Genomic DNA, 273,732 nt, shown 5'->3' with positions numbered 1-273,732 from the left:
TCCATCCAGTGAAAGCTGGTTAAAATGAAAATCAAGGGAGAAATATAAAACCCATCACATTCAAGTCCCAAACTAACCTTCTCAACTGTTCTCACACTACTCCCCCTCACACACTCGACATTTCAGCCAAATTGACGTGCTCCATTACATTTTCTGTGTCCCCATTCTTGAAGAGCCTGGAACACTCTCACCTCCAGCTCTTGGAACCCTTGTTTTCTTTTTTTCATCTTCTCATGTGATACCTTTCCTACTTCCTCCAATTGTTAACAATCCCCCTGAAAAATTACTTTTACATTTATGTCATCTACATTTTGTATATACTTACCAAGGTGAATTTTGCTACCCCATTTTCCCATCCCCAAACCCCTTAGAATGGATATTCTTTGAGGGCTGGGTCTATTTTATATTTCTTCCCCAATTTCTTAAACAAATGCTTGTTGAACTGAATTAAATTGAATTTCTATAAAAGAGTAGCCTGAGGAGACGGAGAGTGAGGAGGGTTGGCAGAAAGAGTTGACTTATGCTTCAAAAGGCATCCTGGGTCTCTAAGCACCAGCTGCCTAGTGCAAACATCTCCATTCCATTACACTCCATTCTCCATCAAGGATCATACATTGCTCAGGAGAGTCTTTTCTGATCCACTGTTCTTTCAAAAGATTTTACATAGCATAGACTGACTTGATTCAGAGAACCACTCAGGCTTCACTTTCCTCATCTTTAAAAATGATTGTATTAGATAAAAACTGCTGGGAAAATTGGAAGACAGTATGAGAGAGATTAGGTTGGATCAACATCTCATACCCTACACCAAGATAAACTCAGAATGGGTGAATGACTTGAATATAAAGAAGGAAACTAAGCAAATAAGGTGAACACAGAATAGTATACTGTCAGATCTTTAAGAAAGGAAAGATTTTAAAACCAAGCAAGAGCTAGAAAAAAATCACAAAATGTAAATTCAATAATTTTGATTACATAAAATTAAAAAGGTTTTGTACAAATAAAACCAATGTAACCAAAATTAGAAGGGAAGCAACAAATTGGGAAACAATCTTCATAACAAAAACCTCTGACAAAGGCCTAATTACTCAAATTTATAAAGAGTTAAACCAGTTGTACAAAAAAATCAAGCCATTCTCCAATTGATAAATGGGCAAGGGACATGAATAGGCAATTTTCAGTTAAAGAAATCAAAACTATTAATAAGCACATGAAAAAGTGTTCTAAATATCTTATAATCAGAGAAATGCAAATCAAAACAACTCTGAGGTATCACCTCACACCTAGCAGATTGGCTAACATGACAGCAAAGGAAAGTAATGAATGCTGGAGGGGTTGTGGCAAAGTCAGGACATTAATTCATTGCTGGTGGAGTTGTGGATTGATCCAACCATTCTGGAGGGCAATTTGGAACTATGCCCAAAGGGCGCTAAAAGACTGCCTGCCCTTTGATCCAGCCATTTCACTGCTGGGTTTGTACCCCAAAGAGATAATAAGGAAAAAGACATGTACAAAAATATTCATAGCTGCACTCTTTGTGGTGGCAAAAAATGGGAAAATGAGGGGATGCCCTTCAATTGGGGAATGACTGAACAAATTGTGGTATATGTTGGTGATGGAATACTATTGTGCTCAAAGGAATAATAAAGTGGAGGAATTCCATAGGAACTGGAACAAGCTCCAGGAACTGATGCAGAGTGAAAGGAGCAGAACCAGGAGAACATTGTACACAGAGACTAATACACTGTGGTACAATCAAACGTAATGGACTTCTCCATTAGTGTCAATGCAATGACCCTGAACAACTTGGAGGGATGTATGAGAAAGAACACTATCCACATTCAGAGGAAAAACTGTGGGAGTAAAAACACCAAAGAAAAACAACTGCTTGAATACATGGGCCGAGGGGATGTGAGTGGGGATGTAAACTCTAAATGAACATCCTAGTGCAAACATCAACAACATGGAAATACTTTCTGATCAAGGACACAAGTAATACCCAATGAAATGGCATGTAGGCTACAACAAGGGAGGGGGGAGGGGAGGGAGGAAAATAATGTGATTCTTGTAACCAAGAAATAATGTTCTAAATTGTCTAAATAAATTAATTCAAAAAAATAAAAATGACTGTATTAGACTAGATCTTTAAGATCTTTTCTCTAAGTCCTATGGTCTGGAGCACCCATCTGATACTAATCAATGTGATTATAATCATGCGATATCAATCAAACCCCAGATGTGCAGAGGTCTTCCCTGTTTCTTTAGGGATTAAAGATGCATAGTTTCATAGCATCATTCAAAGCCATCCTTTGCTCTCTGCTCACACATAGTGCTACCACTCTCGTTTTCCCCCTTTAGATTGCTAGCTCCTTGAGGAAAGGGATTATCTTTTGCCTCCTTCTCCCCAGTGCTTGTGCTTAGTACAGTGCCTGGAATATCATAGGTATTTAATAAATGTTTACTAAGTGATGGAGTTCAGGCCATGGTCACCTTTTTCTAGCCTTCTAATTGGTTTTGTTACTTCCATCTCCAATCACAAAATTCTCTTTCTAAAGTATAGTTCTGATGATACCTTTTTTTTTCACTCAAAAACCATCAGTGGCTCTTTATTATCTCCAAGATAAAATACAGATTCCTCAGCTGAGCACTTAAGAGCCTATTGTTTGGTTCCAATCTGCTTTTCCAACATTATTTTACTTTTTTATTTTCTTTACCCATTCTATGTCCCAATCAAACTAGATGGGTTCCCTAAACTTGACTTCCCATTTCTCACTTCTGGGTGTTCAGACCTGATATTAACAATCTGTTCTAAACACATTTCCTCCTCAGCCTCACCTCTGGGAATCATTAGCTTCCTTCCTTCCCTCCTAGCTAAACTGGGGTACCAGCTTCCCTGTGAAACCTGTACTGATTCACTCCCTGTCAAGATTGGGGTGATTTTATTTTTCTGAATGTGATTTGACTTTCCAAAGGAGAAATAAAACTTTTGTTTTTCATTCTTTATACCTCCCTGCTGGACTGAGATACCTTCCCTCAAGTCAGACACACAGTTCAGCTCTTTGGTTAGGGATGCTTATGCTTTACAGGGAGGACACAGAAATTCCAGCCTGGTCTCTAGTGACTGGAGGCTATCCTGCAAGTAATGGAAAACTGAAGTTCAGGGTGGAACATGCTTTTTGAAGAAACTTCTCTTCTGTAGTCTATAAGAGTCAAGAAAGGGATCTGCCCTCTCCCATCTGTGCAGGGCTTCTCTCCCTTGGACTTTTAGCATGCACTGTCAGCTGGTAGGAGTAGAAACGCATGCCACAGGGAACAAATGCCTGCCTAACTGAGCCCAAGACTGATCCTTGTATGCTTGGCCACCTTCTTGGGGTACTCTGTTTCCTTGGGCACAAATCAACAACTAACAATCCCCCACAATGAGCATTTCCAAGTGTGATGGTAATATTGTCTTTTGAGAGTTCCTGAGTTCTGGATATGAGCATCAGTAGACCAAAATGAGGAGGATTTTACTAACAGCACATTTGGGGGGGGGGGGAGGATGACTACCACGTTGGGATTATCCTATAGAAGATGGACTAAAGCAAGCCACACCCTGGATGACCAAGAGATCTAGATCTTGAAATTTTTCTCAGAGTGCAGATTCAAGGTAATAGGATATAAAATGCAAAATATCTGCCCAAGAGTCCCTCAAAAATTGTCTTGATCAGTTTCTAGGAAAACTATAATGCAACATTTGAAATGATTATATTTTATAGTTTTATTTCTTGCACTGAGTTCTTTGTGCTTTATTCATTTTCTGTGGTGGAGGAAATAAACCTTGGTCCTATATCTGATTCCCATTTTGAACAATGAGTACCTTTCCTAGAAGGAATCTTGTTATGATTTGGGCCATGAGCCATACCTAAGCTTTCTTTTAGAGTTTTCCCTGGAGCCACCCCCAAGGTACAGGGCAGAGGCAGAGAGAGAGAAAGCCCAATCCCTCTCTAGGGAGTCAGGCTCTCAACCCTTAGGATTTAACCTGGCTGTATTTGAACCCAGAGTACATTGTCAGGCTGTTGGGCCATGTGGGTACCCAGATATAGTAAGCATAAAGCAGTTTCAGGAGAACACCAGCAATGAATGGGGATAGGGAATCAGACACATTGCTTTGTTTACAAGATTAAAAAGGAAAGTTTTAAGTGAAAAGTGAAGGAGAACAAAAGAAAACTGGAAACTGTAAAAGTTTGCTCTTATAAACTAGCAGATACTCTCTACTGAACAGCCCTTCTCAAGATCTATATAATTTAAATCATTTCTAGTAAAAAATAAGCAATTTTCATCCCCACTGTTCCCAACTAGTGCTGCCAATCAAGGGTACTCCCTGCAGTCCTTAGGACAATCCCAGCAGGCAGCCTTGGACATTACTTTACACATGGATTCTGGGATATTTCTGCATATCTCCCCATGGGTTGAATGAGGCATGACTCTTTGTGAGAGGTTCTATTGATATTCCTCCTGGTTTCTACACACAAATCTATAGTACTCCCAGAAGACAGAACCAGATGGTGTCCTTTGACAAAGAAAATCCTTCTTTCCCAGGGACATCATCCTTGAAGTAAAGTGCAATGGAAAGGATGTTGGGTTTAGAGTAACAGAAATCGGGTTCAAATCCTAGCTCTGTCACTTTCTGAGTCTTTTGAGCAAATTACTCCTCTGACACCACTTTAGGAGTAGGGAAAGTTTGTAAGTCCACAACCCGACCCCAAGATCCTAATAATAACTGACTACTCAATATCTCAAGAATGCAGCCACAGAACCAGCCCAGACCTTTTCTCCAGAATTGTGGAAAATCCCAGGACTATCAAGTCTGGTCAGGAAATAGGCTGGAAAAATGTGCAAACAAGCAAACAAAAAAGAATCTCATAATGAACTATTAGGATGGCAGGAATACTAAAAACACAAACACAGAAAAGAATAATTCCCAAACGGCTATAAGCAGTACCTAAGAGAAAACAGAAAACAGCTTGCGCACAAACTTTACTAGAATTCCTAGAAGAAATGAAGAAAGATTTTTTTAGGTTAAAAAATGTTTTTATAATATGACAAGAATACCTGAAGGAAATTTTTGGGGAAAAAATGAGAGCTACAGGAGAAAGAATTTGAAAAAAATTAATGATTGGCACAAAAGATACAAAACCTTGCCCAAGCAACAAATTCCCAGAAAATTGGAATTGACCAAATAGAAGCTAATGACTCCATGATGAAACAAAAAATATTAAAACAAAGTCAGAAGGCTAAAAAGAGAAGAAAAATATAACATATTTCATAGAAAAAACCAACTAACCTTGAAAAAAGATAGAGAAAAAATTCAGAATCATTGAGCTATGTGAACACCATGACCAAAAAATACCCAAACCTAGACATCACATTTCAAGAAATCTTAAAAGAACATCACCCAGATCTCTTAGAACTCCAGGGCAAAGTAATTCCTGAAAGAAAGTTCAAAATGAAAACTCATAGAATCTCATAGCCAAAATCCAGACCATCCAAGTTGAAAAAATACTATACTGCAAACAACCAGAAAGAATTTGAGTCCCAAAGAGTCATAGTCAGAATCACACATTACTTAACTGCCACAACAATAAAGAAGAGAACTTGGAATATGCTATTCTACAACGGAAAGGATATGGAATTATAGCCAAGAATAATTACCCAGGAAAATCCAGTAGAATACTCTCGGGGAAAATAGACTTTTAAAGAAATAGAGGACTTCTATGCATTCCTGATAAAAAAAGACCAGTGCTAGAGAAACTTTAAAACTCAATCAAGAGTGTGAAGAGAAACATAAAAAGGTCAAGATGAATGAACATGATAAAAGATTAAACAAATATAAACTACTTAATTCAAAAATGGGGAGATGATAAATACATTCCCTCTGATCCCTCTCATCATCAGTATTCATAGAGTGAGTCCAATTAGAGAAGGCTTGGCAGTGGTTCTGTTATGTTTTGATGATATTAAGAAAAAATGGAGAAGAGAAAAGGAACACATGGTGCAGCAGTGAAGGAGCAGAGTAAAGGAAAGTTGGGAAAATGTATCTCGGTCAGGATACATGAGTATATGTGCCTAAAAATAAGGAGAAAACAGTGGGAGGAGTGACACTTTAACCTCATGCTCATCTGAACTGTTCAAAAGAACAAAGAATACAAACATGTCCACACAGACACAGAGCTGAGTGCAGAAAAATATATTTACCTCAATACAGAAATAAGAATGGAAAGGGGAGAAGCAGTAGGATGAATTAGAAAGAGATATTAGCCTTAAAAAATTCTAAAGATGTATGAAAATACCTGTAAGGTGCCAAAAATTGGGGAATGAATGAACATAACCAATGTAGAAAATTTGCTTTGACTAAACTTCATAATGGGCTTTGTTTTTCTTGTGTTCTCAATGAGGGGCAGAGAAGCTTTGCAGTGGGAGTGTGAGAAGATAGATCTTGGCTAATTAAAACAAAAATTTTTTATGAAAAGAAAAGAAAATTGGGGACTCTGATCAATACTGTGACTAACCATACTTCTTGGGGCTTGTAATGAAACATCCTGCCCTTATACTGAAAGAGATGTAGATAGACTGAGTTTAAATTGAAACATATTTTTAGAAATGGCCAATGAGAAATTTTGATTTGTTTGACTACACGCTTGTAACAGAGGTTTTGTTTTCCTTGGTTTCTCAAGTGGGGGAGGGAGGAGGCAGGGAAGGAAATGGGAGAGAGAGAAGGTTGTTTGTTTGAAAATAAAATTTAATTTAAAAAACTACACTAGGAGAGTATGCCATAAATATAAACTTTCCCTTTCGATATTCATACTGTACTTTATATCCATTTATATAACCTGCATTGATTTTGTAGAAATGAAATAAAATTATGATTCCTAAGGGAGGAAAATTATCTTATTCTCACAGCTCTATAAGATAGGTGCTCTTATTATTCCCATTTTACAGACAAGGAAACTGAGGCAAACATTATTTTTCATGATTCTTGCCAAAACCATTGCCTCATAGGATAGGACTATAACCATTCTCCATCTTTAATAGCATCCTAGTCATCAATTCCAGGTTAATTTAGAGACTACAAATAAAGAGACAACATGGTATAGTGCGATGAATTTAGGACTTATCAAGAAAGACTTAAGTTCAAATCTTACCTCTGTCACAAGTTGCTCACTGTTGACTACAATCAAATCATTTTACTTCAGAGTCACAGGTTTCTTACCTATAAAATGGCGATGACAATACCTACTTCATGAGCATGTTAAGAAAGTAAAAAAAAATGCAATAAAGCACTTCATAAGCCTTTAAAGTACTAAATAAATGTCAACTAATGTTACATATTTTGATTATCTTTTCCCCTGGGATTCCTGGTGGGGCTGATGAGCATTGTCTATTTTTGATCCAGAACTGATAAATCAAGCAAGACATTTCCTTAATTATTTCTTGAGCACCCCCTTCCTAAATCATTCTCAGTGAACTGGACTGGATTTAAGTCATCCCAGGTGCTACTAGTTCCACCTAAAGTAGAGGAGGTAAAGAGAAGTTGTGTGGCCTCTTACTTCTCTATAGCACGCTATCTCTCAAGCGAGACCTGTAGCAGTGGTGATGGAAGTAGTGAGCCAGAAGAGGTTTAAAGCAACACTTCAAACCATATAGCAAGATAAATTCCAATCCAACTAGATCCATGACCTAGATATAAAGGCTCAAAGCAAAAACAAATAGAGGACGTGGAAAAGTTACCACATGCATTTGTGAATAAAGGAAAAGTTCTTGACTAAGCAGATAAAAGAGAGGTTCACATAAGATCAAAATGGACAATTTTGGTCATATAAAGATAAGAAGGTTTTGTGCAAACATATCTAATGTAAAGTTTAGAAGGGAACTGACTACCTGAGGGGAAAAAAATCTTTGCAGCAAATTTCTCTGTTTAAGTTCTCAAATATAAGCTATATAAGGAACTGATTCAAATTTCTAAAACTAAGAGTAATTCCATAATAAATAAATGGTCAAAGGAGTAAAATAAATATTTTTAGAGGTAACTGGAAAAATCTTTATCTCCTTATACACTGTGAAGAGAGCAGAACTAGAAGATTTTATATAACAACATTATAAGAGAAAACATCTTGGGAAAACAAAAACACCTTGAAAGACTTTAAAACTCTGATCAATGCAATTATAAACCACTGATCCAAAAGAATGAGGGTGAAGCACATCATTCACCTCCTGACCAAGATGAACTTAAAATTTAAATGCTGAAGGAAATATGCATTTAAGTACACAGCCAATGTGGGTATCTACTTTGCCAGACTATGAAACTATGTGTTAAAGGTTTTATTTTTGATGGAGTTTTAATTTGTTCAATGGAGGTGGGGGTAGGAATGGGGAATAGTAGTGGGAGGGACAGAATTGAAAAAATGTTTAAGAAAAGAAAAGAAAAATGGTTTCCATGCCAACCTCATGAACTATTGCATAAAAAGTACATTAGAGAGTTATAAGACAAAACACTATATGAATTTAAAAGAAAAGTTTGCCAGAGACAGATGAGGTAATGGAAGGCTTCCTGAAGAAAATGTCATTTAAGTTGGCCTTTAAAGAAAGATGAAGATCCTCAGATTTATGGAGTACAGAAACATGTGTGAACAAATAAGGAATAGGGAGTATCACAGAAGACAAAATGAACAATATTTATTACAAAGGATTAAAAGATTTTTCTGCACAAACAAAATAAATGAAGTTAAAATGAGAAGGGAAACAGTTAACTGAGAAAAAACTTGAATTTTTTTATAAAAGTCTCATATCTAAGATATAAAGAGAATTAATTCAAATTCTTAAGAACAAGAGCTGTTCCCCAATTGAGAAAGGGTCAAAAGATCTGAACAGGCAGTTTTCAAAGGAAGAAAGGTAAACTATTAACAAGTAAGAAAAAATTGCTCCAAATAATTCAATAAATAAAAATTAGAAGAATTCTGATTGTCAAAAATTACTTAAAAAAAAGGAAAATGACAAATGTTGGATGGGCTATAGTGAGATAAGTACATTTGTGTACAGTTTTTAGAATTAAGAATTGGCCCAGCCATTCTGGAAAGTAACTTGGAATTGTTATCTCCAAAGTTATTAAACTGTTCTTACCCTTAGACATAGTGATGCCACTAAGCCTATTTGCTAAAGAGACCACAGAAAGAAAAAAAGGAACCAGATGCACACAGATATTTAGAGTAGTTCTTTTTGTAGTGGCAAAGAACTAGAAACTGAACAGATTCCTTTCAGTTGGGAAATGGCTAAGCAAATTATGGCATATGAATATATAGAACACTATTGTATTGTAAGTAGTCAAAAGAGAAAAATAGAGATACCTGGGAAAACTATATGAACCGATGCAGAATGAAGTTAGCAGAACTAGGCGAAAAATTTCAATAACAGCATTTGTAAATAAAAACTTCTGAACAGCAATATGGAATTAAACTCAAAGGATCACAAAATTATGTACACCCTTTGACCTACAGTACCACTACTGGGTTTTTGTGGAGTCAGAAAAAAAATGACAAATTTCATAATCAATCCTCTAGATTCATGGTTGGTCATTGTATTTTCATACTATTGTTATAGTATAAATCAGTTATTAATGCAATTATTATGTATAATATTATGTAGGACATACATGATATTATAGTATTGTGGAGAAACAAAAGATCAAGAATCTCAAGGGAAATAATGAAAAAATTTAAAAAGTGAACTTAATAGTACTAGATTACAGACTATACTACAAAGCAAGATTCATCAAAATAATTTGGTATTCATTTGAAAATAGAGAGGTCTATCAGTGGGTCAAATTATGGGCACCATATACCAAAGCAAATGAACCTAGTAACCTAAAGATAAATAAAACAAGACCCAAGTTACTGGAGTAAAAACTCCCTATTTGACAAAAATACCTCTAAGAAATCTGAATACCGTTCTGTACGAAATTATGTTACCTCACATCATATTCCAAGATAAGCTCTAGATGCACAACCTAAATATAAATGGTCACATCATAAACAAATTAGAAGAGCAAAAAAGAAGTTATTCGTTGGATCTATGGATAGGGAGAAAGTTCATAACAAAAAAAAGAGATAGAAAAGAGCATGAAAGGTAAAAATGGACAATTTTGATAGTATTTTTTTTTAAATCTGCACAGATAAATCCAGTGTGGCTAAAATTAGCAGGGAAAACAGTCAATTGGGGGAAAAAATTATTGTAGCAAGCTTCTCTGACAGGAGTTTCATTTTAAAGATAACAAAGAATGGATTCAAATCAGTAAGAATAAGCCTTCCCCCCCCAATGTATATGAATGGATGCTTCTTTTTTTAATTTAATTTATTTCAGTTACATATAGAAATATTTTTGACAATTTTTTTACATTAGAAATTCAGATTTTCTCTTTCCCTACCCTTCCCCATTCCCTGAGGCAGTCTTATATCCATTGTTCATGTAATATATATTCCCAAATTATACGTTATGATAGAAAACACATCACACACTCTAGAAATTTCATGAAAGATATATAGTGGAAGATGACATGCTTTAACTTGTACTCAGATTCCAACAGTTCCTTATTCAACTGTAGATAGCATTTTAATCATGGGTTCTTTTTGGTTATCTTGGATATTTGTTTTGCTGATAATGGTTTAGTACTTCACAGTTGATCATATGATATTTCTGTTACTGTATATATTGTTCTCCTGGTTCTGCTCACTTCACTTTGCAACAGTTCATATAAGCCTTTCTAAGCTTTCTGAATGCATCCTTTGAATTGTTCCCTATTTCACAGTAGTATTTCATTACAACCATATACCACAACTTGTTCATCCATTCCCCAAGTGATAAATAACCCCTCAGTTTCCAATTTTTTACCACTAAAAAAGAGCTGCTAAAAATATTTTGGTACAGGTATTTTCCCATATCTCTGATTTCTGTGAGATGCAGACCCAGTAGTGGTATTGCTAGGTCAAAGGGTGTACATAGTTTTGTGGTCCTTTGAACTTAATTCCATATTGCTCTCCAGAATGGTTATACAGCTCACATTTCCACCAACAGTGTATCGGTGACCCAATTTTCCCACATGCCCTCCAACATTTATCATTTTCCTTTTTGGTCATATCAGCCAATCTGATGGCATAAGGTGAGATTGCAGAGTTGTTTTAACTGGCATTTCTCTAAGCCATAGTGATTTGGAGCATTTTTTCATAAGGATATGTATAGTTCTAATTTCTTCTTCTGAGAACTGCCTCAAACAGTTCTTAAATGAGCAAATCCAAACTATCTATAGCTATATATATATAAAAAAAACTACATATCTCTGTCATTTCTCCTTTTTTTTCAGAGAGAACCATTGACATGGGGTGATGTCTTATGAGTGAATTGGATTTAGGTGAGGCAGATTGCGCAAAGTTGTCAGCCTCGCTCTCTTTCAGAGACATTGAAATCCAGTGGCAAAATAAAAATCAGGATGACTGATGATGGCTCAGAATGCAGTAGATGGCAAGTCCCAAGCACTCCACAGAACCTGCTTCAACTGCCTTCATGGCCATTGAAACAAATTGTTCTCATCTGCCCATCCTGCTGGGGAAGTCTTCACATACTTAGGATAAATATTCCCTAACTCAGCAATAGATTTGAGGTCTGTCAAGTTACCCTGGTTTAGAGAAAGGCACATTAAAGGAACTCTGAAGTTTCAATTTATACTGATCATCTTAGAAAAGTTTACAAAAAAAGGAAAATAGCAGATATTGGAGGAACTTCAGGAAAACAGACAAATTGATATATCATTGGCAGAGCTTTTTGGTACAATCATTCTGGAAATTAATTTGGATCTGTACCACAAAAGTTACTAAACTTGGCATACCCTTTGACCCAATGATACCACTATCACTATCCTCCAAAGAGATCAAAGAAAAAGAGAAAGGTATTGGATGTTCAGAAGTATTTATACTCTTTTTAGAATATCAAAGAACTGGAAACCAAAGGGTTCCTTCCAATGAGGAACCAGTTCAATCAATTATGATATATGAATGTAATGGAATACTACTGTGTGAGGTGAGAAATGAAGAAAAGAATTGTTTCAGAGAAACCTGGGAAGACTTGTATGAAGTGATGCAAAGTGAGGTGAGAGAAACCAAGAGAATAATTTATACTGTAACAATACTATAAAACCACAACAATGGATCATGATTCTAGAAGACTGGTTACAAAAAATGATACTTAACCTAGTCGTGGAGAATTGATGGATTAATTATACAAAATGAAACACATTTTTGAGCATGATCAATATGGAAGTTTGCTTTACTTGTCTATGTATATTTGTTTTAAAAGAGTTTTGTTTTACTTTTTCAGTGGAGGAGGAAGCTGAAAGAAAAAATTATGTTTGATGACTGAAAAAAGTAATTTAAAAAACTTGCTATTGGACAAAATCACTTGCAAAATTGGAGAACAGTCTGAAAGAAATGAAATGTTGTCCAACAATTCATTCTGTTTACCAGGATAAGCTGTAGCTGAATATATGAAGGGTTACATTATCAACAAATTAGAATAGCAAAGAAGAAATTAACTTTCTGATCTAGAGATAAAAGAACATTTTGGGACCAAGTAAAGAATTATGAGGATCCAAGAAGATAAAATGGATTAAATTACATAAAATCTAAACACTTGCACAAGCAAAACCAATGCAGCTCAAAATTATAAGGAAAGCTGGTAACAATCTTTGCAGCACGTTTATCAGAGAAGGTCCTCATTTCTAAGATATATGAGGAATTGATTCAAATTTAAAGTAAGAAGAACCATTCCCTGAAGAAAGAACTCCAAGCTGTCACTACCTACAGACAAGTTCCAATCACTAGTTAGAAAAATGCAAATTAAAATGACTATAGTTCTATCTCATACCCATCAGATTAGCAAAGATGACAAAAAGGGAAAATGTCAAATGTTGGAGAAGCTCCAGGAAAACACATAAATTGGTGGAGTCATTGTGAATTAGTGCAGTCATTCTGAAAAGTCATTCGAGCCTATGCCCCAAACTCTCCTAAACTGTACACCCTTTAACCCAGCAATAACATTATTAGAACTACACTCCAAAGAGATCAAAGGAATCAAAAGGGCCACATATACACAAATATGTATAAGCAACTGTTTTATTAGGGGCAAAGAACTGGATACTAGGATACAATTGGGGGTGGCTGAACAAATTATGATAGATAAATGCAATGGAATACTATATTAATATAAGAAATGATAAAAAAGGATGGTTTCAGAGAAAACTGGAAAGACTTGTAGGAAATGAAGCAGACTAAAAGGAAAAGAACCAGAACAATTTATATGATGAAAAAAAAAACATTGTAAAGACATTTAAATGGGAAAGGGAAAAGGAATAATCATTTATATAACACCTATTATGCATCAGTCACTATGTTAAACATTTTTACAAATATATTTCATTTAATTTAAATTATTTTTAAAGATAAGAACTCTAGACAATGTAATGACTAATTATGATTCCAGAAGTACAGCTTTATGGCAGAGAGGTGTCATGGGTGACTTAGGGTACAAAATGAGGTTTTTGGTTTTTTGATATGGACAATGCAGGATTTTATTATTGATTATGCTTATTTGTGGAGTTTGGGGTATTTTCCCCCATCAAGGTAGAGGTAAGAAGGAGAGAAAACAGATTTTTGTTCATTGAAAAAAACACTTTAAATTTGGAGAAGAAAAAAAGAGAGAAACATAGGGGGAATAAAGGACGCAGTAATTTTCCAAGTCTATGCTTGTTTGTTTTTTCTCCCCATGAGTTAATCATTGTATCACATAAGACATTTCGTAGAAATCTCGGCTCACCAGTTGGTTAACATTCAAGAAAAGTAATAGCTACATTTTTCAATAGACAATAAGAAAGAAAAACTAGATTAAAAGACAAGTCTCCTGATCATTGCAATATCCAACCATAGTTCCAAAAACCAATAATGAAGCATATGCCATCCACTTTCTGATGAAGGACTTAATGTAAAGAAAAAAATGTAAGACACATTTTTGTCCTGGCCCTTATAGGAATTTGTTTTGCTGGTGTTTTTTTCCTTCCACAAGAAGGAGGTAAGAGGAAATAAGGATAGAAGACGTTCCCAGCCCCCTCCTCAAAAAAATAATGGAAGAACAGAAGGAAAACCAAGAGACATTGATAAGAAAGACAGTTTTGAAACATATATCAAATTTACTAAATAATTGGACAAAAGGAAGTTCTGCATAATAGAGATTAGCAGTTTTATATTTCCTCTTCTGCTCAACAGTGTTTGTGAAAATACTCATTTATTTGGTATTTGTATAGTGTAGATTTTTAAAAAAAATAAAGAATGGTGAAAAAGAAATAGCAGACCATTCCACTCTACTGCAAATAGTAAGCATAAAATAAATATTTGTGGCATTAAATTGAATTCTAGATACAAGAAACAGATAGACAAAGACACAAAGGGAGGAAAGAAAATGATATATTAAGAGATCAGCGAGAGTGGTCCAGTTTTTCTAAAATAGAGAATGCATAGAGGGGAGCACCATAAGGAGAGGATGAAAACAGGGCAATGCCAGATTGTGCCTTGAATGCCAAGCAGAGGAGTTTGAACTTTATTTGGGAAACAGTAGTGAGTCACTGAAGATTTTTGAGACAGAGTGGCATAATCAAATCTATGCTTTCTTTTTTTGATGCCTAAAAATTATTCTCACTGTAGCATCAAGGATAGACTGTAAGAATGCCAGTGGAGTGAGTTTTTAGAAGGCTATTACAATAGACTAGGCAGAGGATAACAAAGGCTCATGCTAGAGGCAAGCAGACAGAATCCAGAGATAATACAAAGTCAGAACCAACACGATCTGATACCTGATTTTACAAGAGAGGGAAGAGAAGAGCCTAAGAAAATCTTGAGGGTTTTGAACATGGGTGCACCAGAGAAGAAGTAGTGGAAGGATGAAGGAACAAGTTTTGGGGAAAGACAGAATACTAACATATTCAAATAGATCTGTGATCTCAGTGATGCAGATGTTCTTTCCAATGATTTGAAGCATAAAATGAGGGAACACTGGACAAAGGAAGGGGTGAGCTAGTGCCAGCTCAAACACACTCATAAGAAAGTTAAGTTTTCAGTGTGACCGTTTAGACCTTGGACATGGGCAACAGCTCCCAATAGAGGCTTTATTTATTTTTATTATCTAGACTTAAGATAGTGATGGACAAGGGGTTCATAAGGCAGATTAAACTTAAAAGTGTATGATGAGGTCAGCTAGGTAGCATATTGACTAGAGAACCAGGCCTGGAGTTGAGCAGACTTGGGTTCAAATGTGACTTCAGATACTTCCTACCTGTGTGACCCTGGGCAAGTCACTTAACCTCCATTGCCTGGTCCTTATTACTCTTTTGGTTTAGAACCAATACACAATATTGATTCTAAGACAGAAGGTAAGGAATTTTAAAACTGTATTGTGCATATTTTTTCCCTAGAAAACCAGTCTTTAAATATTAATATACTCCTTGACAAAGGTAGAGGAGAGCCAGTGAAGGCTCCAAATTGAAAAAATATTCCATAAATTCTGAGGTTCTCCAGATATTTTTATTTATGGATGACATTGTACTGGTTGTATGAAAACCTGGGAAACTGTAGAGCCTCTTGATTGAGTTCTATAAGCACTCAAGAATCTAGCCTAATCCTTACCCCTCTTCTGCCTTAGAACCTAGTATTGATTCTAAGATGGAAGGTAAGGGTTTAAAGAAATTTAAAAAGGAAATAATAATAATCAAAAAAGAGTCTAGCTTAATAATCTGAGCAGGAAATCCAAGTGGATGGTGACTAGAGACTATTTGTCCAGACTATGTCCTGAAATTAGAGGAAAGAACTATACTCACCACTTCACTGCATACATTATTTCCACTTATCTATCTGTATATTTATCTTGGCCAAACATCTTATATGGACAGTGATTGGGGGGAAATATTATAAAACCATCTTGGGAGCAGGAGTAAAAATGGCAGAGGTTACCTGGAGAGAAGTTTTAAATGCCAGAGAATGGCAGAAGGTTGGAGCCAGGATCATAGACAGAGCAGAAAGGTATCTTTAGGTCATCTAGTCCTTCCCTCTCATTCTACAGAGAAGCAACTCACATCCAAAGAGGTTGTGACTTGCCACACATTACACAGGTATTAAAGGGCAGGGTTCAAATTTAAACCCAAATCTTCCCGTTCCACATTCCTCACTCTTTCCATTATAGGGCACTGCCTCGATTGGTAGGGTTGTAGCAAAGGAATATTCAAGTGGTAGACCATAGAGTAAAACCTAGTTATGGTGGCAAAACAGTAACTTCTGTATTCATTCAGAAAAAATGCAAACATATTATTAAAAGGATTACTACCCCAAACTGCTAATAACCCATCACTACCTTAGTGCAGTTTTTCTCATTAGCAAGCCAAGTTACCTAACCAGATAGAGAGGGAGGCTTTCAGCAAGTATGTCTGAAAGGGAGAAGAGACCAAAGGAGGAACGGGACAGAGCACACCCAGAAAGTAAAAGCTAGGGGTGGTCGGCCAGCATCGGGCCACCTGTGGTTACTGGGCATCTGGAGAAAATCTATTCAGAGGGAATGATGGGCCTAAAAGGAAGAAGAATTGGCAATCTTGGTCTGATGAACAATTTTATCAAGGGCTAGTCCAGCTTTCTATATGAGTCTTTTTTGAGACTTGATTATCTAAATTGTGCTATTGCAGCCTGAAATCTCTTTGTGATTCTAAGAGGGTGGGGTTGATGCTCAGTAAGTAGAATCATCGGATTTTTAAAGCCTGAGAGATCATCTATTCTTGTTCAGAAGCATCTTTTTTATTTTATCTCTTGAAAATGGTCAATGATTTTCCAGTCATTTTTAGGATCCAAAAAGGCTTCCCATCACACTGGCTGGCAAGCAGCCAGGAAATTCTAGCTTTGTCTGTGAGACCCTAGGCAAGTCATTTAACCTCTAAAATAGGTTACATTTCATAAAGTCTGTGGATTTGGGTGATAGAAACTTTGTTTTTTATTTATCTTTATTTCTGCTAACCTCTAACTGAAATTTAGCATCCCTATCAATTTTGATGGTGGACTACAAAAACTGTAAACGTGGTAGAACCCCTGCTCTCAGACTAATAGCGGCGGAGTGGTTGCTGACTTAAATTGTTAGAGAGAATTATTTTCCCTTTGGAAGTTTTCTGGGCTAATAGAATCACAGATCCCAAGCTCTTTTTATATCAATAACTTCAGAATCTATTTACTATGGTTACTCTCCATTTTCTATGGCAACAGGTGTCAGAGAAAACAAACACCACGAGTTCACCTAAAATATTAAAATGGGTCACCTCTGTGAGAAAAGCAATTCTGCCCATAGGACTGAGGCAGAGCTGGTTCCTAACTGCCCTATTGGGGTGAATTTTTTACTGATAGGAGCAGCGGTCTGTTTTTCCTGACAGACCATTAAGATGTGCCCAGGTCCTCCATAGCTTTCTATGCTACAGAACTAACATTGACTCCAGACCTTCAAGAATTTAACACTCATGTAGAACATATTTCAAATGCCAAGAAAAAGTCCCAATGCCCTGTCCCACAGTTTACAAAATCTGATTCTTTTAGACTAATTGAAAAGTAGAAAGAAAAGACAGTATAGTGTAGTGGGTAGAGAGTTTGGACATTCTTGGTTCAAATCCTGCCCCTGATACTTAGTAGCTTTGTGAGACTAGGAAAATCACTTGGACTAACTCAGACTTGTGCTAAGAATTTATTTATTAAGTCCCAGATAAGTTGCTGATCTGCCTTAGTGTGGGGACTCTCCACATTGAATTCTGCTCTCCAGTTTAGTAAAGTGGTAAAAAAACAGGGATCCATGGTAGGGAAAACGCTTCTCATGACTAAGGGATAAGAGTATAATTGAGACAATGGTGGGTTTCCTCATTGATTGGTATTTGTTTTCTTCTTCAATAGACTAAGGAGACTAGAAAAATGAGAGGGTCTTCCATAGCAATGCAGTCAAGTGATAATTGATTCATACACCCCCATAACTCAACCATGCATCTTGAACAGAACTGAATGTTTCCTAATACCCTCTTCAGGGGGAATTGTATTTTCATAAAAATCCAAGATTTAAAATTTTTGTTTGAAAAAGATATTCAAGGAAAGAAGCTTGCTAATTCCTAAAATCCAAAGAATGAACTGTTTTCAGAAAGATGCCTGAAAAGCCTATACTACATCAAGAAGATCCAGAATGAACTTTGTGTGTGATTGTTTGAACTGAAGGTTGATTGAACATTTATTTTGAATGTATACCCTTATGCCAAAAGGGGACTGCCCCCTAATTGGTTTTTGTCAACGCCCCCAGCAAAACATTGGTTTTGCTTTCTCTCTCTTCTATTCCCCTCTTATCTTTAACTATTGTGAAATTTTTTATGCACTTATAGTTAGAAGATTTAGAGGTACAAGATGATTATGTTAAGTGAGCAGTTGGGGAGACTAGTCTCCCAATCATCATCAGGGGAGATGGTGAATTTTTAGATTTACTTCACCTTGCTTAGTCTTTAGAATTTTAGTAACCAGGAATGTATACACCCCCACTTAAGGATTAAGTGTGGGGGAGGAAGATCTATGACCCACGTGTACTAGCAATTGATAAATCAGAAACAACTGACTGACCCCCTGGGCTGTCCAAAAGCCAAGTTTAAACCACCATTGGTACATGTGAGACACAGGAAGTGACATAAAGAACTGCCTTTATATTTTGCATCACTTCCTGAGAGAGGGTCTTCCCGGTGGAACTTAACTGTGGAACTTAACTATGGAGGAACTCCAGTGTGAGACCACAGACTGCTTCCTTTAGACTCTCATGTGATGAGTGCAAGGCTTACTTCTCTTTCCTTGTAGGTTTTTTCTGGAGGCAACAGCCTCTGGAAAGTTCCCTTGGCTGAGGCCTCTGAACTCCTGCCGGATTCAGAACAGGCCGGGGCAACTTCCCTTTTTCCTCTCTCTCATTCTTAATTTCTTCCTTCTGTTGTAAATAAACCACCATAAAATTCCATTCTGACTTGAGTATTTCATTGGGATTTAGACTTTAAATCCCTGGCAACCATCTAAAAATATATATTCAGTCCAACCATAAATTTACCCCTAACAGATTGGTAGCAGTCTAGGCTAACAACCCCTTTGAGTAACCAGACAAAATGAAGTTTCTACCCAAAGGAAGAACTGAGAGGGAAAACAACACCCAAAGTAGAAAAGAATACAAGGATATGGACCAAATTAGGTTAGAATGTAGAGCAGTAGAATGGGTAAAACCCCACTGGGGCTATAATAGAAACAGTATCACACACACACACACACACACACACACACACACACACACACACACACACACCATAAATTAAGAAAAGGCAACAAAGCCAGGGCTTGGACTTGTTTGGCTGGGGTGGGCAGGCTCAAGCTTTACCTCCCTTAATTAAGCTTTCTAGTGGTACCAAGTTATTAATAGACATCAAAGTGGTTGCTTTTGAGCATTAGAAGTCCTGTCCACATAGAGGGGGAAGAGATCTGGAGCCACCATATCCTGATTTACTGAGTGGGGCAGGATTAAGAATCTAGTCAGTGGAGGGAAACTAGGTAGTTTAGGAGATTGGGAGTCAAGCCTAGAGACAGAAGATTCTGAGTCCAAATATAGTTACATGACCCTGGGCAAGTCGTTTAACCCCAATTGCCTAACCCTTCCCACTTTTCTGCCTTGGAACCAATACCCAATATGGCTTCTAAAATGGAAGGTAAGGAAGGAGGAATCTAGTGGGTAAGGCTGATTCCTTGCTGCATAGTTGAGGCAGAATTCTTTGCAATCCCTAAATCTCATTTGAGCTTGTTTGTACCTCATTTTCAAAATCTCTTATCAGAGGTGCTAATAAAAATGTAACATTTTCCACTTTACACGGGTTAAAATTGACCCCTAAGCCTCAGATCAAGCTGCTAATGTGAAACATAATGATAAAAATGTAGTGTGCAAAACAGGGAAGAGGCAAGAGGTGGGAGGTGGGAGGTGGGAGGTTGGGCTGACTCATCTGGCACAGTCCTATTGTAACTGTATTCAAAGACAGCTCAATCAAGCTCTTCCAGCCCCTCCAGTAACCTTAATAGGAAACACAAATGAGAACCTAGGGCAACAGCTATAGGGTGCAGCATTACTAAGCAACACTCTTTAACAGGTGTCCCAGTCAAGAGATTTAAGAACTCTCCTCTGTTCAAGAACACATAGTAATTCTGTTATATAGTAGTATACACTAATAAATGGTTGTTGATTCATTGGTAAGAGAAGTGCATGGAAATGTGACAGTATCTAGGGAGGACATAATAATAATAATTGGCATGTTATATACACACATCTACCTCATGACTACTGATAATGGAATTCTTATCCTCTCCATTTATAGATAAGAAAACAAATATGTGGAAAAGTTCAATAAATTTCCCGGCTGTAAGAGTCAGAGTCAAAATCTGAAGCAATCTAAATCAATCATATTTCTGGTCTTCAGGTCCATTCTTTTTGAGCCATTGCCATCATGATTCTCATCGAATACCAATCTCCTGACCTTAACAAAAGGGAATAAAATTCCATTCCATCTCTCTGGGTCTTCTGTGTTGCTCTCTAGGCTTCCTGAGAAGAAAAGACAAGGCATTTGAACAAGCATTAAACTTCCCTTCTAGATAGAAAGAAGACCATTATAGCAAATCTTCACTATGGTCTCCTCCCTATGGGAAAGGGAAGAGTAACATCATTCCTTCATTTCCTGGCACTTATCTCCATACCTGCACTGCCCAAAGCCCTGAGAGAACTTAAACCTGAAAACAAACCCCTATGATCAATGAAAGCCTACATGAACTCATTCTTCAATGATTAACACATTTCCCCCTGGTAGAAATTTCTTTATCATACAGTGATTCTGAAATCCCTGTGGTCATTATTCAAATCTCATTTACTGTCCCCCCTCTACCTGATACTCGTGCAAACATGCTAAGTTCAAAGTTCCTCAATTTACTCATTTTAAATGATCTACTTGAAATAATCCAATTGATTCTGTATTTTTCCATGAATCTTATTTATAGGCGATTGATTTTTTCCTGTCATTTCCTAAGTCGTGACTTTTTGTCTCTGACCTTAATTCAGAAATTTAGCTGGGCTGTAATCAGTTAAGTTCAGAAATTCAGTTCTCCTATGCCCAAAGGGATACAAAACTGTGCATGCCCTTTGATCCAGTAAAATCACGACTGGGTCTATATCCCAAAGATATAATAGAAAGGGGGAAAAGTCCTATTTGCACAAAACTATTTATTGCAGCTCATTTTGTAGTGGCAAAGAATTGGAAATTGAAGGGATGTCCATCCATTAGAGAATGACTGAACAAATTGTGATGCGTGTTGATGATGAAATACTGTTTTGATATAAGAAATGATAAGCAATATGATTTCAGAAAAAGCTAGAAAAATCTGCAGGAACTGAAGCAGAGTGAAATAAGCATAAGGGAGAGGAAAGCATATCCAATGACAGCAATATTGTACCATGATTATCTGTGAAAACTTGGCTACTCTCAGCAAAGCAATGTTCTAGGACAATCCTGAAATACTTGTCACAGAGAATGTTATCCACCTCCAGAGAAAGAACATTTGGAGTTGTCTTTCACATCAGTGTATTTATGATTTTTATTTGGGCGTTCTGTTTATGCATGAGTTTACTCTTACAACAATGACCAATGTAGAAGTGTTTTGCATGGCAATCAAAATAAATTTTAAAAAAGAAATTCAGCTCTATTAATCACTGTTTTACATTAAGGAAATCTGTTGCCTCTGAATGTATACAGGTATACATCAGAGTATCTGATCTAGTTTCTTTACACACCAAGCTATCTTTTAAGGATGGTTTGCTCTCTCTGTCCTTATAGCTGATTTCAAATAATTAAAGAAGGGAAGAGGTGATTGTGGTTAGCCCTCATTTCCAATTTTCATCCAATCATATTCTATCGATGATGCTAGCCTTCCTATTTTCTGTTCTTCCCAGAAGTATAAAAGACAGCTTCAGGATGCTAGTTTTGCTAGAGAAGCTGAGATCCTGTTTATTGGTAAATTTCCATATTACTAATAAACTGATCATTCTGGGGACTTTCTGCCTCAGTCTACCTTAATTTTCACTGTTATATACTCCACCTTACCTCAACCACACACAAAAAATTATCATCCTCTTAATCCTATTATTACCTGAAAAATACATTATTCTCTCTAGATTATCCTGATGTTCTCTCCTGGTTCTCCTCTCTCAATCCTTTTGCTGTATCTTCTCTCAAATCTTTCCTCCTATAGGAGGAGTGTCCCATAAGGCTCTGTTCTGAGCCCTCTTCTCTTCTTTCTACACTATTCTACTTTGTGATCTCACTAACTTTCATGGATTCAATTTTCATCCTGAGTTGATGATTCTCTATGTATCTAACTCTAAAGTCTCTGCTGTTCTCCAATTTCACATCCCTAACTGCTCCTTAGACATCTAGGAGTGGGTATCTCATGGACTTCTTAAAATCATCATGTCTAAAACTGAATTCATTATTTTCACACCCAACCTCTCTCCTCCCTCCTAACTCTCTATTATTATTGAGGTTACCACCAATCTCCCACTCACCCAGGCTCACAACACAGGTGCCATTCTCATCTCCTCATTACCTTTCATGCCCACCTCCATATCCAATCTTTTGCCAAGGCCTGTCAATTTTGCTTTCCTAACAACTCTTGAAGATTTTTCTCTTCTGAACTGCCACTACCCTAGTAGAGGCCAACATTATCTCATGCCTTGACTGTTGTAATAGCCTGCTGGTTGTTCTCCCTAACACAAATCTCTCCCCACTCTAGTCTATCTATCTTCCTATCTAGTCTATCTATCTAGTCTATCTCTTCCACATAGCTTAGTCAAAGGGATTGTCCTAAGGTTAAGGTATGACCATGTTACTCCTCCACTTGATAAACTCCAGAGACTCTTTATCAATTCTAGGATCAAATATAAAATCATCTGGCATTCAAAATCTCTCATAACCTCCTCTAATCTTTTCCGTTTCCTTACACCTTACTTCTCTCCCATATAATTTTTGATCCAAAGCCATTAGCATCCTTTCTGTTCCTTGAAGAAGACATTCCATATCTCCTAACTCCAGGTATTTTCAGGCTGAGCTCCATGCCTAGAATGTTTTTCTTCCTCATCTCTGCCTCCTGGTTTCCCTGGCTTCCCTCAAATCTCAGCTAAAATACCATCTTTCACCATCCTTTTAATGCTAATGTCTTTCCACTGTTGGCTATCTCTAATTTATATATGGATGTAACTTATTTGTACATAGCTATTTGTATGCTGTCTCCCCCATTTGACCATGAATGCCTCTAGGATGGGGACTTTTTACCTTTCTTTGTATTCTCAGTTCTTAAAAGTCCTTGGTGCATAGTTGGCATTTAATAAATGCTTGCTGATTGACTGATACAATTGGCCCCAAGGAAAAAAATTGTATTAGTACTAGACAGATAAATTAGTCTATTTAATCTTATTTTGAAAGTCTGCCTATGATCAGAGTCTCAGAATCTTTTTTAATTGTTAGAATCTTTTGTTTTTGCATTATCTTAATTTCAGAATATATTCTTCTTCCTCCCCCACCAGTGAGCCATCCTTTATAACAAAAAATACAATCAAAGAAAAACAATTCAGCAAAACTAATTATCATATCAACTAAATAATGAAATCTGAGGTCCCCCCTGATGAAATTTCTACAAGTAAGAGTTATTTCTTTGAAACTGTGTCATAGAATGAAGAAAGATCATCCAACCTAATCCCCTTATTTTACAAATAAGAATTCTGAAGTCTAGAAAGATGAAGGTACTTGCCTACATCTTTGAGCAGCAGGCATTGAAAGCTGTTGTTGGACTCTTACACTTGGAGACTTCTAGTAGAGCATAAACTCCTTGAAGGCAAGAATGGATTATTATATATTCTATATTGAATATTATATAATCATATTAACAATTCTATAGTTATGAATGAATCAAAATACATTTATAAGACTGTGTTAAGTTTTAAGTATAAAAATACAAGAAGCCACTAATCGGTTATTGAACATGCATTCATAAAGTACTTACTATGTGCCAAACATCGTGCAAAGAACTGAGGATTCAAAGACAAAAATGAAAGAGAATATACCCTCTAGCAGCTTATCTAAAGGAAGAAACTGTATGTAAATATCATATAGAGCCAGACAAGACCTCCATTCAAATCCTGTTTCTGAGACACATGATCTTTGACAAATCACTTAACCTTTTAGTGCTCTAGGAAGCTCTCTAAGATCATATGTTGCAGAAAAGATGCCAACCTGAATTGATGGAGAGAGTATTGCCGCTCAAGAGTTCCCTATACTAACCAAATCACAGATAGAGTCCCTATCCTTTCTTCTCCCTCCTTCCTTCCTTCCTTCCTTCCTTCCTTCCTTCCTTCCTTCCTTCCTTCTTTCCTTCCTTCCTTCCTTCCTTCCTTCCTTCCTTCCTTCTTTCCTTCCTTCCTTCCTTCCTTCCTTCCTTCCTTCCTTCCTTCCTTCCTTCCTTCCTTCCTTCCTTCCTTCCTTCCTTCCTTCCTTCTTTCCTTCCCCTCCTCCAAAGCTGTATATTTGACACCTAAGTCTTAAGACACTGTAATATTCCACTAGTTCAAATGGCCTGCAAAAATCCCTAGTGTGGCGGTCTGGACAAGATTAAAATGAATTTGGGAAATGTTTAGCAAAATAAACTTGTTCAGCCTTTTTTTCAGTTGTGTCTGATTCCTCCTGACCCCATTTAGGGTTTTCTTGGCAAAGATCTTAGAGTGGTTTGCCATTTCCATCCCCAGCTCATTTGACTGATGAGGCAACTGAGGCAAACAGGGTTAAGTGACTTGCCCAGGGTCACACAGCTAGTTGGTTATAGACTAAGGCTAGAATTGAACATGGGAAGATGAGTCTTCCTGACTCCAAGTTTAGTACTCTATTCACTGCCCCCATCTAACTAATGTTGACAGTCTAATCCTCTGCTGAATGAGCTATCCAGGCTCTTAGAGAGCATATGGAACTTACCTCAGTGCAAATCCCATTTATTGGTCCTTTTTCTGCCCTCTGAGGCCAAAAAGAGCAAAGTTAATTTCTCCTTCCCAGGAAGGTTTATCCAAATCTCCAATTATATTACGTGATCCTTTTGCCTTTGCACAAACTTGTTTTCTTGCTGCTTCTCACATATGGAATTCCATATTCATACCTTTGCACAAATTATCCCGCATTCCTGGAATGTACCACCTCGAAATTTCTTCCCTCTGAGCATCAATCTGTATTACTCTGTCTTGTACAGAAAAGTTAAATGGTTTGGCAGTTGACTCTTTACTTGCTATTAAGGGAAAAACAGAGCCTGTTGCCTATTCAGATTTGATTGATTTACCATTCAATAACCTGCATCCTAATGGAAGATTGCTAATGCCCAAGACAGGTTTGAATGAGGTCAGAATCTCCAGGCCCTTAGTAATATTGGTCAGCATCCAGTTCTTTTCCTATTTGCTTCCTCTGAAAATGGAACAAACCTTCATGTGATGAAGCAAAGCCCCATTAGCTGCTACTAAAGTTAATGCCACATCCAAATTAAATGTCTGGGACACAACTAATTATAATTACATCTTAATATACCATCTTGTGTACAGTTTTAACACAGCAACAGTTTGCAAGCCAGACTGGCATCATGGGAGAAAAACTGGGCAACTTTGCCAAGATCTCACATAGAGAAACTACTCATTGGCTCTGGGCCAGACAGGATGTATTATCTTCAGATTTGTTTTCCTCATTTGTTCTCCTTTTCCTGTTCGAATGATGAAAAGCAGAGTCTTGAATATTCAGTGCAATTATAGCTTTTAGCTTTCTATAATTTGGATTCTCTCCAAACTGGGAGTCCCCAACTAAGTACAAGGTGCCCCAGGAGAAGGATCTTCTGACTCCTTTTATTGGCAGCTCATAATTACTTCTGTGACCCTGGGCAAGTTACTTAATGCCTCTTGGCCTCAGTTGCCTCATTTCTAAATTCAATTCTGTTCATATTTTCCATTTCTTTCACTTCTTTTTATTTATCTCTCCATGTTCCTTCTCTCTGCTCTGGATAGCCTCACCTAGATAGTTTCACCAACTCCAGAAACCTGAGAGAATCCCCATTTTCTTAGTGAAGTGAGATGACCTTTCTCAATAAAGAAATATAAAGAATATAAAGAGCAGTGATGGTGAACCTTTTAGAGATGGAGTTCCAGGCCCCATCCCCACCCCACCCCAGACTGAATCCTGGGGGTGCTCTGTCACCCCCACCTTTCCCCACACAGGAGAGGGAAAAAGTGCTCCCATTGGGCTGCTGGGAGGAGGGACGGGTGAAGTGAGGAATGTCCTCAGTGAGTGTAGAGAGGGGGAGGGGATGGCCTGAGCCATTACCCACTGTGTACTCCCATTGGGCTGCTGGGCAGATGGGCAGGAAATGGGGAAAAAAATGTCATCAGACATGATGGAGAGGGGGAGGGGAGAAACTCCACTCTAGTCCTGCCTTTCTAGTAATGAGCTTGGGAGGGGGACAGACATGTGCCCACAGAGAGTGGTCTGTGTGCCATAGGTTTGCCATCACTGATACAAAGTATATTGGAAAAATGCATTCTCCCCAAATGTATATATTATCCAGCTAAGTGAGAATGAATACTGCTTCTTTTTATGGTAGGTCAGTGCTCAGCTAGTGAATGTTTTCAGGTTTTTAATTCACTTTACCTTTAATTTTAAAATCTCATAGGTGCTACTTTTAAATATGTGAGTTTTTTTTCTCTAAGGGCACATTTAAGCACCCCAGATTAATCTTAATTTTGAAATATCTACAGATACATTTACATTCAAGAAGATGCCCTCCCCTGATCCCACACCATCCCACCCCTACTCATGCTCATTTTTAGGAGGGAAGGAGAAAGAAAATACCTTCAGAGCTCAGGGAAGGGTTGGAATATTCCCTCTCTTTATTATCTCCCATTTATCTTGTACATATTTTGTTTCTACACAATTTTTGCATATTTTCTCATTAGACTATGAACAAGAGACTGCCTCTGTATCCCCAGTCCTTAACACAGAGCCTGGCACATTTATTTTTCAGTCTTTTCAGACTCTTTGTGACCCCTTTGGGGGTTTTCTTGGCAAAGAAACTGAAGTTGTTTACCAATAATTCTCTAGTTCATTTTACAAATGAGGAATCTGAGGTATATAGAGACTAAGAGACTTGCCCAAAGTCATATAGTTGGTAATTGTGTGAGAATGTATTTGAACTTAGATCTTCCTGACCCTTGGCCTGGCACTCTACTGTACTACCTAGCTGCCTGGCACATAATAGACACCATGAAAGTTTATTGACTGGCCAATGGTTGTTGGGCACATACCCTCCTCCTGCCCCTTTCAATAGCATCCATATCTAAGTTAATCTAGAGCCTTTAGATAAGAAGTAAACCTTAGGGTGCTATAGAAATGGTTGCTTAATTAGAACAATACTCATCTCATTCTCTGAAGACAAACAATATTCCAAACATCCAAAAATTGCTGATGGGGATATTCTCTCTAACAGTTCTCTCTGTGACTGCCATTTGAGGCATTATTATGCCCCAAAACTTCATCAACCTAAGCCCAATCTGGTGATATGTTACTCCCAATTTAGCTCTATAATTTTGGTCCTCAGTCAACAGATAAATATCCTTTACCAGGCTGAGTTCAAATCCAGTCTCAGATACTTACTAGTTGTGTGACCCTAGGTAAGTCCCTTAATCTCTATCTGCCTCATTTTCCATGACCATAAGATGGAGATAACATCACTTACCTCACAGGGTTGTTGGGAGGATCCAATGAAATAATATTTGTAATACACTTAACAAGGTGCCTGACACATAGTAGCTGCTAGAGAAATGCAGATAATCTTCTCCTTTCCTTTGTTCTTGACATGTCATCAAAAGAATGTCTTTTTCTGGATCTTAGAAAAAAGAAACTATAGCTGTGTGATCCTGGTCAAGTCACTTGACCCCCATTGCCTAGCCCTTACCACTCTTCTGCCTTGGAACCAATACCCAATATTGATTCTAAGATAGAAGATAATGGTTTTTTTTTTAAATAAAAGAAGGAAGAAGAAACTATGCCCAGAGAATCCCTAGTCCAGAAAAACATATCTATCATCGATCCCATTTTCACTGCCCCATCAGCCAGCTTTTCACATTTATTCAATTGAATCCAACAAACCTTTATTAGATATTTCCCATGGCAAGGGTAGGCTTGCTTGAAAATGTTTCTTACCAGAGTTCCAACTATAAATTGACTAACAAAACTTTTGGGACCTGGACAAACTTTTTGTCTTGAATCTGAAATATACAGCTTTCTAAAAGTTTCTTGGTGTGGTCAAAGGGAGCTCCCTTGATTGACATGACTAGAACTTTTGAGAATATCTTTATTGCTTCTTGCTGAAGCTTCAGCTAATTTCTTTTCATTCAGCCCTCTTAGAAAATGCTAAGAATAAAATATAATTAAAGTGAGATTTTGAAATATTCAGTTTGAGCTTCCTACATCAAAAATTATTCCTTTTCTTTCAAGATACACTCTATTTGTCACTAATTTGATAATTCCAAGGTCATGCCCCAACTAATAAATAGAAAATGTTTTTCTTAAAAATCTTTCTAGCTTTCTTCTTTGAAAAAATTGAAATTGCATATTCCTTATGGAGATGAAATGTAATTTTGGGAAAGCATCATTCTCTAAACAAAACCATCAGAAAAAAAAGTTTCTGGCTTCCTTTGCCTACTACTACTCAATTTTCCTTTGCAACATTCTTTTCTCCCCCTGTTGTCATCTGATTTTCACAGAGCTCAAGCCTCAAGGCCCTCTTACATCCCCATGAACTATGGACCATGTCTGTTACTAGCACAGATGGACTCCAATGATGGATGCTGATCATTCATTCTGTTCTTTGAAAAATATATTATTTTTACATCATTGTCAAAATAGAAACACATGGGAGTTAATAATCTGTTTTATCCTAGAGCCATGTAGCTCTCAGCAACTGGTCTAATCTAGTACCTGACTATAGCTGAAGACATCTAAACTGGGGCCCCAATATCCTGGACTCCAATAGATGAACATTTGTCTTAATTTACTTATAATCAAGCCTCCAAATCATGCCACAAAGGGATAAACCCACCCACTCCTTTTGTGTGTTGCCTTTCTCCTTAAAGATAGAGATCGGCTTACTCATTTTTTTTTGTAGTTCTCAAGATTAATAGAGAAAGGGAGTAAGCAATTATATAGTGCCTACTGTATGCCAGGCACTGCTCAGCACTTTACAAATATTATCTCACTTGATTCTCACATCAACCCTGTGAAGTAGGTACTATTAGTATTTTCCCCATTTTACAATTGAGGAAACTGAGATTAAGACTAAGGTCATATTTCATAGGATATGATGTTGGTTTTGAACAAGAGACTTCCTGATTCTAGGCTCAGTGCCACCTAGTTACCTGCTTGATTAGTACAATTCCTGGCCCACAATGAGTGCTTGATAAAATGATTTTCATTTATTCATTTTTGTCAGCAATGCTTACAACCTTCTGCACCCTTATATTTGAATTAATCCAAGTTAGCTTAATGAGTTAAAGTCTGGTATTAAGAAAAATCATCACGCTTTATGGGAGATGTGAGAATAAAAATTAATATATAATAACTAAGTATTATATTTTAAGTTTATTAATAATAACTAAAGTTAAAAAGCTAACTAACCCAGGTAAGGGTAATTTTAGGGTTTTGACTTAATCTAAATTAATTTGGTCTCCAGAGAATATCCCAAATAAAATACCCAAATCAGTTTGGAAATTTTATGGTGGTTTAATTAATATAGGGGGAAGGAATTAATTAAGGATTAATTAATTCACACCCAGCCCCAGTTGGGAGAGAAGAGAGTGAGAGGGAGGAGCTACAGAACTTATAAACAATTACATGAAGACACAAACATTCACAAAAGGAAAGGCATTCTGGGTAATGTAGTTTTAGGGGTTCAAGATTTTCTAACTATACAGAGACCTGGTTAAGCTTCAGCCTTTACATGACCCCATGATCTCTTCAGTGCTGTAGCACTCTCATCCACATTTTCTTATCCAATGGGATTCTTGGTCATTGTTGTTCAACCATTTGGTCATTTCTAACTCTCCATGAACCCATGGACCATAGCATACTGGGCCCATCTGTCTTCTACTATCTCCCAAAGTCTATCCAAGCTCATGCTCATTGCTTTCATTACACTATGAAATCTCTGCTAACCTATTATTTTGCCTTAAATTTTTCCCAGCATCAAAGCCTTTTCCAATGAATCTTGTCTTCTCAGTTTGTGTCCAAAGTATTTTAACTTCCTCTTTGGTATGTATCCTACCAATGAATAATCAATTTCCTTAAGACTTGATTGATTTTATCTTCTTCCTGACCAAGAGACTCTCAGAATTCTTCTCTGGCACCTCAAATCAAAAGCATTGGTTCTATGTCGCTCAGCTTTCCTTGTATTCCAACTCTCAAAGCTATATGTTGCTACTGGGAAAACTGTAGCTTTGACTAAAAGAACCTTTGTTGACAAGGTGATGTCTCTGCTGTTTAGTATGCAGCCAGATTTACCATAGCTTTATTTCTAAGGAGCAACCATCTCTCAAAATCATGGCTGTAGTCAATATCTGCAGTCATCTTTGGGTCATCTTTTGAATATAAAATCTGACACGTTTCCATTTCTTCTCTCTCTAGTTGCCAATTCTTGTCCATGTTCCGTAAATCCTACATCAGGAGACACACAGTGAACTAGAGGCCTTCTTCTGTTTCTTTTAGCATTTTATAAGTTGAGTAAAGCAAAAAGCAGAAAATAATGATGATGGCAACGTTGATAATAGCCAATATTTATCAAGCATTATATGCCAGGCACTGTACTAAGCATTTTGTAATTGTTATCTCATATGATCCTCAGAACAATTCTAGGAGGTAGATGCCATTATTATCCCTATTTTACAAATAAGGAAACTGAGGCAGTCAGAAGTTAGGTTTCTTGCCTCTGGGTCACACAGTAAGTGTCTGAGGCTGGATTGGAAGTCAGATCTTCTTGACTCCAGTCTTAGAAATCTATGCTCTATGTTGCCTAGCTGCCACAATCTGTACCCTATAATGGAAGGTGGTTTGGGGATGGGATTAGATGGTTCAGATAGGGCCAGTATCAGAAGATTTAACTGATTTGGGAAGGTCAAGACCAGTGTCAGTAGGTCGACTGTGGGCTAACAGGCTACAGACCCAGTCCAGACAGAACCTGTCCTGAGGTAACAAACACAGACCACTGTATAACAGGGATGGATGTTGGATTTATTATGACAAGGAACGGTGGAAAGGGGATTTGGATAATCCTAAATTATTAACAACTATGTAAACTTCCCCCACATCTATATGTCTGTCTCATCACTGAGAGGCTTCGCAGATTTGAGCTAACCTAATCCTTACCTATCTGTCTAAAGACCTCAGTCCCTAATATAGACAAACCTACACTAACCCAAACCTCCCCCCTTTTGATGGTATTAGAGGAAATGAGTTTTGGCAGCCTGTCAGGACAGGGTCCATGGAAAGGTCCTGGATCCTGAAGGACCCCAGACCTAAAATAACAGACAGATGTTCCAGATGGTTCAGGATCACACCAGGAAGCTCAGTAGATGACAACAAACCAGCAGGTAAGCAGGTAGGATGGGAAAGACAAGGTAGAAACAGTCACTAATGGAAAGCAGCCAGTCCCTCTAGGTCAAACCAGAGAAAACCCCCAGCTCCAACCTCAGTTAACTGTCTCACACTTTCCCCCCACATTCTGGAATCTTTTCTCTGCATCTGCATCTCCCTGCAGACCCTCCTCATCTGCAATCTTACTTCTAACAACCCTCACTTTCCTTGTAGACAGCTATCTTGGGCACTCGTACCAACTCCACCACCTAGGAGGGCATAAAGATTTAGCCAGGGAAATCTAACTGCACATCAATACAAAGAACTCAGAAAACCTAGATCTATGGGTGGGAAGGGACCCCAGAGACCAACCAGTCTTGCCTGCCCTTAACCAAGAATCTCTCTTCTTTATTCCCAATAAATTGCTATTAAGCCTGTACTTAAAACCTCTATTGGAATAGAAACAAAGGCAATGTCTTGCACTTTTGAGGGTAATTTTTTCATCCTCTTTATGAACACCCCATTGTTCCTAGCTTGACCCTCTGGAGGCCTCTGATGTTCTGAAATAAACAAGGTATTCCCAAAGATCAAGTGTAAACTCTCCCCAAACTTGTCATTTCAGACATACTATGCTTCATTTCCACTTGAGCAGCATGGAGCAGGGGGAAGAGGGTTAGACATGGAATTTGAAAAACCAAAGTTTAAATCCCACCTCAGATGATTGCAAGCTGTGCAACTGGGTAAGTCACTTCATCTCTGTGCTCCTTATTATTCTTTCCTATAAAATGAGGGACTAGCCTCAATGGCTACAAATATCCCTTCCAGCTCTAAATCTATGAACGTTTCAGTCCTGATCTTTCCCCAAAGACCCCAAGTACCCTTGTTAATGAGCTGTCAGTGGGAGTGAATATCTAAAGGAACCCTGATGGGAAACCTTATATACAGTGAACTCTTAACTGATCTCTTCTAAAAATTCAAAAGTTCACATGACAGATCTTTCTACAAAAAGGAAATCTTAGATAAAGTGAATTCTTAAATCTTAATTGATCTCTTTTAAAAATTCAAAAGTTCAAATAGCAGACTTTATGTGAAGTAATTCTTAATCTCTTCTAAGAATTCTAAAGTTCAAATAACAGACTTTCTAACAAAAGTCTATATTTCCATTTGAGGGAAATGGAAATATTCTATGTAATTATGCTCTTTAACATCAATCAGGTAAATATTCTATATAATTATGCCCTTTAACATCAATCAGGTATTTGGTGACAGATTTCTACTAGATTTACTATTTTGTGCAGACACGAGGGTCAGAACATGAAGCAAAGACACTTGTGACTCACATGGGGGACTTGGTGAGAACATGAGGGTCTTTTTGCCATTCCATTATTGGGGAAGTGGCTAAAAGCATGTGACCTGCCAATAGTGGGCTTATGGCATCACTATTACTTATGGAGGCCAGTAAAGTTTCCTTAGATTTGAATCAGTTTTAAGGAAATTCAGAGTATTTAAAGCCTCATTAGTCACAGTTACCAAATTATCATGTGAAGTTTTAAATGATAGCTGGCCATATCTCAGGGATGTGGGAGTGAAATAGCTCCACAAAGTAGAGGTGCATTAACTACAGGGGTGGTTGTTGAAAAGGGGGGGGGGGACTAACAAAAATTAACTCCCTTGCCTTATTTCCATTACCCAGAATACAACCTATCAGTCAGCATCTTTCACCAAAAGTCTGCAGCGTACAGAGCACTCTACTAAGATTTATGGGGAAATATGGAATAAACAGTTCCCCAGGAGCTTGTTATAGGACATCAGGGCTGGAAGGGGTCTCAGTAGTCCTCAAGCCCAAACATGAAGGGCTTCCCTTGGGGTAACAGTCTCCCTTTGGACAGTTCTGATTACAAGATCAGTTTCCTTAGCTCAAGCTGAAATCTGTCTTTGCCATTCCCATCCTTTGCTCCCAGATCTGCCATCTGGGACCAAAGCCTGACAGCATTACACAAAGGAAAAGAGACAGGGCTTGGGATCCAACTGTCTTCAAGTATTTGAAGGGCTATTATAATAAAGAGAAAATATTCTTGGGCTGTTGGTCCCTAGAGAGAAGTAGGAAGAAAGAGTACAAATTGACAAAAGGAAGGTTTATACTTGATGTGAAGAAAGGCTTGAAGTAGGAGGTAAGGAAATCACCTAATAATTAGAACTGTCCAGTAGCAGTAGAAATAGATTTTTCCCTTTCAGTAGAGTTTCAAATCAAGGTGGAACCCTTAATAAAAGTACGGCTAGCCTACTCCCAATCAGCCAGAGCATAAGAAAGTACTTGAGTGCTGTAGCACTCAAGATAAGTTTGGCAACTCTTACAAGTGTTTGAAGGCAAGGAATGGGTCATTTCTTGGTATCCCCCATAGTGCCAAGAGCAGGGTCTTACACAGATTAGAGCCCAAAGAATTAAAGCTGAAAGGGACCTTTGTTGTTGTTCAGTTGTTTCAGTCATATCCAACTCTTTGAAATACAATAGATAAAGGAAAACTTGAAACTGAGAAGCTCCTGCACAGATAACATTAATATATCTAATAAGAGAAGGGAAATGATCAAATGGGAATAAAACTTTATATCAAATTTCAGTGTCCAAGATATATTAAATAATTATATACACGTGTGTGTATCACTACAATCCATTCCCCAATAGATAAATGATTAAAGGATTTAAACAAATAGTTTTTTTTAAGTACAAAACATTCACAACTATACTACACAAAAAAAATGTTCTCAATAATAAGAGAAATGTTCATCAAAACCATTCTGAGATTTCACTTCACATCCTAAAAACTGGTCAAAATGACCCAAAAAAAGGCCCCACAAGTCAAAGCTGGAGAGGCTAAAAGGAAGTCAGGCTCACTAATGCATTATTGGTGGAGCTATGACCTGACCCAACCATTTTAGAAAGCATTTGGAATTATGTAAATAAAATTACTAAAATAGCCTTTCAACCACAGGCTCCATTACTGAGATTATTCCAAGGAAGCTATCAATAAGAAATGTCTCCATATACCCCAAAATACTTTTAGCAGTACTTTTTGTGATAGCTAAGTATTGGAAGCAAAATAGATGCCCATCAGTTGGGGAATGACTAAACAAGTTGTGTTATATGAATGTAATAGAATACTACTATAGTGTAAGATTATGTATATAATGAATTCAGAAAAACATGGAAAGATCTCTATGAATAAATGTAGAGTGCAGTAAGCAGAGACAAGAAAATGCTATAGACCATAACCACAACAATGTAAATGGAAAGAAAAACACACTAAAAAATTAAAAGTATGCTAAAGATTAAGTAGGACTCTAATGAATAGATATGAGGAGACATCCCTGCCCTGCCACTTTATGAAGGTCACATGTTCACAAGTGTTGCACATTTCATGTTTTCACATTTTTTTTCAATATATCTATCAGCTGTGCTGACTTTTTTCTTTTTAAATGCCATTAGTCATATGGGAAGGGAGAGGAATACTATGGTGACATAAGAAACAGAAAACATCAATAAAATTTTTTTTAATACTGAGGTCAGGAAGAAGCGCTAGATATAGGAACAATTCTAATTTCATACCTGTTGGGTATGAAGTGTGATATGAAGTCTGTTTGCACATGAATTCATATGCAAAATGCATATGAATTTTTAATGGAATGATAAGTAGAGTACCTGGCCCTGGCAAGAGGCAGAAGCACATGGGTTGTGATAGAAACTCTTTCTTCAATAACAAATTGAAACTTATAAAGCACATACACTATTAGGGAAAATTCCTAGATTAATATAAACACATCTAGATTTAAAATGACTATCGAAAAGAGACTTCTTAAGAATAATCTTTTTAAAGCTTTTAAAATTATATTTTTTAAATTATTTTAACTTTTTTTTTCATTTTTAGTTCCAAGTTCTCTCCCTCTTTCCATATCCTTCCCCTCCCTACAGAGAAGTCAAGCAACATAATATCAATTATACATTTGAAGTCATACAAAACATATTTCCATGTTAGCCATGCTGCAAAAAATTTAAGAAAAAAAAGTAGAAAACATTTTTCAATCTGTAATCAATTCTCTGGAGGTCAAGAGTTTTTTCATCATGAGTCCTTAGGAACCATCTTGGATCACTGTACTGACTGAAGTGGCTAAATCTTTCACCATGGGTCATCAAACAATATTCTTGTATTCAATGTGTTATCACAATATTCTCCTGGTTCTACTCATTTCCCTTAGCATCAGCTCATAGAAGTTTTCCCGGGTTTTCTGAAACCACCCTGCTCATCATTTCTTACAGTACAATAACATTCCACCACAATGATATGCTACAATGTTTGGCCATTCCCCAGTTGATAGGTATCACTTCAATTTCCAATTTTTGTCACCAAAAAAACTGCTATAAATATTTCTGTGCATATAGATTCTTTTCCTTTCTCTTTGGGCACAGAGTACTCACAGGCCAAAGGGTATTAACAGTTTTATAGTTTTTTGGACATAGTTTAAATTGTTCTTCAGAATAGTTAGACAAGTTTACATCTTCACCAACATTTGAGTACCTACTTTCTCACATTCTCTCTAGGATTTGTGTGAGGAACGTGGGGAAAAGAGAACTGAGAAATGAAAATAAAACAAAACTGAATTTTTTCAAAAATACTGAATATTATGAAGTCAGAGAAACAAGGAAGAATTGTAGGAATGGATGGAGAGCAATGTAAGCAGAACCTGGAGGGTGGTTCACACAATGATGTAAGAAAGCAGCTTTCAAAGCTATCAAGATTCTAATCAACATCATAAATAATTTTGACTCTAGAGGACTGATGGTTAAAAATGCTTGTGCCTTCTCATTAGAGAGATGGGATTCAAACAACAAAAAGTTCACATTGTCACACATACTAATATTCTACTTTCTTTTGCTTTGCTGTAGAGTTTTAATGAAAGGGAAAAGAAGAGAATTGGAACATGACAATAATGATATGAGAAAGAATAAAACATCAATACAATAGTTGTTAAGAGAGAAGATAAACAACAATAGCTGATAGTTGTCCTAAGTTAGTGGGACCTACTTTGATTTTGGTAAATTGATTTCCCATCTTCTAGCAGAGAAAGAGGAAGAGAGAAAAAGAAAAGGAAAGAATTTTGAATATGCTACCTATTACTCCATCTTCCATAAACCAAAAAAATAGAATCAGAGAGAAAGGAAGAAAGACAGAGAACACTCATTTCTTTTCCAGAGACCAAAAAGCTATTTAGTCCTTCTGTTTAATCAGAATAGAAGAATTGAAGTCAGGAAAAAGATTTCAGAAATGCTGTGTCTTAAAGCCCTACATATGGCAATTGGTCAACTTGGGTGATATGCTAATGGTGCCATGTTCCTTCTTACTAGAATCTATGCCTTCTCAGCATCTCTTTCAAAGTTGAGACAACATCTCTTGCCTCCAACATTAACAGTTCTGCTACAGATTTTGAATTGAAAGGGTCCTGCCTCATTTATAAGCATTAAGTTAATCCCTCAACCTATAACCTATTAAAGATCATTTCTGTCCAATTAAGGACATATGAGCAAAAGGAAACATTCTACATGGTCCTCTTTCATTTAAATAGCAAAAATCTACCAGCCATAAGGGCAGTAAGATGGCACAGTGAATAGAGGATTAGACCTGTAGTCAGGAAGACTTGAGTTCAAATCTGGTCTCAGATACTTACTGGCTATGTGACCCTAAGCAAGTCATTTAACCCTGTTTGCCTCAGTTTCCTCATCTGTAAAAATGAGACAGAGAAGGAAATGGCAAGCTACTCCAGTATCTTTGCCAAGAAAACCCCAAATGGGATCACAGAATCAGACATAATTTAAAAATTACTGAACGACAACATTTAGCTTACTCTTGATGAATAATTCATATTTCCAAGTCTAGCCTTGATGATGGTCTACAGATTTTCAGTGGAATTTAAATCAATTGAGTTCTCTGGCTATTAAAGCACATTTTTATCTCAATCCCTTGGATAGACATTTTTAATATTTGTTAGCATGTGTCATTATACAAGGCCACACCATAGTATTTCTTCTCCATTTGGGAATGTCTATAATGAAGCAATAAATCTACTTTCTCAGTATGGCAAAATATTTATCAGAAACCATTTCCCCAACAGGGACAAGACTTCTATTAAAACAATCCCCAAAATATCTTTTGGAAGAGGATTTTTTTCAGCCTGCTGAAGTTGCCCAGGTCCTACAGGCTTCCTTGAACTACTTTTGATAATAGCTTTGATAAAGCTTTGAATGAAAAAGTGAATTTCATCTTTTCCCAATCTTTAGTATTCCACTATATATATATATTGCTTTTTTCCATGATAAACATTTTATCTTTCTAGTGATAATTAAAAGCTGTTGGAGGGGTTTTTTGTTTGTTTCTTTGTTTGGTTTGGGTTTTTTGGTCTTTTAACTATTCTTCTAACTTCAAGAAGCCTATGCCATATTGTAGAGCTATCAAGAACAATCTTTCCTTGAGGGAAGTTAAGTGGCTCAGTGGATTGAAAGCCATGCTCAGAGATGAGAGGTCCTGTATTAAAATCTGACCTCAGACACTTCCTAGCTGTGTGACTCTGGGCAAGCCACTTAACCCCATTGCCTAGCCCTTACCATTCTTCTTCCTTGGAACCAATAACAGTATTGATTCTAAGATGGAAGGTAAGGGTTTAAAAAAAAAAAAGAACAACCTTTCCAGCTACTGAGTCCCTCTGAAGATCTTTGTTTATTTTCTAAAGATTAATGAGGCTGGTTTATAGCACTAACTTGTCAATTCTTAATGTTTGTTTGTAGTTTTGTTTTGTTTTGTTTTCATTTTCAACCCTACTTTCTTTTGCTTTCTATGTAATTGATCCTATTTTATTGCCCATTAGAATGACACTTGAAATGGTATTGTTGAGAAAAAACAGTAACAAAGTTTATTTGGAAGAACAAAAGATCAAGAATATCAAGGGAAATAATAAAAAAAAGTGAAGGAAGGCAGCCTAGCAGTACCAAATCTTAAACTGTACTATAAAGCAGTGGTCATCAAAACAATATGGTTTTGGCTAAGAGAAAGAAAGGAGGATCAGTGGAATAGACTTGGGGTAAGTGACCTCAGCAAGACAGTCTATAATAAACCTAAAGATCCCAGCTTCTGGGACAAAAATCCACTATTTGACAAAAACTGCTGGGAAAATTGGAAAACAGTATGGGAGAAATTAGGTTTAGATCAACATCTCACACTCTACAGCAAGATAAACTCAGAATGGGTGAATGGACTTGAATATAAAGAAGGAAACTATAAGTAAATAAGGTGAACACAGAATAGTATACCTCTCAGATCTTTAAGAAAGGAAAGATTTTAAGACCAAGCAAGAATTAGAAAAAATTACAAAATGCAAAATAAGTAATTTTGGTTACATTAAATTAAAAAGGTTTTGTACAAACAAAACCAATGTAACCAAAATTAGAAGGAAAGCAACAAATTAGGGAAAAAATCTTTATAACAAAAAACTCTGTCAAAGGTCTACTAACTCAAATTTATAAGGAGCTAAATCAATTGTACAAAAAAATCAAGCCATCCTCCAATTAATAAATGGGCAAGAGACAAGAATAGGCAATTGTCAGATAAAGAAATCAAAACTATTAATAAGCACATGAAAAAGTGTTCTAAATCTCATAATCAGAGAAATGAAAATCAAAACAACCCTGAGGTATCACCTCACACCTAGCAGATTGGCTAACAAGACAGCAAAGGAAAGTAATGAATGTTGGAGGGGATGTGGCAAAATTGGGACATTGATACATTGCTGGTGGAATTGTGAATTGATCCAACCATTCTGGAGGGCAATTTGGAACTATGCCCAAAGGGCACTAAAATACTGTCTACCCTTTGATCTAGCCACACCACTGCTGGGTTTGTACTCCAAATAATAAGGAAAAAGACTTGTACAAGAATATTCATAACCACGCTCTTTTTGGTGGCAAAAAAAAATTGGAAAATGAGGGGATGCCCTCCAATTGGAGAATGGGTGAACAAATTGTGGTATTTGTTGGTGATGGAATACTATTGCGCTCAAAGGAACAATGAACCTGAGAAATTCCATGTGTAGTAGATGATATTTGAACTGGAATGACCTCCAAGAATTGATGCAGAGTGAAAGGAGCCAAACCAGGAGAACATTGTACACAGAGATTGATACATTGTGGTACAATTGAATATAATGGACTTCTCTACTATGCAATGCAATGATTCAGAACAATTCGGAGGGATTTGTGAGAAAGAACACTATCCACATTCACAGGAAGAACTGTGGGAGTAGAAACACAGAAGAAAAACAGCTGCTTGATGACATGGTTCAATGGGGATATGACTGGGAATGTAGACTCTAAATGATCACCCCAGTGCAAATATTAATAATATGGAAATAGATCTTGATCAATGACACATGTAAAACTCAGTGGAATTGTGTGTCACCTATGGGAAGAAGTTTGGGGGGGGGAAAGAATATGAATCTTATAACCATAAGAAAATATTCTAAATTAACTAATTAAATAAAATTTTCCAAAAAAAAAAGAAAGAGAGAAATGGTATTGTTGACCATGTGGACTAGGCTAAGAAAGATTGTAGTGAATGGAATTTATAGTAAGTTGAAACTGCCCCTAGTGAGCAAGGACTAAAGCTGCACAAGTTGGATGGTGCTACCTAAAGACCTGCCATATTGGAAGGAGATGATGGCGGGGGGGGGGGGCTGAGGGGGGGAGGGAGGGGGCATTCTGGCACAAGCCTTGGGGGAAAAGTGATGCCAGAATTATGATGGAAATAATCAGAAGTTGATAGTTAGAAATATGGATCTTGTGCCTGACAAAGGCAGGCAGTAATCATGTATGAAGTGGAAATCAAGATCAATAGCTAGGTTTGTCAGATCAGTTAAATAGAGGTGATCACAAGGTTCAAAGAATAACCCAGATTAAAACCAGGAGAAAGGTATAATCACAACCACAGGGACAAATACGAAGCACAGCCCCAAATTTAGTAATGAAGAGCTTGGCATTAAACAATGTTGGGAAAATTGGATAGTGATTTGGTTAAGAAATAGAATTAGAGCTGCATTTCACACTTCACATAATAATAAATACCAAATTGATCAGTAATCTTAAGATTTCTAAGCAAAAAACATTTCAAGCCTTAGAATATCAAGGTAGATTTAAGATTCCAATTTGTTGTCACTGAAATTCAATGAATGCATCCAAAGCCCCCCTACATACACATGGCTTCTCTCTGCCCTCTGGTTTCCCTGGAATCTCCTTCAGCTGGTGATCTCCAGCCATCATTGCAGACCCTTGTTATCTTCTATAGCAACCAGACTGGACCATGACAGACAGAAATCAAGATGGAGAATTTAGGAGAAAAGCTGGGCATAGACCAATTGGTTTCTGCATTTAGGAAACTGACAAATCAAATGAAATAAGAAGGGTCATGCATAAGAAAGAAACTAATGGATAAAATAGCAAGAGGAATTATGAAAAAAGGAGGAAGGAGAACTTGCAGTGTCTCCAGGTCTCGATACTATATAGTTAGAATGTTATAGTACAAGATTTTTTAAAAAGAAAGATCAGCAGAACAGAATTTAATATCCTGCATTAGAGGCAAAGGTATGCAATAGAATAGGGTTTCCTTTGATGACGGTTGCCTCACATAGTGCCTGGAACATAATAGTAGGAGTGTTGTAAAGCTCAAAGGAAACAATGGATGTAAATCATATTGCAAACCATAAAGCAGTATATAAATGTCACTTATTATTTTTATGATTATTAGCCTGCAGTCATCAGACCTCCAGGCTGGTGATGGCTTCATTCCCTGGCTCTTTACTGCCCTTTTGTTGAGGTCAAGCAGTGTTTAGAGTGAAATACAAAGGTGTGCTGGGCAGTGAGGTGGTGCAGGGGATAGAGCACCCAGCTAGGAGTCAGGAAGACTTCCTGAGTTCACATCTGGCCTCAGGCACTTACTTTCTATGTGACCCTGGGCAAGTCACTTCACTCTGTTTTCCTCCATCTGTAAAATCATCTGTAAATAAGTTGGAGAAGGAAATGCAAAACACTCCAATATCTCTGTCAAGAAAACCCCAACTAGGGTTACAAAGAGTCTGGCACAACTGAACAACAAAAGGTGCTAGTAAATGTTTAACAATCTGGCTGAAGTGGGGTGGAAGGAGGGAAATGTATACCTACACACTTTAAATTTAATCTGCATTATTAACACTTTCCTCATTTTCTTAAATCTACAAAAACAAAACAATGAATCAAGATCTATTTCTTAGGTATAAATGCTCACACTGAAAATTTAACAATTAGCTTCCCAAGCTAATTAGAGCTGTTGTCTTGAATAATGGATTCTTGATTGACTTTACTGTTGGGAACATTAGATAGCAATTTGGCTTAAAAAATAGAATGAGAGGGGTCAGCTAGGTGACTCAATGAATTGAGAACCAGGTGTAGAGACAGGAGATCCTGGATTCAAATCTGACCTCAGACATTGACTAACTATGTGATCCTGGGCAAGTCACTTAACCCCAGCTGCCTAACCCTTACTGCTCTTCTACCTTGGAACCAATACTTAGTACTGATTGTAAAACAGAAGGTAAGGGTTGTTTTTTTTAAATAGAATTAGACTTCATTTCACCCCTCATATCATAATAAATTCCAAATTGATCAATAATCTAAATATTTTTAACAAAAACATAATAAGGAAAAGAAAATTATAGAGAGAAGGAAGCTTCTAATCAACAAACAGAACAAATTTTAAGGACAAAAGAGATAAATGGAATTATATAAAAATAAAGTTTTTACACAAACAGAAATCCATCCATTATCAAAAGGGAGGTGTGTTGGGGTGTTTGTGTGGAAATATGATTATAAAAGCTGAATTTGTTTTAAGTGGGTGGCATGTAGTTTATGAGCCACTACTGCTGTATGGTATACATATCTTGCTTATCGTATATATTTTTCTCATTCTTCTTATCCTAGCTTGACAAAGAGATGAACTAATATAAATTTCTTGCAATGCTATGACTCTGACATTCTTGAAGAATTTTCATTGTTTAAACTTCACTGCAGTCAAGATTATCTAACATTCCGAGAGTATTAAAATCAATCAAGCGCACCATAAGAGCTTTGGAAATTTTTAAGTTTATTACTGAAAAGCATGAATCTCAAGTTGAAGATTTGATTGTCAGATAAACTTAAAAACATTCCATTTACTAAAAAATAATAACTTTAATGCTCTTTACAATAACTTGTATCATTTAGGTGATGTTTTAAAATATGAAATTGATTTGAAGGATTTTATAGATAATAATAGAGGATCAATATTTATATTTTTATCATATGGATATTATTGGTGAGGAAAGGAAAGAAAGAACATATTTACAAAATTACTCATATTGGTGAATTCTCCAGGGCTCCATTTCTCACAGTGCTTGAGGCCAAGAGAACATGGGCTTGTTGGAAGAGATTTTCTGGAATTATAGAGGTTGTGCATTAGCCTATTATATGATACTATCATCTAAGCTAGGACTCTCATTGGCAGAGAGTGTGCTACAAAATTTTTTAAAATTTCTGAGAATACTAGGAATAAATTAAAACAAGTGTGAAGGAAGGAGCCAGGGAAACAAGTTCTGGACATGTGAGCAGTTCAGAGAGACCACATGGAGAAGTATGACCGTGGCATCCCTGGACACAATTAACTATGAAACTCCAAGACAATAAGAGAGATTTTAGACCTTCTTCTCTTCTGTGAGAGACTTCCAGGTAAGAAACTCCAAGAAGTAGAGAATGGCATCACTTTCTAAATATTTAACAGTAGGTATGTGATTTATGAAGTCAATCAATCAACAAACACGGATTAAATGTTTACTATGTACCAGGTACTGTGTTAAACTCTTTATATATGAAAAATAAATATAAAAAAATCCTTGACCTCAAGGACCTTACATTCAAACAAGGGAAACAGCATTTACAAAGACAGGCAAATATAAAACATATACAGATTAGACATGAGGTCATCTTAGAATGGAAGGCACCTTCAGTTGAGAGGACAAGGACAAAAACAAAACAAAACAAAAACCTTCTTCAGAAGGTGGTGTATGAGGCGAGGCAGAGCATTTCAGACATGGGAGACAGACAAAAGCATAGAAACAAGATAGAGTATTAAATGTGAAAAAGACCAAATAAACGGGTATGGCTGAACCATAAAGTGAAGAGAATGGAGTAAGGTTTAAAAAGACTAGAAAGGTAGAAAGGGTTCAGGTTGTAAAAAGCATTCAATGACAGACAAAGATCTTTATTTTAATCCTGAAATAATAGCAAACCACTAGAGTTTATTGAGCTACAGTATATAAAGTGAACATAAAGTAGAATCATATAGAAATTGACATAATTATGAAGACACTGAAGGATCTCTTCATGAGACATCTGGAGGAGGGAGTGGTAAAGAAGACATAAAAAAATCTTTGAAATTACTACTTCTGCTGCTGCTGCTATTACTACTACTATTGCTGCTGCTGGGCAAATGGAAGTTATGACTCCATTAGACAAAAGGGAACAATAAAACAAATTCAAAAGAATGAAAATATAGAAGAGAATCTGAAATATCTCACTGTAAAAAAAATGACCTGGAAAATAGATCCAAGAGAGCTCATCTAACAATCACTGGAATACCAGAAAAATTTAAAACTCTTTTAATGATCCCAAGCTTCTTGGAAAAACAGAACTCTCTCTTTTTCCAATATTCAACTGGTATTGTTATATAACTGTTTGCCTTAGAATATAACAATCTCTGAAGAACTGAAAATTAATTTCACCCTTAATGAAGATGGAGAGGTGCATAGTAGATATAAATGAATATATATAGAGAGAGAGAGGGAGAAAGAGAGAGAGAGAGAGAGACAGAGAGAGACAGAGACAGAGACAGAGACAGAGACAGAGACAGAGACAGAGACAGAGACAGAGACAGAGAGAGAAACTTTGAAGAACAGGAGTAAAAGATAACATCATGTTTGAAAAATAAGATTGATTGGTCATTCGGTAAAGGCAAGTGGTAACAGATGAAGGATGGCTTAAATGCCCTTTGGTATTTTGGTTTCCAGAACATTAGGCAGATATAGCAAATATATAGCAAACTTTTGGAAGAACATGGACTAGAGGGGGCAGCTGGGTAGCTCAGTGGATTGAGGGCCAGACCTAGAGACAGGAGGTCCTAGGTTCAAATTTGGTCTCAGACACTTCCCAGCTGTGTGACCCTGGGCAAGTCACTTGACCCCCATTGCCTAGCCCTTACCACTCTTCTGCCTTGGAGCCAATACACAGTATTGCCTCCAAGACAGAAGGTAAGGATTATTTAAAAAAAAAAGAAAGAAAGAAAAAGAACATGGACTAGATTGACAAAGGATGGACAAGAGGCACAGATAGGTTGCTATCCATGTAATCAGAAGGTATGTCTACCATAGCTAGTATAGAAATGTGTTTTAATTGTCTATCCATGTCTGTAATGGTTTTGTTTTTCTTGTGTTGTCAGTGAGTGGGAGGTTACAGGGCAGATAAAAAGGCAGATCTTGGTTGATTTAAACTTGAGAACTCTGACCAACCCAATGGTCAATCATAATTATTGAGAACTCATGACAAAATATACTACTTGAGAGGTTATGTCTCAGAATGAAAATTGAGACATTTTTATTTTTTACCCTTGGCCAATGAGAAATTCTGCTTTGCTTGAATGCATGTGTCTGTAACAGGGATTTTGTTTTTCTTATTTTCTCCTTTGGGGAGTGGGGGTAGGGGAGTTAAAGTTGATCTTTATTTGAAAATAAAATAAAATTTAATTAAAAAAAAAGAAAAGAATGTCCACATGAATGAGTCCAAAGATCCACTTAAAACTGAGTATGAGAAAATGGACAGGTGGTGAAGAAATGGAAGCAAGATGAGTGATAACCAATGTTTTGGGGGGACCATGGTCCAGGCTCTGTCCTTGCACTCCCATTTGTTAATTAGACCTAATAGAAAGCTCCTCATGGGAAACTACATTTAGAAGAGGGAAACAAAACTACCCAGCAATTGGCTGGTTGAGCCCAACAAGAAACATTGAAAAAACCTCTTGCCCTCATTTCCACGTATATGTTTCTCAAGGAATCTGACTTAACTTGGGTTTCCAGGAAGTCTCAGACATTTAGCAAGAGTTATTTTGGTGAATTTACCTGCTCTGATCTAGGGTTTCCTATTTTGTTAATGGGAAGGAAAAGCTTGTAGTGGATTCTGGATTAGCTGTATTCTCAATTAGAGGGAAGTAGAAAGATGAGGGAGCAATTTTAGTTAATTCATGCTCAAAACATGCTTTTTAACTGAAATTTCCAGATAATTGAAGCAAATAGAGGTAATAATGTCTTAACCATTTTCTCAGTCACTCAGGCTGAAAAAAAAATTTGTTTTTGCTTTTGGCTTTCCTTCTCTCTTATCCTTTTCATCTGATTACAGCATCCCCTATCACCACCTTAAACAAACAGTTTCTTAGCTATAAGTCTGTAATCATCTCTGTGACATCCCCTAATACCTGAGCTGCTGTTTCTCCATAGACTCACCAGGGGTATCATTAAGACACAATATTCAAGCTGGGCCCACATATGGGGAAATATACATGGTACTTATCTAACTAACTTGATCAAGGAAGGTGGATAAAGCTGCTACTTTGGTGGGAGAGGGGAATCAAAATTTTCCCTCTGAAGCCTGGCTTTCTCCTTCAGTTGAGTTAGCCACATTAAAATTATTCGACATCTATTGACATCATTCATAAAAATAAGCAGATGTCTTCCACAAAACAACCTTCCAGAGGGTCAAGGAACTGGGTTCTATGGAGAAAAATCATTCATAAGGCCCTGAAACTGAACCAGCCAAATACATAAACACTTCAGGTCTTTTCTTAGATGCACTCCATATTAAAATGTCAAACTGAAGGATTTTTTCATTGCATTATTCTGCCTCTCTTTTGTCCTGACCCAGAGCCACACAATTCCCAACCACAGACCATATAAAAATGCCCAGGGGAACATAAACATACCACATGAGCTTGTTAACTGCCATACCCAGAGATATCACAGCAACTAGAGAGACCTCCAATAAAACACATGCCCTTTAAAGTCATCCATAGTTATTTCCCACTTCTTCTCTGCCCCACACCTTAAAAATTCCCATATATTTTCACTGACCCAATCTCTAAGAAATAGGTGATCTTCTCCTTACCAAAACCAACCTTTCTTGCTAGTGCCCACAATCATTTATTTCTTTTTCTGTCTTCTCTGGGAAGTTGCTCCATCATTCATTCCTCCTCTATTTCTCCTCTTCAATCTCTATTCACTCTTTCTCTTTATTCACTCTTTATAAATAATAGAGATCTCCAATCTCTTTACTCACTCTTTCCTTGTTTCCTACTAGTATGTTTTCCTGTTCTTAAAAAAACCTTCCCTTGACTCTACTATCCCATTAAACTATGGTCCTATATCTCTCCTCTTTCACAGATAAATTCCTATAAAAAGCTGTCTCCACAGATTGCCTCCCCTATCTTCCACTCACTTCTCCATTCCTTGTGATCTATCTTTCCCTTCACCGAAATTACTCTCTCCGAGGTTATTGATGATCTTGTATCTGCTAGATCCAAAGACCTTTTATTTCTTCTCTCAGTCCTTACTCCTTGGTCCACTATATCTAACTGGCCCCAGACATGCTCATCTAAGCCAGTCATCTTAATATCTCTACTGGCATTGCCCTATATAGACCTGGCACCTTTACTGCTCATGTCCTAAGGACCTTCATCTGCTCAGCTTTGAACTCTCATCTGATGCCTGCAGAGTGCTTATGAGTAAGTACTTGAACACAAACTTCTCCCTTTTCTATATCTAGTCAGCCCCATCATGCCTTTTCTGTCAGCCACCTTCTTGACATCCACCCAGCCACTTTGCCAGTTCTGCCCCACTTTCCTCCCACCTCTTCATCTGAGAACTACAATAAAATCAAGACTGTCATTGCTATAGAAAGAGTATGCCAATTACTTCCTCCACTTCTTCATTCACTCTCTATGCCTTTTAGTTCAAAATTCCCATCAGATTCTTCTGATGGATGCATTGAAGTGGAATTCCAATTGACAATAAAGTTTTGCTATTTTATTCTTTGACACACTGTTGCAACAAATTCAATTTTTCTTGGGATGCATATTATTGGGGAGTGATATTAAGCAATGCAATGTATTTTCATTTGTGGATATCATTAGTTAAATGGCATTGAAAACACTTTCTAAAAACATAGCTGTGGATCTTTGAGGCATGCTTCAGTTTCTGGGTAATGTAGGAATGAGGTGAACCCTCTTGATGGAAACTGTTTTCCTAGAATATTAAAAAAATAGTGTTGCAAATAGCCTAGAGGAAGGGAGCAAGGATTCACTCTTTTAACTTTCATAATACCACATTGCACAGAATTATAATGCAAGTAATCAGGTATACTATAATAATAACCAAAACTCATAGTCATTTTAGCTCTATACATTAAATTTCAATATTTGAGAAAAGAGAATGTTGTGAGCTAATTATTTGAAATCTTCATCAATAAATCAACATCCCTCACTTGGGCCCTTGAGTTTCACAATGGTTATTAATCAAATTCTTTATATAGACAGGGCCCCACAAAACTACATACCCTAAGAGCATCCTTGCATCTTCGATTCCCTAAGTGTGGATGTCTGCAAGGACCGCTTACTTGTATCCACTTCTCTTCTTTCTCTATGTTGTTTTGGTGATCTAATTATCAGTCATAACCAGTAATTTTTGCACCAGGGCAAATACCATAAACTACACTTGGCTGGGAAGCTAGGTAACACAGTGGATAGAGCATCAGGCCTGGAGTCAAGAAGGAACTGGGTTCAAATCTGGCCTCAGATGCTTCAAAGTTATATGACTGAGCAAGTCACTTAAGTCCAATCGCGTAGCCCTTGCCACTCTTCTGCCTCAGAACTGGCATTAAGACAGAAGGTAAAAGCTTGAAAAGAAAAACTTTGCTTTGGGCAGGATTGAACAGAGCCTATGTTGGGGCAGAGAGAATTGGAAACATGATGAAGAGTGTGAAGCAGGGCAGGTTGTAGAAGGAGAGGAAATCATTCATCTGACATCTTTTGATTCAATTTAGTAAACATTCACTAAGCAACAATTATGTGCCTGGCACTGTGGTAAATGCCTGGGATAAAAAAGAGTCAAAAGACAGTTCCTAATCATGTAATCATAGAAAATTTGTCTTAATTAATCAATAAAAGTAAATTTTTTTAAAAGAGTGATTTAGAACATTTTTTCATGTGATTGTCAGTGCTTTTGATTTCTTCAACTGAGAGGTGATGGTTCATGTCCTTTGACCATTTGTCTATTGGGGAATGGCTTGTATTCTTAAAAATTTAACTTGGTTCACTATAAATCAGAGAAATTGGACCTTTATCTGAGAAATTTGTTGTGAAGATTTTTCCCCCAGTTTGTTGTTTTTCCCTTCTGGTTTTGGTTGCCTTGGTTTTATTTGTACAGGAGCCTTTTGGTTTAATATGATGAAAATGATTCATTTCATATCTTTAAAAAAAGATAGTTCCTACTCTCAAGGAATTTGTAATTTAATGATTGTAATAATTAATAGTGTTCTGTTTTAAGTGATTATCCTCTCCAAGTAGATGCAACACTCTGCTGTTTCTCCCCTGCAAAAAGACAGAAATGCTGACAGCCACCTTCAAGTTCCATATTCTCTAATGCAGCACTCTAGGACTAACCTCAGATTTCCCTACCCTAGTAGCAGCTGTGCTAATCAACTTCAATGAGTGTAATTATAGACTCTGCAAAGACGTCTATACATCTAGCCCTCATTGCTCACATACATTCCAATCCCACATTACTGGGACTGCTCAGAATGGTTTCTCTTCCTCTACTCTTTCAGCACTTGGTAAGTCTGACGTTTTTTATCTTCACCACTCTACCCGAAGATCATTATGGTGCAAGGGAACTATCTCAGGACTTGGGGTCAGAAGTCCTGGGTTCAACTCCTGACTTTGCTCCTGTGACTTTGGGCAAATTACCCTTCACCGTACTGGGCCTCAATTATTCCATCTGTAAAGTGAGAAGATTGACCTTGATAACATCTAAGGCCCCTTCCAACTCTCTGTCTATAAGCCTACAACCCCATCAAGAGATGGGAGGAAATGGTGTTGGAGGGTTTCAATAAACACATTCAATACAATCCCAATGGATTCTGGATGGAGGCAAACTAGTATAGTGAAGAAAGGGCTGAGCTGGCAGTTTGGAAATCCTGAGTATGTGTCTCAAATTGATATTTATTAGGTATGTGACCTTGAGGAGGGGACTTAAGCCCTTTTTCCTCAGTTTCCCCACTTGTGAAATTAGAAAGTTGGACTTGATGACATCCAAGGTTCATTCCAGGTCTCACTCAATCTGTGATTCCATGCTCCTAGGTATCTCAGTGGTTAGGCTACTGAACCTGGAGACAAGAAGACCTGAATTCAAATCAGAACTTAATCAGTTACTAGCTGTGAACCTGAGTAAGTCACTTAACTACTGTCTTCTGCCTCAGTTTCCTTAACTATAAAATGAGGATTATTATAAGCAAATAATTGAGCCAAAAGGCTCAAATGAGGCAATATGATTTTCAGGGCTCACAATAGATAATTTGGGGTGAAATTAGGCTATTTTAACTGTGACAAGTGCCAAAGTAGAGCCTTGGAAATTAAGGAGCCCTGATCTAGCCTGACATTTGAGTTATAATGCCACAATGACAGGTGAATTCTGAAACTCCTCTGGTGAACTGGGACCTGATAGAAAGGATTTTTCTCTGGAAAGAGATGGAATAATCAGGTTGATTCTGTGCCTTTTTATTGATCCTATTCACAGTTAATTCATCTTGTCCTATAACAGCAGAAGTCATGATTCTTTGGCCTGGAATAAGTTATGTTTAGAAATCTAGTTTTTCTGCTAATCACTGTTCTATTCTTTTGTTAAGGAAATCTACTACTCTTGAAGGATGAAGGTAGACGACAGGGAGCCTAGTCTAGTGTCTATAAACCAACAAACTATCCTTCCAAGATATCTGGTTTGCTATCCAAAGAAGTCCAGCTTACTATCTTTGCCCTTACAGATACAGTTGGACTCAAACAATAAACATTTCATCGTCAAAGGAGAGAAAGGAGTTATTGCTAGCCCTCATTTCCAATTCCACTTAATCATATTTTCTTTAATCTATGATGCTAGTCTTTCCATTTTCTGTCTTCATCAAAACTCAAAACAAACAAACAAAAAAACCTTCCAAGGCAGAAGAGCAGTAAGGGCTAGACAACTGGGGTAAAGTAGCTTGCCTAGGGTCATACATCTGGGAAGTGTCTGGGCTCACATTTGAACCCAGGACCTCCAGACCCATTATTATTGAGGTCATCATCATCTTCTTAGTCAACAAAGGCTACAACCTCAGTGGCATCCTCCACTCCTTATTCTCACTCACCCCACAGCCACTGCCAAATCCCGTCACTTTGACCTTCACAGCTTCTTTCTTATGTGTCCTTTCTGTCCACTCATATAGCACAGTTCCACACCTCATCACCTTTAATCTGGATTACTGCAATTACCTGCTAACTGTTCTTCTTACCTGAAGTGTCTCCATATTCCAAATCATTCTCTATTCAACTGGGTCAAACTGATTTTTTTCTAAAGAAGAGTTCTGATCATGTCACCCTCTTCCCTGCTTCATGAACTTCAAGAAATCCTTATTTCGTCCAAAATCAAATAAAAATTCCTGTTTAGCATTTAAAGTCCTTCCTAACCTGGACTATTCCTGCCTTTCCGTTCTTGCACTTTACACTCTTCCACAAACTGCAATCCAGCTATATTGGTTTATTTCCAGTTCCTCAAGCACCATCTCTCACCTCCATGACTTTGAGCTAGCTGCCACCCATGCCTAGAAAACACTGCCTCCACCTTTACCTCCACCTCTTGGCTTCCTTCAAAATTCAGCTTATAGCCCATCTTCTTTCTTGGTATCCCTAATTTCAAATGCCTTCTCCTTCTGGTTACCTTTAATCTACTCTGAATGTATCTTGAATGTATCTAGTTATCTAGATATTGTCTCCTCCCATTAAATTATGATCTTCTTGAGGGCAAGAGCTGTTTTTTGTTTCATTTAGTGTGATTTTGGACTTTCTTTGTATCCTCTGTCATTTGCACAGTACCTGGCACACAGTAAGCACTTCATAAATGCTTGCTAACTGACGGATTAAAGGAAGTACAAATGTCCATACTGGAAAAGAGAAAATATGATGGATTTCACTAGAGGTATCTACACTGTATTTGAAGGGCCACATATTTCAAGGGTTAACACATGGGAAAAGATTAAATTTATTCTATTTAAACACAAAACCACAAGTAATGACTAAAAGTTGAAAAGAGGCAAATTTAGATTCAATGCAAAGAAAAGCTTTCTAATAATTAGTGTTCTGTCACAGATTACCTTTCTTTGGAGGTCTTTGAGTGAAGCCTGGATGACCAACCTTCACTGTGTTGCAGAGGGGATCATTTGTCAAAAATGGATTGAACTGGATGACCTCTGAAGCCACTCACTTCCAGGGAATGATTCTGAAAATGTGAAAAATCTTAAAGACAGTTTCTCAAACGAGAATTTTTTGTCCAGGCAGTAGAAAAAGTTGTCTTCAGCATCCTCCTACTTCCTTTTTCAATGCTTCTCCTTGCTTGATTTGCCTGAGCACTTAAGTAATGAAGTGGCAGCTTAAATTCACAACGGTGTCCAGTACCTAGTATCAACACTCCATCCCCCCAGTTCTGTTCTCCTAGGGAAATGCCCCACTCTCTAGAATAATCCCTTACTCCTTCCATAACCCTATGCAAAATTTACCTCTCCAAAGTCCCATTCTTAATGGCCATGGTCTTATCTGGTGATACCTGTTGATAAACAGTTCCCAAAAGCTCAATAAAACTAAGGTGACAATGATAATGTCTTACTTTGCTACTCCTCTAGAATAACATTTCCATTTCTTAGGGAGCTCCTAGAAACCTAACACCTTAACCACTCCCCCCCAAATAGATCTCTAGTAGTAGATTTTCATGTACTTATGGAAGGACCATTGTAGGATAAATGTAAACACAGCAGGGGTTAAGAGGTAAGAGTAAGGGAATGGAGGGAAGTAGGGCAGAAAAGTCTACTCAGGACCCTTCAGATTGTACCACAGAACTAGCAGTCATCTTCTTTGCCTGGGGTAAAGCCAGTCATGCTGCAAAGAGATGAGAAAAATTAATAAATGAAATGGCCAATGATTGCATTTTTCATGTTTCTTTCCATATTTCATTTCAAATCTCCCTGTAGGCTGGACTTTGGCCAATCATGTCCATCAAACCTTCTGTGAAATTACTCAGAGCCAAGTTCCTGAACTTTAAATGGTTCATATTAATTAAGTCTTCAGCGGAAGTTAAGAAATTTGAGGACCAACTGGGGCAGAAACAAAAGGAAAATAGAATAATATCTAGATATCCACAGTGCATTGTTGATTACACAAGACACCAATTATTACTTCTTAAACCTGAGTAACAGGGAGTTTCATATTGGAAATCCAAAGTACATACTTTAGATTCAGAAGTCTAAAGAGGAAGAAAAACACATGATCATAGGATCTTCAATTTAAAGTTGGAAAGGATTTCAAGAGCTACTCTAATCTAACCTCTTCTGTTTTTTACAGAAAAGGAAACTGAGTCCCAGAGAATTGCCCAAGATCATATAGGTAGTAAGTAGCAAAGCTAGGATGTGATGAGCCCAAGTCCTCTGACTCCAAAGAGTTCTAGCTCCTTGCTGGGTCTCGGAGTTTTTGCTTTTGTTTTAGAATCAGAATAACAGAATTAGGGGGCAGCTGGGTGGTTCAGCAGATTGAGAGTCAGGCTCAGAAATGGGAGGTCCTGGATTCAAATCTGGTCTCAGACACTTCCTAGCTGTGTGACCTTGGGCAAGTCACTTAACCCCCATTGCCCAGCCTTTACTGCTCTTTTGCCTTGGAACCAATACAAATTTTTAATTCCAAGATGGAAGGTAAGGGTAAAAAAAAAGAATTAAAGAATTAAATAAAGTGAGAGAAGTTGCCTCAGCACTCATTTAATCTAATCTGCAAGTACAAGGAATTCCTACTATAATATTTTCAACATGTGGTGGTCCAGCCTCTGCTTAAAGATTTCTAGAGAAGGAGATTCCATCCCACTTCAAAGCATCCCAATCCATTTTGGGAAGCTTCAATTGTTAGACATATTTTTTCCTTAGACCAGATCTAAATCTGCCTCTCTGTAATATTTACCTTTTTTCTCCAGGTTCTGTCCTTTGGAGACAAACAGAATTACCCTTTAAATATTTGAAGACAGTGATCATTCCATCCTACCACCACACACACACACACACACACACTTAAGCCTTCTCTTTCCAGGCTAACATCACTAGTTCCTTTAACTAATCCTCATAATAATTGGATTCAAGATTCTTCTTTCATTATCCTGGTTGACCTCTGCCAAACAACCTCCAGTTCATCACATCTTAAAACACAGTGCCCTGAACTAAAAACAATACTCTATATACACTCTAAGGAGTGCAGAGTATAGAAAGTCTATCATATTCTTATTCCTGGAACCTCTCCTTGCCTCCCAATGGCAGCCTGAGATTGCTCTAGTTTTTTTGACTGTCACATCTCACCACTATCTTCCTTTGAATTTTCAGTCCCATAAAATCCCCAGATGTTTTCCAGACAAACCATTACCAATTCATGCCCTCCCCATCCTACATTTATAATCTAATTTCTTTTTGTTTTTCTTTATAAAATTCAAGGCCAGACAAGATGGTTCCAAATATTCTCTCTGAGGATTATCTGTCAATATCAAATCATTGAACACACAATGACACCACCATGTCCAGTACATCTCAAATAAATTTTATTGTGATTTGAGTGGCTGAGTTTAAATTACATTTTACAATAGCAATGTAGCACTTCTGTGGGAAACTTCAAGTTATGCCAAGATCACATTCACAGGCATTAAATGGACAGCATTTTCTTGTCCTAAATGTAGGCACAGAGAGAATTCAGGCTCCTTCTCCAACAGCCAGCTCTCCTTATGAAGGGTTATCTACATATGTGCTATTATGAGCTTCACTAATATGGAGAAATCCTTTTTTTTCTCTTCATGTTGTTACTACAGCACCAACAGTAGACTTTACCTTCCCACTTAAAAGAAAAGGAGAAAGTAGGACTCAGTATTGACAATAGGACAAAGTCAATCCAATGGAACAAGTATTTATTATGTGCCTTTTTGTCCCAGGCACTGTACAAGGTGCTAAGCATACAATGACAAAAATGAAACAGTACCTGCCCGCTTAAGTTTTCTTGGATTAGAGGAGTAACATCAATCAATCTATAAACATTTATTTAGTTCCTACCATTTGTCAAGCACTGTCCGAGGTACTAAAGATACAAAGACAAAATGAAACAATCCTTGCCTTCCATTTTATCCGAGGAGACAATATGTTCACAGATAAATATATGCAAAATATTCACAAAATAAGTACAAGGTAATTTCAGGAGAGACACACCAGCAGCAGAGGGTAGGGGATCAGTAAAGGGCTAAGAGGAAAGCAAGAAGTATAGCAACTTCCCCTTGAGGACCAGGGAGCTTAGGAGGGCAAGAGAAATCATTAGTACTGGAAAAGTTGACCAGGGAAACCAAGTTTCTGTGAGTGCCAGGGTTTGGAGGGATCACTAGAGGAAGAGGTGGAATATGTAGAGAAGTTTGTTAATGCTAGAATTTGAAGCCCAAAGGGCAAAATGGAAGGGAAAACTAGAACTGGGTTGGCAGAAATGGATGGCAATAAGTGAATAAAAAGTAGTGGCAGCAGAGGGGTGGTTTTTAGTTAGGCAGTTGGGGATTCTGTATCAATGGAATTTCAAGAGTGAAATTTCACCAGCCATAAGGAATATAGTACTATTTAACTGGGGCTATTACCCTCAGGAATCCAATGAATAGCAGAGACCTGCCATATACAGAGATAAGTAAACACAAAGAATATACAAAGTAAATTGTAAGGAAGGACAGAGAGGTAAAAATTGGAGAGTTCAGGAAATACCTCCTATAGAAGAATGAGTCACCCTGAGCAGCTAGATTTTCGGTCTCTGCTCATTGGGACCCTCATTTTGGAAAACTCCCCATTGCAGCATAAAGAAAATTGATACATCAAGCAACAAATGTAGTGACCCAACCAATGCCAGTCTTAAGGCTGTAAAAACATTTGGTCTCTTAGGCTTAGAAGGGTCTGTCTTCAGTCAAGTGTTCTAGAAGTCATTTCTTCTGCCTGTTCTTTGGAAGTCTATCCTTTGAGCTGGTTCAGTTTTCATCAATAACAATGAGGTTCACTCAATCAGGGATGACTTTTCCTGCCCCATCCATACTGGGCTTTAAAACTAGGCAAGGAAATCAATCTAACAGTAGCCACAGTTTATGTGTATTAAATCCTCCACAACAAATTGGTTGAATACAGAATAATTCCAATCAACACTTTACTATTTTGGATGACACTGGGAGCCACTCAGCTAAATGGTGTGCCCTGAGCACGCAAGTTAAACCAAGATCCTCCTTAAAATTGAACCCTTGAGGAGGCTGATGAGAATATGCATATTTTAAGTGGCATATGAGAACTTTCATCTTTTATTAACACGAACCATGTGAGCTGATTTAGAAATCCACTGGAAGTAACAATTTTACCCTAGCACTGTATAAAAATACTAGATAAAAGCCAATAAGCAATAAACTCGCTAGAGATAACTAGGGGGATAATGGAACTTTTTCTCTCTGCAGTTCCTCAAAAACTGTATTTCCCTTCCTCCTTTGAAAGTAGAGCATTTCTTAAACACTTTTCATTTCTATGTGACTGCTAGAGAGGAGATATTTTTCCTTCCATTTGAATCTCATCACTCACATTCATTCCTCTTTTCTACAGACTGAAGAGAAAGACGCTTGAGTTAGCTAGACTTCTCTATCTCAGTTGCTATGAGATAATCCTGGTAAATACCACACAGTGTGATGATCTCTTTGCCTGGGTCCCTTCTCTTCCTCTTTTCATTTGTACTGATAGAAAAAGGTTCCTGGGAGAAGGGACCAGAGCAGTCACTTGTTATTTTGTTCTCCCTTAGCTTCCACTACAATTTAGGTAAGAATTAAGTAAGGAAACCTGTGCCTTCCTTCCCCTCCCTACCCTTGCATCAACTCAGCTGGGCACCACTTACTCCACCAAAGCTGCTAAGGATAAATAAAAGCCCTTAACAGCGTTGCCCACTTGGATTTACTGACATGGCTACATGCAGATCTCTGTCCTCTCAGTCAACCCAGGAGTCTCTCCAAGGCTACAAGGAGTCAGGCTGCCATCTCATAGATGCGGTTCCTGAAATGTCGAACACCCAGTCTGATTTGGTTAGAGTCACTGGAAATTGGTTCAGGAGAGAGTCCGTAAAAACAATTATTTACACGAGCTGGGGCTTCATACTTAGATAACACTCTCCAGGAAGTGCCTGCTTAAACCAGCCCCCTGAGGCAAAGGGGCATCATAGCTTTCCGGATCTCTTCTCGGGCTTCTCCTGGTTGCGCTTTCTATTTCATCACTGACTTGGCCTCCTTTAACTCACCGCCACAATAGGCTCTACGGAGGAAATATCTGTCTTAGCCGAATGAACATGGGAGGCAGTTGGGATGTTGTGGGAGCCCTGTATCCTCTTGCAGTTACCACTTTCTGGCCAAGCCACCCGGTAAGAGGGAACAGTGGAAGGAAGGATATGTTCTCGAGGCTGGGGTGACTTTTTGCATATGCTCAGTAGAGCCTTTAACTCAGACCTGAAATTCTCATTAAGCCAGCAGTAGATGAAGGGGTTGTAGCAGGTGCTGCTCATGGCGAACCAATGGAAAGCAAAGTAAAGGGCATTATTGCTCCGGATAGTCTTGCTGGAGAGGAGGAGCACATAGCAGTTCAAGGGGAACCAGCAGACTGCAAAGAGCACCACAACCAGCATCAGCATCTTGATGGTCTTCTTCTTTTTGCGCCGAAGGGCATAGTACTGCTCTGTGGTTACGTCGCCAATGGCATTGCGCAGCCACAGCTTCTTGGCCACACGGGTATAAGCCACAGAGATGATGAGAAGGGGGGAGATGTAAAGCAAAACGAAGGTTGCCAGGTCCAGGTACTTCCAAAAGAGGTCAGCTGGGTCTGGGAAGTCCGGGAGACACAGGCTTCGGACTACATCTTCGCTGCAGGGGGGTAGGGGATGAGGAAAAAAGATCATCCAGAGAGAACAGGAAAAGTCTCAGCCTGACAAGCATCAACTAACTGAAGCCTAAGGAATCATCCACCCTGTTGTATTCTACTCTTCCACAAGGAAAAAGAAGCAAAGGGAAAAGAAATAATGGCCCCCTGAGCGAATGGCAAAGTTGGGACTGGACCCAGCAGCTTTCTTGCTAGTATCAGTAACCTCCTCTTTCACTGGGGTCTTGAAGGATTTAGATCTCGAATGAAATTTAGAGATAACCTATTCCTAGTTCAGTCTACTCGTTTGACAGATGAGAAAAGTGAGACTCAAGGAGAAGTAGCTTGAAATCACACAAAGGAAGCAAAGCTGGGATTTAAACACTCTCCCTCAGAGACCAAATCTGTTCCTCTTTGCAGAACATTCTTCTATTGTCTTTTCCACTCTAACAACACATTTCTCCTGATGCCTTGATACCCTTAGCAAATATCCTAGTCTCCCTTCTTTGGTGTAAACCTAAGAAAAGGTCTCTTTTTCCCACTGTGAATTATATTTAAAATAACTCTGCGTTTATCTTTGTATAATACTTTCAATGAATTCTGTTCTTTTTGTGGAAATGATTACATTTTATAATTAATTTAAATCTGGGTCTCCTCATCTATCAAATGAAAGGGTTGAAGCTAAAAAAAAAATCTCTAAGGTCATTTTCAGTTTGATTTCTATGATTCCACAAATCTAAGTTTGCTCTTTCTTATATGCTTTCTGGTATTATTGGTTTACCCCTGCAAATGAACTTGGGTCAGGATGGAGAGGACGGAATATAAGGAGATGTGAGTGTCTATGAGCAATTTTAAGACCTGCCTTCCCAAACCAGGCTGGTTATTATGGTTCTAATTCTCCAGGATACGTGATCATGTGCCCCCTAGTGACACAAGCCCATGATTACAACCTCACCTTCCAGGGGCTAAATGAAAACTGATAAACCATTGGTGGAAAACTGAGCAGGAGGGAGGAGAAAGGAGATGGAGAAGGGAAAACTGGACCACTTGCTAAGGCTATCCTAGAGGAGGGGAAAAAATTAATGTAAGGGAATCTAGGGCTTTAAGGGTGACAAAGTGCTTTACTTAAGTTACCCTATTGGATCCTTAAACATAGAATTATAGATTTAGGGCTAAAGGAGCCCTTGTTGTTCAAATTTACAAATGAGGAAAATGAGGCATAAATAAATTAAATGCCTTGTCCAAGAAGATGTAGGTAGAAGTAGCAGAACTTGGATTTGAATGCAGGTCCTCTGGCTCCAGGTAAATCACTCTTTCCTCTGCACTGCAAGGTATCAGTTAGACTAGATCTGAGGTCTCTTCAAACTTTGAGTTTATGTGATTCTGATTTTTATCTAACATACATACACACAGATATAAACATATATGTGTGTATATGTGCAAATGTGTATATATTGGAGAGAAGAGCTTAGGAGAGAGAGGGGGAGAGGAAGAGGAGGAGAGAGATAGAGAGGTGGGGAGAGTTAGAGAGAGAGGGAGGGAAGGAGGAACAGAGGGAGGGAGAGAGATGGAGGAGGGAGGGAGGGAAGAAGAAGGGGAGAGGGAGAGAGAGAAAGAGGAAGGGAAGGAGAGAAGAAGAGGGGGAGAGGGAGAGAGGGAAGGAGGGAGGGAGAGAGAGAGAGAGAGAGAGAGAGAGAGAGAGAGAGAGAGAGAGAGAGAGAGAGAGAGAGAGAGAGAAATGGGTGCCAGAGTGGGTAGAGTCCCAGACCTGGAGACAGTAAGACTCATCTCCCTCAATCTGAATCCAGCCTAAGTCATTTACTAGCTGTGTGGCTTTGGGGAGGTCACTTAACCCTATTTGCTTCAGTTATCTCATCAGTAAAATGACCTGAAGAAAGAAATAGCCAATTGCTCTAGTATCTCTGCCAAGAAAACCCCAAATGGAGTCATGAAGAGTCAGATACAACTGAAAAGGATTGAATATCTATATGTGTGTGTGTATATGTAAAAGGTATGATAAATAAAAACATATACACATATGGAGAAAAGGCATATTTCTATATCAGAAAGGCATTGCATATATATGTAGGAAACTGTTAGTATGTCAAAGATATATATCCTATATGTATATATATGTGTGTGGATGTGGGTTTAGAAGGGCATGATGTGATAGATTCTAAATCTGTATTATGCCTTTCCAATATCTATATCATGCTTTTCCAATTAAAATGTACATTCCTTCATTCTGAGGAACTTATGGGAAAGAATGCTATCTACCTCCAGAGAAAGAAATGAAGGAGTAGACATGCAGATGAAAACATACAATCTATCACTTTTTATTTGGGTATGTTTTGGGGGTTTGGTTTTATAAGATTATTCACTTACAAAAATGAATAATATGGAAATATGTTTTGCATGATAATACATGTATATCCCAGATTGAATTGCTTGCCAGCTCCAGGGGTGAGGAAGAAGGGAGGGAGACAATATGGATCACATAACTTTGGAAAACTTATGTGGAAATTTGTTGTTAAAATAAAAAATCCAAGTGGAAAAAAATGAATATAAGTTCCTCGAAGACAGAGACCATTACATTTTTGTCTTCATATCCCCAGCACTCAGCATAGTCCTTAGCACATGGTAGGTAATTAATAAATAAATGCTTGTAGGAAATAAGTTTCAAACAATGATACATGTAAAACATGATGGAATTGTGCATGGACTATGGGAGGGGGAGGAAAGAGGGGAGGGAAAGAACATGAATCATGTAACCACGGGAAAATATTCTAAGTTAATTAATTAAATAAATAATTGAAAAATAATAAATGCCTATAGATTAGGCAGTTAATTGTCCTGGGGTATAGTAAAAAGAATACCAAACTGAGAGCTAATGATCTTGGGTTGCAATCCCAGATATACCATTAGATTCCCTCATGATCCTGAACAAGTTCCTTCCTTTCTCTAGGCTTCAGTTTTCCAATGGAGAGGTTTTGTCTATAGGAGATTTCCAAGGTCCTTTCCACCTTTTGCTTCCTATGCACTGCTATATTTCCATAACCCCAGTATTTCACAGCCTTGGCCAGGAAGCAAGTTTTTTTGTAGCCAAGTTACTAAAGTGGGACTGTATGCTTAATGGATACCATATATTTTGTGTCTCTTCATGCTCAATCAGGATTCTCCCCAGTTGATTTTAGGATCTTACCTGTATTTGAAGGTAAATAGCTTTTGGTAGATAGCATGAGGGAGAGAAAAGCAGGTGGCCATGATCCAGATGATTACAATAGAGATGAGCCCTTTTGTAGGGGAAATTCGAGGTTTCAAAGGATGCATGATGACCTACAAAGAAGCAATTCAGAATCACAAGTTCACAGAATAACAGGAACAGAGTCTCAGAATGGAGGATCCTCAATGGACCAAGTCCAACCCTTCCCTAAAAATGAATCTCCTTCATGAAATTCCCAATAAGTGACCATCCATCCTTCCTTGAAAGCCTTCAGTGAGGGGGAGCCCATTCCACCTTGGTATAGTTCTAGCTACTAAGTCTTTCTTTACATGGAAACTAAATCTGTCTCTCTGCTTCTTCTACCCATGACTCTTAGTTCTGCCCTCTGAAGTCATAAAAAACAAATAATATTTCATTCATTCAGAGAGTCTTTCCTTCAAAGACTTGCAGCCTAACATCCATTTCCCCCTAAACTGTTTTCTCTTCTCCAGGATAAACATCCATGGCTCCTTCAACCAATCTTCATACATGGCAGTCGTCAAGTCTTAAGGGGTTCCTCACTGAAGAATTAGAGAGAAGGAGGTATCCAGGCTAAGCACATCCTCTTATCCTCTCTCTGTAGGTATTACATAGTTCATTCAAAATGCATCCTTTCTTTCCTCTGGATACAGCAGTTCCTTTTGGGACTCTCAGCAATGTATTCTGTGACAGGTTCAAATGTCTTCTTCCTACCATACTCAGGAATGATTATAGGGTTGGGGATCCTCAAGAAAGGTATGTGATACTGTCTAATAATTGCAGGAAAATGTCAAGGAAAATAGAATTTTTCTCTTCCTTTCTAGTTGAATCTCAGCTTTGTAGATTGAAGTGAGGAACCAAATTGATGGTCTTTGGTCCAGAAGCTCATTTTCAAGTTTTTTGAGGGGTAAAGGAACAGCAATGTCTGAGAGAGGTCAGACTTCATTCTCTCCCTCAGAAAGCCAAGTCAATTCTACCTTTGACCCACAAGTTTGCTTGCTCTTCTGTACACCCTGCCTGAAAACAGAATGATAGTTATATCTGTGGACATGAGAACATGCCAGAAAAAAATACCACTGAGTGCTCATCCTGCCTGTCTGCCCCATTCAGAGGACAGAGATCATTGAGTGGATGAAGCAGACCATGCCTAATTCAAAGGTCCCCAAGAAGTCTCTTTTTTTTTGGAAATTGCTGTCCTTTAAATTGTACTAGAATGTGCTCCCCTCTCCCCTATCCCTCACAGACTCCCTCTTTTCCTTCAAAATGTAGTTCAGGCATCATCTTCTGTCTCAAGTCTTTCCTGACTCCCCACCTCCAGCCTAAACTACCTTACATTTAACTACTTTGCATTCTCTTTAAATTTATTCTGTATCTCCTTAAATATGGATTTCTCATTTCCCTTTCTTAAGAGTAAGGACAATTTTATCCTTTGCCTTTCCATCCCTAGCACCTAGCACATGGCCTGGTATATGTTATATGACTTATCAATGCTCATTTGTTGGTTGGAATTTCTCAAGGAAGTTCCTTTCACAAATCGTAGGAACCCAGGATTTAAAGCTGGAAAGGATCTTAGAGATAATCTAGCTAAACTCCCTCATTTTACAGATAAGGAAATAAAGGTCTGTAGAAGTTAAGTCATTTAGCCGCTATGACCCGAGTAATAAGTGGCCAGAGTAGAATTCAAATTCAGTCAATTGGCATCAAGTCCAGGGCTCTTTCTACTGCTGCTCTACAGATCCCATTTATCTTCAGAAAGAGTTTCTTTGCATACCAGTCTGGAAGAGGAAGACAATAAGAGTGCAAAGACTGCAGATGCTATTAATAGGGTTGAAGAGAGCAAAAACCCAGATGATAGCTAAGCCCTAAATACTAGTGAGATCCTCAGAAGCACTAGAAATTTGAGCATCCAAAAAAGCAAAAAATATTTCCATTGAAAAGAATTTCGCTGTTCCTAGGTATTCCTTCAAAAAGCAGAAATGAGTGGGGGGAGACAACAAAAAATACCAAAAACAACCCTGAAAGAGCCTTGATTTTCATGGAATAATCTCAAATCACAATCAGAAGGCCACTCAAGTATTATCTTGCATATGAAGCCTTTCCTGGTCACCTCAGCAGCCAGTATGTCCTTAGGCTACACTTCAAGAAAAAGAATTATCTTTCATTTCTCTTGTACTTATACCTCTCCTGCAATGGGAGGAAAGCTTTTTGATCTTTTTATTTGTACCTCCGTGGTATAGCACAGTGGGTGCTATATAGTAGGCACTTAATAAATGCTTATTGATTGACTCATAGTCCAGCAGAGCTGTTGGTTGGTTGTTTTTCATTTTAAAACTTCTAGTTACAATTTTGATTTCACAGATAAGGACTCTGAGGCAAAACTAAGTTAAATTATTTGTTTTAAATAACTCAACTAATAAGTAGAAGAACTGGAATTCAAACTCAGACCTTCTATCTGAAATAGATCAAAGATCCTCTCCCCCAAATAGGAATGGCTCCAAAATGGAAAACTTTCGTGGTCCAGAAACAGATAGCACTTTTATGGAGAAAGGAAATTTATAGCCAATCTGGTACCTAGCCAAGATAAGGACTTACTTTAATTAATAACTTCACCTCAATCTAGAATTATTCACTTATACAAACTTTGCATACTCTCATATATTTCCTGACCTAGAACCCTAGTTCAACCTGAACTTTATCATTAATCTAGCTGGCACAAAAATACTCCTTGCTCCAACCTAAAATAGGTTTCTCCCACATCTCCTGCCTTTGAACCAATCTAGAAATCCACTACAATGTATACTTTTATACTAATCTAGTTCTTAAGAAAAGTATAGTAAAGTTAATACAGGTCTGACGTTGGAGCCAAAAACAGATTTAAATTCAAATTTTCCATCTAATACATACTAGTTATATGGCCATGGGCAAGTCAATGAACCTCTCAGGGTCTAAGTAACACTCAAAGGTGCCAGTTAAGAAAGTGGACAGAAATTCTTCCCAGGAGTTTCTGAAACCAATGAAATCATAACTCCAAGAGGAAAAATTTTAACTCACATAATCTCATCCTAGCTCCAATCTAAACCTATATATGATCTAAAACCTCACATAGCTTATCTGCACTTCAGTTTAGCATCCTACTAATTTCTAGCCCCTTACACTACTCTAGAACTTCACAGCAATCCAAAACCTGCTCTAAATCTCTTCTCTGGTTAGAAGGACAAGGATATTGTAGGCATCTCTTTCATCTCCTCCAACCCTGTCTCACCTTCCTTCTGATGACAGATAAAATGACCCAGAATAAACAAGACCCCTAGACCTTATGCCTTTTGTCAATAAATCTTCTCTGACTCAGCCAAGGTGAATGACCTGGACTGTAAGGTTCTGAATATCAAGCAATAGTTCTGATTTGGCAGGGGAACTACTTAAGGGCAGCTATCATTCTTCCCTCCCTTCTGAGGTCTTTTTTGGCATCAACCTTCCCAGCAACACAATAATTTTATATTAATTCTTCATTACACACATACCAACAGCATGTGTGTCTTTGAAAGCCTCCTCTCAGATCTCTCAAAGCCCTTTTGTAGCAGAGGTGGGAGCAAAAATTACTTTCCATGTAAGTGGATCCTTACCTGGTGTCTGTCCACAGCAATTGCTGTCAGAGTCAGAGCTGAGACATGGAGGGAACAATACTGTGCAAATCGACTAATGTGGCACATGCCCTTCCCAAATATCCATGTACTGTTCACAAAGCGAACCTAGAAAGAAACAAAGACAGAAAGCATAATGAAAAGATTGTTAAATATGAAGTCGGAGGAACTGACTTTATTATCTAGCTCTATCTCTTATCTGTGTGACTTTGGGCAACTAAATCTCTCCAAGTCTTTGTTTCCTCAATTTCATAAATAAATGAAACAATAAAGGAATGAATGTATTGGTAAATAAATAAATGAGTTTGTACTATATGACCACCAAAGACTCTCCCATTTCTAAATTCTATGAGCTCATGAACCCAACTACAAGTTTCATCTCTTAGGAGTTCTCTTGCATAGCTAGTTTCTTTTCTTTTCCTTTTCAAATTAACAAGCATTTTTTTCTCCTTCCCAGTTCCTTACCTTAATTGAAAAGCAGGAGATTTGAAACCCTTGTAACAAATATGCATAGTCAAGAAAAACAAATCAAGTGCATTGTCCATTTGCAAAAATGTATATCTTGTTCTCTTTCTTGAGCCCATCACCTCAGTCAGGAAGTGGACATTATGCCTCATCACTGGTCCTCTGAAACCAAGGTTGGTCATGTCACACTGCATCAGTTCACAGTTTTTTCAGGATCCCCTAAAATCCTCCCTTCCTTTATTTATTATAGTAAAATATTATTCCATTATATTTGTATACCATAATCTAGTAAACCATTCTCTAAATAATAGGCTCCACTCTCATGTTCAGTTCTTCACTACAAAAAAGAACTGCCATAAATATCTGTGTATATATAGATCCTTTTCCTCTTTCTTTGATCTCTTTGGCCAAGTAGTGGTATTTCTGGGTCAGAAGATAAGCACAATTTAATGATTTTTGAGGCACAGTTCCAAATTGTTTTCCAGAAGGCTGGGCCACTTCACAGCTTCACCAATAGTTCATTAAAGTTCCAATTTTCCTGGAGTCCCTCCAACATTTATCATTTCCCTTTTGTGTTGTCTTTGCCAATATAATCAGTTTAAGATAAAACTTGAGAGTTGCTCTAATTTGCAGTTCTCATAGTATTAGTGACTTGGAAGAGTTTTATATGGCTATTGATAGCTTTGATTTCTGTCTTTTAAACTGCCTGTTCAGTATGGGAGTAGACATGCAAAAGAAAAACTTATGATTTATCACTTATCACTTTTTCTATGGATATATGATTTGGGTTTAATGAATAACATGGAAATAGGTAGCAAGTGATAACATTTGTGCAACCCAGGGGAATTGCTTGTCAGCTCTGGGAGGGGGGAGAGAAGAAGAGAAGGAAAGAAAATGAATCATGTAAACATGGAAAAATATTTTACAAAATAAAATTTAAATTTAAAAAATAAAAATAAACTGCCTATTCACATCCTTCAATTATCTAGCATTGAAGAGTGGCTCATTTTTATGAATGTGAATTAATTCCCTATCTTCTTAGACATAAAGCCTTTATCACAGAAATCTACTGCAAAGATTTTCCCAGCAAATCATTTCCCTTCTAATTTTAGCATTGGCTGTGTTTGTGCAAAACCTCTTTAATTTTATGTCATTTAAATTGCTTATTTTGTCTTTGGTAACCCTCTCTATCCCTTGTTTGGTCATGAACTCTTTTCCTCTCCATATATCTGAAAGGTAATTTCTTCTTTGTCCTTTTAATTTACTTATTATGTGACATTTTACATCTAAATCATGAACCCATTTTAAGCTTTCTTAATGTATGATATGAGAGCATGGTCTATATCTAGTTTCTATAAGACTGCTTTCCAGTTTTCCCAGTCACTCATCAAATAGTGAATCTTTACCCAAGTAAGTAGAACAATAGCCTACTAGAATTTTTGTGTAACTACACTGTTGTTGATCAACCACTCTGCTATTTAACTAATACCAAATCATTTTTGATGCCTACTGCTTTGTATAATAGTTTTTAAGCTGGTAATGGCTAGCACCCTTTCCTTCTCACTAACCTTTTGGTTAACCAGATGAATCATTATTATTTTTTCTAGTACCATAAAGTAATCCTTTGGTAGCTTGGTCAGTGTGGCACAAATAAATAAATTAACTTAAAACATTGTTATTTTACTATATTGGTTTAGCCAATTCATGAGTAATTAATATTATTTTAATTATTTGGTGTGTGTTAATTTCCATAAAAAATGTTTTATAGTTTTGTTTATATTGTTCCTGTATTCTTTTTTACTGAATTCTTCTTTGGTATAAAGGTGGAAAAAACACACTTGTTTTTCTTAATATCTATAGTTTTTATAAAATCTATATCTTAGCACTTTTACTTAATAACTTTGTGACTTTGAAAAAGTCATTTAGTTTCTTTAGCCTCAATTTCCTTATCAGAAATAGAGGGATACAATGAAATTGTGCATCAACTGTGGGAAGGATGGGTGGAAGGGAGGGAGGTAAATAATGTGATTATTGTAAACAAAGAATAATGTTCTAAATTGACTGAATAAATTAATTCAAATTTAAAAATATATATAAAAGAAATAGAGGGATAATCATTCAGGTGAGGATTGAATGAGATAATTTGGCTATTTTTTTAAGAACTAACCCCAAATATTATACTTAGTTGACAGTCATCATGTTTGTTAAATGAATAACTTTCCTGTGGTCTAATCACATTCTTTTATGATTTCATCATTCCTCCTTTATGAAAAACAGGATATACCTTCTTAAAAAGTGTTGCTTTGAATATTCAGAGACCCTGAAAAACTTGCCTTAAGTAGCATAGCAGATCTGAGCTAGAGCTGAGAGCAAACTTATCAGTCTCCTTAGTCTGATTCCTTGTTGATCATCATTTCCCAAAGTATAAAATGGGGATTTTCAGGAGATTTTTACAACTTCTAGAAAGGTCTCAAGATTTAGAGAAGAGATATCACAGAGTAGGATGGGGTACTATGAAACATGTGAGTAACATGGAAAATAGCCAACAATGAAGTAAAGACTCTAGTTAAGAAGTAGATAAAAGAGCTCCAGGGTCTTGGAGATAATTGGAAGGCAAAAGGAATCTCTGGCAAAAGGGCATAAGTACAGGGGAAATTTCCTTTACAGATTAAAAAAATGCACAGCTAGTCAACAATCAGAGACCCTCTGGGGAATCCTGGGACTTAATGATAATATAGTTGAGGAGTTCAATAAAATTTAATTCATCTAACATTCATTAAATGTCTACCATGTGTCTTGTTAAGTGCTGTATGCATAAATCATGGTGGGGAGGAGAATAGAAAAGTATACTAGTAACTGCGATTTAAGGGAGCCAGAGATACAGGCAAAGGAGAGGTCCAAGGGAATTCCTATGAGAAATCTGAGAGGGGAGATGGGGAATTTGGTGAAGTATTCACAGAGGAGGCAACACCTTAATTGTCCTTGAACAAAGTGAAGGACATCAGCAAATGGAGAAGGGAGTGGAGGAAGCCCATTCCTGCCATAGAGGAGAGTGTTATAAAGATAAAGAGAGAGGAATAAACAAGATGAGAACAGGGATGGGCAGCCATCCAGTTTGGCTGGAACAGAAAATACATGAAGGAGAATGGTATGACATAAGGACAAATAGGGATGTTGGTGCCAAATTTTTAAGAATTTAAATACCAGGATCAAGAGTTTACAAAAAAAAAAAAAGCCAAGGGTAGAAGAGTTTCACTGCATCATAGTGATTATGCCAACTTCTGCTAGGCAGACACAAAAGGGGTGCTGATGAGTCATGCTAATAATAATAATAGCTAACATTTATCCAGTGCTTCCTATGTGCCAGGCACCATGCAAAGCACTTTCCAATTATTGACTCATTTGGTTCTCACAATAGCCCTGTGAACCAGGTGCTATTGGGTTATCCCCATTTTACAGATGAGGAAACAAAGGTAAATTGAGCTTAAGTGACTTACCCAGGGTCACACAACTAGTATCAGAGACCAAATTTGAATTCAGAGCTTACTGACTCCAGACCCAGTGCTCTATCCACTGAACCACCTAAGTGCCTCATGTTCTCAAGTCCTAGGCAATAGCAAAGTCCTGGAGATAATTGCATTAATAAAAATTGGGGGGGGGATTCCAAATTCCCAAAAGATTCTGAGACTAACCCACCCACCAAAGATGCTCCGGGTTGGGGATCAATCTAAGCCCAATGCATATTCTTTGAGTCAATCTAGCATCTCAACCCAAAATGACAAAAGGAATAAAGCTTCAGGGGTTCAAGGAGCAAATTGAGGATGGGGAACTTCATACCTTTAACAATAGATCCCCTAGCATTTGTGCTGGGCTGCAAGGGGTGGAAGGGGGAAAAAAGTACTGCTTGGATAGGACATTGTTTGTGCTGTCTCCAGATGCTAAGGAGGTTCATTGGTAGGAAAAAAATCTGAGGAATTGCTCAACTCTCCTTGGTCACTAGACTTACATGTTCTCCTCCTCAAGGGCTCTGCTAAGACACCAGTGCCTCCTTTGTCCTTCTAAGCCTTTTATTGTTTCCCAAAGAGAAGTCTGGACAACTGTAAATGGTATTCCATCTCTTACTGCAGCTAGAAAATTAGGAGGGTTTGCAGTAGCCAGAAGCAAAATAGTGGCTCAATTCTAACAGTGTCAGCAGAGATCAAAGCTCTGCTTGCTGGGAGCCAGGGTACTCAACTTCTGGTTAAGGGTCTTCCATTCACATAGAGGAATGATCTTAAGCAAGCCCCTTCAGTTCCCTGAGACTTAGTTTTCTTTATACTCTTTGTACAATCTCTGTCACAGGAACATTGCCAACATCAAATGAAAAAACATGAGATAACACTTTAAATGAGTGGATTTTTCAAGCAAGGACTGTGTAGCCTGGTAGATGGAGTATTTATTATTAGGCTTAGAGTTAGGAAGCCTGGTTTTGAATTTCCACTTTGATGCTTACTCGCTGTTTGACAATAGACAAGTCCTTTAATCTCTCTAAGTTTCAGTTTTCCCATCTGCAAGATGGGAATAATTATAGCAGTAGTACCCGTCTCCTTAGGCTGTCATGAGGAATATACTTGGTAAACTATAAATCACAATGGAATTATAATTATGTTATATATAATTTATATACATATAATTATATTATTATAACATTATTGGCAAAAGGGTAGGGACCAGACCCATGATTTCATTTGCATCAGGTTACTCCTTGGTGAGGTAACTCCTTCTGCCAGTACAGTTTGGCACCTCCTCTGCAACTCAGAGCTACATAAAGAGTTGCCTGAGGCACTGAAAGATTGGGACTTGCTCAGTGTCCCTCAACCAGTATCTGTCAGAGAAAGAACTTGAACCCAGGTCTTCTTAGCTTTAAGACTGCATCTATTTCACAATGGTAATATGTGTAAAGCACTTTGCAAATCTATATGATTGTTAGCTATTAGTAAAGAACTATACAAATGTTAATTGTTAATATTCATTAAGGATTTGTATGATATTCAGGTGGGCGTAAATCCTACTCCTAATAGATTTGAACCACTCTGCTTGTGAGTCATAATTAGATCAGAAATGAAATGGAATGGCAAAGAACCCCCTATCACACCCTCAATGATAGTTCCTAAGCAGCTGGTCCTAGGGCCCATCCTGGGCATCCATTCAGAGTACTCAGGATAAGGATCACATCAGTCTTTTCAATTATTTCCACCTTTCACCACCAAACACAATCACTATCCTGAAACCTATGGGCAAGCCAGAGTGGGTGAATGAGAGGCACTAGATGGTTTAGAAAATAAATATAACTTTTCATTAATCTTTTCCATGACCAGACATCACCAGCTGTTTCTGATTTCCAATTTCTTTTAAAGCCAAAGCACCCACAGACTCAACGAGAAGCTTTCAAATGCCTTTACATTAGATATAATAGTTCACACTGTATCCTTTTTGGTCAGCTTCATCACCTGTCATTTCAAAGACTTCAAATTATTGCTCAGTTTTCCAAGTTCAGTCCCTAACAAGATTAGATAAGAAAGCAAATCCTTTGCCCACATCTGTCTTCAGATGTTCAGATCCCCTGACACAGAAGCTTTAACTGAAAAGGGGATAGAATAAAGGAGGAGAGGAAAAGATAGAGAGGAGATAGAGAGAAAAGGAAGTAGAGAGAAAATAGAGGAAAGAGAGTAAAAAGAAAGTGAAAGGGAGAAGAAAGGAAAAAGAGAAAAGTGAAGCGATGAAGGAAAATAGAAGAAAGGAGGAAGAAAGGGGGAAATGGAAAGAGAAGGGGGAAAGAGGAAGAGAAGGAAAAGGTACAGAGAGAAGGGGAAAAGAGGAAGGGAAAGAAAGAGATGAGATAGAGAGGGAGAAGGAGAGAGAGAAAGACAGAGAGGGAGAGAGACAGACAGAAAAACAGAGGGAGAAACATATGGAGAGGGAGGAGAGAGGTAGAGAGACAGGAGAGAGACAAAGAGGGAGAGAGAGACAGGCAGAAAGACAGAGAGGGAGAGAGATCAGAGACACAGAGAGAGGAAGAGAAACAGAGGCAGAGAGGAAGAAGGACAGAGACAGATAGAATACTTCAGTTTCCATGATCTTACCAATGTGAAAGGAGTATTAAGCAAGGTTATCATTATGTCAGCTACTGCTAGGTTGACAATGAACAAGCTGGTGGCTGATTGCATTCTCTGGTTCTTGGTGACCACATGACAGACCAGGACATTTCCAAAGAGAGAGAAGACAATGATGAAGGAGTACGCCACGATGAGCAGAGCCTTCACCATAGGCTTCTGAGATTCTGCCCCATATCTCTTTCTGCCCACGAAGTTCTGCCAGTCTGAAAATGAGTAGTTGCCCCAGGGGAAAAAACTGGATACATTGGGAATCCCAAAGTCTCCGTCCAAACTTCCGTTGTTGCTCCATCTCTCAGGCCTCTCAAAGGCTCCCACCAGGCACGGAAGGGAGAACCACAGCAAGGAAGTTATCATTTCTGGCTGAGCTGTGCCCCACTTTGGACTCCAGAATTCCTTCTCTCTCTAACAGGAGAGTGGTGAGCTGCCAGTCCTGGGCAGTTCGGGGGAGTAAGTGATTTGGCTTGTCCCAAAAGCAGAAATCTTCCTGACAAACAGAAAAGCAAGACGCCTGCCTTCTCAGAGCTACCCAGCCTCGTTGTTCGCTGTTCAATCAGCACTCGCTGATTTTGTTTCAGCACTTTTATATCTGCTCCCACACAGGCTGTTAAGGAGGGCCTCTGCCTATTGGACTGGAGAACAGCTCCCTTTGTGACGCGCTCCCTCACGTTGTCAAAGATTACTCCCACCAGGTTTGGATTTCTTCCTTTCTCCACTTTCCCCCACGCCCTCCACCTCTTCTCCCACCCCAACAAAATCAGGGCTCTATCCTACAAGGCGATTGTGTAACACACACAGGCACACACACACACCCAAGTTCATTGTGCTATTACAAAGTAGGTGGGCAGGTGGGCAAGAGAGGCAGCTGCTCCTTGGGTTTAATCCATACAGCAGAGATCTGTCTTTAAGGAAGACCGTGTCTGCTAGCTCAGCTATAGTCAAGATTCCAAATCAGGAACTTCATTTATAAGAAATGAGCTTCCTTTTCAGTCTTATCCCAGAGCCAACTGTAATATCCAGGGTCTTGAGGGTGTTTTTCCACAAACAAGACCAGTAAATAGGGACTTTGTAGGTTAACCCAACTTTTATGTTGCCAAGTAGAAGCTTTTTTGTATTTCCCAGGGGGTAGAATATGCCTGCCGTTGAAGCTCATAGGATTCAGAATGAGAAAGGACCTTAGAAACCAGCCAGTCTTCCTCAATTTAATTTTTCAGTTAAGGAAACTGAAGTCCAGGGAGTTTAAAGGATTTGTCCAAGTTATAGAACTGTTAGCAATCTGGCTGGAACTAGAAATCAGTTCTCTTCCCAATCCAAGGATCTTTTCACTGCAATGCATGGGTTGTTAATGGACCATTCACCAAGGCTTGACTGTCTTCAGGACCAAAAAAAAAAAAAAAAAAAAAAAAAAAGAAAGAAAGAAAGAAAGAAAGAAAAAAGAAAGAAAGAAAGAAAGAAAGAAAAAAAAGAAAAGAAAAGAAGGTTTGTCTGAGTGCTGAACTAATCTTGGCTACATCTTTCAGTTTATATTATCATCATCCCTCTTTTCTCTTACAAGCAGCAGAAGCTGGATGAGAAAGTCTTTGAAACCACACCAATTACCTCTTCTTCATTCAGTTCCACTAAAAGAAAGTACAAACTAGAAAGATAGCAGATGGAAAAGGGGACAGTTGGGAGGTGACTGTTTTGCATCACTTGGTAAATGCTGAAGGTGCATACACAGATTTTACAGATGAAAACACCTAATGCCCAGGAAGGTGCAGTGACTTGCCTCTGGTCATACGATTACTGTCAGAGGTGTGATTCAAATCCAAACAATATCCAGCACTCTCCACTACACAATGTTGCTGTTCCATTAAGGAAAAATGCTTTAATTCTATTTTGTTACTACTAAGTGGATATGGAAAATGTGTCCAGAAAAAAAACATAATGCTTGTTTCCTAGGACAGTTCACAGAGTAGTATTAGAACACACTCAAATGTTTACTGGTCCTGGAATTGGATTTCCTAGGTTCAAATTCTGCTTATTCTGACATTCATTATGTGACACTAAGCAGGCTTCATCCTCTATAAAATAAGGGAGCTGAAGGAAGTCTCGGTACTACAGTTCTATGGGGTTTCCCAAGTCTGCTGCAATTAAAGATCCTTTATTATAACTAAAAAAATTAAATAAGGGGGCTGGACTCAACCAGTGCTTAGTATATATCAGACACCTACTTAATTCTCATTGATTTGACATGAGTTGGAAGAGATAGGTTCTCTTTCCAGTTCTGGATTTGGTTCCCAGTAAAGCCTGTGCTAGATCCAGGTACTCAACTCAAGGAATTGATTGTGCAGTTGCATAGTCTAATAGTCTGATTAAGAGGAATTTGTCCTTCATTTAGCTTTTCCTATGTGGATTATTATGTCAAGCTCTTGTGAGTAATTGTGCATTTCTTTGAGGATGCCTTGTGAGGCTTAATGAAATCAACCCAATGTCATTTGCAAACTTATCCCCTATGAGGAATCCCTCTTCCATTTGGACCCTGCATAATTTGCCCTCCAAAATAATGGCAAATATCTTTACCAAGCACACATCTCTCCATTTTTTACCTTGCTTAACAATAATCAGGGGGTCTCTGAACCAAATTATCTCTGTGGTCTCCTTTGCAATAATTGCATGAAGCTAACATATACATGAGAGATTTCTGGTTGAGTGGAGGCACTGTGTTTTGTTCTACTGTATCAAAAACTTTTTTTAGTTTTTTTAAATTATATTTGTCCAAAGCATATGTAGATGCAATTTTAGTAATAATTTTATGACATTTTGTTATCCATATTCTTTTTTCTTCTCATCCCTCCCCTTTCGCTGAGATAGCAGGCAATATGATATAGATTATACATGTGCTATCATACAAAAAGTTTCTATGTTCAACATGTAAAAGAAGACACATATCACTTACATGAGAAAAAAAACTCAAGAAGAAAATCGAGGGAAAAATGGCATGCTTCAATCTGCATTCAGACTCCATCAGTTCCTTCTATGGTGGTGCCTATGATGCCTTTTGCATCATGAGTCCCTTGGAGTTGTCTTGGATCCTTCCATTGTTGATGATATTTAAATCATTCACAGTTGATCATCCTACATTATTGCTGTTACAGTGTATAACATTCTCCTGGTTCTGCCCACTTCACTTTGCATCATTTCATATAAGTCTTTCCAGGGTTTTTGTGTATGTGTGTGTTCTGTAGGTCAGTTCTTATGGCACAATAGTATTCCTTTGCAATCATATACCACCACAACTTGTTCAGTCATTCCCCAAATGGTAGGCAAACCTTCAGTTTCCAGTTCTTTGCCACCACAAAAGGAGCAACAAAAAGTATTTTTGTACAAGTGGGTCCATTTCCCTTATCTTCAATCTCTTGGGAATCACAAAGTTTTTTGTCATCAAAAATCAATAAACATAGAAAGATGCTGCACTCTCTGCAGTCAATTATGTGATTATAACAATGTGGTCTGCTGTAGAAAGTCATTTATGAAAGTCTGTGTTCACTTCTTATGCTTTTACCAAGGATACCCTCAGTGTCTGTCTAGATCATTTGCATAAGCATTTTATAAAAGTGAAAAAGTAGACATATGGGTAGATAGTCATTTGTGTCCTTTTGATTGCCTTTTGCAGAGTAATGATCTCATCCATGTATTTTTTTCCATTTTTCTGATAGCTTTTCTTCCCTAAGATCTTACAGGGCTTTCAAGATTATGTTGTCTTCAATATGGATTGTCTGTCTTTGGACCAGTCCAGCTGCATGTCCTCATTTTTTTCTTTTAATGATCTCTCATCTCTAACAATTAGAGCTATTCAATCATTCTTTCATTCATTCAACAAGCACTTCTTTTAAGATAATGTTTATGTTCAGAACTTAAGGAATGCCAAATAAGATGAACATTTCCACATACATAGAAGATCGGGGGAAAGAGATTGGTACTCAAAATTTCAATTCTCTTTTTGTATAGCATGCTTTTCCTTTAAGTATATAATAAATTCAATATGTGGTTAGCAAGGTGGTGCCATGAACTGAGCACTGGGCTTGGGATCAGGAAGATTCGTCTTTGTGAGTTCAAATCTGGTCTCAGACACATAAGCTGTGTGATCTGGGGCAAGTCATTTAGCCCTGATTGCCTTGATTCCTCATCTGTAAAGTGAGCAGGAAAAAGAATGGCAAACCACTCCATTATCCTTGCCAAGCAAACTCCCAAATAGGGTGATGGAGAGTCAGACAACTTTCAAGTTGTCCTGCTTATCTGTGTTCCTTTCTGTGCCTTTAAAATTTCTTCCAAGACCATCTTTTATTTTCTTTATTTCTTGGGTGAGGAAGAGATAGGGTACAACACTACTGCCACTTCCTTCTCTCTCCTATCTTCCATAGTCCAAATTTAAAAAAGAAAAAAAAACAATACCCTTGTAAGAAATATGCAAATTAAGCAACACCAACTCCCAAACTAGCTCTGTGCCTTGAGTGTATCATTTCTCTGTCAGGAGGCAGATAGCAATCTTCATCCCGGATATTCTTGAGTCCTGGTTTGTCACCATATTAATTAGAGTTCATAAGTCTTTAAAAGTCAACAAGCATTTTTTCTTCTTTTTTTTAATCTCTTACCTTCCATCTTAGAATCAATACTATCAGTGTCAAGACAGAAGAGGGGAAAGGGCTAGGGAATTGGGGTTAAATGATTTCCCCAGGGTCACACAGCTAAACCAGAATTGGACCCAGAACTCTTCCTAACTATGTGACCCTGGGGAAGTCATTTAACCTGTTGCCCTAACCAATGAGCCACCGAGCTGTCCCATCAACAAACATTTCTTAATTACATTCTCTATGCTGGTATAGTGGTAGAGAGCCAACCGTCAGGAAGATCTGGGCTCAAATTCTATCTCCAACACATTAGCTTTGTGGTTCTAGCAATCATTTAACATTTCAGTGCCCCCAGACAACTCTCAAGGATTCTTAAGTTACAGAACACTTGCATATTGGTGTTAGTGGGAGAAATTTCTCCACTCCATAAAATCACAAGTACAATAAAAAATAAAGTAAATGCAAAAAATATAGAAATTAAATCCAAAGGAATTTTGAGAGAGAGAGAGAGAGAGAGAGAGAGAGAGAGAGAGAGAGAGAGAGAGAGAGAGAGAGAGAGAGAAAGTCGGGGGGGGGGGAGAGAGAAAAAGACAAAGCGGGGAAGAGAAAGAGGAGAGAGACAAGGGTGGAGAGAGACAGACAGACAGAGAGAAGGAGAGAGAGGGAGAGAGACAGAGAGAAAGAGAAGGGGGAGAGACAGACAGAGGGGGAAAGAGACAGACAGACAGATAGAAGGATAGAGACAGAGAGAAGGAGGGAGGGAGAGAGATAGCAATGACAACTGGGGTAATCGAGAAAGGCCTTTGACAGGAAGTGGTTCTTGAGCTGAATTTTGAAGGAAAGTAAGGAGTTCAAAAATAATTGATGAAGAAGCAGAACATTTCAAGCTTGGAAGACAGTTTGTGGAAAGGCACAGACAGATACAGGAGACATAATGTCTTATACGGGGAACAACAGGTAGGCCAATTTGTCTCGAATGGAGAGACTGGGAAAGGGAAAGAAAGATGGGCTTGGGTCAAATTATGAAGGATTTCAAATGGTAAAAAAAGAGTGGTTTGTATTTTATCAGAGGGGACACTTCAGCAGAAGAACGACATGGTCATGCTTGAATGCCAGAAATATCCATTTAGCAGCTATGTGGAAGATGGTTCAAAGAAGAAAAAGAAAAGAGCAAATCATCACAATTTGTTATTTTTCAGCCATGTCCAAATATTTGGGAACCCATTTGGGGTTTTCTTGGCAGAAATGCTAAAATAGTTTGCCATTTCTTTTTCTAGCTCATTTGACAGATAAGGAAACTGAGGCAGGCAGGGTGAAGTGACTTGTCCAGGGCCACAATTTAGTAGCCACAGCTACTAAATGTCTAAGGTCTGATTTGAACTCACACCAGGTCCTGGAATCCTATCCTAGCTGCCCCAATGGTAGAAGCAAAGAGGGATGAAGATCTGAATAAGTTCAGTTGTAGTATGATTAGACAGAATGGGATAGATGTAAGAAATGTTCGACTGCCAATTGTTCTTTTTACTGTTTTTTCAACCCTTTTCTTCTAACTTAGAATCAATACAGGTTTCCAAGGCACAAAAGCAGTAAGGGCTGGGCAGTGGGGATGAAGTCACTTGCCCAGGGTCACATGCCTAGGAAGTGTCTGAGGCCAGATTTGAACCCAAGAACTCTTGTCTCTAGGCCTGGCTCTCAGTCCACTGAGTCACACAGCTGCCCTCTTACCAATTGTTCTTTCAAAACAAGTGATGGTGAATAATTCCAGCTCACTCATGACTTTCACTATTTGGTGGGGAGGTGTGAGTGAGCAATGAAGGAAGGGTGAGTATGTTGGACTTCAATATTAAGGGAGAAAAGTTTAGTAAAAATGTGATTCCTACTATAATATATCATAAGCCTAGTAGAAGGATCTGAGTTCAAATCTGGCATCAGACCCTTAACCAGTTGAGTGACTTTGGATGAATCACTTAACTCTGTTTGCCTCAGTTTCCTCATCTGTTAAATGAGATGGAGAAGGAAACGGCAAACCACTCCAATATCTCTGTCAAGAAAACCCCAAATGGGGCTACAAAGAGGTAGACACAACTGAAACAACTCTGCTACAGTACGAATAGTCAGCCAGTCCAACTTGAAGCATGTGTTACCTCAACTCCCACATACATCACTAACAAGCGGTCATTCAACCTATTCTCAAAGACCTCCAATAACAGGGCATTCAGTCTCTTGTGGCAATTTTAATTGTTCAGAAATTTCTGCTGATGCAGGAGCTGAAACCTTCTTCCTTGTGTCCTTCTGGACCCAAGAGAGAAAAAAAAAACCATAATCCCTTTTTCCACAGGAAACCTCTTCAAATGTTTAAGATCATTTTCACTTCCCCAATTTTCTCGTGGCAGAATATTCCTCGCCCCATCCATCAACCCTCCAATGATCTCATTTCCCAGACACTTGCCATCTTGATTGCTGCTGTTTCTACACATTCTGGCCTGTCTATTTCTTTTGTACACTATGAATAAACAACTTCTTTTTGTGTCTTCATTGTTGCCAAGAATCCTGTGGCTATTCAACAATTTTTAAATAAGAATGAGTGGCAGATGTGAGAAACATGCACATATCTGGGAATGAAATATATCAGTGTTTCATTACTAAAGTAAACCCGAAACCAAAAAAAAGAAATACTAAATAGTTTGAAAAATAAAGCTTTTAACTGTTTTAACTCAACAACAATAATGAGTTCAGGAACTATAAAATACGGTGGGTAGTGAAAAGCCCTGGGCATGGAGGCAGGAAGATCTGAATTCAAATCTGACCTCAGATACTTTACTATGTAACTTTGGGCAATTCTCTGTGCCTCTGACTCAATTTTCTCAACTGTAAAATGGGGATAACCATTTTATAGATGAGAAACTAGGCAAATAGAGACTAAGTGACCTGCCTGAGTCCCATAGCTAGTAAATAAATATCTGAGGCCAGATTTGAACCTAGTACCTCCCACTTCTAAGTCTGGCTCTCAATCCACTGTGCCACCCAGTTGCTCCCTGAACTCAGATCTTCTTAACTCCAGGCTCATCCACTGTACCACCTAGTTGCCCGAGGTATATAGTAGATGCTATAGAAATGCTTATTCCTTCTCTCTTCCCACTTTCCTGAACCCCATAATTGCCCTTCTTTTCCCATTCCCCAGAAGTAGTTTACTTTCACTGTGGTTTCCAAGAATTTCATCTCTTCCATATTCTTGACCTCGCTCCCATCTCATTTTTTGGGCATCCTAATATTTTCCTTGATTATATGAGAAACAACCTACCTTTGAAAAGGGCCAGACTCAGAGTCAAGAAGACTTTTACTTGTTGTATGACCCTATGCAGGTGTCTTGACCTTTTTGTGCTCTAAGCAGCTGCCTCAAATTATAAAACTGCAGAGAAAATGCAGTCCTACACTGGTCCGGTCCAGAGAATGTCCTCATCTGGGACTTCCCAAGACCAATGAAATCACAAGTCCAAACTCTATTATCATTTGGGATCATAGAAACTATTGCTTTAAAGGGTTATAAAGGAGCCATTCAATACAACCTCTTTATTGCTCAAAAGGGGGAGCAGAGGCCCTGAGAATAGCAGGAAAATTACTTTCTTAAGGTCACACAAATATCATAAAGAGGAGGTCCTTTCATCCTGAATCTCCTGCTTTCCATTAACATAGAATTTCCATGTCAATGTTGTTGTTCAGTCAGGTCCTATTCTTCATGATCCCATTTGGGATTTTCTTGTAATTTCCTTTTTCCAACTCATTTTACAGATAAAGAAACTGAGGCAAATAGAGTTAAATGACTTGTCTAGAGTCACACAGCTAATAAGTATTTGAGGAAATATTTAAATTCAGATCTTCTTGACTCTGGGTCCAATGCTTTATCCATTGCACCATCTAGTTTCCTTCCATTAGTCTTTTAGAATTTCAGAAGTACAAGAACTTAAACCTTGCCTGGTCCAATCTTCTTAATTTACGGATAAGGAGAGGCTTGCTTACATCCAGGAAGGAACAGTCCAGAGACTAAAACTCCTCGTTCAGTTTTGCTTGACTCTCCCTGACCCTGTTTGGGCTTTTCTTGGTGGTGACTTGCCATTTCCTTCTCCAGCTCATTTTATAGATGAGGGAACTGAGGCAAAGAGGGTTAAGGGACTCACCCAAGAACACACAGTCAATAAGTATCTGAGGCCAGATGTGAGAGTTTTCCTGACTCCAGTCTCTCTGTCCATGGACCAGTTCCTGTACTAAATATTGAGGATATAAAGAAAAGGGGGAGCAGGGAGAGCCCACCAACTCTGCTTCCAAAGAAGTCATAGACTATTATTATCTTCATCCTACTGAGGAGGAATCAAATACTTAGGAAATATGAAGTAGCTTGTCTTCCAATTTTTGCTCAGGCAACTAGGGGGTGCAGGTAGATAAAATGTTGGACCTCATTTCACTGTGTTCAAATGTGGCTTCAGACACTTACTTTGTTACCTATTTATCACAGTTTCCTCATTAAAATAAGAAATTTAGTTTCTTATTTTTTAGTTTATTTTATTTATTCTTTAGTCATTTTATTTATTCTTTAGTTTAGTTTAGTTTAGTTTTAGTTTAATTTAATTAATTAAAAATTATTTTTTATTTTTATTATTTATTTATATATTTTATATATGTTAATATATTAAATATTATATATTGTTTATTATTAAAAATTTTTAAAATTAATAAGAGAACTGCTCCAGTGTCTTTATCAAGAAAACTCCAAGTCAGACACAATTGAAAACAGCGAAACATCATCTTCTTATTCTAAATCCAGTTCTTTTCTAGACTGTGCTTTTTTGGAATAGAAAACTAGATAACATTGAGAAGATCTAAATTTAAATTTGTCAGGTACTTATAACTTATGTGGCCCCAGGCAAGTCAACTTCTGTCAACTTCTTTTTTCTTTATCTGTAAAATGAGGGTAGCAAAAGCACCTACCTCCCAGGGTTGAACTGAAGATAAAAATGAGACAGTTTACAAAGTGTTTTGCAAAACATGAAGTATTATATAAATGCTAACTTATTATTTCTACTCATTATACTTTGATTATTTCAAATACAGGAAGCCACAACTTATAAAAAGTATAGAAACCCAGAGATAAAAGTGAACAAGCTGAATTTCATTACAAATGAAAAATACATCAATCAGTCAGACCTGGAAAAATCAAGGTTTAATGTAATGTGTTCAAAGACAAAAAAAATCATGGAAGTTATGAGTGGATGAAATATGTGCTCATTAACCAAGTGCATGTAAACTCAAACTGGGTAGAGGGACGGGAGCATCCCTTGAAGACGATAGAGTATCCACTTAGATCAGATTATTATTAGATTTTCTATTGGTATAGTGCTTTGTTGGTTTATAGGCCCCGCCCCAACCTCCTAGCCATACTTCACTACTCTGTAGCCAGCTTTCTGTCTCATACCCAAAAAGCCTAACCCTTTCAATTGCCAGAAACTGCCCCTCAGAGGTCCTGCTCTTCTGATTGGTGGTTGCCTCAATGACCCACTACATCAAAGACAAGCCCTGGGCAGACTTCATCCCTTTTCCTGGCATTGCATGCTTTATTCTTACTAGTTCTTGGAACCATAATCAAATGACTACTGGCACTGGCCTTTGAACAGGTAGCTCAAACCAACATTCCAGGAATTTTCCAAACAAAAATAGCCTTCCCTGGTCACCATATTCCTTCTGTGTATTGTCTCTTTTCATTAGAATTAGAGTAGAAACTTTCTCTTTTAGTATCTGTGCCTTCAGCTTTTAGCATAGTGTCCAGCAGGTGCTCAATAAATGTTCTTTCTTGTATTCATGTTTTCCATGTAGATTACCTCATTTGGTCCTCAAAACAGCCCAGTCAATGGGTTGCAAGTATAATGTAGACATCCCTTCCATACACAGAGATTGGGAGGACAGCGCCTGCATAAACTGGAAAAAAACAACATAGAATTGAATTCTTTGTTCCTGCCTTTATACCAAAGAAGGTCTGAATTTTTTCTTTTTCTCTTGTGGAGTATTTATAGTACCTTATTGTACAATTTGGGTTAAGTATTTGGTCAGGCTATATCTAGATCAATGGTAATGTGAAAGGAAATTCCTTTATCTTAATCAAGTACTTAGAGAGCTCCACCCTTTTAACTCAATCAGTCAGAAACTTGTGAATCCTTCTGATAAGAGTTTACACCCTCAAAGGATGAGAGGTGGATCCCACAGACACTTCCCCCTTGGGTAGTACTAGGTGAATTGAAAGACTGTAATTGGTTTCTGTGAAAAGGGGGAGAGACAGGAAATGATGTGGGAAAACGGGTATAAAAAGAGACAAACATGGTCTGGGACACCATTCCCTTCCTTGGCTTATGGAGAGACTTTTTCCTTGAATTCTGCATTGGCTTGCTGGAGACTACTGGACTTTCACAAAGAGATCAGGACTTGAGGAAGCCTTTGCCAGGGGCTGAACAAGACTTCACCAGAGATTTGCTTAGGGCTGGTGGGCTTGTTAAGACTCTGTCTTTTTTCTACATTTCCCACTTTGACTTTTTCTACTTTGTAAATAAAATCTGCTAACAGTCATTTTGACTTAGGGGCTAATATTTTATAAATGGCAACCACTCTCATAACTCTCAAATTGAGTCAAAACCTAAATTTAAATCTTATGGTGAGTAAAAATATTGTATGAAAAAGAAATTTGAAAACTACCAAATTTGAAAAAAAAATTAAGTGAAACAAATTTGAGAAGAATAATACTGAACATACTACATAGAAAATATTATACATACTAGTGCATATATTTTATATATTATGAGTTACTAAATCTTTTAAGATATCTCCACTTTTTGTGTGTGTCATCTGCTGGCTTTCATGTTCTTTAGGCAAACTTTTTACTTATTTTAACTTTAAAAAAGGAATTATGTATATTTATGGTATTAAAAGATAAAATGTGTTGACATTATACAATACTATACATATATTTATGCATTTATGCATTATATGTTTCTAAACTTTTTCTTTGTTGTCTGCTTATTGTCTGCACGTGGTATGTCATCTGTTACTTCCACAAAATTACCAATAAATTCACATTTAATTTCTCATGCCAACTTCAATATATCAAAACCACAATGGGAAAAGTCATAATGTGGAAGAGATACCTGTATATAGACATTGCAGTGGATTGATGGTCCCCTAGATATGGGCATTCTCTCTAATCCCAATCATATGCATTCTAGCACATCCTTTTGTCTGCCCATTCTGTAGAATATGTATCCACATCCTCCCATAGGGATACTTCAGGGATCTAATCAACATGCCAGGGGGCTCTCCTTGATCTCCCTTGATAAGGTACTGATGCCAATGGAGCACACAGACTTGTGTAATAGTTATTCACCATGTTCTCAACATGATCAGCTCATCTTTTCTGTTCAAACTTTTCTTGAATGATTTCCTTTTCTCCACTTATCTGCCCTCAGGTGTGATGTATGGCAGACCATTCTATCTTCCCATATCCCTTTGCATTGCCCTCTAGGGGCTGTCTCCCTCATTTCTTCTGAGACTTTGATGTTACCTGACTTGCAGCCTTCTAACATTAGTAGAATATTGATCTTAAAAAGATGGACATTTGTCTCAGGAAGAAATTTAGGGTCATTAAAAGAGCTTTGCAATTTCCTAAAGCCATTCCAGCTTGCTCACCTATTTCTGTTCAATTTGAGGCTAAATTTGTCTTTCTATTACATAAGGATTATCCTCTCTATTTCACTAATGACAGATTAGAGAGGCATGGAGAGATGAAGGGTCTTGCTCTTCAATCAGACTCAATTCAACAAACATATATTAAACTCCTGTCATAGGCAGGGCAATGTGCTAGGATGTGAGGAGGGGAGAAATAAAGAAAAATTCAATAAGCTCTGACATCTAAGAGTTTACATTCTAATGGTGGAATTATTTCTAAATTTGTAATTATTTTTGTTTTGTCATTTCAGTCCTATACAATTTTTATGACCTCATTAGGGGTTTTCTTGGCAGTGATTTTGGAGTAGTTTGCCATTTCCTTTTCCAGTTCATTTTACAGATGAGAAAACTGAGACAAACAAGATTAAGTGAATTTCCTTGAGCCACCACAGCTACTAAATGTCTGAGAGCAGATTTGAACTCAGGAAAATGAGTCTTCCTGATTCTAGGCACAGTATTTTCTCCACTGTACCATTAGCTGTCCTAAATTTGTAATTTGCCATTTGAAAATCAATCATTGACAGCAAGAGAATCCCATGTGGGAGAGAGCACTAACAATTAGAGGAATTTGGAAGTGGCACCTGTGATGAAGCTTGAAGAAAGCAATTGGTTCTAAAAGGCAAGAGCTGAAAAAAAAAATGGATTCCAAACTTGGGAGATAGCCCTTGCAAGAACGTGGAGTTAGAAGACAAAATATAAAATTCAAGGAGAGGCTAACAAGCCAGTTTGTTTGGAATGTAGATTATATGAAGGGAGATAATCTAGAAAATAATGGAAAAATAAATGGAAGAGAAAAAGTCAATCAATGAACATTTATTAAGTGCCTACTCAGTATCAGGCACTCAAGCCCTGGGGATACAAAGAAAGACAAAAGACAATCCCAGGTTCCAAGAAGCTCACAGTCTAATAGGAGAGACAACAAACAGACAACTGTGTACAAACAAGCTATTTGCAAGATAAATTGGAAATAATCAATAGTGGGAAGGCACTAGCATTAAGGGGCATGAAGGAAAGGTTTTTCACAGAAAATAGAATTTTTGATGGAGGGGACCAAATGTCAAACTACAAAGTTTATATTTATCTGAGAGTTAATAGAAGTCACTAAAAGTGTTTGAACAGGGGAGTGACATGGCCAGAATATTAATTTGGTAGCTATGTGGAAGAGAGAAAGAAGAGAAACTGAAATCTGAAGACCAAGTTAGAAGCAATTGAAATAATACAGGTGAGACGTGACCGGGTTCCAAATGGGTAAGATGTTAGCTGGGCATGTGAACTGAGAGAAGGAAAGGGGTCATAAGAAATGGAAACCTATGGGAGATGTGTAATTAATATTTATCGAAAATGGTGGAGCTGGTCCTAGAACTCAGGTCTTGGGATTCATAATGAAGAGTTTATTATCTACTTAGCTTTCTGTCCAAATGAAAGGAAGAATGCACAGTTTTCATCTTACAAATTCAATACTCAAACCTTGCTCTATAATAGAAGCCAGAAATACAGTTCTGAAAGATGACACAGTCTTTGCCCTTAAGTCAAGTAGAGAAGTTGCAACACCTAACATAAATCAAAGGAAACGAGAAAAATGTGAAGAGGCAAAGAAGAGCAAATACAGTAGAAAATCTGAGAAAGGATGGATCATTTTCAGCCAGAAGAATCTGGGAAGGCTTTATGGTGAGAGCTACTCTTGACATGGGCCTTGAAGAGAAAGATTTAAAAGGCAGAAATGGAGAGGAATTATCTTCCTAACTGTAAGTGACAGCTTGCACAACCCAATCCAAGAGACACTTATCAAGTGCTCCTCCTATGTGCAAGGCACTCTATAGAACAATGAAAAACATCCAGTCTTCAAGAAGCTTACATTCAGATGAAGAGAATGAGAAAGGAAAACGGGGCAGTATACATTTAGAATATATCACTCCAAGACAAAGAGAAAAGAGTAATGACATGGGTTTAAAGATTGCAGGACAGGGTTAAACAGAATACTGCCTTCGACTACAAAATTCGTCATCTATAAACATCATGGATTTCCTTGTTTTCTAGATCCTTTTCTAGAGCTTTTTAATTAGCATCTCTTCAATGACTAGTAACATACTTCTCTATGTTCTCCATTGACCAGGGTTCCCCCTAAAACTTTGGGATGGTATGGATAGGTCCAGTCCTTGGAGAGGACTCTCAAAGGATCAATTTCTCTCCTTGGTTCATCATTGCCTTCACCTGGAATGGCTGTAGAAGAATTTCCTAATTCCCAACAATATATTAAGCTCATTCTATGCACCAGGAACTGTGCAAAATATTTGGGGATTCAAAGAAAGATATAAAATTCTCTCTGCCCTCAAGGGGCTAACAATCTAATGGGGAAGACAGCACAGAAAAGAAGCTGAAATTGGGGAGTGGGAGAGGAGAAAGTTGACCAGTGTGAAAGTGGGAAATGACCAGAGGAGACAGGTCTCTGAGCTGATTTCATTTACTAGAATGAAGAGTTTCTGGAGATTATGAAGTCCTACAGGGCTACAGGATAGGAAATGATGAAGTGAATTCTCTGGTTGCCCTCCTCACATAGAGGAAAGGAGACCACCAAATGTCCAACCTGGGGGGATCCCAGGGATGTAAGATACTGAGGAGGTGTGAGTTTCAGACTTGATTTCATCTCGCTAAATGATGAGTTTCTAGGGATTATGAAATCCAGAAGGACAGTAGGGTGGGGATTGAATAATATACCTAAGGCATAGCTTTTGTATAAAGTTTTCCCCAATGTGAGGAAAAGGGTTCTTAGTTTCCATATAAGATCTCAGGGTACTAACTGCATAATAAGTATGGGATAGCTCTTTTTTTTTCAATCCACAGAAAATGTAATAGCCCATCCACTCTTCATCTTTTGGAAGAGAAATGGACTTGGCAGTGATACTGAGGCAATACCCTGACATTCCAGTACAATCCCTGTTTCCCACAGAGTTACATACAATCTCTTCCAGACTCATAATGTCACACAATGGGTTAATTTCTTCCCAAAAGTTTAACATATTTGGGGGAAAACTGAATTGGCGATCTCCTTTCCATCAAATCTGGGCTGTCTGAGTTATATTTCACTGAATTTCCTACACAGCGGAGAGAAGTGAGCAGAACCAAAAGAACAAATTTATACAATAACGATAATATTATAAGGATAAGCACCTTGACGGACTTAAGGACTCTGATCAAAGGCCAGGATACCAATGATGAAGCATGCTATCAATCCACTTACTTCATGACAGAGACAATGCACTGAAGTTCCAGAATGAGACGTACATTTTCAGACATAACCAGTGTGGAAATTTGTGTTGCTCAATTATAATAGTTGGGGTTTTTTTCTTAATCAGGGAGAAGGGAAGTAAAAGAGAATTAGGGACTGAGTTACCAAAAAGAAAGAAAAGTGTATTACTGAGATATTTTTTCAAAACACAGAAAAGAAGACCAAAAGGAATCAGATAAACAGAACAGCTTTGAAAGTGATGTTAAATTTATTCTATACAGTGTTACCTTGATAAACATGCATCTTAAGTCACAAGCAATTTGAGATATGAGCAGTCACAAACAGGATTTTTTGTCTTATGTCAAGAGCAAATATTTGAATCACTAATTTACGCCACCCTCCACTAGATAGCTTGCCAAACATTTGGTTTCACAAGATACATGAGGCTGTTTCATTTAGTTCAGTGTTTGCCTGGCCATACAAGCCTCTGAATTGAATTGCTTTTGCTTTCTTCTTTATTTTTGTCTTTGTTATCAGTTTGTTGGGCAAATTTCTTAACTTTTAACCACGGGTCCTGACAAAGGAAGAATTGAAGGAGTTACAGCAGCAGCAGCACATGGAGGCTTTGCAGGAAATTAGTGAGGAGAAGCCCAAGGTGGATGAGCTAATCAAGTCAAGTGAGATTAAGGACATGTTGAGGATTTGGGAAAAAATTAAACAGCTTATTGAAAAGACACACCCAGAAAAAGTTACAACAGGTCATGTGTTGGATCTGTGTGTAAAGATACTTGTTTCACACATTATCGAAAAATTCTGAAAGGGGGGAAAAAACAAACTTCCATCAAAAGATTTTTGTTGAAATGGCCTCTAAGAGAAATCAAGAGGCAAGTGTGGCAAAACAGCCAAAACTGAATGAAGAAAAGGATGCCAATTAAATAAAGTAAAAAAATAGCAATTAAGTTTAACAACAAAGTTACATATCACAAGTAATGTTGAAGGTCAATTTTACATTTAAATGTAGCATTACGTGTGTAGATAGTAAGTCACGTTAAGTAAAAGAGCATGAAACGAAAACCCTCTCTGCCAGCATTTTTGCCTGACCTCGAAGATAAATAATATTTCATAAACAAGTTTATTTCTTTACATTCTTTCTTTTTATTTATAAATACATTTATTTGTTATTTATAAAATACATGTTCATATTTAAAAGCATGTATGTAAACCAAAAGCCAATCCCTTGATAATGAATTATTTTCAATAATGCCCCCCTACCTTCAAAGAGGAGCCCTGACATCAGATAGGAGCAGTGCCTGGCTATCACTGCAAGGACCGCCTGGCAATAATTTCATGAGGAGGGAATCCCTAAGCCAAAGAGCAGTCACTTTAGTCAATTACGACCATTTACAAAATAAGTTTCTTGCATAGCCCTGTATCGCAATATTCCCTTCCAATAAGAAAAAATGATTTCCCTTGTTTTCCTTACAACTTTTCCTTTTTCCTGTGATATTCCATGACCCCAGAAGGGCCATGCTGGTGGTATCCACAGGTTTTGAAACATGGTTTAAGCCCTAAAGTGGTCTATGGCTAAATAAATCTGGGAAATTGCTTCTGAACATAGATCAAATGCACTTTGAGCTCCATCTAGAGATGTCAGAGACATAGCTTTCCTTACCCAAGTCTAAATCCTGAAACCTCAAGGACAAAGGCCAGGGTGGACAAGAGAGGTGACTCCCCCTTACTGCCTTCAGCAGAGGGAACAGGACTGCCTTGTTTTCAAGCCATTATTATTAGTTGTCACAAACAGCCAGTTGGGTGGAAGTTCTCTGGAATGACAATAACGGAGATATCCTCAGTTTCCTCAGGGGTAAAATAAAAATAATACACAACAATATCCTACTGCCTCAAGGGGAGCCATATCACCATCTAAAGGGCTCCATAGAAATCACTGTCAGAGACTAAATACTGAACCAGATGGACCATAACTTTGAGGCATGGTGGCAGGATGTCTTATCTTGCTGCTTCCCTTCTATGGGGCAGGTACTTATTCTTGGATAAAATCTGTATATCTGATAAACATATTTTTAGTATTACTCAGTTCAAACTCCTCCAGAACTTATAGATTCAAAAAACAAAACATAAAAATTCCTTAATTACTAAACCCAGCAAGAATCACTCTTAAAAGTTTTATCCAACTAGGATGAGTTGAACTCTTTGGGAAGAAATAGTGGCACAATCCATACAACAGAAAAGTAATAATAATAATAACAAACAAGAGCCAACATTTATATAGTGCCTATTGTGAGCCCTTAGGCACCCCCAAGTATTGTTTCATTTGATCCTCACAACAACCCAAGGGGTAGGTGCTATTATTATCCCCATTTTATAAATGAGGAAACTGAGGCAAACAGGGGTTAAAGGATTTGCCCAGGGTTGCACAGATTGTAAATGGATGGGGCCATTAGTCTTTCTGACTCCAACTACTGTGCTCTATCCCGTGTTCCCTTTAGCATGTCACAAGTATGGTTTACTCAATGTGGCAAGTCTGAATTTGGGGGTTTCCTAGCAGGTCCTCACAAGCCTAATCTAGGGTCCTTTGTTGTTCCAGAACTAGAAATGGATGACCAAGCGGTGATTATGGGCCATTTTTCCTTCCTTAGACCTCCCAAAGTACTCTGTGCCTTTCTCATGCACTCATCAAGTTCTTTTTTGTGAGAGCAAATGGCCCCAGCCAAGAGACAAATAAGAAAATGCACCACCTTCCTTCTGTTGGATAAGTCGAAGTCTATGGAAATAGAATGACTTTCATGATGCCAAATATGAGTTCTATGTTGCTTGACTGCTTCTCTTTGTTACATAGATAGGATCAAAGAGGCAAGAAGGGAAATGGATTTATCTGGAAATGACTGATACAAAAACAAAAAATGTTTTATCCACAAAATCAACAAAATGTTTTATTTTTAAACAAACAAACAAGATAGATAGATAGATAGATAGATAGATAGATAGATAGATAGATAGATAGATAGATAGATAGACAGACAGACACTAAAGGTAAGTAATGGAGAACCTTGTGTTATTTAACATTTTTATCAGCAACTTTTATAATGGCCCATGTGGCATTTTTAGTGAATTTACAGATGACACAAAACTAGGAAGAATAGCTAATACATTGGATGAGAGTTAGGATGACAAAGCTCAGAAAAATATTATTACTTTTTAGGATTTTGGTCAAATCTCATAAGGTAAAATGTAATGAGAATAAATATAAAGATCATATTTGGGTTCAACAGATCAACTTCACAAAATATCAGAAGTACAAAGAGAGCTAAACAGAATTTCACATACAAGAGATAGAGGGGTTTAAGTAAATTAAAAGTTCAACATAAGTAAACAATATAATATGGCAAATTAAAAAAATAATAAATTTTTAAGATTCATAAAGAAAAATAATGTCTTGGGGATAAAGAAATAAGAGTTTTGCTGTACTCTCACTAGGATATCAGTGGAGCAGCTGGGGGTGCAATGGATAGAGCACTTATGCCTGGAGTTAAGAAGATCTGAGTTCAAATCCAACCTCAGATACTTAATAGCCATGTTGCCCTGGACAAATCACTTAACCCTATTCGCCTCATATGATAAGCTGGAGAAGAATATGGTAAACCACACCAGTATATTTGCCAAGAAAATCCCAAATTGGGTCAAGAGTCGGACATTACTGAAATCACTGAACAAGAACAAAAATCAGTAAGTTCAAGAGTATCCAACAGATAGCAACCAGAATTGTGAAAAAAAGCTCAAGAGCATGGCACGGGAGGATCAGTTGAAGAAACAAGATATGTAGGTAGCCTTGAGAAGACATGACTTAGAAGAGAAATGATCACTAACTTCAAGCATTTTTGAAAGGTCATTACTTAGAAGGGGAATTAGATTTATTCTCTTTGTCCCCAGAGAGCAAAACAAAAATTAAAATGAACAAAATGGAAATTGCCATTTTAAGTTAATTGTTAGTAAGGGGAAATGTCAAATAATTCAAGCTCCTCAAAAGTGAAATGGGCTGCTTCCATTGGTAATGAGCTCCTCTAAAAATCTTCATGGAGAATCTGAATAACTATGTGTCAAGTGTGTTGCAGAGGGAATTCCTGTGCAGGTCATGGGATGCACTAGTTCAGGGGTCGGCAAACTATGATGAAAACTAACCTAACAAAGTAAAGTTAAAACTTTTTAAAGTTAAAACTATTTTAAAATGTAAACACATTTTTATCTCAAGGACTGTACACAAATAGGAGATGGGTGGATTTGGTCCTTAAGCTAGAGTTTGCCAACCTAATTCTGAGGCTTTGTGGTTCTATGAAATAACTGAAATCTATATTATTCAAGTCATGTAGCAGTTCTCAAACATTTTGGACACAGGATCCTTTTAACGATTAAAAATTGTTGAAGACTTGTGCAAAGAGCTTGTGTTCATGAGGGTTATACCTACCAATATTTTCTATAGAAATTTAAATGAAATTATTATAAATTAGAAAAACAAATGAGAAATTAAAATTATATTATCATCAGAATAATTTTGACCTTAGACCCCCTGAAAAGATCTCAAGGGTCCCTAAAGGTCTCAAATAATACTTTGATGATGAAGATCCTTGTGATTTAAATGTTCTTTATAATGCAATTTCTCTTGATGTAGATTTGGAAATGTTTTACTTTCCTGGTAAGATTAAAATCACTATCCTTTTAAAACAATATTTCATCAGAAGCATTCTTCTTTTGTTTAGCTGGTTGGGGGAGGCACTTAAACAACTAAATACAGAGAAGTTGGTTTTTTAGAGAAATATTGTCATATTTTCTTTTTTTCCTAAAGTTATTTTATATGTATCCTTTATAGAAATAAATTTTTTTAATTTCTAAAAAAATTTAATTAAATTAATAAATAAGGTCAAATCAAACTGCTGAAATCATGTCCCCAGGCCTCTTTCAAGTTAGTTCCCCATGCTATGTATGTTGTTGCAAAAAGACACAGATAATGTAGTCCCTTGCCTCAGAGGAGTTTCCAAGACATGATTAGCTCGAACCACAAAATGTTAGAACTGGAAAACAGCTGAGGAGCTGTTTCCTTTAACCAAATCCTTTTACAGATAAGGAAACAAGGCCCCAAGATGCACAGAATACAAGTGTCTTCAATCCTATGCTAATAATTCCCTAAATTTCTCAGTCTCTTACACTGATTTCACCATATTTCTTTTTTAATTAAATTTCCCAATAGTTCTTAACCTGCCCATTAGCTTTCTCTGAATCCTGTGGCTTCCCTTGCTTTTAATAACAATTCAATGAGATACTGGCTGTGCAAACATTTTGCAAATCATAAAGTATGACAAGGATTCTAATCATTATAATTACTAACGTAGTAACTTGCCTTGCTCTAAAAACCTCATCTTGTATAATTAGAAAAGAAGACACTCCAAAGAAATGAATATTCTTTCCACTAAACACAGATCTCTAGTGGTGTACTGGAACGAGCCTAAACCAGCTTGTGAGAGCCCATTGTTAAATTTTCAGTGTCAGTTTATAAATAAGCATTTATTAAATGTCTACTCTGTACTAAGCACTGTGTGTATTGATCATCTTGAACCAAGGTGTCAAACATGTTGCTCACAGAGCCACTATCCACAACATTATTTAGGACAGAGGAATTATATTAAAATGCAATTGGGAAATATTTAACAAAATAATAAAAGTACAATGAAATCTAAATATAAATTCTAAATATAATATTAACATGTGTTTTTTTAAATCAATGTGGCTTACAGGGATTCATATTTGTTTCTTTGTTTTTGTTTTTGTTTTAAATAAGCCCTTACCTTCTGTCTTAGGATCACTACTAAGTATCGGTATCAAGGCAGAAGAAAGGAAAGGGCTAGGCAATTGGGGGTAAGTGAATTGCCCAGGGTTGCACAGCTAAGAAGTGTCATAGGTCAGATTTGAATCCAGAACCTCCTTTCTTCAAGCCTGGCTCTCTATCCACTAAGCCATGTAGCTGCCCCTAAGGATTTTTATTTATGGTTTAGTGGCATAATTTCTATCTGAGTTTGTCAAAACTTATCAATAAAAATCTATTTTTAAAATTTAAAATAAGTGCCTGTTGATTGGTTAATTGGTTTTCCTATGGGTAAATCACTTAAACACTGAACTTTAGTTCTCCTATCAAATAAGATAATAATATTTATGATATGTAAACCTCATTAAGAGAAGCACATTATATAGTGTATATAAACTGCTTTATAAGCCTTAAGTACAATATCAATTCAATTTAAGAAAAATTTATTAAATATTTACTAAGCATCAGGCACTGTGCTAAGTACTATAGGTACAAAAAAAAGCTATTATTAAAACAAAAATGTTGTATAAATGTGAACTATTATCAACAGCTACACTACAAGGATGTTGTGAGTACAACACTATAAACTTCAAAACACTATACCTTAATGAGTTACTTTGTTATTATCAATAAATAATTACTCCCACAATATACCTTAAGAACCTACTATATACAAAAAGCACCAGTCTTGGAATCAGGAAGAATCATCTTGAATTCAAATCTATCCTCAGATACTTATCTGTGTAACCCTGGGAAAGTTAGTGTTTGCCTCAGTTCCTCATCTGTATAATGAGCTGGAGAAGGAAATGGCAAATCACTCCAATATCTTTGCCAAGAAAACCCTAAATGGGGTCAATGGATAGTCAGTGGGTCATATAGTCAATACCTGAAACAACCAAGCACCAACAACTTAAACAAAACAAGCATTCTCTGCACTATTCTGGAATGAATATAACCAGAGTTGATAATAGCATGTGTTGAGTCATATTTCTCAAGCACTAGTTCTAATTCTATACCTTTAATTACTACCAGGCTGTTTTATTTTTATTTCCTTTTTATTCTTTTGTGTGTTTCATCTACAATTAAATCTATGGAGAGGAGGAAAAGTGATGGTAAAATGGTTTATGGTTCCTTTAGGGGGTGGAGTGTTGTTAATTGCTTAGTGATAAAGACAAGAGTCTTTAAAATCAAGCTAAGTAAAATTTTCATTAAAGTCATTTCTATAAAGCATTCCAGCATCTCTGGACAATTTTATATTCACTGAACATCTAGTATTACATGTTCAAATTCTTCCATGATCCATTTTCAAATGACCACTTGAAGCCATTAATTTTTAGTCTGTTTCAGTCACTCCCTACAGAACAAAGAATGTTTTCTACACAAGCTCTTCTTTTGAAAAGGTCAAGCTGTAAAAAAATGGATTCTAGCAATTACAACAGAAAATTCAGCTCTGAGACAATAGACACAAGGAAGAGTGATCCTGATCCTCTAGATAAATTCCTGGACAGAAGAAAAACCACATAGGATCTGGGAGCTAAAATGAATTATAAACTACTATGGATTGCTTATTTAGATTATTTGGGATATTGTTCAACTTAATACACATATTTAATTAGGAGATAAAAAATCATAATGATAATAGTCAAGAGAGGCAATGTAACAAAATGGATAGAGTTTAGGAAGACCAGTTTTTGTAATCTGTTTCTGATATACATTGACTACTGTAGCTAATTTCTCAGTCCTAAATAACTCTGTAATCCTGTGAGTTTCATATAAGTAGCCTGTCTACCTGGTCAGAAGGAGTTTCCATGGGGGCAGCTGGGTAGCTCAGTGGATTGAGAGCTAGGCCTAGAGACGGGAGGTCCTAGGTTCAAATCTAGCCTCAGACACTTCCCAGCTGTGTGACCCTGGACAAGTCACTTGACCCCCATTGCCTAGCCCTTACCACTCTTCTGCCTTAGAGCCCAATACACAGTATTGACTCCAAGACAGAAGGTAAGGATTTAAAAAAAAAAAAGGAGTTTCCATGCTGAGACATCCTTACATTTTTGATGAAATCATAGATCCATACTTCCCTCCCTCTAAAAAGAAAAGTATAAGAAATCATATTTCCTTGAGGGATTATCCATCAATTAGAGAATGGCTGAACAAGTTGTGGTATAGGAGAGTTATGGAATACTATTGTGCAATAAGAAATGAGAAGCAGGAGGATTTCAGAAAAATCTGGAAAGACTTAACATGAACTGATATAGAGTGAAGTGAGCAGAACCAGAAGAACATTGTACACTGTAAAACTGTAATTGTTAGGGTAATTGTTGAGAACTGAAGAAGTACAGGGGATAAGGAAGATTTTGTAACAAGGAATGAAGGAATTGAAGGGATAGAGGGAATATGGATGCCGGTGAGGTAAAAGGAGAGAGATACCCTCTGCTGAGAGGCTATCTTTGAAAAATGGGATTAGCACACAGTTGGGAAAAATCCAGGAATAGAGGTACTTCTATTCGAGATAGGGAGAGAGCACTCCTTCCAGTCCAAGGGCCAGGAAAGAGAGCACTTAGAGAGCAACTGCTACTCTCCAACTCCCCCTCCCCAACTCCTCCTCCCTACCACCAACTGTCATTGCTGTTCGTCAATTTCACTCTAACCTTCCAACTGTTGTTTGCTCTACCTCAGTGGCAGAAAGTCCAAAGCATGATTCAGTTTTCCTTTCCACAACACAGTGACAGTAATATTTCTTGATGAAGAACTGAAGGATCTAATTATTCTCAGCAATGCAGTGATCCAAGACAATCCCAAAGATTCATGATGAAAAATGCCTTCTGAGAAAGAACTGAGGAAGTCTGAATGCAGACCAAAACATCCTGTATTTCATTTTCTTTCTTTTTTTTAGATATCTTCCACAAAATAACTAATATGGAAAAATATTTTACATGGTTAAACATGTAAAATCTATATCATATTGCTTACCATTTCAGGGAAGTGGGGAGGTAGGGAGAGAGGGAGAGAGGAAGGATAGAAAAAGAGAGAACTAGGAACTCAAAATTTTTAAAAAGTGAATGTTAAAAAAATTGTTTTTATATGTAATGGGAGAAAAATATCATTCAAAAAAAAAGAAGAAATTACATTTCCATAGTCCCTAAAGACTTACAAAGCACTTTCTTTATACCAGCAATGTCAGGCATCATAGTATAATAGAAAGATAATTGGTTCTGGAAAGGAAAGCCTTGCATTCAAATTGCTTTGCTTTTTACCACAGACTACTTGATTGAATTTAGGCAAAACATTGAACCTCCCCAAGCCAAAGTTTCCAAAATATAAAAAGAAGGGTTGGATTAGATGACCTCTGAAGTTCCTTCCAATTTGAGAGCAACAATCCTATGGTCCAAGGAAGGTAGGGAAAATATATCTCATTCCCATTTTTTAGATGAAGAAACTGAGGCTCAGAGAAGTAAAGAAATTTGCCTGGAGTTACATAGTTAAAAAGTATTGGAACCAGGAAAAAATAAGTATAAATTTTCCATGAATCTTAGTGAATTGAGACAAAGACCAGGCTGATAAACTAGAGTAGCAAATACGGCATAAGGGAATATCAAATCAGAAAGTCAAATGGAAAATGTTTTATCTGAAACTTCAATATAGAAATCTGATGCAGATCCTATGAGGCCAAATACTCTTTAACTTCTGCTACATTAAGGATTCCTAAATAGTGAGAGAAAAAACAAACTCTCTCAAGTGGTCAGTGTGCTTATAAAAAGGGAGAAATACAGAGAATAAAGTAAAACAATGTAGGCTACAGATGTGGCTGGGCTAAGGAAATTCATAGCTAGCTCAGCTCTAGTATGGCACAGATAGATATTTGATTTGGAATCTGGTTCATCCCTCTCTAAGGTAGACCGTGATTTCTTCCTCTGAGGGGAGCAAAGGGAGGCCTATGGTAGGGCTCTTGCTCCTTCCCTTCTCCAAGAGGAATATTGACCTAAAATTGTATCTGCCTACCCCACCTCAATTGTTAGTAGCCCAGAGGTAGGATACTTTGGAGGGACCAAGATCAACACCATTTTCTTTAATCATTCTCAAGGAAAGGGTAGCACTTAACTAACCTGCAAGCTTAGCTGTCTCTCTCCCACACATACATAATATACACACAAAAACATGCATACACACACACACAAATATGAACAGTTAACAAAAGTCTTTACCAATATTAGTACTAACCAAAAATCAGAGAAGTTGCACAGATTAGACAATAGCATACATCAGAATAAATGAGCTCTTTTACTTGGGAACAACATTAAAACTCTCAAAGCAAATAAGACAATAAAAAGAATAGTTACAGTAGAGCAGAGAGAATAATATGCTATTCATAATGATCATCTAATCAAAATCCTGGCAGCTGCTGTTTACAAACCTACAGGTCACTCCCCTTCCTCAACTTCAGTATATTTTTCTTTTTTTTCCAACTCTTGCCTCTGATTCTTGCCCTAACTATAGGGGATTTCAGCATACATGTTGACTATCTTTCAAATCTTTCACTATCTTCATGCTAATCATTCCATTCCTCAACTTACTCACTTTCTATGACCTACTCTTCCACTCCATCTCAGTCACATAAAACGATGGTCCCTTGATTTTGCCATCACCCACAAATGTACCACATCCAATGTTCAAGAATCACAAAATCTCTTTATCTGACTATAATCTATTGGTTTTCCTTCACTTCCTTTGCCTTCCCTTACAAAACCCTATTGTTTATCTATGTGATGACCCCCAATCCCATGACCCCTCAACTATCTCCTGAAACTTCTCTGTTCTAGCCACTCTCTTCTCCCAGTCATGATTCCTTGGTGAACCAATTCAACTCTACCCTTGTCTTTTCTCTTGGACCCTATCCCCCTTATCATTATACTAGCCATGTTCTGCCAAGCCTTAGCCTTGGATCGTTTCTGCCATTTTTCATCTTCGCTCCTATACACATGCGCTAAACAAAAGTGAAGAAAATCACACAACCATTCTGACTGGATCCATTTCAAATTTATATTGAACAATCTCAACTGGGCCCTGACTGCTTCTAAGGCAATCTTTCTATACCTGCCCATAAATTTACCATCCTATTTTTAACGTGGCAGTTCTTCCAAACCTTTTTATCTCTCTTCAAACTTCCCCTGGCTCCCCCACCACTCAGTCAGATGAGAACCTTGCCTCATATTTTTACAGAAAAAAATTGAGGTCATTCACCATGAACTCCTTCATCCATCTTCCTTATTTCACATCATTCATCTGTCTTCTGCCACTATTTCCTCTTTCACACACCCATTTCATATGCTCAAGAGATTCCATTTCATCCCATCTCCTCCAACAGATTGCTTCTTCTCTCATTCCCTCTCTTTCACTTATTTTCAATCTCTCTCTGTCTATTTGCTCATCTAGGCACCATACTAGAGTGAAAGGGAATTTTTAACTCCCTTTGTTTATCTTAATTTAATCTATCAAGTACTTGGAGTGCTCTACCCTTTTAACTTAATCAGTCAGGAACTTGAGGATCCTTTTGATAAAAGTTCATACCCTCAGAGTATGGGAGGTTGATCCTACAAGCACTGCTCCCAGGCAAATTAAGAAACTCTAATTGGTTCCTGAGTTGTGATAGACCAGTCCATGGTGAAAGGAAGTAGAAACCAGAGAGACAGGAAGTGACATGAAGAAAACTACTTATAAAAGCCAGGCTGGGGATTCTGATTCATTTTGCATTGGAGATTCTGCGTTGGTGGCTCTTGCTGAAAAAGGAGACCCTGGCTGGAGCCACTGACTTTTCATCTCTTCTCCTGTCTTTGATGGAATGCTCTCTTTGGTGAGACTCTCTTCGAAGGGACACTCTCTTGAGCATGAGACTCTCTTTGGTGGCTCATCTTTGAGGCATCAGACTCTCTTTTGGTTGGTGAAATGCTTGGCTAGAGACACTCTCAGGGGCTGGTGAGATTCAGATTCAGATTCACACTCACAGTAGGAGGCACTTGAATCTGGACTTAGGGTATTTAGCTGGGCAATATTTTCTACCTCCTTCCTACATTTCCCTCTTTACTATCTCTACCTTGCTGTAACAAAGCTACTAACACCCTTTTGACTTAATATTTAATTATAATAAATGGTGACCACAACTTTTTATAACTCTTAATTTGACCAAAGCCCATTTTAATCCTTATACTCAGCACTGAGTATTAGAGGCAAAAATGAAGCAATCTCTTCCCTCAGGGGGGCTTACATTCTAAGTAAAAGTTAGTAGAAAATAATTAATCATAATATGTGAAAGGAATACAAAACCAACACATTTTAAAATTTTAAACGCACTTCAGGGCTACTTTTAGGATATGTATACAATTAAGCACATATGATCTTCACTGGCATGGCTAAGGAGAAAAAGAAGGAACAGGTCCTTCTAGAGGCTCAAGTCCAGGAACACATTTCCATGCCTCGTACATTATTTCTATCAGTGGGAAATTTCTGACAGTGAAATGTCATTGGAATGCATCCTCTGTGAGTAGAGATCTTAGTATTAGAGCATAAGATTTAAACCTGGATAGGACCCTAGAGACATTCTAATCCAATACCATCATTTTCTAGGTGAGGAAACTGAAGCCACAGAGGCAAAACTGACTTAGAAGAACAGAATTCTCATGGTGGAAGGGAATTCAGAGGCCATCTAGTTCACCCACTAATGGTGTTCTGGAATAAACCCCAGACATAGAATCAGGAAGATGAGTTTGAATCTTACCTTTCACACTTGTTGGCTGTGACATACTGGTGGAATAACTCAATTCTGAGGCTTAGTTTCCTCATAATATTCAGAGAATACTATTTGAATTCAAAGGAACTGGATTCAATCCTGGCTCTGTGGTGGAAGATCATTTGACCTCATAGACTCTCAGTTTCCTCATTTGTATAATGAGGAAGTTGGACTAGATGATGTCTAAAGTTCATCTCTAAACTGATGGTCCAGTATCTTAAAAAGCCCTTTTTGTTTTTGTTCTTGGCAATCACAAGTTTGTTTGTTCTAAGCTTTCAGTCTTCTTACAGAACCAAATCTTTCTTTGATGTTAACCCTCAGAGCCCACTCCCTCTGCAGAATTTTATGTCATGGATTCCTATCTTTTTTCTGTACTCTTTGAAATCTATTCTTCCAGCATATAGGATCCAAATCAGACCATGCTCAGGTTTTCTCAGCTTGTGTATCATATATTCTCTAGAAAAAAAATCTTCATTTCTGCTAAAGATTCCTGCAATATTCCCCAAACTCTGCAATCTACAGCTCTCTCTGGAACCATCATGGCTCATTTGTGGCAAATGGTCTCTATCCTGGGCACTAAAAATGGCATATTTTCTTTTCCCAAACTCCCATTTAATGGTCCATGATGTTACCCTCTATTTGGTCTCCTCAGGCCTCTTGTAGAAACACTATTAGCATCAACCTGCCTGTCATATCAGAAATGGGATTCTAATCAGACATGCCTAAGCAAGAATCTCTCCTCTCCCTAAAAAGCCTTCCACCCTGTGGCATTGAAGTGACCTACCTGAGTTTAATGGGATTATGATCCAAAGTATTCTAAATACTAAACAAATAAAGTAATATATGTAAAAATCTTTTATAAACTCAAAGCACTGAAGAAATGCTGTTATTATTTTTGAAAGGAAGAACTAATGGAACCAGGCTGAGTCTAGAGGCTCTTTTCTAGGTTTCCCCCTTATAGTACCATTTCCCCATACTTATCCCAAGACACCCATAATGGTTGTCAATTATAGGTCCAAGGCCACATTGATAGCAAGTAACAGGGCCAGGATTTGAACCCTGGGCTTCTAATACTGACCCACCATTTTTCCATTATTGGATGATATCTTTTGAGGGCTTTTCTAGTTCTGAGATACATGATCCTTTAAACTTCAACCTAGATACCCAACATCATTTAATAAACTTTTATTATGTGCCCACTGTACATGGGTCTATTCTGCTAGTTAATGGAGACAACGGAGAGATTTCTCAGACCCTGTCCCCATAGAATTTGTGACTTAGTAGAAGAATAAGACATTTATACAGATAACCCTAATATTAAGTAAGATGATAAATACTTAAGAGAGCTTCAAACAAGGTACTGGGATACAAGAAGGAAATTGACATAGGGAAAGAGGGAGGATGGGATGGGAATCAGAGAGGAAATCTTGGAGGAGCTGAGTTTTAATGGATGATTTACCAGGAAGATACTGAAGTTGAATCTTGGAAAGGGTTGACCCAGGCATAATGAAAGGCACAGAGACAAGAAAGTGGACAGCATTCCAAAGGAGCACTGAATGTTGTAGTCTGGTTCTGCTGAACCAAAGAGAAGGGGAGGAATATGAGATCAGACCAGAAAGAGAGCATGACATCACCTGGTGGGGGTCTTAAATTCTGGGGAAAGATATTTAAATCTCACTTATTACAACCACCTCAAAGGTTTGAGCAGAGGCATGGTATAACTCAGACATAGACATATAGGAGATAAATCTAGAAGCAATGTGAAAGATGGAACAAAAGCAAGTCATAGCAGAATGAGGGTTAGGGAGTTTAAGAAATGCTTTTTCATTCATTCATATTCAGGCTATCATCCTTGTCCCCTCAGCCAGAGCAATGGGCTCTCCCCGGGGTCTCCTGCTCAGAGAGCTGAGCTTCTTGCCATAGTGGAGATACTTCTTGAATGTCTCTTCACTATGCCAATCCCCACACTCCACGTTCCAGTCTCCTTTTATGTATTGTCTTCCTCCTTTAATATCCTCGAGGTCCAGAAGTTTTGAAAGTATTTTTATCTGCTGCACTCAGCACAGTGTCTGGCATATAGCAAGAATAAAGTGCTCTATCTGTATATTCAGAGTTCTTTCTATTACACCAAGCTGCCTGTCAATGGGTGTACATGAAATGTGCTTAAGAGGTAGGGATGAATGGAAAATGTGGCTTGGGTTGTTTGGGAAAGGAGAGATATGCCCCTAGGCATTGTCTTTAAGCTTTCCATGTATATCACGTGAATGGGCTTGAACAATTCTAGTTCAAATGATAGGAGAGCCCATCAATTCTACTCCCTCATCTTAAAGATGAGGAAACTGATGATTGCTACAGAAATATCAAAGGCAAAAATGGGGGGAGAAAACTAGACACAAGAGGCTTTGAGAACTACTTAAAATGAACAGACCCTGAGATCTGAATTATTGAAATGTTCATTATTCTCAACTTTTGCTAAAATGTTAAAACATAAACATTTTGAGCTATAGAAATTTGATACATGATTTCAAATGTAGAAATTCTCATCTAAAAGCCAATAAAGAGAAATAAAATGCGGCTGCATCCACCATCCTTTAAGCTACCTGAATTTTCCCTTTAAAAGGATCAACTCAAAGCCCAGATTTGTTCCACCATATTTTTTGTTTGGTTTTAAAGAATGTGGACATCACAAGCTTCTACTATAGAAAAGATTGTATCTAATGGGAGAGGTTTTATTTTGTTCTTTCTTTTTCTTTTTTCAGGGGAACAGTTTATTTTTTTATATTTTTTTACCAATTATACATAGTAATAATTTCCCATGTGCATTTTCTAAAGTTAAGAGATCTAAATTGTCTCCTTCCCTTCCCTTCCCAGAGATAGCAAGCAATTTGATCTGGGTCATACATGTATTATCAAGCAAAAAAAATTCCATATTGTTCATTGTTGTAAGAGAATATTCATATAAAACCAAAACCCCCAAATAAAAACACAAATAAACTAAAGTGAAAAATAGCATTCCAACTCCAACAGTTTTTCTAGAGGTGGATAGCATGCTTTGTCATAAGTCCTTCAGAACTGTCCTGGAGCATTTTATTTCTAAGAAGAGCTAAGTCTTTCTCAGTTGATTATCATACAATATTGCTGTGCCTGTGTACAATGTTCTCCCGGTTCTGCTTATTTCTCTCTATATCAGTTCATGTAGGTCTTTCCAGATTTTTCTGACCTCAATCTGTTTATTGTTTCTTAGAGCGAGATGGTATTCCATCAGCAACATAAACCAGATTTTGTTCAGCCATTCTCCAATTGTTAGACATCCCCTCAATTTCCAATTTTTTGTCACCACAAAAAGAGCTGCTATAAATATTCTTGTAAAAGTAGTTACTTCCCTTACTTCCCTCTTTTTTTATCTCTTTGAGATACAGACCTAGTAGTGGTATAACAAGATCAAAGGGTATGCATTGTTTTTTAAGGTAAAATTATTATTTTTATTATATTAGCTCAGCCTACCCATGGGCAATTAGTATTCTTCCAATTCTTTAGATCTAACTTTGTGTGAAAAGTGTTTCATAACTGTGCTCATATAATTCCTGCATTGAGTAGATTCCCAGATAGTTTATGTTGTCTAAAATAATTTTAAATGGTATTTCTCTTTCTGTCTTTTGCTACTGAACTTCATTGGTAATATATGGAAATGATGATTTCTGTGGGTTTATTTTGTATCCTGCAATTTTTGCTAAGGTTATCAATCATCTCAACTAGTTTTTTAGTTGATTCCCTAGGATTTTCTAAGTAAACCATCACATCATCTGCAGAATGATAGCTTAGTTTCTTCACTGCCCATTTGAATTCCTTTAATTTCTTTTTCTTCTCTTATTGTTAAAGCTCGTATTTGTATTATAACATTAAATAATAGTGGTGATCATCCTTGCTTCACCCCTGATCTCATTGGGAAGGCTTCTAACTTATCCTCATTGCAGATGATACTTGCTGATTACTTCTCGTTATTTATAGGAATGGCCCATTTATTCCTATGATTTCTAGTGTTTTTAATAGGAATGGATATTGTATTTTCTCAAAGGCTTTTTCTGCATTTGTTAAGATAATCATGTGTTTTCCTAATATAAAAGGAACCCTGAATTCCTGATATAAATCCCATCTGGTCATAGTGAATGATCTCTGTGTTATTTTGGTGTAATCTCCTTGCTAATATTTTATTTAAAATTTGTGCATATATATTTATTAATGAAGTTAGCCCAGAATTCTCTTTCTCTGTTTTTGCTCTTCCTGGCTTGGGTATCAGCATCATATTTGTGTTATAAAAAGAATATGGGAAGGAAGGAAGGGAGGGAGGGAGGGAGAGAGGAAAAGGAAGATAGATAAATAGATACTAAAATATGAAAATTTGAAGGCAATAACAGCTCTAAAATACACAGATTCAGATGATTATAATCATGAACCGCCTACCAAATTAAATAGAAGGTGCTATCTTACACCTTTCCATTAGATTATAAAGCAATTGCTAGGATTCTTTTTTAGTTTGAAATGACACTGATGAGATAAAGGAAAATTTGCAACCAATTTTGGCATGAGAAAGATACAGTTTACAATGTATTCCTTCCCATGCTTTTTTCTGATCTGAAAGGTATTTGAATTTAATTCTTGGACAAAACCTTTATGTTTGTAATTTTGTTGATGCAGTAATTTTTAGACAGTATTTCACTGCATTATTTAAGGATGTGAAATGCCATTTCTTTTTTTTAACTAGTTTTTTTGGGTGTACAGAATGTATACAGAGTGTATATGCCAAAGTGCCTGGGCACACAGTTGACCTTTGCTGAGTAGGACAGTTCTGCATTGGTGTTGGCGATATGGAACAAGAATGAAGTTGTGTATTGTAGCCTTTATTCTGGTAACACTCTTAGAATGTAGTTCTCAGAAGAAGCAAGACTCAATGATACAATGCTATTTGTAAAAGACATCATACATTACTTTTAAGTGGGAAAAATGGGTGATTGACAAAGACTGTTTCCTAATACACTACATCCATCTATGTTCTAGTGCCTTAATTTTTTAATTTACTTCTACATTTTTGTTATATGGCATACGTGTGAGTGTTTATTTTTAATTTAGATGGCTATGCATACAAAGATGTATGCCGTCAAACCAATCAGATCAAACTGTTGTACCCAAAGTTTGGTATTGGTTTTTGTTTTTTTTTTCTCTAATCTTATACAAGAAAAATAAATATAATTAAAATTTCAGCTGGTGAAAAAAAAAAGAATATGGTAGGATTCCTTCTTTGCCTAGTTTCCCAAATATTTTATATAATATTTGGATTAGTTATTCTTTAAATGTTTGATAGAATAATATGGAAGAGGCATGAAAGAAGAGAGAATTTTAATGCATGCAAGACAGAAAGCTGGGGACATCATCTGTCAATCAAAAAAAGAACATTCCAGATAGAATCCATCTGGCCTTGGAGGGTTTTTCTTGGGGAGTTCATTGATGGCTTCTTCAATTTCTTTTTCTGAGATGGGATTATTTAAGAATTCTATTTCCATTTGGAGTTTTCCTAGCAAAGGTGATGGAGTGGTTTGCCATTTCCTTCTCCAGTTCATCTTATAGGAACTGAGGCAAACAAGGTTAAGGGACTTGCCCAGAGTCTCTTAGCTAGTAAGAGTTTGAGGCTAGATTTAAACTCAAGAAAATGAGTCTTCCTGATTCCAGACCTAATACTCTATCCACCCTACCACCTAGATGCCCTGGAAGTATCTCTAGAAAGTTTTCTCTAACCTTTTCATTTCATAGATGGGGAAACTGAGGTCCAGATAAAAGAACTGTGGTTATACTATTGCTGTTCTGGACATCCAGGAGTAGGGCAGTAGGTATTCATACATTGTGGTGATGTCCCTTACAACCATCACAACCAAGGATGGGGTGCAGGGAAGTCATCCTTTGCATTGTCTTCTTTGTTGCTCGTCATCTCAGATTTATACTCAGGCTGTCCTAGTCAGATAGGGTAATAATTAAGTATCCTGCATCTTTCTTGTACTTAGCCACATTAGATATATAACCAATATAGAAAAGTCCTTGAATAAACTACTACCTAGCACTGAATCAAAACATTGTAGGTCTGAGTACACTTTTTCCTAATGTTAACTTTAGGTTAAAAATGGAATCTCAGTATTTAGAGGCAACAGAATCATTGCTGAACAAGGAGTAAACTTTGTTAACCCAAGAAAGTAAAATGATGGATGAAGCAACTCTCTGACCTCTTTGGAGCTAGGCTCAGTATCCAAATATGTGCACATTGCATCATAGGGCTGGCTCCCTATTTTGTAAGAGCACCACATAATTGTGGTATGGTGAAAAAGGCATTGAACCTAAAGTCCCAGGACACCTAGGTTTTACCTCCAGAATTCAGTTACTTCCTTTCTTTTTCAGTTAATATATTCTTTTTTCCCTCAGTTATATGCAAAAACAATTTCTTTCTCTCCCTTCTTCCTTCCCCTCTGTCCTCCCTGAGATGGCAAGCAGTCTGATATAGATTTTACATGTACAATAATATAAAACATTTTTCCATATTGGTCATTTTGTGGAAGAGAACTTGAACAAAAAAATGTAGCAAGAAAGTGAAATACAGCATGTTTCAGTCTGCCTTCAGAATCCATCAGCTCTTTCTCTGGAGGCAGATGGCATTTTTCAACATGTCAGTTACTTTCTAATTACGTGGCCATATGCAAATCACTTTATCTCTGCTGACCGTTTCTTCCTCATCTATAAAATGGGGATAGCTTTGCACCTACTGTCTCCCAAGTAGTTCTTGTCAGGAAAGAGAAAATTTCAAGATCTCTAGACAGGGGGATTGTTAAAGACTGTAGTAAGTTCACATGACAAATAGACTTGCAGCTCCTGACTGTTTTCTTTCACCAAGGTAACAGTCCTTTCCTCTGATGGATTTTGAAATTCAAAGGAAAAGCAATCTGAAGGTTTACTTTAGCACACTCACTGCTTCCTTGCTGAAGGCTCGCTAGCATCACCTTTATCTATGACCGGAATGATATACTAATCCTCTGCATGTGGTATGTGCTCAAGACTATCTCCTGTACAAATATTTGTTGAGCAAATGATGAATAGAGCTTCACTTAGCATCCTTGTGGCACCAGCTCCTTTATGAACTAAAAGTGCCATCACTGAGATCTGTTGATCAAAGACTGAGTCTATGCAGAACTAGGCAGATGCAGATACGGCATTTAAGAAGCTGACAGCCTTGGTTATGGGAGGGATCCAACAAATTCAAGTGCTTTCAGATTCAGCCAGTGAGTAATTTCAAAGACATCTAGAGGAAAAGAAATAAACAATGTGTGTTGATATTTATGATTTCTTTTCATTTGAGGACAGAGAATGTGTTTGCTTTGGAAAAGCAGTTCTTTATTATACCTGACATTGACTTGATGTCCATTAGCCGCCCAAAAGAACATTCATAATTCCTCTGAATCAAAATTCTAATGTAAGATTTTTTAATATAATAAATAAATAATAAATAAAAAATAAGGGAATTATTTTTAAAGCAGTTCTACCATCTTACAAATTAATTTTTCTTCTGAGATGATTTTTTTTAACTTGGCTTATTTTTGAAGAAAATAGTTATGCCTTTGAGTTAGTTAATGCCTATATTTTCCTTTAACTTACATATTTTCCTAAAAATTGGAGCCACCATAATTGGTACGTGTTGTCATGGATGCAAGTCAATTCCCCCTCATAAGAGATCTTCAAGAAAAAGCTAGATGACCATTTGAGGCGGGGATTCTTTTTCTGATATGGGTTGTACTAGTTGACTTGCAAGTTCCCTCTCGCCTCAAAAATTCTCTGATCTTGAATCCGTTACAGATAATGTTCATAAATCTTAACATACCTCACAGTAACAATGTAATGGGAAACAAATAGCATAATCTCACTAAAATGGACATGTGCCAACTATTACATTCAATGGTGTGCAGCACCATCTTGTGGCAAAAAATAAGTGTCTTCTATACTCCAGATTCCTTGTCTTTCTAAAACTTCCAGTGTTTTCCACAATCCACGTTGTTTATTGAAGTACAAGTTAGACATTAGGTTTTTCTTTTTTTAAGAAATAGATAAAGGTGTGGTTTTTTTTCAAATGCATGTTTTCTTGAAATAAAATTCTTCAAATGAAAATAGCAGATAGGTGATAGGATCACTGTGTGGGATGAGATACAGTGTGTAATTCTCAGAATAGTATTTGGCTTGGAACCCCAATTTTCAAGACCCCTGAGTATTACTATTCCTTAAAAATAAAACTGCCCCCCATAAAAATTTTAGTTTTCTTGATCTGTTTTTAAAACCCTTCAGAAGAGTTTATCTGTGACCTGGGAAACTTGCCAACTCTAGGAAGAGGGGCAAGATAAGAAGGAACAGGGAGTTTCAATTGTATCTTTACTGTCCCAGGCTGAAAAATCCCACGATAGTAATGGATTTTTTGATCATGGGGGTCTTTAGGGGTATGTAATGTTGAAAATCCCACACTCAAGACTGAACACCATGGCCCCTCCTTGTACAGGGTTAGACAAGAGGGGGGGAAAGGGGGGAGGGGGGAGGGGGCGGGGAAGAATCTTGCATCAATATTATTAGAAAAATCTGTGCTTACACTTAGGACATTTTTGCCCTGAGCAAGCAGCTTGTGTAGGAAGCACCCCTTTTCCTTCTCTTCCCCTCCCCTCTCCCCCAACCCTGTTTTCTCCAAATAAAGCCACTTTTCTCTGTCAATATCTTATCTAAGTCTCCTATCTGCTAATTAGAGTGATTTCTGGGGGTGCAAGCTCCCCCCAAATCCCACTCCATAGTCACCAAGTGAGTATTCAGGTTCACAGCCTGGCTCCTCAGCATTCTTTGTAGGGACCTCAATTATGCCCCAAACACCACCACCTTCAGACCTTCCCAAATCCATACTTGAAGGCCAACGTCAAGAACTCCAGACTCCCTTTAATGCAAGTAGATTTTCACAAGCAGGTCTATCTATCTGCAGATTCTGTGATAAAGGATGGAAAGGTTTGCAATTAGCAAAACTGTGCAAGAACTGAAAAGTGCAAACCTAGGTATGATTGACAGTGGCACGTGACCAAGGACCCTTCCATCCTTTATCACAGTACACAGTATGACTGCAATATATGGCACGTTTAGTTACAGAGCACGTTTTTGAAAGCCCAATACAGTTTTGCTCTCATGAATGGATACTCTAGTCTTTATATTCTCTTGGCTTGGCAACCGTACATAGATCATAGTTCTAGAGCCAAACGGGAAGTAGGAAGTCATTTAATCCACCTATGAGTCTTTTAGAGAGAGATCAGTCAGTCCTTAATCACTCACCACAAGATCTATCCAAGCAAGAATATAGACACCAGTTCAGCCAGCCATCCTTCTCCTGAGAATCTTCTGACTGTCCTCAAGAGCCTCTCCCAAGAGACTCCTTAGAGACTGTTCTTTCAGAGCCTCCTCCTTAGAGCACTCTCCTTCTAACAGCCTCCTTAGAGACTGTCTTTTTTCAACAGACTGTCCTTTTCTTATATAGGGGGTTTTCTCCTATGTCACCTCCCCTAAGTTCTTCCATCTACCAATCATAGTAGACGTTTTCAAAAGGACAGCCCATTCTGAATTCACACCCGAGTAGACTAATCCTTTTAGTAATCCACACTTGAGTAGGCTAGAATCTCTGTGTAAGTTTTTTCCTCTTTGCTCCTTGTAAGTTCACAAGTTGCCTGACCTTTATAGGTACTTAGCACCCCTTTGTATTAATTCTAAAAATAGGCATGGCTTAAGTATGGGTTTAAGTATTTTTCATTGTTCAGCAAGGAGTTTTCTCCCCTAAAGCAGGCTTCAGTACAGGTGGAGTAGAGGTCTTCACATTTTTGATCTAAGTAGAGTTCTCACTGTCCAAATGGGGAATGGTCCCAATAGGGAATTGTCCCAAAGGAGAATTCCCCAATGGGGAATTTTTTAACATTCACAAGTCTGAGAAATTTCAAGATTCACATCTGTCCCTTTTAAGCATTTTCAACATGAGTCTTTCAAAAGATTTGTCTTTGGAGTGTTCATTATTTATTGAATTATATTTCAATCTATAATGCTAAAAATAATAATGAAGAACATAGAATCTTGAAAATGGCTGCTTTATAATATACTGAGCTAAGAAACAATCTTATAAACTCCTCCTTGGGCAAGATAATGTTTTACTTCAATAAACAAAGAAAGAATATAAATATTTCCATTTTCGTTATGCTCACATGATATAAATATGATAGATATCTGGCAGTTTGGACTTAAAAATACCTCAGCAGAAGAATGAAATAGCAAAACATACAAGATGGAGTCATACATCTATCTCCTTCATAAAATGAGGAGAAAAATGCAAAAAGTAGTTTAGTATACATTACAGGCCACTTCCATTAATATAAAAGTCAAATATAAACCACTTTCAAAGAAAAAAAGGCACTTTACAAAATGTTATACTTTCTATAATTATCAAACACTTAATAAATTTTGACCTGCACATTTTTTGTTTTCTTAAAAAACTTTTATTTCTCTAGAAATATACAACAAGTGCATGATACATCAGAAAATAAAATCATTATCAATAAGGACTGGGGAAAATACAAAGAATTATTCATTCTCAGTGGGTACTTTAGAATTTTTACTATTGAACCAGAAATCAAATTCCCTGCATAATTATGCCTAAAAGTAAGTTTACTGTATACAATAGTGCCAAAGTTTGGATTTAATCCTTCATCTTTCCTCCCTCCATCTTCATTTAGTTTGTACCTCTATGAGATGGACTTACATACCATTTGCATGAAAGTTATATGTCCTCCACTAAAGTCCTATTCTAATGCCTTATATTGTGGACATGATCTTATGTTCTTGAAGGTTATAGCTGGGGAGCACTAATTCTGGGGGCTTCTACCAAGCTGATATGGCTTCAAGTATGAGTTCTGTTATTGACTGCATGTCAGAAAGGCTCATCACCACGTGGGTGAGGATCAAATGATGAAAACTGATCACAACTACTCTGAAGGAATCAGCTGAGGTTTAATGGGGTGCCAATCTGCAATGAAAGTGAAAGATGCCTACTCTGATTCTTTAAGTCTTACTTGTGGTATGGTACCTACATGGCCCACACGTAAGCATCATTATAAAGGAAGAGACTATTTAAATCATTTATGGGATCTAGGAGCTTGGGTAATGCTGTACAATATAGGAGCTAAGTAAATGGTGATTGAACTGAACTGAAATTATGTGAAAAATATAAACACTAAGTCATAACAGAATGTAACAAGGAAAAGATAATAAAAACAATATGCAATAGAGATGGAGCCTGGATTATCAGAGTTTTGTTTGTTTTTATGTCTCTTTAGCCTTACTAGCAGGAGATCAAGAATCTAATCTAATTTGGATTATGAAAATAATTTATATGCTATTTTCCTCACACTATAGTTGCAAATGGTAACCGTAACATAAATTTATTATTGCTTCAGAGTAGCAATGAACATTAATAGATCTTTTTATTCTTCCTTTTCTCAACCAACATTCAAGAAAATAAAGCTCTCAGTTTATATATCTGTGCGTGTGTGTGTGTGTGTGTGTGTGTGTGTGTGTGTGTGTGTGTGTGTGTGTGTTAGGCAAATGTTACTTCATTGTCAGAGTGGTAAGAGCTTGATAAATTAAAGCACAATACCATTAAGTGTACCTTAGAACTGCAAAGAAAAGTTTGCATAGTCTGATAAATTAAAATCTCTGAACCATAATAAGGAAATACTCAAAAATATGGGCTCTTACACCCTGGTCTCTTAATTATCATCCATTTACTTCAAGATATTCCTCTGCTGTCAAATGCAACACAGGCAACTTTAAAAGAAATATTTAACAAAACAAGCTGTTCTTACGAAATAAATTCAACTGTAAAATTTCTGTAAGGTTTTCTGATTGTTTCATGAATCCTGAGTATTTCAGACTATCATTAAATTCAAAAAGCTAACAGAAATTATCTTCTACTTCTTCTGGATGCATTCATGTTCATGAAGGGATCGTCATCATCCTGAAATGAAACACAAAAGTTATTATATTTGAGAACATTTACACTTCACTGAAATTTAAGAGGCAGAATGGCTTCTGAGGAACAAAGCATCAGGACTCTCTCATGTTCTTTTCCCCTGAAGGTTACAGTCTTATTCTTCCAGCTCTAAGGCTCTCTGTAATCACAGAGGAATGATGAAGCCTTTACTTTCAATTCCTCCTCTCAAAAAAAAAAAAAAAGACTTTTGCTACAGCACAAACTTCTCAGGTAATGAAATAAGTTAGTTTTTCTATCATTGTTTTAAAAGATTTTACTTTTTAATCTCAGAATACAAAGACTAATAAGAAGATTTATAAAAATATACACAGTGAGAGATTTATAAGGTAACTAGACAGACTTCTATCCATATATGGGCATAAAATTAGTTTCAGGACTTTAAGTCACTGTGAGTGTGCATGTGCATTACACACATGGTAAAGGTACATATATTATATATATACACACACATAATATATATACACATGTGGGTATACACATGTGTATTTTTACATATATGCATATACACATAAATACCTAAACAGCTATATCTAGTAATATATATTAATACTCCATGAGTCAAACTAATCACACACATATACACATAAATACCCCTAAGTGTTCTGGGAATCCACATTCAATAATTATGTTACAGAGAAGATAACTCAAGAATGATGATGTTGTGCAGTTTCCCTATGTTGCCCTCTTATTCAATCAACATCTCTAAGGTTCTTTTCAGCTTTATGATTCTATGATCTGGGACCCTCTTGTAACACAATCCTGACTATAAATAAAATAGCTAATCTCTTAGACTTCAGAAAAGCAACAAAAGCCAGAATATTTACCTTCCTTAATAATTTCTGGAACAATGGACACCACTAAAGTATTTGAATTTTAAAAGCTCTTTCTCTGAAGCAACACAGGTAAAGGCAAAAAAAGTGAACACAAATACTAGACATCATCTATGTAAGAGAATTAAATGGCTGTCAATAAATTGTGCTGTCAATAAACCTAAAAGAAAAAAATTTTGGAGATAAGTCCACAGCAGATAATCAACTGATAGAAACCTGGAGATTTATTCAGATATTTAATATAAGGGGCAGCTGGGTAGCTCAGTGGATGGAGAGCCCAGGCCTAGAGATGGGAGGTCCTGGGTTCAAATCTGTCCTCAGATACTTCCTGGCTGTGTGACCCTGGGCAAGCAACTTAACCCCCAATGCCCAGACAGCTTTTTTTGCCTTGGATCTAATACACAGCATTGATTCTAAGATGGAAGATTAATGGTTTAATAAAAAAAAGAATGTATAATATAGTTAAGGGCCACAAAAGACAGAAATGCAATTATAAATTCCACAATTATTTTCTTTTAATTCAGGCAAATTAATTAAGATATTTTTTGTTCTTATTGTGGTATCTGATGGTGATGGAATATTATTGTGCTGAAAGGAATGTGAACTGGAAAAACCTCCAGGAAATAATGCAGAGTGAAAGGAGCAAAACCAGGAGAACATTATACCCAGAGACTGATACATTGTGACCCAAATGAATGTAATAGACTTTTCTCCTAGCAGCAACACAATGACCCAGGACAATCCAGAGGAACTTATGAGAAAGAATGCTATCCACATCCAGAAAAAGAACTGTGGGAGTAGAAACACAGAAGAAAAACACAATCGATCACATAGTTTTATGGGGATATAGCTGGGGATTTTTACTTTAAATGATCATTTCAATGCAAATATTAATAATTTGAAAATTGTTTTGAACAATGATATACGTATAACCCAGTGAAATTGCTCGTCAGCATCGGGAAGGAGGAGGGAAGAGGGGAGGGAAAGAGCATGAATCATGTAACCATGGAAAAATATTTTAAGTTAATTAAATAATTGATTGAAAAATAAATTAATAAAAATAAAATTTACTGAGAAAGTAAAAAAAGATATTTTTTGTTCTAAAGTATTTGCTAGAAGATAAATGTGTTGGCTAAGTCTGACTATGATATTAAATGATATGGTTCATAAATATACAATATGGATCAATGAGGGGATGAGTATGTACCATTCCTGGTACAACCAGGAAAACATTGTACACAGAGACCGATACACTGTGGTACAATCGAATGTAATGGACTTCTCCATTAGTGGCAATGCAGTGATCTGAACAACTTGGAGAGATCTATGAGAAAAAACACTATTCACATTCAGAGGAAACACTGTGGGAGTAAAAACACCGAATAAAAACAACTGCTTGAATACATGGGTCAAAGGGGATATGATTGCGGATGAAGACTCTAAATGAACATCCGAGTGGAAACAACAACATGGAAATAGGTTTTGATTACACAATACCCAATGAAATTGCATGTGGGCTGTGGGAAGGGTGGGAGGGAAATAAAGTGAGTATTGTAACCAAAAAAGAAAAAGAAATACAGCTGAACCAGCAGCTAGTTACATAAGGAGGTGGTAGCCCAAGTTCCTAAGAGCTTGCAGTCTTTTAGTTTTTCCTGCAAATTTTCCTCTACTCTGTTGAAAAGTCCCCATGCTACTACTTAAAAACTAAAATTATGGACAAGGAAAAAGAAAGTTAGCAAGAGAAACAAAAAACATACAGGTTACAAGTGTAGAAGAAATGCTGATCACTCCATCTGATTAAAACTAGACAACTCCATCAATGACGTAAAAATAGGAAGCCATGATAAAAGGGGCAAGGACAACACAGTCTAGTGCCAACTACATATGTTCAATGTATACTAATTGAAACAAATGAATGATTGGGGAATAGAAGTAAGTCTGGACCCTAGCTGTTTTCATTCCCTTCTCTTTTACTTCATTTTAAGTTCCACCTAAAATCCCACCTCTACAAGAAGCTTTTATACATCTCCTGTAATGCTAGTTATCTTCCCTCTGTAATTTTCTCCAAAAATTCCCCCATGTATCTTGGTTGTCCAGAGTTGTTTGCATGTTGTCTACTGCATTGGGATATCAGTTCCTTAAGGGCAAGGGCTGTTTTCTGCCTTTCTTTCTATGTCTAGTACATAGCAGGCATTTAATCAATGCTTGTTAACCTGACTATCCTCCCACATAGCACTTATTTTCTGAGGTCCTTGTTCAAACATTTCTACCCCCCCCCACTCTTTTTATTCACTTTGAACTGGGCATATAAGCCAAAGAGGGGAGGAAGATAAGAAGGGAGGAAGGAAAAAAAGGAGAGAGGGGTTGAAGGAGAAAGAGAGGGAGAGAGGGAGGGAGGGAAGGAAGGAAGGAAGGAAGGAGGGAGGGAGGGAGGGAAGAAGGGAGGGAGGGATGGAGGGAGGGAGGGAGGGAGGGAGGGAGGGATTGAGGGAGGAGGGAGGGAGGGAGGGATTGAGGGAGGAGGGAGGGATTGAGGGAGGGAGGGAGGGAGGGAGGGAGGGAGGAAGGAAGGAAGGAAGGAAGGAAGGAAGGAAGGAAGGAAGGAAGGAAGGAAGGAAGGAAGGAAGGAAGGAAGGAAGGAAGGAAGGAAGGAGATAGTGCTTTTGTCAGTGAGATGATGGAGGGAGGGAGGGAGGGAGGGAGGGAGGGAGGGAGGGAGGGAGGGAGGGAGGGAGGGAGGGAGGGAGGGAGGGAGGGAGGAAGGAAGGAAGGAAGGAAGGAAGGAAGGAAGGAAGGAAGGAAGGAAGGAAGGAAGGAAGGAAGGAAGGAAGGAAGGAAGGAAGGAAGGAAGGAAGGAAGGAAGGAAGGAAGGAAGGAAGGAAGGAAGGAAGGAAGGAAGGAAGGAAGGAAGGAAGGAAGGAAGGAAGGAAGGAAGGAAGGAAGGAAGGAAGGAAGGAAGGAAGGAAGGAAGGAAGGAAGGAAGGAAGGGAGGGAGGGAGGGAGGGAGGAAGGGAGGAAGGGAGGGAGGGAGGAAGGGAGGAAGGAAGGGAGGGAGGGAGGGAGGGAGAGATACTGTTTACCTATAAACATCATGAAAAATGATAATATATGATATTATATATATAAATATATAATGATAATAATAATAATGAATAATAATAATCCAATGGAATAAGAAAGTTAGTTGGTCATTTCTTTTAGTAATGACCTACTGAACTGTATTGGTATTTATTAATTGTATAGTTATAATCAAAGCTGTAACAACAATGTTAACTTACCTCATCTGATTCAAAATCAACTCCTTTAGCTATCTGGCTCTGGGAACTTTTTCGACTAGATGAAATGCTTGAGAACCTTAAGCAGTAGAAGACATGGAATCATCAAGAGAATTCATTGAGAAATCTCCCAAAACAGTTGAGTAGTTATATTATTATTATCTTACATTTACAACTTATGTTCTATGAGGGAGGGATGCACATATAAAATTAATCGAAATAAATAAAAACTTATGAGAATGGGGGACTACTGGTTGGGGAATCAGGACAGGACTCAAGGAGATGGCATCTGAGTTGAGCTTTAAAAGTCACAGTGGAATGGACCTAGAATAAGAAAGCAAGTAGTTGGGAGCAGTTAGGTGGCACAGTGGATGAGAATTAGGCCTAGTGATAGAAGTTCCTGAATTCAAATGTGACCTCAAATACTTTCTAGCTGTGTGACCCCTAGGCAAGTAACTTAACTCCCAATGCCCAGACCTTACCACCTTTCCACTTGAGAACCAATAGATTCGAAGTCCAAAGGTAAGGGTTTTGATTTTATTTTATTTTAATTAGGAAAGGGAAGACTGACAAATGTGAAGTACTCTGAGCCAATTACCCTAGCTTTATCTAAACAATATTGCTTCATGTAGGATTCTCTGGGTGTGGCGGGCGTATAGTCAACTAGCCTATGCTCCATTCTGCCCATATACCACATCACAATAGTGACTATCTTCTAAAGAATGGTCTGAATAGGGTGGAGTAGTTTTGAAATTTACACTATATGAGCTCTGCTCAGATCATTTGAAATCTGGATGACATGCAGAATGAGTGAAGCAGACTTTTTAAACTGCATGATATTTTTTGGCATTGGAAAGTCTGAAAGAATTCCTACCTAATTTCCTCAGGCTTAATGGAACTGATAACTCCTTAATCCCTAATGCTAGGAAAATTTCCCAGTGGCAAAGAGATTAATTAAAGAGTCAGGTTTCTAGGAAATTGGAGAATGTCCTTGGCTCAAATACAATAGCATAAGTGTCAATGGTTTATATTTGAAAGCTATTTCCTTTTCTGATAGTACAGGTAATTAATTTTTTTTCTTCTCTCCCATCATTACTCTTACTCAATTTTCCTAATCTATCAGTTTAACTAATTTAAACTGTTTGCAGAATCATCAGACAAATTGTACCTTCAAACACAGAACAAATTGTTTCCTTCCAAGGAGCATACTACTCTACTACTACTAAAAGCTGTCAGTCACAATATTTATTTCAGTCTTGTTGTAAAGAGCTTCTATATAACCTCTAAACCTTTGTCCCAACCAGTAAAAATTATGCAAACTATCCTTCATCCCCAATTCATAATATTTGTATTTCTCTAATGGAGACTGTAAGAAAAAATAATGAGTGACTAAAACGAAAAACAGATGCCTAATGGCAGTTAAAATCCAATGAATATAAGTTACTTCTCTTTGATAGTTTCAGATATTCTTAGCATCTTTAAGACTAAGGGGTTCAAATATGTGTTGGTCAAAGAAATGCATATACTAATAACATTAAAGATCTTTTAAAAATACACAAAAACCTTTAGTGATATGGATCAACATTTCAAAATTAATAGTTTATTAAAAGGTTTCTAATTTAATAATATGCCTTCCTGGTAAGATTTTTGGGACTTTGCGTCTAAACAGAAGTTGTTCAGCTCTTCCAGATGTACTCCAAGAATAGCTAAAATTCCCCATCAGACAGAATGATCAAGAAATATAGCGAGAAACTAAAGCAAGTGACTTCTTTCACTCCAGAACTGCACAAAAATTAAGCCGCATACCACAGGCAATAATAAAGTAAGAGGTTCACCAGAAAAGCTAACACTAGCACAGAGAAGAGTCAGAAGGTATGTACAGCCAAAAGAATTCCTTAAGAGCTAAGAGCTTCCTGAAAAATTCCTAGGGTGCTTGCAAGTCCACTGCAGGACACACAGTGAACAACAGATACCAGTATGGGTGCAGCATCACTATAATCAGGCCTAGGACCTCTGAAAGTCCCTAACATTATGTCCTGATAAATACAGAGGAATATGAAGATCCAGTGCTCTGAATCTCAAAGATCCAAGTAGGTCAGTATAGGAACTCCAAGAACCTAGAGAGATCAAGCAGGGTGGACCATCCCTCCTGAAGCACAGCAGAGATAGAAACTGGCACTAGTGCAAAGCACCAATTTAGGAATTTAAAATGAAGGCATTAAGTAAATCAAAGAAACACTGGCCAGCAAAGAAAAAAAAAGTATTGCATATTTGGAGATCCCCCAAAAGACGCTGCAAGTTAACTCTTTTAACAACTGTAGACACTGAAAGGAAAAAAGAGATTTCCCAAAAAAGACTATATGAATATCTAGAAGAAAAACAAGAGGGGAAAAAAATGAAAGGTTTTAGAGTAAGAATTGGAGAGAAAATAAATAACTTGTAGATTATTTAAAAACTAGAAAAGAAAATAGAAATCAATAATTCAAAAAGATAGTAAGAAGTACCAGAAAAAAATCAAAACATTGAAAGAATAGAAGAAAATATAAGATTTCTTATCAGCAAAAGGATATCTGAGAGCAAAGATATCTGAAAGCAAAAACAATTAAACTAGAAAATAGGATAAAGTGAAGATATTTAAATATCATTAAACTCCCTAAAAACCTAAATGATTTTTAAAAAATCCTGGAAAGGAAATTTCAAGACATCATAAATTAAAACTGCCCAGCTCTATTAGAATCAGAAAGTAAAGATAGAAAGAACCCACTGATCATCTCCTGAAAAGAAATGAAAAAGGAAAAATCCTAATGAATGTCCTTGTCAAAATCCAGGTCTTCCATAACTAAGAAAAAATATTACCAACATTCAGTAAGGAATTCAAGTACAAAAGAGCTATATGTAGAACCATACAAGACCTGAAAGCTTCTGCTATAAATTATGGGATCTTAGAATAAAATATTCCCCAAAAATGGTGAGGAGGGAGAGAGAATAAGCATTTATATAGCTCCTATAATGGACCGGGCACCATGTTAGGCTAAAGATTATCTCTTAATCCTCACAACAACCCTGCAAGATCAGGACTGTTATTATCCTCAGTTTTTATAGCTAGGAAACTGAGGCCAATAGAAGTTAAGTGAACTGCCTGGGGTAAAATAACTAGTAAATGTAGAAGACTGGATTGGAACTCAAGTCTTCCTGACTCCAAACCCAGTGCAATATTCACCACACTACCTGCTGCCTCAAAAAAGCAAAAGATATAGCCTTACAAACAAGAATAACTTAACAAAGGGTTATTGGTTATTACCTCCCCCATTACTAGTCTCTTTCCTCGGAGGTTACCTTACATTTAGACCATGCATAAATATTTTCATACTGTCTCCCCTATTCAAATGTGAGCTCTTTGAGGACAGGAAATCATATTTTGTCTTTCCTTACAGACTCCGAGTTTAGTATAAAGTGTTTATAAATGTTTGTTAATGAAATAACTGAATTAATATGCTAATGGTTTAGGGAAAAGAGCAAGGGCAGATGCAGGAGGTAGGTAAGAGATAGAATCAGCAGCATCTAGTAATCTTCTATCACCATGTGTTTGCATAATTGAAATGGCATTAGAATCTATTTTTACTACTTATGTCTCCAGATGATAATTAGAATAATCTAAATGCCAAGATCTTCTTTATGTCAGGGGAAAGATACAGATGAAAATTTATATATTTTTTTAGGTTTTCAAATATCTCTTATTCAAAAAAGTCATAACACTTACTTTTGATCTACTTTGGAAGTGGTGGGAAAAAAGTCATCATCCATGTCAGAATCATCATCTTCAATAATCTAGAGTAGGGAAAACAGACTCAAATAACTACATTATTGAATTTTACATTTTTTTCCTAAATAAAAACATACTGCTTATGAGCCACTAGTAGAGAGCTATCATGTCAGCAGCATGATGCTCATAAGAATTATCTTACCGGGGGGGGGGGGGGGGGGGGGGCAGCTGGGTAGCTCAGTGGATTGAGAGCCAGGCCTAGAGATGGGAGGTCCTAGGTTCAAATCTGACCTCAGACACTTCCCAGCTGTGTGACCCTGGGCAAGTCACTTGACCCCCATTGCCTAGACTCCAAGATGGAAGGTAAGGGTTTAAAAAAAAAAAGAATTATCTTACGTTTGATCTTCCTCCGATGTCCTTCTAATATTCAAAAATAGTCACCCACACTACTACCCACTCTGACCTCAAAGGGATCATTTATACAACCTGCTCAGGTTTATGTGCTCACATAAATTTCTAAAAATACATCATTGGGGTGGGTATATAGGAAGATTCACAAAAACCTTGTCAGAGCTACAGACCTGTGATATTTCATTGATGTAAAGAATTCTCTTTATGGAAACTCCCTCTATTAATACAGTTTAGAAGCGATGCCTGGGGTATTGGGAAGTTGAGATGTAGCCAAAGCCCCAAAGCTAGTGTAGATGAAGCAAAACTTTAACCATGTCTTAATTCTAGGACCCATTCACTCTTCAATATATCTGGCAGACTCGTTAGAAACAGCAAATTATGGTCAGCTACCTCCAACAGGTAAAACTTGGTGCTAACGAAGCAAGTTTGGAGACTGAGTCTCTACAAGGGCCTATTAGTTTGTTAACAGATGGTTACAGACTGCATTCTAGCCCTGGCCAACAGGAGGCAACTTAGTATGACAGAAAAAGGAAGGGACTTGGAATAAGAATCACAGTATCAGAACTTGGGGCAGAAAGAGGCCATGTCAATGATCTTATTCAGTCATTTCATTTTCCAGAGTAGAAAACATGATACAAGGTCATATGGTAGGCATAAGAGCCAGGACTAACCACTAGTTCTTCGGACTCCTAATTTAGGCCTCTTCCATCATATAAATGCTAGCTCTTAATTCAAGTCCCAGCTCTGTCACTTGGAGCAAGATGATTAATCTCTGAGTTTCCATTTCTTTATCAATAAAATATTTAACACCACCTACACTTATAAGGGTTGGGATTTACTTTGTAAATACCATGCACTACATAAATCTAAGCTACCATTTTTACAAATACATATTAGTAACTATAAAAGACACAGGCTGAAAGTATGAATTGGGTATTAATACATTACTATTACTAACATAATTTTTAAAATCTCAGAAGATACCACATTTGTATAAGGAAATCAGTGTTCCCATTTATAAAAGAAATATACCTTTCTAGTTAAACTCTCCAAATTCCTATAATACCTTCACTGGTCCAGCTTATTTATGTTGAGTTTCATGCTTTATAAAGGAAGGATGATCATAAGCTTGTTTTACACTAAATACATAATATGTAAACAATACACATAAAGACAGAATACTGTTACTTAATAACAACCAAGCAGGCAATATAAAAAGCACAAGAGGCATATATTTTTGTTATAGTCACTGTTAGTTTTTTCATCCACTTGCAGGGCTGAGATTTATTGATCACAATTCAGAGTACATAAACTTTAAAAAAAACAAAAAAAGGTAACATTTCTTACCTCTGAGTAATTCTTACTAGTGGTGTTACGGGTAGGTTGTTGTCGTGCAGACTTAAAGGCTAAAATAAAAAAGATGAAACACAAATGTATGTTTTTTCTTAAAATAACAAAACCAATTTTGCATGATTCTATGCTTGGTGATTTTCCAAGCCTTGTTTGCAAGTACCCATTATAACTAATTTCATAATCATTTGCTTCTGAATTTATCCTTTAATCTGAAGAGATTCCTAGCTGATGTTCTCATGTGCAATCAATCCACAATTTTGGACATATATTCCCCTCTTCATCAACTTAACATAGCTTTTTCTGGAAAATATTAAAAAATATGGCCCAACAGAAAAATGTCTTCTTTGCATAAATATGATGACCTAGAAAGCTCCAGTGGCCCCCCATTGCCTTATGATAAAATATTAACTCTCCTGTTTTTTAAAGCTTTCATAACTTGGTTCCAACCTAGTCTCATTATACATTATACCATTTCTCATACTCTACAATCTGTCTAGTCAAAGTGACCTCTGACATCTTGTACACTATTTTCTGCCTTCATAACTTAGCACTGGCTATTTTACCTGGAATACATTTCTTCCTTGACTCTGCTTGACAGAATCCTTTACTTCTTTCTGGAAAACTCAGTTCAAAACTCTCCAGCGGATTGGGATGAGGATGAGAAGGAATGGTAAAATGCAAGGGGAACAACTGTCATTGATGGTATGAGGAAGCCCCTTAAACACTGTGTAAAAACATTGCCAAGAGCAAGTTCTACATGATATGCTGACATGCTGTGTTTGATTGGTTTAAAAGGCAGAAGGAAACATGTTCTGACTGATTGATGACATTATGAAAAGGCAGCTTTTTCATAGGAAAACTATGAAACTAGAGAAAAAGAATCAATAACAAGGAAGAAAACATGGAAGAAAGTGACAGAGATAGAAGACTTCCAGTCAAGATGGCGGCTTAGAAAAAGCTAAAGTTCAGCTCTCCGGAAACCCTTCCCTACCGAACTCAAACTATATGCTCCTAAGGCACCGAAATTCAAAACGAACAACAGCATAGACCCCGGGAATCCTCCTCCTGAACCTGGATCAAAAGGTACGCCCCCCCCCCAAAAGCCAGAACCCGAGATCACTTGGACCTAAGGGGTAGGCAGAAGGAAGATCCCAGGACCCATCCCCCCCAACCCAGAGCTCTGAGTCCGAAGCAGCGGAGGGAACCTCAGAGCCTCAGGGCCGGCTATTCTGAAGGCCGCTTCCTGAAAACAACCCGACTCAGTCGAGGGGGCACCCAACACAAACAACAGGGAAACAGAGAGAGACAGGGGGGAGCCTGTAACCCCCTGGCTGGATCCTTCCATCTGAGTCTCACGGAAGGTCCCTGCCCCAGGGCATACTCAGTTCAACCCAGTGAAAGCTAATCCTATCAGGAGCCCTTGGAGCTCTGGGAAGCCTAGGCCCCTTCCCCCTCAGAGTGCAGGCTCTTCTGGCCAGCAAAGGCATTAAAACACCCCTCGGAGAGTGCCGAGCCAGGCTCAGAGCGTGGAAGTAAGGCAACGGAGAAGCATTGGGAGGGAACTGAGGAGGACAGTAACATTGAAACACCAGCAATTCCTGGCCTCCCCAGGAAGACAGAACAGCTGAGGAGAACAGACAATTTTCCTAGGGCTAAAACCTCTGAACACCAGACAGAGATAAGAAAAGCTAGACCTCCCCACTCAGATAGAGATGGCAAACTCCACAGAAGCACAAAAGCCTCAAAACTCCAAGAAAAACAAGAAGAAGGGGGCGACTTTGGTCACATTTTATGGAGCAAAAATACAAAAATACAGAGGAGATAGAAGAGGAAACACAAGCAAATGCTCCAAAACCTTCCAAAGGAAATGGAAACTCTCCACAAACTCATGAAGAATTTGAATCGGAAAGGATCAAAAAGATGGAAGCCTTCTGGGAGGAAAAGTGGGAAATAATGCAAAAGAAATTCACGCATCTACAAAACCAGTTTGACCAAAGTGAAAAGGAAAACCAGGCGTTAAAGGTCAGAATTAGGCAACTCGAAGACAACGAGCAAGAATTAATAAAGCAAAGCCAAAAGACCAAGAAATTAGAAGAGAACATAAAATATCTCACTGACAAGGTCATAGACTTGGAAAATAGAGGGAGAAGAGACAATTTAAGAATAATTGGACTACCAGAAAAGCCAGAAATAAACAGCAAACTCGACATCGTAATACAAGATATAATCAAAGAAAATTGCCCAGAAATCCTAGAACAAGAGGGCAATACAGGCACTGAAAGAGTTCACAGAACACCCTCTCTACACTAAATCCCCAAAAGACAACTCCCAGGAATGTAATTGCCAAATTCCAAAGCTTTCAAGCAAAAGAAAAAATCTTATAAGAAGCCAGAAAAAGACAATTTAGATATAAATGAATGCCAATCAGGGTCACACAAGACCTTGCAAGTTTCACTCTGAATGACCGTAAGGTATGGAACATGATTTTCAGAAAGGCAAGAGAGCTGGGCCTTCAACCAAGAATCAGCTAACCATCAAAACTGACTATATACTTCCAAGGAAAAGTATGGGCATTCAACAAAATAGAAGATTTCCAAGTTTTTGCAATGAAAAGACCAGAGCTCCTTGGAAAGTTCGATATCAAAAAACAAAGAGCATGGAATACCTGAAAAGGTAAATATGAAGGAAAGGGAAAAGGAGAAAAATGTTATCTTTTTCTTTTACTCAAACTCTATTTATATTAACATGTGGGGAAAATGTAATGTGTAAATAGGGGGAAAAGAAAGACCAAATAGAATAATCTTTCTCACACAAAGATTCACACGGGAAGGGGAGGGGAAGAAAACTCTTATAAGGAGGAGAGGAAGAGAGTTCTTACTTAAACCTTACTCTCAGGGAAATCAACTCTGAGAGGGAAGAACATCCAGATCCATTGGGATCTTGAATTCTATCTTACCCAACAAGGGAAGGGAGAAGGGAAAACCAAGGGGGGTAGGGGGAAGGGAACACAAAAAAGGGAGGGAAGAAGAGGGGGGAGGGGGAGGGAACAAAAAGTGAGGGACTAGAAAGGGAAACATATCAAGGGAGGGGACAAGGGGGACTTATTTAAAGCAAATCACTGGACTAAAAGGTAGAACTGAAGAAGAAAGGTTAGAATTAGGGAAGGATATCAAAATGCCAGGGAGTCCACAAGTGACAGTCATAACTTTGAACGTGAATGGGATGAACTCACCCATAAAACGTAGATGAATAGCAGAATGGATTAGAATCCAAAACCCTACCACATGTTGTCTTCAAGAAACACACATGAGGCGGGTAGACACCCACAAGGTCAGAATTAAGGGATGGAGTAAGACCTTCTGGGCCTCAACTGACAGAAAGAAGGCAGGAGTGGCAATCATGATATCCGATAAAGCCAAAGCAAAAATAGACCTGATCAAAAGGGATAGGGAAGGTAATTACATTTTGTTAAAAGGGACTTTAGATAATGAGGAAATATCACTAAATCAACATGTATGCACCAAATAATATAGCACCCAAATTTCTAATGGAGAAACTAGGAGAATTGAAGGAAGAAATAGACAGTAAAACCATATTAGTGGGAGACTTGAACCAACCATTATCAAATTTAGATAAATCAAATCAAAAAATAAATAAGAAAGAGGTAAAAGAAGTGAATGAAATCATAGAAAAATTAGAATTAATAGACATATGGAGAAAAATAAACAGGGATAAAAAGGAATACACCTTCTTCTCAGCACCACATGGCACATTCACAAAGACTGACCATACATTAGGTCACAGAAACATGGCACACAAATGCAGAAAAGCAGAAATAATAAATGCAGCCTTTTCAGATCACAAGGCAATTAAGATAATGATCAGTAATGGTACATGGAAAACCAAATCAAAAACTAATTGGAAATTAAACAATATGATACTCCAAAATCGTTTAGAGAAGAAATCATAGAAACAATTAATAATTTCATCGAGGAAAATGACAATGGCAAGACATCCTTTCAAACCTTTTGGGATGCAGCCAAAGCAGTAATCAGAGGTAAATTCATATCCCTGAGTGCATATATTAACAACAAGGGAGAGCAGAGATCAATCAATTGGAAATGCAAATAAAAAACCTCGAAAGCGATCAAATTAAACCCCCCCAGCAGAAAACCAAACTAGAACTCCTAAAAATTAAGGGAGAAATTAATAAAATCGAAAGTGATAGAACTATTGATTTAATAAATAAGACAAGAAGCTGGTACTTTGAAAAAATAAACAAAATAGACAAAGTACTGGTCAATCTAATTAAAAAAAGGAAAGAAGAAAAGCAAACTAACAGCATCAAAGATGAAAAGGAGGACATCACCTCCAATGAAGAGGAAATTAAGGCAATCATTAAAAATTACTTTACCCAATTATATGGCAATAAATACATCAATTTAGGTGATATGGATGAATATATACAAAAATATAAACTGCCTAGACTAACAGAAGAAGAAATAGAATTCTTAAATAATTCCATATCAGAAAATGAAATCCAACAAGCCATCAAAGAACTTCCTAAGAAAAAATCCCCAGGGCCTGATGGATTCACCAGTGAATTCTATCAAACATTCAGAGAACAGTTAATCCCAATACTATACAAACTATTTGACATAATAAGCAAAGAGGGAGTTCTACCAAACTCCTTTTATGACACAAACACGGTACTGACTCCAAAACCAGGCAGGTCAAAAACAGAGAAAGAAAACTATAGACCAATCTCCCTAATGAATATAGATGCAAAAATCTTAAATAGGATACTAGCAAAAAGACTCTAGCAAGTGATCAGAAGGGTCATTCACCATGATCAAATAGGATTTATACCAGGGATGCAGGGCTGGTTCAATATTAGGAAAACCATCCACATAATTGACCACATCAACAAGCAAACCAACAAGAACCACATGATTATCTCAATAGATGCAGAAAAAGCTTTGATAAAATACAACACCCATTCCTATTAAAAACACTAGAAAGCATAGGAATAGAAGGGTCGTTCCTAAAAATAATAAATAGTATCTATCTAAAACCATCAGCTAATATCATCTGCAATGGGGATAAACTAGATGCATTCCCAATAAGATCAGTAGTGAAACAAGGATGCCCATTTTCACCTTTACTATTTGACATTGTACTAGAAACACTAGCAATAGCAAATAGAGAAGAAAAAGAAATTGAAGGCATCAAAATAAGCAAGGAGGAGACCAAGTTATCACTCTTTGCAGATGGCATGATGGTCTACTTAAAGAATCCTAGAGATTCAACCAAAAAGCTAATTGAAATAATCAACAACTTTAGCAAAGTTGCAGGATACAAAATAAACCCACATAAGTCATCAGCATTTCTACATATCTCCAACACAGCTCAGCAGCAAAAACTAGAAAGAGAAATCCCATTCAAAATCACCTTAGACAAAATAAAACACCTAGGAATCTATCTCCCGAGACAAACACAGGAACTATATGAACACAACTACAAAACACTCTCCACACAACTAAAACTAGACTTGAGCAATTGGAAAAACATTAACTGCTCATGGATAGGACGAGCCAATATAATAAAAATGACCATCCTACCCAAACTTATTTATCTATTTAGTGCCATACCCATTGAACTCCCAAAAAATTTCTTTACAGATTTAGAAAAAACCATAACAAAGTTCATTTAGAATAACAAAAGATCAAGGATATCCAGGGAAATAATGAAAAAAAAACACAAATGAGGGGGGCCTTGCAGTCCCAGACCTCAAACTATATTACAAAGCAGCAGTCATCAAAACAATTTGGTACTGGCTAAGAGACAGAAAGGAGGATCAGTGGAATAGACTGGGGGCAAGCGACCTCAGCAAGACAGTATATGATAAACCCAAAGATCCCAGCTTTTGGGACAAAAATCCACTATTCGATAAAAACTGCTGGGAAAATTGGAAGACAGTGTGGGAGAGATTAGGAATTGATCAACACCTCACACCCTACACCAAGATAAATTCAAAATGGGTGAATTACTTAATCATAAAGAAGGAAACTATAAGTAAATTGGGTAAACACAGAATAGTATACATGTCAGACCTTTGGGAGGGGAAAGACTTTAAAACCAAGCAAGACAGAAAGAATCACAAAATGTAAAATAAATAATTTTGACTACATCAAATTAAAAAGCTTTTGTACAAACAAAACCAATATAACTAAAATCAGAAGGGAAACAACAAATTGGGAAAAAATCTTCGTAGAAACCTCTGACAAAGGTTTAATTACTCAAATTTATAAAGGGCTAAATCAATTGTACAAAAAAACCAAGCCATTCTTCAATTGATAAATGGGCAAGGGACATCGATAGGCAGTTTTCAGATAAAGAATTCAAAGCTATCGCACATGAAGAAGTGTTCTAAATCTCTTGTAATCAGAGAGATGCAAATCAAAACAACTCTGAGGTATCACCTCACACCTAGCAGATTGGCTAACATGATAGCAAAGGAAAGTAATGAATGCTGGAGGGGATGTGGCAAAGTAGGGACATTAATTCATTGCTGGTGGAGTTGTGAACTGATCCAACCATTCTGGAGGGCAATTTGGAACTATGCCCAAAGGGTGATAAAAGAATGTCTACCCTTTGACCCAGCCATAGCACTGCTGGGTCTGTACCCCAAAGAGATAATGGAGAAAAAGACTTGTACAAGAATATTCATAGCTGCGCTCTTTGTGGTGGCCAAAAATTGGAAAACGAGGGAATGCCCATCAATTGGGGAATGGCTGAACAAATTGTGGTATATGTTGGTGATGGAATACAATTGTGCAAAAAGGAATAATAAAGTGGAGGAATTCCATGGAGACTGGAACAACCTCCAGGAAGTCATGCAGAGCAAGAGGAGCAGAACCAGGAGAACATTGTACACAGAGACTAATACACTGTGGTATAATCGAACTTAATGGACTTCTCCATTAGTGGCAGTGTAATGTCCCTGAACAATCTGCAGGGATCTAGGAGAAAAAGCACTATTCATAAGCAGAGGACAAAATGTGGGAGTAGAAACACCGAGGAAAAGCAACTGCCTGACTATAGCAGTTGAGGGGACATGACAGAGGAGAGACTCTAAACGAACACTTTAATGCAAATACTAACAACATGACAATGGGTTAGAATCAAAAACACATGTGATACCCAGTGGAATCACGTGTCGACTATGAGGAGTGGGGGGAGGAAAAGAAAATGATCTATGTCTTTAATGAATAATGCTTGGAAATGATCGAATAAAATATTATAAAATTAAAAAAAAAAGAAAGTGACAGAGATAAAATTACAACTGAATGCCAGCATGAAGATATCAAACAATAAGATGCCTTTAGAGCAAAGAAAGCAGATGATAGAAACAAGTGAGCTTTGCAATAACTATGCATCTGGATTTCAATATTAACCTTCATACCACTGGTGAGATGTAAGCCATAATACAGAATATAATCACTTTTGCAATAGCAGTACTTATCCTAAAATATATATTCTGATTTTTCCTATTATGAAAGAGCTAGTGTGGTGCAGTAGAAAGAATGCTAAATATGGAGTAAAAGGTGCTATTTATGAAACTAAGCTCTGCCACTTATTATTCTCAGGACATAAAGAAAATCATTTAACTTCTCTGGGCCTCAATGTCTTCATCTACTAAACTTCAAAATCAAATCAGATGACCCTTACAGCTCTAAATCTATAATACTAGAATAAGGACAGTAGCTTTAAAGGGGACATACCAACTTCAAAAAAGAAAAGAGATATCTAACTATACATGGGGAAAAAGGAAGGGAATAAGTATTTGTATAGTACCAACTATGTGCCAGGAGTTTTGGTAAACACTCTTTTAGATGTATTACCTCATTGATCCTCACAGCAACCCTGTGAACTAAGTACTATTATTAACCCCATTTTATAGTTGAGGAAACTGAGGCAAAGTGACTTGCCCAGGGTCATACAGCAAGGAAGTGTCTAAGGCTAGATTCCAACTCAGGGCTTCCTGAATCCAGGCCTTACATGCTATTACATCACAAGATACCTCTAAGAGATGCATTATCTTAAGGCAGAGCACCTAACACTACTGTGGCTAAGGAGATTTCAGTGAAAGTCTTGAAGGTTTCTTTTTTCTTGTCCAGCATCTGGTATTTTCTCTTTCCAGTACCTAGTACATGAAAGTGTCTTTATTTACTTATTGAAAAAGCAAATGATTTTATAAACTGTAGCTTACTGCTATGTGCATTTTCAGAAAAGTAGCTTTGGTTTTTCACACTGAAATGTAGCATTTAAGGCTAGATAGAGTTAATGAAAATAAACAAGAAAATAATGACTGCTGCAGGAAAATTTTGTAACTATCTTTGAAAATATATATATTTTAGAAAGATATATCCCCTAACAGTTTTGTTATGTTGATGAAGCTAGTTTGACACTTCTTACCAACTTATAATTTGATGGGTGTCAATAAATCATGTACTCTGTATAGAAAACAGTAAGCAGAATGGTTTATAGGAGCCTCTAATAATACCACATGCAAAAAATAAAATCTTTGGTGATTAGAAAGTTTCATGGTGCTGTCACATTTCAAAGATATATTTTTCTTTTGTTTAAAAAATATATGTGAATGCATGGATAGAAATTTTTTCTGAATGACAATATCATGTTTAAGTATTAGTTCAGAACCTTAAGATTTACCTGAACATAACAAAATTCTTCCCTTCAAGAATTTCCAAGTCCTACTTTATTCCACATTAATGAGAAAGAAGCAAATAGGTTTTAGACTAGTGACCTCAAATTCAAACTGTAGTAAGTTTATAGCATTCAGTTTTACAGATTTCATGCCATACCAATCACACTACCAAGAAGTCACCTGCAGAAATATATACAACATTCTGACAAAACACTGACAAAACTTATTTGGAGAAATAAAAAGGCAAAAAATTTCATGGAAACAAAAAACAAATAAGGCCTGGTTATCAAACCAAGAAAAATTGATTCATAAAACAGAATGGATAAGAGACTTATAAGCAAACAAACACAGTAGCCCAAGGTTGAGTAACCCAAGAAAACAAACTACTCAAAGAAAGACTTGCTATTCCACAAAAACTAATTTAAAAAAGAAAGAAGTATGGCAGAAAATGGGTACAGATAATCATCTATACAATAACCTCTAAAAGGGTAAGCAACCTAAGGTTATATCTCTAAAAAACTGGAGAACAGGAGAGATGTTTCAGACCAGAATTCATAACATAAGGAAGAGGACTACAGAAGACAACATAGATAATTCTAATTATACAAAATTAAGAAATTACTGAACAAACTGGAGTAGAGGAATGTAATTACCCTATGAAACAATTAAAAAAAGGGAATTTGGGGAAACATGGGAAGATTTCAAGCAATGCATAGTAAGCAGAACTTAACAATTAATATACCCAATTACTAGAATATAAGTAAAAACAACATTAAAAGGCAGCCAAAAATTCTTGATTAATTGTAATGACTAATTTCCCATCCTAACAACTAAGACTAAACCACGCATCTGGCTTGTCTCAGAAAAGAGATTGGGGGGGGGGGGGGTGAAGGTTATGGAATATGCCATTACAAATAGGTATGTTGTACAAAGAGATTACTTTTCAAGCATACACTGGAGTAGATGGCCAGGAAAACTTCCCAAATCTTAAATTCCATGAAAAGTGTCTTAATCCAGATATTACAAAACCTTTGTGGGGGCAACCAATTGGAAACTTAGGGGATGCCCATCAATTGGGGAATGTGTTAAAAAAAATTGATATGTGATTATAATGGAATGTTATGTCAAAGAAAAGTGAGAAAACTTACAGGAAGTGATAAAGAACAGTCAGCAACAATGTAAAAATGAACAACTTTGAAAGACTTAGTAACTGATCAATGCAATGGTTAAGCATGAATCCAGAGCACTATTGATGAAAAATGTTTCCTATTCCTTGAAAAGAGAGGTAACAGACTAAATATGCAGAATGAGATATATCTGGGGGCATGATCAATGCATTTTTTTTGTTTGAATACACATATTTGTTACAGGGGTTATAGAAATGATTGTTAATTGAAAAAAAATTTTAAGAATGTTCCCTTAAAATAATTTTCTAGCAGTATGATTTGCCCCTTCACTAAAACTAGAAAGTTCATAAGGTCAGGGACTGATCTACTTCTTTGGACAAAGGAGAAAAAGCAAAGGCAGCAAAAGAAAGGCAGAGAAGAAAGAGCAGGGTAGCTTAACAAAAAAAAAAAAACCAGCAGAAGCCCAATTCTGCATCTCTAACACAATGAACCACTTCCATAAAAATGCAAGACAATTTGCTTCTGAGTTTTCTCTTTCCTTTCCAGTGTTCCCTTTGTGCTTGCTAATTCACTATCCCCTTCAGTGTAGCTTCAATAGAAAGACAGGTTTCCTTATTTGACCCATACCACTTCTTTCCTCACCTAGAGCACAAATTTCAGAAATGATGCTTTTAAAGTAGGTTTTTCCTTTGGTTAAGGCAAGAGTGTACTTAGTATACCACAGTTGTAACTGCAAAGAGATTTAAAATTCACTAAACTTAATTCTGACATGAACGCTTATGTAATTAAAACTTGTTTTTTTTAAAGAACCATCATCCAGTATCAGAGATAATGTGTTAAATTATCAATACCACTAAATTTAATCATATGAATGAAAAGGAAGTCATGAAATAAAAATGAAAAGATGTTTCTAATTTAAAGTACAATTTAATTAATTTTCATCATAATCACAAACTATCAGCAAACCTAAAACATTTTGCCTGATAAGGATCAAATTCCATAAGAAGGTGCTTTAGCTACACAACCTCTTCACAAAAGAATGTCACTTCTCTTTTTAATCATTAGCTGTGCCAATCTGTCACACTTTTTGTGACTATAATTAGTCTCTTGGCTCTGTATATTATCTATGATAAATACAACCCTTGTTTACATTATAAGCTGGTGACATGGCAGTATTCACTGAGGAGTTTCTATGAAAATCTCATTGGCATTCTAGTGATATTCTGAAATGATTTGACAATAGAATATGGGCAATTCTGTTAGTACTTAAGAGGAACAAAATCTAGGTCCCCTCTGCCTCTTTTTTCTTTGCTTTCTTTTTTTGAACTCTTACCTTGCACCTTAGAATTGACACAATATATCAGTTCCAATGCAGATCAAGTGATTTACACAGGATCACATAGCTAGAAAGTATCTGAAGCTAAATATGAACCCAGGACCTCCCATTTAGAGGCCTGGCCCTCTATCCCCTGAGCCACCTAACTGCCCCTCCCCTCTACCTTTTTCAGGCACAAAGGCCATAGCAAACTTATAAATGTAAAAATCAGAGATGATGTAGGGCTATGTTCGTTTTAAACTGGAAAACTGGAGCCCAGATAAGTTAAATGACTTGACCAAGGTCACCCAATGAGTTAGTGGCCAAATTGGAATTAGAATCTGGGCCACCTAATTCCTGATACAGTTCTTCATGGGTGAATTTTTTTGGGCAAATATTTTTTCATCTGTTTAAAACACCAATCTATCCTATTGATTTACATTTTAATTAGGCTGGCCAAATTATTTCCATTAAATGAATTTCATATTGCTCAGAATCTTCAATAAACAATGATATTATCATACTTCATTTGACAACAAATTAATAAATCACAGAATTTCCTAGGTGGAAGGGACTTTGGTGACTATCTAGTCAATATTTAAGAAAGATCCTCATTACTACCCAATAAATATATGGTCATCCAGCCTTTCTCCTTGAAGACCTCTGATGAGGTAGCCCATTTCTCCTTTGCATAGTTACGATTGTTGGGATGTTTTCCTGACATCAAACCTAAAAGTACAGTTGATATCAAGAAAAACTTCATTTTTATGGGCCAGAATACAAAGTGAGAATCAAAATATGAGCCAAGATTCCTGACCTTAAGGAGTTCATAATCTGCTTGGGAAGATAAGACACACAACATAGACATTTTCAGTAAACATCATTAATCATGAGAGCCATTAACACCAACTTATTCAGTACCCTTTACTTCCCTAAAGAACATTTACTACACTAATTAGGCATCAGTCCTCAGGCAAGTCACTTAACCTCTTGGAAGTTGTCTCCTCTGGTAAAATGGAGCAAACAATACCATTACAATCAACTGGCTCAAGACAAGTATAATTGACTGAATACATTTGCCTATATCCTTATCTGACATCCTATTTGCTGAGGTAGGCTCTGTGAGTTTAAATGACCGTATGGTGTTGGAAATTATCTATATAAAAGAAACAACCAAGAATAAGAAAACAACTACAGCAGAGAGAGACCACTATGGTATCCATGTCCCTGATGCATCAATTATGGAGTTTAAAGGCAGGTGAAAGATCATCTAGTCTAATTCTTTCCCTTATTATAGTTGAAGAAACACAGGCCCAGGGAGGGGAAGTAGATTGCTAAAGGTCATGATAAAGAAGAGCAGAGGTAGAATCAAACCCAGGTCCTTTGTCTCCAGATCCTATCCTTACTTTGGCAGTCCTCTATTCACTATTTACTCCCCAGCACTCTCTTTTGTCTTCCCTTTCCTCTTATTTTTCCTTGGAAAAAAAAATTCTAAGCCTTAACAATGACATGGAATAGTTTTCTAAATAATTGTTAAACTACAACCATTCTCTCCAAAGTCACCAGTGACCTCTTCATTGCCAAATCTAAGGGCCATTTCCTCAATCCTCATCTTTCTTGAACTCTGCAGCATCTAACAATACTGGCCATTTCTTCCTAGTGTAAAAGTTAAAATAGGGGTTTTGACAAAACAAGAGAGCAGCTTTTGATAATTTAAGTTTTAATGAAAACAGAGTAGAGTTGTAAATTAATATTATTCCTTTAAACCAAAGAAAACTTCTAGCAGTTTTTAACAATTAACAATTTAGCTTAATTAAAATAGAGATAGTAAAAGAATATAGTAAAGGAGGGAAAGATAGAAAAGAGGAAAGAGAGGTTACTAATCTTATACCCTATAAATAAAATTCCTAATACTACCTAAAATTCCTAATAACTATCTGTCTTCTTAGGACAGCTTCTTCTTGCCTGGTAAATACCAGGCCTATCTAAGATACTCTATCTATAAATGATTCACTAACTAACTCCCTAAAATAACAGACCGCTACCACTCACTCACTCCTTCAATTAGTTTCTATAGCAGCCCAACTGTCAGTAGCCAACTGACAGCAGATCCTTGCCTATGAGACAGACCTCCTGCTCTCTAGAGATCCCAGAGGCAAATTTTAAAGGCTAAAGCTTTTAAAGCCCTCTTGATAAGCTCAGACCTACCTTATATTCAGCAACTAAATGACAACCCACACTACTAGCAACCAACCCCCAATAACCAACTCATGCCCAGCAGCCAATTTCCCCACAGATGCCAGCCCTGTCAGCAACCGACAGCCTACAACTGACACTGGCCCAGCAGGGGGTCCTCGGTTCCTACTTCCTATCACTGTGGGCTGGTTAATCCCTACACATCTCTACAGTAAGAGGATCTCCAGGTTCCCTGTTAAATCAAAGAAATTAAAGAATTCCTTTTTACACTAGTTACTTTCTTCTCTTCCATTTTTATGATACTAATTTCTCTTGGTTCTTCTCTTCCTTATTCTGATCACTCAATCTCCTTTTCTGGATTATCATCCATCTAATAGCCCCTAACTATGGATATATACTCAAGCTCTATCATAGGCCTTATTTTTGCTCTCTATGCTCATGTGGTGATCTCATTAGTTCTCATAGATTTAATTATGATCTCTATGCATGTGCTTCTCAAACTTGAAGATAGAGTCAGCTAAGTGGTACAGTAGAGAGAGTAATGGGTCTGAATCAGGAAGATCAGAATTCAAATCCAACCTCATATACTTATGAGCTTTGTGACCCTGACCAAATCACTTACCCTCTGTTGGCTTCAGGTTCCTAGACTATAAAATGAATATCATGATAGCCCTTTCCTTGTAGTTGTAAGGATCAAATTAGAATAGCTGTTAAAGCACTTGGTCTAGAACCTACCTGACAAAGGGTAGCTGCTATATAAATGTTTATTTTCCTTAAGATGGAGCTTATTTAAAGTCTCTCCTAAGCTCTACCTCTAACTATAGTTAGTGGATTGTTTACTGGTCATGTTTAAAGTAGATGTTTCATAGACAGCTCAAAATGAAAATGTCTAAAACAAAATTCATCATTTTTTCAAAAAAAAAAAATCTACCCATTTTCCAGACTTTCCTTTTTCTGTCAAGGATACCATCATCTTTCCCAACACTCAAATTTATAACCAAAGCAGCAGCATCCCTAACTTCTCACTCTTACTCACCTCACTTATCCAAGAAGTCACTAGATCTTGTCAGTTCTACCTCCATAACACTTTTCACATCTTTTCCTTTCTTTTCCCCCATCAGGTTTTGGTTCTCATTACTTCTTGTCTGGACTATGGCAATAGCCCCCTTATTAGCCTTTGTCCCTCAAGTCTCTCTCCACTCCCATCTATCTAGTACAGAGCTGCCAAAAGGACTTCCTTTAAGGAGTGGTCTGAATATGTCACCTACAACTCAAAAATCATCAATCATTCCCCTGTTATATCTAAGATCAAATATAAGCCTCTCTATTTAGCACTATTTAGCATTTAAAAGCTCTTGGCAACCTAGTCAATCAATAAACAAGCATTTACTAAACACCTTATATGCCAGGCACTGTGCTGAGTAGTAGGATACAAATGCAATAAATAAAACAATGCCTACCTTTCTAGGCTTGTTGCATCTCACTCCCCTCTATGAATGCTGTAGTCTAACCAAACTTGACACCCATTTTTTTTTGTCATAAATTACTCCATTCCTCATATCCATGACTTTATACTGGCTATACCCATATCTGGAATACTTCTCCATTCTTTATGTCTTAATATATCTAGCTTCCTTTCGTGTTTCAGAAATAAAGGGAGATAAAATACCTAACAAGTGTTCATGGTTGGGCCATAACAACATAATAAAAATAATGTTGTTGTAGTTCGGTCATTTTTCAGTATTATCCAATTCTTCAGGACCTGATTTGGAGTTTTCTTGGCAGATATTGGGCTAATTTGCCATTTGCCTCTCTATTTTGCAGATGACGAAACTGAGTCAAATAAGTTAAATGATTTGCTCAGGGTCATATATCTAGTAAGGATCTGAGGGAAGATTTGAATTCAGGAAAATAAGTCTTCTGACTCCAGAGCTGACACAATCCACTGCACTATTATTCATGGTTGAGCCATGGCAATATAATAAAAATACTACTACTTAAATTTATTTACATATTTCATACTATAGTAACTGAATTACAAAGGGAAAACTTTTAGGACTACACAAAATAATAAAATTCCTTCAGAAGAACAAAGAGTCTAGAATCTCAGGGAAAATAATGATAAAAAAGTATGAACACATGAGCGATACCATTACCAGACTTGTAACTATATTGCCAAAATAACAGTTGCTAAAATTATTTGGTATTAATTCAAAAAACAGAAAAATGAATCAGTGGAATATATCTCATAGAGCTATTATCAAGGAAATAAGTAGTCAAAGAATATGAAGAAATCTCTCAAAAGAATTGCAAATGACAAATGACCATGAAAACATTGCTCTAAAATATTTAGTGTAAGAACAATTAAAATACATTAAAATTTCACCTCACACCAAGTAAACTGGCAAAGATTACAAAAAATAAGAGTAGTCAATGGTAGAAGTATATAAGAGCACTAACACACTTTTGACAGATCTGAAAACTCATCCAACTGTTCTGGATATCAATTTGGAAAGATTCAACCCAGTGATATGACTGGGCATATGACCTAAAGAAGTCCAAGACAAAAACAACAGGCTAATATATACCAGAATACTCATTTTCTTTGTGGTAGCAAAGAACTAGAAAGAAAATGATTGACTACTGATTAAAGAATGATTGGAAAAAAAAAACTATGGCATATGAAAAAAATATTCTTGTACAATAAGAAATGCCAAATGTCATAGAAACATCCAAATTTGGATGAAATAATGTAGAAATAAGCAGAATGAGAAAAATACACATAACTTTAACTACAAAAATGAAAATAAGTCACTAACAAAAAGTCAAATTGGATAATAAAAACAAATAAAGGTCTTAGAACAGAAATCTTACATCCTTCACCCCTCAAAAGAGAGAAAAGACTAATAGCACAAAATATTACAAATATACACATGGTCAGATACCCTCATTATAATAGCTGTTTTTGCTAAATTATTTTTCTTTATCACAAGGAATAGTTCAATTGTAGTGAAATGGCTGTGATAAAAAGACAAAAGAAAATTTTTAAATATTTTCCAAAATAAAAGCACATTGTTAAAAAAAAAAGTATCCTTTAATGGACATTAACTACCAATGAGTCATGCAATGCTGGTTTGTGAAACACTGACGAGAGGCAACTTAGTAGACATAAGCACACTACAACATAAGTAGAAATGGGAGAATTATATAGAAAAAATTGTGCGAAGAATGTCAAAGAACAATAAAACTGGAAGGTGGTGGGAAATATAACTAGTCATATAACATTCCAGCATTAATTAAGCACCCAAAAAAGGCTACACATTTTTTTCTCCCAACGGAGATCTCCAAGTTATCTTCCCTTGATATTAAAAGAAAATTAAAAGATAAACATTTTCAGTCTATACATACCATCAATGATAGACATATTTTTTGTTGGTGAAGATGTAAAGGCTTTAGAACCCCGGCTGCGAACAGGTATCTCCTGAGTGCTTCCTGTAAGAAAAAGCACAGCTAACATTCAGTACACCACACTCCATGGATTTTCCGGTTGTGAGATAGCAAAATAAAGTTCCGACAAAAGTATGGAGATGGGAAATGAAATGCCATGTGCACAGAAAAGCACAATTCAAGAAGATTTATTTTGTAATGGTCCAAAATTGATCTGAATAACTTCTCAAAGTACAGTCAATCACATTATTCTCCTTGTCCACTGCAGTCTAGTTCTATAGAGTGTTAATTAGGTTACAGGAGATAAGAAGAATAATTAAAATCTTAAAGATGTTATTCTGCATGTTTATCCAAGGAAAAACAAATGGCTAATAAGGCTGGAAAAAGAGGATAAAACCAGACTGTAAAAGGATACCAGAGTAAAAAAATAAAACAAAGGAGTTATTATTTGACCCTACAAGCAACAGAGAACTAATTGGAACTTACTGAGTAGAGGAATAAGGGAGTACATGACTGTCATACCTACACTTTAGAAAATCATTTTCAAAGCTTTGTAAAGGAAAAATTAGAAACAGGATACCTGGAACAAGAAAACCCTATTAGGAAACACCTACAATGGTCTAGATAAGAGGCTAGCAAAGATTTCATTTGAATTAAAGTGGTGGCCATTTGAGCAAAGAAAAGGCAATGGAGGGAAGAGATAATCTAGAAGGACAATCAATAAGACTTTGCACTTCTTAAATATGGAAGATGAGGGGGAAAGATGATTTGAGTATGCTTCTGAAGAATGGAACTTGGATAACTAAATTAATTAGAGGGGCACTAAATACTGTCAAGTACCCTTGACAGAAATAGGGAAATTTAGAAAAGGCATGAGTTTTTGGAAGGAAGATGAGTGCCATTATAATCAGCTGAAGGAACTGAGTGATTTTAGCAGAACAGACTTGAGTATAATGAACTTTAGATTACTCCACCCTACTTAGTCTAACAAAATCAGGAATGTCTACACCCATACTTAAGTATTAAATATTTAGGAGGATGGCCTATGAAAGATGTGCTAGCAAATGACAAATCAGAAACAGCTGACAGACCCCTGGGCTGTCTTAAGTCAAGCTTAAGCTACCATTGGTTCAGGTAAGATGCAGGAAAGTGATGTAAAACCATCTATATATTTCACGTCACTTCCTCTCTCCGGGCTCTTGGACGGTGGAGAGGTGGCTGGCGGCAGCGTGCTGGGCGTCTTGGCATCTTGGCGTGGCTACAGCTATTGTCCGGTTTGGCGGTGAGTTTTCCTTGATACTATACTGGGAGAAGCTGAGTAGCTAGTTCAGGTTCAGGCATCTTATCTGAGCTCTCTTGGAGTTTAGGCTGATACTTTCTCCTTTACCTTCCAAACACTATCCTCTTAGAGAAAGCCTCTAATCTTCCCCCTGGTTCAGGCCAGGCGGGAGAAATCCTACACCTTTTCCCTCTCCCTTCTCCTTAATTTCTTTCCTCTATATTAATTAAAATCACCATAAATTTCCACCTGACTTGGGTATCTTATTTGGGATATCCCCTGGTGACCAAAAATTAAATTTAGATTAGGTCATGACCCTAAATTATCCTTACAGCATGACATACCAGTTGTTAAGCATTTAAAAGGCTATCATGTAGCAAAAGAATAGCAAGCTACTCTGCTTTGGTCTATAATGGGTCAAAAATTTAAAACTAATATAAAGACAAAATTTCTAACAATTGTGGCTATCAAAAACTGAAATGGACTGTTCTTCATCCACACAATGACCTCCATTCCTTCAACCCCTGTTTTTTCCCAAGCCTTTACATCTTGACAGCTAGATAAACCAATTCAACTCTACATTGTCCTCTTCTCAAGTCCCAGACTCATTTCACCAATCTTGCCCTGCCAAGCCTTTAGCCTTGGAGAACTCCCTCTGCTTCCTGCCTTCACTCCTACACAAGTGCTGCTAAATTAAAACTAAAGAAAATCATGACTGTGTCAATCACAAATTTGTTATATAATCTCAAATCTTATTGATGCAAGGCAATCCTTTTATATCACCTTAATTAACTCACATTCCACTCAGTACAGAAACCTTTCCAAACCATTTTCATCTTTCATCAAATCCTCAAATACTTCTTGAATCTTCTCAGCTGGGAACCTTGCTCCCTATTGCACTGAAAAAAAATGGAAGCCATTTACTGAAAGCTTTCTCTTCTCCCCTCCTCCTCAGCTCATGCCTCCCAGATTCCTTCAGCTACTCTCTCTCCTTTCACCATTGTCTCACATAAAGTGTAGCCTATATTGCCAAAGTATATAGTGCTCTATCTGAACAAGGGGTCCCATCCCACCATTCTCCAACAGATGTTTTCCTCTGTCATCTCTACTCTCACTTATCTTCAATCTCTATCCACTGAATGCTTCTCTACAATCTGAAAACATGCCCACGTCTCCTCCATTACCAAAGAAACTTCTTGCTTGATTCATTTATCCTTGTTAGCTATTGCACCATGTTTCTCTTCCCTTTTGTGGCTAAACAATTTGAGAAAGCAATATAATTGATATCTCCATATTCATTGTTCTCCATCTCTTTTAAACTCTAATATTTTGGCTTCCAACTCTATCATTCAGTCAGAACTGGTCTCTCCAAAGTTAGCAATGATCTCTTATTTGCCAATCCAATGGCCTTTGCTCAAACCTCAACCTTCTTGACCTCTCTACCACATTTAACACTGTTGATCTCCATCTACTTAATTCTCTTTTCTCTCTTGGATTCATGACACCATCTATCCTGGTTCTTCTCCTCCTAGATGTCTGACCTCTCATTATCAGTCTCCTCTACTGAATCTTTGGCAGGTCTTTTTCTATACTACCTCATTTGGTGATCTCATCATCATTGAAGTTTCAATGATAATGTCTATGCCAATGACTCATATTTACTTATCCAGCCCTAACTTCTCATTTAAAACTCAAACTCCCATCTCTAGCTATCTATTAGACATCTCAAATTAGATGCCCCGTAGATATTTTTAAGTCATTTTAAAAGTCAACACTAAACTCCACTTCTGAACTTCTTTAATGCTATCAAGGAGACCACCTTTCTCTCACTCAGGCTTGCAACCAGGAGGCTTGTAACTCCTCATTCTCACTCCCCCATATGCAATCTCTTGCCAAGTCCTATTGATTTCACTTCCATACAAACATGCAAAGCATATCCCCTCTACTCTTCTCACACTGCCACCACCTTGTGTATCTTTGTCTTTCTAACTTCTAATAAACTCACTCAAACTGACCTCCAAGTGACCTTATCATCACATGCCTATGGAATTGCAATGGCCTGCTGATTGGCCTCCCTCCCTCCCTCAAGTCTCTACGCACTCCAAACCATCTTTAAATCAACTTGTCAAGTAATTTTCCTAAACAGCAGATCTGATCGTGTCAAACCCCAGAAGTTAGGGCTAGATACATAATCAATAAACTCTAGTGGTTCCATTTTCCCTCCAGGATCAAATATAAAACCCTATGTTTGATATTCAAAGCCCTTTACAACCTGACCTCCTCATACATATCTAGTTTTCCTACACCCTACTCTACCCTCCCCTTAATCCCATGCTTGATGATCCAGTGACACTGGCCTCCTTGCTTTTCCTCACAGAAAACATGCCATCTCCAAACATTAGGCATTTTCACTGGCTGTTCCCAAGTATGGAAAACTTTCTCCTGTTCATCTTCACCTGGTTTTATTATATTCTTTAAAGTTTCAGCTAAAATCCCATCTTCTATAAAAAGCCTTCTCTGATACCCTTTAATGCTAATGTCTTTCTTCTAATAATGATCTCCAATTTATTCTGTATATTTTTTATTTATCCATGGTAGTTTGCATGTTGTCTATCTTAGTAGATTGTGGTCTCCTTAGTGGCAGGAGCCATCTTACTTTTCTTTGTATTCCCACTCTTAGAATCCCATTGTATATAAATGTTTTAATAAATCCTAACTGATTAACGAGCTCCACTTCAGTAAAAATTGAAAAAAACTATATGACCACTTCTTAGGTGAATAGGAATTTTTTTCAGCTATAGTCTAAACTACATGGCTTCTGAGGTCCCTTATATTCCTTGAATATAAGAAATGTTAAGTTTTGTGGTTGGCGGGAGGTTAATAGTAAAGAAGATAGGAAAATTAGGAAATAAAATTTTATGTGATTATACTTTGTGTAAATGTCTCAAAGCAAAAATAAAAAATCTACCATAATCTAATAACTTTCTGAGTTCTCCTTTTCCTTAAGGCTATCATATTTTCCTTAACAACTATTATTGACCTCATTATTATAAAATACTCAGTATTAGACACAGTGGTGTTATTTTGTTGCTGCTGTTAAAGAAAATTTGAAGATGTTTTTCTCCTAAAACTGTTGTCATACAAAATTAGTAAGGTTTTTAGGTTTTCACAGGTTATCTTCCCCTCCTTAAATCTATGACCTACTCCCTCACTCCATCTCACCTATACATAGGAATGTTAAGAAACAAGAATCTCACCTATAAGTGTTTTGCTTCCCTGATATGAAACTCAGGCACTTCTCTATCTGACTGTAACCTCTAAGTACTTTATTACTCTCTATTTTACTATTCCCTTACTCTAAATCCTATTATTTGCCTTTATGGAAACCTCTAATCCCCCTATCCTGAAGCCATTTACCTATTCGGACTTCATTTTATCCTCCAATTTCAACCCAATACTTAGCTATTTAACTCTATGTTATCTTCTATTCTTAAACCACTTACTCCCTTTCTTATCATCATTCCTTTTTCTACACCTCAGTCCTGGATTATGTCACTTTACCTCATATTCACAAAGAGCTAAAAATAGCAGGAGGTAGTTTCACAACCAAGAAGAATGAGTATACTATAAATTCATGCTCTCTAACTTCAATTGAGCCTCTCTATACCAAAACAAGTACTTTTATTCTCCCTAATTGATAACATAACTTACTCTCCAAAGAAGCAAACCCTCCTCAGGCCTACCCAACCTCTTCCTACTCCCTTTTACTCCATTGAAGACTTTACATCTTCATAATGAGAAAACTGAGGCCAATCAACATGGGTTCCCTCTTCTCCAGTTCTTTTCATTGCAATACCTCTAGACATTAGCTTCTCCTCTTTCCCAAATCAAATTACCAAATGAGATATTACGTGTAAAAGAACAAAAAAAAAATTAGCACAGTGTTTGTACACAGTAGGCACTATATAAATGTTTATTCTCTCACTTTCTTTTCCCTTCTTATTTTGACAATGTGGTGGCCTCTTTCCTTGTCAAAGTCAACTGTTCTGTTTATACATTTCACCTCAATTAGTCTTAATCTGCTGCCTTCAAACATACCCAATCCCCCACCATCCTTAAAAACATTTACTACCCTCAAGTTCTCCCATGTCTCCTACCTTCCTTAGCCAAAAACCTTGAAACAGTTGCCTATACTTGTCTTTTCTTCCTAATTATGACAGTAATAGCTAGTATTTCTAGAATGCTTTAAGATTTTCAAAGTGCTTTGAAAATATATTATTTGTTCTTCACAAAAACCATGGTGTTATTAGTATCCCATTTTACAAATGAGGAAACTGAGGATAAGATGTTGTAATAATTAAAATAGTTGAGGCCACAAACTGTAAGTGATTAAAATAATGGAAGACATAAATTGTAGTAAATATAAGAGTGGATGAGTAAATTATGACTGCAGAAAATATGTTTTCACTACAGTGTTTTGTTTTTAAATCAATATATAAGGTGATCGCCAGGGAAATATTCCCAATTATTAAAATATACCCAAGATAGCTGGACTTTATAGAGATTTTAATTAATACAAATGTGGAATTAAAGAAAAGAAGAAAAAGAGAGAAAAGGGGAATAATGTGAAAAGAATAGCTAGCCCAGGGCAGCCCTGGCCAACCCAGGCCTAAGCCCTAAAAGAAAGATCAGTCAGTCCTTAATCACTCACCACAAGATCTGTTCAAGCAAGGTATTCTAGTGACACCAGGCCAGCTTCATCTCAGCTGCCTCCACCAGCTCAATCCTGAATCTCCAATGTCCCTGAATGAATCTGAGCTCCTATTTAAAAGGAATTTTCTCCTATGTCTCTAAGTTCTCACATCTACCAAACACAGTAGATGTTTTTCAAAGGACAGACCATTCTTAGTTCACACCTAAGAAGACTAATCTTTTGAGTAATTCACTCCTGAGTAGACTAGAATCTCTGAGTAAGTTTTCACCTCTTTGCTACTTGTAAGTTCACAAGTTGCCTGACCTTTATAGGTACTTAGCACTCTTTTGTATTAGTCCTAAAATAGCTTAAGAATAAAAGAATAAAATAGCTTAAGAACCTTTTGCCTTATTATAAGTATGGGTTTAAGTACTTTTCATTGTTCAGCAAAGAGTTTACAACTTTATCTTCCCCTAGGGCAGACTTAAGTAGGGGTGGAGTAGAGGCCTCACATTCCTGATCTAAGTAGAGTTCTCACATTCCTGATCTAAGTAACTTCACTGCCCAAATGGGGAATGGTCCCAATGGGGAATGGTCTTAACCCAACCTAATGAAGTAGGGTCTGGGAATTTTTTAAGGTTTACAATCCTAACCTTATGAAGTAGGGTTTGAGAATTTTTAAGGTTCACAATGTTAAATGACTGGCTCACAGATACAGAGTTAGAAAGTGTTTCAGGCAAGTAATGAATGCTGGAGGGGATGTGGCAAAATAGGGACATTAATTCATTGCTGGTGGAGCTGTGAAATGATCCAACCATTCTGGAGGGCAATTTGGAACTATGCCCAAAGAGCGACAAAAGAATATCTACCCTTTGACCCAGCCATAGCACTGCTGGGTCTGTACCCCAAAGAGATAATGGACACAAAGACTTGTACAAAAATATTCATAGCTGCGCTCTTTGTGGTGGCCCAAAACTGGAAAACGAGGGGATGCCCATCAATTGGGGAATGGCTGAACAAACTGTGGTATATGTTGGTGATGGAATACTATTGTGCTAAAAGGAATAATAAAGTGGAGAAGTTCCATGGAGACTGGAACAACCTCCAGGAAGTGATGCAGAGCGAGAGGAGCAGAACCAGGAGAACATTGTACACAGAGACTAATACACTGTGGTATAATCGAACGTAATGGACTTCTCCATTAGTGGCGGTGTAATGTCCCTGAACAACTTGCAGGGATCCAGGAGAAAAAAACACCATTCATAAGCAAAGGATAAACTATGGGAGTGGAAACACCGAGAAAAAGCAACTGCCTGAATACAGAGGTTGAGGGGACATGATAGAGGAGAGACTCTAAATGAACACTCTAATGCAAATACTATCAACAAAGCAATGGGTTCAAATCAAGAAAACATCTAATGCCCAGTGGATTTACGCGTCGGCTATGGGGGGTGGAGGGGGGAGGAAAAGAAAATTATCTATGTCTTTAACGAATAATGCTTGGAAATGATCAAATAAAATATATTTAAAAAAAAAAAAAGAAAGTGTTTCAGGCTTCATTTGGGTTCAGAAAGACCTTCCCGAATCCAAGTCCAGCACTATCTATACCTCTTATTCCTCTCACTGATCCTTCCTCACCTCACTCACTCACTCTTTAACTCTTTTTAATCTGGCTTCTGACCTCATCACTCACATCACCTCACAACTGAAACTGCTCTTCAAAGTTACCAAAGATCTCTCAATTCCCAAGTCAGATGGCTTTTTCATTCTTCTTAACTTATCTGCATTTGACACTGCTCATCCAACTCCCAACCCCAACCTAGATTCATGCCTGCCTTCAGCTTTTCACTTTAGTCCATGAGAAACACTTGTTAAAATACCCCTTCATAAAAGTCTACTGCCTGTCCATCTGATTCTTTTGTGACACATCTTTTGCATTCTATAAACATTGTTACGGAGATATAAGAAGAACTTTATAAAAGATTTTGTGTTAATAATAAAGTTCTGAACTCTTTTGTTGAGTTCAGAACTTTAATATTAACACAAAATCACTGACTACCTACTCTGGGCAGAAACATTATACAAGGCACTGACCTCTTCCTCGGCGAGCACCACCTCTAGCTGCATTTTGTCCTCTTCCACCTCTTCGGCCTCTCCCTCGGCCTCTTCCTTTGTAGGACGTTGATGAGATGCTGTCATCTGAATCAATGGCCATTTGTTCTGCCCTATCTATGTTCATTAGGTCATCAACACTAAATCCTGAAGATAAGTCTTCTGCCTCTGCTCTGTGGGCTCTGGCCCTATTCATTGCCTAGGAGAAGTGACATAAAGCAGTTACTATTCATCATAAAATCCAAAAAATTGAAAGAATAGTTGTCTTTCTACATTCACAGAGGTTAGGGGCACAGAACCCCCACAAATAAGAAAAACCATGAGTAACTTAGGCCCCTCACCAAAACTTCATTTTTAATCATTTTGATCATATATATTTAACAAACAAAACAAGTAAAATAACACACTGGACCCATAAAAAAGTTGCAGCTTCTACACAAGGGAATAGTATCTCACTACACTACACAATCTATACAGCCATAGTATAGCTTTAACAACTGCTTTACAGATTTCCTTCTACAAAAAGCAAAAGACACAATGATCACTGTAGGACAAAATCATATGACTGAGTCTAGATGTTAGAAAGCCAAAGAAGTATCATTCCCAAAGAGAATGGAAGCCTCTAGGTTCTTGAGTCAATTAAACGTAAAACAAAATTTAACTGTTTATAATAAACTTCTGTATGCATACTTATGATGGTAGATTAAACAGATTAATAAAGTTATTTATGCATTTATGATTTACTAATTTTTTTTGTTTTCTTTACAGACAAATTGAGATTTTCTGCAGTATACCAAAAAGCTCTAAAAATTCCCATTTAATTACTTAGGGTCAAATTGATCACAACAAAAACCATGAATATGAAACCTGATAATGTTGTACAAGGTTTAAATGTACTGGGACATTCAGATGGGTAATATTATAATTATACCACTTATAATATAATTTTAAGCTAAATTTTCTTGTTCCATAATGCCATGTCAGGAAAGAGGGGAAAAAAAGAGAATCAATGACTTTAATGAGTTTACTCAATTTTACCTTTGGTATTCTGTCTTTTCATAAAATTCACCAGGAAAAACAAATTTCTAAAGGAAGTTGTGAAAAGAGTTGGTGCAGTCTAAATGTGACCAATTCCAATGCTAGTAAACATATACTCATATAATTATGTAAATGATGTATATTTTAGTCATTTTAAAGAGCTGAAAAAGTCAGTCTATCAGCTAGCATTTAAAAAGCACCTATGATATGCACTAAGTACTCTGGATACCAAGAAAGGTTCCTGATCTAAAGAAGCTAATAGACTAATTGTGGAAACAACATGCAAGCAACTAGCCACAAACAAAATATATACTGAGCAATATTAGAGGGAAGGCAGTAAAGTTACAAAATTAAGGAGGACTACCATAAAAAGGTTCTAGCAGAAGGTGGGACTTAAGCTGAAACTCGCTAGCCAAGAAAACCAAGTGATAGTAGGTTTGTATCCCATAGAAATAAAAAAAGGGGAGTAGGGGAATTACTAGTACAAAAATATTTATAGCTATTCTTTTTGTGGTGGCAAAGAACTGTAAATTGATGGATGTCCATCAATTAGGGAATCGCTGAACAAATTGTGGTATATAAAGGTGATGGAATACTATTGTGGTATAAGGAATGATGAATAGGATGATTTCAGAAAGAACTGGAAAAGACCTGCATGAACTGATGCAGAGTGAAATAAGCAGAGCCTGGAGAGAACATTATACACAGTAAAAGCAACAACTATTATTGGCAATTCTAAGGTGAGGTTCTGACAAAGAATGCTATCCACCTGCAGAGAAAGAATTGTTGGAGCCAGAATGTAGATCAAAGTATTACTATTTTTCACTTGTTTATTTGGATTTCTATTTTGGGGTTTGGAGTTTATGAGATTACTCACTTACAAAAATGAAGACGTATGAAAATATGTTTTGGATAACATATGTATAATTCAGATCAAATCACCTGCCAGTTGTGAAGATTAAATTTAACACTCTCCTGATTATAACAATGAAAATACTTAACTCTCTCCTGATTGTGAAAATTAATTTGTAACCCCTGTCTATTTTTAGAGCACGGTACTTAAGAGTATGGAGATCTGCCCATTTTTAGATTTAATCACCAAAGGTGCAAATACCCCATTTCACACACTGAGTGGGGAAGATCTGTGACCCATGTGTGTAATAGTGGATGATGAATCAGAATCGACTGCCTTCTGCGCAGTCCTAAAACAAAGTGTCAACTGTGATTGGTAGATGTAAAATTAGGGGAAGACACAGGAAGTGATGCAAAAGAAGCATCTTGAAAAGGAGCTGTTACTTTCTGTGAGATGCACTTCTTCATTTTTTGGAAGTGGAGATTGGAGGAATTCTTCATGCTTTCGAGTTGAGGCTGGTGAAGAAGAGCAGAAGAATCTGCTGACTGGACTGACACGTGGTGAGTGAAAGGTGGACTCTTAACTACTAGATTTTTCTGGAAAAAAAACATCCTCTGGAGAGACCTACTCTTGAGAGACACTTCCCAGTTCCTCAGTAGAGAGGGAGAGGTAGAGGGAGAGGGAAGAGGGAGAGGGAAGAGGGAGAGGAAGAGGGAGAGGAAGAGGGAAAGGAAGAAGGAGAGGGAAAAGGAGAGAGAGAGGGAGAGGGAAAAGGAGAGAGAGAGGGAGAGGGAGACATAGAAAAATGTTAAAAAAAAAAAAAGAAAACCAAGTGGTAGCAAGAAGTAGGAAGAATATTCCAAGTATAGAGAATGGCCAATGAAAATGCTGAGAGTTGGAAGAATTGAGAAATAGAACAACAAGGAGACATGAACACAGAAGAAAATAGTAACCTGAAAATATCTACAAGCTAAGGCTCAAAGAAAAATGCCATAAAAGTTAAAAAGAGCTGAAAAAATATTTTTAAAACCAAATGATAGCAAAAGAAGAAAATTTGAGAAAAGCAGCAAGAACTAGGGAATAAAGATATGAAAAGAGAATTAACATCTAGAAAAAGAGGTATGAAACCTTACTGAAGAAAATAATTCCTCATCACTGAACAAGTTGAGGCATATGACCATAATGGAATATTATTCTGCCACAAAAAATGACCAAGAAAAGATCCAGAAGAACATTACAAACAATAACAGCAATACTGTACAACCTATGAATGACTTGGCTATTCTCTGCAACACAATGATCCAAAACAATCCCAAAGAACTCATGATGAAAAATACTATCCACCTTCAGCAAAAGAACTGATAGTCTGAATGTAAATTGAAGCACAGCATTTTTCACTTTTAAAAACATTTATTTTTTACATTAAAATTCCCAGGTTTTTCCCTCTCTCCTTTCCCTCCCTATACTGGAGAAGGCATCATTTGACAAAAAAAGTATATGTATATATAAAATTATGTCTTGCTTATTTCTATTTATCAGTTCTTCTCTGGAGGTGGACATACATGTTCTTCTTCCAATAATAATTCTGTAGCTGCAGATGTTCTCTTGGTTCTTCTCATTTCACTCTTCATAATATCATGGAGTTTTTCCCATGGTTTTTTCAATTAACCTGCTTGTCATTTCTTACAGCACAGTATCATTCCATCACAATCATAAACCATCATTTGTTTAGCTATCCCCCAATTAATGGGCATCCTCTCAATTTCCAGTTCTTTGCCACCATAAATATAGTTGATTCAAATATTTTAAAACATACAAATTCTTTTCCTTTTTCCTGATCACCTTACAAAACAAACCTAATAGTGGCTTGTTGGGTCAATGAGTCTTCATAGTTTTGTTTTATTTTTTAATGTGTTTTCTTCTATAACATGATAAATATGGAAATGTTTTTATGACAGCACATATTTAATCAAATTGTTTACCATCTCAATAATGAGGGAAAGGAAAGGAGGGAGAGAATTTGGAACTCAAAATGTTACAAGATGAATGCCAAAAATTATTTTTATATGTTATCAGGGGTAAAAAACAAAACATTACTGGAGAAAAGAAAATAACTCCTTGAAAATTAGAATTGGACAATGAGAGCCAAGACAGTGGAGCAAAGGACAATTTCAGCTGAACTGTCTAAATGTTACCCTCCAAACAAAAATGCCTCAAATTGAATTCTGCAGTGGCAGAACCAACAAAAGGTCAGAATGTAGAATTTTTCCAGGTCAACAACAAAAGCTCAAAAAGAGAGATCTGTGACACAGGGGGGTGGCTAACCCAGAGCTCACATGGTTGAAAAACCAATAGTGAGACTAGGAGGTGTTAATAGAAGCAGCTTTAGGAGCTCTTAAGCCATAAATGGTAAGGTGACTTACTAATTGGTCAGAAACATTACAGAGTATCCTTGTGCTAGCATTTGATTTAGGACCAGATACTATTTGGCAACTCCACTGCCTAGATTCACTTCTGAATCATAGTTTAGGGGTGGAAAGCAGCACTTTCAGCCAAGAGAGTGAAATCCCTGAGGGATGAGACACAGCATCACTTCTGGTGTCAAGGGATCAAGGATCCCAAGGAACAATATTATTTCTAGTCCTAAGGGAAGAGGGAACTTGAGGAGCAATATCAATGGCAATCTCAAGGGATAAGGACTCCTCTTGGGTCCAGATAAGAGTATAAAAAGAACACTGACCATAACTCTTCTCGATCACTTCACTTTAGAAGCACTAAAAAAGTTCAAACTACCTCTAAAACTAGAACTAGCTCTAAAAACAACAGTGTAAAAAAGTCTAAAGCTTGAGATAGAACCAACCCATTCCCCCCCACCAGGAACAGAGCCCAACCTTAACATAAAGTTCCAAGTCAGTAAACAGGTTGGAAAAAAAAAAAGCAAACAATAAAATAACCTGACCATAAAAATCTACTATGGTGACAGGGAAGATCAAGATACAAACTCAGAAGAAAAGAATAGTAGTCAAAACAGCTACAAGCAAAGCCTAAAAGAAAAAAATCTGAATGGGATACAAGCCCAAGAATAATTCCCGAAAGAACTAAAAATTGTTTTTCAAAAATGAACAAGAATGGTAAAGAAAAATTTAAGTAAAGAAATGAAAATATAAAGAAGAATTATTTTTTAAAAAGCAATGAACTTGGTAAAAGAGGCACAAAAAAATACCAAAGAAAATCCCCTTTAAAAAAAAATTAGCCAAATGGAAAAAGAAATATTTTTTAGTATTCATTGAAGAAAATAATTCCATAAAAATGAGATGTGGTTAGTCTTTCTTTTAGAAGAGGACTCAGTATCACAGGGTGATGTCTTGACTTGCACATAAAATGGATTTAAGTGAGGCAGAGTTGTGGAAAATCATTAGCCTCATTCTGTCTTCCAGTCACCTAAAACTAATGGCAAGACAAAAAACAAGAGGACTGGAAATGGCTCATGTTGCAGTGGATGGCCTTGGCAAATTTGATGTCTGACCAAGCTCTGAGCACTCCATAGTACCTGCTTTAACACTTTGCAGCGATGGGTCAGGGATGGGAAAAGCAGTCTTCACATTCTTGGGGTAGGTATCTCCCTAACTCACTGACATGTTTGAGGACTATCAGTTATCTTCACTCAACTGATTTATCCCACCTGGTGAGTTTTACCAGAATGTGGTCACTGTTTATGCTACAGCTTCTTGGAGTCACAGGTGAAAGCTGGGTGAGACTTGGGCATCAAATGTGGATAAGTAGCCCTAAAACTGACTCAGCAAGCCCTCATACCAGAAGTGCAGAAGATAATGTTTGGTCTGGCTACTCCTTTGCCTTTTCTCCTAATCTAGACTAAACAGTAGATAACTAGTAGATATTAGCCAAGTACCAGGAAACCTACACAACCCTAATATCCAGCTCAAAACAAGTAAGGACTTCAAACAGGACTTCTTAATGGAGTCTACAAAATGTTTGGTCCCCATAGATAGATTTTAGGGTTTCTGCAAACTTAGATACAAAAAGAATTATATCTTCACTTTCACTGAACTTTAATTAAATTTAGCATTTCTTTCAATTATGAATACAGGCAACAAATCACAGTGGTATTCAAAAGTATTTATGACCCAAAAAAAAGGTTAAAAGAGACTAGGAGCTCCAAGAATTAAATAAAGCAAGCTGGTATCATGGGTTACTTATAAAATTAATTCTAAACCTAGAGTGAAACTTTCTAAATGGGTCTAGTCAAAGGATGAGTTCTCTGAACTGAAAAATACAGAAGAAAGCTTATAAAATCTGACCTTTGATTCAAGCTTTAGTCACAGGATGAGTGAGGCCAGAAAGGCAAGATAAAGTTAGCAAACAGATCTGCCCATACCTCACTGAGTCAAATAAAACAACCTCTTTGTACTCTTCCTGCCCCATAACATTAGAAGTAATCTATTTTGGCTTAATTTAAAAGATATTTATTTTATTTAAACAATTGAGTTAAATGATTTCTGACAAGAAAACAGTTCAATTTAGGATACAAGGTAAATGTGTGTTTTGATAATTACCTCTCGAACCTCCTCCTCCTCCTCATTTGTATTCTTTTTTCTGCTTTCTCTGAAATGACGTACCTATATTAAAATATGCAAAATAGGTAAAATAATTTTTTCATTTAAAAAATAATAATTTGTATACAAAATAAAATGATCAGTCACAATCTGTTATGTAATACTTTAAAATAATGTATATTATTTAATCATTTTAAATACAATGTTCCTCAAAAAATAAATATGAATATTCTTAAAATATTGTTTAAAAAACTAAGCACACTTTCTCATTGGCTCACATGAAAATTTCTCATATACATTTCTAGGGGAAGGTTTTGATATCAAACAAAATAATATTGCTTGTTGTCAAAAAGTTCATGTTTCTTAAAAGCATTGAAGTCAGTAAGCTGTTGAGAAAAAATCACTACTGTTTTTTATCACCATGGTGAAATACTTCACTATACAAATACAGAGGAAATCAGACATCACATGATCTCTTTAAGGAGTTTAAAATGGGATTGGCTACATATTTTTTTAAAAAATTAGAAGTAATAAAACATAATCTAGCACTACTATTTGGGGTGAAATAATAAATAAGAGGTCAGGAAAAAGGAAAGAGATGAGAAGGAAAGGGGTCTGAATATCAAGATGAGGTATGAGTTGAGAATAGGAAAGATCTGGAGCAGCACAGAAGCATTCCAGGACAGAAGAGCACCATAGCAATCAGCACACTCAAAGTGTAAGATAATAAAGACTGACTAAATTACAGTGGATGAATCTCTTTTGGGAAGTGATAGGAAAAAAGCTGAACAGGAAGAATAGGTGGTTAGACTATGAAGGACCTTGAAATCCAAACAGAAGAGTTTAAATTTTATACAGAAGGCAAAGGAAAAATCCTGCAGATTCCTGAGCAGGAATCATCTGCAAAATTAGGAGTTGGAAAGTGGCAGTAAAATGGAAAAGACACTCAATCTGGAATCCCAGAATCTCAGGTCAGACCCTGGTTCTGTCTTAAAATTCCTGTGACCTGAGGCAAATCCCTTCATCTCCTTGGGCAATGCATCCTCATCTGTAAAAGGGAAGGTTGAAGTAGGTAACTGATAGAGTTCTTTACAGCTCCTATAACTATGACTAAAATGGTATCATAAGGAAACATCACATAGCAGAATACAGATGAGGCCTAAGAAATCCAGGTTAAATCACTTACCTAAAAGCCACAGTACCAGCTAATGACAAGAGCCAGAACTCAAACAAGGATCTCAATTCCCAGTCCCTTGCCCTTTCCACTCTAGCCCACCATCTTATACCCCCTACTGTTTTGCTAAATGCCACAATAGATCAATATCTAAAGGAATAAGGGTGCCTAAGCAATATGCCAAAGAGTCAGCCTGAGCCACCAGTCCACTGGAGGACATCACTATCATGAATGACACTCTGACCAAGAGGAACTAGAAAAAAAAACAATAGTTCCTTGAGAGTAGACATTGTGAGGGGCTCCATAGGATCTCCAGAGACTCCAACAATATATATGTCCCTTTGGACAGAAGCTCTCCACGGGCAAGAGATAATTCACTGTTCCATTCCTTTTCTCTATCCTCTTTCTGCCTCCTTTTTTCCCCTCCTTCAACCCAAATTTTGATGAAAGGATCAAATACTTACTTCCTCCTCTCCATTCTCAATGCCCACCCATGGCAAGGCTAGGAAACACTGAAGTCACAGTCCTTCTTGAGCCAAAGTAAAGTAAGTGAGGCCTCAAACAAATTCATTACTAACCTCTTCATCAATTTTATCTTCTGCTGCATCGATGTGACGTTCTTTAAGAAATCTCTGTGTTTTTTCTAACTGGTATTTTACCAGCTCCTCTATGGCATCCTTCTCTTCTTTGTCTACAAACTCTTGTACTGCTTCACCCATCCCCCGCTCTGTTAGAAGGGAAAGTTGTAGTTTCTACATGTAGAGGTAAAAAAAAATCAATATAGAGGTAAGAAAAAAATCTATTTGAACAAAACAGAAATAGTAACATAACTGATAAGAATTACAAAATAATAATACTGGGGAGACACAAACTATCTGAAAGAATGAATTCCTAAGCAGAGTAGTACTCCTCGAGAACCCTGATCAATAATCATTTCTTTCCCCTCTTCCCCACTTTCTCTCCTCCTCTCCTCCCAAAAGTTTACAATCACCACTCTATAGAAATTGCTTTCTCAAAGATTACCAATAATGTCCTAGGCACAAAATCCAAAGATTTTCTTCAGTACTTACTATCCCTGATCTCTCTAAGTTCTGATACTGCGGACTATCTCCTCCCTCATATAAACATTCTTTTTTTCTCTGGGCTTCAATGACACTACTCTCTCCTGGTCCTCTTATTGCCTCTGTTTTCCTCCTTAGAACATTAACTTTTTTCAAGCCCAGCTTCTCTTTTATTTCTATATTCTCCCTCAAGTCCCTTCATAACTAGATTTATCTCTCAAGTTCAAGACACATATCTTCAAATCCTACTGAGCATCTCTAATTGAATGTGTTGTTGTCAACCTCACAACCTTACTTATCTATAAATGAGCTTTATCATCTTTCCCTTGAAATCCAAACTTCTTTCTGGCATTTACTACTTGTGTCAGTATTACCACCATTCATTCTCACTACAATTTTAATATTTCCCTCTCTTTTATTTCTGCAATATCTTTATTATCCTTCCCCTCCTTTCTATTCCTACTGCTACCATTCTTACACAGGAGTATCTCAACAGATTGCAAACAGGTCTCCCCCTTCTCTTCTTTAACCTACTTCAACTACCTCTTCCAAGGCATTCTCCTGATGCACAGATAATTCCTCTTCTCAAAATCATTTAATAGCTCATTAGCTGGCACTCAAAGCTCTTTACAAAATGGTAACACTCTAATTTTCTATTGTATGTATTTATTATGCATTCTATGTGTAATGTACCTATTAGATAGCTAGATCCTTGAGTTTGTTGTTTTTCTTTTTTGAAGACCAATGACTCCCAAAGGAATTTGATTAATAAATATTAGCTGAACTGCTTAACTGTGATATTGGAATTTTCAAACAGTATAGTTAAATACATAGTATATTTTGTCCCTTTCCTCAATGGCAAGTTCCCTAAATGTTGGGCTCATGGTTTATCTAAATTTTTTATCTAGGACAGATTATAGTAGGGTACACTGTATTCAGGTTTGTCAAAAATGTTTACTGAATTGAACTGCTGACCTAAATAATTAAAAATGGTGGTATTTATAAGTATCCTTTTTGTTTACCAAGAAAATTCTGAGAATTCATTGTCTAAATCTATGAATCATTTTACAAATGGACTAAATTAAAATCCTTCTTTATAAAAAGATGACAATTTCAATTCATTCTTACAATTCACAATTTGCAATTTAAATTTACAATAAATATAAGTAATTACTTTCTCTGCAGTCTGAAAATACTGCTTCACAAGATCTTCTACCCTTATGGTAGGTCCTTCCGAAGGAGGTTTGGTGATAAGCTCCCCAAAGTTGATCTCTTCTCCTAAAAAGCAAATGTCCATTAAAAACTGTTTATTTTTTGTATTTTTATGTAATGTTCAGTATAGCCAAACTATAGTTCATTAATCACAAGTGTTTTACTGGAGGGTAAGAGAAACACAACCCCACTAAATGCTACCTTAATTAGCACAGACAAACTTAGTGGCAGCAGCAAAACTTTGATACCTAGCCAAAATTTCTAAAGCACACCTCTTGCACTCAAACACTCAAAATAGAGAAATAGTAACAAATGCTGCAATTGGTGAAAGCAGCTCTCAAAGCTTTCTTGAGAAAATATTTTAGAAATGTTTTGGGAGCTTTTTTTTTTAATATTAAACACTAAAATCAATTCAACACAAATATAATAAATACCCACAATACACAAGGCAGTATCAAAAAAAAAATTCTTTCTGGAGTGATGACCGAAGGCTCTTAGCTTATGCAAAGCACATGCTGCCTCTGGCAAGTCATTCATCAAGCCAGAAAGATTTAGAGTATAGTCCCAAAGTTGTACCTTTATGTCTATAATCCCAAATCCAAACTAGCTAATATCTTAAATTCTCATCATTAGGCTGGCTACAGAGTGGTGAATAATTCAACAACAGTAGATGTCAAAGAATATCTACTAAGTTGTAAAGAGGCTGCAATTTGAATTAAAAAAAATAATAATTCCTTTAAGTATTAAAGTAAGAAAATGAAAAAGTAGAGGGCTTTATGGAAAATGTATAATAAAAAACATGTATTTGAAGCCTCAGTTATAAAATGAATAAAAATCATTGTTGTTAGCATTTTTTACACTTCATTCCCATCATCAACAGTGTTTGGCCTTGATTTACATAATATAGTTGAAAGAATCCTGGATTTGGAGAGAAAGGATGTAGATTTAAAATTCAGCTCTAAAATCTTACCATCTACACAACTATGGGAAAATCATTAAATTTTTCGGGGCATCTGTTGCCTCATTTGCAAAATGATAGAGTTAGGACTAGATAATCTCTAAAGTATCTTTCCAGCTCTAAAACGTATGATCACATGGTATGCATCATATTCTATACAGTTCCACTGTGCTTCAATAAAACACTAAAATCAATTCAACACAAATATATTAAGTACCCACAATGAACAAGGCAGTATGGTACAAGGATATATATAAAAATTTAAAAGTCCTTGTTCTAAAGGAGTTGGTTCTACTAGAATAAAGAAAAAATAAATAAATCTTACAAGTAGGCCTACCTAATGAAACATTTCCAATAATGGACTATACAGCTCTAGTTTGACCCTTTCATTTTTCGGCAAAGGAAACTGAGACCAAAGATGTGAAATGATTTATACAAGGAGAAAAATGAAGCTACAACTCTCGGGGGTGGGGGTGAGGGGAGAGAACAGGGAAGACTTAAAGTCATTTTCCTTCATCAAGTTTTTCATAATTCTTCAAACATCTAGTGTCCTCTCCACCTCAAACTGCCTTGTATTTAAATGCTTTGTTTTATCTGTATTTATTCAATTTATATTTCTTTATGTAGTAATAAATATATTTGTCTTCCCTATTAAACATAAGTGGTTTGTTTGTTTTTAATAACATGAATTGCTTCATTCTTTGTATTACTCTCCTCACTGCCTAGCATATGCTTGACAAATAAGGTTAAAAATGTTTTACTGATTTATTGATAATTGAGGCAAAACACTGCTAAAAGACAATTTATTATGTTAAATTAAGTAAATTCTTAAAAATTATCATTAAAATTTAAACCAAATAGCCTACAATAATAACATAATAACTAGCATTTAAATAGCATTTTAAGACTTGCAAAGTGCTTTACAAATGTCATCTCAGAATTTCACAACCCTGGGAGGTAAGTGCTATTATTATCTCCATTTTATAGAAAAGGAAACTAAAGCAGACAGAGGTTAAGTGGATCACAAAGTTCCTAAGTGTTGGAGAAGTTAGATTTGAACTTAGGTCTTCCAATATTCTGTCCATTATACTACCTGGCTGCTTGGTTGACTACCAAGACTAATATTAGCTAAAACCAAAATTAAAAAGCACTGGATATATAATTACCAACAAAACTATTGGGAAAACTGGACAGAAGTGTGGAAAAATAGAATTAGCTATACCATTTCACAAAATCCCAAATGGGTTATTTAATTTTTAAAATCACACATATATTATTAGATAATGTGATTGATATTTATCACAAACATGAAGAAGCAGTAAATTCTTATCACTTCAACAAATAAAAGATAGCCTATATATGATGAAACTGATGGACACACAGTAAGACCCTTTTCCCGTGGTTTTGGTTATCCTTAGTCACCCAAGAAGGGCTAAGAAGTCTGCCTGAAGAAAGCTCTGACCTCCATCCATAGCAATATAGTTGGCTGCCCCTTTCTGCTCTCAACTTGATTTTTTAAGTTTATTTTTGTGGAGAGGGAAAGAGAGACCTGAGGAGTGCTGAGTTGAGGGTTAAACCCTAAATACTATATTGTATTATACAATAAGAGATAAAAATCCTTTGATCAAGTGTTCCCTCTACGAGAATTGTACATCTTAAAGGCTGGAGAATAAAGACCTATTTATATAGAACCATTCATAGTAGCAGCATTCTTAATAGCAAAAAAAAAAAGGAGAAACTGAGAAATAGAATGTTATCACTTTATAAGAAAAATATGAATAAAATAAAGAAACATGGATGCAAACTGACAGAAATATAATTAAAAAGTAGTCTATGTGCTATAATTGTATACAAAAAAACAACCACATCCAGAAGAATCACAGAAAAAGAAGTTCAGAAGACACTGAAATAAACAAGATGATTTAGTTATTAACTTGTTAAAGTTACTATGTTCAACTGTTCTATGAATAAGACAAGCTTATTATTTTATGTACAATTATTTTCATTTCTCTCTAGTTTGAAAATGGTTAATAAGTTTAGATAATTTTAAAAGTTTAGATAATAAGTTATATTTTAAAATGCAAATGGTCTCTTTGACAATATAGATTGTTCCCACTTGGGTTTCATAATAAAAAGATAAATCCATTTGATATAGGTTCCTCAGTAATAAATAGGTCTAGGCTCTTCATTTTGCTCTATCATATGATTTTTTTGGTTTAATCAGTCTTCCAAAAAGTGCATAAATAGTTAATGAAAAATATTTCTTGTAAGTGAACATTAAAGAATATCATGAAAACTAATATATAATTGAATATATGTATGTATAGGAATATATATGTATAGGAAATTTCCTCTTTCTAAGCTTTAGAGTATTTGGAAAATGTTTCAAGTTATAAAATTTTAAAGGACTGATGCAAAAATTTAGATCAGCTATGCAAGAAATATTTACATAGATTTGATAAAAATTTTTATATGCAAGATGTGTCAAGTCTCTAAACTATTCAAAATAAATTACTAGAAGCATTTTTATTTATTTTTTATGAACAACAAAATTATTTTCTTTTCCTCTCACCTCCCAATAAAAAAAAAAAGAATACTCTTATGGAAAATATTAAATAACACTTTAAAAAATTCTTGCATACTCCATATCAGTTGATGAGGTCTTACATTTACTCAGTGGAGAGGAAATGATTGAAAATGACTTAGTTATAACTAGTATTAAGTATTTCATTTTCCTAAAATATCATGGGAGAAAGAGTAATAGGTTTTTTGTCATTCTCTATTTTTTTCACTAATGATTGATTTACATAAACACAATATTCATTTTCTTAACTTGTAAAAATATCTGTATTACCTGTTTTTTCCTTTTGTTCTCTATGCCTGAAAAAATGAATAACATCTTTTGGATTAGCTATCCGATCCACAAACTTCTGGCTGAAGCGGAGAACATTGAAAGGTTCAAATCCTCCTGTATAATCAACCTACAAATATAGAATATGCTATAAAGAAGAAGTCATTTTAAAAGCCCTAGAATCAACAGTTTTTCTTTTCTAAAAAAGTATTAGAAATTATTATTTAGTTCCTTTTCTGTAACATTTTAAAATTAGTATAATTTTCACCCCATCTTTGTAAGATATGTAATATGGTTATAGCACCATTTCTTATTAAGAAACTAAAGCTAAAGGGGTTTAAGACTGAAACAAAGCTACTATTTAGACAGTCAAATCAATAATATACTAATGGCTAAGAAAATATTACAATAGCTACATGGGTCAAGTCTTTACTTCAAAAACTGTTAACAAGACCCTCAAAAAAGGTTTTTTTACATTTGATCTAAAATTCAGAAAATATTTTCATTTCAGAAGCAAAAATTAATTTATTTTGCTTAAACACACTTGTCATGAGAGGGTTTCAAAGGAGAGGTGGGAGGGACAAAGGGACAGGAAAAAGGGAGAATTGATGCATGAGAGTGATAAAGAGTATCAATGAAACATTTTTAAAATATGCAGTTCATGACCTCGGATACTTCCTAGCTGTGTGACCCTGGGCAAGTCACTTAACCCTCACTGCCTAGTCCTTACCACTCTTTTGCCTTGGATCCAATCCACAGTATTGATTATAAGACAGAAGGTAAGGAGTTTTAAAAAAAATAAGCAGTTCATGGTTTCATATATAATCTTTTCAATTATGTATTTGAAATGTTGGCATTTAGCAAGTTCCTAATTAAAAAGTAAATTTTTAAAAGTTTTTCATTTTATTTTTTCTTAAAAATTTGAAATAATGCAACAAAACCAGCTTTAGTCCAACTGGCTTACCAAAATAAACATTTTCAAAAGATATTTAAAACTCAAAAAAAGGGGGGTGAAATAAAAGGCAGAACAAATCTATTTAGCAGAATTTGTGCTTTCAAAACACATAATTAAGGCAACAATCTCTTTCACTACAGCTTTTTCTTAAGCAAAACATTGAGGCAAAATAATGACTGTTCTCCTAGGTTGCTATTCTATGTAAGAAGAAAAAACCCAGTGCCAGTCAGGAGGCCAGACCATGGATTAGGTCTTGAAAGTATTCATGGAGAAAAGGCTAAGGTGGTGGCCATACTTTTCTGTTAATGGAGAAGAGCCGTGTTATATTTAATAAATTCTGCCTTCACATTAATAGAGCATACCCTATTAGATAGTATTAAGTATTTTTATCTTGATTCTACAGATGAGTAATCTGATGATCAGTTCCTCAAAATAAAAAGGCTTATAGTACCTGATTCCAAGGGGTTTTTCCAGTATACTTACAATCTGATTTTACTAGTGTTTCACCAAAATCATGCTATTATTCTCATTAACTCTTGTGACATTATTTCAAAAAGCTTGAGGAAAAAAGCAATATGGGTCCATAGGGTCTTTTGACCTGCTAAAGCAGTCTAAAGACTAAGAAAGGTTGAAAACAACTTCTCTATATACCGAAAAAGATAAAATTCCATTATCTACTTTCTGGTAGCCAATCACATTAATATGTAACTCATATATTAATGGCCATCTTTTAAAAATAAGATACTCTGTCTAAAAATGCTTTAAAAACTGAAAAACAATACAAATATAAAATATTATCATTATTGCCCCTGAAGCATCTACCATATTAGCAAAAGGATCTAGGTACTAAAAACCAATGGCTCTTAATCTAGTCTACTACTATAAACTAAAAGTAATATACAAGTCCAGACCAGTCAATCATCTTTTTTTCTTTCACAGTTTTAGGTTCAATTCTAATATCCTGTCCCTCTATGTGTTTATGTGTGGCAAGGATCTACTATTTCCTCTACCTAGGATGCATCTATGATGTCTCAAGCCTCTATCGATATGCTTACCTATGGGCACTGTTTTATGTACTTTGGCTAAGATAGTTTAAAAAATAATATATTACAAAATTCAGTCATCAGAAAGGTTTCAGAAGTCAGAGATGGAGAGTGCATTGAAAGAGATTAACACAAGACTTAAATGATTACTATAATCATTTGATTTTTCTTAAGCAATCAGAGAAGGGCACTGACTTGACTAGGTTGAAAGGGATAAATATAAAAGTAAGGATATTAAGAGTCAAACAGAGGCAAGAAGAACAGTTTATCAAATAGGCTGTGCTAGGATAAGGAGAATACTGTAGTTTATATGTAAAGAATAGGGGAAAAAACAATAGGGATAATAAGCAGAAGAAAAGCAGCAAACTTTGGAGCATTACATAAATTTCAATTATTATTATTACCTACAAGTGCTTCATCTGCCTTCTAGGTCTTAGGAAATGCTTAGTATATGAAAATGCTGCTAATATCATAAATATAGTAAAATAAACAGCAATACTAAAAATACTTTTTTATTTCTTTCTTTTTCCACCTTTGGAAACTCAATCTCCTTATCTCATGTAGGCTAGAAGTACAAGGGATAGTCAAAGACGCAATTCATTTGCTGAATGGTGTGGAAGCTATAACCTGTTTCAGTTTTCCAACCTAGGTTGGTTTGCTTCTCCCAAGGCAGCAAAGTGATTCTATACTCCCAAGGGTTCACCATATTGGTGCAAGATTTAGTGTGGACACCCCACTAGCTTTAGCCCTACTGTAGCTTGGAACTCCAGAGGCTCAAGCAATCCATCAACCTCAGCTCCCTTTCTCAGCACAGTAGCATCATGTGCCCTACTTCAAGGTAGAAATACCTCTTTCCTGTAAATTATTTTAACAATTTGAAAAATTATCCAAGATAGATTTGTTTTACTAATAAAACATCATTACAACACATTAAGACAAAAGAAAGTTTCAAATCTATATTATAAAGTAATCAATGTTATATAAACAAATGATTATTTTTTATAAGCAGGCCTTACTCTTAATCTTATAAGTGGCTTCTCTGGCTGCCGAGGATTTCCCAGACGTTCTCTTTCAGCATTTTCGAGCATTTCTTCAACCTCGATAAAAGTAGAAATAAGATTTTAGCAACCGGAAATTATTTTCATCTAATTTTATTTTGGTACTATCTCCTTTCTGCCATCAGTACATAAGCTCATTTTTTCCCACTTCCTGAAGAAAAAATCTTTCATTAAGCATGAGCTCTTATAAAATTTGCTACCATCTATACTAGTGATGGCGAACCTATGGGACAGGTGCCAAAGATAGCATACATGGCATTCTTTGGGGGCACTCAATTGACCTCCCCCCCCCAATTCATTACTCGAAAGGCAGAAGGACTTGGCAGAGCTGCTCCCCTCCCCTTCTCTACTGTGCCTGATGACATTTTTTCACATACCCTGTCCCTCTGCCCAGCAGCCTAATGGGAGTGCACAGTGGATAAGAAGGTGTTTTTCCTCTCTCACAAAGGGCAGCTCACAGGCAGCAGAGCTGGAGGGGGGTAGAGTACTCAGGCCACTCCCCTCCCCCTCTCTACACTCGCTGAAAACATTCCTCACTTCACCCACCCCTCCTCCCAGCAGCTCAATGGGAGCACTTTCTCCTACCTCTGTGTTAGATAAAGTTGGGGCAGGACATGCCCAGCACTCATAGGGGAGTGGGAGGGGTGCACTGCACTTTGTCTGGGAGTGGGTGGGGGCCTGGCACTCTGTCTCTAAAAGGTTCACAATCACTATCTATACCATTTGACTACTTTCATCAAATGCCTTAATAAAATAACTACCCAATGACCCAAATCATCCCTAGAAATGAAGAAAATATCTCAATATACTATTTCATCTCTCTCTTTTTTAAAAATTTCTGCTAATTTAAATTATTCAACTTGTTCTATGTTTTAAATCATGAGTAAAATTAATTCAAATGATATGAAACAACTTTAAAACCAAAAATATTCTGGTTTTCCCACCCCTTCCAGTGATTTTATTAACTAAAATATTTACCTTCTCCAAACAAAAATTCTGTATTGCCTGGGTTACTTTAAGACTATTTGGATTAAAAATATTTGGATGATCAGCAAGTATAATATCCTCTATGAAAAACTGCCGTACTGTCTTTAGAGGAATTTTTTGCATATTCATCTTTCTCCCTTTAATGCGCAGTAAGCCAACATGTCTAAAATAAAGAAAAAAAAAAGGCATATCTGAACATGCAAAATCTTCCAAATTTTTATAAAGAAATTATTGTATATTTAACATACTTTCTATAAATATCTTAAATGGCTTAATATAATTATTCACTTAAAAAGTAATGTCTTTACCATGTAAATCTCAGGTAAGTATACTTTATAGCAAAAAAAAAAGGCATTTCATATGGAAAAATTTACGTTTTCAAAGGATCCTATGAAATAAATGGCAAAGCATTTAAAAAGTAAAATGATTTACCATAATTATAAGTGAGGAGTAAAGAAAAAAATTAGCTTGACTTTCAAATTCTCAAAAACTATTCTATATTTACATAAAGGACAAAATTTAAGGCATCATCTAATACAACAAGAAACTATAATACAGTGAATTGGTAAACTTCTTGAGACAAAATATGATCTCTATGAATTGTGCATGATTTTAATCAAAGGTAATCATTTCATAAACAAACATTAATAAAATGATAAAACAAGGTATGTAATAGGATACCTTTCTAACATGAATAACTAATTAACCTTTCTAATTGTGACTATATTTAATGGTATATCAAATTATATTTTGCTAAGCAACTATATTTAGAAACAGAATTATTGATAATTCTCTCTTGCAACATTAACATGAAACATAGTAAAGGAAAATTCCAGTGTTAATAGGACTTAACAATAAGCATACACAGGATCATAAGATATCACTAATAGATTCCTCTTCAGATAATACCTGAAAACTTGGAAATATAAAATTGAAAAATTAGATGGTAGAAAGATTAAATTTTATAATATTCTATGTAATTTAAATCTATGGAATGAATGGTACTTTAAAAACATATCAAAGAGAGGCTGACTCATGAAAAGACTATCTTTGGGCACCAGGAATAATTTGATTTTATCCTATTAACTGACAAAATAATTTTTAAAAGAAATGTATGAAAATTTCCAAAAACTCACTTTTTTATAGCTTCTCCTGGGGAAAGAGAAGTAACCACTGAACTTCCAGGCTGTGAAACATAGAAAAGTTGCTGCTCATTTTTGGTTGGTGCTATTTTACACTCATGTTCATGACCCCAAATAACAAGATCAATGAAGTCATCCAAAAACTGTTCAGGAATGTAGTTTGAGGCTCCATGTTTACTTCTATTCCAAGATAAAGGGGAAAAAAAATATAACATAGATACACAGAACTGAGAAAAATTTTAATTGTAACAAAAAATTAAAGCAATGCTGTCAATTCATATATCTTAAAAAACCTAGATTATCTGAATATACATCAAATAAAACACGGATCAAAAATATTTTTAGTTGTAGGGTACAGCCAGGTGGCTCAGTGAATTGAGAGCCAAGAATAGAGATAGAAGGTCCTTGGTTAAAATCTGGCCTCAGACACTTCCTAGTTGTGTGAGCCTGAGCAAGTCACTTAACCTCCATTGCCTAGTCCTTATTGCTCTTCTGCTTTAGAATCAATATTCTAAGATGGAAGGTAAATGTTTTTATTTAAAAAACATTATTTTTTAGTTAAAAAGAATTGATATTTGCTCTTCATAATACACAAACCTAAAAATCTTTCCAACTCCCTTTGTAGACTCTAATCATTTGAAGTATACAAACAAAACCATAAGGAACTTTTTTTTTCACTTTTTATAATGGAGATAAATTGATCTAGTGACAGTGAGAAAGATCTATGGCTATGATCTGTTTCCTTGCCAAATGTCCTTGAAGTAATGGTCTCAGGCTTACCATCTATATGATGATATCACATTCCCTATAAGAGTTTTGAAGCTATTTGCCATTATTAGAGAGCATTCAAAATTTAGATCAGGACACTAAATAATAATGCAAGTAACAGATATATCTGATTGTCATATGCCTCTTGGGCATATTTATAACTATAATCAGAATGAATAAAATATCACACAGGAATAAAACACTAAGCTAAGTTTGAAGAGATGAAATGCAATATAAAAATTATTTAAAATTCATCATGAGAAAGCTTCCCCAAGAATAAACTTAATTTAGGCTTCAGGATGTTAAGAAATTCAATGTGGCAAAAAAATACCTAGTATATACAAGCAATTGTTAGATGATGGAATTATAAAGATGAAATAAGATAAAAACCTTGCTTTCAAAAATTTGTAATTAAAAAGAGATAAGAAATAAATACTACGAACTATGACACAAAGGAGCCTTAGAAAAAGTATGAAATGCTTAGAAAGGTATGAAATGCTCAAGAAATAAATTGAGGATGAAGAGATGCAAGCTGGGGAGATCAGAAAAAGTTTCATGGAAGAAATGGGCCTTGGAAAGTGAAATTTCAACAGAAAAAGGAAATGAGGAGTTCATTCCAGGCTTCAGGGATAAAATGATTAAAGGCACATATAAAAAAAATAGATAAAAAGAGTCAGGACAAGAACAGTGAGTAGTCATAGGTTGCTTGATCCAGACTGTGATGGGTAGAAAATTTAAAAAATACTCATCACATTCAGAAGGAAAATATTTTACAATATTTTTAAGTTCTTAAAAGAGCAGCCTTTGAAACAATTTTACACCAAAGGGAGGTATACTTGATTATCTAATGTAATTTTTCTACTTATAGATTTTTTTTTAGTATTTTGAAAATCTTTTAACAAATATTTTGCTCCATGAAAATTTATCAAAAAAAAAAGCAACTCAGAGCAGCTAGGTGGTTCAGTGGATAGAGTACCAGGCCTAAAGATGGGAGGTCCTGAGTTATAAATCTGGTCTCAGATATTTCCTAGCTGTGTGACCATGGGCAAATGACTTTTAAGCCCAATTGCCTAGCCCTTATGGCTCTTCAACCTTGGGACTGATTCTAAGGCAGAAGGTAAAACAAGCAAGCAACTCTCAAGACCTAGAGCAAGTTCTATCTCATAAATGAAAACTTCCTTGACCATGTTTTCCCTACTATGACACATAGCACTTACATCTATATTACAATCTAATATTGCCCTGCAAAATCTCTCAAAATATTGTCTTTTTTATTTACCTCATATCATTTGTTTAGCTTATCACATATGTATAATTTGAATGTTGTCATAGGGCATATAACGTATTGACTGATATAAAAAACAAAAATATTGATGAGATGCAGGAAGAGAAAAAAAGGAAAACTATATTTAGAATTCTTTATCATCATGATCTTAATTTTTAAACCCATAGTAAGATAAAATTCAATTTTCTTAATGGTTTAGTTTTAAACATTTAAATGGTTAGGTTTAAAACATTTATAAAATATTAAAAGAATTTTTGCTACCTAATTTTTACTATCCCAAAATAACAGCTAAAAACCATACAATGTCCAGGTTTTCATGACTATCTTCATATGTCATTTAAAATGTCATAAGGAAATAAATAATATAGCTCTCAAATGTAAGTTATTTTGCACTCCATTTCTGAAAGTCTTTTGTATATATTTTGTATTTACTTATGTACATATGTGTTTTCCCCCCCTAAAAGAGCAGGGCCTGTTTTCATCTTTTATCTTTATAATATTACCAACACCTTGCATGTGGTAACCATATTTAGATTTAAGATTTAAGATCTGTTGAAATTAATTTTTGCAGCATCAAGCTAAGTTAATAAGCACTTTATAAAACACCTACCAGAAACTGTGCTAGGCACAAGATAGAAAGAAAGGCAAAAACAATATAGAGTCAGTGTTTGATTCAAGTAATTGATGGTGAAATACTATAATGAAACCTCGTGTATAAATGAGAGGGTAGGATTAGATGAATGGGAAAAATAGGACCTTCAATGTCTAAATCTATGATCCTACGATGCTGGAAGGTTTCAATACAAAGAGGCTTTAAATACACATCCTAATCCTAATCCAAAGAGAAATGAGTAGAAGTAAGCCTAAAAAATGAAAGAAAAAACAGTAGATGCATATGCTTGCTAAATAACAGAATTTAGTCAAATACTTTTACCTGTTTTGATGAATCACAAACAAGTTAAACCAACTATTTTCTTCTTCCTTTGGTCTCAACATCGTTACTTGTTTATTGACAAACATTCGATACAACCTTTCATCTGGAATAGATCCTGAAAGGGACAATATTTTTTTTAAACCAGACAACTTATTATGAAACAAAGAAAGCATCAGGGGCAGGAGGGCAACTATACTTTCTCAGTGTGTGACCCTGAGCAAGTCACTTAACCCCAACTATCTAGCCCTTACTGTTATTGTTTTAGAACCAATACTTAGGATCAATTCTAAGACAGAAGGTAAGGATTTTTTTTTAAAAGGCATCAGTTCTATATTTACACAATAAATGTATTTCACCAAACATTTATTCCACTTGTGAAAATAAATACATTAAAAATAAAATCATTTACTAATTTTGTCCTCTTGCTATCTTTAGTTTACAAGCTACGGTAAGAAGCAATAGATCCAAAGCCAAGGAAGCACTTCTTAAATGGGATAATTACACTGGCAAAAACCAACCAACTCTCCACAAAAACTATCTGAAATTATTCTTTTGTACAATTGATATGTGAATAAAAATTTTATTTATGCCTAAAATTCCTATAAGTTATGCTAAGTGACTCTAAAAGATAAATGCATTTATCTCTGATTTTTAAATTCGATAACATAATTTAAAGGCAATGAGCAACGATAATAGGTAGTAAATAAGAACATCATGTGCATGGAACATAAAAGTGTATTTCTCTCCCAGTTGTGCTCCAATATCATCTCTATGCCCTACTTCCATATTTAGATAACATCTCCTATCATTTTACTTACCTCACAGCTATTGTAAGGAAATCCTTTTAAAAACCTTAAAGGGCTATAGAAATGTGAGTTGTTATTAATTCTCAAAAGAGCTTATGAGCACTGATCAATGAAAAACATGATAAATTTCTTGGAAAAAGACATTACATAAATACAAATAAAAGTCTTTCATAAAATATGGGGTAAATAAGTATTCATGTTAACAAGGGATTATAAACTATTTCCTGTTATTAAAATATACTGCTCAAATGAAAAAAGAAAAAAAGACTAGGCCATAAAAATGATAAATGAAATATCATGATTTATATGCAAGGATTACCAAATAGGAAAGAGTATTTAAGCACATCTTCAAAGCATTTTATTTCAGAAACACAAATACAAATGTTGCTAATTTCTTATAGTAGAAACTACTGGATACCACATTCTGAGTAACTAGAGTGAGTAACTAGCAATAGAGCACATGATACACACATCTAAGAAAAATTTTTAATTCACATTTTTTGGTAATAAGTTACAATATTCCCCAATAGATTCTTCAATCTAGAGAATTGTCCTTGACCTAAAAAGTATGTTAAAGATTAAAAAAACTAAAACAAGCAAGTATAATTAAGTCTTTTAAAATTTGGTTTTAGTTGTCAAGGTAACAACAATATTGTATCAGTGGTGAAAGACTTAGCTACTCTCAATAATACAATGATCTAGGACAATTCCAAAGGACTTATGACAAAGAATGCTATCCACCTCCAGAGAAAAACAGTTGGAAGTCAGATGCGAATCAAAGCATACTATTTTTCACATAAGTTTATTTACAGTTTTGGTTTCATATAAGTATTCTTTTACAACACCGTTCAATATGGAAGTATGTTTTTGCATTGATAATACATGTATAACTGCGATCAAATTGCTTACCATCTCCAGAAAGGAGGAAGGAAGAAGGGAGACAATTTTAATCTTATAATTTCAAAAATATGTTGAAAATTGTTATTAAATATAATTGGGCAAATAAAATAGCTTTTTTTAAATTGGTTCCAAGGCAAAAGAGCAGTAAGGGCTGGGCAATGAGGGTTAAGTGACTTGCCCAAGGTCACACAGCTAGGACATGTCAGGCCAGATATGAAACTAGGATATCCCATCTCTAGGTCTGGCTCTCAATCCATTGAGCTACCCAGCTGTCCCCAATGAATTATCTTTGAATTAAAAATAAATAAATCTGTGTCCTCACCACTTAAAAAAAATTCAGTTTTAGGAGCCTTCATAACCTTTCATATACACAAACAAAAGCTTGGTAAAACAGTTTTCAGTCAATAGGTTTAACATACTGAAGGTAGTCAAAGCAAATTTTCCAAGTGCCATTAGTTAGGTGAGGTTGATTCTAAATTTTTTTAAATATCAGTATAGTTTTTCCATTTACTACAAAGACATTTCTTTAACTTTAAATATTAATCACTAAAAAGATGGGAAAATGTTGTTTTATCAAGGCTATTTTTTAAAAGTATAGCAAGGTTATTGGCATAAAGAAAGAAGTTTTGCTAACCTTTTTTTTTTCCAGATATTTACTTAAAACATTCATTTACCTTACTGAACAAATGATAAAATGTACATCAGGAATAAAAGAACCTTACCTAACCCATACAGAGCAATTTTTGTGCTGCCTTTTTGAAGCAAAATAGGACTAATGTCTATCTTTTCTACAGACATTGAGCGTCCAAAATGATTCACCAATCCTGCACAACTCAAAATGTCCAATGCGCAGAGTGCATCTGCCTATAAAAAATGTTAGATACAATTAATATTTTTTATTCATTCCATAAAATTTACAGTGTTTTATGTGTAAACAAAGATAGAATATATTGCAGGGGGAGGTAGCTGGGTGGTTCAATGGATTGAGAGTCAAGTCTAGAGATGGGAGGTCCTGGGTTCAAATCTGATCTGACACTTCCTAGCTGTATGACACATTTCAAACCTATGTGATATAAATTTTAAACATTATTGTTGTCACTATCATTACTATTACTGTTACATATAAGGCACTTTGGTGACAACAGGGACATAATTGTTCTCAATAATCGCCTCTCCTGTAATTTTCAAACTATCCTCAATCATCTGCTCCTTCCCTTCTGTCTTTAATCATACCCAGAATTCTGCCATCTTTCTTAGTGATAAAAATAATTTACTATTAACACTTTTACAATGCTTTTAAAATTTGCATTTAACTTGACCCTACCACTCCTTGCAATCTGGCTTCTGCCCACCCTACCTGATGGAATCTGCTCTATACATGGTCACTACTGAGCTCTTTACTGCAAAATATAATGACCTTTTTCCAGTTCTCATACTTCACTTCTCTATAAAAGATTGACACTAATGACCATTTAGAGATATTTTCTCTTCTGGTCCCTGTCCCTTTCCCTTCCCACCCCCTGACACAACTGCTGTGAATATCTTCCTACCAGTCAGATAAATTATTCTTAGTTTTTTTCTGCCCTTTTGATTGCCCTTTCTTTCAGAGCAATCAAATCAGCTGGTCTGTGTTCAACTAGCATATCACACAAAGGTCTATTGAATCTATATACCCAGCCATCAAGTCTTTTTTGAGTTCTAGTCCCAAATTTCCAACTTCCTATTTATATATGTCCTAGGATAGTCTGTATATATCTCAAATCCTGCACATTCAAAATAGGACTCATTGTCTTTCCCCCTACATCCATCACTCTTAATATTCCTTTCCATTAAAGTGATCACCATTCTTCTAATCACTCAGGATCCCAGTCTGTAAGTCATTCTATACTCTTTTTATTATGATTTACTCACATATCCTATTATTTGCCAAGTCTACTTCCTCAATATCTCTTGCTCTCCTTTCCTTCTGTCTAATCAAATAATTACCTAAGTCAAGGTCTACCTCATTTATTATAATACCCTCCTAAATGACCACCTTGCCTCAGATCTTTCCTTTCTTTAAACCATCCTCCACACAGTTCATCATAGTGATATCCCTAAAGAACACATCTGACCATGTGACACCAATGTTCAATAAGCTTCAATGTTTTTTGTTTTTTTTAAACCCTCACCTTCCATCTTAGAATCAATACTGTGTATTGGTTCTAAGGCAGAAGAGCAGTAAGGGCTAGGCAATGGGGGTTAAGTGACTTGCCCAGGGTCACACAGCTAGGAAGTGTCTGAGGTCAGATTTGAACCCAGGACCTCCCATCTCTAGGCTGGGCTCTCAATTCAGTGAGCCACCCAGTTGCCCCTCAATGTTTTTTTAACTTCTTCTTTTTGACATTTAATAACCCTTAAAATCTGGATCCAGACTGTCTTTCCAAGTTGATTTATACATTACTTCCCTTTACGCTCTCTCTACAGGTTCGGTTGCAGCTGAACTGGTACAATTGCTGATCCCTGTTTACACCATTCTACCTGCTTGCAGACCCTCCCCCAGGGCAAGAATGCTCATCCTCCTAACCTCTGCTTCTTGGAACCTCTTGCTCCCTTCAAAGGTCAGCTCAAGTGCTCCCCTTCAAGAGTTCTTTCTTGATTGTCCCAGTTGTTAGCTTCCCCTCATCTCTATGTACTTTTATTTGTATGTAATCTGTATTCATCTCTGAAGATGATTGTCTCCCTTTGTAGAATATAAACTCCTTGAGAGCATGGACTGCTTCACTCTTGTCTCTGTATCCCTAATATTGAGGACAATGCATAGTAGTGTTTAATAAATGTTTGTTAAATATGAATAATATAGTCCCTGGATTCAAGAAGCTTAAATTCTCCTAGAAGGGATACAATATAAAGAGACAGAATTATAATGCAAAGAAATAAGTGATGGAGACAAAAGAGAAACCCTAACAAACACTGGGAAACTTGAGGAAGGAAGCAAAAAAGGGGAGATCATGGAAAACGTTTTATCTCCATATCATCACATATTATGGGATAATAAATGTTTACCACATAAATATGTAACACTGTTTAGAACACTATGTCTGATAGTTAAACAACAAGCTACATAAAAAAATGGGCAACTTCTATTTCACTCTAAATAAGGTCTTTTTTTTGGCATTATAAAATGGGAGAGGGAAAAGAGAATAGGCATTTATATAGCACTTACTATGTACCACACAGTGTTAAGCACTTTATAACTATTGCAGTCCCAAAAATCCTTTGAGGTAGGTGCTATTAAGATCCCCATTTTATAGCTTAGGAAATTGAGGTGAACAGAAGTTAAGTGACTGGCCCAGAGTCATAGATAGTAACTAAATATCTGAAGCTAATATGACCTCAAATCTTTCTGGCTTCAATCTCAGCACTCTAATCCACAATATCACCTAATTGCCTTAATATAATACAATATAAATGATCTATTTCTACTAGGATCACATGCCAAGTGTAATTAAAACTTCCTAGAAATTGGATATAATGAATATATACCAAAGCAATTTAGAAACACAATTAGCTATGAAGTATTCTGCAAAAATCAACAGTGAAAACCAAAAACTAGATAAATGAAGATTTAGAATATTTATAGATCAAAAAATTGAAATCAAACATTCTAAAATAAAGACTTTTAGCTTCTCTTCTGTTAAAAAAAATCTTCTCAATAATAAGGAAAAAGAGTTGTACAAGAATATTCATAGCTGCACTTTGTGGTGGCAAAAAATTGGAAAATATGGGGATGCCCTTTAATTGGGGAAAGGCTAAACAAATTGTGGTATATGTTGGTGATGGAATACTACTGTGCTCAAAGGAATAATGAACTGGAGGAATTCCATGTGAACTGGAATGGCCTCCAGGAACTGATGCAGAGTGAGCAGAACCAGGAGAACATTGTACACAGAGATTAATACATTGTGGTACAATCGAATATAATGGACTTCTCCACTAGTGGCAATGCAGTCAACCAGAACAACTCTGAGGGATTTACGAGAAAGAACATTATCCACATTCACAGGAAAAACTGTGGGAGTAGAAACACCAAAGAAAAACAACTGCTTGATTACATGGGTTGAGGGGATATAAATGGGGATGTAGATTCTAAATGAACATCCTAGTGCAAACATCAACAACATGGAAATAGGTTTTGATCAAGGACACATGTAATACCCAGGGGAATTGCACAGCAGCTATAGGAAGGGTGAGGCTAGGAGAGGGAGGGAATGAATATGATTCTTGTAACCAAAGAATAATGTTCTAAATTGACAAAATAAATTTTTTTTAAAAATCCACTCAAGATACTTAGTTAAGATTTTAAATTATTTGTGAAATAATCATTTTTGCCTCTAGATGAGTCTTTACCTGCCTTTAAGACCACAAAAGGAATAAAAACTCAGTAATCCAATTTTTATTTCAGATATAAATCATTGACAAGTCATTAGAAGACACTAAAGAAGCTATACGCAAAGAAACTTTTCTCTGGTTCTTCTAATATTTCACTTAGACACAGCCTAGAATGTTTTTTAAAATAACCTACTCCCAAGGAAAAACAAGGATGGCCATTTTTATACCCTCAAACTCAGGGAATATGATAATTACCCCTGTGGGATCATCATGATTGCCGTGAACACTAAAAACTGGAATAGAAATGTTGAGATTGCCATCTTGGTAGTTCACCCACGGGAACCTAAACACAAAGAAAGTGTTAATAAAACAAAATGTGTAAAGGACAAAAGCTATTGTCTACAAACACCACCCATTGAAATTTATGTAATTATTAAATATTAAGAGTATAAATTACAAATATGCAATTATTAAATGATAACAGACAATTACAAACAAAAAAATGCAACTCAATTTTAGATAAAAAACAGCTAATGAAATATCAGTAGGAGTAATGCAAAAACCATTCACAGTAAATTTTAAATGGCTCTTTGGGATTAGTATTAGGTTATTTCTATTGAGACATATATAGAAATTCATAAATCTTCAAGCAAAGATACTTCCCAAATTTCCTTTTCTTTTTCAAACTCCTTTGAAAAAAAAGAATATTTTCCTTTCCTCAGGTTTATATATAGCTTCAACTCAGTATTATGTTTTCTATAAATTTCCTGTCACTCTAATTCATGCCTTTCCTGTGAGATCAAAGGAAGTTAAATAAAGGCTCTTCTCTAGTAATAACTCTGTGGATGGAAAACCTCAACCTCCATCCTTGTAGCCTCTTGCCCATGCTTCAATTTCAAATATTTATTAAGTCCCTACCATGTGCAAAGCAATGTAGTAGGCATAGGTGGTAGGGGGTGAAGGAGTAGAAAGAAAGCAAGAACTCAAACATATATCAACAAATATGTTAAATAAAAATAATGATGTCATGAGAAAACCTGCAACTGGGTGGTACAGTGGATAGAGTAATGGGTCTGGAGTAAGGAAGTTCAAATGCAGCCTCAGACTAGCTCTGTGACCCTGGGCAATTCATTTAACTCTGTTGGCCTGTTTCCTCAACTGTAAAACGAGCTAGAGATGGAATTGGCAAACCACTCCAGTATCTTTGCCAAGGAAACATCCAAAAAGGGTCACAAAGAGTCGGCTAAGACAGAAAATGACTAACAACCAAACATGAAAGCCAAGTGTCTTTACCTGTAAACTCTTAAACAAAAACTAGAGACTTGATTTTGATAAGATAAATAAAGATATACTGGCCAAAAGTGTAAACCTCAAAATTCCTTAGACTTATAAATGTTGGAAATTTCACCATTGGGATATTTCATACTTGGAAAATTTCTTACTGATAGTCTATTGGAATGGGAACCCCATTGGCATGGGAGGTTCCTTCTCTTCCCTTCTTAAGATTACTTTAGGAGAGAAACCTTTTGCTGAACAATGGAAAGGACTTTGACCTATGCTTAAGCATAGAACAGGAATTTCTTTGAGTCATGATTGATTTTAGAATTGATACAATGGAGATACTTGGAATCAATCTCCACCCTATTCAGTCCTAACAGGATTGAGTAAGGGCTGCAGCCTAGATCAAAATTTAATTATTCCAATCTCTACCCTACTCAGGTTAACAGGATTTAGAAAGGGCTGTAGCAAAGGAGCAAAGATTTAATCATTTGAAAATATGACCTTCAACAGACATGTGCAAAGCCTCTGGGCGGTCCTGGGTTAAGCTAGAGCCTCCATTGGCACAGGGAAATTGATGGAGAGTGATTGGTAGATGTGAGAACTGAGGGGAGGCAACTTGGATGGTTTCCTTAAAGATCAGGGGGGGTCTGAAGACTCGGAGGTGGTTGAGGAGTTGATGGGAGTGGTGGCAGTGTACTCTGAGAAGCTTGCTCTGAAGGAAGCTGAAGGTGGGGGCCTCTGAGACTGTTTCTCCATTTTGGTCACGTGAGTAATAGGGACTGATCTCCTTTCTTTGCCCCAGCTATCTAAGGGCTTGGGCCTTTTGGCCCAGCCTAAACAGAAGGGGTATTTAAGCCCTATTCCTTTCTCTCCCTTTTTCTCTCTCTCTATCTCTAATTCCTTTCTTCCTCCTATTGTAATTAAACTCCATAAAAGATTGACTGCAAACTTGAGTTTTCATTTAGGAATTACATAGCTGAATTCCTTGGCGACCTTAAATTAATATGTATCAGTCTTTTAAAGTGATTCCCTTGTAACAAAAGTTAACTACATATAGCATATATTGAGCATGACATTTTGGGCAGTGATGCACACTTCATTAACAAACAGTATAACAATCTTTATACAAGTATTTTCAAATGTGGTCACAATGCTAGAGCAATCTAAAAAATTATTTTCAAAAGAGTTAATAAAATTAACAAAGCAATTCTAAAGGAAATCACCAAAATTTAATGAAAAATATATAAATTTGATCTGAAACTATTATATTCTTAATAGGGTAAGATAATCAAGTCATGTAAAAATAGACTCGAATCCAGGACTTCAATCCCCAGAAATCCTTGCTCCACTTCCCCAGAATGCCCTCTAATCTCACTGAATTCTCACCTGGGCTGAGATCGAGATGGGGTAGTATTTAAACCTGGTTGTGAATAGGCTCGGGCTCTTTTGGACTTCCGTTTTGGAGCAGACGTGTCTCTTTCATGATGTGAGGTTAATCTTGTCTAAGCCTCTCTGGCCTAGGCATGTGCTTTCTTATTCTGTATTTTCTTTAATCCTTAACCTTTAATAAACCTCATAAAAATATAATACTCCTTATAGAGAAAAACTAATTTCTACATGCCTCAATTTCCCTAAATTTTAATCTTTACAGTTGGGAAATTTTAATCTGTACAGTCAACATTTCTCAAAAAATACAATTTGACTACAATGAAACTTAAGTGGTTAACTATTAATATACATAGTATGTTTCAAACGTTCTTTGTCTATCAATCAGCAACTTTTAATTTTTTTTTTTAAATAACCCTTACCTTCCGTCTTAGAATCAATACTGTGTATTGGTTCCAAGGCAGAAGAGTGGTAAGGGCTAGGCAATGGGGGTCAAGTGACTTGCCCAGGGTCACACAGCTAGAAGTGTCTGCGGTCACATTTGAACCCAGGACCTCCCATCTCTGGGCCTGGCTCTCAATCCACTGACCCACCCAGCTGCCCCCAGCAACTTTTAATTTAATCAACCAAAAACTGAAAGCAACCCTACTTAATATTTTGTTAGCCATCAAGTAAGAGAATTCACAAGTCACTTACTTAAAGAGTTCACACCCTTAAAACTCAATCAGTCAGGAAGTTGTGAATCCTTTTGGTAAGAGTTTATACCTTCAGAGGATGAGAATTGTAAATCCCACAGACACTGCCCCCCTGTGCAGTGCTCAGCAATTTGGAAGCTGTGATTGGCCCCTGAGAAGAGGGGAAGGGACAAGAAGTCACTATAAAAGCCCTGAATTTTTTCAGCTGGAGAGACTTCTGAGAGAAGTCTTCTGGAGACAGTTTTCTGTAGTTTTCTTTGACTGGTGACCTGCCTCTTGGAGGTAACTTGGGACTTGGACTGCCTCTTGGATGAGTAGCTAGCCTTCCTTTCCTTGTATATGGAAAGAGATTAGTTTCAGAGAGGACTTCCCTTCTTGCAGGAGGTCTTGTAGGTGGGATTCCAGGTCCTCCAATTAAGGATTAACAAGCCCTGTTGGGCTGAGGCAAGCACCAAAGCAATATTTAGTGTGATAGAGTAGACATCTTCTCTACCCTCTTTTTGCATTTCTCTACTTTCACTCTTTCCACACCTTTGTAAATAAAAACTATTAAAAGTCATTTTGACTTGAGTTATAATATTTTAAATCAGTGACCACCATATTATTTTAGAATTCTCACATATTTTAGTCAAGCCCTTAACTTAATTCCATTATACACAATTAAATTAGATATTTCAATATAAACATACTTACTTACTAAAACCAAAGTTGACTGATTGATCACTGAGAATTTCAAATTGTACTGGACGATCACCCATACAATATTTTCTTAATAGTTCCAGACATGTATGCAATGTTTTTCTTGAGGGTTTGTTTTCATGAAAAAGATCACCACCTAACAAAATAAAATCCACCTAAAAAATAATTACTTTGGAGTCAGTATATTTTGTACTTCCACAATGAGTTGTTTAACATACATACATATACACACACATATGTGTGTGTGTGTATATATCTTTGTAAATTTTAAATAGAGATGGAAATCTAAAGATTTAAATATTTTTTACTATAGGATTAGCTATAGGAACTTGCTTTTTTAGAATTACTAATTTATAATTACTCAAATTTTCCCACTCTGTTTCTCAAATTCACCTTCCAAGAACATCAAGCATCAACAATTCTACTTTTCTGTTATTAAAATTGATTAAAATTCAACAGATAAGTAGTAACAATGAGAAAGATAAAAAACTTGTAGTAATTATTGACCTAGATGAATTGCAGAATCCTAGAAACTATTTAGTCCAACTAACAGCAGAGAAGGATCTCCCCCCCTCCAAAAAAAAGGTTATCAAGCACTTATCTAGGCACTTTAAAAATGTTGGGATACCCACAATTTCCCTAAGCTGCCCCTTCTCTTGACAGTTCTTACTGTTAGTTTTTCTTTATATCAAGCTAAAATCTGCCTCTTTCTATAACTTCCATATATTGTTACAGGTCTGTCAAGAAGAACAAATATAATCGCTCTTCCAATGAAGGCCTTTCAGTTACTCAAGGACAGTTACCCTGACTCCCTTAACTTTTGTTGCTTTCTCTTCTCCAGGAAAAACAATTTCATGTTCTCCAATCTATCTTCATATGACATGCTCTCCAGTCATCTCATTAACTCAAACATCCTCCTGGAGATACTCTCAATTTTGCCAATTTCTTTTCTAACACAGTACCCAGAACTGAACAAACAACTCTAGATTTGAGAAAAACAGAACAGAATATATTAGTATTATTACTTTCTTCATTCTGGACACTATAATTCTCTTAAGAAAGTCTAAGATGTAACCCTAAAACAAAATTAAATATCTAGGAATCTTGGGACAGACATTTAGAGTTGGCAAAAGGTTGGGGAATATATGGATATTAACCTGTACTCGGGCAGGAATGTTTTTGTCTGTATGCCAGGGTGGAAGAGGCTAATTATCTGGGAGGAAGTCCTTGCCTACATATCTATGCTATGTTAAGAGAGGCTCTAGGTTCTAGAATAAGCTGGGAATAGAAGATATCACCTCTTGTATTCTTAATAGAGAATGGACTTCCAGGAAAAGTCACAGTAGAAGCTGACATCCTATCCAAAGGAATAGGGAATTCTATAGGAAGATACCACTGCCACTATCTCTCACCTCTGAACATTGTAATCTAAAAGAATTCAATCAAGTTTTATCTTTGGTCCAACTTAACAAGTAACTTTTGTGTAATTTCAGGATCTCCTTAACTTCTCCCTCCACCCCCTAAAAATATCACCTACTTGTTGACAGAAGTCTGAAATTTCTTAAAAAAAAAAAAAAAGCTTTTTCCTCCACTTTTAGAAATAAATCTAAAATTCACATGCCAATTAAGTGAAAATTATTCATAATAAAGTGTAATCAGTCCAAAAATAAAAGTGGACAACATCAGATCCTTCCCAATATTAAAAGGTCAGAAAGGGAGAAGAATAAAGAAACCACTCGTTATCTGAAGTCAGGGCAGGTTGTCATTAAAAACAAGGAATCAAAAAGTGGAATGTATAGTTTAACTAAGCCATGACCAAAAAATTGAGTAGAAGTACTTTTCTCATGCCTACAAATATAGTTCTATTTTACATAGCTTACAAAGATATGCTTTTAAATAAAGTAAGCTCCATTTGTAAAGTATTTAACTGAACTATCTGCACAACAATATTGATGACATTCATATAAAAACAGACCAGGTGAGAGCAAAAATTGAATATGAGGGGAAAGAAGGAATAATCTTTTTTTTAGAGGCAACAGAGTAGAAATCCCACCAAAGAAAGAAATAAGCTAACTCACTTCATTTTCCTGGGCAAGTCTCAAAATTTCATCCAGTGTTACAAACGTATCATTTCCTCGGACTGCATCTTTCTCCATAAATCCAAGATGAATGTCTGTTGCAACCAAAACTTTAAATGTATCTTCATCATCACTGTATTGGAAAGAAAATGCATTTCCTATAAATTTTAGCACACTAAGATAATCTCAAATTATAAATACACATCAAATGTGTTATAAAAGTTGTAAAGGACATATCTCTATAGATATCTTGTCAAGTACCTCAGTACTAAACGAATCTTATTGTCTTTCCCAAAGGAAATTGCACTTCCTTACTACATTATTTCTATTAGTGGCACCATCATTCACAGTGTCTCTCACTTCTGATATACAATCAGTTGCTAAATCCTGTCAATTCTTCCTCTGCATCTTCCTCTATATCCTCCTTTACCTCTTCTCAGTGCTACCACCACTATATCATATTATCATGTCACGCTGTAATCATCACTGTCATTACCAATAACCTCAATTTTAAAAAGTCTCCCCACTATTATTCCAATTTCAATCTCCTCATAGTTAATCTATCCTTCACACACCTGTGAAATTATTATGGTCTGGATTCAATTCAGTCAAGTCTAATTCTTTGTGACCAAATTTGGGATTTTCTTGGCAAAGATACTAAAATGGTTGACTATTATCTTCTCTAGCTTACCTTACAGAGGAGGAAACTGGGGCAAACAGGATTAAGTGACTTGCCCAGGGTCACACAGCTAGTAAAGTGTTTGAGGTCAAATTTTGCACTCAAGATGAATATTCCTAACTCCAGACACATAACTCTATTGAGCATGCCACCTAGCTGCCATGGTGTGCTAGGCATATCACCTCCTTGCTCAAAATTCTATTTCCAAGTAAGTAAAGTTCAAGCTTCCTGGCCTTATACTCAAGCCCCTTCACATGTTCTAATTTCCTATTTTGCCTTTGTTCACATTTTTTCCTATTTAGCATGTCCTTTCTACTACCTCCTCTGCCTACAGAAAGTGCAATTTAAATAACAATTCCTGGAGAAAACTTTCCAGATCCACCCTGTTCCTCACTCCAAGATAACCTTTAAACCACCAGAGGCCTTATGCTTATATAACTTTGTTATGCCCTTATATAATATTCTGTATTATAACTTCCTTAATTATAAAATGTAGGTAATAACACTTGTAGTATTTACCTCAAAGGCTTGTTGTGAGGATCATGGAAAATGTTTAAAACCCTTTGCAAATTTTAAAATGCTATAGAACTGAGGACTTTTTCTTTTCTTAAGGGCTCTATGAGGACAGAGACTATGTCTTATATAAACTTTGTATCTTCCTTAACACTCAAACTTGGACTCACACAGATAGAATTTAATAAATTTATTAATAAATGCAAATTGGCACCTTCTCTGTAACCTATAATCTTTTTTGGCTTTAAGGCTGGCTAGAGAGCCATTCTTTCAAGCTACCTCTCACTTAAGAATAGACTACATTCTCCTTCCATAATTTCTGCATGCATTATAATAAAACTAAAGACTCTATGAGCTTTTTGAAAGTGAAACAAGTGTTAAAGATGTTTAATGCACTAAAATTTGTACTCACAAGCAAAACATTTATAACCAACACTTCAGTAATTCTTCCTTACATAAGCAAACCAATAGGCTTTGAAAAAAACAAAGATTCTTGGAGGTAATGAGGCTTACAGTGTATCTGCAGAATTCATTTCCTCTACCTTCAACCCAGTTGCTCTGGGCTAGCAATATCACCAAGTAGCTTCAAATACTGCCTAAGGTCCTACTGCTCAGGAAATTTATCGTTCCAATTCTCCAAGTCAGCTCTAAAAGACAAAATGATTGTATTTTTTAAAATGCATTTAGAGAGGATTTTTTATACATATATATTTATATAACATGCTGTAAAAATAGAAAAAAAATTAGGCATATTTAAAATATTTTTCTTAAATTCTGCAACTCTCAGATGCCTAGGGCACTAAAAAGTAACTTCTCCAGAATCTCACAACCAGTATGTGTCACAAACAAAACTTGAACCCAAGACTTGAAATACTATTTCACTAAATTAGCTGATTCTTGGGTATGAGTATGCTACATGGAAATATGTGAACATGATATAACACATTTTATCAACTTCTTGTGGATGTGAGCACATATGTGAACATGTCATAACACATAATATAGAATCCTACCTATAAAGTGTTATATATTACTAATTCTAATAAACCAGTAGCCTCATACTTATATGTAATATATGTGCTTATATAACCTTTTTTAAAAAAACTGATATACTGTAAGATTGTGGATTCAAAAGTACAGTTTTGATACCACTAGTCCCACAACTGGTCTCTTTACAATGAATACTATTTTCTCAATGATATTTCTCATTTCTTTGGGGAGGGCAGAGAAGGACATCGACTTTGCACACTGAAGGAAAGGTTCCCACAAGGTCCAACCAGTATTTTTCTTTTAAGGCAAGGACTACATTGAGTTTATAAAAACAATTATCTAATTCTCACTTAAAGTCATCCTTCTATTTAACAGAAAATTGAATCTCCGGAAAAATTGGATTCAAGCTTAACGTCTAGGTAAATAACAACACACGTGGTCTACCGTGACAAAGGTGCCAGGGGGCAGGGCACAGAAAAACAATAGAGAAAGGGAGGAGAGAACCAGATCAGGTACTAGCTGCCAACACGAAGAGTAGGGATCGGGCTGGCAAAAATGACCCAAGCTTCCCCCTCCATTGCTTGGGTCTCTCTGGTCCAGGGCTAAACCCCATGGCGAGGCATTCCAGGGGGTCCGGGAATCCCAGCCTGGCCGGGGGGTGGGGGCTGGGGAAGACCATCCTTCCCAGCCAGGTTCCGGCCTGGTAGCCGGAAATAAGGCAATAGTAGGCAATACAAGCTGCCTTTTACCCGGGGTGCAGGAGAAAGGGCCGTGAGGGAGGTTCAGACAGCACCGGCGGCGGCCGCCTCCGGCCCTTCCATAGATGAGAACGGGCGGGAAAGAGAAGCGGAAGAAGGAAAGACCTACTTTATATTCTCGCGAAGCTTCCTGAGGTCGCGCGAGAACTTCCCGGATTCTTCTACTCCCGTTGGCTGCTGCATAGGGTTCATGGTTAGGCCTTGGGAACGAGTCTCCGCCCCTTTGGCGAAAGCCAATCCGGTAGGCTTTGGAGAAGAGTCGGTGACAGGACCCGGAAGTGCGTGGAAGGGAGTGGTGGGTTCGCTCTCTCTCTCTCTCCCCGGCACTCCAGGACCCCATCTTCAGCGCCTAACGGACTTGCTAGTGGCCTAGACGTGGCTCGCCCAGCAAGACGAGATCGAGGCGAGCCGCGACGCGTCATCCGCCTCCTCTCTTCCCACCTGGGACCTTGGCAGAGCCGCCCGTTTGTTGTTGGAGGACAGAGGGCCTCTCCAAGTCTTGGGAATTCCGCCTCTCCAGGTCATCAACCCTCATTCCCTTCCTATCCTAATGTCATAGGATTTAGAGTTGGAAGGGACCCTGTAGAGATCATCTAGTCCAACCCCTTCTCATTTTACAAATTAGGAAACTGAGGCCTAGAGAAGGAAAGGGACTTGCCTGAGGCCACACAAGTAGTAGAGGGAAGAGCTGACATTCGAACCCAGGCCTTTGTTAGCTTTGGCTGTAGCTGCTTACAATTGTATGTTTGCCTCATTTTACTCAACTCTCAAACCAAACCTGTTTAAATTAATTTCAAGGCCACCACCTCTACCTCAATTTACCTTGGGTTATTGACAGATTAAAGTACATTACACAGGGAAACAAAACATCCTTTTAAAAGAAAAAAACCTTAGATGAGGGTTGTGTAGCAAATTGATTCCTGAACTACAAATTCCTAACTTTGGAAGAGGGGAAAATATAACAAACAAAATGACTCTACAACCTTAACATCACTCAGCCAAAAGGAAGACTATGAACCAAGGAGGTGGTAAGATAACTGGATAAAACTATGATTTTCTGTATATGTGTTTAAGTGGTTTTTGCTACATATGTAAGGAGAAGGATATGACATTAATGCACTTGTCATATGTCTGAGGCTTTCAAGAGAAAAGTGGGGAGCCTGATATAGATGGAAGACATAGTAGTTCTGACTAGGCTCAGACATATGCCATTATGCTTACCTAAATGTACTTCAGTGGATCTGAAATTTCATCAGTCTCTCCAATAGTACTAATCAAAGTTCATCGTGCTTTTTTATCTTGGGTAATTTTTGTCCTTGTCCTCCAATAAATCCTTTATAGAATATCTACTGAATGTATCAGAGGTCTTTTTTTCTGTCTTAAGATTCATTGCAGGAAGGTATGGCATTTAAGCTCTTCATCTGCTTTCTGTTCTTAGAACATGACCAGTCTGCCTCATTATCTGGTATAATTTCTAGGTATGCCTTTTGTTTTATTTATTATGTTAACATAAGTAACATTTGATAGCCATTTTTACTCCTACTATGTATCTCTGTTGCCTTTTGAGTCACTTGCAATTTTGGTTTTTCAGAAAGTATAGTATTCATGACTTACAACTGTATATTTGATATAATTCATGGATCTATGATCTCATCAACTTAGATGTTCTTCCAACAGTGCAAATTACAATCTATCCATACCTGTCTTTTCTGTGTCATACTTTCGTCCATGTTGCCTATAACATCACCCCAGAGGCTTTCTACACAATGTTGGAGACTTTTCTCAACATTTCTTGTTGGAGAGAATTCCAGGGAAGCACTGAGGCGGTCCATCTGTGTTCCTTCATACAGACAAGCCAGTCTTCACTTTTGCTCAACATTTACCTTATAACATCCTTTATTCCATCTCTTCAGACTACTTTATTTGTTAATGATCATGTCAACTGTGCTTTGCCTTCTGTGCAATGCTCATTTTGAATTCTTTGCAAACTATAATGTGTCATAACCTACAGCTGTGCAAAAACTTCAATAGTATAATTATATTTTTAAAAACTAAGAAAGAAAAGAATAAGTGCTTCAGTTTTCTTGAAAGCATTTCAGCCCATTCTTTTGCTGTGTAGTTTAGGGCCCAGCCCAAAACTTTATTGCAGGAGAATATTTAAGGCTACATTTGATTCTAAGACTTTCATAATCAATAACAGCATCTTGTCTTGTGCATCACCTTTCAATCAGTTTTTTAACTGAGGATGTAGCCTGCTGTAGAAAATAATTTTATTTATTAATTTGTTGGTTATAGACATATATACTGGTGGACAAGTGCTATAAATTGTCCATCCAATTGCATATAATCTGAGTAGTTACTCTATCCATAGTCATCTACTTGGTGTTTCCTGTGTAGATTAGGACAAATTCTATTAAGAATTTGTGTTAAACTTGAGTTTTGTGCTAAAAATGAGTTTCTATGTCAAGGGATGGCTTAAGATCTAGATCATGAAAGGCACTGTGCAAATTTCCCAAATACTGTCCATCTATTCTTTTCCTCATATTCAGCTCTGGACCCAGCTCACCATCAATCTGCATACCTATTCAAAATTTACTGTCAATTTAACTGAATGGCCTGCCAATCCAGCTATATATAATTGTTTGAGCAGTAGGTATTCTTTATAATTTTTTTTCCTGAATGGACTCTTGAACTGATCTCTTTTGAATATCAATTAAGTAAGGTCAAAGTATTCTGGTGCATGATATTATTTTCAGAAGATAGCATCTGGAAGACCATACTTTCTAAGAAATACCTCTTCCATTTGGGTTTTGTCCATTTCCAAGGCAAAACAGCTTTAGTTAACATAAATCTCCTGCTTTATACCTCATTAGATATGAATAGGGGATCACAGAACAAAATACCTCTGTTTATTTCTCAAGATTCTCTAAATATCTTCTCTAATATTACTAAATACATGAGACACTTGCAGGAGAGCCTATGTCTTTCATAATTAAGGAATAGCAAAAGTCTTGTGTTCTATATCGCCCTTCAATCAGTTTTATAACTGATAGTGTAGTTTGCTGTAGAAAATCCTATGTGAAAACCTGGCTATTCCCTTCTTATTTTCTACAACAGTACTCTCAATGCCTATGTAAATCATTCTGAGAAAGACCTCATAGAGCTGAGAAAATAGCCAAGTGGGTTGATAATAACTAACAGCTGATATTACACAACACTTAAAAGGTTTGCAAAGCCTTTATGTACCCTATCTCATTAAAGTCTCACCAACCCTTCACAGTAGATCCTTAAAGGTATTATTATAATCCCCACTTTACAAATGAAGAAACAAGCTTTCAGACTTAAATTACTTCCCTCTAATCACACAATATGTGTCTGTGGTGAGATTTAAACTCAGATCTCTTTTGACTTCAAGATTAGTAATATTTCTACTGCACTCTTAGCACAGCCATGCCTGGCAATAGCAAACTCTTAATAAAAGCTAGCTGACTGACTGCTATATTTTAGTCATATAGTTAATTTGATCTGTCCTAACTATTCTGCCTAGTGTTTTCTTCAAGTGCCATATCCACTTTCTCATATAGCACATAAGGGAGAGAGATGTTATGAATTTAAATGTGTGCTAAACTTTTAGATGAAAGCAGAATGAGAAACACTGACAGATTTTTTTGTTGCTTTTATTATTTTTGGAGTTTCTTTTATTAATTTTTATGCAGTGATCTGGCTTATTTTCACACATCGATCTCTGTAGACTCACTTTTACCACTCTTGTTTCCTATTTCCTTAATTTATTTTTTACTATTTTACACTTTGTGTGTTTTTATTTTAGGTTTTCTATTTTATATGATTATTCTCTCACAACATGACCAATATGGAATGTTTTACAAGATCATATAACCCAGATCAGTTGTTTCCCATTTTAGGAATGGAGGAGGGAAAAGAGGGAGAGATACAATTTGGATATTTTCATTTTGGAAAACAAATGATTATGTGTAATTAGGAAAATATATATTTTTTAATCTTCTTGAAGAGAGGTGGGCAAGATTTTAGAGGTATCTATCAATATGTCCTCCGTGAGCTTCTTTAAATAACTCACGTGGATATACTATATCTACATAAGCAGAATACACATATCCAACATCTATAATGTACTGTTTTTGTGCCTTTGTAAGGAAAAAAAGAAAGCTACAAAGCAACTTATTATGCTAAATATTCTCTTGTTGAACACTTATACTCCCCCAAATCTGTGTCATTCTCCATCCTTATTAAAAAGGTAAATAGTTAGGGACAGCTAGATGGCTGGGTGGATCCAGGCCTAGAGACAGGAAGTATTGGATTCAAATTTGTCCTTAGATACTTCCTAGCTGTGTGACACTGGACAAGTCACCTTTTTCCCATTGCCTAGGCATTACCACTGTTCTGTCTTGGATCCAGTTCAGTATTGGTTCTAAGACAGAAGGTGATGGTTCTTTAAAAAATAAATAAATAAAAGTAAGATAAATATTTTAGATCTACCAAAGCCAATCCTCTAGTTGGTTTCTAGTGAAGGATGAAAGAGCCAGAGGCTCATTCTTTCTTATACTATTTAACTTCATATAGTCCCCATTTTGTTCCAACATTTGGTTACCAGTCTAGGCTTGCAGATCACAAAAGCAGCAGATTCGTTGTGTGATTTGTTTTCCTAGCTCATTCTTCTACACTCCCCCCCTTCTCCCGTCCCAGTCCCCAGTTCACAGCTCTACCAACAGTGTATTAATGTCCTCATTTTTCCATATCCCCTCCAGTGTTCTTTGTTTTCTGAGGCAATACAATTTTTCATCTTCAACCATTCTTCACAACATTTTGCATATTAATTTATGTGGTAAATTAATGTTGCCTTTTTTGCTGCCATGATCTTTTCCTTATCTAGGAGATTTTTTACTCACAGAAGCAATTCCTCGGTTCTTTCTTTCTATTCTTTATAATGATTGCTTTTTCTCAATTAAACTTATCTGGAAATAAAAATAAGCAACAATTCTTTATGGTTTTCCAGGTAATTCATATCATGAAATAGTTGTAATTGTCCTCAGTGTGGTTTTATCTCAATTCTAATTATATGTTCATTTTGACTTCAGTTTTAACTAGTTGATGATCTGATTGACAGACAAGAATGACTCATATAATTAATGAGATGTTATCTATTCCTTAATATGGTAAATCTCAGTTTTGTGATGTTGTGGAATCCTTGCCCTAGCCAGCTCCAAGAGACGATTTTGTTTAGAGGATCTTGCAGATTTTCATATTTCTCTCATTTTGTCTTCTGCAACAGATAATAGTTCATACCTGCAGTTATTCCTATGGTGGTATTTTTGTTTATGCTCAGTGTTAGTGCTGTAAACAAGATAACAAGGTGTTTTATTAAATATTTCTTTTTACACTTAAAGAAACCAATTTCACCAATTCTATTCACTGAGCAAAATGTAAAATTTGTTTATAGCTTCTATTTTCATTAATCCACATGGAGAGTATCAATATTGATGTGGTTCAGTTTTTCCAGTAATATATTGACCTGCTAGGCATTAGATAAGGATCACACATTTAGAGTATCAATTAAATTAATCTTTTTATTTGATATAAAAAATTATGATTCCTAGCACCAGCCATTACAGAAATAGAAGGAACTGCAGACAACTGAGTATCACTTTGTGTTTTTCTTTCTTTCATTGGTTGCTGTCGTCAAAGAGTTCATTAGTTGGTGTCCATCCTCTTGGTAATGAGCCACAGCACTAACAAATTTATCATTGAGACCATACTAATCTGTTTTAGTTTAGTAGAATCTGCTGGAGCCTACATTCTTCTGTGACATAGCATTCAAAATCATGGGGTCACATGCATCCATTATAAAGCATCAGGGAAAGATTTTTGTAGAGGACCAAATAATGCTTAAATTAATAGAGAAGGTTTTTATTTTGTTTGTTTGTTTTTCAACTATTACCTTCCATCTTAGAATCAATACTGTGTATTGGTCCCAAGGCAGAAGAGCAGCATTGGCTAGGTAATTGGGGTTAAATAACTTGCTCAGGGTCACACAACTAGAAAGTATCTGAGGATCACCTGACTTTCGGCCTAGCTCTTATTCCATTGAGCCACCTACTTGCCCCATTAGAGAAGTTTTAAGTGGGGAAACCATTTCTGCATCAGTGAGTGAGTACATCTAACACTGAAGGGAAGATATATTTACTGAAGTTGCTAGAAACAACATAAAATGATATTAAGATTTTAGGCTGATCATTTAACAACAACCAAAAAAAAAATGAATTTCTTATCCCTGCTTAACCTTAAGTAGAACTAAAAGAAATCAGAATATTGGGATAGTACTAACTCATGCAGGTTTCAGTGTCTTGTCAGGTAATGTAGAGTTCTTAATGGTGGACAAACATTTCTAATTAATAAGGCTGTTAATCTGTAAAAGCTTGTGAAGACATGTAAGTGAAATTCAGGTTGCTAGGTAATACTTTTCACATACCTTATGTAATATAGGTTAAATATTTTTATTTAATTTATTAATTAGTTTAGTCTACTATTGAGTTTAAGTTATAGCAGTTCAAAGAAATTACAGAGAAGCATATTTGACTCCGTATGTAAGAAAGAGTATTCTAACAATTAAAGATGTTCAATAGTATGGTGATGCAGTAAGTGAAGATCTACCTCACTGCCCTTAGAAGTATTCAGTCATCAAATCTGGCCTCAGATACTTCCTGGCTGTGTGACCCTGGGCAAGTCATTTGAACTCCATTGCCTAGCCCTTACTACTCTTCTGCCTTGGAACCAATACACGGTATTTATTCTAAGATGGAAGATAAGGGTTTTTTTTAAAAAGGAATAGTATTCAGTCAAAGTAAATTATTATCTGCTAAGGATGTGATAAAAATAATTCTCTAAAATTCTAAAAAATAATTTAGCCTTTGTTTGCTTCTGATTTGTATTTTTCTCTTTGTCTAATTATTACAAATATCCAGTTGCCAGATTCTTCAGTTATAGCTACCACCACCTGTTATTTTTGCATGTGAGATAGAGATTTAGAATGATGTGATCTTTCCACCTAAATTTATAAAACCTTAAATAAGAATTACCTTAAAAGTAATGACTGATCAAAATGATGAAGAATCCACTCATGGTGGCCATAAGACACAGCATAGTATTGTGGAAACAGTCTTAAAGTGAGAAAATCTTAGTTCAAACCCCAGCTCCAGTACTGTGTGGCCATGGACAAGTCACTTAACTCTCTGAATTTCAGTATCCTCATTTATAAAATGAGTTAATACTATGTACACTATCTATATTACATAGTTATTGTAGAAAAAAATGCTTTGTAAACCTTAAAGTACTTTATAAATGTGAGCTGCTATTATAAGTGATAGAAAGTATAAGAGTACAATGGTTTTTACAGCTGTCACAATTTTTAATTCATAGCATATCTCAAAACTTATCCCAATAGCTTTAAAGTACTATAAAGCTATTGATTATGTATCACAAAAATTTTACCATAATGGAGTTGAATCAATAATCATCACATATAAGGGTAATTGAAGTATTAGTTTCTAATTATGGAAAGAATGACATTCAAGGGATTTTTATCCAGTACTTTACTAATGTTGTTCATGCTTGTGTGCCACTATTGTGTCAAGTGACTCCATTATCATCTACTAATAATTTTTGCACCTATGTTGTCAGGTTCTAATGATGAGTAAAATAGAGATGTAGAGGCAGCACAGTTCATCACAAAAGGAAAGAAACAAGCCACAAGCATTGAATGTTCAAAGAGACTGACAATAAACAATGGAAAACATTGAAAATGAAAAAGAAAAATCAGATGATGAAGGAAAATCTGACCCAGAGAAGACAATAGACTTTTCTGAATATTTTAACCAACTGGAATTGTTAGAAACACATAGGCACCTAATTCCCCTTGGAACTCAGAGCCTCTGGGTTGATGATACTGATGATGAAGAAGAGCAAGATGAAGAAACTGAAGAGTGGTATCAAATGCAAGAACAAAAAATGGAAAAGGAACCAAACAAATTGCTTCTTTGGGCTGCTGAAAAAAATCGGGTAAGAAGAAATTTTCTATTTTTTGTTATTAATTTCAAAGTTCTCTCTTTAAAGGATATAAGAAACCCTCTACATTTTTTTCAAGACACGAATAGCATCCAGAAAATGTTACCAAATAGTCTTTACTATGTTCATGCCCAAAGTACTACTCTTTATGTAGGCATCCTACAATATAATACATTTACTCTAATATACATATATAGTAACTAAAATAATCTCTTGTACCTCCATTAGTATCCTATTCCAGTCCTCTTTCATTATATGAAGCTCTGGAAAAAATAATTCCTAAAGCTAAAAAGTCTTTAGTTAAACCTAAAAGATACCCTTATCTAACTACTAACAGAAGGAGAGAGGCATGTCACTAGAAAATTGGCTTTATTAAAGTTTAAAAAAAGAAAGTTGACTGATAGGTAATACATTTTTTGCCTATAGAAATTCATGAAACCATCTATTATGAGGCTTTCAGTCTGTGGCATTGGAAGTTTCATCCACATAAATGAAATTGTAGATTTTTTAAGCACCAAAACAAGGTAGCTGATATGTCTGTTATAAAGAAACTAGGTTATTAGTCTGCCAAAATTCCTTATCATTACATTAAAATAAAGGCTTCCCAAAAATCAAGATCCATGTCTTAGGGCAACTAAGTAGCTCTATAGGGAAAAAGCCAGGCCTAGAGAACAGAGATCCTGAGTTCAAATCTGTCCTGAAACACTTCTAGCTATATGACCTTAGGCAATTTATTTAACCCCAATTGCCTAGCCCTTTTCTTCTGCCTTATAACCAAATACTGAGTATTGATTCTAAGACAGAAGGTAAGAGTTTAAAAAAAAAAAAGGAAAAAAGAACCATGTCATTAAACATACAGTATATAAATATGCAGAATGAATTAACTCACCGCTGAGTAGCCTGACTTAAATAATGTTGTTTTTTGGGCTACATATATTCTTTAGTCTCCCACCAGGTAGTAATATAAAATGATTACTGATATATTTTTGCACATAGTATAATTTTGTTAGGACTGTTTTCTCTTGTCAGGATGTGTGTAACACTAGAATGTAGACTCGAGAGCATGAGGATTTTTTTGCTTTTCTTTGTATCTCCTATGCTTAGCATAGTGCCTGGTACTTTGTAAACACTTAATAAATACTGGTTGATTAATGCTCAGAGGGCCTTAGATCTAGAAAAGACCTCAGAAGTCATATAGTATTAAATGAACAATGGATGAGGAAAATCAGTCCTAGATGGATGAAGCAAATTATACAAAGTTTCACAACAGATAAGTGGCCTTGGATCTCTTGACCTAAAATCTGACAGAGAAAGACATATCTAAGGGATTGGATGCTCTCTCTCTCTGTTTTTACATACACAACCAAATTCATACACTAACAAACCTGAGATTTCAGTTTCTACATTCAATTGCTGCCACTGTGAACACACACCTTTATAACATATTTACAGCAGCCATTACTTTTCTTTCTGTGATTCTATATCCAAGGTACCTAAGCTAGCTAATACCCCTAAAAACTGTAATCAAGACCATATATCAGCCCTTTATAGAGTTCTTGATGATCCCAAATATCCTTCATAAAATGACAAGCATATATTCTTCCTGAGGTTTTACCTGCTGTCTCAGAAACTAAGAAGAAATTTTTCCTGTAAAGGGGGCAACATCTGTATCTCCTTTCTTTAATTCCATAGTGTCTCAAGCTCCTGATCTTCAATTCTGTCTGATTAGATACAATTACAGGGTTTTGTGCAAACATAAACATCTAGAGAATCATTTATAAAGAATTCTTTTGGATTTTGCTCAGGATATCCACTATAACTCTGGGTCACACTTTTTCTGTCTCGTTGTCCTCCTCACATGGCATATATAATCAAAATATCTTTTAAATTATTTATATGGTTCCATACATTTGTTTCAGAACTTTGTATGATCTGACATACAGACTTAATTTGAAGACACCTTGTAAGGTTATCTTTTGTTCTAGCAGGGTCAGATGCTGTGTTTTTTTTTTAATAAGGAAATCACAAAAAAAAAGGCAAGCGGCAACTTGATATTGTATGAAGTATAAAGCCTAAAGTTAGGAAAGACTGAATTCAAATCTCATTTCTGACACTACTTTCATGAGCATAAATGACATTTTTTTTTCTCTGAGATCCAGGTTCCTCATCTGTATTATCTACTGTTAGTTCCTCCCTCTCAAGGTTCTGACTCTATTTTCCATAGGATGTAAAGAGAATGCAAGATAAGAGTCCAGATTCCTTGGAATACCTATTTTGTGGCAGGATGTAGAGTTACTAGTCAGTAGAGAGAAAAGTTCCACAGCACAAGTGTTCATGGATAAGTTGTGATCTCCTTTTTTTCAAGGGAGTTACCTACATTGATAAGATCACAGAACCACTGTAGAATTGCATATTTCTTCAACATAACCAAATAAAAGCCCATCCACATCTTAATAGATGAGCTGCTTTGACCAAAAAAATATTCTGGTTTTGAAAGCCAGTACTTGGGGGGTGGAGGGGGAGATTGGTATTGGAGCTCTAATTGAAGTCATTGCATTTGGGTAGGATCTGCCAAATCCAGAACTCTGCTGTAACACTATTAGAGAACCTAGAGTCATCTCTATGTAAGGTGACATTGGAATTGGACTTTAGTGAAGGAAGAGGACTGAATATAGTGTTTTTAAGTTTTAGAATATAGTATTGTTAAATAAAGATTTTTTTTTCCCCTTTCAAAACTCTACCTTGGCCTTTTCAATTGTTTCTCTCCTATTCAGTGGAAATTCAACCTATCTTCTTTAAGTAGATTAAAATTCACATCTTTAGCCTTTTTTGCCTTCATCTATGTTATTTTATATAAAACAGTAAGGGCAAGATATGTCTCTTCATTTCCTTTTCTCAGTGATATATCTTTTTTAGAGTCTTTATATATCTTTTATTTTCTCTACCATCACATTTCAAAAATTCTTCCTTACTTTTTAATCCCTAATGCAAGCAGTACTTCAGCCCAGATAAAGATTAATCTCATGGGGAAGTAGCAGTGATAATGAAACTTATAAATTAATAACATCTTCAGCCTTTTCATTATGTCTGTTGTTTGTCTGTTGATTCATTCTAATTTGAACTTTGGGGTGTTAAGGTCCTGAAAATTCAGTTATGTATTGAGGAAGATGTTTTAGTTATAATTTACAAAGAAGAAAATTAGCCTTCCATTTAAACTTGTTCTATCTTACGTTAAGGGTTGATTAAACTACCGTACAAAAATATTTTTATCATTCTTCCAATGCGTCACAAGTGTTAGAGAAATTTTTCCACATCCTGCGCATTCAGACCTGTTAAACTTTTAGAGGATCACAGCAGTTACATAGTTTAACTTGTACCTAATTCCTGCATAATATCCCTAACAAGTGGGATACTGGAGAACATACTTAAAAGATGGTTTTTGAGCATTTAGAAGGGATAGTCATCTTTCATCATATTTATTTATATGTGTATCTTGTCACTTTTAACAGATTATAAGTTACTTGAAGACAAGAATTGTGTTACTTTTCATGTTTGCTTGAGAGCCTAGTCCATAGTAGTAGAGGCTTAATAAATGTTTTTTGAAATTAAAAAATACAAATGGTGCTCACTATAAGCCAATGTAGTTTTATCAGGAACAGATCATGCCACACTGACCTAATTTTCTTTTTTGGCATTTATTAGATTGGTGAATCAAGGGAATCATATAAATATGGTATAACAAAATTCAAGCAAGGTATTTACCAAAAATTCTCTTGCTCTTATTTTGAGAACTATGGATTAGATGAAAATTTGGTTAGATGAATTCAAAATTGGCTGAAAGTCCAGACCCAAAGAACTTAGGCATTGACAGATTCTTGCTAACTTTAAAGAGGTCATTAGAGGAGTTACTGTTATTTTTATCACTGACTTGGTTAAATGCATAAATTGCATAATTATGCAGTTTTTATTTAACCAGAGAATAATGGGTAGCTGCCAGAGTAAAAGCTTTACTGGGTGCAGCTTCCTGACCCCACTTTAAGTCACAATTAAAAATATCAATTCAGAAAAACCTTCCAATGACAAGAAGAAAAGAAAAAGTACCCAACAAAAGAGAATTCTTCTAGGGAGAAAAAAGCCTTTATCACCGTATCCTTTCAAGTACTCTTTTCCCTACTCCAGCCACCAGCAGGTCTAGAGTAGCCTTGTAAACCCTGAGAGTATTACAAACTCTCCTACCAGGAATTAAGGCCTGTGAATCAGATAAGCCCTAAGGCAAAGAAGAAGGAAATGGGATGACTATAAAACTGGAAGGAGCATATGAGACAAGAAAATTGGGGGAGGGAGGGGATGTCCCTCTAATTAAAGGGGAATTTTATACAAAAGAAAACAAAGTAAAAGGAATGAAAGAAGATTAAGAAATCTAATTGTAAGGTTTCTCAGAGCATCCCTTACTGAACCATGTTTGCAGGAACCTCCCCCAAACCCTTCACAAACCTGTAAGGCTTGAGCATATTTGGGAACTGAAGAAAACCTGCTGGAAAAAGAACAGAGGATCTTGGATCAGAGAATAATATAAACTTGGAATACAGTATAACTTGGAGAATAGATCCTACTATTCTCTAGAGTCTCCCAGTATCAGTGTTCCAGATGTCAATCTCACCCTTTGAAGAAAACAGCCCTACATTCAACCCTGGAAATCTGACTGAAGAGGGAATAGATAATAAGAAAGGGGCGAAAAGTAGCACAACAGCACTGGACTACATAAAGGAAAAATATTGGCAAAAACAATACTTCCAGCAAGATCACCATAGAAAAATGAGCAGAATGATTAAGAGAGACAAAAAGTGACTAAGAAGGAAAATTTGATTTAAAGAAAAGATTTACCTCAGTGGAAATTAAAAGAATATTAAAGCAACTTCAGAAGAACAATTAAAGAAATAAACCAAAATGGAAATTAAGGACAGAAATTAGAGATCTTAAGGAACAAAATAGCATGTTTATATAAGCTTTTTCCACTTCCAGGAATTCTGAAATTCCTTTTTCTAATCGTAATCTGTTGTTATTCCACAAACCCTCTATCTTGAAACTCTTAACCCTGTTATTAATCTTTACAGTGACCTCCAATGTCTCTACCCCTCTGTTTACAAGGCCATCCCTACATTGGCTACACTTTCTCACCTTCTCCATCTTGACCTCTGGTGAAAGGGTCATTTATTAGCCACCAACATTTAGTACTTATTAAGTGCTGCATTTATTGAGTATTTCCTATGTAGTAGGCACTGGGGATGCAAAGAAAAGCAAAAGCATCCCTGCTTTCAAGGGAGTTCATAATCTAATAGCAGAGACAGTAAGCTAACAACAATGTACAAATGATATATACAAAATAAATTGAGGTGGTTCTTAAAGAGAAGGCACTAAGATGGGCTGACAAAGGCTTCTTGTGTAAAGAAGGACTTGAGCAAGCAACAGATTTGAAAGAAGCCAGATAGGACAGAAAACAAAGATGAGGAAAAAATGCTGTTGAACAAAGCTATAGAAAACCCTGCTGATTGGGTCCAAGACAAATTTGTTCTCAACTGTGGTCTCAGTAAGACAATCCACATCTCCTTAATTCACTTATTTTCCATTTACCATAACAGCTATTCCAAACCTTTTTATTCTTCCTCAAGCCTCCTGTGGCATTTCTTTTCCCAAATTTCTGAGCTGAGAACCTTGCCTCATAATTCCCTGAAAAAAGTGAGCCCCCCTAGTGATCCCTCTTATCCCTTCATCCTCATCTCACTTCACTTAGATGCTTTTCACTTTCAGCTCTTTATCTTTTTCATGCCTGTCTCCCATAAAAAGGTGTCCCTTCTTGCTTAAGGCAAAGCCCTCTATGCACAAGTTGATCCCATTCCATTCAGTCTTTTCCAGCAGATTGCCCCATCTCTTCTTCCTTGTTTTCCCAACAAATCTTCAGTCTCTTCCTATCTATTAGATACTTCCCTATGGTCTACAGAATCACCCCTGTCTTCCCCTACTAGTAAATGCTTATTTGATCTATTTATTCCCCCTAGCTATCATTAGTATTTCTCTTCCTTTTATGGCCAAACTCCTTGAGAAGGCATCCTGCAATTGGTATGTTCCTCTCAGTGCGTAACTCTACAATCTGGCATCCAGCCTCATTATTCAGCTGAAATAACTCCAAAGTTACCAGCGATCTAATAACCTTCTCTCAATTTTAATAACTTCTTGACCACTCCTTAGCCTTTTTACACTAGTCAAACTGTTATTACTGTACCTTTCTCTCTAGGTTTTCATGACACTTTCTGCTTCTCCTACCTCACTGACCACTCCTCAGTCTCTTTTGCTGGATGTTCATCCAACCCACACCCACTAACCTTGGGTATGCCAAAGACCCCCCCTTCTCTTTTCACACTCTACTGTTTCACTTGGTTGATCTCAGCAACTCCCATAGACTCAATTATCAACTCGACGCTAATGATATTTATAATCTATTTATCCTGTCTAACCTTTGATAGTCTTTAGTCTCATCTATCCATCTGCCTCTTAGATGCCTCAAACTAGACAGCCCATAAACATTGTAAATCCAAAAGTGAACTCATTACTCTCTTCCCTCTCCCCACCATCAGCGGGTTTCATTGTCCTTCCAGTCACCCAAGCTCATAACCTAGATACGATCCTCAACTCACTTTCACTGGCTCATATACTGTTATATGCTAATTCCTGTCAATTCTGCTTCCTCAGCATCTTTCATATAAGCCCCCTTCTCTCCTCTGATAATAACATAATCCAAGTGCAAACCCTTATCACTCCATACCTGGACTGTGCTGATGGGTCTCCCTGTTTCATATCTCTCCCCACTCTAGTCCATCCTTAACTCAGTTGTCAAGTCGATCTTTGTAAAATGCAAGTCTAACCACATCACCCCAGTCAAACCTCAATTCACCCTTCAATAAATTATGTTTGAAGCCCTTCAAAACTAGGCCTATTTCTAACTTTCCAGTATTATATGTTGTGCCACTCTATAATCCAATGGCATTGGCCTCAGTGCTGTTCCTCACAATACTCCATTTTCCAACTTAATACATTTTAACTGGTTCTCATCTCTATCTGCTGGATTCCTTGGCTTCATATAGATACTTTGGCCTCCTCAGCCTCTTAGTGTTCCAAGCAAAAAAGCAATGAATATAGATGGAGGCACACACTTATTAACATCCATAATAATAATCTCCAGTAGTTTGTTGCATATAAGAAACATGCTTAAACATATAGGTCCATGTTGGCAAACCTATGTCATGCATGCCAAAGGGGTCTGCTCCTCTCCCTCTCTCCACATGCGCCTGAGGACATATTTCACATCACCTGCCCCTCAACCCATCAGCCCAATGGAAACGCTTCCTCCCTACCCTATCTGGTGTAAGGTGGGAGCCTCACATGACATGTGAGGGTTGCATTTTGGGGCACTTGTTCTCTAAAAGGTTTACCATCACTGATATAGGTACATACCAAGTAAAAGTGAGGGCAAAAATGTTTATGCTTTAGAAAACTTGGAAATAAAATTACAATCTTAAGGCAACAATAAAAGTTGATAAAAACCAAGAGAAACTACCATAATGCATAACATAACCATAAAGATACAATAACCAGTCAATCAAAAATAATAAATGTATATTGCCAAATGGCATAGTAACTAAGTTCTTTAAAAAAAAATCCAGGCAAATTTCAAGCCGTATTAATTCTTAAATAATAGTAAGAGACTTTAATATTCCTTTCTCAGAGGTAGAGAAATCCAGATAAATCATTGGGAGAACATGGACTGATTGAATTACTGGATTACTATATTTCATTGGCCTGTGGTAAATTCTGAGTTGCAGGAAGGATGATACTTAAGAACAAATATGTAAGAATCCCAAAATACCCTTATAAAAATTTGATCATATGTGTTGGACATGAAGAACTCATAAATATAAATAGGCGGACATAGTAAACACTTAATAGACCTTATACAATGATGTCCTTATAGATATTATTAATAGACCATAATATAATAAAATATATTTTTTAAAGGAAGTATAAGGAATACATACAGATTTAAGTGGAAACTAAGTGATGACACCTTGAGTGAAGAGCAGCTCAAAGAAAAAGTCATGGAAACAAATAGTTATTTTAAAGATAATGGCAAAAATGAAGAGACTGGATCTTTTTAGAAGCAGTTAAGGGAACCCTCAGGAGAATATTTATATTGACAATAAAAAAAGGATCAGAGAACTAAACATGCAATTACAAAGACTAGAAAATAAACATTAGCAAGCCTAAAAGAAGTATAAAAGAAGTCTTAGAAATGAAATAAAACTTAAAACATGTTGATGGAACTGATAAGACCAAAGTAGTTTTTATTAGAGATACATAACTGATAAGCCACTTTACAAGTTGATAAAAAAAAAGGATAAAGGACAATAAAATTACTACAATAAAAATTTTTAAAGAGAAAGAATTGAGTCTTATTACACAAAACTCCATCAAACCTGAAAATTTTTTTAAAAATTTTGATGAGTAGCTACAAAAATGTCAAATAAAAAAGAGATACCTAATTTTAGCAAAAGAAATTGAACAAGTCATAAATGAATTGCCATACAGAAAAATTTCCAGGCCAGATAGATTCTCAAATTAATTCTGTCATACAAAAGGCAGTTAATACCACTATTACTTAAACTTTGCAAAAATATGAAATAAAGAAATCCTACCAAAATCTTTCTGTAATACAAATTTGGCTTTAGTCATCTAAACCAGGGAAAGAAAACTTGGAAAATGAAAGCTACACCACTATTCCTAATGAATATCAGTACTAAGATTTTAATTAAGCTATGAGCAATACACTTTTGACTATGTTATTCTTATACCAGAAATGTAAGCTTGATTCAGTTATAATTAGGAAGATTTTAAACACAAAAAAATCACATTAATAACAAGAACAACCAAAATGACTATCAGAGATAGAGGAAAAGATTTTTTTTTAAAAGTCACTTTTTGAAAAGTACTAAAAATCATAGGAATAAATGGACCTTTAATATGACAAATAATATCTGGTTTTGCATAAGAGAAATAAATTGGGGGTTTTCCCATTAAGTTCAACTATAGTTAAAGCAGTTAGACATTAGAAAGAAAATAAGGAAATATGCATAAAAAAAGAAACAAAATTATTGTTTTTTCAGATCTTATCATGACATGCTTAGAAAAACCTAGAATCAACTAAAAATTAATTGAAACAAAAAATAAATTCAGTATGGTAGTAGATAAAATAAACCCTACAAATCATTAGCCTTTTTGTTTATTTCCAACAAAACTCAGGATGAATAGAGATTCCATTCAAAATGACTATGGAAAGTATAAAATATTTTAAAATATACCTACTCAGGCACACAAAAGAATATAGGAACATAACTGCAAAACACTCCACAGAAATAATTGAAATAATTGGAGATATTTTAATTGCTCATTGGTAGACTGGCCAATATGATAAAAATGATAATACTGCTGTGGTTCAGTCATGTCTGACTTCTGTTTCCATTTAGGATTTGCTTGGCTAAGATAATGAAGTGGTTTGCCATTTCATAAATGAGGAAACTGAGGCAAACAGGGTTAAGTGACTTTCCCAGAGTCACACAACTAAGTTTCTGAAGCCAGATTTCAATTGAGATCTTCTTGACCCCAGACCCAGTGTTCCATCCACTGTGCCACCTACCTGCCAATGAGAGTATGTGTATTTATTATCACACAATTTCCAAGGGATTACATTGTAGTACTAAAAAAAGGTTAACAAAATTTTTCCAAAGAAACAAAAGGTAAAGGATCTCAAAGGAAATAATGAAAAAGGTAAAAAGGAAGTGAACTGAACGGTACCAAATATCAAACAGTACTACAGAAATTGTCATCAAAATATTTGGTACCAGTTTAAAAATACAGATGATAATAAGTGGAGCAGATTATGTATACAAGATCCCGAAGTATATATGTATTTATGGTTTCTGATAAACCTAAGGTCCTCTAACTTTTGGGAATAAGAACTCATTCTCTGACAAAAATTACTAAGACAATTTGGGGGAAATAGCAAAATCTTAAAACATTTTATTCTTTATATCAAGATCAGTTCCAAATGTATCAATAACTTTGAAAAACCAGGTCACATCATAAAGAAGTAAGGAAGGAGACACAATTACACTTCTAGATAGAGAAGATCACAGAAGACAACATGGATGTTTCTGATTGCAAAGAAAACTGTTGATTAGAGAAAATCTTTGCATATTTTTCTGACAGAGGTCTATAGCCAAAATATATGAGGAACTGATTCACATATATAAACAAGAGACATTTCCCATTAGGCAAAATGAATATGATCAGGAAATGAATGAATATGAGCTATTGATGACCAGATGAGCAAATACTCCAGTTCACTGATAGTAATGGATATGCATATTCAAACAACTTTAAGAATCAACCTCATACTCTTCAAATTATCAAAGAAGATGAAAAGGAAAATTATTTTGCAGTAGGGTCCTTTGGAAAATCTAGAATACAAATGCATTGCCAAAGAAGCTTGTAAACTGGTCTAGCTGTTCTGGAAAACAATTTGTAATTATGCATGTAAAAATTACTGAACCAACAATTCTGCTGTTGAACAATTTTCCCCAAGAGATCAGAGAATGAGGAAAAGAATACCTGTGTATAAAAACCTTTATGGCATTTCTTTTGGTAGAGGTAAAAAAACTAGAAACTAGAGGGGAGAGATGGGGGAACCACTTAAAAAAGTATGTTATAAGGGGGCAGCTGGGTAGCTCAGTGGATTGAGAGCCAGGCCTAGAGACGAGAGGTCCTAGGTTCAAATCTGGCCTCAGACACTTCCCAGCTGTGTGACCCTGGGCAAGTCACTTGACCCCCATTGCCTAGCCCTTACCACTCTTCTGCCTTGGAGCCAATACACAGTATTGCCTCCAAGACAGAAGGTAAGGGTTTTAAAAGAAAAGAAAGCTAGGAGGTAGGTAAAAATGAGGGAGAGAGTTCTAGGATTGAAGAGCAGCAAGTGAAAGTATCTGGACTCCCAAAATGGAATGTCTCATGGGAAGAATGGAAAGGAGGCCAGTGTCCCTGGATCAGAGTACACAGGGAGAGGGTTGAGATGTAAGAATTTAACAAAAACCACATGATTATTTCAATACATGCAGAAAAAAATCTTTGTTAAGGTATAATCTTCATGGAAGGGCCTTTCCTTAAAATGAACAACATGCATTTAAAACCAAGAGCTGGCATTATAGCAATGAAGAAACAGATACTTTCCCATTACAACCAAAAGAAAAGCAAGAGTACCCCCATCCCCATTATTTGACACAGTTCTAGAATATAATCAAAGGTAAAAATGTCAGCAAAGAGGAGACAAAATTATCTCAATTTTTAGTTGACATGATAGTATATTTTTAAAAAAACAGGAATTTCATGGGGAAATTAAGATAAGTACTAGTTACATCAAGACTTAGGTTCAAAACTCATCACACATTTGCTTAAATAAAATTCTAAAACCTTGACAAAAATAAAAGGAAATATAACTAGGAGAAAATTAACTGTTTGTGGTTAGGTTATGCCACTGTAATAAGATGGTCATTTGGGGGGGGAAGGGGGGAACAAAGCTACCTACTACATGCCAGGTACTGTGCTTGGTGCTTTATAAATATGTCGTTTGAGCCTCACAATCCTATGACAATGGTGTTGTCTCCATTTTACAGGTAAGAAAACTGAGACAGATAGAGGTTAAGTGACTTGCTCAAGGTTATACAGTTAATAAGCATATGAGGCTAGATTTGAACTTGGGAATTCCTAACTCTAGTCATGGCATACTGTCTACTGTACCACCTAGCAAAGATTTTACATGTGATACTTTGCCAATTAAATTATTGAAAGAATACTTTTTAGAACTAAACAAAATAATAATTCATTTGAAAAGACAACCTAGAATCTCAGAAAAAAACTGAAATATAATATAAATGAAGAGAATGTAGTATTACCAGTCTCAAAATGGTTATTCAATCTAAGTATTAAGTAACCATGCCATAAAAAAACTTGTAACAAGAACAGATAGCTTTCACAGCTTTGGTTGGGTAAAGCATTCTTAACCCAGGAATAGAAGAGTTTAGAAAAGATAAAGGACAAAATGAGCTATGTAAAATTTAAAAGGTTTTATATAAATCAAAGCAATGAATAAAAAATTAGAAAATAAATTGAAAGGGAGTAGGAATACCTGCACCAATTATCTCTGACAAAGTCTGATATCCGAAATATGACTATGTATACAAATACATAAGACCAATAGTGGAAGGAGCACACCTGACTCATACCTATAACCTCTGTTGATTTAGATTTTACTACAGATTTAAATGAGACATTTGTAGATTAAATGAGACATTTCGTAGTTGACAAAAGGGGCAGCTATGTGGCTCAGTGGCTAGAAAGCCAGGCCTAGAGACAGGAAGTCTTGAGTTCAAATGTGGGTTCTGGCACTTCCTAGCCATGTGACCCTGGAAAAGTCACATCTCCAATTGCCTGGACCCCAGCACTCTTCTGCCTTGGAACTGATACTTAGTATCAGTTCTAACACAAAAGGTAAGCATTTTAAAAAATAATAGTTAACAGAAGGAGTTTTACTTAGCCAAACACAGCATAGATAATACTGTGGCACTTAGATAAAACTTGCCTTGCATAAATACATTCATCCATCTTGTCAGCAGGTCTAAGTGACTTGCATCGACTTGGGACATCCACCAAGTCTGAGGGGCCCAGTCCCAGTGACTAGGATGCCATGTCAATATGGCATCATCATAATCTGTCAACAGATACTCTTGAGCTTTAGTTCATGATACCAGGCAAGTCTTAGGGAGAGCTTCCTTGCCTTTTAAGGAAAGAATTAGCCTAACTTACACGGTGGATTAGAAAAAGTGACATAGGGAACCTATCACATTGAGCCATTTCGAAGTATATGAATGGTCAAAGGACATAAACAGATTTTTCAGAAAAGATTTCCCAACTATTGTAAAACTAAATTTATATTTCAGTCAAAAACCCCTAAATTTACCCCTTACACTATGAACCACCACATGAAAACATGCTTTGAATCACTAAGAGCATAAATTATAACAACCTACTGTGTGCTAAGGACTTTAATAGTTACTAAGAATACAAAGATAAAAGTAAAATACTACCATTGAGAGACCTACAATCTAGCTGAGGAGCTAAATGTATGTGATATGTGTGTATATGAAATGACAAAGGTTAGGGGGGAAGTTAAACAGCCAAGGTTGGAAGGGCATGTTCATATGCTTCTAAAAGAACTGTGCAGCAGTAATCCAGCCATTCTGTAGTTCACTCTGGAATAAATAAGAAAAGTGACTCAATTGTACATATCCTTTGACTGACTACTAGGGATATACCCCAAAGGAAGCCAAAAACAGAAAATTCCAGCACACAGCAAAAATTCATATTCACCTCTGAAATAATGATTGGTACTAAAATCAGTTAAATAATGTTGCTTCACAGATGTTTTAAAAATTACTGATATAATTGCAGCTCACAGGCCAGGAATGGTACTTTTGTGTAACACATTTATGCAATAAAATTAAATGCACAACTTATTTAGACACATAATTTTAAAAAGCAAAATATGTTTTATATTCATTCTTAAGCCATTGTCAATAAAATAATAATTTACTTTGCAAACTGAAGAGCATCATTGATATTCCAGAGATCTTCTTTGTGTTTTTAAGCTCTGCATTGAATTCCAGTGTCCAATGTGTAGTAAAGACCCTTTAGTAAATAAGGAAATGGTTATTTTAAAGCTTTCTTGTACTTCCTTTTAGCTTGCCACAGTACAGAGGCTGCTTTCTGAAAAGGGCACTCAAGTAAACACCAGAGATGAAGATGAATACACACCTCTCCATCGAGCTTCATATAGTGGACACTTAGATATTGTCCGAGAGCTGATTGCCCAAGGGGCAGATGTTCATGCAGTGACAGTAGATGGCTGGACTCCCCTACATAGTGCCTGCAAATGGAACAATACCAAGGTGGCATCTTTCTTACTTCAGCATGATGCAGATATCAATGCTCAAACAAATGGCCTGTTGACCCCCTTGCATCTTGCTGCAGGAAATAGAGATGGCAAAGACACCCTAGAACTCCTTCTCATGAATCGTTACATCAAACCAGGCCTAAAAAATAACTTGGAAGAAACAGCATTTGATATTGCCAGGAGGACCAGTATCTACCACTACCTCTTTGAAATTGTAGAAGGTTGCACAAATTCTAAACTGGATTCTTAAAAATTCTGATAACTTTAATCCTTTTCTGAGTAGCTGCACTTCCTTTGGATAAAATACAAAACATTCCAGAATATTAAATTTAGTTCAAAGAAGGTATTTTGAAAAGAGTCAGTAGTATTTATTCCTGTTGGTTAGACAGATTCACTGTCAAAGTGTATATGAAAGGGCTTTGAGGGGTTTTCTATTATTTATGTTTATGTGGTGATTTTGTGATATGGTCAAACATAACTCTAGCTTACCTGCACTTTGTGTACTTCAAGTGTCATATTAAAATGTGTCATTTTGGGTGTTAAGCCAAATAAAATGCTTTTTAAAACAGTCTATATATTCTGGGTCTTTATTCAAAGTTTAAAACCTGTTAGTATTATTCTATCCAGATAAAACTTTGAATACTTCTCCTTTGTGAGATCCTATGGTTGTTATAAAATAATTGCAGTGTGCCATAGTGAAAAGAGGCATTGGAGATACAAAAATAACAATGACCTCAGTGGATTTTGTCTACTGGACACGTACAATATGTGCATATATTTAAACATGAAATATTTCAGCAGGGAGAAAGCACTAAGAATTGGGGGGGGGAGTGAGATCCAAGCTACCCTGGGCAAAAACCTTCAAGGGGGTCCCCCATTTCCTGCAGGACAAAATATCTTCTTAGCCTACAATTTAAGCCTTGAACAATCTGACTCCTCCCTGAGACTCCATATTCGTCTGCTCCATTCATTGTGTTTTCCAGCCAAATTTACTAGCTGCTCTCCAAACATAGCAGTGTTATGTCCCACCTGCGCAAGAAAACTCGTGCCCTCTTTATGCAACTCTTCAGGATTACCTTTTTTTTGAAGCTCAACTCAGATTCCAGTTCATCTTAGTTGTCTGCCCATATCCCCAATAGGGGAAAGTAGTCTCTCTCCTTTACTCCCCATCATTTTCACCTTGAAATATCCTTGTCTCAATATATCCTATTATTCTTTCCTCCATTAGAATATTAATTCCTTGAGAACGGTGACCATTTAATTTTTGGTTTTGTATCCCCAACACCTAACAGTGTCTGGCATATAAAGTACTTCCCAAACATTTATTGAATTGATTGGAGAAAAAGTCCAGAGAACACACAATTATTCTACAGTACTTGTTCTTACATAAACCTAGAATGAACCTCCTGAGACAGCTCCAAATTCCTTATGCCACATACCTCCTTAATCCTCCCTTATACCCCCCTAACTTGTACAAAGATAATAGAATTCTAGATTTAGAACTGGAAAAGACCTTAGTGGCCCTTATTTTATAGGAGAGAGACTGAGGCTCAAACAAGTGAATTGGAGAGAAATTGATTGTTCATGATTGAGTCATCCCAATATAATAAAAACTTTATAGAAATAGATGAAATAATAACAAAACTCAATTGAACTAAAAGTTTATAATCTCCAGGGAAATAATAAGGGGAAAATCTAGATGGGGGGGGGGGGGGGTAATAGCTTCACCATTCCTCAAACAATATTATAAATCTGTAGTCATCAAAACTATTTGATATTAGTGAAATACAGCAAAGTTTAGAACAGACTAAATAAAAAATTGAAGCAATAAGAAACAGCCAAAACTTGATAAACCCAAGAACTGGAATTGCTAAGAGGAAAACTCTTCTTTTGAAAAGAACTGCAAAGAAAATTGTAAAACATTTTGACCAAAAGTGTGTCTTCACTGACGTCTTATTACCAGTGTCATCAGACTCAAATAGAAACAGAGGCCACTAGCCCATACATAAGGATCCTATGGGCTACATATTGACTTAGAAAACCATGTATTAACATTATCTATATTCTGTTGTAGTTTATATTTTGCAATTACATTTCAATCTTGTTCCCCAGCAAGGGAGTGTTGATAGCTGTCTAGAATTGCTGTTGTCAAAAGACTTGAATTCAAATATCAGCTCTGCTACTTATCTGTGAGGCTTTAGACAAGAATCTTTGATAGCCTTTGAAGTCCTTCACAGCTCTAAAATCCTGGAGCTTATGAAACCTCAATGCTCAAAACAAATATGCAGCCTAAATAAAAAAGATCATTTCATAAAAACATTAAAAGAAATATCAGTTAGAGGTAGAATTTTAAACCAAATAAGGGACTGAGGAGGTTATAATGGACAAAAATAGTTACTTGACTAAAAATCAATGAAAATTAAAAGACTATATAGAGTGGGAAAATCTTTTCATCAAATATCAGATAAAATCTAGTATCCAAGAGATAGAACTGGCACAAACTAGGCTTAAAATGTAATTTCTCAATAAATAAGTTGTTGAAAAATATCAATGATTTTCAAAATATTTACAAGCCATAAGATAACAGGAAAGCATTTTCCAAATAACTGAGACATAAATAAAAGTTAAAACAATTAAATTTTAAAATTAAAACAATTCTGGGGGCATCTGGGTAGCTCAGTGGATTGAGAGTCAGGCCTAGAGATGGGAGGCCCTAGGTTCAAATCTGACCTCAGAACTCCCCAGCTGTGTGACCCTGGGCAAGTCATTTAACCTCCATTGCCTAGCCCTTACCCCCCTTCTGCCTTGGAACCAATATGAAGTATTGATTCCAAGACGGAAGGTAAGGATTTTTATTTTTAAAATTTTTTAAACAATTCTTAGTTTTCATATCTCAACCTAAAAATTGGCAGATGACAAAACAATAATATTCATTGTCGAAGAGACTGTAAAAAGATCAGTACACTAAAAAATTATTGGTGGAGCAATGAACTGATCTAACCAGATTATCAATTTGAAATCATAAGAGAAAAATAACTAAATTGCCCTTTGACCCAGCAATCTCACTTCTAGACCAATACCTCCAGAAATATCAAAGACATAAAACAAAGGTCCTACATATGTAAAAATATTCACAGCATCACTCTGTGGTTGGAAAGAGTTGAAAATGATATGTGAGCTTATCAGTTGAGGAATGACTGAGGAAAAAAAAAACAACTAAGCCTCTTGGTTTCCCTGACTTCTTTCAAGACTTAAATCAAATCTCATTTTTTGTAGGAGTCATTTTTCAATCCATCCAGCTGCTAGTGTCTTCCATATTACCTCTGTATATGCTCTTTAAAAAAACAAAACAAGGGGGCAGCTGGGTGGCTCAGTAGATTGAGAGTCAGGTCTAGAGATGGGAGGTCCTAGGTTCAAATTTTGCCTCAGACACTTCCCAGCTGTGTGACCCTGGGCAAGTCACTTAACCCCCATTGCCTAGCCCTTACCACTCTTCAATGCACAGTACTGACTGCAAGATGGAGGGTAAAGATTTATAAAAATAAATTAAAAAAGAAAAACCCCTTACTTTCTGTCTTAGAATCAATACTAAGTATTGATTCTAAGACAGATTTTAAGACAGAAGAGTGGTAAGAGTGAGGCAATTTGGGCAATTTGGTCTAACTGACTTGCCCAGAATCACAAAGCTAGGATGTTTCTCTGAGGTCACATTTGAACCCAGGACCTCCCATCTAGGCTTGGCTCTCTATCCACTAAGCCACCTAGCTGCCCCATACTCTATAACTTGTATATACCTAGATATTTATTAGATTGTGAGTTCCTTGAGAGTAGGGTCTGTTTTTTGCCCTCCTTTGTATTCCTAACACTTACCATAATGCCTGACAAGCTTGTTGACTGAATAAATAAAATCTTTTGGGTTCTGAAGTTATTGAAAAGCCAATAAAGGTTCTAGAAAACATAATGAAACATACCTTCTTCCCTCATCAGAAACTAATAGGGCAGACTATTGTATATATTTTTTGTCAAGTGAAAGTTCAATTTGGAGGAGGAGATTGAAGTGGCTGCACTGAAAAGACACAAAGAATAAAACATTTTTTAAAATGATTTCCCATAAAGGAGGACCAACTGAGCAAGTGAAAGATCAGTGAAAGGTCTGAAGAATTGTGAAACACACCTCTGACTTTTTGGCCAAGGGATGGGGAATTATACATGGGATCATTAGATCGGTATTTGTTTACTAAATTGTTTTTCTTTGTTATGTTGAACCTTCAATCTGGCAGAAAGGAGGTGCCTTTTTTATAGAAATTACTATGATGTGAATATAAAAAGTATTAATACATGTTTTATTCATGGTATATTAATTTTGCTAGCTCTGTGGACCCTGGGCAAGTCATTTGCTGTCTGCCTCAATTTCCTCAACTGTAAAAAGGGAGTGATAGTACCTACCTTTCGGAGAGTTATGAGGATCAAATGAAGTAATACTTTAAAAAAAAAAATTGGAACAGTATCTGGCACATAGTGGGTGCTATATGAATGATTATTCCCTTGCCCACTTGTTACACAGAAAAGCTTCTATTGAAGGAGAAAAATATAAAATGGATGAAAAAAAAAAGAACAACACTGTATTTTTTAAACCTTATTTTCTATCTTAGTAACAATTCTAAGACAAAAGGAGTAAGCAGATGGGGTTAAGTGATTTGCCCAGGGTCACACAGTTGGTCAAAAAAGGTCCCATTGTCCCCCGCCCACACAGAGCACAGAATGTTTAGGACCAGAGACTTCAGTGGCCCCACACAGTGATCCAATTCCAAAGACCTCACAGGTCAAGGAAGTATTCTCGATCTTCCGCCCCGCCCCTGCCTCACTTCCTGTGACAATCTAGGAAGCCCAGAGGAATGTACCTTCAGCACTGGCCGAGAACGGACCCTATATAGTAGGAAAACTAGGAAGAGCAGGAGAAAGTTTATGATGCCCCCCACAAGGTTTTGGGCGAAGATCTATGAAGGCCATTTTGAAAGGTTTCTTTGTTGCTGTGTCTGTAGCAGCAACCTTCTTCGATCGAGTGACCTGTGTAGCGAGAGTGGAAGGAGCTTTGATGCAGCCTTCTTTGAATCCTGGAAGGAGCCAGTCATCTGATGTAGTACTTTCGAACCACTAGAAAGTTAGGGATTATGAAGTGCAGCATGGCCATATCAAGTCATTAGTATCTCCCAAAAACCCGGAGCAGAAGACCCTTAAGCAAGTGATCTCGCTTGAGGGAGGCATTATCAAAACAACAATTGGGCATAAGAATAGGTACAGACACAGCTTTGGTAGTAATGCTTTTAGGCCAGTTTCCCTTAGGCTTCTCCATGCTGGTGCCACTCATATTTTGTGGCCTCCAGAACGCTGGCAACGTTTGGAGCCCATTCTCCCTCCAGACCGTGCACCACTTGAGATTGAAGAGAAGTGACCTCCTTGCACCAGCATGGCCACTTTAACTTAGGAAGACAATCTTTTTAAAAATGGAAGGTGGGAGGTTGGGGGCAACTGGGTAGCTCAGTGGATTGAGCCTAGCCTAGGTTCAAATCTAGCCCCAGACACTTCTCAGCTGTGTGACTCTGGGCAAGTCACTTGACCCCCATTGCCTAGCCCTTACCACTCATCTGCCTTGGAGCCAATACACAGTATTGACTCCAAGACTGAAGGCAAGTGTTTGGAAAGAAAGAAAGAAAGAAAGAAAGAAAGAAAGAAAGAAAGAAAGAAAGAAAGAAAGAAAGAAAGAAAGAAAGAAAGAAAGAAAGAAAGAAAGAAGAAGAGAGAGAGAGAGAGAGAGAGAGAGAGAGAGAGAGAGAGAGAGAGAGAGAGAGAGAAGGGAGGGAGGGAGGGAGGGAGGGAAGGAGGGAGGGAGGGAAGGAGAGAGAGAGAGAGAGAGAGAGAGAGAGAGAGAAAGAAAGAGAGAGAGAAAGAAAGAAAGAAAGAAAGAAAGAAAGAAAGAAAGAAAGAAAGAAAGAAAGAAAGAAAGAAAGAAAGAAAGAAAGAAAGAAAGAAAGAAAGAAAGAAAGAAAGAAAGAAAGAAAGAAAGAAAGAAAGAAAGAAAGAAAGAAAGAAAGAAAGAAAGAAAGAAAGAAAGAAAGAAAGAAAGAAAGAAAGAAAGAAAGAAAGAAAGAAGAAGAAGGTAGGCAGAGAAGATAAGGTTCACTGGGGTGCAAAAGGAGAGCAGCCTATAGCAAGAATGTACCAGCACAAGCCAACAGCAAGCTCCCTCACCCCACATATACTGTTTCAGGTTCTGAACCTGGGCCCAAGTGAGACCCCAAGACCTGCCAAGCCAATAGCAGTGTAACCCCACATACACCCCTTAAAGTTTCAAGCACCAGAGCAAGCCTGCAGGTGGCTCCATGTCTTAGTTCAAGGCAGTTGACAACTCCTAGCTAGTTCAAGCCAAGGAGGAGGCAGAGATCCCCTCACCCAAGCCTGTAGTAAGGACTTGAACCCTAGCACAAGATAGTCTTTGCTACGCTTGGCCTGTATAAGCCCAGAGTGGTCCAGAGTCTCTGCCTAAGCCTGAGATTAGGCCCTAAGCCCCAGCACAAGGTATCTCACAGAGCTCTGAGCTCAGAAAGGCATCAGTAGTCCCAGGGGAAGATTGAATCAGCAGGCCATCATACCACCTTGAAAGAATTGAAACTTGCAGAAACCCAGAAATAGAGCTAAGGGTAGCAACAAGGAAAAACTGAAGTTCAAGAGAGTACCTTCTCTACCCTGAGAACAGAGCCCACCTTTGAGAGAAAAGTAAGTCAAGAAAAAGCCTGGGCAAATGAGCAAACACAAACAAACAAAAACACCTAACCATTGAAAATTTTATGGAGACAATGAAAAGCAAGGAACAGAGTCAGAAAATTATCATCTATATTCCAGGTCAGTTGTTGTTGTTGTATTTAATTATGTCATTAGATTCTACTTGCCAGATTCTAATTTTAAGAGATGATTTTCTTTTATGAGTTTTTGAACTTCCTTTTCTATTTGGGCAAGTGGAAGCTAATGACATCATGAGACATGAAAAACAAACTCAAAAGAATGAAAAAGAGAGAAAACATGAAATAATTCATTGAAAAGAAAAGAACTGACTTGGAATATAGATGCAGGAGAGAGAATTTAAGAATTATTGAACTACCTGAAAACCATTGGTTTAAAAAAAAAAAAGCCTAGACATCAAATATCACAAGAAATTATCAAAGAAAATTGTCCTTATGTTCTTGAACAAGAGAGTAAAATAGAAATTGAAAGAATCCACAAATCACCTCCCAAAATAAATCATCAAATGACAATTCCCAGGAATACTATAGCTAAAATCAAGAGCTCCCAGGTCAAGGAGAAAATACTGCAAACAGTCAGAAAGAAACAAATCAAATACCATGGCACTATAATTGGAAATATACAAGATCTAGCAACTTCTACATTAGAGGATTGGAAGGCTTAAAATATGATATTGCAGAAGACAAAAGAACTAGGTTTACAACCCAGAATTACCTACCCAGAAAGACTGAGTATATTCTTTCAGGAAAATGGTCAAGTAATAAAATAGAAGATTTCCAAGTATTCCTGATGAAAAGACCAGACCTAAACATAAAGTTTGCTATTCAAATCCAAGATTCAAGAGAAGCATAAAAAGGCAAATAATAAAGAGAAAATTTAAGGTATTTAATAAGGTCAAACTGTTTATATTCCTATGTCAAAAGATGATGTTTTTAATTCTTAACATTTTTATTAGTATTAAAGCACTTAGAAGGAGTATATATAGACAGAGGGTTTCGGCATTAAGCTGATTAGGATGACCTGACATGTAAAACAACAACAACAAATCAAGACTTGAAAAGAGGATTGCACTGGGAGAAAGGGAAGGGAGAGGTAGAATGGGGTAAATTATCTCACCTAAAGAGGCATAAAAACTATTATAGTAGAGGGGAAGATAAGATGGTGACACACAATGCTTAAACCTTACTCTCATCATAATTGGGTCAAAGAGGGTAACAACCATACCTATTTGGATACAGAATCCTTGTTTACCCTATAGAGAAGCAGGAGGGGAGTAAAGGATGGTGATTAATAGCAAATTACTTATGAGGAGGGATAGTAAAAGGAAAAAGAACAGGATAAAGGGGGAAAATTAACTAAAGGTGAATATACAGTTTGTAATCATAAATATAAATGTAAATGGGATGAGCTCACCCATGAAATGAAAGTGCATAGCAGAATGAATTAAAAACTAGAATCCTATGATATATTGTTTACAAAAAACACTTTTGAGTCAGGGAAACAAACATACACACAGAGTAAAGGGAATGGCCTGAGCAGAATTTTTTGTGCTTCATCTGAAATTTTAAAAAAGAAGTTTATAGTCCAATTTCATTAATGAATATAGGTGCAAAAATTGCAAATAAAATACTGTTATGTCGTAAATAATCAACCAACCCCCACTCTATATGTCTGGGGCAACAGAATGCTCCGCAACAGAATGTTCCACACAACATCCCAGGAACTACAGGTCCCCTGGGTATGATAACAATCACCCACCTTTCATGTCTGTCCAACATCGGCCACCTGTTATGCCTATCTGCTAACCTAATCAAAATCATTAACTTAAGTGTTCCAGGTGTCTCCCATCAAGTAACTTAACTGTGACTGCTTTAACATTATACAAACTCCACTCTGACTATGCTTCCCGGGAACTCACTTGCTGAGCTTCCCCTAGCACACTAGTAATAAAGACTTCCCCTTGCCTGAATTCCATTGTCTCCCTGTGCTCCTTGGGTGGTCATCCACTCAGACCCTAACAATACTAGCAAGGAGACTACAGCAATATATTACAAGGATCATCCACTCTAACTAGGTAGGATTTATACCCAGAATGCAGGGCTGGTTTAATATTAGGAAAACTGTCAGTATAATTGACCATGTCAATAATTGAAGTAACAGAAATCCTAGAGAATTAACTAAAAAACTAATTGAAATAATAACTTTAGCAAAGTTGCAGGATTCAAAATAAACCCACATAAATCAACAGCATTTCTACATACTACCATTAAAGTTCAGCCTCAAGAGATAGATAGATAAATTCTATTTAAAATAACTCTCAACAATATAAAATAACTGGGAATCTACTTGCCAAAATAAACACAAGAATTATATGAACACAATTAAAACACAGTTTTCACATAAATAGATCTAAAACAACTGGAAAAATACCAGTTGTTCATGGGTAGGCTGAGTTGATATAATAAAAATGATAATTCTCTAAAACTAATTTACTTATTCAATGCCATACCAATCAAACTGTCAAAAATTATTTTATAGAATTAGAAAAAATAATAACAAAATTTATTTGGAAAAACAAAAAGTCAAGAATGTCAAAAGAACCAAAAAAAAAAATTCAAGGAAAGTGAGTCTAACAGAACCAAATATCAGATTGATACCTAAAGTAGTATTCATCAAAACAGCCTGGTCCTGGCTAAGAAATGTAATGATGGACCAATGGAACAGATTAGATAAACAACATATAGGGGTAAATGACCTTACCCACCTAATATTTGACAAACCCAAAAACCCCAAACTGACAAACAATATGTTAGAAACTAGGTATAGACCAATATCTCACACCCTATACCAAGATAAGGTCAAAATGGGTACATGATTTAAATATAAAGAGTGACAACCTAAGTAAGTTAGGGGAACATAGAATAGTTTACTTGGCAAGTCTATGGAGAAGGGAAGAATTCATGACCAAACGAGACCTAGAGAACATTATAATTTGTAAAATAAATAATTCCAACAAACTATGAAAATTTTTTAAAAGTAAATGTCTCTGATAAAAGTCTAATTTCTCAAACTTATAGAGAACTAAGTCAAATTTATAATACAAGTCATTCCCCAATTGACAAATGGTCAAAGGATGTTTTTAGCAGTTTTCAGATGAAAAAATCAAAGCTATTAATAATCATGTTTAAAAAATGTTCTAAATCTCTCTTGATTAGAAAAATACAAATTAAAACAACTCTGAGGTACCACCTCAGACCTTTCAAATTGGCTAATATGAAAGTAAAGGAAAGTGGTAATGTTGGAGGGGATGTGGCAAAATTTGGGACACTAATATTGGTGGAGTTGAGAACTCATCCAGCCATTCTGGAGGGCAATTTTAGGTCTGTGGCCAAAGAAATTATAAAAAGGAGAAAGAACCTACTTATACAGAAATATTTATAGCAGCTCTTTTTGTGGAAAAAAATGGAAATTGAGAGGATGTCCATCATTTGGGGAATGGCTAAACAAATTGTGGTATATGTTGGGGATAGAATACTATTGTAGTATAAGAAGTGATGAACAGAATGATTTTAGAAAAAGCTTGAAAGATCTACATAAACTGATGCAGAGTAAAATAAGAACTGGAAGAACTGTAATATTTATAGGGAAAGATGGGTAGATAAGAAGAACAGGGGATACGGAAGGTTTGTAGCAGGGAATGGAGGAGTGTAAATTTTAAAACTATTCCACCCTAATCAGACTGTACTTTAGAAGATCTGATTTAGCTATTTCCTAATCAATAACAATAGAGATACTTGGACTGACAGAATCAGGTCTTGAGAACTCTGAATTTCTACACCCTCCTTAGTTTAACAAGATTAGGAAGGTCTGCACCAAACTCAAGATTTAATTATCTGAGGAAATGGCCTTCAACAGACATGTACAGAAAAAATAGACCCCTGGGCTGTCCTAAGTCAAACTAAGCTATCATTGGTACAGATGAGATGCAGGAAAGTGACATAAAACTGTCTATATAAGGCACATCACTTCCTCTCTTTTCCTCTTTCCCTGGAGAGGCGACTCTGCCTGGCAGTTTTCTAGGTATTCCAACAATCTTGAAGTGGTGGCAGTTATTTTGTCTGGGTTTGGCAGTGAGTTTGCCCTGGAGCTGATTTCAGGTTCGGGCATACTGGCTTAGCCCTTTCCTTTTTGGAGTTCAAGTTGACTCCTTCCTCCTTAATACTCCAAAACCTTATCTCCTTATCTCCCTGCTTGGTATTAGCCAATAAAACCTACTCCTTTCCTTCTTCCTTCTCCTTAATCTCCTCCACTATCAATTAAATCATCATAAAATTTCCAGCTGACTTGGGTGTTTCATTAGGATTTTATAAATAAAATCCTTGGCAACCAAAATGATTATTACATTCAGTCTCAACCATAATTTTAACCTTTACAGTTGTTGAAGGGAGAGAGGGAATATGGCTGCCAGTGAGGCAAAAGGAGAGAGATACCCCATGCTGAGAGGCTATTTTAAAACAAAATGGGGTGTCCGAGAAATGGGCCACTTATGATAGCCTGCGGGAATGTCTTCTCTATGGATTGATGCTGTAGATGGCCCAGAGCGGGTAAACATGGACCCTCCTGAGGGACAAGCCTTTTCCCAGACTTTGGTCGCCCAGCAGGGGTTCGATAAGGACCATTTGTAGTTGAATGACTGTCCTGAGGTTTAGCTCCCTCTATTCCCCCTGAAAAGATAGTCCTCTTATCTGACTGCAATATTCAAATAAGATAAATTTTAATAACCCGTTCAATTTGGAGAGGTATCAGGGAAGAGGGAAAAGGGATTTCTCTAGATAAGGTTTGAGTCTCTCTCAGCATTGAGAGAGGCCAGGCCTCACAGGCTGGTGGAGGGTTTCTCTTATTCCTTTCTATGCTATATCTGTGCTAGTTTTCTTAATTTCAAAATCTTAGCAGTAGATAGCAAGCAACAAACAATAAAATTCTGACCTTCAGAGCTGGTTGGGCTTGTCTCTTCGAGCTGAAGAAAATAGAGGTACTTCTATTCAGATATGAAGAAGAAAAGCTCCTCCCACTTCCAACACCAAGAAGGAAGTGCTAGTCCCAAGACCAACTGCCACTCGCAGTTGCCCCTTCCTCCACCAACTGTCAGTCTTGTCAATTTCTTCTCTCTCTAATATTCCCACTGTTACTTGTTCCAACACAGTGGCAGAAAGTCTAGAACTTGTTTTAGTTTCCTTTCCACAATCGTCCCCTTTTTTTTTGTTGTGACCTTCCCAAGGTCACTTATTTTTATTATAGTTACCAATCTAAGTCTAATTTCTAACTACTTCCCCAAAAATAATAAACTTCCATCAATTACTCTATCACTATTCTATGCTAACTTTATCTACTCTAAGGAATTCTATGCAGGAAAGTTTGGGTAAGGGTAGTTTTAGGGTTTTACAATAAATTCAGTACAATAAATGTTTGAACAAATCCATTACAAAAAAATTTGAATCTTAGTGCTAATACTACTTACTCTTGCTAAGTTAACTAAAACAAATAGCTTTCCTATTTTATATATATATATATATGTGTATATATATATATATATATAATTTGCAGCCTATCTTATCTATATATATTTCCATTAAACACAATTTCAGTATCAGCTTTACAATAAACAATTAAAAGTTTGCTATCTGCAAATGCAGCTTAAGTCTATTCTTATATATAACTAATTGTCTATGCTATGTTTAACTTAACTTACTCCTAATCTATTCCCTACTTGTTTTTTTTTAGTTTTAGTTTCCTTTCCACAGAACATTGTACATATTAACAGCAATATTGTAGAATGATCAACTGTGAAAGACTTAAGTACTCTCAGCAATACAATGATGCAGGAAAATTCTGAAAGACTTAAGCCACCTCCAGAGAATCACCTCCAGAGAAAACTATTTGAATTGGATGCAAATCAAAGCATACTATTTTTCACATTTGCTTATTTATATTTTTATTTTAGGATTTTGGTTTTATGAGTATTCTCTTACAACATTAACCAAGATGGAGTATGTTTTGCAAAATACATGTATAGCCCAGATCAAATTGCTTACCATCTCTGAGATGAGGGAGGGAATGGAGGGAGGTAGACAATTTAGATTTTATAATTTCAGAAAATGTATGTTGAAAATTATTACATGTAGTTGGGAAAATAAAATACCTTTGAATTTAAAAAAGACAGATTAATAGGGAAGACAACATGCAAACAACTATGTACAAACATACATAGAGGATAAATTAGAAATAATAAACAAAGAAAAGTACTAGAATTAAGGGGAATCAGAAAAAGTTTCCTTTAGAAGGGAGGATTTTTAATTGGGGCTTAAAGGAAAGGTTGTGATTCATCACTTAATACAGCTTGGTCCACAGAATTGGAGTCCATGAGTCCAATGAAAAATTAAAGAAACATGTTTGGGGATGTCTATAACCTTCCTCAACTGACTGGATGGGATTCAAAAAATTATGAAATACAGCCATCTGGAGAGACCTGGACAAGTGGTCTTAAGAGGAAATAGCAGCAGTTTTGCTTCCAGTCTTAATAATCTGTGTGACTTTGTGATTTACCTTTCTGGGTCTCAGTAAAACTAAATGACCCCCCTGAAGTTTCTTCCAGTCTTAAATCTATGAACCTATTGTCCCTTCCCTCCCCCCCCCATAGCAGTTTAGTCAGTGACAAAAAACACCATAGGATGGATGACTAAAAAGACAGACAAACAAAAAACAAGATGTCAGTCAGTAAGGAATCAGCTTGCTTAATCCCTTGCTGCAATTCCTTGCTTAACCCCAGTTTACCAGATTTTTATAGTAATACTTCATTCACTCTTTGGGCTTGAGTTGCGGCAAATGTAAAGAGAAGAGAAATGAGAGAATCAATGAGAACAGAGCTATCAGCAGGTGAAGGAGAAAAGAGGAATCCTGGAGCTAAGGCAGATCTCCCTGCAGAGCAGGGAGGTAGGAGTCAGTCAGGATGCAAAAACACTTCTCCCAAGTTAGAACATTGATCTAAAGTGAATAAAATGAAATTTAACAGGGACATACATTTGGGTTCAAGAAATTGACTTCACAAGTACCAGATGAAGGAAAGGGTTAGACAATAGTTTGAAAACAACCTCAAGATTTTCATGTACTCCCAGTTCAACATCTGGAGATACACTAAAAGCCTGAACAATGTCCAGGAAAAAGGAAGTACTAGTTGCACTGGACTCTGCCCCAGTTAGATCACATCTAGAATACTGTATTGTTCTGGGTGTCACAGTTTAGGAAGGACAGTGATAAACTGGAGAGTGCCCAGATCAGGTCAACCAGGATAGTTAAGGAATTCCAATTCATAGTCAATGCTGATCTCCTGAGGAAACTTTACCAATGTGAAAAATAATTGATTTACTGATCTATGATCTAGCCATCGTTTGTTATCCCTAGTTTATTTTAAATCACTATTACTATTTAGCGTAATTATATAAGGTATTGTTCAATAAACCAATATTCATATATAATCAATCAAGTTTGATCATATAGATATTGAGCTATATTATACTCACTTCAAGTTAAAGAGATTCTTTCTTATAACAGACTTTTTAGGGCATAAGAAGCAGGTTTAAGACAGTATACTATTTTAAAAAATAGATAATATACTATTAGCCATGAGTATTTGCTTAACCACAAAAATTTCCTAATCACCCTGCCCTCTAATATTTTCCCCTCACCCAAGTTGGGGAGATATGCATTCCATTGCCCAACTTATGACCCTTTAGTCGGCAACAGGTATACATCCTGCCCATCCTGTGAGCAGAGATTTTCCCCTCTTATGATCACTCATGGAATGTCCCCAAATTATTTTAGAAGCCCCATGACCCTTTGTCATTTCTCTTGATTGTCCAAGACCAGGAGAAATTCTGCCTAACTTCTCCCCATTGCTAGGGCTTGGGTAGGACTTGCCCACTCATTGCTTTAAAACCACCAATGGGAACATGGGAACACTGGTAAGAATTTGTATTTTGTGGCTCACCATCTGGACTGTATTGGATCTAAAGGTTATAAAATTTGTGAGGGGTGGGGGGAGCAGTACAATTGTGAGGAAGATCTGAGGTCCCATTCACTAAAAAGAGCCAGTCCCTTTAATATTTATTGGCACAGAGCTCTGTCTCAACTCTTTTTTTGCAGATTGGACAAATTTTTGGCATTACGCACTGAAGGGGATAAAGGAGAAGCAATTGATCATAATATCTATCTTTAAGTTTTCAGGTAGCACCTCCTTTGGGACCAGTGCAACAACTCTCTGTCAGGTTGGATTCCCAGAGGATGACTGACAACTAGGCTCTCAAGGTTCTAGGAATATTCTCTGAGGGACAGTATTCTAGTATAATCATTTAAGAGCATATTTGTGTTTTTTTAAAGGACATTTACTAAAGCAGTATATCAAGGACAGTTGGTACAAAACATTACCACCTGCTCCTGCAAACCAGGATATACTCTAAATTTAATTCTGGCTCACTGAGCCTGAGATAACAGCAGGAAATCCAAATGAAGATATTGAGCAGGCAACTGAAAATGCAGGACTGGAGCTAAAGATTTAAACTGCAAATCATTCATACCAAAGCCATAATAATGGATGAAATCACTAAAGGACAGAACATAAAGAAAAAAGAGAGGCTAAAACAGTACTTTGAAGGCTACCAAAATTAGGGGAGCCAGAAGAAGAAAAAGAATAAAGAAGAATTAGATGGAACAAGAGAAATAAGTGTCGCTGAAGTCAAGGGAAGAGAGAATATCAAGGAGGGAAGAGTAGTCAATATTGTCTAATATTATGGAGGGGCCAAGGAGAATGAGAACTGAGAAAAGATCATTGAATTTGGCAATTACAAATGACCCTGGACATAAGGATTTCAGAAGGGTGGTGAATCTGGGAGCCATTTTGCAAGAGTTTGAAGAGTAAGTGGGTGTTAAGAAAATGGAAGCAACAAAAGTAGACTCCTCTTTTAGAAGTTTGACAGGATACCATTATTAGGTCTATATCCCAAAAAGATCAAAGAGGTACCACCCTATCTCCCAGTCAAAAGTGTTTATTGAGTGCCAAGTATTAGGCTACTGTAAAAGATGCAAAAGAGGAGCTTAGAAAAGGCAGAATGATATAGACCTGGACTCAGAGGTTTAATATGTAGGTTTAATGCCCTACTCCATAACACTTCCTAACAGTGTGATTGACGCTAAGCAAGTCATTGAACCTCTCAGTTTCCTGATTTATGAAACAGAGATGATATTTCATTCCCTGGCTCTCAGGGCTATTGGAAGGAAAGTCATTTGTAAGTCTTCAAACACTATAAAAATGAATTATAAATTCATTGGTTCTGCTATCTCTCTTGCTGGTGTGACTTTCAGTAAGTCCTTTTACCTTTCTAGCCCTCAGTTCCCTCATTTGTATAATGAAGGGGTTAGAGTAGATGACATATTAAATGTTTTCTGCATCTAACATTTAAATTGATATAACAAGATTAACACATATAAGATGATAGACACCAAATTATAATGTACTAGCCATGAATAGAATTAGGTTATAAAACTGAATGCTAGATGCGCTCTTTGTGGTGGCAAAAAGTTGGAAAATGAGGGGATGCCCTTTAATTGGGGAATGGCTGAACAAATTGTGGTATATGTTGGTGATGGCATACTATTGTGCTAAAAGGAATAATAAAGTGGAGGAATTCCATGTGAATTGAAACAAGCTCCAGGAATTGATGCAGAGTAAAAGGAGCAGAATCAGGAGAACATTGTACACAGATATTGATGCACTGTGGTACAATTGAATGTAATGGACTTCTCCATTAGTGGCAATGCAACAATCCTGAACAACTTGGAGGAATCTACGAGAAAGAACACTATCCACATTCAGAGGAAACACTGTGGGAGTAGAAACACATAAGTAAAACAATTACTTGATTACATGGGTTGAAGGGATATGGTTGGGAATGTAGACTCTAAATGAACATCCTAGTGCAAACAGCAACAACATGGAAATAGGTTCTGATCAAGGACACATGTAATTTCAGTGGAATTGCACATCAGCTATGGAAAGGGTGGGTAGAGGGGAGGGAGGGAAAGAATATGATTCTTGTAACCAAGGAATAATGGTATAAATTGACTAAAATTAATTTAAATTTTAAAAAAAGAACAACAAAATACTAAGCCAAAATAAACAAATAAATAAAACTGAATGCTAGAAAACATTGTAGAAGTTCTCAATTCAATCTCCCATATTAGAGAAAACTCATCCTTACAGAGCTTAAATAATTTTGCAGAAATATAAAGAGGCAATGAGGATTCAAACCCATATCCTCTGACTATCACTCTGCTGTGGGAAGGTAAATTTCTCTACTTTCAATGACACTTATCAATCCGTATTTAAAATCACGTTGATCATAAGCAGGGACAATCAACTTTAGAAGCTAATATAGTAAATCTATGGAGAAATCCTTAGCAAATACCCACCAGTGATTATGCCACACTACCTTCATTACCTACTCCTAAAGTTGACACCTTGCTTATGAACACTGTGATTTGCATGTATAATCTAACTGGTAGTTCACAGCAATGACTAACAAGTTTATCTTCCTCACTCTGAGATTTTTGCATTTGAGTATTTTTCACTTTTAAGTTAAGCTCAAACTTTTCAGTAACAAAAGGAGTCCTGGGTTTTGTCTTCCTCTAATGGACATATGATTTATAACAAGAGGATATAGTTGAGCCTGTCCAGACTGGCTTGAAACAACCTATACTAATTTAAGCTGGTCCAAGGCAGGCCAAACCTGTCACCTGGTTTACACTGGTTCTGACTAGTTTAAACCAGTCCAGACTTTTTTTTTGCCAGTTCAGACCAATGTGAGCCGATTTGGATCAGTCCAGACCAGTTTGGGCCAGTTTAAACAGGACTGAACCAGTTTGAGCTGTCCTAACTCAGTGCTGAACAGTTTGAGTTGTTTCTGACAGGTTTGAGCTGGTTCTGACCAGTTTGAGCCAGTTCTGATCTTAGAAGCTGGGAGCTTGTTCCTTATCAAACACTAACCCACTAGGTTCATTTCCTTCTTGCATACCTAATTTTTTGTATTGACTAACCTCTCTTTCACTTTTCTTACTCTTTCCCTTGAGATTCTTAACCTTTTGTTCCTCTTTATGGATTTAGCTATTTTTTCTAGCTCCATAACTTTTCCTTAATCTTTTTTTTTTAAACCCTCATCTTCCATCTTAGAATCAATGCTAAGTGTTGGTTTGAAAGCAAAAGAATGATATGGGATAGATAATGGGGGTTAAGTAACTTGCCCAGGGTCACACAGCTAGGAAGTGTCTGAGGCCAGATTTGAACCTGGGATCTCCTATCTCTAGGTCTAGCTCTCAAGCCACCGTGCTACACAGCTGCTATCCCTTAATCTTTTTTTATTTTTTAACTTTTACCTTCTGTCTTAGAATCAATATGCAGAAGACTACGTAATGGGGGTAAAATTACTTCCCCACTGTCACACAACTAGGAAGTGTCTGAGACCAGATTTGAAACCAAGTTCTCCTGACTCTAGGTTTGACTGTCAATCCACTGAGCCACTTAGCTTCCCCTTCCCTTTATCTTTAATTAAAAAAAAAACAAAAAACAAAAAAAATCCTTTAGTAAATAGAAGATAAAGCAAAAATAATTTAAATATATCTTTCTACCCACAAAATCTGGTGCATACCCTCCCATTAATGTGTACAAAATGCACATGGAGGACAGTTGACAAAGATGTAACATATTTAGTTTCTAATAAGGAGGTACATCTCTGGAACTATGAAAAATCAGTACAAAAATGGATATGTGTAAGATGAGTGTCTCTACAGCTGGCCAACTTCCTTGTTGAGCTGGGATGTTCCATTGCTGGACCAAGTTGCTCCTCTTCTGAACTAGGACATTTCTCTTGAATATAGACATGTTATATAATAAACATACAGACACATATACTCACATAGGTTATTCCAAAAGTTCGAATGCAATTTCAAGCTTTAACAGCTTTTGTACCTTAAAAAAGGTCTTAAGATTTTTGTGATATATATATATATATGTATGTATGTATGTTTGGTGTCATGCTCTCCCAAGCCATAATTAATATAAATCACAAAATATCTTATATTTTAATGCCTTTATCAGTGAGAACATATTTTTATTGGATTTTAGAATTAATAAAAGGCATAAATTAGGTACAAATCGAATAAAAACTGCAATTGATATTACACAGGAAATATTTTTGTTTGATCAAGTGAATAAACATTTATTGAGTTCTTACCACTGTGCTGATTGGTTAAAAGTAATCAATCACATCATGTACTAAATTTGGAATAGCCATATAGACTATTAATCAAAAAGTCCAAGCCAAGCCACTGAGATTGAATTATGGAGGTGTGAGAATATTAAAGAGATTCCCTTTCTCTTGGGTAAAAAAACAAACTTTTGACTTTCTAAAGGTCAGAAAATTTTAACTTTCCAATTATGGTTGGATCCTTAGATGTGAATAGGCATATAGAGAGCTTTCAGGGGTAATATTTTTTTGCTTACTGTTATTATAAAATCATCTCAGTAGATACTGTTTTCTAAGAGCTAGTTAAATCTAGATGGATAGTAATCATTGGGAAACATTGTGTGTGAAAGATTCATGAGTAAGTATATTAGAAAACTTCTTTACCCTCTCAGGATTATGTTGAGGAGTAAGAAAATCTGACACTAGGTAACTGGTCTACCAATTCCAATAGGTACATAAAGAAAATATTCCTGGAAGTGTGTGTGTGTGTGTGTGTGTGTGTGTGTGTGTGTGTGTGTGTGTGTGCAGGTGCTGTGAAGATTAAATTTAACTCTCCCCTGATTCTGAAAATAAATTTAATTAACTCTCCCCTGATTGTGAAGATTAAATTGTAACTCCTGCCCATTTTAAGATTTAATCACCAAAAGTATAAACACCCTACTTAAAAGGTGAGTAGGAAGATCTACTCATTTTTAGATTTAATCACCAAAGGTTTAAAACATCTCATTCACACTTGAGTGGGGGAGGTCTGTGACCCACATGTGCGATAGTGGATGACAAATCAGAATTAAACTGACTGTCCCTGGGCAGTCCTAACGCAAAGCTTCAACTGTGATTTGGTAGACATAAAATTAGGGAAAGACATAGGAAGTGACGAAAAAGAAAGTATCTTTAAAAGGGAGTTACAATTTCCTGAATGTAGTTCTAGTTGGAGTTTTTACCTAGAGTTCTGAGTTATTTCTTTTGGAGTGGAAGCTGGTGGAGAATCTGCTGACTAGACCCAAGAGGTGGTGAGTGAAAGGCTGACTCCTTTCATATTGGATTTTCTGAAGAGACATACCTCAGGAGAAACTTCCCCAGGTCCTCAGCTTTGCCTAGGCCTCTATGGCTAATGACTAATTCTCCCTACCTGGGTTGAGCCAGGGGCCAGGGGAAAATTACTTAGTGCTTAGGCTAGATATCTTACCCTATCATCTCTCTGATTATCTTACTTCACTCTTTCTATATTTTGGAAATAAATTGTAAATAAATCTCTTTGGAATTAATATAAATTCCTGGTGGCTTTTTTCTTAAATAATCCAGTCTAACCTTTATAATATTTATATTATAATAATATAAATTCCCCCTTATAGTGTGTGTGTGTGTGTGTGTGTGTGTGTATACTCTAACAATTGCTTTGAGAATATTGTGAAATAATTTTAATGATCTCCAGACTATAAATTCTTTGGATGCCAGGATTTTTCTTTTTGAACAATGTTTTGGAATAAAAGATGTTCTTAAACTCTTAATAAATATTAGTTGAATTGAAATAAAAGTAATGGTATCATAGACAAAGTTTGGACAAATAAAAAACATTTATACAAAACTTTTGTTTATTAACAAATTTAAAAGCCAATAAACCTGATAATTTCTATTCTCAATTAGCAATAAGAATTTATTAGTTGCTAACTATGTGTGAGGCACTGTGTTAAAACCTGAGCATAAAAAGAAAGACAAATATATAATACCTATCCTCAAGGGTCTCACATTTTTGAGAGAGACAACATGAAAAACATTGTATATTCAAGATAAAACTGAAATACAAAGTAATCTTGGAGAGAAAATATTAGCAGCGGGGAATTGGGTTGGGGACAGAAACTATGAAAGATAGCACAAATCTTAATTGAAAAAGATGGCATTTTATCTGATTTTAGCTGAGGAATCCATAGCAGCTCGCTGGTGAAGGTAAGGAGAGAGAGCATTCTAGGGCTAGGGAAAGTCAAGAGCATGGAATAGGCAATAGAGTGTTTCATATGAAGAACATCAAGAAGGTCCACTGGGGCTTCAAATGCCAAATGTCAGAGACACCGTGGGTCTGGGTGAATGAGGTTTAGGGGTTGAGATGGCAATGCTTGTCTGCATGTGATTTCATGAGCATCAACTCGAGGACCTGGAGACATAGCCGTGAGAAAAGAGTGAACCAGATAGATAAGAGAAATGATTACCTTCTAGTTGGACCCCGGATGATTGAGGTGTGTAACATAACTTCTGAGGAAAAGTGTGTCCCCAAAGGAACATTTTTCTTCTTTGGATGTTAACAAAACACACGAACAGAATGAAGAATCGGGGCCAATCCATAATTTACCATGCATGCCCAATTGCAGATATAAGCTAGAGAAATGGCCAGATCCTTTCTTACTTAATGATTGACAAACTATTGAAATCCACTGTGCACTTGATTTAAACAGAATGGGATATCTTGTTTGTTGTTATGTGATTGATGTTGAAAAAATGACATCAAATGATGCAATAGAGTTGTCCTGTAGGAAATGAGAACCTTCTCATTTATATGGGATGAAGGCAAGTTCCCAGTGTGAAGAAGGCATTACATTTTCCATGATATCTAGGCTGAGACAGAGATGACTTAAGGGAGAAGTTCCCAGTATTCCATTTTCCATGAGACTGTACATCTCTGTTATAGAAAGATTATGTCACAAGATGCAGTCATTGAGGTGTATTTCTGAAAAGCCTGTGGAGGAGAAATGTAAATGTGGTATCTATTATTCCAACTCTTCTAGTGAGCTCCTAAAACCCCCTGAAATAAGGGAAAAGGTGCTCCCAACAGCAGAGCTAAGCTAGAGTAGCCTGATTCTAGGATAGGCAGCCCCTCTTTTGCTTCCAGAAAGAGGAGACTTCTTTTACTATTTTGGAGGCATGAGTCTTGGGGTAAGATGTTTTATAATCTTTTTGAATTTCAATTTTTCCTGATTTTTAAAAAAAAATTTCAGTGCATTCTTTCTCTAGCAATAGTTGAGTTTATTTATTGTTAAAGTTTCACAGCTAAACTGGGTCTGGGATTTAAACCAATGTGGTACACTTATTATCCAATATATCTCACAATAAATCTGTTGACTCTTCAGAATCCAGAGTCAAACAAAATATAGGATACCTACAGATACTACCATATTTTGACAGAATGAGGCTTTGAAAATGGGTCATTTTAGCTACATGTCTGCTGATATCTTGGTTCTTTTTGCAAACCTTAAAATCCTATGTAAATGCTAGATATTATTATTATTACCTTAATCCAGTCAAAGAATGGGCATAGGGCACTGCTCTTAAGTGGAGCAATCAATGGTCCCTTACTCTTTTTTGGTCACCATTCTCATTTCAGGAGAAACCCTTCCTAGGCTGCTCAAAAGAGTCTTGTGAGTTAGAAAGTTATTAGGTCATTCATGAAAATGATGGAGATTGATTTCAAGTGTGAGACATTTTTTTCAGAATTTATAGGAAAAGAAAGACCAACAAGGTTTCCTGTTTAAATTAATCTAAAGCATATTGTTAGCATACATTTTCCTTCACTTCTTTTTTCAATTAAACATTTACCTTTTTTTGTCTTATAATTGATCCTGAGTATCAGTCCAAGGCAATCAGTGAGGGCCAGGCAATTGGGATTAAGTGACTTGCTAAGGGTCACACAGCTGGGGAGTGTTTGAGTTCAGATATGAAAGCAGGATTTTCCATTTCCAAGCCTGGCTCTCTACCCACTGAGCAACCTAGCTGCCTCCTGGTATATATATGTTTTAATGCTTTCTTAATTTATAAAAGAGAAAACAAGGGGTAATGGGTCAAGTCTGCTTTTATAGCCCCCAGCCTTATTTGACATCACTACCCCTGCCTGCACATTAAACGTTAGCTAAACCAGGCATTTCTCTGATACATGATATTCCCTCTTCCCTCTCCATGTCTTTGCAGTGGCAGTTCGTCATACATGGAATGCAATCCCCTCTTATCTACAACTCAGAATCCCTCTTTTCCTTCAAGCTGGGATTGAAAGCAAGGTCTAGAGATGGGAGGTCATGAGTTCAAATCAGTCCTCAGATACTTCCTAGCTGTGGGACCCTGGGCAAGTCACTTAACCCTTTTTGCCTAGTCCTTACTACTCTTCTGTCTAGGAACAAAATACATACTATTGATTCTAAGATGGAAGGTAAGGGTTTTAAAAAAAAAGCTACAATTCAAGCACTATGTTCTCTATAAAGATTTTTCTGATCTTCCAATTCCTAGAGCAAAGGCTTCCCAAACTGCTCCAAATGTATTTGCATTTACTCTGAACACACATACACATATACTATTATCTTTCTCCTTAGAATATAAATCCTTGACTTAAACATAAAGAAGGAAACCACAAGTAAATTGGGTAAACACAGAATAGTATACATGTCAGACCTTTGGGAGGGGAAAGGCTTTAAAACCAAGCAAGACATAGAAAGAATCACAAAATGTAAAATAAATAATTTTGACTACATCAAACTAAAAAGCTTTTGTACAAACAAAACCAATGTAACTAAAATCAGAAGGGAAACAACAAATTGGGAAAAAATCTTCATAGAAACCTCTAACAAAGGTTTAATTACTCATATTTATAAAGAGCTAAATCAATTGTACAAAAAATCAAGCCATTCTCCAATCGATAAATGGGCAAGGGACATGGATAGGCAGTTCTCAGATAAAGAAATCAAAACTATTAATAAGCACATGAAGAAGTGTTCTAAATCTCTTATAATCAGAGAGATGCAAATAAAAACAACTCTGAGGTATCACCTCACACCTAGCAGATTGGCTAACATAACAGCAAAGGAAAGTAATGAATGCTGGAGGGGATGTGGCAAAGTAGGGACATTAATTCATTGCTGGTGGAGTTGTGAACTGATCCAACCATTTTGGAGGGCAGTTTGGAACTATGCCCAAAGGGCGACAAAAGAATATCTACCCTTTGATCCAGCCATAGCACTGCTGGGTCTGTACCCCAAAGAGATAATGGACAAAAAGACTTGTACAAAAATATTCATAGCTGCGCTCTTTGTGGTGGCCAAAAACTGGAAAACGAGGGGATGCCCATCAATTGGGGAATGGCTGAGCAAATTGTGGTATATGTTGGTGATGGAATACTATTGTGCTAAAAGGAATAATAAAGTGGAGGAGTTCCATGGAGACTGGAACAACCTCCAGGAAGTGATGCAGAGCGAGAGGAGCAGAACCAGGAGAACATTGTACACAGAGACTAATACACTGTGGTATAATCAAACGTAATGGACTTCTCCATAAATGGTGGTGTAATGTCCCTGAACAATTTGCAGGGATCTAGGAGAAAAAAACACTATTCATAAGCAAAGGATAAACTATGGGAGTGGAAACACCGAGGAAAAGCAACTGCCTGAATACAGCGGTTGAGGGGATATGACAGAGGAGAGACTCTAAATGAACACTCTAATGCAAATATTATCAACATAGCAATGGGTTCAAATCAAGAAAACATGTAATGCCCAGTGGATTTACGCATCGGCTATGGGGGATGGGGGGGAGGAAAAGAAAATGATTTATGTCTTTAATGAATAATGCTTGGAAATGATCAAATAAAATATATATATTAAAAAAAGAATATAAATCCTTTAAGATGGATTGTTTCATTCTTTGTATTTATGTTCCCAGCACCTAACTCCTACCTTTGTGCCTGGGACCTAGTGGGATGTTAATAAATTCATGTTGTTCTACTTGCTTGCTTGATTGTGAATCAGAGAGGGAGATGGAAACAGAATTGTCAAAAAAATGAGATCAACTTGAACAGAAGTTGTTAATGGATTACCCCAGGGATCTTTCCCTGGGTCTGAGCTATTTAGCAGTTTTTATCAATTATTTCGATGAAGACATTTCAGATGACATTAAAGCAAATTAGCAAAAGGTTGATCCGTCTCAGAATAGACTGTATTAGATAGACTGGAGGATTGAGTTATATCACAATACTGGAAACAAATCTATGTCTTAGAATCTCAGAGCTGTAGGGAACCTTATAAAGCATCTAGTTCAGTCATTCCCTGACCCAGAATACCATTTACAACATCCCTAACAACTAATTATCCCACCTTCACTTTGCTGGAAAAGGATCATGTAGACAATTCTTTTCATTGTTTGATTTTCTTCTCATATACCCATAACACTAAAGCCTTGGGATGTGAAAACAATGCAATAAAGAAACTTATCTTTTAAAACCCTGAGCTGACCCAAGTTGATGACAGTCATTTTTTGTTTGTTTGTTTTGTTTTGTTTTAATAATCTCAGGAGGTACCTGCTAAAGACCCCTACCGATATCAGGACCCAGTGAGTCAGAGCCCAGCTGTACTTCTTCTCTACCTGTCACTTCTCCAGTGGTCTTCACCTCTCCACCTTTGATTCTATTCCCTGAGACCAAAACTTGAATCACCTAAGACTTCTTTGCCTTTAGCTTCCACCAATGAAGAAGCCCTGTCTTAAATGTTTGTAGACTTGTTGAAATACAACAGAAAAAGGGGCTTTCTTGTTATCTGACTTTGTGATCTCAACTTTGATAAGTTCTCCTGGCAATGTTGGTCTTAGGGGAATGGGATCCAGAAACTGGTTAGCTCCTCTATCTTCCCTGTTTCCTTGTCCCTGACCTTCAGGAAGCTGAAAGCTTAAAGAAATTTCACCCTAAACCCAAGCATTTGTGTTTTGGGCATTCAGTCATAACTTATTTGCAGAAAAAACACACTTATGAACAATTCAGGGAAGTTCCACAATCAAATTATGTGCTTTTACTGATCCTAGGACAGGCCCTGTGATTTGATGTGGTCTAGAGATATTTCTCTGACTTTCTGAGATAATCTGTATAAGAGTGGATATTCTGCTATTGCTTTGGGCCAGGCCAAAAGACCAGCATCTAAACTGAAAATCGACTATCCTCCATGGAGTATGAAGAGAGACAACTGGCAAAGGATCATAACCCTTTCTGAATATACCCTACATTTTGGAATTCATCCATCTCCTTGACCTTTGCTTTTGACTCTCAACTCTGTGGCTCATTCACTGTGTGACTTTGGTAAGTCACTTCATTTCTCTAGGTCCCTGGCTCTTGATGTGTAAAACAAATTGTATTAGATGATTTCTAAAGTCCTTCACAGCTTTCTTATTTTAGGATTGTGTGCAGTTGGGTCCATAAAAAACAAAAGTGCCCAGGGAAAGTGGTGGTGGTGAGGAAGAGTTGTGAGTCTTTGAGTTACCCTTTCTAAAAGAAGGAAAGTTAACAACAAACAAACAAACAACAAACAAAAACAAAACAAAACAAACAACAACAACAAAAAAACAATTTGGGCCAGTCACAGTCCTTTGGGTTTTCTCCTGGAAGTCTAAGTGAAAAAAATATTAGTAAAGACATCAGAGTGACAACTTTCTGGGATGGTCTTCCAAAGAGCTGAGATCTTCTGAATTTGCCCATCGAGAGCACCACTAGCAGGTGGAATAACCACATGGTGCACAATGCCAATACTTTCGCCAAGAATGCCAATCCAATTGCAAACCATGCCAGTCCAGCCCCTACTTCGCTGGATTTCCAGAGCGTCCAAGTTAGTCCCAAGCACGCGCTGGATCACGTGACACGTCCTCTGCTCTGCTCTATCCCCCCTCCCTTCCAGGAAGCCCCTGTACTCCGTTCCTTTTGCGCCTCGGGGACCCGCGCTCCAGGCAGTTTGAGGTGCTTCATTCCCATGGCAACCAGCGGGGCGGGGAGGATTCCGCTGTCTCCATGGCAACTGGAGACGCCTCCCGCTTTGCTCTGCCGGACTGGTGCTGCGAGGGTAGTTCAGACGGAGCGGAGGTGAGGACCCTTGGCGACATGAGGGGAGCAGAGGCCGCTGTGGTGGCAGCGGCGGCAGCAGCGGCGGCCACCGTGATGAGGGCGGAGGACGAGGACGAAGACGAAGATGAGGAGGCGGGACGGGAACAGCGGCCGAAGCCCTCGCAGCCGGCTGGGATCGCGTGCGCCGTCTGTGGAGAGCCAAGCAGCGGGTGTCACTCGGAGCGCGGCAAACCCTGTGAGTAGGGACCCTCCCCGCCATCGGTCAGACATGGGGGGAACCAGCCTACCACCCAACCACCCCCGAAACCCGGGGACTGTGCGTAATGAGCTCTGGAGTGTGGCCAGAATATCCCGGGATCACGAAATGGCATAAGTTGAAAGGACCCCTGGAGAATATCTGCACTGATCCCCTTACTGTACAGAGAAGTTTGAAACTGAGGCAGCCTGATGCCAGGTTCTAGGAGCTGGGTTTGAAGTCTGAATACCTGTGGAGTGGGGAATAGAACAAGTAGCTTGGCCGCCTGTTACAGGCCCAAAGGAGCATAGATTTAGATCCAAAAGCGACCAGGAGAAGGACATCAAGTCCAAACACCTCATTTTATGGATGAAACAACTGAGACCCAGGGAGTCGATGGGTCTTAGCCAGGGTTACTCAGGCAGTATGCGGCAGAGCCAGGAATCGTACTCACATTCTCAGGCTTCAAACCCAGTCCTCTTTTACCTTGGATAAATCAAATGACAACTCTGAATCTAAATTTCCTTATTTGTAAAACAAGGGATTGGGACTAGTTGGTTGCAACTTCTCTTCTAAACAGTTATAATCTTATGAAGTATTTTACTTTCCCTCCCTCCCTCACTATGAAAAGGAAATGGTTTGTTCAGGATCATACAATTAGGAAGTGGCAGAATCCAAATGACACCGAGGTCAGATTCCATTACACCACTCCTGCAGATTTATGGCATTTGTAATCTAGCTTTATCAAAACCCCACACTTGTGTTAATATTGTCAATATTATATTTTTATAAAGTGTTATTATGTTTCAGCCTTCACTCTGAGTGAGGTTGTCACAAGGTTTGTTTCATGAGTTGAAGAATTTGATCTTAATCCAGTTTCTTGATCTTACAGTTATTTTGCAGCAGCTACTTATTTGTGGGCAATCAGTACATGTTTAGGAATGATAATGGTGAAACTATAGTCCAAAGAGGAATGCAATAGGTTTCCAGGTTTTCTAAATACTCAGCTTGATTGCCCCTCCTGAGAATCTTTCTCCCTGTGCATCTTGCACTTCTGCAACTACTCTACCTTGGTGGCAGATCACGGACCCTCCTGAGACTTCATCAGAGAGATAGAACAAATCACTGGATAATCACGAGAAGGCACACCTCTTTATTTACTAGCCCTATTATGTCTAATAATGCTTCTGCTATTGAACCATCTCATTAGATGGTCCATCTAATTAGATATAAATGAAAAATATGCATTTGTGTCAATTAAAGGTTTCTTCAAATCATTAAATATGTTTATTTGCTAAAAAATTATCATAGAATACCATATGTCCTTAGAAGGACTATAAATGTTTACATCTTTTTAACTGTTGGACAGTAGCAGATGATGGGAACTCTTAGACTTTACAAACCAGATCTGGCTTCTGGTCTGAACTTTGCTACTAACTCCTTATGTGAACTTGGAAAAAGTCACCTAACTTTTCTGTTAATGGGGGAACTCTTATCTGCTTCTTAAGACAGTTCTAATAGTAAAATGAACAAATGTAATGGTACTTCGAAATAAATGTTATTCATCCCATGAACAGTATTATTATTGGAATTATTTTCCATGGGAGTTGAAGCAAATTCATTTTCTATTTACTTTATCCTTAAACTTAAAAAACACCCTCTGCCCTTATACTTCAGTAGATATTATTTGTACTCTGTAAATTAAATAAGATTTTTAATTATTCGAGCCTATAAAAGGAAGATGACACTTGATGAAAAAAATGCTTTTCAGCACATTTCTTCAAAGGGACAGAAAAATAAATGTTCGTTTGAGCCTTTAGGGCTGACAAGTGAAATGAAAATGAAAATATTTCATGTTTAACTTTAATGCCTATCTTCCAACACAATGGATCCAAGTTTCATTTTTCTCTTTGTATCCTCAGCACCTAACGTGGCCTGTGACACACATTAAGTGCTTAATAAATGCTTGTTGAACTGAATTGTATGCACTTCATATGGAATTGCAATTACTACCTTGTAAGAGATCCAAAAGACACCTGCTTTGTAAGTGGTATTATTTACCTGCAAATCCATACCTGAAATGTACACACTTCTAGCTGTATTTTTTTAAGCCCTTATCTTTTGTTTTAGAATTGACACAAAGGATCAGTTCCAAGGCAGAAGTGCTCCAAGGGTTAAACAACTAGAGTTAAGTGACTTGCTGGGATCACAGAGCTAGTTAGTGTCTCAGGTCACATTTGAACACAGTTTCTAGGCCTGGATCTCTATCTACTGAGTCACTTAGTTCTCCCTATATTCTTGCTCAGGGGCAGTTAGGTGGCTCAGTTGATTAACAGTGAGGCTTAGAGATGGGAGGTCCTGGATTCAAATGTGGCCTCATACACTTCCTAGCTATGTGACCTTAGGCAAGTCACTTGACCCCCATTGCCTAGGCCTTACCACTCTTCTGCCTTGGAACCAATACACAGTATTAATTCTAGGGCAGAAGGTAAGAACTTATAAAAAAAAAGAATCACAGATCCTTACTGTTGGAATTTACTTTAGGTTAGAAGTCACCTACTTTTACCCACCACTCAAAACTCTACCATATGGAATCCAAAAACTATAGTTGAAAGGGATTACCAAAGGGACTTCAGATCTCATTTGCTCTATCTCCCAAGCCCAACCAATGATCCCCATTAGTGATTGATTATTTAGCTAAATAAAAAAAACCTGTCCCAGCCCAGGGGACTGAACATGGATGGCCAGGTGGACCCACTGGGTTTGGCCTTGCAGGTCTACTGCTGTTTTCTCTTCCAGATAGCAAGCTCTCCATCCCGGGCCTACATCCCCAACCCCTGCTCCTCCCCCTTGCCCCAGCATTCTTCAGAGCTCCACCAGGGCAGCTTTGCAGATAGGAGAGGATTAAGAGAGGAAGAAGCCGAGAGATCCAGTCAGATGCTTTAAAAATTCTTGAGGAACTCCTCTGCCACAATACGAGCAGGAGCATTGACCTACAGCTTCATTTCACTGATCGCCTTGTCAATCTCCTCCATGAAGTGGATCACAAAGTCCACCAGTTTGTGTTTGTACATTTGCTCTGTATGAAACTTTGTGATCAGGAAACTGATATCATAACGTTACCTCCACAGGCTTCCTGCACAAGATGAAGAAGTTCTCTGCTCTCATCATCATGAAGCCCATGAACTTGTGGCAAAGGATCTTCTCCATCTCATCAGCCTGTTTCACAGCAATGCACCTTCCCTTACCAAGAAGTCTATTCAGTTTCCCACAAGTAAAATGAAGGGGGAAAAATCTGTAGAATCAGAAGGGACTTTAAATCTATGATACTATAATAATTGATAGGAATTGGCTTCCTTAAATAGTCAAAATCTTTCTCTTTAACTTTTTTTTTAAAACTCATCTCCTATTTTAGAATCAATACTAAGTATCAGTGCCAAAGGCAGAAGAGCTACAAAGACTAAGCAACTAGGATTAAGTAACTTGTCCAGGGTCACGCAGCTAGGAAGTATCTGAGGCCACATTTGAACCCAGTACTGGCTGTCTCCAAGCCTGGCTCTCTAGTCACTGAACCACCTACCTTGCCCCCTGTTTAACATCTAACCAATGGTTTTAGTTCACCCCTCTGAGGCAAAACAGAATAAAATCAATCCCCCTTCAAACATGATAACTCTTGGAAAATGTAATTGTAGCTCTTTCCACTAATGTTTTGAATTGTATGGTTTTGAGGACCCTTACCATTATGGTGCATTACTCTGGCAAAGTAATAATCCTTCCATTACCTAAATTTTTCCAAGTGACAAAGAATTTATTTTTTATTTTTCCACTACACAATACTGCCTCTGTGGTGCTCAAAACTTATCACAATACGCTAGTGTAGAGTGCAGTGGGAGTCACAGGAAAATAGAATATCAGACCCTAGAAATTATATTTAGGAACTATCCTTTCCAACCAGCCAAGTGACTTGTCCAGAATCACATAGGTAGTTAGTGATAGAAACTAGACTAGAACATATATCACCTGCCTGTCTACTGTTCTTTCTATTGCATCTTCCCATATGTATATTAATATGCCAATAATTCAATGAAACTCATTGCTGTCAATTGACAACAATTCCACCATTTCCACCAAAGCCATAGATCATCATCCATCCATCCATGCTTTCTCCTTATGTAAAATTCTTTTTCGTGTTCCGCCATAGATTCTCCACTTCTAGGACTCTATAAATTTATTATTTGGAATTACACTTAGTCTTCTCATTTGTTATCCTTTATTCTTAATAAATGGCTCAGCCACCTCTTCCAAACACATTTCCTGGATGATATCCTTTACTTCTCATACATAGATTATCATAGAAAATATACTACAGCCTACTGGCACCTGCCATGAACCTCCCTCTTGAATCTTCAGTTCAACTGCAACTGAAGTTCCAAGGAGCTTACCTATGCACCAAGATTGTACTATACAGCATCACCAGGAGAAAATTTGAAGTTATAATAGGCAGTTGTGCCAGCTCATAACTGTTTAAAGCAATGGTGTAAAGCTCAAATAGAAGAAGTGGCCACTACATCATACATAAGGTTCCCTCCAGGTTACATATTGACTTCAAAAACCACACATTAACATGAACTATATTCTACTGTATTTCCACTAATCTTTTAAAATATTTCCCAATTACATTTTAATGTGGTTCTAGCACTCAGAGACTTAATGCCTCTGGTTAAAAGGATTACTCTTTAAACCAGCTCTAATCCAGCCTCTTCTTTTGCCCATATTCAGTTCTAGATCTAAATATTTGTACATATCAAATTATCAAAGCCCAAATTCTTCACTCTGTATGATAGTTAATGAAGCCCAAGAAACATTGTTTTTTCATATGGATTCTTATTAAGTTTAGGATTCTCCCATACTTTATTTGTGTAGTTAATTTTTTGGCCAAAAGTGCAGGCCTTTATATTTATCACCACTGATTGAGGGTTCCATCAACTCTGTTAGAGTTAGCATTGCTGTGAAACAGGCTGATGAGATGGAGAAGATCCTTTGCCACAAGTTCATGGGCTTCATGATGATGAGAGCAGAGAACTTCTTCATCTTGTGCAGGAAGCCTGTGGAGGTAACGTTATGATATCAGTTTCCTGATCACAAAGTTTCATACAGAGCAAATGTACAAACACAAACTGGTGGACTTTGTGATCCACTTCATGGAGGAGATTGACAAGGCGATCAGTGAAATGAAGCTGTAGGTCAATGCTCCTGCTCGTATTGTGGCAGAGGAGTTCCTCAAGAATTTTTAAAGCATCTGACTGGATCTCTCGGCTTCTTCCTCTCTTAATCCTCTCCTATCTGCAAAGCTGCCCTGGTGGAGCTCTGAAGAATGCTGGGGCAAGGGGGAGGAGCAGGGGTTGGGGATGTAGGCCCGGGATGGAGAGCTTGCTATCTGGAAGAGAAAACAGCAGTAGACCTGCAAGGCCAAACCCAGTGGGTCCACCTGGCCATCCATGTTCAGTCCCCTGGGCTGGGACAGGTTTTTTTTTTTTTTTAATGTCTTGGAATTTAAAACTCTGTGCTTGTAGGATAAAAAAAAAAAAAACCCACCATGTGGCACAGTGGATAGAGCCCTGGGCCTAGAGTCAGGAGTTCAAATTTGGCTACAGGTACTTATTAACCCTATGACTCTAGGCAAGTAACATAACCCTGTTTGCTTCAGTCTCCTCCTCTGTAAAATAAGCTGGAGAAGGAAATGGCAAATCACCTCAGCACTTTGCCAAGAAGACTCCAGAGTCAGGAATAGTTGGACACAACTGAAATACAACTGAAATATAGTATCTTATATAGTCTTATTTTATTAGTTCATCATTCCAGGCTGTCAAGACTTTATTGGCTATGATAGCTATTACCTCTACAAATTTTGTAAGTATGATTTCTCTTTATTTAAGTTATTGATTTTTTTGAAAATGTTGAATAGCATCAGGGTCAGGATAGAACCCCTCAGCATTGTTGATGGTGATGTTAATACCACCATACACATCCTCCTAATCAATCATTAATTGATATTCATAAATCAACATAACTGTCAGAGTTGTTCAATCAGCTACAAATTCACCTGACTGTACTATCATTAAATCTATGTTTTTCCATCCTGTCCATAAGGATGTCAGTAACAACATGGGAAACTAAATTTAAATAAAAATAAAATTAGAATAGAAGATAGAGATCAAAATGAAAATTATTTGTCTGTGGCATTCCCCTGATCTAGTAATCTTGACATAAAAATATAATTGGTTTGCTATTACATGATCTTGAGGAATCTGTGTTGGCCCCAAGCGACAGACTTCAAATGATCATTAAGAAGTTGATATGCAAGATTAGTAGAGAAATAATATAACTTCTAGCCTTTAGTGACTTCACATCACCAGGTCTAGAGGAACTGCATCCTGGGACACTGAAAGAAGTGGGAGATGTGATTTTTGGAACACTGTTAGTGTTCTTTGAAAATCAATTGCAAAGCAAATGAGCCTATTTTCAAAATAGGAAAAAGAACAGAGTTTGCAAACTATTAGTGAGCTTGGAATCTGGAGACTACAATGCACTTTTATTTAAGCAGAGGGTGAGACCATCTTCTATAAGAGTAGGTTTGGGGTTATGGTTGAGGGTTAGAGGAAAATAGAAAGAGTTTGGAATAATATTTATGGAGAATGAGTTTGGGATTTGATTAGGATTCAAAGATCATTCTTCTTGGCAGATTAAAAAATAGAAGTAATCTAAGTGTTAAACAAATGACTTCTCTATATTCTCCATAATCATCTTTCAATTCTTCTTTTTAAAAATTATGTTTTTTTCCAAATTACATGTTGATACAATTTTTAATCATTGTTTCCTGACATTTTGTGATCCATGTTCTCTCCCTTTCTTTCTCTCCTTTCTCCATAAGATGACAGGCAATGTGATATACGTTATACATGTGCTATCAGGTGCTATATATTCCCATGTACATCATGTTGTAAAAGAAGATACATATCACTTATAAAAAAAAACAAACCTCATGATGGAAATGAAGTGAAAAATGGTGTGCTTCAGTGTGCATTCAGACTCCATCAGTTTCTTTTATAACAGTGAATAATTTTTTTCTTCATGGGTCCCTTGAAGTTGTCTTGCATTGTTATTAATTGTCAAGTCATTCACAGTTGATCATTGTACACACTATAGCTGTTACTGTATATAATTTATCTTCCAATCTTTCTTGAGAAGTGGCATTATCTTTTCTTTCTCTTCTTTCTCATAATCCATTTCCTGAGCAGCTGAAAGTTATTGTATTAATGAAAATATAATAAATGTAAGGGTTTTGAGTTCGTATTCCCTGTAGACTGTTTGAGGACTAGCTCATCTCAAAATCTCAGAAAGGTTTATCACCTGAAAACCGATTATCAGGCAATGGATTATTTTGCCCACATCAATTCATGAAGATGGTGTACTAAAGCATAGAAGCTGTGATGTGGTGCAGTGGGGAAAGGAATCAATCACATTGATGAATTCATGAATCTTTAAAATAGTATAGCACTTTAAAATAATTTTGATGATAGTGCTAAGTTCCTTTATTCAGGACTGCTGAAGAAAGTTGGAAAAGAGTTCTGTTTTTTCACTCTACAAACAAAAGATACATCAACAAATGCTGCTTCACAATCCTTGTATTCTACAGTGGTCAAATCCTATCTTATTCACAACAGAGACTGTCCTAACCATTTTCTTCTTTCCTCTTAACATCCAACCATATCCCAGAATCCACATTTAAGCAGATTGATGTTGCCCACCATCTTCTTTGAAAAGATTGAGGTTATCCAAAATCAGTTTTCTCAACTTAATTACTCAAAATTTCTCAGCATCCTTCTTTACTTTCTCTCTTTCCCTCTGGCCATAGACAAAGAGGTATCCCATACCACTGTTTGATCTAATCCTTCTATGTTTACCTTTGATTCCAACCCTAACTACCTCTTTTAGGACTTTCCTCTAGCTATCATTGCCTCTTTCCTTCCACTGCTTCTTGGCCATATTACCACATGTATTCTGGCAAGTCTCTCCAGTAAAAAAACAAACAAACAAACAAACCCTCCCCATGTCCTATCTACTCTGTCTAGATACTGTCCTAGCTCTTTCCTTCGCTATTAAACCTCTAGAAAAAGTTGTCTAAAACTGGTGTCTCCATTTCCTCACTTTCCTGCTCTCCTCACAACCTGAAAGTTGTATTTAACCCCACTATCTTATTCTAAGCTTACAGTGACCTCCTAATTGTCATAGCCAATGACATTTTTTCAGTGTTGGGATCATAGGATCCTAGTATTAAACCTGGAAGAGACTTTAAAGACTATTGAATCTCAGTCTGTATTTATATTTACTAATTTATATTTGAGAAAACTGGCACAGAGAGATTGGGTGACATAGCCAGGGTCATATGGCTAAGTGGGATTTGAATCTACGTCTTCCTGTCTTAGTCTACCACTCTGTCCACAATGCCACATTTTCATCCTCTTTGAGTTTTTAGCTTTTTTCATTACTGACAACTCCGTCTTACTGGATATATTTTCTTCCTTTGACCTCTGAGACACTATGCTATCCCAACTTTCTTCCCACCTTTGTAAAGACTCCTCTGCCTTTTCACTAGACAACCCTTATCCTCTAATCTCTTAATTTAATATTTCCCAGGGGCCTATACTTGATCCTTTTCTATTGCTGTATTCCCTTCTTTAGCAACCTCATTCACTTCCATGATTTCACTGATTGCTGCTATTCAAATAACTCCAATTGGCATCCCTAATCCTGATTTCTCATAGGTTACATCCTTAAATTTCCAAATTTCTATAGAAGGGATACATTGGGATGTCCCACTAGCCAAGTTCAGTCTATGGCAACAATATTCACCCTATCTCTCTGGCATCTTTCATATTACCTTATCAAGTCCTATTGATTCCATTTCTGTATTATTTCCCACTTTTATCCCTTTGTCCCTAATAAGTAACATAGGTTCTGATGAGACATCAGAGGAGGTTAGAGGGTGCAATGAAGAGATCACCATCAGGAACAGTGTCTTGAACACCTAAGTTCAGATCTGGTCTCAGACACTTACTAGCTGTGTGACCTGGCAGTCATTTAACCTGTCTGCCTTAGTTTCCTCAACAGTAAAATGTGGATAACAGAAACACTCACCTCCCTGGGTTGTTATGAGAATTAAATGAGATAACATTTGTGTTGTGCTTAGCAAAGTGACTAGTAGATGGTAGGTTCTTAATATATGGTAATTCTCTACCATATACCGTATCTATGCAATAATTTTCCCAACAAGTCTTCCTGCTTCCATTTTTTCCCTATTTTAACCTATCTTTCATATCAAGACTAAATTATTCTTTATGTATAGATTTGACCATATCACTTCTCTGCTAAGAAAATTTCAGTGAGGGGGCAGCTGAGTGGCTCAGTAGATTGAGAGCCAGGCCTAGAGACAGGAGGCCCTCGGTTCAAATCTGGCCTCAGACACTTCTTAGCTGTGTGAGCCTGGGCAAGTCTCAGTTAACCCCCACTGCCTAGCCCTTATCACTCTTCTGCCTTGGAACCAAAACTTAGTATTGATTCTAATATGGAAGGTAAGAGAGAAAGAAAGGAAGGAAGGAAGAAAGAAAGAAGTAGAGAAAGGGAGGAAGGAAGGAAGAAAAAGATTTCAATGGCTTCTTATTGCCTACTGAATAAAATTCAGAATCCTTTACCTGGCATTCCTGCCCTCCACACTGTTTTCACCTCACTTTTCTAGCTTTATGTTACATTTCTACCTTGCATGCCCTCTGCATTTCAGACAAATTAGAGTTTCCTGCCCCCCAAAACAACTTGCATTACTTTGGCACCATTATTATTCTTTCAGACTACTGAAAAAAATAGATAATTTACTTGGTAGATTAAATATACAGCAGCAAATTATTTAAGGCTCTAATATGTCAAGGTTATAGTAATGTTTACTAACCACAATAAAAATAAATGCTGCTATGATCAAGTCATAATGCAAGAAATGTACCAATGACTCAATCTTCAGGATAAGTTGTTCACTATTTACATGCAGATGATAAAGCCTTTAAAGTAGTTTTGTATTTAATGAATATGTATAATTTATTGGACTTAAACTATGCATTTTTTGTTTTTAATAACAAATAATCTACATTAATATCTTAATAGGGAAAAAATTCCTATATTGTGAGCCACATAAGAGAATTAAGGAAGTACTGGAAGAAGAACTTTTTATTCAGAGAGATGAATGCCACATCAAAAAACCATCTACAGGTAAAGTCTTTGCTTAATACTAAGCTTGTATTTTGGAAATGAAAACTAAGCTGTCTATGTGAGTTTTTGCTGTGTGAGGAATAGGTTTTTTAGGAACTGTATGGTATTCCACAATGATTAAGTTAAATAACCAAACCTTTGTGTTTTAAAATGACCAAATAAGCTTTTATATTTAGCCCCATACATTTCAAAAACACTTTTTAATGATCATTTAAAACAGTTTTTCAGGTAATTCACCATGTTTTCCTCTCTTTTAATGAGTATGAATATGAACATAATAAATTTTAGTAAAGTACTTCAATAACCTAGACTGGTCAATCACATAATATACACACACTCCCATATGTTTATATGGGTCTTTTGATGCTGATTGATAAGTCTTGTTAATTTATTGGTTCTTTAGATGACTATCCACCAATGTTGTATTGGGTGCTGCAATTATTTGAATAGCAGTGCTCAGTATAGTCTTTGATTTACAGTGTTATTAGCTTTGTTAGGAAAGTAGTTTTTCTGTTTCAAATGTGATATTAAAAAGTTTGTATCTTAAAGTCCAAAATCTTTGCAGAAAAACAACTTTCAAATTTTCCTTTAAATCAATGGGGGAATATTAGTTAATCTACAATATTTGAATTTGCACACATTTTCCAAGAATGCATCTGTCAATGAAGTAAGGCATTTCTATGATGATGTTTACTTATTAACACCCACTAGAGGTCGCACAAAATATGTTTTCAAAGCAATTGCAGTTTCAGGAAGCCTTACTAAGACAGGTCATGGAATGCATAAACCTTTTTTTTCACTGGCTTATGGCAACCAACATAGGGGCAGAAATTGGGGTAAAGATGCAAGAAGACATGGAGCCAGAACCAAAAGAACTATAAGAAGACCAGACAAAGGACGGACCAAGGGCCTGAAATGGGCCAAAACAATAACAGACCACAAAAGCCAGTAATAATCAATCACATTGGAGCTATAAAACCAGGAATGAGAGATAGTTCAAGAGGTGCTGGTATTTTCTCCATTAGTTGAATGGTGATCAGTATATAAGCGATTTTATGAATTCTTAGGTAGACCAGTTAGTTATGTGAAAGAAGTAGTTTATATCTGCCTTCAGTCCAATCCAAGTTAATCCCACAAACATTTTTTAAGTTCTTGACATGTGCACTTTGTATTTTGGATACAAAGACAAAATGGAAAACAGGAATCTTCCTGGACAAAGCAACATTTAAATAGCTAAATTATATTGAGAATCATGGATTGAGAGCTGGAAGAAAACTTAGAGGTCATCTAGTCCAACCATCTTCATTATACACATGAAGAAATGGAAACCCATTGACTCATAAGGTCCCACATTTAGTGTACAGTAATGAGAATGCAGGCCACGAACATCCATATACAATGCACTTTTCACTGCCCCACACTGATGAACAACTAACAGGTTTGCAAAGCCATCCCTTAGAAGGTGTTACTCTATCTGAGCCATGTAGGCAGGGAAGGATTCTAAGAAGTAGAGAGGAAGAGGGAATGCACTCCAAGGAAGGCAAGGGAAATGTGTGGAGGAAAGATGTGGCATACTGTGTTTGGGAAACAGCAATTAGGCTGTTTGGCTGGGAAAAAAGAGAACATGAAGGGGACTAATATGAAAGAGGCCTAAAAGATAGGTTTGAATCTAAGAAGAGTATATTTTATCCTGGAGGAAATAAGAAACCTCGAAAAGGCCTTGCTAGGTGGTCCAGTGGATTGAAAGTCAGGCCTAGAGGTTCAAAGTCAGGCAAAGAGGTTCTAAGGCCCAGAGGCCTTAGACATTTCCTAGATGTGTTACCATGGACATTTAACCCTAATTGCCTACCTAACCCATAATATTAATCTACCTTGGAAGCTATAGTATTGATTCTAAGACCAAAGATAGGGGTTAAAAAATTTTTTTAAAGAGAAGTTGCAATATGTATTAGTAAAGTGAATGCTTAAAATATGGAACCAGGGAATCCTGAAGAATTGGAATAATTCTCTTGCTTGTAACACATCTAGGACTTTGATACCTTTTGCAATTAATCTAAGAAGTTTATTATTAAATCAATGAACTTTTAAGTCTCCCATTCAAAAAGAGAGACCAGTAATAAGAGATCTGATATAACAGAAAATCTGGTGATTGTAAACCTCAAAATTCCTTAGACTTATAAATGTTGGAAAATTTCACCATTGGGAAATTTCATACTTGAAAAATTTCCTATTGATAGTGGGTCTTGGCTATTGGAATGTGAACCCCATTGGCATGAGAGTTTCCTCCTCCTCCCTTCTTAAGATTACTTTAGGACAGAAACCTTTTGCTGAACAATGGAAAGGACTTTGACCTATGCTTAAGCATAGAACAGAAATTTCTTTGAGTCATGATTGATTTTAGAATTGATACAATAGAGATACTTGGAATCAATCTCCACCCTACTTAGTCCTAACAGGATTGAGGAAGGGCTGTAGCATAGATCAAAATTTAATTATTCCAATCTCTACCCTACTCAGGTTAACAGGATTTAGGAAGGGCTGTAGCAAAGGATCAAAGATTTAATTATTTGAAAATATGACCTTCAACAGACATGTGCAAAGCCAGAGACCTCTGGGTGGTCCTGGGTTAAGCTAGAGCCTCCATTGGCACAGGGAAATTGATGGACAGTGATTGGTAGATATGAGAACTGAGGGGAGGGAACTTGGATGGTTTCCTTAAAGAGAGAGGGGTCTGAAGACTCAGGGGTGGTGGTTGAGGAGTTTGTCTGAGTGGTGGCAGTGTACTCTGAGAAGCTTGCTCTGAAGGAAGCTGAAGGTGGGGGCCTCTGAGACTGTTTCTCCATTTTGGTCACGTGAGTAATAGGGACTGATCTCTTTTCTTTGCCCCAGCTATCTAAGGGCTTGGGCCTTTTGGCCCAGCCTAAACAGAAGGGGTATTTAAGCCCTATTCCCTTCTCTCCCTTTTCTCTATCTCTATCTCTAATTCCTTTCTTCCTCCTGTTTGTAATTAAAACTCCATAAAAGGTTGACGGCTGACTTGAGTTTTCATTTAGGAATTACATAGCTGAATTCCTTGGCAACCTTAAATTAATATATATCAGCCTTTTAAAGTGATTTCCTTGTCACATGAGCAAGGGCAGTTTGAAGAGTGGTCAGTTAGGATTTAGGCAGTTACTGGGATGGCAGAACCCAGCCCTCTGCGGCTTAGGTGGATATGCCCTTTCTAAATCTGCCTCCCTAGAGTATTAGTCTTTAGCCTAGCCTAAGACCTCTATATATACCAGCCTGGAGCTTGTATCAAGCAAGGTTCTCTCAAGAGAAGGGCCAACTAACATTCTCCTCATTGTGACCAAAGCAGTCTAGGAACTTCCCTTTCCAGGTTGAGAACTGTCTCCTAGATATGGCTTTTAACTTCACATTTCTGTCCCACATTGGAAGGCCTTAGAAAGAAGGTAGTACAGGAGCCAGCACTTCTGCCCGAATGGTCAAATACAAAATCCTGTTTGGCCTTCAAGACACCTAGCTTTTCCTCCCACCTCCTCCATCCCACCATATGCTCTGCTCTTCCCTGATACCAATTCCCTTTGTTCATCCTCCAGCAAGAGACCCCATTTCCAGACTCCATGCATGTTCAGGGACTGGCTCCTATTCTCTCCCTCCTCATCTCTGCCTTCTGGCTTCCCTGATTTCCCCAACTTCTTTGTACTCCCAACGAAGATCCCACCTTCTATAGGAAGCCTCTCCTTATCCCTTTCATTTTCAGGGGCTTCCTCTTGAGAGTATTGCCTTTTTATTGGATAGAGCATGTCTCTGGAGAGATCTGTTTGCATGTTGTCTCTTTGGTTGGAGTGTGAGCTCCTCCAAGGTCAGGACTCTCTTTTTTTGTGTCTCCAAGAGCTTAGCAGGGCATGTAGTAGCATTTAATAAATGCTTACTGACTGACTTCAGTGTACAAAGGGAGAGAGGCCATCCCTGGCATGACCATCAGCACAAACCACACCTTCAAGGGAAGTGTCATGGGCATTGTACCCCCAGAAACTCAGGCAAACTATTATCAGGGAAATTCCTTTGCTCCCTTACACCCTCTGACTCCCAACCCAAAACAACTGACCCTGAGAGGATTATCCTCTTTGATTGTCCTATTGATCCAAATCATGAGACCCACCCCCATGGCTTCAGGGAAATCTCCTCCCCAACCCCTTGCCCCAGAATCAAGTCGTCATTGAATATAAAAACCCCAGAACTGGGGCATTTGGAGCAACCTCCCAGGTTGCTCCACTCATGCTGTCTTGCTTGCCAAAAATTCAACATTCAATAAATATTCAATAACATTCAAAATTCAATAAATTTCTCTTTACTTTTAAGTTAAGTTTCAGAGTCTTGCATTCTTGCACAAGGTATCCTTCCCAAACCCCAGGGGTACACCTCTGCACCCCACAACAGAAAGACAAGGAAGAACCAAAAGTAGTTTCAGACACTTGAACAGGAGAGGCCAGAAACCAGCCCTCTGGGCCTGGTGGTGTGCGGAACAGCTGACATGGAGGGGAGAGGAGAGGCTAATTAATGAATTATAGCCTCATTGATAACTCCCCTGAATACCAGCAGATAGGGGGGATGCCCCCACCTCCACTCTATTCCCCCCCATCTCCCAGGCGCAGGGAGAGAGAAGACAGCTCCCTACCTTCTGTTTTAGAATCACTACTAAGTATTGGTTCCAAGGCAGAAGAACCGTAAGGGCTAGTGAGGGTCAAGTAACTTGCCCAGGGTCACATAGCTAGGAAGTGTCTAAGGCCAATTTTGAACCCAGGACTACCTGTCTCTGACCCTGGCTCTCAATCCAGAGCTGCCCAGCTGTCCCCTGCATTTGTTCTTATTATACTTGGAATGTATTCAAAGGCAGCTACTGTGACTGATTTTAAAAGAGCACAGATAAATTAAACCAGACCACAAATATACTCCATCTTAAACCAATAGTGTGCAAAGTACCTCGATTAACTCTAGGGAGATACTGGGATGAAAATAGCCAAAAGCCAGCTAGTTCAAATCCTTCATTTTATAGATGAAGAAACAAACCTGATTATGCCATAATCTACAGAAAGTGTCAGATGTAATATTTGAACTCAGATCCTTTTGACTCCAAGACTGATATTCATTGTACCATGCTGTGTGCATAGTTCTGCCTTGTCTTTTTTTTTTAACCCTTACTTTCTGACTTAGAATTGATACTGTGTGGAACAGCTCATTGGCTATGGGAGGGGGGTGAGAGAAGGGGAAGGAAAAAACATGAATCATGTAACCATGGAAAAATATTCATAATTAATTAATTAAATAAATGAACTTAATTTTTAAAAAAGAATTTGTACTGTGTATTGGTTCCAAGGGTAGAAGAGTGGTAAGGGCTAGGCAGTGGAGGCTAAGTGACTTGCCCAGGGTAACACAGCTGGGAAGTGTCTTGAGACCAGGTTTGAACCCAGGAGGTCCTATACTTTTTAAACTGATCCTATGTTCCCTGATGCTGCATAGAGCTAATCTGGATCTTTTCCCTTTATTGCTCCTAAACAGCCCAACTAGGTGACACAATGGATAGAGCCCTTGCCTTGGAGTCAAGACCTAGAAGGCCTGAGTTCAAATCTAGCCTCAGATATTTACCAACAGTGTGAGCCTGAGCAAGTCATTTAACTCCTCTTTGCCTCAGCTCCCTCAACTGTAAAATGAGGGGGGGAAATAGTGTCTACTTTCCTGGTGTAATGGGATCAAATGCAGGCACTATATAAATGTTAACCTAGCTAGACCAGCTTCACACTTTATCCTGAATCTACTTTCCATTTTTACTCCTGTAAGATTTAAATTAATATCCAATAACTCCAAGTAGTATATTTTATAAGATTTATTAATAATCACTTGAAGTAGAAGAAATAAAAGAACAAAAGTATGAAAGCCTAGGAAAATAACAAGTGAGCAAAATTCTCTGGCCTGGCACTCACTCAACTTTCCCAGCAGTGATCAGGGGCAAAGAGAGAGAGAGGAGGCTACATCAAAATATATCCTCCCTATGTACGGATGTAGGTAAACACATAAATGGGATGCTGGGATTTAGAGTCCTGGAGTGCAAAATTCTAATTATACACCCCTGACCACGTCTATTACAATGAACTCTTAAATGTTTGTGGATTGATTGGCTCAATACAGGGCCTATTATACAACAGGTGGTGGTTATCAACTTCCAACTCCAGGCAGGGTGAGATAGAAGAAAAGGAAATTGGCTTGAATTGCATTGAGATTTAGGCTAGATATAAGGAACAGCTTACACATTGTAAGATCTTTACACAAGGAGGCTATGGAATCACTTTCTGGGAAGTTGTTTTATAAATAGAATAAAAACCTACCTTGTGAGATGGTTTAGGTAGGCTCTTGCCTGCAAATACTCCTTTCAGAAGTTGGGGAATGGTTGAAAAATACTGGTCCAGCTTTGCAAAAACAATACTCAACACTTATTCCAGTGTTTGTGTCTGAGTGATTGAAGGATGCCAGTGCCTGGAGACTGTATTTATAATAATTCTATTTCCATAGTGCTTTATAGTTAATAAAATAGTTTTCTCACACCCTTGAGAGGTAGTCAGTGGCTGTAACTATATTGTTATCTTCATTTTACAAAACTGAATGTTTTAATCTAAATCTCATAGCTAGGAAGATATGAGGGACTCCTTGGTTAACCCCACTGGCTCCCTATTACCCCTAGGATCAAATGCAAACTCCTTTATTTGACATTCACAACTAGGGCTCCATCCTGCCTGTCCAGCTAGGCTATATATGACTCCTCTTCCTCTCCTCTACTGCCTGCCCAACTGGCCCTGTTGCTCTTCACTCACAACCCTTCTTCTGCCTCAGTTCCTGTGCATTTCCTGTCCTCCATTCCTGGAATGCATTTCCCTCCTCACTTCTGCCTCCTAGAATCCTTAGATTCCTTCCCAGCTCAGATGCCATTTTCTATATCAGCTCTTCTGTATTCCATCTATATACTGCCAACCCCCCAGGTTCCTAGTGCCTTCCTCTTCCCCATTACCTGGTTCATTTTTTGTAATATACACACATACCATCTGCTGCAATAGAATTAAGTCCCTGCAGCGATGGACAGTTTCTTTATTGTCTTTGTATTGCCCAGCAGCTGACACAGTGTCTAGCCTTATAAGAGATGATTAATAAATAAATGATTGATTAACTGATTGATTGATGTGACATTTTTGGTACCATGTAGACTCTTTAGAAACCAGAAGAGCATGGCTGCCACCTTAACTCTGTGAAAAATGTTTATTTAGCACTCTATTTAGAGGTCTAGGGATTAGATAAACAGCTCCTCATGTTTCCTTGACTGTGCACATAACTCCTTGCTTTCCACAGAGGTAGTGTTCTAAACTCTATAAGTCCCTTTTGATTTTAAGACTTTTAAGCCTGCTCCTTGGAATTGGTACTAGTTCCAGGAGCAGATTAGTCAATAATATTTATTAAATTGCAGCTCTTGATTAGACCAGTGAGTTTGACCTTGTCCTTGTACCTGCAGATATTGTAGGAACTGCTTTTCAAAAATGCTTGCTACAGATATTTAAAGCTTAGGCTACAATCCATCCATCAGACCTAGGGTTTATTTTTATTTTTTTTATTTTTATTTTATTTTTAAACCCTTACCTTCCATCTTGGAGTCAATACTGTGTATTGGCCTCAAGGCAGAAGAGTGGTAAGGGCTAGGCATTGGGGGTCAAGTGACTTGCCCAGGGTCACACAGTTGGGAAGTGGCTGAGGTCAAATTTGAACCTAGGACCTCCTGTCTCTAGGGCTAGCTCTCAATCCACTGAGCCACCCAGCTGCCCCCTAGGGTTTTTTTTTTTTTTAACTTCTCTCAACTTAAAGCTTTGTGAAGATTGTTAGATTTATTGGAAAACTGCATGATCACCTTTGACCAGGTCACTCATTTTAGGAAATTATCAGTGCTTCCAGAAATTAAATCAGAATCTGAGGTTGACTACATGAAATAATTCTAAAAATTGCCTACTAAAAATACTAAAGTGAGATGAAGGTCACAGAAATGAGAATTTTAGAGAAATTCTGGGAATACATGATATTCTTAGCTTGAGATTTTACTTAATATAATTTACTTATGTTAGATAGACCAGTTAGCTCTACATATTTATTGGTCCAGATCTATAATTTCATTGGTGAAAGGAACTTCTGATGAGGAAATGCCCTTCATCAAAGCAGATTAGAAATTATACTCCTCAAGAGCTTCCTGGAGCACCATGAGGTTGGGCCAACAAAGCAGAATTTATATGGGGCAGAACTGAATTGGAAGAATCTTCTGACACTTAAAGACAGCTTGCTATCCACTCTACCATACTGCTTGCTACTCCAATATATTTACCACTGTAAGTTTTATCCTGTATATTCTTCTCTGATTCTTATTCAAATTTATTTGTATGCAAATAAAATTAACTAAAAGCCTTGAAAATACTTAATATGAGCTTGTTAAGTGATAATAAATAACCTTATTTGCCTGATTTCACAAGAAGAATAACAAATTAAGGAATCATTCAAAAACAGTAAGAGTTTGTTTTATTTTTGAATAAGAAAGCAAAACAAGGTGAATAACTCATTTTATTGTTTTTTAAAATATTGACAGTGGCTCTGGAAGGAATTTGGAGCATTAAAAGGAACTTCTCTATGGGAAGCTTGAAGCCAGGATCACAGAATAAAAACAGTTTACTTCCACAACCTAAATACTATTCCAGACATGGAGGAATAAGAAGTAAGATACACATGATTTTCTAGCTCAGAAGAGAGAAAGCATATTTGATTATGAATTAATGTTATATACTGTATTAGGAAAGCTTTGAGTCAAATTTTTTCTCCTTTGTTTCTCTTACCTAAAAAATGTTTGGTGTCATCAATTTTAACTTGATATTCAAAATGTAGCCCAGTTCACTTGTTTAACCTCTTGGTACAATAGAAGTTTATACTAAATTTTATTCATTATTTCCCTAAATATTTTTCTAAATGGGCTTTCTGGAATACAGTTATCATCAGGGCCCTACCCCATACTGATTTCCCTCCAGACTGCTGGATAGGTATGATTATACAATGACACAGTGGGAACAGATAGAAAGTACAGTGTAGAAAGGAGGAATAGAGACTGCCTTGCTTTTATTACATAAAATACCACAATGGATGGTTGTGCTACAGTGGTGGCATTCAGACGAGTGTGGATATAGCTGGACCAGGTGTAGAGCCCTTCCTATAAAAGTGAAGGTAGGGACAATATCTTAGTCATTCCTTACTCTCTTTGTCAAGGTTCAGGTAGTGATAGGAGAGGCCAAAGAGGGACAGCCAGAATTTATAATCCAAACATGCCTCCAGGTCAGGCAAACAAGGAGGGGTCCATCAGTCTATGGCTGAGTACATGGAGATGTGAGGCCAGAAATCTGCAATTAGGAAATGAATCCAAAGGGGACACTCAAATACTGCTGACTGAGCCCTAAACAGTTAAAAATCTGCACCAAAGTGCACAGGTGGAATGATGAGTGATTGTTTAATTGGGTTAACACTATTCCATTAAACTGTTGATTTTGGAATCAGGAGGAACTGAGTTCTCATTCTAGCTCTGCCACATGGCCCTCTGTGGTAGAAGCAATACCCCAATCCATGCCCCCAATTCAGGTTAGGCTAATTTTTCCTTAAAAATTATCTTTGGTTAAACTAAAGGCTCAGGACGATGACATTATTTCATACTGAGTACACAGCTAGAAGAATTCCAAGGCTTAGCTGGTAGATCATGAGAGTCAATTGAGTTTCACCCAGCTGACTTGATCCAAGTGTTCTCAGGGCCTCTCCTTGTTGAATATACTTCTCCTGGAACAGTTAAACAAATCTCTTTTTATTAACTGTTGGATGATTTACAGTGGCTCAATTGTTCGTTCTACTATCAAATCTAAGCTACTTGAGGACTAGCCCAAGTCAGGCCCAACTCAGAACAACCTGTGTGACCCTGAGTAAGTCAATTAACCTTAGGGTTTAAACTACTCAGTAAAATAAAAGAGTTTATTCTAAGGTCTCTTTTAGCTCTACATCTATAATTATAGGATGAGAATCCAATCAGATTGACAGTTATTATCCAGTAGGCCCATTGCAAATAGAAAGGACTCAGCCTGGACTTTAAGATCAAGAAATCCAACTCATGAAGAGTTCAGGCAGAATCCCCTATCATTGGGGGAATTTGAACCCGATCACCAATAAACATGGAAGGAAACTGACCACTAGATATCTAAAGCATAAAGCAAGATTAAAAACAAAACAAAACTGGTTAATTAGGGTAAAAGGCAGGAGATCTAGGGCCCTTTGAGGTACAGAGGTTTGAGTGGAACTGACCCAGTGCTGAGAGCTACTGGCCCAAAGTTTCTTACATCTCCTCTTGGCTCAGAATCTAAAGGATTAAAGGACCCATGATAACCCAGCTTCCAGGGGCAGAGATGCAGAGCTTAGGAATCTAGGTCAACTCTTACACTTATCTCTCTCAAGAAAATCTCTGGGACAGAAGAAAAGTTATCCAAATGTAAAGTTAGCCACTGTTTGTTGCCTGAACCTCTGATATATAAGCAATAATGTAACTTCTCCTTTTCCTTAATTTGGTATATTCCATTTTACAATATGCAAAATGTTACTTCAAAGTCTTAGAAAATGAAAAATGTTTAAGATGAATAATTTTCTTTGAAAAAATAACTGTATGAATGATTTGCATGAGCTAGAAGAAAAACATTTGATATGTAAACAATCGAGTTTATTATATTTCTCTTTATATAAATTCATTCAAAAGGAATAATATCAACCATGATAACATTAATTAGCCATCCAAATCACAACTGAACTTTTGTCTATAAATAACATGACTGTATACCAAATATTTATTTCAATTTCAGTGGCAATATGGAACAGCAGAGGGGTAAAATCCACAAATAACCTAAAATTCTCATTTTGGTGAATGGATTTTATTCATCCGCTCTGTGTTCAGCATTTTCCCATACTGCTATGAAAATTTCTTTCAATAATTTTTAATATTTTTTCCTTTAACCAAAGTTGTTAAATAAACATGAGTTGAAAGCTTTTCCTTTCAGTATCCTTTGCTTTCTCTACCTACCCTTGGATAAACTATCAATATAGTCTAATATAAGGAGTGGGAAGAAGAGCCAAGAATTTTGGCCTTTGATTACTTGAAAGTCATTAGAATGAGGTTTTTCACCTGCTACTGTTATGGTTGAGATTTTGCTTAGATTTCATGTCATTAGTGGGGAACACTAACCATTGAGCTTATATGCCGAGGTTAGATACCTAGCTAAGTTTTCTTGGCATTTTATCTTCTGCTGCTCATCTGCTCTATTGTGTCTCCTTTTGTACCAAGAAAAAAAAAGGGGGGGGGGGAAATGTGCTTCTCACACATTTAATAAATATCTTATTTCTTTAAAACAATAATTTAGTACATGTATAACCCAGATTTAGTTGCTTGCCACCTCTGGGAGGGGGAGGGAAGAAGGGAGGAAGACATTTTGAATCATATAACTGCAGAAAACTTATGTGGAAATTTGTTATTAAATTTTTAAAATTTAAAAATAGAAAATAAATTTGAATAAGGAGAAATTTCCTTGAAAATGAATAAATTAATAAATGAAATAAATTAGAACCAATTTAACATATAGTTTTTAAACATATTTGTATTATCAAATGAAGACTACTTGCCCTTCTACTTGGTTTTTATTATTTGATTATTATTTTGATTAATCTGAAGCTTAATTCACAAGGTAATAAGATTGCTCCTTGAGCAAAATGGTTCCTATATTGTGATTCCATCAATTGAATATGTGCTTGTTAAGAATAAAAATAAGAATTGCTTCAAAATTTGGTGAAGAAAATGTTGGAGCATCTCTCCAAGCAAGAAATTTACTTATTTATTCATGTTTCTTTCCTCTAGGATAAGTAAATTTTTTTTCCATTGAGAAGTCACTTCTCTTGATGTCCCAGGAGCTAAGAAGAAAACTAAGTACATATCTCAATCTATTTAAAAAAAATAATAAAATGTTTTAGTCTATATTCTTCTTGTTGGCAGTGATTTCTGTCTTGCCTCTAAACATTCCAATTTAATGGAGACCCAACCTGGATCCACCATAATGTGGAACTGTAGGAGAAATTTAGTGGAGGAAGCATCTGTTCCTTTTGAATTAAAGCCATGATTGATACAAATTACAGTAGTCCCCCTTATCTAAGGTTTCCCTTTCAGAGGTTTCAGTTAACCAAAGTCATTCCAGGGAAAAGAGGGAAGTAGGAAAGAGGGCTGCTGTTGGATGAAGGAGGGGGACATGGAATTAGAATCAGATTAACATAAATCTAGTTTTTAAACATATGGAGGCTACGCCTAGAAGATACATACCAGGCAGATAGAGCAGGGCAAAGGTCTTCTCTCTCTGTATTGGAGGAGGGCAGTCTCTCCTTGCCTCAATTCTTCTGCTTTCATTTGGATAGTGTCTGTGTGTGTGGGTTGGGGTATGTGTGTTTGGCGGGGTGGGAGGCTGAGGAGCACCTACTGGAGGGGCAGGAACAGGGAGAGGACAGAGCACAGTACTATATAGGAAAGTTAAATAGATGTTAAAAATCAGAGAAAACTATCCACAGTTTCAGGCAACCACTGTGGGATCTTGGAACATTCCCCATAGTTAAAGGGAATGCTACTCTACAGTACTATAAAATAGTGTATAACGTTCTTTATTATTAATGTATTTAATGTCGGTAATGCCTTACTATGTATTTAATTGTTAACTAAGAGTTATTATAAATATGTATGTACAAAGAAATCATGTTTCTATGGGGTCAGCAGAAGTTTGCTTATGTCCAGGGTTTTAGCCATCCATGGTCAGTCTTGGAACGTACCCCCTCCCAAGTTGTCCGTCTTCTGTGAATGAAGTTCATGGCATCCTAAACCAATTACAATAGTTACATCCAAGACCACTGATCACAGGTCACCATTGCAGATAAAATAGTAAAGATAAAGTCTGAAATATTTGAGAATTTCCAAAATGTGAAACAGAGGCATGATGTGAGCACATGCTGTTGGAAAAATGATGCTGTGATAGACTTGCTTAATGCAGAGTTGCCATAAACCTCCAATTTGTAATAATAATAATAATAATAAAATCTGCACAGTGCAATAAAAGGAAGCAGAATAAAATGAAGTATGACTGTACCAAACACCTCCCAAAGCTACCCAGAGATATAAAAAAAATTTTAAAGGGGCCCTTAACTGGAAAGCCTTTGTCACGTAGATTCTCCCATCACATATTTCTGAGACTGTCATCACTGGCTAGTAAAGCCACCCAAGGATCCATGCTCTTAGGAAGGAAACTGGTCGATGTGGTCTAGATCCAGTTCTCAACAACTCAATTCATATAAAATATAAATTCCCTATTTCTGTCCTTTTTAACTTATCTTTAACTTTATCTTCCTTTCAAAGAATCATAAAAATAAAATTGGAAAGGTCTTTGGAGATTCTCTAGATTGATCCTTTTATTGTACAAATGAGGAAACTAAAGGCCAGAGAAGTTCAGTGATTCAATCAAAAAGGGATCCAGAAAATATATCTTTGAGGTAGGATTTAAACCTAAATCCTTTGGCTCCCAAACAAAAACTCTTTCCACAGTGTCATTCTACCTACCTTCTTTTCAATGTCCTAGTCATACATTACTTCTTTTCTTTTTTTATAATTTCTACCTTTGTAGAATAAACACAGCTAAAATACAATTTACCCCTTGTTCCAAAGCTCATGCCGAGCCTTTAATATGTAAAGAGTGAATCAAACTTCTTTGTCTATCAATCAGCAACTTTTAAATTAATCAATCAAAAACTTAAGCACCCCTACACGAAGCAGGAGAATTCACAAGTCACTTGCCAGAGTGGGTGACAACTCCAGAGGCCACTGTCCACCCCTTGGGCAGTACGAGGCAAATTGAAAGACTACAATTGGTTTCCATAAAGTGGAGGAAGGGACAGGAAAGGACATGGAAAAAGGACTATAAAAAATCCTGAAATTCCTGTCCAGGGACCTTCAGGTTGGATCTCGGGCTTGGATCTTCTCCTTGGTAAAGCCTTGCTGGGTCTGAGCCCCACACCCGAGCAGTGTTTAGGGTGATAGGCTAGATAATTCGCTACCTTCTTAAATTTTTCCACTTTCACTCTTTCCACCTCTTTGTAGATAAAGCTACTAAAAGTCATTTTGACTTGTTATAATATCTTTAAATTGGCAACCACAATATTACTATAGAATTCTCATATTTAGTATAAAACCTAAAATTTTAAATTCTTACAAATATCAAGTAAATATCAAGTCAAGTAAACCAATATTTACTGGCTAAACACATCTTGTATAATGTCAGCTAACTGGCATCGTGGATAGAGCCCTAGACCTGAAAGTCAGGAAGATTTGAGTTCAAATTCAGTCTCACACACTTACTGTGTGATTTTTGGGCAAGTCACTTAACTCTGACTGCTTCAGTTTTCTCAATTATAAATGGGAATCATAAGAGCACCTACCACAGACCATTGTTGTAAAGATCAAATAAGATATTCAGCACAGTGCCTGGCACATAGTAAGTATAAAATAAATGCTTGGGGGCAGGTAGGTGGCAGAGTGCAGACCTTGGAATCAGAAAGACCTGAGTTCAAATCCAGCCTCAAACACTAGGTGTATGATCCTGGGCAAGTCACTTAACCTTATCTGCCTCCATTTCCTCATCTGTAAAATGAGCTTGAGAAGACAATGGCAAACCACTCCAGTATTCTTGCCAAGAAAACCTCAAATGGGGCCCAACTGAACAACAACAACAAAAAATGCTTATTTCCCTTCTCTTGTAAAAGATTAAATATTCTCTCTGTTTTAAGATTTCTAGGATTTATGTGAAAATTATTATGTAATTATACATGTTAAATGAGAGCCTGATCTTCATCTTACCAGCAAGACTCCAGGCTGGTATCTTATCTGTGGGCATCTATTATTGGTGCCCTCATCAGCAATTACAGTTGGGATTTGGTTGTTTTTTTTTGACTGGAGGCCCAAATTGGAAAGATATTTCTATCTTAATATCATGTAAATTATAATGACAGCAGGAACCAGCCAGCCAATTCTAATGAAAAACCTCTATTTTTTTAAACCCTTACCTTCCATCTTGGAATCAATATTGTGTATTGGTTCCAAGGCAGAAGAGTGGTAAGGGCTAGGCAATGGGGGTTAAGTGACTTGCCCAGGGTCACATAGCTAGAAAGTGTCAGATTTTAACCCATGGCCTCCCAACTCTGGGCCTGGCTCTCAATCCACTGAGCCACCTAGCTGCCCCTACCCTAAATAGTTTTTAAAGATATTTTGGGACAGCTAAGTGTCATAGTCGTTAAAGCACCAGACCTGGAGTCAGGAGGGCCTGGGTTCAAATCTGGATTCCCAACACTTCCTAGCTCTGTGACCCTGAGTAAATCACTTAACCTCGGCTGCCTAGCTCTTACCATTCTTTTGCCTAGGAATTTATACTTGGTATCTACTCTAAGACAGAAAGTGTTAAAAAAAAAAAGACTATATCAGTTATGGCAAACCTATGGCACAGTTGTGAAAGATGGCACTCAGAGCACTGACTGTGGACATGTACCCCCCCTTACTAGAAAGACTGAGGGAGCTGCTCCCCTCCCCCTCTCTACTGTGTCCGATGACACTTTGGGACATTCCTCACTTCACCTGCCCCTCCACCCAGCAGCCCAATGGGAGCACAATATACCTTATCCAAATATTAGAGCCATGAGCCCTGTCCCTAAAATAGAGTTGAATACAGATTCTGACCTGAACTTAATGCTTAACAGGCAAGAAATAGTGATGGACAGACTTGGGTGGGGTGGGGTGCAGTGAATTTTGGGGTAAATAAGCAACCCCAAAGGACACTTTCATGGGCTATTCTTTTTTTTCTTTTCCCCAGTAACGGGTATTTATTATCAAAGACATAATGACCAAAAAAACTGCATACATTGCAATTTCAATGCAAACAGTCAAATGGAATCCCAGTCATTAAAAAAGTAATTAAAATCACCCAGGAAAGCAACTGAATTTTAACATCTTTATATATTCAGCCAACAAATTTAAATGGTTAACAGGGAAAACAAAATACAAAATTGGAAGTCTGGTATTGATGTAAAAAAAAAAGGCAACTGCTTAAGCATTTTTATCAATTTGCACATCAATCTTTCTGCCACTGAGTTTTATCCCATTCATCATCTGGCAAGCTCTCTCTGCCACCTCTTCAGACTCAAACTTGACCTCGTCACAACTCTTGGATTTGCCACTCTTCATCCTTATGTTTGAGACAACACATGGCCACATTCATTGAATTTGTCTTTTAGCATTTTCCATATAAAGTCACAAAATTGGGAGATCTCTCTCACAAATATCCAGCAGGCTTTTTGAGCAACCCCAGGCACATGGCCACCAGCACCTCCAAAAGACTGTGCAAAACTGCTTCCAGAGTTTCCTCTCTCCATTTCCAAAGCTCTGTCAAAACGACTTCACATGGCAAGTCCCAGGCGCTCCATTCCTGAACCTAGGACTGGACCCATAGCAGGATGCATTTTTTCTATGTTATTGGCTCCCATATGGTCCAGTCTCATGGGCTCTTCTTCAGTAGTTATTGTCACATGTGAGAGCAGAAGAATGATACTCTCCTTGACAAGAGATTTAACCTAGACACAAGGAAGAACTTCCTGACTGCAAAGCTTTTTAAACAGAGAATTTGGGAAAGTCCCTTTCTTGGAAAGCTTTATAAATGATAACCACCCACCTGTTTGAATGGTATAATTGTACTGTTACATTATATTTTATGATATCATATGATATAAGATATTGCATTTATTATGTTATATCATAATATATTACTTTACATTATATTACATTTATTATGTTACACCATACCATATCATATCTTATATTATACCATATTATGTTATGTTAGATTAAATTAGATTAGAGCATAGCATACCATACCACACCATATGTAATGATAAAATAAATGCTTGGAGACAGTCCTAGATTTCATGACTCCACAGTCATGCTAGGCCCTTCTCTCTTCCACCAGCTCTTGAAGATTGTCCTAGTTTATTGTTTCCATGTGTAATATCTATAGGGAAAATGTGTAGGGGATTGATGGACAGGGGATATTGAAGGTTTTATAACAGGAATGGAGGAGTTGAAGGGAGACAGGGAATATGGCTGCCTATGAGGTAAAAGGAAAGAGATGCCCCCTGCCAAGAGACTATTTTTGAAAAACGGGGTTCCCAAGAAATGGGCCACTTATGATAGCCTGAGGGAATATCTTCTCTATAGATTGATGTTGCAGATACCCCAGAGCAGGTAAGCACGGATCCTCCTGAGGGATAAGCCTCCCCCCAGACTTAGTTGCCCAGCAGGGGTCCAATAAGGACAGTTTATAGTTGAATGGCTTTCCTGAGTTTCAGCTCCCTATATGTCCCCTGAAATGATAGTCCTCTTATCTGACTGTGGTTATTTAAATAAGGATAAATTTTAATAACAAGTTTGGATTGGGGAGGTTTCAGGGAAGAGGGATTTCCCTAGATGAGGCTTGAGTCTCTATCTGCTTTTGAGCTAAGGCCAGGCCTCACAGGCTGATGGAGGGTTTCTTTATTCCTGTCTATGCTAATCTGTGCTAGTTTTCTTAAGTTCAAAATGTTAGCAGTAGACAGCAAGAGAAAGAAAAGTTCTGACTTTCAGAGCTGGTTGGGCCTGTCTCTTCAGGCTGACGCCCCTAAAGACCAGCCTTAGAGTCCAAACTGCTTTCCTTAATTCCTTTTGTCCAATTAACACAATCACAGGGATCCAGGTAGAGCACACAGTTGGGAAAATCATGAATGGAGGCACTTCTATCCAGAGACAGGGAGAGAGGCTCCTTCCAGTTCCAGGGCCAAGAGAGTGTGTCAGGAAACCAACTGCCACTCCCAGTTCCCCTTCCCCCACCAACTGTCAGTTTTCTTCTCTCTAACATTCCAACTACTGTTTGTTCCACCTGATTGGCAGAAAGTACAAAACTTGCTTTAGTTTTCCTTTCTACAATCATCCCCTTTTTTTGTTGTGACCTTCCTAAGGTCACTTACTTTTATTATAGTTACCAATCTATTAAGTCTAATTTCTAACTACTTTCCCCAAGATAATAAACTTCCCTCAATTACTCTATCACTATTTTATGCTAACTTTATCTATTCTAAGGAATTCTATACAGGAAAGTTTGGGTAAGGGTAGTTTTAGGGTTTTACAATAAATTCAGTACAATAAATATTTGAACAAAACCATTACAAAAAATCTTAGTTCTAATACTACTTACTTTTACTAAGTTAAAATAAAACAAATAGTTTCCCTATTTTATATATCTATTATTATTTGCAAACTATTTTATCTATATATATTTCCACTAAACACAATTTTAGCATCAGCTTTAAAATAAATAATTAAAACATTACTATCTACAAATGCAGCGTAAATCTATTTCTAAGTATAATTGTCTATGCGATGCTTTAACTTAACTTACTCCTAATCTATTCCCTACTTATTATAACTCTTATCTAAGTCTCTAGTCTAATCTATAGCCTAATCTTATATACAACATATATACATGCTATGCTAAATATTTATAGATTCTCTCACTGTTACTAACCTAATTATAGTATATACATTATTTATAGAGATTATTTACATATAATACAATAATATACACTGTTCCACATCTAGATGTCAGTCAAATAGAAATATCTGTTGATCTTTCTATTTGCCTAAGCCCTTATGGAACTAACTTTATACATATTTACATTTTGCATAAATACAATTTCAATCATTTGTTTATTTAAACAAGGTCTCCCAATATGTCAGTTTATGATTTTGTGTTTTGTGTCCAATAGTGTTGTTGACCCTTCTCCCACCAACTGTCAGTCTTGTCAGTATCTTCTCTCTAAAATTCCACCTCCTGGTTGTTCCACCTGATTGGCAGAAAGTCCAAAACTTGCTTTAGTTTTTCTTTCCACACATGACACTATCAATCTTATCCTCTGTCATTCCCTTCTCCTTTTGCCTTCAATCTTTCCCAACATAAAGGTCTTTTCCAATGAGTCCCATCTCCTCCTTAAGTAGACAAAGATTTAAAATTCATCTTCAGTATTTGATCTTCTAGGGAAGAGTCTGAATTAATCTCTTTAGAAACTCTCAAAAATTGGACACAACTTACTGAACAACAACAATAAGAGGAAGTTGGGGTGAACAAGGTAATCTCTGGCCATTCCTTTTACCCCATAATGATAAGGGAATGACTTTCGGTGACTTTCTAACTCAGGGTGTGGTTCTGCAAACCTTTTTGGGTGAAGAAGTTTTGAACCAAACAAATCCTGCCCCACCCAAAGGAAAATTGATATTCATTAACTTGACAAACTTCCTTGACTAACTGGTCAAATCTTGAGCTGTACGTGACAAAGACTTTGTTCTAAAAAATAAGAAAGACTTTTTTGTCTAGTGATGACTTTTTTTTAACCCTTAACTTCTATCTTAGATACTAAGTATTGATTCTTTATTTTCATTTTTCTTTGTTTTTCATTTAATTAATTAATTAATTTAGAATTTTTGCCGTGGTTACATGATTCATAGTCTTTCCCTTCCCTCTTCTCTCCCCTTTCCCATAACCAATGAGCAATTCAACTGGATTTTACATGTATCATTGATCAAGACCTATTTCCAGGGGGCAGCTGGGTGGCTCAACAGATTGAGAGCCAGGCCCAGAGATGGGAGGTCCTGGTTTCAAATCTGGACTCAGACACTTCCCAGTAGTGTGACCCTGGGCAAGTCACTTGACCCCCATTGCCTAGCCCTTACCACTCTTCTGCCTTGGGACCAATACACAGTATTGATTCCAAGATGGAAGGTAAGGATTCAAAAACAAAAAAAGAGACCTATTTCTATATTATTAATATTTGTAGTAGAATGATCATTTAAAGTCTATATGCCCAATCATATCCCCATCAAACCATGTGACCAAGCAAATGTTTTTCTTCTGTGTTTCTACTAAGTATTGATTCTAAGACAGAAAAGTGATAAGGGATAGGCACTTGGAGTTAGGAGACTTGTCCAGGGTCCCATAGCTAGAAAGTGTATGAAGCTAGATTTAAACCCAGGTCTTCTTGACTCTATTTCTGGCTCTCTCCATTGTACCACCTATCTGCCCCTAGTAATGACTCTTGACTAATAGTGTAAAAGGTTTTGTACTAACGAATGAGAGGGGGCTGTGTGAAGTCTTAGCATTGATTCCTAAAGGCTTTGAGGCTCTTCCGCCAGGAAGTTTCTCTGAAGCAATTTAAATTAAATGGAATATGATGAGTCTTTCTCTGTTTTTAATATTTCTGGGGCTATTCCAGTCTTTAAGTAGCAAAATGAAACTTTTCCCAGTGCCCAATATTGCCAATTTTTCCATTTCAGGCATTAAAAATGCTTCCATAATCCTGGCAAGAAATTCTGCAAAAGAAAGTCAAAATTTAAGGGATTGATGGTATTATGAAGGCAAGATGGCCCAATGAAAATCGCAATTTGCCCTCCTCCCTTCTCACCATCCAGCCCATAAGATATGGGTTCAAATTCTCACTCTAGCACTTAACTACTTATGTGACCTTAGACAAGTTCACCTCTGAACTCTGGTCCTTGTTTTAGGGAGTCAGTATGGCACAATCAAAAGATAATTATTTCTGGCATCAGAAGACTTCTGATGCTTACTGCTAATGGAGTCGTGAGCAAATCACTTCTTTTTCCTGGGCCTCAGGCTCTTATCTGTTTCAGTGGAATGGAGAGGAACTGAAATTCCTTTCTGCTACAAATCCGTTATCCTCTCGTGGTGATGGCAATGGCAAAATATGGATCATATGAATGGACAGATTTCTTGTCTTTGTTTCCCTATAGCTTAGTACAGAGCCTGGCACATAGTAGGTGTTAAATTAATGTCTGTCATACTTTGGTCCTCCTTTTATCACTCCCAAACATTAGGATATGTTCCTAGTGAATACTGGAGGGCAGGTTGATGTCTCAAAGGATAGAAAGCCAGGCCTGAAAGTGGGATGTCTTGGGTTTGAATCCAGACTCATTATACTTCCTAGCTGTATGACCCTAGGCAAGTCACATAACCCCAATAGCCTAGCCCTTACTGCTCTTCTGCCTTGGAACCAATACTTATTATCAATTCTAAGACAGAAGATAAAGGTATAAAAAAGATGACCAGAACCAGGGAGACCCAAATAACTTTTTCAAGATGACAATGCCTAGGGAGACCATAGGAGAGTTGGGAGTGTAAAGATCCTGCATTTGACCTTTGGAGCCACAAAGAAATTTTAATGATGAAAGCATCTCACATATGTAAAGATAGGAACAACATCTCTCCTTTTATGAAGGAAACAAGAAAATGATGAGAATGAATTTTGATTAGTGGTCCATCTCCAAACAGAGGCCAATGTCAGAAAGGTATGAGGATGACAAAGACAAGAAAGAATTTTGAACCTTCAGTTCCAACTAAGGCTGGGAAAAAAGAAGAAACAAAGGGACTAGAAGCCACCAGCCACAGGTAACTGACAATTGCCAATGGCAATGCTTCACACTTGGTGCGGACTAAAATTGTTTGAACTGGAGACAATTAAAAGATTTTCTTCTCATGGAAGAAGAGGTCATCAGAAGTTAAAAACAAATGAAACCACTGCAAGAAAAGCAAGAGGAAGAACAATCTGAGATTGTTGATGATAATCACACCATTGTGTCAACTTCAGTGGAATCAGAGCATTTTGTCAGTATTCTGATACTTGTGTACAAGGATCTTCTAGAACCACCATGTTCTATCCTCCTCAACCGCAAGGTTCATGCTGTAATAGGAGTTCTGATGGATGACACAGATCCCCTTGTTATGTTAATGAAAGTAGAGAAGGCCCCTCAGGAAACATATGCTGATTGATATTGGGGGATTCGATAACCAGATTCAAGAAATTAAGGAATCTGTGGGGATTCCTCTCACTCATCCTGAGTAATATGAAGAAATGTGTATTAAATCATCTAAAGGAATCATTCACTATGGCCCACCTAGCACAAGCAAAACTTTGCTAGCTAAAGCTATATAACAAACCAAAACCTCAGCACCCTTCCTCAGAGTTGTTAGTTCTGAATTTATACAGAAGTACATAGGAGATGGACCTAAACTTGTTCAACAATTGTTCCGAGCAGCTGAGGAAAACACTCCATTGATTGTTTTCACTGATGAAATTGATGTCTTTGGGACCAAAAGGTGTGACTCAATTTCAGGTGGAGAAAGAGGAATTCAGTGAATACTGGAACTGTTGAACCAGTTGGATGGGTTTGATTCTAGAGGAGATGTGAAAAGGGATTATGGCCACAAGCCAAATAGAAACTTTGGATCAAACACTAATCAGATCAGGATAGATTGACCAAAAGTTTGAGATCCTGCTAGGAGACATAAAGACCAAGAAAGTTTTTCAGGGTCATACAAGCATAATGACTTCGGCAGAGGATTTGATCATGGCTAAAGATAACTTATTTGGAGAAGAACTCATTGGAATTTGTACAGAGGCTGGTCCTAAGAGAAAAGAGAATGACAATAACAAATGAAGACTTTAAAAAATCTAGAGAAAATGCACTTTGTAAGAAACAAGAAGGCTCCCCAGAGGGTCTCTATCTCTAAATGAACCATGCATCCTTCATGAGAGTTGCTGGGAACTTTCCAGAGCATTGAAGAGACATATATTCTCCAGTAGGTCTTTGTGAGCAGGTGTTTTTTAATATATTACTCAGATCTGTTGTTGTGTAGGGTGCCCACTGAACTGTGCTAGTATTTTTTTCACTGTTACATTATATTCCACAATAAAACGTTTTCTTTCTAAAGGAAAAAAAAATGGTGGTGCCTATTTCAGTTTTTTAGACTCTTGATTGATAAAGCTTTATCAAATTATATGAGGTGATTTAAGTTTTTAAGTGGATGACAGTAAAGTGATGATAGGAAATAGAGGAAAGATATCTTTTCTCTCACAACTTGAAAATAATCAACCTGTTTAATCTTTAATCTCTCCTCTAAAAAGAAATTAATTCTGTCTATTTCCACAATCTACTTAATCCTGCCATATAATTTAACTACTTCAAAAATGTGTCACATTTTCACAATCTATTGGATTTTAGTTCAACTCGATATAAAGGATTGTTACTTGACATTTTTCAAAAGCGCTATTCAACAAGGCTAGCCTAGTATTTTCCTAGCCTAAAAAAATAGTCATTTGCTAGCTAATATAATTATATCAGTGCCAGGAAAAATATCCATGATTGTTAAAAATAAACAAATCTCTGGGCCATAATTCTGAGCTGAAGATCCAAATTTTAATTGTGGTAAATTAAAGCTGGAGATCTTACCACACCCAGACTGTGATAAGACTTCATATAGACAGATGTTCAATAGAATGTTTTATAGGGTTTTTTATAGCTAATTAGCATAAGTCATTAATACAGCCATATGTACACCCAGCTCTTTCTGCTTGGGCTTCAGCTTCCCTAGATAACAACACAGACCTGAAGTTTTTATTCCTCCAACAGAAGTTCTTAATATATTCAGTCATGACAATATTATAATATGCCAAACTATACTCTTTCTAATACTATGGTTAATATTCTATTATTATAACTGACATCTTATACATGGTTTACTAACTGAGTCTAACTCTTTCTAATACTTATAATAGTATGATTTTCTTGAGGGAGCTTTTGTCCTTCCTTTTACATTTGGCAAATTCTACTTTGTAAAGAGCTTTTTTCCTCAGTGAATTTTTAGTGTATTTTTGTGTATCTTTTTCCATTTGGTCAATTCTGCTTTTTAACAAGTTCTTTTTTCCTTTCAATTTTTGTGCCTTTTTTTTTTACGAATTGGCCTGTTCTGATTTTAAGAGCTAATTTCTTCAGCATTTTTTTTGTGTATGTGCCTCTTTTACCATGCAGTTGACTCTTTTTCTTCCTGTATCATTCCCGTTTCTTTTCCCAATTTTTCTGCTATCTCTCTTATATGATTTTTTAAGTCCTTTTTAAGCTCCTCTATTAATTCTTTTTGGATTTGAGAAGAATTAATATTTTTCTTGGAGGCTTTGGATGCAGCAGTATTGATTTTGTTGTCTTCTGAGTTTGAGCCTTCTGTGTCACAAAAGTAACTTTCTATGTTGTTCTTTTTTTTCTCATTTGCTCATTTTCTTGCCTTTTTCTTTTCTTTTAATTAAAAAAAAAAAACCTGTTATAGTCGTGCTCTGTAATTGTGGTGAAAGAAGCACTATTCCAAGCCTCAGGCTCTTTGTGCAGCTGCCTTCAGAGCTGGCACTGGGGCTTTATCTGCTTTCAGTTCTTCCAAGGTGATATGATGTAAGGAGAGATGTGTTTAATACTCTCCTGGCCAATGCTCTGGTCTTTGAGTAATCCCAAGCAATCTTTCATGCCTTGGAACTGTGACCAGGTTCCCCTGCTCCTCTGTAGCTACAAGTGCTGGTATATGCTGGTGCTCCTCCTCAACCTTCTACTGCATCCCAGGACTGTGACCTGGCTCTGCACATGGGCAATGAGACAAGAGACTTGCACCCAGAACCAGCAAAAGGAGCCCTTTAATCTTCTGAGCAGTTGTCCAACCTCCCCTTACCATCTGTGACTGAGAGTTCCAGAAGCTTTGGCTACTGCTTCAGGTGCACCTAAGGCTTGTTACTTCAATGACCTGCCCTGGCACCCTGAGTTCCACCTCCACCCATGTACCCTAGATTCCTTATGCTGGCCCTCTAAATTGTTTGGAGCTAAAAAATTACCTCACCTTGTCTTTTTTTGTGGGCTATGATGCTCCATAATTCATTTTGAGGTGTTTAATCATTGCTTTTTGGAGGATAATTTGGTAGAAATCAGTTGGACCCCTATACTTTCTCTCCCATCTTAGCTCTGACCCCACCAAAAGGCTTACTTTGAGTATAAAGACCGATAGGAGTTACAAACAAATATATTTAATAATATCATTTAAATTTTTTGTTGTCCTTCTTAGTTTACCTGTACCTGATTCTTCTACCTCAGATTCTGAATTATTTTCAGAGCCCTTTGGACCTTCAGAATCCATCATCATTATCATCATCATAATTACCATCACCATCACCACCATCAAACTATTTCCAGCAAAATCACTTTCCCTATCTGGAAGTTTCCTCTAATTCCCTGAAGTCAAGATTACAATCTCCTGATATCTTCCAGGAAAAACTCATTCTCCATACTCTGTTGAGAATGGAACTCCAATTCTTCATTTCCTTTTCTTCTTCCCCAATTCTTAAGGGAAATTAATAATCCATGATCTCTTATGACAAGGATGGCAAGTGTGTTCTTTCTTTCCAACTCCCATAAAACAATCTTAACTTTTGTATTCTTTTTTTTTATTATTATTGCTCTAGCTGCTTCTCAGATGTTAGATCCTAGCTTATCTTTCCTAGGAGGATAAGAGTTTCACTCTGAGAGTATATATGAGTGGAACATCTCCCTTAGGGCTCTTCCTTGCTCCCTTCTAGTGCTAAGGTGAATCTATGCTCATTCTAACTCACCAACTCCAATGCCAGCACCAGCCACTAATCCAGTTCAGCAAATGGCATTTTGAGTTTTATTGGAGGAGAGGGGGATAAAACCAAGATGGTGGAGCTGAAGCAATCCAGTTGAACTCTTTCAGCATTCCCCTCCAAACAACTTTAGAATAATGCCTCAAATCAAATTTTGGTACAGCAGAGCCAATAAAAAGGCCAGTTAAACATTTTTCTGACTCAAGAAAACTAAGGAGTTTGGCAAAAGTTTGAGACACTAGAGTGTCTATCTCAACTCACATATATGGTCATAGTAACAGGAGCAGATTCAGGAGTAGATTCAGGAGCTCTCAGTCCAAAGATGGACAACTGGTCTGAAAGAGATGACAGGGGACCCTTTCCTGACACTGAAAAAGTTAGCATTGATTGGCAGTTCTATTGACTATATGCAGTTCTGGATTACAGTTCCAAGGTAGAGAGTACTAGTGGTCTGTCACAAAGTAGCAGGGGCTCTGGTTGAAGTTCCAAGGCAAAGAACATTAGCACATGTTGATCTAGAGGTTTGTAAGAGAAAAAATGAATGAATACTCCAAGTATTTAAATTTATAGGATTTAAAAACAACAAAATGACAGAGAAAAGGTGTTCCTTCAGCTGAGTGAGCGGAGCAAAGAGCCAGAGACCCACAAGCCTGCCTCACTTGAGCCAAAGAAAAAAAAGCCCTGCAGTGTGGGTTTCAGCAAATTTATAACCAAACTCACACCAGGGTGCAACATAGGTACAAAAGACAAGGGAACCCCAGGAAGAGTGAAGAATGCTGTGAAATGAAGTCCCCAGGGTACAAATTTTTAAAACACACAGGTTATAGGGCCCTTCCTAGAAAAAAGACCAAAATATAGACCTAGAGAACAATGACCATACTTCTCCTAGGACTATAACACCATAGAAGCACCAAAAACTGGCAGATACCTAGACTAGCTCTGAAAACTGTAACATGAAAAAGTCAACCTTAGAACAGTAGCTCCCTACCTTTAGGTACATGGAACCCAATTTAAACATAAAGTTTAAAGTCAGGAAATAGGCTGGAAAAATAGGAAAATCACAACCACCAAAAAATAATTCAGTCACAAAAAGATACTATAGTAGCAGGTGTGAAGATCAAATTAACTCCCCTGCCCATTTTTAGATTTAATCACCAAAAGTGTAAACACCCCACTCACAATTGAGTGGGAGAGGTCTGTGACTCCTATGAAATAGTGGGTGATGAATTAGAACCGAACGACTGCCCCCTGGGCAGTCCTAAGCAAAGCTTTAGCTATAATTGGTAGACGTAAAAATGGAGGAAGGCACTGGAAGTAACACAAAAGAAGTGTCTTTAAAAAGGAGTTACAAAGTCCTATGAGGACTTCTTCAGGAGTTCTTCTGGATTTCTGAGTTTGAGTTGGAGGCTGGTGAAGAATATGCTTACTGGACCTGAGACTTTGGAATTGATGTGACTGTTCTTAAATTTCTCCCTTTGGATTGACACATGGTGAGTGAAAAAGGCTGATTCCTTTTCTTGGGTTTTCTGACCCCCTTGGCTAAGAACTAACTAGCCCTGCCTGGATTGAGCCAGGGCTAGAGCAAAATCCTTAGTGTGTAGCCTAGATATCTTACCTTAGTCTCTATCTTATTTTCTTACTTTAACCCTTTCTATATTTTATAAATAGTTAAAAATAAATCTCTTTGGAATTAATTAAATTCCTGGTGACCCTATTCTTAAATAATCCAGTCCAAACTTTTATAAAAAAGCCCTCATGTTTTCTACCTCTTACACAGGTAAGACCAAGACAAACTCTGAAAAGGAAAACAGTATGAAAATAACTATAACAAAGTCTTAAAGAAAAATGTAATTTGACCCAAGTCCAACAAGAATTCCTGGAAGAGTTTAAAAAAGATATGAATGGTAGAGGGAAAACTGTGAAAGAAATGAGACCGATGCAAGAAATTTGAAAAGAGAATTAATAGCTTTATAGGAGTGGCACTAGAATTGGCTTAATGATAAATGAGGCACAAAAATTCACTGAATAAAATAATTTCTTAAAAAAAGAATTGAGCAAGTTGAAGCTAATGAGTATGAAACATCAAGAAACAATAAAACAGTCAAAAGAAGAAAAAAATAGAAGAAAATGTGACATTTATCATCAGAAAAACAACTCACCTGGAAAATAGATGATGGAGAGATAATTTAAGAATTGTTGGACTACCTAAAAGTCATATTAAAAAAAAAAAAGAAGCTAGACATCATATTTCAAGAAATTAGAAAGGAAAATTGCCCTAATATCTTAGATCCAAAAGGTAAAATAGAAATGGAAAAAATTCACTGATCATCTCTTGAAAGAAAAATGAAAAGTCTTGGAATATTATAGCTAAATTCCAGAACTCTCAGATCAAAGAGAAAAATACTGTAAGCAGCCAGGAAAAAAAATCAAATACTGTGGAGTCACAGTAAGACTCATAAGATTTAGAGGTTTCTACATTAAAGGAGAAGAAGGCTTGGAAAATTATATTCTTGAAGACAAAAGAACTAGTATTACAACTAAGAATAACTTCCTTCCTTTAGGGGAAAAATGAAATTTAATGAAATAGAGGATTTTCAGGCATTTCTAATGAAAAGACCAGAGCCGAATTGAAAACCTGACTTTCAAAAACAAGACCCAGACACAAAAAGGTAAACATGAAAGAACAATCATAAGGAGTTCAATAAAGTTAAACTGTTTACATTCTAATATGGGAAGATGATACATGTAGCTCCTAAGAACTTTATTGTTATTAGAGCAGCTAAAAGATATTTATATCAACAGAGGCCATGAATGTGAGTCAAATTATGTTGGAATGATCTCTCAAAAAAAATGAAGGGGTGAGAAAAAGATGAACAGGGAGAGAAGGGAAGGGAGGGGTAGAATGCAGAAAATATTCTCATGTAAAAGAATGCAAGAAAAAACTTTTACAATTGAGGGGGAGATGCAGGGAGCTATACTTGAACCTCATTCTCATCAGTTGTGCAGAGAAATGGAATTTAACCAATAGGGAGATGGGAAAAGGATAAAGAGAAAGAGGGGAGAATTAGGAATGGTAAAAGGGAGGACATAATAAGGGAATTAATGGTTAAAAGTAAAATAGACTTTTGAGGGATAGGTTAAAGAGAGAGAAGAAATGGAAGAAAATGGATTTAGTGAAATACATATGCAGCTAGTAATCATAACTATGAATGTAAATGAGATGAACTCACCCATAAAACAGGAGGTAATAAAATGGATGAGAAACTAGAATCCAACAATATACTATGCGGAGACATGCGGAGTTAAAATAAAGAGCTAGAGCAGAACCTAATATGCTTTAGCTAAATTTAAAAAGGCAGGGATAGCAGTTATGATCTCAGACAAAAGAAAAGCAAAAACAGCTCTAATTAAAAGGGATCATCATGCTAAAAGACTGCCTGCCCTTTGATCTAGCCATACCACTGAGATCATAAGGAAAAAGACTTGCACAAAAATATTTATAGCCATACTCTTTGTGGTAGCAAAAAATTGGAAAATGAGGGGATGCCCTTCGATTGGGGATGGCTAAACAAATTGTGGTATCTTTTAGTGATGGAATACTATTGTGCTCAAAGGAATAATGAACTGGAGAAATTCCATGTGAACTGGAACAACCTCCAGGAATTGATGCAGAGTGAGAGGAGCAGAGCCAAAAGAACATTGTACACAGAGACTGATACACTGTGGTACAACTGAATGTAATGTACTTCTCTACTAGCAGCAATGCAATGGTCCAGGACAATTCTGAGGAACTTAGGAGAAAGAACACTGTCCACATTCAGAGGAAGAACTGTGGGAATAGAAACACAAAAGAAAAACAACTGCTTGATCACATGGGTTGATGGGCATATGATTGCAGATATAGCCTTTAAATTATCTCCTGCAAATATCAATAATATGTAAATGGATCTTGATCCATGACACATGTAAAATCCAGTGGAATTGCTTGTTGCATATGGGCGGGGGGAGAAAGAACATGAATCTTGTAGACATGAGAAAATATCCTAAATTAATTAACTAAATAAAATTTTCCAAATGAAAAATAAAATAAAATAAAAGGGATCATCAGAGAAACTACATTTAGCCAAAAGGTACCATAATCAAGTAATATCGAAAAAGGTTTTACAGCTGGTTTCTCTGATAAAGGCTTCATTTCTCAAATTTACACTGAATATAAGACTAAGTCAAATTTATAAAAAATCCATTCTTCAATTGATAAATAAATGGTCAAAAGGACCAAAGGTAGTTTTCAGAAGAAACCAAAGCTACCTATAGTGATATGAAAAAACTGTTCTATATCACTTTAGATGGCAAATTAAAACAACACTGAGTTACCATCTTACACATTTTAGATATGACAAATGCTGAAAGGAATAAGGGGAAAATAAGTATACTAATGAATTGTTGGTTGA

The 273,732-nt window shown here is 36.8% G+C and overlaps 4 protein-coding genes and 4 pseudogenes across 7 annotated transcripts; 5 read left to right on the top strand and 3 right to left on the bottom strand.

Moving 5' to 3' along the window:
* Positions 1-54,930: 54,930 nt before the first annotated feature.
* On the bottom strand, positions 54,931-72,544 carry GPR83 (G protein-coupled receptor 83). Its single transcript, XM_001368408.5, has 4 exons — positions 71,771-72,544; positions 65,166-65,291; positions 61,504-61,637; positions 54,931-58,306 (listed from the first exon to the last, which is right to left on the bottom strand). Exons 1-4 carry the CDS (start codon positions 72,155-72,157, stop codon positions 57,682-57,684), a joined length of 1,272 nt encoding a protein of 423 aa, XP_001368445.2. The 5' UTR covers positions 72,158-72,544; the 3' UTR covers positions 54,931-57,681.
* Positions 72,545-110,613: 38,069 nt separating this feature from the next.
* MRE11 (MRE11 homolog, double strand break repair nuclease) lies at positions 110,614-183,895 on the bottom strand. Of its 3 annotated transcripts, none has more exons than XM_007494997.3 (20): positions 183,877-183,895; positions 182,533-182,666; positions 180,828-180,960; positions 178,744-178,904; positions 174,944-175,031; positions 171,040-171,181; positions 168,612-168,726; positions 165,619-165,804; positions 164,474-164,645; positions 163,454-163,534; positions 160,443-160,569; positions 156,593-156,696; positions 154,936-155,109; positions 153,184-153,246; positions 146,701-146,917; positions 138,596-138,679; positions 121,816-121,874; positions 120,055-120,122; positions 116,298-116,373; positions 110,614-112,153 (listed from the first exon to the last, which is right to left on the bottom strand). In XM_007494997.3, exons 2-20 carry the CDS (start codon positions 182,550-182,552, stop codon positions 112,100-112,102), a joined length of 2,124 nt encoding a protein of 707 aa, XP_007495059.1. In that variant the 5' UTR covers positions 182,553-182,666; positions 183,877-183,895; the 3' UTR covers positions 110,614-112,099. The 3 variants fall into 3 exon arrangements, with proteins under 3 accessions (XP_007495059.1, XP_001368405.2, XP_007495060.1); XM_001368368.5 differs by lacking the exon at positions 183,877-183,895 and adding an exon at positions 183,759-183,874; XM_007494998.2 differs by lacking the exons at positions 180,828-180,960; positions 182,533-182,666; positions 183,877-183,895 and having other exon boundaries at positions 178,748-178,869.
* Positions 183,896-183,981: 86 nt separating this feature from the next.
* ANKRD49 (ankyrin repeat domain 49) lies at positions 183,982-206,545 on the top strand. Of its 2 annotated transcripts, none has more exons than XM_007494999.3 (3): positions 183,982-184,795; positions 191,481-191,858; positions 205,766-206,545. In XM_007494999.3, exons 2-3 carry the CDS (start codon positions 191,586-191,588, stop codon positions 206,225-206,227), a joined length of 735 nt encoding a protein of 244 aa, XP_007495061.1. In that variant the 5' UTR covers positions 183,982-184,795; positions 191,481-191,585; the 3' UTR covers positions 206,228-206,545. The 2 variants fall into 2 exon arrangements, with proteins under 2 accessions (XP_007495061.1, XP_001368328.1); XM_001368291.5 differs by having other exon boundaries at positions 183,983-184,287.
* A 4,410-nt stretch (positions 206,546-210,955) lies between these two features.
* Positions 210,956-211,762, top strand: LOC130458975 (mitochondrial inner membrane protease subunit 2-like; annotated as a pseudogene).
* A 20,883-nt stretch (positions 211,763-232,645) lies between these two features.
* On the top strand, positions 232,646-255,652 carry C4H11orf97 (chromosome 4 C11orf97 homolog). The gene is made up of 5 exons (XM_056826121.1): positions 232,646-232,775; positions 232,811-233,209; positions 243,422-243,526; positions 252,198-252,323; positions 255,534-255,652. The coding sequence occupies exons 1-5, from the start codon at positions 232,646-232,648 to the stop codon at positions 255,536-255,538; spliced, it is 765 nt and encodes a 254-aa protein (XP_056682099.1). The 3' UTR covers positions 255,539-255,652.
* Positions 236,103-236,440, bottom strand: LOC130453780 (actin-related protein 2/3 complex subunit 4-like; annotated as a pseudogene).
* On the top strand, positions 236,289-238,503 carry LOC130453779 (actin-related protein 2/3 complex subunit 4-like; annotated as a pseudogene).
* An 8,812-nt stretch (positions 255,653-264,464) lies between the features above and the next one.
* On the top strand, positions 264,465-266,873 carry LOC100013778 (26S proteasome regulatory subunit 4-like; annotated as a pseudogene).
* The last annotated feature ends 6,859 nt before the right edge of the window (positions 266,874-273,732 follow it).

The sequence above is a fragment of the Monodelphis domestica genome, chromosome 4, assembly GCF_027887165.1.
Source record: "Monodelphis domestica isolate mMonDom1 chromosome 4, mMonDom1.pri, whole genome shotgun sequence".
NCBI classification, from domain to species: domain Eukaryota; kingdom Metazoa; phylum Chordata; class Mammalia; order Didelphimorphia; family Didelphidae; genus Monodelphis; species Monodelphis domestica.
The sequence above is the reverse complement of the archived record's forward strand: the minus strand, read 5'-3'. Positions and strand labels throughout refer to the sequence as shown.

Coding starts and splice junctions, on each gene's coding strand:
- GPR83 (XM_001368408.5), bottom strand. CDS start 72,157: ATGATAACTTCCTTGCTGTGGTTCTCCCTTCCGTGCCTGGTGGGAGCC. Junction 65,292..71,770: donor TTAATACTCCTTTCACATTG/GTAAGATCATGG, acceptor GTTTCTTTCTAG/GTTCGCTTTGTGAACAGTAC. Junction 61,638..65,165: donor TTGCTGTGGACAGACACCAG/GTAAGGATCCAC, acceptor GCTTCTTTGTAG/GTCATCATGCATCCTTTGAA.
- MRE11 (XM_007494997.3), bottom strand. CDS start 182,552: ATGAATTCTGCAGATACACT. Junction 171,182..174,943: donor ATCATGATGATCCCACAGGG/GTAATTATCATA, acceptor CATTTTTTATAG/GCAGATGCACTCTGCGCATT. Junction 156,697..160,442: donor AGAACAAAAGGAAAAAACAG/GTAATACAGATA, acceptor TTTGCTTTTTAG/GAGAAGAGATCAACTTTGGG.
- ANKRD49 (XM_007494999.3), top strand. CDS start 191,586: ATGGAAAACATTGAAAATGAAAAAGAAAAATCAGATGATGAAGGAAAA. Junction 191,859..205,765: donor GGGCTGCTGAAAAAAATCGG/GTAAGAAGAAAT, acceptor ACTTCCTTTTAG/CTTGCCACAGTACAGAGGCT.
- C4H11orf97 (XM_056826121.1), top strand. CDS start 232,646: ATGGTGCACAATGCCAATACTTTCGCCAAGAATGCCAATCCAATTGCA. Junction 232,776..232,810: donor CGCGCTGGATCACGTGACAC/GTCCTCTGCTCT, acceptor CCTCCCTTCCAG/GAAGCCCCTGTACTCCGTTC. Junction 233,210..243,421: donor CTCGGAGCGCGGCAAACCCT/GTGAGTAGGGAC, acceptor ATATCTTAATAG/GGAAAAAATTCCTATATTGT.